The 254,021-nt window shown below is 41.8% G+C and overlaps 5 protein-coding genes, 1 long non-coding RNA gene, 2 other non-coding genes and 3 pseudogenes across 60 annotated transcripts; 5 read left to right on the top strand and 6 right to left on the bottom strand.

Annotated features, from left to right (window-relative positions):
* Window positions 1-10,590: 10,590 nt before the first annotated feature.
* Window positions 10,591-22,354, bottom strand: LOC102152278 (annotated as a pseudogene).
* A 566-nt stretch (window positions 22,355-22,920) lies between these two features.
* Window positions 22,921-49,142, bottom strand: ZNF605 (zinc finger protein 605). 8 transcript variants are annotated; one of them, XM_038574596.1, is made up of 6 exons: window positions 49,058-49,142; window positions 44,778-44,888; window positions 42,295-42,468; window positions 34,112-34,232; window positions 33,787-33,879; window positions 22,921-29,731 (listed from the first exon to the last, which is right to left on the bottom strand). In XM_038574596.1, the coding sequence occupies exons 3-6, from the start codon at window positions 42,307-42,309 to the stop codon at window positions 27,936-27,938; spliced, it is 2,025 nt and encodes a 674-aa protein (XP_038430524.1). In that variant the 5' UTR covers window positions 42,310-42,468; window positions 44,778-44,888; window positions 49,058-49,142; the 3' UTR covers window positions 22,921-27,935. The 8 variants fall into 8 exon arrangements, with proteins under 8 accessions (XP_038430524.1, XP_038430525.1, XP_038430526.1 ...); XM_038574597.1 differs by lacking the exon at window positions 49,058-49,142 and adding an exon at window positions 48,939-48,970; XM_038574598.1 differs by lacking the exon at window positions 49,058-49,142 and adding an exon at window positions 48,718-48,840.
* Window positions 49,143-49,209: 67 nt separating this feature from the next.
* LOC100686099 (zinc finger protein 84) lies at window positions 49,210-114,319 on the top strand. 13 transcript variants are annotated; one of them, XM_038574573.1, is made up of 9 exons: window positions 49,210-49,267; window positions 57,548-57,811; window positions 58,135-58,187; window positions 68,528-68,636; window positions 69,095-69,190; window positions 90,734-90,807; window positions 102,687-102,813; window positions 103,424-103,519; window positions 108,276-114,319. In XM_038574573.1, the coding sequence occupies exons 3-9, from the start codon at window positions 58,155-58,157 to the stop codon at window positions 110,255-110,257; spliced, it is 2,517 nt and encodes an 838-aa protein (XP_038430501.1). In that variant the 5' UTR covers window positions 49,210-49,267; window positions 57,548-57,811; window positions 58,135-58,154; the 3' UTR covers window positions 110,258-114,319. The 13 variants fall into 13 exon arrangements, with proteins under 13 accessions (XP_038430501.1, XP_038430499.1, XP_038430504.1 ...); XM_038574571.1 differs by having other exon boundaries at window positions 68,510-68,636; XM_038574572.1 differs by lacking the exon at window positions 49,210-49,267 and having other exon boundaries at window positions 57,802-57,967.
* On the top strand, window positions 49,942-50,072 carry LOC119866284. Its single transcript, XR_005379604.1, has one exon. It is a non-coding gene; the product is annotated as a small nucleolar RNA SNORA71 (small nucleolar RNA).
* ZNF140 (zinc finger protein 140) lies at window positions 103,462-151,152 on the top strand. 7 transcript variants are annotated; one of them, XM_038574588.1, is made up of 5 exons: window positions 132,066-132,241; window positions 132,454-132,533; window positions 135,202-135,328; window positions 135,962-136,060; window positions 148,919-151,152. In XM_038574588.1, the coding sequence occupies exons 2-5, from the start codon at window positions 132,525-132,527 to the stop codon at window positions 150,076-150,078; spliced, it is 1,395 nt and encodes a 464-aa protein (XP_038430516.1). In that variant the 5' UTR covers window positions 132,066-132,241; window positions 132,454-132,524; the 3' UTR covers window positions 150,079-151,152. The 7 variants fall into 7 exon arrangements, with proteins under 7 accessions (XP_038430519.1, XP_038430516.1, XP_038430515.1 ...); XM_038574587.1 differs by having other exon boundaries at window positions 132,451-132,533; XM_038574591.1 differs by lacking the exons at window positions 132,066-132,241; window positions 132,454-132,533 and adding an exon at window positions 103,462-103,519.
* LOC119866286 lies at window positions 138,386-138,519 on the bottom strand. Its single transcript, XR_005379606.1, has one exon. It is a non-coding gene; the product is annotated as a small nucleolar RNA SNORA70 (small nucleolar RNA).
* Window positions 141,807-168,607, bottom strand: LOC111092561. The gene is made up of 5 exons (XR_005379041.1): window positions 168,235-168,607; window positions 167,721-167,826; window positions 165,931-166,071; window positions 161,388-161,514; window positions 141,807-142,228 (listed from the first exon to the last, which is right to left on the bottom strand). It is a non-coding gene; the product is annotated as an uncharacterized LOC111092561 (long non-coding RNA).
* On the bottom strand, window positions 146,373-147,202 carry LOC477433 (annotated as a pseudogene).
* A 5,881-nt stretch (window positions 168,608-174,488) lies between the features above and the next one.
* On the bottom strand, window positions 174,489-176,064 carry LOC106557808 (annotated as a pseudogene).
* A 2,261-nt stretch (window positions 176,065-178,325) lies between these two features.
* ZNF10 (zinc finger protein 10) lies at window positions 178,326-203,715 on the top strand. Of its 19 annotated transcripts, none has more exons than XR_005379040.1 (9): window positions 178,329-178,667; window positions 179,289-179,373; window positions 187,242-187,334; window positions 188,092-188,181; window positions 190,745-190,871; window positions 191,243-191,338; window positions 194,891-196,648; window positions 203,013-203,148; window positions 203,416-203,715. XR_005379040.1 is itself a non-coding variant. In XM_038574558.1 (9 exons), the coding sequence occupies exons 6-9, from the start codon at window positions 188,149-188,151 to the stop codon at window positions 196,351-196,353; spliced, it is 1,719 nt and encodes a 572-aa protein (XP_038430486.1). In that variant the 5' UTR covers window positions 178,329-178,580; window positions 179,289-179,373; window positions 184,963-185,109; window positions 186,562-186,823; window positions 187,242-187,334; window positions 188,092-188,148; the 3' UTR covers window positions 196,354-198,848. The 19 variants fall into 19 exon arrangements, 18 of the variants coding, with proteins under 18 accessions (XP_038430495.1, XP_038430496.1, XP_038430497.1 ...); XM_038574558.1 differs by lacking the exons at window positions 203,013-203,148; window positions 203,416-203,715 and adding exons at window positions 184,963-185,109; window positions 186,562-186,823 and having other exon boundaries at window positions 178,329-178,580; window positions 194,891-198,848; XM_038574554.1 differs by lacking the exons at window positions 203,013-203,148; window positions 203,416-203,715 and adding exons at window positions 184,985-185,109; window positions 186,562-186,823 and having other exon boundaries at window positions 194,891-198,848.
* A 2,002-nt stretch (window positions 203,716-205,717) lies between these two features.
* Window positions 205,718-245,012, top strand: ZNF268 (zinc finger protein 268). Of its 10 annotated transcripts, none has more exons than XM_038574543.1 (8): window positions 205,718-206,018; window positions 206,217-206,284; window positions 207,058-207,188; window positions 221,433-221,633; window positions 233,722-233,848; window positions 234,085-234,228; window positions 238,891-241,560; window positions 242,826-245,012. In XM_038574543.1, the coding sequence occupies exons 3-7, from the start codon at window positions 207,099-207,101 to the stop codon at window positions 241,320-241,322; spliced, it is 2,994 nt and encodes a 997-aa protein (XP_038430471.1). In that variant the 5' UTR covers window positions 205,718-206,018; window positions 206,217-206,284; window positions 207,058-207,098; the 3' UTR covers window positions 241,323-241,560; window positions 242,826-245,012. The 10 variants fall into 10 exon arrangements, with proteins under 10 accessions (XP_038430471.1, XP_038430472.1, XP_038430469.1 ...); XM_038574544.1 differs by having other exon boundaries at window positions 207,055-207,188; window positions 234,133-234,228; XM_038574541.1 differs by having other exon boundaries at window positions 207,055-207,188.
* The last annotated feature ends 9,009 nt before the right edge of the window (window positions 245,013-254,021 follow it).

Raw genomic sequence — 254,021 nt, 5'->3', positions numbered from 1 at the left:
GTGTTAATATATCCTAATACATATATAGTATACTACATGAAACCATTCTTTAAGAAAGAAGGAGAGGGACACCTGGGTGGCTCAGTGGTTGAGCGTTTGCCTTTGGCTCAGGGTGTGGTCTCACAGTCCCAGAGTCCTGAGATGGAGTCCTACATCGGGCTCCCTGTGGGGAGCCTGTTTCTCCTTCTGTCTATGTCCTTGCCTCTCTCTCTGTGTTTCTCATGAATAAATGAGTAAAATGTTAAAAAATAATAATAATAAAAGAAAGAGACAGGAAAAAAGATATGTATGCTTATTTATGCAAAAACAATAGAAAGATATCTACAAACCAATGAAATGGGTTTCCTACACAAGGTGGGTGTGAATGTAGTAGAAAGGTAAAAGAAGGAATAACTGATCTCAGTATACCTTTTGAACAGTTTTAATTTGAGAATTTTTAATATATTTGATAATAAAACTAAATAAACAAGGTTGGGTTAAAAACATTTAAGATTAAAGGCACAAATGCTATAATCACGGAAGAGAAATAAAAAAGAACCAATCTGGGGGGCCTGGGCGGCTCAGTCAGTTAAACATCTGCCTTTGACTCAGGTCCTGGGATCCAGCCCCATGTCGATCTCCCTGCACAGCCAGGAGCCTACTTCTCCCTCTCCCTCTGCCGCTCCCCTAGCTCATTCTCTCTCTCCCTCTCTCTCTCTCTCTCTCTTGCCCTATCTCAAATAAATAAAATCTTAAAAAAAGAAGAAGAAATTGAAGCAGGAGGTGAGCTGGGGATCTGTAGCCTATCTGCTGAAATCATTGTGGTATCTGATTTCAAGTCAGGTTGTAGGAGCAGCGGAGGTGAGGAGACCTGTCAGAAAATCATAGAGCCACAGGGAGCCTACCTGGGGGAGCTGAGGGCAGCCCGAGCTGGTGGCATGAGGGAACCTCCACAGCGGGAGGACCAGTGTACAGGCAATCAGGGAGCCCTGGCCATGCCCTGAAGGGCCCCCTGACTGTCTCTTGATTTCTGACCCTGACCCTCCCCTCCATCAGGAACAGATGTCCTACTTACATGCCGGCCCCAAGGGGCTCAGGGCTGGGCCATGCCAAGCCTGTCTCATGGCCAGATGCCAAGTGGGAGAGGCTGAGGGCAGGAGGGGCTGGCAGGCTGATGTTCACGTACCACAGAGCTCCCCTACAGCAGGCACATCTGAGAACATCCAATAAGGTGGGAAACATAAAAAATAGAAGGTTCTAGCACAAAAAGCATTTTGTACAAAATGTTCACTGCACAGAGAAAGCAGTTTAATTCAGAACAAAGTGACTTTGGCTCTTGCTCTGAACATAAGTTTGTAAACCATGGGTGCTGTGTCAGTAACATGCCACCGTGCACATCGTATTAGTGGGATAGTACGCATGTGCATGCATGCACACTTGTGGCACCTTCGCTGGACACACCTGCATCCCAGGCTGACTAGTGAGTCCCCTGAACACCCTGGACTCATGCTCCCAGGGAAATGTTCTCTTGCAGGCTTTATAATGTGTCTTCAGAAAGCCACATGTTTGGAATTGAGGGTATTTGTCTCCCAGATGCTCCCTGTCTACCTCTGTGACTTAAGAAGATGAATAACAAGGAGAAGGTATTAGTGATTACTAAATCCTAGTCACAATCCCTCTGGCACTAAATTGGTAAAATGAGCTTTGAATAATAGTGTTTTAAATTTTAATAATCAGATTTATTAACACTAAGTAAAATATGAAATTTTAAGTTTTAAGATATATTATAATATATAACATATATAACTTAACATAATTTAAATATAAGAATTATTATACCCTAAGCCAATTTTAGAATAATCCTGTTACAGCTCAAATTGTAGAACCAGGCAAATGGAATAAAAACATAAACGTATTTCTTTCTTTTGACTTATATTGCTATTTCAAGGCAAAGTGTGGTATGTTCTCATGCTCTGCCACATAGAGAAAAAAATAATCTGTTTTAAATTCTCAGAGTCTGTCTTCCCACAAGTCTTCAGGATGAGCTCAGTCACACACCGCAGATGACACCTTGTCTTTGCCAGAGCCACCAAGTGGCAAACTTGTGGCCAGTACAAGTTAGATGAGTCACTGCACATCCCTCGTGGCTTCTGAGTGGACCCCACAAGAAGGAGCATAGCTGAGTCAATGACCTTGACACATATTACAGGGTTTTACTGCTCCTGACCAATTCAACCAACTTTATAAAACTATGACATGGTCACCAGTTTATTAACTGCATAGTAGAATTTCTTTGCCCTATTTTTGTAATAAGAATTAAGGGTGGGGTGGGGTGCTTGGGTGGCTCAGTTGGCTGAGTGTCTGTCTGCCTTTGGCTCAGGTCATGATCTCGGGGTCCTGGGGTTGAGTCTGGTGTCAGGCTTCCTGCTCAGCGGGAAGTCCGCTTCTCTATCTCTCTCTACCACTCCCCCTGCTTGTGTGCTCACTCTGTCTCAAAAAAAGTTTTAAGGTTTTGTTTACTTGAGAGAGAGCAGAGTGAGAGTGCGCACAAGCAAGGAGAGGGGCAGAGGGAAAGGGAGACGCAGACTCCCCACTGAGCAGGGAGCACATTTTTTTCTTTTAAATATTTTATTTATTTATTCATGAGAGACACAGATTGAGGCAGAGACATAGGCAGAGGGAGAAGCAGGCTCCATGCAGGAAGCCTGATGTGGGACTCAATCCCAGGACCCCAGGATCACACCCTGAGCCAAAGGCAGATGCTCAACCACTAAGCCACCCAGGCGTCCCCTCTGAGCACATCTTGAGATCACAGGAAATTCTATGTTACAACAAGCCATACTTGTGTATAATATTCAAATTTTTCTTTTTTTTAATATTCAAATTTTTCTGATTAAATAAATTAGTGAACATTTGAAAAAGGATGGATACTTTCAAGTTACATATTAAAATCCTTTCATTTCAACAAAATAAAAGTATAATACACCCCATATTTATGAAGAATTTTTTCAATATTAAATCTTTGTTTTCAAATTTTAAGCAATTCATATAATTAAACACATACTGTAAATATATTCTTCCCTGGTTGATAAAACACTTTGTTTGTTCTAGTTAGTGTCTATTAGACTCTTTGAGTCTAAAACATGTGACCTGCATCTTACAAAATGTTAACTGTTAATACTATTGATTTTCCAGTTTTTTAAAAAATATTTATTTATTTATTTATTTAAATTTTAGAGAGCATGAACAGATGGAGAAGGAAAGAGAGACTCTCAAGCAGACTCCCCACTGAGCACTGAGCCCCATATAGGACTCATATTACAACCCTGAGATCATGACCAGAGCTGAAATCAAGAGTCTGATGCTTAACCAACTGAGCCCTCCAGTTGCCCCTGTACATATACATCTTAAAGAACACAGTGTATATATCATACACACACACAGTAACTGAAATATTTAGATGAATTAAAAGAAACACTATGAAACAAAAAAATAGCCCTCAAAATAGAATCAAATCTATAGCCATTACTCACATTTCATATTAACATTTTTATTGAAGAATTTTTCATGTGTTTTTATGATATTTGATTAAGTTTATTTCTGTCCAGGAAGCACAATTTGTAAACCTCCCCAGAAGAGCAATTACTATAACTGACAGTATGCACTGTACTTCGATTAGCATGTAAAGTATCAGAAACCGAGCTAGTTCTCTTTTTATTATTAACTTGTAAGAGTTCTTTATATATTCAGATACAAGTCCCTTATTATCAGTATATGACTTGCAAATATTTTCTCCTATTCTGATGGAGTGTCTTTTCACTTTTTTTATTTTGTCTTTTGAAACACAAAATGTTTTAATTTTTATGAAACCCAGTTAGTTTTTCCTGCTGTTGCTCTTGCTTCTAAGAATCCTTGCCAAATCCTTTGGGGCAAGGAGAGTTACCCCTATATTATTCCTCTGTGGTAAATGTATATTAAATTTAGGAAGAATTGCCAAGTTGCCTTCCAGACCAAACCATCTTGTATTCCCACCAGAAGTGTATGAGTTCCAGGGGCTCCACATCTTCACCAGTACTCAATATTGTCAATCATTTCTTTATTTTAAAATATACTTTATTTTTAAAATATGTTTTATTTATTTGAGAGAGAGAGATCGAGAGAGAGCACAAGTGTGAGAAAGGGGCAGAAGGAAAAGCAGACTCCCCACTGAGCAGGGAGCTGATGTGGGGCTCAATCCCAGCACCCTGGGACCATGACCTGAGCTGAAGGCAGATGCTTCACCGACTGAGCCATCCAGTCATTTCTTTTGTTTTTTGTTAGCCTTTATAATTGTGGCATTAAAAAAAAAAATTGTGGCATTAATTAATGTCTCTAATAACTAATGATGTTGATCATATTATTTTTTTAATCTATTTTTTTTTACTTTTTATTTACTCATTCATTCATTCAGTCATTCATTCATTCATTGAGAGACACAGAGAGAGAGAGAGGCAGAGACACAGGCAGAGACACAGGCAGAGGGAGAAGCAGGCTCCATGCAGGGAGCCTGACTCAGGATTCCTGGGACTCCAGGATCACACCTTGGGCTGAAGGTGGCGCTAAACCGCTGAGCCACCCGGGCTGCCCTGATTATATTCTTATGTCCTTACTTACATTCATATACTGTCTTAGTAGTGTTCAAGTATTTTGTCCTGTAAAAAATCTGAGTCGTTGGGTCCTTATTTTTAAGTTTTGAGAGTTCTTTATGTATTCTGGATATAAGTTCTTGCTTAGATCTGTGCTTTTGGGACACCTGGGTGGCTCAACAGTTAAGTGCCTCTGCCTTCGGCTCAGGGAGTCCTGGGATCAAGTCCCGCATCAGGCTCCCTGCATGGAGCCTGCTTCTCCCTCTGCCTATGTCTCTGCCTCTCTCTTTCTGTGTCTCTCATGAATAAATAAATCTTAAAAAAAAAAGATATGTGATTTGTAAATATTTTATCCCATCCTTGGCTTTTTATTTTCTCAACAGATATTTCAATTGACCTAACTTTAATTCATTAATCCTGCCTTCTGCCCATTTCCTCTGCTATAAAGTCCATGGATGAGTTAATAATCTCTGACGTTGTATTTTTAGTTTTAGAATTATCCACTGATTTTTTATACCTTCAATTTGTTACAGTTCTACATTTTTTCATTCATGATGTCTATATTTTCCTGTCTCCTTCTACTTATTAATAATAGTTATTTCAAGTTTCCTGTCTGGCAATTCCAATACCTAAACCATTTGTGGTCTATTTCTATTGGCTGTTTTTTTCTTTTGATTATCAGTCACATTTTCCTGATTTTTTTGCACATCTAACCATTTTAAATTTTATGTTAAATATTGTTTAAATTAGAAATGTAGAGGCTCTCCAGATGATACTATTTTAGATCACAGAGGGTCACTCCTTTTTTATCTCAGAAAGATAATATACAGACTGTGCACTTTAATCCAATCAGAGATTAAGTTGAGTTGGGGTTGAGTTGCAGGTTTATCACTGAGACATAACTCGCACGCAGTAAATGCATGTATTTAAAAAGTGTAGTTTGAGGAGTTATAATAAATATACATACAACTGTCTCCAACACCCAATCAAGAGATAAACTATTTCCAGGGCACCTGGCTGTTTCAGTCAGTAGAGTGTGTACAAGTCTTAATCTCAGGGTCATGAGCTCAAGCCCCACATTGGGTGTAGACGTTACTTTAAAAAAAAATCTTTTATAAGAGATAATTTTTAAATGCCTCAAAGTACTACAACTTAAAAATTTTTGCATTTACTAAAATAAATGATTTTGCCCTTGTTATTACTGTAAGTTACATCAATAGGATTTTATTATTATTTTTAAAAGTAATTTCTTACCCAATGTGGAGCTCAAACTCACCACCCCAAAATCAAGAATTTCTTGCTCCTATGACTAAACCAGCCAGGTGTCCCCATCAATTGGCTTTGAAATATTCATTAAAATGTGCATTTCTGGGATAAATGCCACTTGGTTACTATATTATTTTTCTATATTGCTAATATTTGCTAATTATGATATGCTAATACTTCATTTGGGATTTCTGAATCTATATTCTTTAACTGGCCTGTAATTATCTTTTTTAATATCCTTGGCCCAGTTTCAGTATCAGGGCTCTGCTGGCCTTACAAAATGAGCTAGGAAGTCTTTCTTACTCCTCTATTTTCTGAGTTTGTGTAGGACTGTTTTTTTGAGAGGAGGGGCAGAGGAAGAAGTATCTTAAGCAGACTCAGGGCTGAGTGCAGACACGGGGCTCAATCTTGGGACCCTGAGATCATGACTTGAGCCAACACAGAGTTGGGCACCCAACTGACTGAGCCACCCAAGCACCCTGGGATTGGTATTGTTCTAACAAATTATTTCATGGATTGGAAATATCCACTGAATTTTTCTTCGTGGCAAGGTGAATTCAGGATATGTATTAGAATACAGAGCCATGTATTTCATCTTGTATCAGTTTAGTAAGTTATGTTTCTCAAACATTTGTCCATTTCATCTAAGTTGTAAAACATATTAGAATAAGTCTGTTTGTTACATTCGTTTATTACCTTTTAATATCTACAGGATCTGTAAAGAATATTCCTCTATCATCCCTGCTATGAGTAATTTGAGTTTCTATTTTTTTTTAAAGATCTTATTTATTTATTCATGAGAGACAGAGAGAGAGAGAGGCAGAGACCTGGCAGAGGGAGAAGCAGGCTCTATGCAAGGAGCCCAACGTAGGACTTGATCCTGAGACCCTGGGATCTGAAGCTGAAGGCAGACGCTGAAGGCAGCCGCTCAACCACTGAGCCACCCCAGCGTCCCTCCTACACTTTACTTTGGATTTAACTTTTTTAATCTGCTCTTTCTGAAGCTCTATAGGCAGAGGCTGAAATCATTCCTATCAGACATTCCTTCTTTTTTCATTTAAATATTAAGAGCTCTGTTTTCCTTTCACAAAGCTTTAGCCGCCTCTCTTGAACTGTGATTTTTTTTTATCATAGTCCAAATTACCTTATTCCCTTTTTATCTCTTCCTCATTTTATGTGTTATTTACAAGTATATTGCCTTAATTTTATGACATCATAGATGGTCTATATTTGTGAATGTTTTATGGACACTTGAAAAAAATGTGCATTCTGCAGATTTTATGTGGTGAGGCTTATAATGTCAATTAGACTGTGTGTGTTCATAAGATTTCCCCAATACTTTATATCCTTCTTGGCTTAAGAAAAAAAGATTTTATTTATTTGAGAGCGAGAGAGAGCACACTTGAGTGGGGGAGGAGCAGACTCCCCTCTGAGCACAGAGCCCAAGAAAGGGCTCAGTCCCAGGACTCTGAGATCATGACCTGAGTTGAAGTCAGATGCTTAACTGAGTGAGCGTGCCACCAAAGTGACTTTTCTTGATCTCATGATCTATGAATTAAATTATAAAACAAAACCTCACCAATGTTCCAATTCAAAATAAAAAAATAGGGAAGGAAAACTTGTTGAAACACAGCAAAAATATACATATCTGTACTCACCATAAAACTTTGATTTTTTTAAATAACATTTTTCTGGGGGTGCTTGGGTGGCTCGGTAAATTGAGTATCTGCCTTCAGCTCAGGTCATGGTCTTGGGGTTCTGGAATTGGCCCCGCATTAGGCTCCCTGCTCAGCGGGGAGCCTGCCTCTCCCTCTCTCTTTCTGTCTGCTGCTCCCCCTGCTTGTGTCTGCACTCTCCCTCTCTCTCATGATGTCAAATAAATAAATAGAAAAAAAAAACCCCAAACAACCAAAAAAACCTTTTTTTCTGCCATTACATTTTCCATATTACATTGCCATTAGCAAGCTAGCAAGCTATTGGTGGGTCAAGGTTCTTTACTTATGGGGAAACCCGAATCTTCATTACTGAAGATTGAATTTCTTAAAAAAAAAAAAAACTTTATTTATTTATTCATGAGAGACACGCAGAGAGAGGCAGAGACACAGGCAGAGGGAGAAGCAGGCTCCACGCAGGGAGCCCGACATAGGACTCGATTCTGGGTCTCCAGGATCAGGCCCTGGGCTGAAGGCGGCACCAAACCACTGAGCCACTGGGGCTGCCCAGAAGACTGAATTTCTAATAGTCCTATCCTTATTGGGGTGCTTTGGTCTCCCACTGAAACTCAAAATCAAACATGGAAATACTAAAAGGCTTCTCTGTGAATCTGTTGGGCTCCATATAGAGTTCACCTGACCCCTAATGTGAACCAGCAATTCCTTAGTTTTGTGGATTAAAACTCCAGCAGTAATAGTAACCTTCTCTGATTGTTGATTTGCTGACACAAGACCCTCAGAACAGCATTGAGCAACTGTTGTGCTTCACAGGAGACTTCTTGCCCTGAGGATTAAGCCCTCCGACCAGGAGGATCCCAAGGTCACAAGGACAGAGAACAGAAAGTGCATGTGAATAAGTACTCACAGCTCCACCTCACCATCCTTTTTGCCTCTCATCTCTCCTACTGCCTCTTTAACCAAATGCCCCTAAGTTTGATCAGCTTTACTTAGAGTAGCTGTTGTGCTCAAGGCTGGACCCTGATTGGTAAGCCAGACAAGCTCTCACATGATGCTTCAGAATAATGAAGACCTCTTCATCTGGGCTATGTGAGAAATTTAGGGTCAAGGTCATCCCCACAAAGCAATACTTTGCTAATCTAGGTCCTAACTTTAATTTTGACACAACTCCATATACAAATAACATTTGCTTTTGGATATGCAATGTAAAGACCACTGTCCACAGGTCTCCCTTTCTCTGATGAAAACAGTCATTTTTCTGTAATCTGAATGTTATAATCATTCAAGAAAGGATTCTAACATTGTCAGGCTTTGCCAAGGAGAGGAAGTACTAAAAATTCTAAACAGAGGTAGGGTAACATTTCTAATAGATGGTTTCAGCAAAGACAAGTTTCTTGTGTTGGCAACACAAGAAAATCACACATTTAGGGAGTTATGCAAACTTCTGAATTTCACCAACATTCAACAAAGGATTTTGGCATTTTCAAGACATTATTTTAAAATTTAACTTATGTTTAGCATATTTATTTATTTTTAAGATTTTATTTATTTGAGAAAAAGAGCATGCATGACAGAGCATGAGCAGGGGAGAGGCATAGAGGGAGAGGGAGAAGCTCAGCAGGGAGTCTGATGTGGGGCTTGATTCCAGATCCCCAGTATCATGACCTGAGACAAAGGCAGACACTCAATCAACTGAGCCACCCAGGTGTCCCTTTATTTTTTTTAAGAATATTTATTTGAGATTGAGTGAAAGAGAGAAAGAACAGGTGAGCAGGGTGGACGGGGGAGCAGGAGGAGAAGCACACTCCCCATTGAGCAGGGAACCTGATGTGGGACTCGATCTCAGGACCCTGGGATCATGACCTGAGCAAAAGGGAGAGGCTTAACTGACTGAGCCACCCTGGTGCCCCTAAGTTCGGCATATTTAAAAGCAAGATGATAACGTGTGCATTGCAATGTTTCTTGTACATTGAGTTTTGTTTTGTTTTGTTTTTGTTTTTTTTACAAAGTAGCCTGATTTCTAAAGCCTCACCTGCACAAGATGTCTGAATCAAATATATGGTTTTTAAAAAGTATAGTGGGTTTGCTCTAATTATCTGGAAAGTTCTTTAGGAAAACATTAAAATATTGACACAGAGAACAGTATTACTTCATGTCTCATCATATTAACCTAAAATTCAGTTTCTTGGCTCTGCAGAGAAAACCCACCGAAAAATGACAGGACAATGTGCTTTTGGGTCTTTTATTTTTACAACCCCATTTCTCACATAGGTAGATGATGAGCAGTACAATTCAGAGCTTTTCGTTTGTTCACTCAGTCATATGTTAACGTCTGTTCTTGCCTTTGCATGTTTAACATGAACAACAATTCTGTATATTAACTGTTGACTCAGAAGAGGCAGGAGATTATTGAAAGATTCCAGCTTCTATTGTAAGATAGAGCCCAGTAGGAGTTCTCAAACTCATTTACATGTGCAAAAAAATATCTGGCAATATAACTTTAAACTATTTGTTAAATAATAAATATATCATTTGGCCCAGCTTATCCTCTATATTATGGTACAAGACAAACAATATATACATTGTGTAGCACTATTTATAGATGCCATGCTGTAAATATGACATACATCATATTGACAGATTAATCTCACATATGCTATGAAAATATATGAATTTATAACATGTAGCCATACTCAGGAATATGTGCCCTATATTTCTCTGAAGCAAGAGGCCTTTTACTTGGCTATCATGATTACAAACATACATACAGAGATACATATCTTTAAAATTTTGCATGCTTATCACTTAAAATTGAATAATCTTTTCTTTAAGATGTAATACCAGAGTTGGAAACATTTTTAAAAAACATTTACATCGGGGATTCCTGAATGGCTCAGTGGTTTAGGGCCTGCATTCAGTTCAGGGTGTGATCCTGGAGTCCAGGGATCGAGCCCCGCATCGGGTTTCCTGCGTGGAGCCTGCTTCTCCCTCAGCCTCCGTCTCTGCCTCTCTCTGTGTGTCTCTCATGAATAAATAAATAAAGTCTTAAAAAAAAAAAAAACATTTACATGGACACATTTTTCTATATTCTTTTAAATCATTATTTTTGTCCTCAATATGAATATCCTTGATGTACAACAGGACTAGACCATTTGCTGGATGCTTTTGTCTACAAAAGCACATTCACTGTACACCGAGGCTCACTCTCCCATTGGGCATCCTGTTGTTTAAGTAGAACTTCCTGCCAAAGACTTTTCTACACTCCTGGCAGAGAATTTCTATAAACAAGTTTTTGGATATAGAGAGAAGTGTGATTATTTTCTTAAAAGTTTCTCATATTCACTATATTCCTAGGGTTTGTGTTCTATGTGAGTTCTCGGATATATTATGAGGTATTATTTCTGGGAGAAGGCTTTCCCACATGTACTGCATCTGTAGGGCTTCTCTCCTATGTGAGTTCACTGATGTATAATCAGTTGCGACTTCCAAATAAATGCTTTTGTACATTCATTACATCTGTAGGATTTTTCTCCTGAATGGGTTTTCTGATGTCTAATGAGGAATGACTTCCCACTGATAGCTTTCCCACATTCACTACATCTATATGGTTTCTCTCCTGAATGAATTCTTTGATGCTTAATGAGACTTGACTTCTCTCTGAAGGCTTTCCCACATTCACCACATTTATTGGCCTTTTCATCTATATGGGTTCTCTTATGAGCAATAAGTTGTGATTTCCCACTAAAGGCTTTCCCACAGTCACCACAGGCATAGGGTTTCTCTCCTGTGTGACTTCACTGATGAATGATGAGCTGTGATGTCTGAGAGAAGACTTTGCTACAGTCACTGCATTCATCGGGTTTCTCTCCTGTGTGAGTTCTCTGATGTATAAGGAGATGCGACTTCCCAGAGAATGCCTTACCACACTCACATCCACAAAGTTTTTCTCCTGAGTGAATTGTCTGATGTGCAACATGGTATGACTTCTGGGAAAAGGCTTTGCCACATTCACTGCATTTAAATGGTTTCTCTCCTGTGTGTGTTCTCTGATGTACAATGAGTCGTGACTTTTTTTTTTTTTTTTTTTGTATATGTGCTGCCGAAGCGAGCACCGAGTCGTGACTTCTTGCTGATGATTTTTCCACATTTGTTACATTCATAGTATTAATTAATCTAATGTGAGTTTTTTCATGTTTGGTATAGGGGAAGGATTTCTCATACCCATTGAACTTACCAGCTTTCTTTTTTTAATTTTTTTTTTTTTTTTACTTATTTATTCATGAGAGACACAGAGAGAGAGAGAGAGAGAGAGGCAAAGATGCAGGCAGAGGGAGAAGCAGGCTTCATGCAGGGAGCCTGATGTGAGACTCGATCCTGGGTCTCCAGGATCAGGCCCTAGGCCAAAGGCAGACGCCAAACTGTTGAGCCACCCGGCTGCCCAAACTTACCAGCTTTCTTTCTTCCACAATTTCCAGTCTGAGTAAATAAATCTAATGAGTATTTCAGATGTTTTCCATTTGAGACATGCTTATTTGGCATTTGCTTTAAAGGTGGAAGGTTCATGCCAAACTGAAATATTTTTCCACTTGCATTTGTTTCACAGACTTGTTCCATTTTTTAAATCCTGTCATGGAATTCTTGCTGCCATACTTTCTAATCATCAACTTTCCAGTATTCTAGGAAAGAGAATAAAATACATTTTGTGAATTTTTCAGTAACTGTGAACCAGATAAACTAGAACTGCAGAAATCAAAACAAACACCTGTACATGTTTAGGAATTAAAATTATTTTTTTTATTTTTTTTTAATTATGATAGTCGCACAGAGAGAGAGAGAGAGAGGCAGAGACACGGGCAGAGGGAGAAGCTGGCTCCATGCACCGGGAGCCTGATGTGGGATTCGATCCCGGGTCTCCAGGATCACGCCCTGGGCCAAAGGCAGGCGCCAAACTGCTGCACCACCCAGGGATCCCCAGGAATTAAAATTAAATAAAGTGGTTTCATGGAAACTGAGGTAGAAAACCAGCAATAGATAAGGAGAAGAAAAAAACTCCAGACTAAATAGGTTGTTAGAGGCCATGCTATAATAATCTGTCCTAGGCAAAGGTAGGGTTTCATGGAACACACACTCAACTTTAAGACAAGGCCATAAAAAGTTACACTAGAAGGTAGGAAATGATGGCACTAACATTATTCCTTTGGTTGCAGGCAGAGAAAAAGTAAACTGTCATAAAAGAAATCAAGGAGAGAATAGAAGAAATGACTATGGATATACAATAGTAATGTGAGGCCTTTGCCAATGAAAGGGGAAGGAAAATATGTGGGGATTATAACAGAGGTAAAAGTCATATCGAATCCCATGTGTATGAGAAAAGAAAAGGGATCTACCATCAGGATAAGGTTTGTGGGGATCCCTGGGTGGCGCAGCGGTTTAGCGCCTGCCTTTGGCCCAGGGCGCGATCCTGGAGACCTGGGATCGAATCCCACGTCGGGCTCCCGGTGCATGGAGCCTTCTTCTCCCTCTGCCTGTGTCTCTGCCTCTCTCTCTCTCTGTGTGTGACTATCATAAATAAATAAAAATTAAAAAAAAAAAAAAAAGGATAAGGTTTGTGGTGTGGAGACGGAAATTAAATGTATGAAGTCTGATGTGAGAAAGAAGGGTGAGCACTACAGCTCACTCTGAAATCAGAGAAAGGAAGGGCAGATTATCCTCATGTGGATAAGTGATATATATACTCCCCGGGTATCTGAGAAGCTCTAATTGATGGTTCTGAGTCACTTCCAAAGGTTCAGTGACTCAAGAATTCTCTAAACAACATTTTGAAGTTGCCCACCCTTTACTCTTGCAGTTGTACCGCCTCACATGTGACTCACCTGGAAAGGTCTGACTTGCTGTATCTTCACCTACTGCCCAGGGCTGCTCTAGCTCCAGTGGGAAGATCACATCTGGTTTGATAAGTTGAATCCCTGTACGTGGAAAATCACATAGGACTTGAGCTCAGGCTCTGAAATGCTTAGCTTCAGAGGCTGTGAATTAGGCCCGTTCATTTCACAAACATTATAAAGACAAAACAGGGCTATGAATTTTTAAATTCTTTTTTTTTAAGATTTTATTTATTTATTCATGAGAGACACAGAGAGACAGAGGCAGAGATACAGGCAGAGGGAGAAGCGGGCTCCATGCAGGGAGCCTGATGTGGGATTTGATCCCAGGACTCCAGGATCACGCCCTGAGCCGATGGCAGACACTCAACCCCAGAGCCACCAAGGTGTCCCCGAATTTTTAAATTCTTTTTTTTTTTTTTGAATTTTTAAATTCTTAAACGAAAGCCCTACGTTGTCACACACTTCAAAGGTCCCAGTTTTCAGTAAACAAACATGAAAGATGAGTGACTGGGCAGTGGCTCCACACATGAATATGTGTACAAATTCTTCTGAGCAGAGTCCAGGAGCTACTACTCCTGTGTGAAGTACACAGCCACATCCTCGAATGACAAGGATCCCTGAGAGAGCATGTTCCTGTGAAATCTGAAGAAACGTATTTTGGATAATAAAAGAAAGATATAAAGACCCTAGGGTAGGAGCCACTAGTAGCCTTTAGAACAGCTGTGCTCTGCCTTTCCTAATAACTTCAGTTTCACGAGTGGTGCAAATTTGCACAGTCCCAGGAACAAACCCTAATTGTTCTGAGCCAATCCTGAACAGCCCCAGTTCCCTCTGTTTCTCTGTCTCTCTTACATCTAGACTTAGTCCTATGATTATATGCTGGCAGTGGAATCTGAGAAGTATGCAAGTGCCATGTGGGGGAAGCTGTTGCTTCTCTGATAAAAGACAAATACTGAAAGTACCCTCTTCCCTCTCTAGTATTCTCCCTGCTTTTATTTTTTATTATTTTTAAAAAGATTTATTGACTTATTTTAGAAGGAGTAGGGGGAGTGGCACAGGGAGAGGGAGAGAGCCTTAAGCAGATGCTTTGCTGAATGTGGGGCCTGATGTGGGGCCTGATCCCATGACTCTGATATCATGACCTGAGCAGAAACCAAGAGTCAGACACTTAACCGACTAAGCCACCCAAGAGTCCCTCTCCCTGCTTTTTTTTTTTTTTTAATTTTTTTTTTTAATTTATTTATGATAGTCACAGAGAGAGAGAGAGGGGCAGAGACACAGGCAGAGGGAGAAGCAGGCTCCATGCACTGGGAGCCTGATGTGGGATTCGATCCCGGGTCTCCAGGATCGCGCCCTGGGCCAAAGGCAGGCGCCAAACCGCTGCGCCACCCAGGGATCCCCCTCTCCCTGCTTTTAATGCAGACGTTATACTTGGGAGGTGCAGTAGCCACCTTGAGCTGTGAGGAAACATGTGAGTACAGAAAGCCAACTTGTGAAGTATGGCAGAGTAGAACTCTGGAAATATCCTTCGTCCTGTCTGGTACCCCTAAAGTGCTGTGCCAGCCCAGGACTGTCTACTGTCGTGTGTCTTGCAGGAGAAACTTAAATGGCCTTATTATTAGAACTACTATTTGTAAATGAAGTTATTCTCAACTGATACATTTCTTTTGACCATTCTTTTTTTTTTTTTAAGATTTTATTATTTGAGAGAGAGAATGAAAGAGAGAGAGAGCCCAAGCAGGGGGAGGGGCAGAGGGAGAGGCAGACACCCCACAGAGCAGGGACCCTGACATGGAGTTTGATCTCAGGACCCTGGGATCATGACCTGAGCCAAAGGCAGACACTCAACTGCTCAGCCACTGAGGTGCCCCAGGTCCAGGAATTTCTAAGCAAAGAAGTGAACACACAAATGATTCCTGACAGTTATTTCTCTGCTGGCTTCTGAAGGGACATACCCTCAGCCTGGCCTGAACAGATGGCAATAGAAAAACATGAGATCTTACCCCCAAATTTAAACCACACAAGAAGATGCCCCATCACCAGAAAGAGTCAGCAGACATAATAAAAAGTGGAATTTAACTTCTAAAAACTGGAGAGAACAGAATATTGGACACAAACTATATAACAGGAATGTTAAAACCATCAAAGTAACAATAAGAATAATCAAAAGATGAGAAAGAAACAAGACAATATTTTAAAAATCTAGCAGATTTAGAAAATAGCAAGTATAATAAAAGAAAAATGCCAGGAGTGAGCACTATATTGATTAAACTAAAATAGTCAATGGAGGGGCTGCAGGCAGACAAGGAGCCCAAGGATGCAGGGACCAGAGGGGCGCCTGGCAGGCTACATCAAGGGGCAAGTGACTCCTGATTGCAGGCGCCATGAGTTCATGTCCCTCACAGGGTGTATAGCTTACTTATTATTTTTTTTTTTAGCTTACTTATTAAAGTAAATAAATAAATAAAATATTTATAAAAGAGAAAAAGAAGATATGACCTAGAAGATGCTGGCTATAGAGACAAAATGAGACAGGGCTCATTCCTCCACAGAGGGAGCTCCCCAAGGAAGGAATAGGGAGAATACGAAAGAGGAAACATCCCGAGATTAAACAGCTAAGTATTAATGGGACCCAAATTCTTCTCTAAAAGGACAGTGATAGGGGATCCCTGGGTGGCGCAGCGGTTTGGCGCCTGCCTTTGGCCCAGGGCGCGATCCTGGAGACCCGGGATCGAGTCCCACGTCGGGCTCCCGGTCCATGGAGCCTGCTTCTCCCTCTGCCTGCTTCTCCCTCTGCCTGTGTCTTTGCCTCTCTCTCTCTCTCTCTCTCTCTCTCTCTGTCTGTGACTATCATAAATAAATAAAAATTTAAAAAAATCTCTAAAAAAATAAAATAAAAAAAATCTCTAAAAAAATTTAAAAAAATAAAAGGACAGTGATAGCAAGAATAATGATGATGATAATGGCGAATGTGTCACCGTGAAGCTGCAGAAACATTTCCCAGGATGTTAAAGGGAAAGATAAGTTATCTACAAAGTAATGAGACTAACCTGACAGATTACTGAACAGCAATGACAGGAACCTTAGGACAGTGAAATCATGTCTTTAAAGCACTGAGAAAATGATCATCAATTGTACAATAACATAAGTATCGTTTAAGAGTGAACACAGAATACAACTTCTACTTCCAAGATGTGTAAGATGCAAAGGGCCCCTGCTCCGGGGAACCAGCCACCACACTTCCCCATAGGGCAAGCAGAGACATCTGCACACAAAGTTCTGACCAATTCAAAGTCAGAACAAAGAAAGCACTTTCTAGGTTGGCAGAGAACTGTGGCAGATGCTACAGCAGGGGCAGGTTTCTGTCTTGCCTGAGGACAGAGGAGCAAGGTGACATAGGCCGGGGGGACTTCCCAGGACTGTGGAGAGGTTACCTCAGTTTTGGACAAGGGTGAAGACTGGAGGGCAGAACTGAGATCTGGAGGCACAAACCCAACTTCTATTGCATTCCACTGGAATTTGACCAAGAAAGTGCAGAGGAAAAAAGAAAGGTTCACTTAACCTGCTCTCCCTCTCCTCTGAGGGTTCACACAGCACACGGTGTACCTCAGTAATGAAATCCAGCAACCTTTGTATGAGATTTCTGTCCAGAAAAGATCATTAGAGACACACCACCGAAATTTTTAATGGAGGTTGGTCACATAGGCACCCTTCTACTAAGCAGCTACCAAAACAAAAGCAGAAGGAGAGCAGGTGTTCACTCTAAGTCATGCTATTTATAGGCCCAGCACCACACTTTTAGGGCACTTTTCACAAGCTGAGTTTCCAGATGCCTGCCTTGAAAATAGGGTTTTCTCAAGACAGCTGACTCAGGGCTATTCTGTTAACTCCCCCATCTGCCCACACACAGTTGGACAACAGAGAAGAACTGCACAGTCCTGCACATTTTTGCAATGCTTAGATTCCAGGAATCTCCCACCACTGAAAACAAGATAGACCAAAGACTGTTCTGAAGAAACTTTACACAGATCTTAGGCATGTGTAATTTTCAACATGTTCTAGTCCTGTAGACATGGCTCTTTTCATACAAGACAGAATTGGGGCACATATTCAGCTCGCTGGTTTAATGATTCCCTATATCATGGTGGTAATCTAATTGTAAGATACGACTCCAGCCAGATCAATCAGTTTAATATGTGAAGTTGTTAAACTCCTGAATGATTTTTGAGGCTGATTAGATATTTCATGTGATCTAGACTTATGCTGATAAGTCAGTTCTCCAGAAAAACAAGAGTCCTGATTTGTAGCATTTGCTAATATCTGTGTCATACGTATTCCTACTGTGGCTGATTTCAAGTAATCAAAGTTTAGTAACTGGTTTGCAAAATTCTTCAGAATTTAACAGTCTTGCAAGTTGGTATGAGCTGGCTCTAACACACTATGGGTAATTTAAAAAACAAAAAACAAAAGAATGATTTCAAGCCAAAACAAGATCTGGATTTTTATATCCTAGCTAGGTTAAAATCTCTAGAAAAAAAAATATTTTTGATTTTGAAACAAATATCTTTTTTTTAAGATTTTATTTATTTATTCACTAGAGACACAGAGGGGGACAGACAGAGACATAGGCAGAGGGAGAGCCCGATGTGAGACCCAATCCTGGGACTCCAGGATCACGCCCTGAGCCGAAAAGCAGACGCCCAACTGCCAAGCCACCCAGGCGTCCCTTGAAATAAATATCTTAATGCAAACAACATTCGCGTCTCAGGCCCTTTTCTTCAACCAGCATGTTGAAACATCTGAAGGAATAAATAGTTGTTAATAAAACCTGAATGGAAAAAAAAGCTCGATATACTGGCCAAACAGCAGAATGTATCTACTGAAAGAGGATGTTTACAGTGTGTATTACCACACTGATGAACTCTGCAAGAGTAAAGATGAAAAGAAGTCAGATATATTAAAGTTTTTATTTTTTATTTTTATTTTTTAAAGATTTTATTTATTTATTCATGAGAGACACAGAGATATATCTGCAGAGGGAGAAGCAGGCTCCCTGCAAGGAGCCCAGTGTGGGACTTGATTCTAGGATTCCAGGATCATGCCCTGAGCCAAAGGCAGACACTCAACCTCTGAGCCACCCAGGCATTCCAAAGAAAAGTTTTTAAACTCAGAGGATAGATCCAAAAATCCATCAAGTACTCCAGAGCTAAAGATAATAAAGGGGAGGAAATAATCAGTAAAATCAAACAAGAAAGTTCCCCAAAGCTGGAGGCAGACAAGAACCTTCCAACTGAACACAATAAAGAATGTGAATAAATATTTTATACCCAGACACATCAATATGGGTACAGAGGGGAAATGCAAATGAACCACAATGGTACTATTTCATATCTACTGGAATGGCCATAATCAGAGAATAAGTGTTGGTGAGGAGGTGGAGAAGTTGAAGCCCTCATATATTGCTGGTGTGATTGTAAAATGAAGCAGTCACTTTAAAAAACGTTTATCATTAGGGCTCCTGAGTGGCAGTTTGTTAAGTGTCCGACTCTTGATTTCAGCTCAGGTCCTGATCTCACAGCCATGGGATCAAGCCCCGGGTCAGGCTCTGTGCTCAGCAGGGAGTCTGCTTTAGATTTTCTCTCTCCCTCTCCCTCTGCTCCACTCCCACCCTGCTTGCTCACCCATGCTCTCTCTGTAAAATAAAAAAGTAAATCTTAAAAAAAGAATATTTTAAAAAAAGTTTACCAGTTCTTCAAAATGTTAAATATAGTTACCACAGGAACCAGCAATTCCATTCCTAGATACATACCTAAGAGAACAGAGAACATATACACAAATGTTCATAGTAGCATTATCCATTATAACCAAAATGTGGAAACAATCCAAATATCTAGAAAATGAGGAACTGATAAAATGTGGTATAGTCACACAACAGAATATTATTTTACAACAAAAGACAACAAAGTAGTAACTCATTCCCCATCTTGAAACTAGGCTACATGAAAGAAGCTAGTCACAAAACACCATGTAGCGTGCTGTCCCACTGATACGAGATGGGGAGAACGCGCAACTCCAAAGAAACAAAGCATGTTGTAGTGGCCTAGAGCTGGGGTGGGGAGAAATGGGGAATACCTGCTAAGTGTATGAGCTTTCCTTTTAGGAGGATGAAAAATTCTAAAATTAGATTGTGGCTGAACAATTAGATGGTTACGGAAACCTCTAAACTTACTAAAAAAACAGTAAAGTGTTCAGTTGAAATGGTTGAATCGTATGGAACCACAATTGAGGAAATAAATGAATTATTCACCTGAGACTTGGTCATTTTCTGCTACTCTTGGGAAATGGCCAGTAACTGTAGGTTCTGCTCTGTCCTTGTGGACTCTGTGTATCTTCTGGACTCTATCTTAATGCTCAAGTTAAAGGTACCTGGTCAGGATTCTCTTCACCAAGGATCCTTGGTCCTGAGACTTCTTTATCTCAAATAAGTCAGTTAGCTCATGGAAACTGGAATCTGTTCAACCCATTAACAAATTCTCTTTAGCTTGATGCAAATCTCCCTCTCTTGCTGGAAACTCACTTGCATTTAAAGCTCAAAGTAGGTTTCCTATGGACTCTACACATACCTTAACAAAGAGTCAAAATAGTGGAGTATGCAGAAGGAAGCCCGCAACTTTAATAGCAGCATTTCACCAAGCACTCATTCCCTCTGAAAGTGGGGCAGGGAGACAGAAAGTGTGTGTGTGTGTGTGTAAAAATTTATAGCCAACAGGAAATAAGAACCTCAATTTCATTTTTACATAAAGGCATGAGTAAAAGAGGAAACTGAATCCAGCAGTTCATGAAACGAACAATTCAGCAGAGTTATTCCTCAAAATACAAGTAGTTTATAATGTTCTTGAGAGTTCTAAATTAGTTAACACATCTAAATACCTTAGAACAATGACTAACACACTGACATTGAGTAAATGCTCATTAGTGCTCTTATTATTACATGGCACGATTATAGAGAAATCAGAAAATACGTATCAGTAACAATTACTTTTTTTTAAAATAATGATTTTATTTATTCATGAGAGACAGAGAGAGAGAGAGAGGCGGAGTCACAGGTAGAGGGAGAAGCAGGCTCCATGCAGGGAGCCCGATGTGGGACTCGATCCCGGTCCCCAGGATCACGCCCCGGGCTGTAGGGCAGCGCTAAACCGCTGAGCCACCCGGGCTGCCCTCAGTAACAATTACTATCGATAACCCCACTACTTCAAGGGTACCTCTCACAGGGTGTAGAAACTATGCTGATATTACAAAAATGTGATCTAAAGTCTTCTTAAAATTTTGAACTGCCTTTTTTTTTTAATTTTTATTTATTTACTCATGAGAGACAGAGAGAGTGAGAGGCAGAGGGAGAAGCAGGCTCCATGCAGGGAGCCTGAGGTGGGACTCGATCCCGGGTCTCCAGGATCACACCCCGGGCTGCAGGCTGCCCCTGAACTGCCTTTTGTGCTATACAGTAAACCCACTTTCAGACCCACAAATATAACCATAGACCTGTGAATATATCGTGTAGGTCACCCAATCAGCTGACACGCCTAGTCTTCAATCACTGACCCCCAAGGCCACGCTATCATGAGCCTCAGGGACCTCCCGTCATCCCACAACGTGCTCACCAACCCGACCCTCACCCCCGCCCATCATCTCAGCAAGGTCAGACACTGCTGGCCCATCACCAACTCCCGCAGCCCTGTCACGCACACCAAGTCCCTCACTCCCCTCACACTTATTAGCCCCTATTGGCTTCCTGATGACGCGTCCGATTGTCCCCACAGACTCTCCCCAGTGGTGCAAATCTACCATGTCCCCAGGTATCCCCATGGCCCCCCGACCTCCATCCCCAAGCTACCAAGTCACTCACCCTATAGTTCCCTAGTCACTGTTTTCTCTCTAAAGCAAGCTGTATGCCTGATATGGAGCTCGAACTCAGGACCCCAGCCCGAAGGTCCCAGCTCTCCCGCCCGAGCCAGCCAGCGCCCCAGGGCCTGCTGTAGTCGACCTATCGCCCCGAGTCCGCGCTTGCAGGCCCACAAGCCACTCTCCCCAGGCACCAGCGGGAACCGACAGCCCGCACGGCCCCCGCGCCTCCCATCCCGAAGTTCGGTGCGAAGTCCTCCTGCGGGAATGTCCCCCAAAGCAGGGCTCCGGAGCCCCCGCAATCCGCAAGCCCCCCGCCCGCCCGGCACCCAGTGTGCCCGGTCGCCGCTGGCTCCCCCAGCCCTGACCTCTGACGTCCACCTTCCGGCACCTTCAGGCCGCGCAGGCCTGCGGGGACCCCCACCACCCGCCGCTACCGCAGACCCCGCACGCCGCGCCCAGCCACTCACCTCACCGCCTCGGCGCTCGGCGCCTCGCCCCTCGGCATCCTCCGCACTCGCCTGCCCTGGCGGCTGCGCTCCATGCGGCAAGACCCTCTACTGCAGTGCTCGGGCCATCGGTTGCCGCCAGGACCTCCGCATTTCCGACCCCAACTGACCGCCCCAGACCGCACTGGCCGCGAGAGCTGCCCCCACCCGCGGAACTGCGCCGGAGTCACCCATCAACCCAGCTGCCGGGACCCGCAGGCCGCCCAGCCCCTACGCTGCGCCGGCCGATTGCCTAAGTGCGCGCTCAGAACTACATTTCCCAGAGTGCCGCTCGCCCCCAGAACTACATCTCCCAGAGGCCTCTGCGGTACGCTCACAGTCGGCTCGGTGGACTTTCCGAGGGTCGGGGTTTGCGGGGGGAGGAGCCCTGGGGTGCGCAAGGCCTAACAAGTGCTGGAGTTCCCGTTGGAGGACCTCTCAGCAAGGCAAAAGCTTGGAGTTTAGCACCATACTCAGGTATGGGCGGAAGGCATTAAGACAGAAAAGGAATGTGGGGCACCTGCCCAGCTCAGCGGCTGCAGCCCACCATCCCAGATCCCTGGGTTGTGAGGTCAGGCCCCATGTTGGGTGTGGAGACTACTTAAAAATAAAATTGTAAAAAGAGAAAAAAGAAAGAAAACTGCGCCTCCTGTGGGCAGAGCACCCGACCCGGTTTGGGGCATCCAGGCCCATCTTGCAGGCCTGGGTGGTCTGCAAGAAGACACTGTCCATGTGTGCAAGGGGGGTCCGAGTGGGTGACACCCGACACAGAAGGTCAAGGTGCATGCGGCCCACCTCTGTTTTTCTTAGAAGCTGCTCTCTCGGTATAGCTAAACTGTAAGTACCATACTCTTTGAAGCTCAGAGGACTAGGGGAGTCTCCAGGTTGGTTTGTGAGCAGCAGGTTTTACTTCAGCACGAACCCCAGACCCCAGCTGGTGAACCAAGGGCCACCGCCAACAATTGAGTGGAGAGGTACTTTCCTCAGTTTCAGGTGTGTGTGGATGATAAACCTGGACGCTGACTGAGAACTCAGATTTGGTTTGCAATGCTTAGCTGAATGGAGGCTAGAGTTCCCTGTTACCAAGAACCACACACACGCATACTCAATCATTGAACAGTTTACTGAGTAAACATATAGGTACAAAGAATTTGTTTTCCAATACAGCAAAGAGCAGTGTGGCAATAGGTCTGAGCTAGCACAGTTTGTGCTCTCGGTGTACCAGGCAGTGAAGACAGTTCACAGACTGCTCCTCACAAAATGACAGAGGCCCAACCTTTCCCCTTAGTGGTCTGACCTAACCTTGTATGTGAAACATAGCTGGCCAGGAGCTCAGGTGTCCTCACCTGACACACCCTGCTCTGTACAAACATGTGATAGAGTAAGTATACATTAACTTGCTCATTCACTGATAGCTGCCCTGTGATCATCACAGTTTGGAGATAAACCCACAAGCCACTTTGCTGGCTACAGCGGTAGCAAGTCCGTGGTTTAAATGCTCCCTTAACATGACCACTCTAACAAACACCAGAAGTTAATCTGCTTCCCCATCTTCTTGTGAATCTGAGCTTAATGTGGCTTTTCTATAAATTTTAATGACAGGAATGATAGCAGTGCTTTAAATGAGAACTTCAAATGACAAATGTCATTTCATTTGTATTCTTTTCATCTTACCAATGACTGCTTCTAAAGCAATACATTCTGTGTTGGGCACTTGTAATGATGTAGGTGTTGTAAAATACCTAAGTATAATGATTTAGGTATTAACATTGGTGTTCCTGGCTTATTTAATCCTAGCATTCTGGAAGTAACAGTCACAATGACATGAAGTCAAGACTACCCAGATACAATGAGTAATGACTGTGCTCTAAATTGCAAAGACCCCACAACGGAAATAAACAATGATCAGATAGCATCACTAAATCCACAGATGGGGCATGCAATGCTGGAACTTATTACTTGTCATGCTTGTGAGCTGGTAATGAGATGTTACACTGCCTGCTTCTAAGCTGCAGACATCATGAGAGAAAGTTTTCTCTTCTCCTTTTTTTTTAAGATTTTATTTATTCATGAGAGTCACAGAAAGGAGGCAGAGAGACAGGGAGAGGAAGAAGCAGGCTCCTTGCAGGGAGCGCGACATGGGACTTGATCCCCAGACCCCAGCATCACGCCCTGAGCTGAACACAGATGCTTAACCACTGAGCAACCCAGGCGTCCCAAGTTTTCTAAGAGGAGAGTGAGCATGTCCTTGCCTTCACTATGTGACAAATACATGGGGCCCGAGGAGAGCTGTATTGGTAGAAACCATTTTGCTACCAGATATAGAGCACACAGTCCTATTACAGAGAAACTGTTAAAGGTAACTGTCACAGCACTATATTCCAACTACCAAGCCTCGAGACATTGATTTCATTTGCAAGCTAATTCCTTAAAGACAGGACCAGTGTAATACACAAGTTTATAGGCACAGACTGCATTGTGAATGGTGTGTTTCAGGGTTATACAAAATGGAAGACCCGCATGAAAAGCTTCCTCAAAATGCGTATTGAAATGGAAAAGCACCTGGAGAGAAAATGCAGCTGGGTAGCCTGATGGCAATTATTTCCCTTCAAAAGTGCTCTGGGTACCAAGGGAAAAGGACTGGGTGAGAGATAATAAAGAAAGGTGAAATTCTTAAGAGGTGTTTGACAAATGACCACGTATGGGGCTGCTGTGTTGGGGATCATTGGTAGTCTACTTGACTAGACTATGGTGTTGGTGATGGGCAATGGTGTGGAGCTTTAGAGACTCTGGCAATTCTGACTACTGACATGAGAATCTTGTCCATGGACTACAGATTATATAGAATAAAAAGCAGCACAATACGGAATGACGGTATGCACAGCACAATCATTCCTTTCTACCTCATGCAGTAACTGATTATCTTTTTCTTGTTCATACATATTGAACATAATGCCAGTGTGTTTTGTAAATTGCTTGGCTAATCCAGAGATAGCATGAGACTTCATAAATGTTTTAGTTTCTCTTATTGAAGAAGGGTTGGTAATAACTGCAAGACCATTAGATATGTAGCAGATGATAATCTGTGGAGCCATTCACATTTGCAGAACAAAACAAAAAAACACAAAGAACTTTGTAATCTAATTTCTATTGAATTGTTTAAAAACGAAGAGAAAACATTGACACTCAGTATGGGAAATCTTGATAGATATCAGTCTATGCCCTATGAGGCACATGTACCAATAGTTGACACTCAAAATTTTGTTAAATGCTCATCATTTAACATGGCACAGAAAACAAATGGTACACTCAGAATATTAACTCAAGAACATTTAATAGAGGGACTATTTACATATGTGTTCAGAATTAAGGACACCAACCAGAGATGGTAAAGTATCTGAAGAGCAAGGAGAGGGAGGTGTTAACTGAGAAGTCTACAGCCCCAGAGGAGCGCTGCCCAGCAGGAGCTGCAGCCATACAGGCATACACTCGCCCAAAACCAAGGTCCAGTAAGGGGAGCTGGGAGGAATACATGTTCCAGCCTTTCCTCTCCCGCCGGCTGATCTAGCCCCTCCCATGGTTGAGCCTAAGCAGAAAAACTAGTGGGGCAGCCCCTGAGAGTGCAGGGCAGGGAGAAGTAGGTCACAACCAGGACCTATCCAGGTCCAGCCTATGTGCAGTGTAGCTGCTAGAGAGTCACTCTGAGCCTGAGAAACAGGTTTCTAACTCACATCATGCAATCTATTTAACTGTGTTTGAAAATTCATACCTAAGTGTTGTTGTTGTTGTACACTTTACTCCCACAATACATTGTTACTACTTTGGCCTTAAGCAATCAATTACCTTTTTCAAAGATTTAAAAAAAAATCTTTGAATTTGAATAAAAAATCATTTATTGTTTATCCACATATTCATCTTTTCCAGAACTCTTCATTTTGTCCTGTAGACCCACATTTCTATTGAAGATGATTTTCCTGCTGTGCTGAAACTTACTTTAAGGTTTCCTGAAGGAAGGCCTACAGCTAATAAATTCTCTTTGACTTTTTCTGAAAAAGTCTTCTTTTGCTTTCATTTTTGAAAGATGGGTAACAGACAAATGCCAGGTTGCAGGGGTCACTCTGTCTTCTTGCTCAAGTACTTTCTGGGCAGGAGTGTGCTGTCGTTCTCTGCTCTGTGACCATATCCTATCTTTCTCTAGGTGTCTTATAATAGTTCTTCATCAATTTGACTATGATGTCCATTAGCAGGATTTTCTTTACATATCTTGTTTGGGGTTCTTTGAACATCTGAAATATGTGGTGTCACACTTTTCATCCTATGTGTAAACATTTCAGCCATTATTTACTCAAATACTTTCTCATGCCTCTTCCCCATCCTCTCCTACGACTCCACTTCGGATGTATGTTGGTTGTCCCACTGCAACTGACTCCCTCCTCTCTTTTCTTCCAGTCTTTTTTTTCTCTGTGTACAGCAGTTGGACAGTTTTTGTTCGTACTTAAGTTCATCAACGTTTCTTCTTCTTTGTCTGATCTGTTCTTAATTCCATCCAAAGTTGGCTTTTTTTGGTCATTTTTTTAATCCTCAGATACTACTGTTTTCATCTTGAGAAGTTGCACTTGGGCTTTTTTAAAAAAAGATTTCATTTATTTATTCATGAGAGACAGAGAGAGAGAGAGAGAGAGAGAGGCAGAAACACAGGCAGAGAGAGAAGCAGGCTCCATGCAGGGAGCCTGATGTGGGACTTGATCCCGGGACTCCAGGATCATGCCCTGGGCCAAAGGCAGGTGCTAAACTGCTGAGCCACCCAGGGATCCCCACACTTGGGCTTTTTAAAATACATCTTCCACTTCAGGTTTTATCACATTCACATTTTCCTGTGTATTTATAAAAGCTACTTGAACATCTTTATCTAATGCCAACTGTCTTGGTCTCTTTTATGTCTCTTCCTACTGAATCATTTTTTGTCCTGGTTACAAGTTGTATTCATGTAGCTTCTTCGCATGCCAGCTAAGTTTTTGGATGCCACACACTGTGGGTCCTGAGTGGATTTTAATCTAGGGTTAATTACTTCACAAGGTCTACTCTGCTGAGAACCCTACCTGATGCCCCATGTGTTCAAAGCTGGTGGGAACTTTACTCGCAGCCCTGCTTTGATTTCTAGGAACTGTTCAGCCTACTGCTTTCCAGAACTACTTTTTCCTTTCACACATATGCAGATCAGCACTAAACCAAGAGACTCAAGAGGACTCCTTGGATTTCTGCAGCCCTCTTTCTGGAAAGCTCCCTCCTCCCCAGTACCTTTCCCTGCAAATTCTAGCTACCATGGCCTCCCCAAATGCCAAGTCAGTAGTTCTCTTCAACAATACTGCAGCCTGGGAACTGCCACCAGGCACTAGGCTGGGCTGTCATGGGGCTCACCTCACTCTGTCTACCTTCTGCCAGGAATCACAAACTTCTGCCTGCCATAGATTTCAAAACTATCATTTCATTTATGTTTTACAGGTTCTAGCTGTTCAAGGCAGGGGAATTAATCTGTTCCTTGCCATACCACCGTAGCAGAAAGCAGAAGTCTTCATACTTTAAACACATCTACCACTTAAAAAATAACTATTTTAATAAAAACTTAGATACAACAAACACAACGTTAAAGAACTCTTTCAATAGGATCATGCTTATCCAAATTCTTCAAACTAGGACTGCTCTTCTATATTAAAATCTCTAATTCATACTATTCAGTATTTCCTTTGTGTATGCATTCTCTAGTGTACTGTGAGTTATCTTTTCTTCATGAACCCTTTCACTTGCTTTTTACAACGGCCCAGTTTCTCCTTGAGTGTAGTTCCTCTAACAATGAGCTGTCACTTCTGACTACAAGATTCTGTACCACAATATTGATAAGAATTCCATGTTAAGTCAGTAATGTGTAACCAGTTGTGTTTTCTAGGAGAAGGCTCTCTTACACTGTCTACTTCAAAAGATTCCCTCTTTTATCAAGTGTTGGGTGAGACTTGCCTTCCCAGGGCACTGACAGGGTTCCTCCCGTGTATGTGTGTCCTCTGACATGTCAGAAGGCATGATGTCTGATAGGAGATTTTTCACATTCCAGCACTCACATGGTTCCTAGAGTATGTGAGTCCTCTGATGAATCACGAGTTGGGACTTCCTGCTGAAGGCTTTCCCACACTCACTGCACACATAGTATTTATCTCCTGTATGGATTCTCTGATGTCTCATAAGGTGTGACTTTCTGGTAAAAGACTTCCCACATTCACCACATTTATAGGGTCTCTCTCCTGTGTGAATTCTCTGATGTATAACAAGCTGTGCCTTCTCAAAGAAGGCTTTTGCACAATCACTACATCCATAGGTTTTCTCTCCTGTATGATTTCTCTGATGCTTAATGAGCTGCACTTTCTGAACAAAAGCTTTCCCACACTCACTGCATTTATAGGGTTTCTCCCCTGTATGAATTCTCTGATGCCTAAGAAGCTGTGGCTTCCAGGCAAATGCTTTCCTACATTCACCACATTCAAAGGGTTTCTCTCCGGTATGGGTTCTCTGGTGATGAATAAGGCTTGACTTCTCACTGAAGGTTTTCCCACATTCAGTGCACTCATAGGGTTTCTCCCCTGTGTGTGTCCTCTGGTGTGATATCAGGCTGGACTTCTGGGTGAAGGCTTTCCCACACTCACTGCAATCATATGGTTTCTCTCCAGTGTGAGTTCTCTGATGTGTTAGCAGCTGTGACTTCCCAAAGAAGGTTTTTCCGCATTCAACACACCCATAGGGTTTCTCCCCTAAGTGAGTTTTTTGATGTCTGATCAGCTCTGACTTCTTAAAGAATGCTTCCTCACAATCATTGCACTGATAGTTCTTCTCTCCTGTGTGAGTAATTTGATGCTTGAGAAGTTGTGGTTTCCTGATGAAGGCTTCCCCACACTCACTGCACTCATAGGGCTTCTCTCCTGTGTGGATCCTCTGATGCCTGATGAGCAGTGAGTTCCTGCTGAACGCTTTTGTACACTCATTACATGCATATGGTTTCTTCCCTGTGTGAGTCCTCTGATGAGTAATCAGCTGTGACTTCCAGAAGAAGGCTTTCCCACAGTCACTACATTGATAGGGCTTCTCTCCTGTGTGTGTTCTCTGATGTGTAATGAGCTTTAATTTCTGGGAGAAGGCTTTCCCGCAGTCACTGCAGCCATAGGGCTTCTCTACTGTGTGAGTCCTCTGATGTCTTTTAAGTTGTGACTTCCTGCTGAAGGCTTTCCCACATTCACTGCATCCATATGGCTTCTCTCCTGTGTGAGTCCTCTGGTGTAAAATAAGCAGTGACTTCCTACTGAAAGCTTTTTGACATTCACCACACCCATATGGTTTTTCTCCTGAATGAGTCCTTTGATGAATAGTGAGCAATGACTTCTGTGAGAAGGCTTTCCCACATTCACTGCATCCATAGGGCTTCTCTCCTGTGTGAGTTCGCTGATGTATAATGAGCTGTGACTTCTTATTAAAAACGTTGCCACATTCCATGCATAAATGGACTCCTGTATGTGTTATATGGTTTGCATTGGGCCACGACCCTGTACTGCTAGCTTTTCTACATTTACTGCAACCACAGTATGCCATTCCACCATGGGTTCTATCAGCTTTGATATAGAATAAATATTTCTTATTGAGCTCATCAAGCTTTTTTCTTCCATGGTTATTTTTTGGAATAAGAAACTCAAAAGGATGTTTCAAACTTTTTTCACCTGTGCCACATTTATGGGGTCTCATTCCTAAATGAACAAAGTTAATGCTTGAATGAAATATTTTCCTAAAAACATCATATTCATGGCCTCTCTCCATACTTCTAAGCTTGTCTTGATTATCCTGGTGCCACATTTTGAGACTGTTATCTAGCCAGACTTCTTCTAAAAAGGAAAAAAATGAATCATACTGTATAAATCCCCCAACAATTATGCTCATTGAATAAAACTGACATAGAGCCTAGGATCCCAGTTTTAAAAACAAAACTAAACAAAACAAAACAAAATCCTCCAAAATATAATATCTACTTACTGGACATTAAAAATTTTGACATACACTGTATGTTAACTAATTGGAATTTATATAAAAGCTTTAAAACCTTTCTAACAGAAATGAAAACATTTAAAAGTTACAAATGTTTATAAACATAAACTTTAAATGAGAAAAGATGAAATATGCTCAAGAAGCAGTGATCATGAGCGTTTATGCTCAAATACTAGTGATTGATTTACTTACTCGACAACAATCTGATTATCTGCTGTATATACAGAGGGAAGATGAGGGAAGAAAACAGGTAAGCACTCTCTGCGTCAAGAGTCCTCACAATACAGTGAATGCTAAGAGTAACAAGCACACAGAAGAGCAAAACTGGTGTATGCTGTGCTATTAAAGGAGGATCACTGAGTGCAGTGCATAGTAAATACAGGATATCAAGTTTTTATCCAAAAGTCAAGAAACATTAGGTTCCTGAACGATCATTACATTTAAAGAACATTCTCATTTACAATTGTCACCTGAATAACTGACATCACTGACTTCTATTTCTTGGGGTTATCCAAGAGTTCTCCAGAGCTCAGCATCTACACTTTTATTTAGGTTTTTTGACACTTTAACTGAATCTATCATTTATATAATGAACCTACATGTAATCCTGTCAATGAAAATCATTCCAAACCACAAGAACTCTTTAGATAACATTAGGATAGACTTTCTGTTACCTGGTAAGTACAATTTGTGATTTCCACAACATGACCATTTATTAGATATTTTAAAGTGAAGGTTTGTTTATTTTATGATATTCTTTACTAGCTATTGTTAGGTAACATTCCCAGGAGGTACACTGCAAGACAAAAGATTTTGAGAGACTTCAAATAGAAGTCAACTTCTTCTCTGCAGGATTGTGTGTGTGTGTGTGTGTGTGTGTGTAGGGGGCTGTAGGCAGAGACTTATCTAATTCTTGGACATATCAGAATTTCAAAAAAAAGGTCCAATTAGAGCTGCTGATTTAGAAAATAAAAGGACTTCATGTTTCCAGCGTGAGTGGAGGTACTAAAACTATTGAGATGGAAATGACTGAGAAAAAGTTTGGAGATTAATAGCAAGTGTCATACGTAGACATGTAAGTGTGAAATCCACCTAAAGCGTTTATAAAAAATGGTTTCATGAAAGCTGAGTAAAGAAATAAAAACCTTAAATTAGAATCAAAACAATAAATAAAATTAACATATATACAAGTCAATAAATAATATAAAATAATATTCAAGTAGTTCAACTGCATCAAAATATTTAAGAAATAGGGACACCTGGGTGGCTCAGCGGTTGAGTGTCTGTCTTTGGCTCACGGTGTTATCCCAGAGTCCTTGGATTGAGTCCCACATCAGACTTTCTGCATGGAGCCTGCTTCTCCCTCTGTCTATGTCTCTGCCTCTCTGTGTCTCTCATGAATAATTAAATAAAATCTTTAAAAAATATATTTAAGAAATAAAAAACTTTGGGGTGCCTGGGTAGCTCAGTTGGTTGAGCGTCCAACTCTTGATTTCAGCTCAGGTCATTGTCTCAGGGTCCTGGGATTGAGCCTTGTGTCAGGTTCTGTGCTCAGCAGGGAGTCTGCTTGAGATTCTGCTTCTCTCTCTCTCTTTCCCTGTACACCCCGTGCCCTCTCTCTCAAAGAAGAAAAGAAGAAGAAGGGGGAGGGGGAGGGGAGAAGGGGAGGAGGAGGGGGAGGAGGAGGAGAGGGAGGGGGAGGAAGAGAAAGAAGAAATCTTGTCATTTTGGAAAAGAAGTATGTTGTTTCTTACTGGTATTATTCAGGGCCAGGCACAGGTGAACCCACTTGTCTCTGTCATACTCTGGTCCACACTGCCTGCTTTCACTGTAGTTTTCAAACTGATATTCCTACTCCCACTCTTGCTCCCTCCCAGTTCTAGTCTCCAGAGAGCCAGTGAGCTTTAGAAAATGTGATCAGGCTTTTTACTCCCTTGCTGAAAAAAAAAAAAAAAAAGAAAAGAAAAATGCATGCTTTTGTCATGGCTTGTATGTTCTGGCATGCCCTAATCTTTTCCAATCTCTCTGACTTCCTCTCACACTTTTGCTCACTGCTGCTAGCCATACTGAATTCCTTCCCATCCCTTTGAGCCCAGAGGCCTTTCCTGCCTCAGGACCTTTGCAATGGCTGTTCCTTTTATTTGGCATGCTCTTCCTAGTTTTCGGCATGGCTCATTCAAGTGTAAAAATCATTTCGAGGGCATCCTAACAATATACTGTTTATTTCCTTTATAGTACTTATCAAAGAGGTAATCATCTTATTTCTGTGTCCCCCACAAGAGTGTAAACCCTGAGGGCAAGGAATAAGTTTGTACTTGTCACTGATGTGCATCTATACATAGCACAGAGCAAGCCCTCAATACATGTAGGATAAACACTGTTCATTCACAACTGGACTTCTAAAGCAGTTCCCCTCTGTATCATTAATCTTGATAAATAACTTTGCATTTTAATATAAATACTTTTTGCTCAAATACTGAATTATTGAATAAATATAGTTCTGCATTTTATTCTATGTTAAACTTCTCTGTTCCTATTTCATGACTCTTTCTCTATGCCACATAATACTGGTTGTTCTACATTAATGAGTGAATACAAAACCTATCTGCACAGTTAGTATTTTCTAAGCTACACATACCCGGACCTAATCATCCATGGGAATGGAACCTGGACATCTATAATTTGAAGTATTTCCTAAGGTAAGCTGAGACACTTGCTTAGATAAAAACCTTTGCCTTAAAGTAATACTTGATAAGAAAGGTCCTGCCTTACCTGGCCCCACAACACTCACTTAATGAAACATTTAATAATTATACCCTATAAATTCTACAGGGGAGAGAGAATATGTTCCTTGCAGTCTTTCTATGTGTGTGTGGGGGGGAATCATTAGACCTACTTGGTTAAAAATTGGTGAAAAGTCCCAGATAATGTCTGACTAGGGCCAAAGTTCCCATAATGCAATCCTAAGTGGGCAGAGATCACACACTGGGAATCAACACTCCTTGGGTATGAGAAATGGCTCAAACTGAAGAGACACATAGTGTCCACGTGGGGAAAGGATCTGAGGATCAAAGGCTCAAGTGCAGAGAAAAATGTATGAAAGGCTTGGAGGAAGAAACTAGTTTGAATGGAGTTAGCCCTGACTTCTGGCAACAGAAATTAAAAACAAAAAACAAATGGATAAGATGTTGCCATACCATGAGGTCCTCCAACATAAATGTAGTTAAAATATCACACAGCACTTGGGGATTTGAAAATTAGTAGTCTCTTTGAAGGGTTAGTGAGAAGCCTCGAGAAGGTGGACATCAATGCAGTGAAAAGCACCCAGGGAGCTGCCTGCAAAGGGCTTAGTCTACACAGAAGATGGGCGAGGCAAAGTGTCCTCACCAGGCTTACGTTATTTGGTTTTTATTCTACCTGCATGGGTTCATCTTCTACTCTCTATGGGTTTAAATCAGAAATCTGGCAAATTAGAGAAAAGAAAAAAAGAAGGACTCAGTCGGCGTCCCTGTAACAGGAGAAAGTTATGAATTCTTCAGGAGGAAGAAGGAAGCCCACCCCTGCTGGGTGGAAGTGCAGGAGAGGCGGAGGGAGCTGAGGCGGGCTGGGAGGAGGATCCTTGTCCTAAATGCTGGCCACCAGCTCGTGCCGCTGTCTAGGGAAGGGGGAACGTGCCATCACCAGCTCCGCACAAAGAGGACACATCCTGATGTGGAGACCAGGACAGAGCACATTAGAAACCAGGAGAACTCAGGTCACTAGCCCTGAGCCAACTCTAAAGACTTAGGAACTTCCAGCAGTTTTATGAATAACTTTTCAAAACATTATAAGCAACCTATCATCAAAAACCCGAGATTCAATTTGCACTGTACACATACACCTGATTCCCTCTCACCTGCAAAGCTCTGACTTAGAACTTCTTTCTGCACCATCCACGGCTCTTCTTGCTCCCGCTTGAAAATTGCATCAGGTCTGATAATGTGATAACCTGTTCAGTGGAAACACAGACAACTTGGACCCAATTCCTTGCAATGATGGACTCTTAAATATGAAGAATATTCACTGCAAAGGTTGTAAAACAAAGCAAGTGAACCAAAAATCTTTCAATTGGGTATAGAAATTAAAGAATCTTTGACATCTGAAACTTAGGTCCAAAATTAGTAAACATTTTAGAGGCCCCAGTTATTGGATACACACTATTTATATAAGAATATTCTTACCCAAGAAAACTAGATTGCTATAGTTCTCCAACATCACATCTCTGTACAAGTTCTTCTGAGTAGGATTAAGTAGCTGCCACTCCTCCAAAGTGAAGTCCACAGCCACATCCTCAAAGGAGATCTAGAAAAGCATAATCATTGTTATACCTGAGGTAGTCCTCATGGCAGGATATGGGCTTTCTCCTCCAGGGTGGGAGGCAGCCTCGCCCATCTCTGACTCCTGGTGTCTGTGTTTGTGTCATACTCCCCTCCAGAATGTGTGCTGGACTTACTGACTCACTGACGCTGAAGACAACTGCAATAGGATGGCATGTCTGAGATTACTCCCCCATCTTGGGAAGCCTGTCTTGCTCTCTTGGGGGAATTCAGCTGCCACGCAGTGAAGCAGTCCTGTGGCAAGGAACTGAGGTGCACAACTCCCACATGACCAAGCCTGGAGGAGGACCATCTCCCTACTGCACCCTGAATGCCCCACAGCCTGGCCCACCATCCTTGTCACAGGGCCATGTGAAATCCTGAACAGGAACCAGATGTAGGTGCAGCTGGCAAACTTCAACCCAGAGAAACTGTGGGGTAAATGTTTGTGTTTTTAGCCACTGAGGTTAGCGTAATTTGTTACACAGCAATTGATATTTAATATAACATCCTAATCTTACATTATACCTCAAGAGAAACAAATATGTTAAGATATTTATCATTTTGAATTCACTCATCTATCCATCTACCTATCCATTAAGAAATTAGACTACAGGGGATCGGGTGGCGCAGCGGTTTGGCGCCTGCCTTTGGCCCAGGGCGCAATCCTGGAGACCCGGGATCGAATCCCACTCGGGCTCCCAGTGCATGGAGCCTGCTTCTCCCTCTGTCTGTGTCTCTGCCTCTCTCTCTCTCTGTGTGACTATCAGAAAGAAAGAAAGAAAGAAAGAAAGAAAGAAAGAAAGAAAGAAAGAAAGAAAGAAAGAAAGAAAGAAAGAAAGAAAGAAATTAGACTACATTGTGTTTAAGCACAGTGCTTCTCTCTCTCTCTCTTTTTTTAAAGATTTTATTTATTCATGAGACACACAGAGGGCGGGGGGGAGGGGCGCGGAGCAGAGGCACAAGGAGGGAGAAGCAGGCTTCATGCAGGAAGCACAATGTAGGACTTGATCCTGGGACTCCAGGATCATGCCATGAGCCAAAGGTAGATGCCCAACTGCTAAGCCACCCAGGCATCCCAAGCACAGTGCTTCTCAAGGACAGTGCCACTGGTATTTGGGAAGAATTCTTTTCTTTTTTTTTTTTTTTTAAAGATTTATTCATTTATTTATGATAGACATAGAGAGAGAGAGGTAGAGACACAGGCAGAGGGAGAAGCAGGCTCCATGCTGGGAGCCCGACGCGGGACTCCAGGATCGTGCCCTGGGCCGAAGGCAGGCGCTAAACCGCTGAGCCACCCAGGGATACCCTTTGGGAAGAATTCTTATCCGAGTCCCACCTACTGTCAGATATTCCACATGCCTGGCACCCATCTGCCAAACAACAGTCATATTTTTTGGTTTCTGTCTACATCCCTACAACACCCCTCCGTCTGGCTCTGCACCAGACATTATGAGGACTAGCTAGCCCCTTCTGGATCTTCTGGAATACACGTATTGTGCAACTAAGGCTCCCCAAACTATAAGAGGTGCTAGAAATATGAATAGAATAAAAATCATGTTCTTAAAATGTTTCAGTCTTTTCAAGAAAAAAATAAAGTGTCACAGAGGCCATGACACAAGGATATAGAAGGCTTGGGACAAAAGGCAAACGAACAAGTGGGAAAAGAACAATGTTGCAGGATTCACATGACCGGGTTTTGAGACTTCCTATGAAGCCACAGGTACTAAGACAAGGTGGTGTTAGTCAAAGGATAGATACTAGATGAATGCAACAGAAGAGGCAACTTAAAACTAGACCCCCATATGCTCAATTGATTTTTGACAAAAGGCAAAAGCAATTCCATGAAGAAAGGAGTTTTTGCAACAAATGGTGCTAGAACAACTGCATATCCACAAGCAAAAGAATAAACCTCAACACATTCCTCATACTTTATATAAAAATTAATTCAAAATGGATCATAGACCTAAATGGAAAACATAAAACTATAAAGCTCTGGGGAAAAAGAACCTGCATGATCCTGGGTTTGGCAGTGAGTTTTTATTTTTTAAAAGATCTTATTATTTCTTAGAGAGAATGTGCACACTCATGCATAAGCAGGAGGGAGCAAGCAGAGGGAGAAGGAGAAACAGATTCCCCATAGAGCAAGGAGCTTGATGCAGGGCTTGATGCCAGGACCCTGTGATTGTCACCTGAGCTGAAGGCAGACACTTAACCAACTGAGCCACCCAGGTGTGCCAGCAGTTTTTTTTTTTTTAAGTTTGTTTGTTTGTTTGTTTGTTTATTTATTTATTCATTCATTCATGAGAGACACACAGAGAGAGAGGCAGAGACACAGGCAGAGGGAGAAGCAGGCCCCATGCAGGGAGCCCGAGTTGGGACTAGATCCCAGGTCTTCAGGATCAGGCCCTGGGCTGAAGGCAGCACTAAACTGCTGAGCCACCCCGGCTGCCCAGCAGTGAGTTTTTAGATACAACACTAAACATGGGGTCAACTTAAGAAAAAAAAATCAATGAAACAGACATTTACAAAGTTATTTTTTTTTCTATGTGAAAGACACTGTTAAGAGAGAGAATATAGACAAGGCACAGACTATGAGAAAATATTTGAAAAGCACCCATCTGGGGCACCTGGTTGGTTCAGTTGTTGAGTGTCTGCCATCAGCTCAGGGCATGATCCCGGGTCCTGGGATCAAGTTCTGCATTGGGCTCCCCAGGGGGAGCCTGCTTCTTCCTCTGCCTATGTCTCTGCCTCTCGAATGAATGAATGAATGAATGAATGAATAAATAAATAAATAGGGATCCCTGGGTGGCGCAGCGGTTTGGCGCCTGCCTTTGGCCCAGGGCGTGATCCTGGAGACCCGGGATCGAATCCCACGTCGGGCTCCCGGTGCATGGAGCCTGCTTCTCCCTCTGCCTGTGTCTCTGCCTCTCTCTCTCTCTGTGTGACTGTCATAAATAAATAAAAATTAAAAAAAAAAAAAAGGGCATCTCTTGAAGAAAGGGAAATACATCAAAAATAAACTACTGGGACTTCATCAAATAAAAACCTTCTGCACAGTGAAGGAAACAATCACCAAAACTACAAGAAAACCTACAGAATGGGAGAAGACATTTGTAAATGAAACATCTGATAAAGGGTTAGTATTCAGAGTATATAGAACTCAATACCAGAACTGATATAACTCAATACCCCAAAAAGCAAATAATCTAATTCAAAAATGGGCAGAAGACATAGACATGCCTCCAAAGACAACATCCAGATTGCCAACAGACACATGAAAAGATGCTCAACATTTCATCTCAGGGAGGTGAAAATCAAAACTACAATGAGATTATCACCTCACACCTGTCAGGATGGCTAAAATCAACACAGGAAACAACAGGTGTTGGAGAGGATGCAGAGAAAGGGGAGCCCTCGTGCACTGCTAGTGGGAATGCAAGCTGGTGCAGCCACTCTGGAAAACAGTATGGAGGTTCCTCAGAAAGTTAAAAATAGAGCTACCCTAGAATCCATTAATCACATTACTGGGTATTTACTCAACGAATACAAAATCAGTAATTGAAAGTAATACATGCACCCCAATGTTTTTGCAGCATTATCTACAATAGCCAACATGTGGAAAAGCAGTGTCTATGGACGGACGAATGGATAAAGAAGAGGTGGTGTGTACACACACTGGAACATTACTCAGCCATCAGAAAGAGTGAGATCTTACCATTTGCAACAACATGGATGGAACTAGAGGGTATTGTGCTAAGTGAAATAAGTCAGTCGGAGAAAGATAATACCATCTGATTTCACTCATATGTGGAATTGTAGAAACAAAACAAGCAAAGGAAAAAAGAGAAACAATCCAGGAAACAGACCCTTCACTGTAGAGAACTGTGGTCAGCAAGGGGGAGGAGGACTGCACTAGGTCCAGGGGATGAAGCGCACACAGACCATGGGGAGCACAGAGGGATGTGTGGAAGTGCTGAGTCACTACACTGTGCGCCCCAAACATAACACCGCATGTTAGCTACACTGGAATTAAAAATAAAAACTTAATGGGAAAAAAAAAAAAAAGTCCTCATGTGCTCTCTTCTGCATCACATATACTAAAAAAAAAAAAAAAAAAAACCCTCTTATTTAAATACAATGAACAAAAAAGATGAGCAGAAGATCTGAACACAGGGGTGTGTGGGTGGCTCAGTGGTTGGGTGTCTGCTCAGGGTGGTTCTGAGATTGAGTCCCACATCAGGCTCCCTGCATGGAGCCTTCTCCCTCTGCCTCTGCCTCTGTCTCTCTCTGTCTCTCATGAAGAAATAAATAAAATCTTAAAAAAAAGATCTTAACACACATTTCACCAAAAGATATATAGATAAAAAATAAACATGAAAAGATGTTTAGCATTATTTATCAATAGGGAAATATGAATTAAAAGTATAATGAGATGTTACCACATACCTATTAGAATTGCTAACATTAATTTTAAAAACCCACACAGTGACAAATGCCAGTGAGGACGCGCAGCAGCAGCAGCAGTAGCACTCATGCACTGAAGGTGGGAACGGAGAAATGGCGCAGTGACCTTGGAAGATGTTATGGAAGCTCCCCAGAAAGCTGAGCACTGATGACCGCACAGCCCAACAATTCTAATTCCAGGTGCCTGCCCAAGTACACTGAAAACTTCTGCTCATCTCAAGATTTCTGTTCAAACTATATGCAGGTGAACATGACAGTTACAAAGTAGAAGCAAGTAAGGTGTCCTTCAAAAGTGGAAGGCTAAGCAAAATGGTGTGTTCATATAATGGGATACTATTTGGAGACACTGCTCAGTGATAGTAAAGACTGTTTCAGACATGGACGATCTCAACGATAGGAGTGAAAAGTGCCAGAATCAGAAGGTTACATGCTCTAACATTCCGGGAAAGGCTGAAGTCTGTCACTTCCCATTGACCAAGGACACGTCAGTTGGGGTCACGCGTTGGAGATGCAGGAGGACCAGACTCAGGGAATGTCTCTGGAGAACTGGAATTGTTCCAAGTCCTGACTGTGATGTTGATAACGTAAATTTACACACACCCTAAAACTCAGGAGGAGTCAGGTTCCTGGTTAAAAACTAGGATTTTGGGGGACCCTTGAGTGGCTCAGTTGTTGATTGTCTGCCTTCGGCTCAGGGCATGATCCCAGGTCTGGGGATCAAGTCCTGCATCGGGCTCCCTGTGAGGAACCTGCTTCTCCCTCTGCCTCTGTCTCTGCCTCTCTCTGTGTGTCTCTCTCATCAATCAATAAATAAAATCTTAAAAACACAAAAAAACAAAAACAAAACAAACCAAAAAAAACCCTAGGATTTTTCAGTCCCAACCTCAGGCAAACCAAAGCCTTTACCTGATGGGCTGCCCAGGGGAAGCTGCCCTCCCCACACCAGACGTGGCACCACAGGCTCCAAAGCACTATTATTCTGGTCCTCCTCACTGAATGTGTTACTGGTACTGACTTCATGCCTGTGTAGACTCTTGCCAGCCTTTGGCCCCAGGCCCAGATGGCAGCAGCCACAGCTAGGGCCATGAGAGTGGGTATGTGGAAGACTGACCTGCCTTCCTTGTGGGCCCTAGCTCAGACCCCAGGTGAGCTTCAGAGTGGCATATAAAACAAGCCCTCCTACAGGAATGACCCTTTTGGATAGAAGTAAGTTCTGCTCTTCATAAGCTTGTGGCTACCCATGTCGATGCTCACCAAAAAGGCCCCTATACTGGCCAACAACCTTGCTCCAATCAACTAAACGTGGAGACTGAAACTGATCCCACCACACAGCACACGAGGCTAGCCTGTGGCACAGACTCAGATGCCAGCTGGGCATGTGTGCACATGCTGCCCGTGCCATCAGGAGATGCTGAAACAGCACAAAACACACATGTAGGCTTCCACACGCTGCTCAAGCTAGCAACACTGCCCAGAGACAAGTTCTCGGGCCAATGGGTCAGGATGTTCTGGACAGGTAGATCTCATTGGGCCTTCTGTCCCTTATATGCCTTTTTTACTAGATGTGACTGCAGTGGACACTCTCTTGAAGTCTGGTCAACCATCCCCATGGGTTCTGCTGACTTGGGCCACACTATACAGGCCTTCCATAACCACATTTGTTCCTTTCTGGGGGTCTCCTCAATTCATTGCATCTGAGAATAGCCCAAGATTAGCCATGAGGCTGTTTTAGTGGACAGTTAAAGACAAGATTTATGTGGCTGACTAAAGGGGTCAACATAATCCCAGCCCCAATTACACAGCTCAAGAGAACAACCTGGGACCCCCATGCAGCATTTCCCCAAAAGGATGCTTGTCTTTGCTGCCTTCACATACACACCCATCTTTTCCAGTTGCTGATGGCTCAGGCTCCATGGCAGGCACTGCACAAGGCTTCCATCCCCTATCACCTCTTCCTGAAGGTTTAATGAACATGAGACTATGCAAAGTCATTTAAAATCATTTGAGAATTCTGGACATGGAGGTACCTGTATTTAGTTAGCCAATCCCCCCCCCCCCTTTTTTTTAAAGATTTTATTTATTTTAATTGGGAGAGAGAGAGAGCAAGATAGAGAGCACAAGCAGGGGCAGCAGCAGAAGGAGGGGAGAAGCAGACTCCTCACTGAGTAGGAAGCCCAATGTGGGGCTTGATCCCAGGACTCCGAGATCATGGCCTTCACCAATGGAGCCACCCAGGTGCCCTGCTAGCCAATTCTTAAACATGATGCATCTTTCTGGTTAAGTTACATAATATTTGCCCTTCATGCATACAATCAATCTTTCCAGACAATGGGTGTGGATGAAAACAGGAGATGAACTTTTAAAAAGTTTTGATTACTAAATGGGACACACTGATACTAGCAACAGAAGAATAAAACCAGAATAACCCTAGCACCCGGGGAAGTGTGGCATTGAATGATATGAATGATCTTTGTTTTTTGGACCTGCTCCTGAAAGCTTTCCCATCCTACTGGAAAAAAAAAAAAAGAAACAACTTCCACCCTGGAGGCTATGTTAACCCTGTGGGGGCACCCTCTGTAAGCTCTTTGTTGCCAGGAGACCCACCTGTGTCCTCTAGGACTGCACTGCTGACTTGTACCCCAGCCATCAGGGACACTCTCCATTTCTCGAGTCAAAAAAGCAGAAAGAGGGGCACCTGGGTGGCTCAGTGGTTGAGCGTCTGCCTTCGGCTCAGGTCATGATCCCAGGGTCCTGAGATCGAGTCCCACATCGGGCTCCCTGCATGAAGCCTGCTTCTCCCTCTGCCTGTGTCTCTGCCTCTGTCTCTCTCATGAATAAATAAAAAATATTAAAAAAAAAAACAAAAACAAAAGAAACAAACAAAAAGCAGAAAGGGCTAAAGGTCTAGAATACCACCATGCCCAGCTTTTGCCAATAGAAGCAGAAACATTTCTTCCTAAAATGTACCAAAATTCCAACTGACAGAATATTTATGGGGCCATTTGAAGGTTTTGTAATGATCAGTTCTGCCAGATGACTTTGGTTTGTTTCCTACAGCTAGAATATAAGTAAGATAGGTGGTCCAGGCCCACAGGTTTGGTCCTGTAACAACTGTGTTCTGAGTTTTACTTTAGATTCACATTGAGGAACACTGTTAAACAGCACTGGGAAATAAGTTTATTTATTACAGGGTTTACTTAGGACTTTGTCCACTCTATCACCCACATAAACAGTTATCAAAGTACCGTCTGTGTAAGTAACCATTAGGAAGGGGTTGCTTGCACTGAGTAGCTAGTCTGCTTTTGTCAGAGGAAACAAGCACTCCACTGCTTCCCTTCCTGTCTCCACTGTGGGAATATTTGAGGACGGCCTGCAGCTCACCTCTAGCAATGAAGTACCTTGTCTCCTAAGTATCCATGCTTTGACTTTAAGATTTCTGTATGATTCCATAATCCACTTTGCTCTCTGACACCTTCTTTCCAAGTTGATATTTTCTGATTACGATTTAAATGTATTTAGTACTTTCCCATGAGCTTTGTCACATCTATGGGAAAAAAACTATTGGAGAACAAATAACTCACCTGTGACTTGATCATTTTCTGCTGCTTGGAAAATCTGCTCGTTCTGTGACTTCTCTCCGTCCTGACGCTCTGCAGAGGCCTCTGGTCAAATGTCTGTAAACTGACAAGGCACCCCTAGTCCTGAGGCCTCTTCTTCCTTTTCACACATGAGTTATCATGTCCCTCAATCACGGCCTGGAGATGCAGTGGGAATTTTCTTTTAGATGACGTAATTACTGTGGGAATCTAATCTTGGTTCTCTCTCACTGGGAAATCAAACAACTTGAACCAGGCTAGGGGTAAGCAGCAGGATGCAAGATGAGTTACCGGCCAAGTCTGCCTCTGGCCATGTCTGCACCACACACTGCAGCCCTGGCTCCCAACATAAATGCCATATTCAGGCCACTTGCTTTAGGGCTTCAGCCAAACACCCTCAGAGGAGTATCATCAAACCAAGATGCACTGCAGACATCAACAAAATCCAGAAATAGCACCCTGGCTCACTCATTCTGCAGCCGTATTTCTGGGGGGCAATTACATGAAATTCTTGGGGCAGGTGCTATAGAGTAAAATGCAACTCATTTCTAGGCAGGATGGTAAACAGAAGACGCCTTTTAGATCAAGATGATGAAGTCGCCTGGGGTGCTAGCTCCCTACTCCGAAATTAGCCCAGGAACAAAAGGAAAGCCTTGACCAGAGGAGCCAACAGAAATAGTAAAAAGAAGAGAGGCCGCGGAGGAGACTGAGGCTTGTGTGTGGGTACGTGTCCTTCCCCTGAGAAACCAGCAGGAACCGCCAGGCCACATTTCCAAGGCATAATGGAGGCAGATCAAAATCCCCGAAGAGCTGCCCTTCCTCATCTCCCACACTCCTCTGTGCCCCAAGGACAATGCTCCAAAATCTGCTTCTTTGTGAGGGTCTACGTCACTGACTAGAGATGCCTGATGGGGCGGTGGGACACAGGGCTGTCTGCGGTGCTGGCGCCGGTGCTCTTCCCAGCCCTTCCCGAGTGCAGGTCACCAGAGCTCGTGGGACAGCAGCTAACACCTCTGGGGGAATATGAGCTCAGAGGCCAGTAAGGGTGAACATAACATAAAAACTAGATAACAAATGAGTTCTCCCTCATGCAGAAAAGGGAAAGAGAGTCCCTTCCGAGTCCTACTCAAAGAGCACTTTAGGAAACCCGTAATTGGGATCCCTGGGTGGCGCAGCAGGTTTAGCGCCTGCCTTTGGCCCAGGGCGCGATCCTGGAGACCCGGGATCGAATCCCACGTCGGGCTCCCGGTGCATGGAGCCTGCTTCTCCCTCTGCCTGTGTCTCTGCCTCTCTCTCACTGTGTGCCTATCATAAATTAAAAAAAAAAAAGAAAGAAAGAAAGAAAACCCGTAATTGTATATTCTTTCTCTGCCCCTTTGAATGTGTGTAAATCCTTCCTAAAGCTAAATAAGCCTGGTCCAGTTCCAGTTCCAAATTGTCCTTCCCCAGGACCTGGGAGCTCTCTCTTTGAAGTTGTCCAGGAAGACAGGCTCCCATTTCCCATGTCAGGAAGTCAGAACCCTCACCGAGTATGGACTGGCACCTGGCTTCCAGGTGTAAAACTACTTTAAAACTGGGATCCCTGGGTGGCGCATAGGTTTAGCGCCTGCCTTCGGCCGGGGGCGCGATCCTGGAGACCCGGGATCGAATCCCACGTCGGGCTCCCGGTGCATGGAGCCTGCTTCTGTCTCTGCCTCTCTCTCTCTCTCTCTCTCTCTCTCTCTCTCTGTGTGACTATCATAAATAAATAAAAATTAAAAAAAAAAAAAACTACTTTAAAACTACTTCCTATCACAAAGACACAAGGAGTCTACTTTTCCTCTTGACAAAGGCCTCCCTAAGTACCGGGAACATGCAGTGTGCACTATGTGTGACAACCTATCATTTATCCTGAGAATATGTGTGTAATGGGTTACACCTGCCTAGCTATACAGAGAAGACTGAGCTTTCTTTCCGTCTCTGTAATCTCCTCAGCAGGTTGCCTGCAAAGCTCACTGTATTCTCATTTAAAGTTTAATTTTTATTCAACAATAAAACTTTTTCTTTTTCTTCTGCTTTTGTTAAAGAGATTTTTGGGTTGGTGGGTTTGGATTTTAATTATTTCCTCAACAGGCCAAATAACCGCATAACTGAGTAAAACTGCTATTTTAAAAAGGTTTTAAGAGGGATGCCTGGGTGGCTCAGTGGTTGAGCATCTGCCTTCGGCTCAGAGCGTGATCCTGGAGTTCCAGGATCGAGTCCCGCATCAGTTTCCCCTCCAGGAGCCTGCTTCTCCCTCTATGTCTCTGCCTCTCTCTGTGTCTCTCATGAATACATAAGTAAAATCTTTAAAAAAATAAAAAGTTTTTACGAAATTGCAAACTACGTAACAGGTATGTTGGGCAGAGTTATTGGAAAAAACAAAAGCAAGATTTCAGGTAAGTATAATAAACAAAAAATACTCCATCTTGATGTGTACACACACTTACACTTTGAATTCCTTCCTTCATGTACCAAGTCATGAACCAGTTATGAGATGAAAGCCAAGGACTTGACAGGCGTGAAATTGCAGAGATGTTATTTCCCTCCTGAGAACATACCTGAAAGGAAATGTCCAAAAATCACCATCCCCAGTATACCACAGGACGAGAGGGACAAACTCCAGCTTTTGTAGCAACCCTGCCAGGGGAGACTTGTCGGCGCTGGCAGGGGGCCCCTGTAGGCCAGGAGCGGCAGCTGAGCCCAGCGGTGCGCCCCGCTGGTCTCCGCAGGCTGATGGGCTGCTCAGGAAGGCCAAACCTGGTGAACAGGTCTGTGGGTTCCTTTCCAGAAAATAAACTGAACAAAGGGAGGATAGAGTTCCTGCAGAAGCTGCAGAGCAAGAGCTCTTTGTCTCACTGAAGCATAGGGAGGCTGTCCCCAATGTCCCAGTGGACAGAGAAGTCAGCCTGGATATTAGCCCACTGCCGGCTTGACCCCAGGGCAGCTAACCAGAGCAGAGCCACGGCGCCAGCCCCTCCCAGGCATTTACTACCTACTCCAGCTTGGCCAAGGGCTGTGCTCAGCACCACATGCTCCAGGGCCCCCCCACAGCTCAGGCAGCGGAGCTGGGCCCTGTGCACACAGAGCAGAGTCAGAAGAGAAACACTGAGCACCACTTGGCTCTAACTGACCCTGTGGGTCAACTTGTGGCGGCATCACCTGACAGCCTTAAATGTCTCCTTCTCTGTCACTGAGAGGACGGAGGTCCCCATGTTAACATTGGGGGCTCTTGTGGAGCAGTCAGGAACCACGGTCTAGACAGACAGGATGGATTGTGAATTTTGACCCAAGCAGTGGGAGGAGCAGAGCAAGGGCATCTAGACCAGGAGGAATGGCTGGCAGCACAAAAAGAGAAGGATAACACAAGTCTCGCCCACTTGTAGGGTGTTGACACAAAGTCAGACCCCCAGAATGAAACTGAACTCCATTTAAGTCCAGTGTGAAAGAGTGTATATGGCTCCAGGGCAAATCTCAGGAAAAAACGTTCTGGAAGAGCAGAGCATCTCCACAGGTAGATGCCCAGGGTGCTCCTCCAGGCTCCTGGACACTGGTAGGGGGTCTCAGGAAGCCCTGAGAAAATGAGTGTGAGAAGTTATTGCTACCCAAACCTGGGCTTCCTGGGATCAAGACCCTCCTGCCCTGGAAGCTATTTAGTTCGGATCCCTTTTGGGTTGATGCACAGATCTTCTCTGTCACCTCTGGAAAAGGGAATGTGCCAACTATACTAATATCCAAAACTGTCACTCTGGCTTCCTCCTCCAGGATCCTGACATTCTCCTGCACTCTGCTCTCAGTCACATCAAATCTCTCTCATACTGTGAGGACACACACACCCTTACAAATACACATGTTCGGGAACCCTGGGTGGCGCAGCGGCTTAGCGCCTGCCTTTGGCCCAGGGCGCGATCCTGGAGACCCGGGATCAAATCCCACGTCGGGCTCCCGGTGCATGGAGCCTGCTTCTCCCTCTGCCTATGTCTCTGCCTCTCTCTCTCTCTCTGTGTGACTATCATAAATAAATAAAAAAATTTAAAAAATACACATGTTCACACATGTTCATTCATTCACATGTACATATATGCACTCACACACTCAGATGCACACATACTCATGCTCACACACACATGTACTCAAGTTCTCACATTCAAAATATACACAGGCTCACAAATACACACATGGTCACACACATATACATACACATACATTCACATGTATTCATGCACTCGCATTCACATATACACATGCTCACACGTACACACATAGTCACACACACATAAACGTTCACACACTCCCATGTACACATTCATGCATTCCCATGTACACATGCTCACACTCATATGTTCAACATTCCCATGTGCACACGTTCACATGCACATATATGTTCACACCTACACACTTAAATGTAGAGCTCATACTCACATGTGCTCTCTCATATATACACATGCTCACATATGCTCACTCACATGTACACACCTTCACACACGTGCTTACACTCACATGTACACAGATGCTCACAGTCTCATCTACTGACCAGGAAAGCATCAATTTGCTGAACACCTCTTACTAGCAGGCTGTTCTGAACACATGGGAGAGACCACTGAACAAGACAGACAGGGTCCCTGCTCTCTAAGAAAGACATTCTAAGATAGGAAACAAGCAAATAAAAGAATTTCAGACTGTGAGAGTGCTTGGAAAAAAAATTTTAAATACGACAGTGGGATGGATGGATAGAGGATACTCTCTCACACAGTTGGAAAAGGCCTCCTGGAAATCAAGGACTTTTAGCTGAGCCCAGAAGAGAGGTAGGAACCCACTGGGGAAGGCTGTGGGAGGATCAAGCCCACAAAGGAGCACCACACTCAGAGGGCTGGAGCTAGACAGGGATGGAGAAGGGCAAGGAGGCTGAGCCAGCATGGGGTAGGACCTACAGCCACCAGGGTCACAGAGAACACTGAAATAAGGAGCTGTCACAGACCAACAATGTAATGTGCTAAGTGAGAAGGACCAAGAACAAAAAAGAATATAGTCATTCAACAGAAGTCACTACATCAGAGTCTTGCCTGAGTCAATGCATGACCACCCAAACCCACAAACACAATTCATGTCCTATCACCAAAGATGGTCTCAGTCCCACACAGCCCCTCCACCAGATCTGGAATAGACTGAAACCCCCTGCCACCTCAGCCATGGACGGAACTTCAGCTCTCAGAGGCTCCCGTGTACCCACACTGACTGCCTGAGACTTCTCCAGGCCCTTGCTCACTGAACACAACAGAGCCGTCATGAGTCTCCAATCTACACAGCCACTGAGCATCACAAGCCCCACTATCACTTCCCCCACTTGCCCATCATCCCACCAGGACCCCAGCTTCCGGTTTTACAGGCTGTGCCTCCAGGACCTCTTACACATACATATCCCCAGTGACTCTTTCAGCAAAGCCCCCTATCAACCCGAGTGACAAAACCAACACACAGGAGTATACAAGTCAGGAAAATCCAAGTCTCTCCACAGCCCTGCCCCCAATCAGATATCCACAGGACTCTTTACTCCTGATCATTCCAGTCTCTTCCTTGCTCAGCCCCATGCACCAACCCTAACCCTAACCCTAGAGGCCCCCTGACTGCTTATGACAGCACAGTCCCTCATCACAGGCTTCTCACCACTGAGGCCAAAAAACCCATTACTGGTTCCCTCACACTCCCACCCAATAATCTCGACAGAGTCTGTTCTATTCGTTGACCAGTAGTGGAGTCAGTGAGATCCTCAACACTGAGTCCCCATGAACCACCCCAGGACTCCAGTCCTTCCTCCTCCAGTTATCCATCCACTCAACAGTGCCCCAGTCACTGTTCCCACAGAGCCCCCTCAGGCTTGCTAGCCCCCATCACTATACCTAAGGCACACCCAATCCCTCATTATCCAGAAGCCCCAACCATTCACCTCCCATGATACCTCACTTTCTAGTATAGCCCATGCTTACCCACCATCGACTAACACCCCTGCAGGTGCTCCTAATCATTACCTGAAAGGGCCACCAACTCTGCATAAACCCACATACCCTGGTACCTCCAACTAATACTCCCACCGTCTGCTGCTTCACAGCCCCTAGTGGGCCACCCATCCACTTGCATCAGATGCCTTGTGAACGCCACACATTTTGTCCTGATTGATCAGCGGGAACTTCGGTCCAGCGCTTCCAGTCAATAAAGTCCTCGGCCCATCGATTCCGAGCCCTCGGAACGCCCCCAAACGGATTCCCACAACAGCACCCCAAGGCACACTCGGCCCATCCCACAGCCCAGAGGACTGCGTCCAGGGGATCCTGCACCCCCGATCCCTTCCCCTCCCCTCTTAACACGATTACCCCAGAGACCGCCAGTACCCACTTAACTCCCTCGGTCGGCTTCACCAACACTGGTCCCGTCCAAGCCCCAGGTCCCTGATTTATCAGACACGCCAGCATCTTGGCCCTCCGGTGGCCCTAGCGACACGACCCCCCCCCAGCGGCCTCATCACGGCCACAGCAGGCGGCCCCCACCGCCGCCCCCTTCCTTCGCGCCCCCAGTCGCTCCCACGCCCGATCCTTCACTCCGGATCATCCTCGCACCGGGCTCCGGAGCCAGTTCGCTCGTGCGCCGAGGTCACCGCGGGGCCCGCACCGACACCTAGGCCGCCCCGGCCGCCCCGGCCCCGCAGCCTCGCCGCCCCGCCCCCCGCCGCACACACCCTCCAGCTCAGGCCCACCGCGCCGGGGCTCACGCGGCCGACCGCGGAAGTGCGCGTGCAGAACTACATCCCCCAGAGTGCCGCTCGCCCCGGAACTACATCTCCCAGAGGGCTCTGCGGCGCGCCTTTTCCGATTGGCAGGGCTGAGGTTCCCAGTGGAAAGCCTGTCGGCTGCTTGGCATCCCAGAGCAGGAACGCGCTCCCCAAAATGTGAGTGTGCGGCGTCCTAAGTGGGTCGCCGGGAGGAGGCTTCTGTATCGTTTCCATTTTTCATGTTAGATCGAAGTCATTTACAAATTCACTTACAAAAGTGAGTTTTAGCACAGCCAACAGCACTGACAAAAGAAGTGAAAATAAATGAACAATTTAGGGAGAAAGAATGAAATTATGGAAACAGGAGGAAATTCATGAATATAAAGGTAGAAGTTAAGGGATTAAAACAACTTGATGAGCCAGTTTTTTTTTTTAAGGTTTCATTTATTTATTCAGGAGACACACACACACACACACACACACACACACACACAGACGCAGAGACACAGGCAGAGGGAGCAGCAGGCTCCATGAAGGGAGCCCGACGTGGGACTCGATTCCGGGACTCCAGGATCAGGCCCTGGGCAGAAGGCGGCGCTAAACCGCTGAGCCACCCAGGCTGCCCGATGAACCAGTTTTTATGTTTTCTTTAAGATTTTATTTATTTGAGAGAGAGAGTGAAAGAGAGAGCGGAGCGGAGGAGGGGTAGAGGCAGGGGGGGAAGCAAACACTCCCTCCACACCCACACCCCCAGCAGGGATTCCGGCACAGGGCTCCAATCCAGGACCCGGGATCATGACCTGAGCCACTCAGGTGCCCCGATGAATCAGTTTTTAAAAATAAAATATAGCAATTGCATTCGAAAGTGCTCACGGTCTGTCAGTGTCCTGGTCATTGATAGTGCAGGGAGAGGAGCTGCTGAAGGGCTTCCTCCTCTGGAGGGTCCACTCCCGTCTCTTCCAAATTCTGGGGCTTTCCCACACTTCCTCTTCCTCACCGCCTTTCAGGTGCTTCCTGGCACCTGCTGTCTTGCATTCTCTCAGGTTCAGTTTGGTTTCTGTTTCTGTGAGGCTTTAAAGGGGGAGCATGAGCGTGGGTCCTCCCTCAGTGCATGTCTGAGTTAGTTGTGGTCTTCTGACACTGGCCTCTAATTTAAATAAATTAAATAAAATATAAAACCTTATTTGAAGTTTTTATCAAAAAATGGGGAGGAACCAGCATTCCTGGGGAAATCACTATAAAGAACTGGCCATGTAGACTTCCATTCAAGTAGGGTTTTTACTTACAGACTATATTTATCATATATGTCACCTCTATTTCCTATGTCTTAACTTCCCATGAATGCTGCTGTTATCAACACATAACATTAAATCTTCAAGTTGCTGATCTTGGTCTCAAGTAAAAAGGCATCTTTATTAGCTAACTGGAGAACTGCGCTAGCTGGAAGCCTCCCTGAAGATTCTTCAGAAATGTTCAGGAGCCCATAAATGCTGTCAAGTGGACAGCTTCTTCCCAAGACCAATGGAACAGGGTCACCTCTGCAGCAGATGGTCAGGCTTCCTGTTTGTTTCATCCTCTCACCAGTTACAGTTTAGATTCCTCAGAGACACGAGTTACATTGTAAATACAGTACTCCATAGACTCTTTATCCTCAATAGTGTTCTTTGCCACTCAATCTTCGGGACCAGTCCACACCTGGGAACAATTTGCTGATGATATGACTAAAACTGACCATGAGGTTTGTAGTCACTTTCCACCTAATTTATGTTGGTACTAATTTCTTTTTATTTTAATTTTTTTTAATGTATTCATTCATGATAGACAGAGAGAAAGAGGCAGAGACATAGGCAGAGGGAGAAGCAGGCTCCATGCAGGGAGCCCGACTGGGAACTCTATCCGAGGATCACACCCTGGGGGGAAGGCGGCGCTAAACCACTGAGCCACCTGGGCTCCCCAATTGCTACTAATTTCTTGAGTTAAATTAGTTGATTACCTAAGTGAGTTGGATCAACTGCTAAGTATATTTTAAAAGACAAGCCTTTTTTTTAAGTAAGCAATTTATATTTTTCAAGGTTTTATTAAAATTCAGGTTAGATTACATTTAGCATAACAGTAGTTTCAGGTGTAGAATCTAGTGATTCATCACATATACAACATCCCATGCTCGTCACAAACACCCTGTTCATTTAAGTCGGCATTTCACTTACTACCCCAATATCAGGTTCTTCAGACTCTTCAGAATGGGGATAGGAACTTTCTCTTGAGTTATTCTGGGTAAAATTAGATCTTGGCTTACAACATTGCAATTGATGTGTAATGAAGTCTTAATGGTGTCTAAAGACTTTATTATGCTCATTAGGTTCATAGAGTCTTCAGTATGAATTCTCTGATGTTTAATATGGCTTGAGCAGTAAGTACACAACTTCCCACATTATGAATAGAGTTTATGTTTAACATAAATATCCTGGTGTTCAATAAGAGGTGAGTGACAATTAAAGGCCTGTGTATATTCATTGTATTTAGAGAGATCTTCTATCTAATAAGTTAGCTAATCTGATGTTCAGTTATGTCTATTCTGTATATGCAGGAATTATCTTCATAGAGTTTGATTCCAGCTTTAATTTTCTGAAATTGGGTTATAAATACCTAAAGTTCCTTTCAGATTTAAAATATACATAAGATTTTTCTCAAGTAAGAATTCTCAGATATAGACTAAGGTTTGTGTATTGGCCAAAAGAAGGCATTTTTTGGCTTGGTGCTGAAAGTTTGTCTTCTGATTTTTCTTCTCCATATACAGCTTTTAGATTCCTAATTCTCTCTGAAACAGGAACACTTTAGCTCATGGCTTAAAAGTTGTTCCATTATTTTGTGTGGGGATGAGTGATCTTTATAAAAATCCTACACTCAGTGTGAAACATGGAGGAACAAAAAACTACTTTGATTTACTACTACTTTGGAGGAAAGGAAATTCCATTTTGTTTTAAAGAATTATTTACTTTTAGTGCAAGCGAGAGAAAGCGCACAGGGGGAAGGGGCAAATGGAGAGTGTGTCCCAAGCTAACTGTGCACTCAGCATGGAGCCCAATGTGGGCCTGGACCCCACAATCCTGACCTCACGACCCTGAGACTTAGACCTGAACTGAAACCGAGAGTTGGACACTCAACTGACTGCATCACTCAAGCACTCCTGGAAGGAAGGGCATTTCTTTCTTTCTTTCTTTCTTTCTTTCTTTCTTTCTTTCTTTCTTTCTTTCTTTCTTTCTTTCTTTCTTTCTTTCTTTCTTTCTTTCTTTTTTTAAGATTTTACTTATTTATTCATGAGAGACACAGAGAGAGAGAGGCAGAGACACAGACAGAGGGAGAAGCAGGCTCCTCGTAGGGAGCCTGACGTGGGACTCAATCCCTGGACTCAGGATCACACCCTGAGCAGAAGGCAGATGCTCAACCACTGAGCCACCCAGGCATCCCAGGAAGGGAATTTCTATGCTAAAAATAGGATCATTAAACTTTAAATGATGTCAGTGAGATGTGAATGGCACAGATAGCTCTCAATAATGAATTTGCAGTCTAAAAATTGGATAGTGACCCTGAAAACTAGAAGATTTTTGTCTAGGAAAGTGAGAAAGGATATAAGGGAAGGGGGTAAATCAGTGATTTCCACACTTTGGCAAGCAGCATATTTACCTAGCAAATTTATTAAAAATACAAATATCCAAGCTTCATCCTCTAGATAAGGAACACATGCCTTAACAACCTGGTTAAGTGATTTTGTTGAATCCTAAGCATTGAAAACTACTGGATAAGATAAAGGGGGAAAGTGTAGGAAAACATTATGAAATTAAGGGATTGGAGAAGTTGGGGATCCCTGGGTGGCTTAGCAGTTTAGCACCTGCCTTTGGTCCAGGTTGTGATCCTGAGCCTGCCTTCGGTCCAGGGAATGATCCTGGAGTCCCAGGATCAAGTCCCACATCGGGCTCCCGGCATGGAGCCTGCTTCTCCCTCTGCCTGTGTCTCTGCCTCTCTTTCTCTGTGTCTCTCATGAATAAATTAATAAAATCTTTAAAAAATTCAAACCTACATGGTCTAAGTTGTGACTATAAAAGAAAACTATAACACAGGCCTATTTACTAAATAGTTTATATGGAATTTCTTTTTTTTAAATATTTATTTATTTATTTGTTTATTTATTTATTCATGAGAGACACAGAGAGAGCAGGGAGGGGCAGAGACATAGGCAGAGGGAGAAGCAGGCCCTACGCAGGGAGCTGGACGTGGGACTCGACCCTGGGTCTCCAGGATCACGCCCTGGGCTGAAGGCTGTGCTAAACCGCTGAGCCACCTGGGCTGCCCAGTTTATGTGGAATTTCAAGCTCAACTTTTCAAAATGATATAAAGACAAATTTTTCTAGCTAAAAAAAGATTTAGGTTACTATAACCCTATGCACGTGGTTGAACTCTGGGAATCATTTTTAGTATAAATACTACTTTTCACCACATTGCTTAAGTATATATAATTGACATGTAGTAAGTATAGGCAGTGATGCTATCCAGGGTGTGTCTGGAAAACAGTGGTTTTCCCTAGTTCTATTTAAAAACTGACTTTAGGGATCCCTGGGTGGCGCAGCGGTTTGGCGCCTGCCTTTGGCCCAGGGCGCGATCCTGGAGACCTGGGATCGCATCCCACGTCGGGCTCCCGGTGCGTGGAGCCTGCTTCTCCCTCTGCCTGTGTCTCTGCCTCTCTCTCTCTCTCTCTCTCTGTGTGACTATCATAAATAAATAAATAAAAATTAAAAAAAAAATAAAAGCTGACTTTATAATAACATGTTGATTTTTCTGCAAATCTTTAAACTTCTCAAGCAGTCTTATCTAGATGGTTTTACTGCCTTTAGTGTGGTAGAGGGGCCCTGGCATGCAGTCTCCCTCAGGACAGAGCCTCTCATTTTTCCACATGCCAGTTGTGTTTCTAAGGGACCATAAATGAGTCCCTCGGACGAAATTGCCCTCCGCTGAAGGGAGCTGCCTCACCCAAAATTAGCCTCTTGGATTCAGCCCATACCCCAAAACTGGGCACTATAAGGGTACAAAGTCTCCACTTCTTTACCTCACTTTTGTTCATCTCTGAATGGCCAGTTTCAGAGATTTTGTGAGATGAGCTGAGGCCTGTATTGTAAAAGCATCACTGCTCATTTTCTTCTGTCCAGTCCTGCTGCCCTCACTCCCTCCCAGTGGTAATTCCTAAGGGAAATCCCTAATATCCCGCCTGCTTATAAAGTCTGTTTCCTGCAAAACTCAACCTACCGCATGTGTATACTTCTGGTTCCAGCTAGGTTATAAATCTGTTATAAAAATAATTTGTCTCATCTTTGCTAATTCCCTTAGTATTAAAGCCCTAGGCTTATATAGTAGATATCTACAAGAACATAGAAATAGGAAGGAAGATCAGGGAAGCTAAGACAGGAAAGAAACTATTATGAGAAAGACCATTCCAAAAAATAAAAAAATAATTTAAAAAAAAGAAAAAAAAAGAAAAAGACCATTCCAAAAATGAAGAAAGAGTTTTTCTAGGCAAATTCCATATAAATTAATCAACCAATCCAATATGTAATGAGAGCCTACTGTTTCCAAATTTGGGAACAAAAATAGATATGAGCACTTTTAAGTAGAAAAAAAGGCAAATAGGAAAAAATGATATATGATGTAAAGGCTATAGGGATAATTTATATGGCTCAAATTACAAATCATACTTTGGAGGCTTTGAGACATGACCCGAGCACTGAAAACGTTACAATGCTTTCTCATGCTGTGACTTTCCTAATTAACAGGATTAATCCATTACTGGAGGAGTCAGTAATTCTAGAACTAGACCTGAGAAATTGTATTTTTGCCTTTTTTACATCCATTCCCTTTCTTTCAGTAATTTATCTCTATTTTTTAGGGAAACAACCCTTCTCTTGTGTTTAGTCTGTGTAGTTTCAGTGAAGCTTAGAACAATGAACTATTGGTTTTATCCAAGCCTGGATAATTAGTCATTTTGACTCTGTCAGGGATGGGTATCTGACCTTATGAAAGTCAATCGCTCCATATTTGCCAGAACTATTACAAAAGTATGTGTATTTCCCTCTGCTACTTCATGAGGAAAGCTTGACTGAAGATGAGGCTGACTGGGAAGAATAGAGAAAGGGAGACCATAGTCTATAGGTGATTGAAGTCCTGGATCCAGCCATTCTTGAAGCTTGACTTCTTCAGTTAGAAAAGGTAATACATTTCCTCTGTTAGTTTAAACTACTTTGAGCTATATTTCTGGCATCTGCAATCAAGAGTCTTAATACAAACTTAATGAATTATATATGGTATTTCCAGCATCAGTTCCCATACCCATACTGGAAAAAGGCAATCACATGTATGTATTTATCAATTGTTGCAACTCTGCTTTCTTTAATGCATGCAGATCTCCCAAGACTATCACAAATCTTCTGTGAACAGAATGTTGTCTTTTTTTTTTTAATTTGTAACCTCTACACCCAGCTGGAACTCATGACCCCAACACAAAAAGTACAATGCTCTACCAACTGAGCCTGCCAGGCACCCTTCAGAATGTTATCTTTGTATTCAGTTCTAGCATATCTTACATACTGAAATGTCCTCACTGGTCTCCACTTGTCTGTATACTGTCATCTTACAGTATACAGATGTCTATTTCTCTCATGGACTTTTCCAGAATGTCTTTCTATTCTTTTATACCCAATTCCAACCCTAGATCCTAAAATAGTTTTTCCCTATTCCATAAAAATAGTTCTGCATCATTTTAGGCTAGTAGAAGCTTTTCACCATAATTCATTCTATCATAATTGTGAATAAGGAGACTTAGATTAGCAGGAGACTAAAGTTCCTAATATGGAAAGGTCTGGGAAGACTGTAGCATTGGGGACAATGCATTTACATTTATGTAAATGACATAAGATAGCAATCTGGATTGCCTAAGAAAGGTCTTTTTTTTTTTATTTTTTTTTTATTTTTAAGAAAGGTCTTAAGAGGTAAGTTTGCTTCAATCAGAGAAGTAGACAGAATATTTTTTGCAACTTGCCACAAATGTAATCCGCTTGGGAGTTTAATGAGACTATAACCAAGTGAGTAGGTCTAGATTCAGATAGGAAGGGGAGATTAAATTGGAGGTAAGTTGAATAAAGAAAACAGCTCAGGATTTGGATTTCCACCTATCTAGACTTTTTGATATGTTGCATTTTCATTCTAATTCAAAGTATTTTCTAATTTTCTTTGTGATTTTTTGAGCTAGGAGTTACTTGACTTAATCTGGGGATTCCCTACATTTTTCCTAGGTTTCCTAGGGTTCTTCTTTTTTTTTTTTTTTAACTTAATTCCACTGTTGTCAGAAAACATACTTTGTATGATTTCAATCCTTGTTAATCTATTGAGGCTTGTTTTGTGGTGTGACACTATAGGACCTATCCTGGAGAATGTGCCTTGTGCACATAAAAATTACACATACTCAACGGTCATTAGATGTGTTTTTTTTTTTTTTTTTTTTTTTTTAAGATGTGTTGTTAAATAAAAATTAAGCCAAGTAAATTTTAATCTCATTGACTTTATTAATCGATTAATGGATCAGGCAGCAACTGATCTAGCTGGAAAAGGAGAAGGGCTACAGAAAGGGAAGGGCTTTAAAAAGCATGACAAAGAAGTCATAAATAGAAAAAAGGGATTATTTTAGCTGAGGTCCCCCTTATTAGGGGAACAGAAGATATAGTAGGTAGATTCCCTCCTCTTCCTTAAGGGATGAAAAGGAAAGGGCCCTGTGACACATTATCCTATCGGTGCTGACCCGTGAAGATGACATTTCTGGGAAGTTGAGACTGCTAACATTAAGTTAGGTAAACTTCTGGGTTTACAGATCTAGGGCCTTCACCCATGTGCTTCCAATTTGGGCCTGTGGTTTTCACTTTAACTGTGTTCTCTAGATGTCAGTTACTTTGTGTCTTTTCAGTTCTTGCTAATTTTGTCTGGTTGTTTGCTTTTATCTTTAATATATCCTTTGCTTTCGTTGGCTTATTTTGCTGTTTCTTCACTAGGTTTTTGAGACTTTAACTTGCTGCTTTTTGGTGTTTATTGTTATAATTACTCAAGATTGTGAGATTTTTTTGTTATCCTCGCTTTGTTTCTCTCATAACTGCTTACAGTGTTATCTACACTTTTGTCCCTATTTCATTCAAATATTTGTTGAATAGAAAGCTTTTTGGAAAAAAAGATTTTTAGGCATAAAATCCTTTTGAAATTATGCTATTTATAGTTTTATTGCATTGTAATGAGAATTGTTTGACCTATCTTGGACTGGCCGTATATTCATGTCCACGATTGGTGTGCTTCTATTTCTTTCCATCTACTGCAGCATCTCCCAAGTGTGCAGGGCTCACTGTGGTGTTCCGTCTTGTTTGACCTCAGGCCTCAGGATGTCGGCCCTTGTGCTGAGGTTGGACCCAGGCAGGGCCGAGCGCCACAGGCCCACCTGGTCCCCTCTGCCAGCCCTGTCTGGGTCCCCAGAAGCTCTGCCCATCTCTGCACATCTGCCTCCTGCCGGAAGCCCGGCCTGTAAGCAAGGATCCTCCGCAGACGCTTCTGGGAGATGTAGTTTTCTTCGGTCGCCGTTGGGTCCACGGAATCCGCCATGACGTACTTCCGCTGCGCCGCGCCCGCGGCTGTAGTCAGGTACGTTCCTCCAGGGCTGTTTCCGTCTTGGGTTTGATCAGGAGCCGGCCCGCGGATTCCTGAGCTTCTGTGGCTCTGGATCCCAGGCGGCACAGATTTAGCCCCCTCCCGGCGCGTCCTGTTCAGAACAGGAGCTTGGCCGGCTGAGCCCCCACGGTAGGTCTGGGGCGTGGTCGCAGCCAGCCGGGACTCGAGGTCACCGGACAGCCTCGTCGCCGCGCCCGCTGTGGCGTGCTGCAAACTGGATTGTGCGGGAGGTCGCTCCTGGGTGGGCGCGGATGGGCGGCAGGGAGACCCTCACAGCTCGGTTCTCTGCCCCGCAGCCTGCACGGAACAGCGCGGGATGGCTGGCACGTTCCGCAAGGCTTCGTGTTGGGTAAGTAGGGACCTCCTCGTCTTTAGAAGCTGCCTGGGCACTGAGGACGGTTACGTCCAGGGCCCGAACTGTCGCGTTCCCGCCCCCTGCCTTCCCCTGTCTCTGATGTCCGTGTTTCTGACACTTTGTCCTGGGTCCTCTCCCTCCGAGGTTCTGATCCGTTGCCCGTCGCGGCCCCTAACCTCTGAGGGTCGTGAGGGTCCTTGCTATGGAAGCCGGAAGGAGCCATGTTTGAGCCGGGGCGTGTAGGCCCCGGACCGTGCTATTGGCAGGGGGACCCTGTGGGGAACGCTGAACTTCCGACTACTGCACAGCGGGCGTTGCTTCCCCTGGGCACCCTAGGACAGCCTAGCCGCAGAGGTGTTGAGTATGTGCTGCGCCGCTGAGTCTGCAGCTCCAGGGGGAACTCTCTTCTGGAAATACACAGATGTTAGTAGAAGCTCAGGGTGTGATGGATCCTCCGATTTGTGGCAAAGACAAGGCAGATCGGGTGCAAGACAGGTGTGTGGAGAATGACTCTTCCCCTGCAAATGTGGGAGCCGTGACGGGAAATACCTCAGAAAAGTGTTTCTCTGGGACTTCGGTGTTTATGAGTCTTAAGGAATTTCTTGGTACCAAAGAGTGGGTTGGAAGCGTCACTTCTTGAGGGTGGTTGGCGTGCTGCAAACTGGATTGCATGAGGTGTTGGACAGTGGAATGTGAAGTGACTAGTGACAGCAGAGACCCCTTCTAGGTGGTATGACACTTCAGGTGTTACAGGAAGATGATGGGTGCCGGGAAGAAGGCCATTCACTGAGTGGCATGAGTGATACAATTGACCGAAATTAAGGATCTGTTTATTATTTTTTCTTTTTAAGTAATCTCTGTGCCCAACGTGGGACTTAAACTTACAACCCCGAGATCAAGAGTGGCATGCTTTACTGACTGGCCCACCTGGCACCCCAGGATATTTTTACTCTTTAACAATAACTATGGAAAATACAGTGAGACAAAACATTGTATTTACAGTAGCAATAAAGAAAAATAAGCAAACAGAATCACATGAAGAATAAGTAAGGAAGATCAAATGAAGGATTGAAAGGATTACCCCATTGAGTGGGTAATAATAGGCACCACTCTTAGCTAGGCACTTTGTGTGTACGGAGTTGTTAAGGGCCTCATGAGCCCATGAGGCCGGTAGGTCCCCACCTTACAGGTGAGGAAACTGGGAAGCCTGTCCATGGCCCCAAACTAGTAAAGGATCCAAGGAGACTGGGTTTGCAGAGCTAGGACTCAAGGCACTATCTTCAGACTTTGTGCCTCTTACATTTTAATGTGAACAGTTTCTCTTGTGCTTGAGTGCACATATTAATTTAACAAACGGTTACTGATTATTACACCAGGTAATTTCTAGGGCATGTAGGGATGAACAAGATTGACAGGATCCATGACCCTGTGCAGGGTATGGGAGATGATTAAACAAAATCACAAAAGATGTGAATGTTACACAAGTGAAAGAGAGCAGCTAAGCTGAAAGAAAGCAGCTAAACGGCTACTTTAGATTGGCACCCCTTTGCAAGGCAACATTTAAGTAGCATTTGATGGACAACTAGATGACTGTGGGATGGTGGGGGTAGCAGGGGAGGAAGCATTCCAGACGTTTATTTCTAGGGTTGCACTCCAAGCAAATTGGCAGCTGCCTCTGGTGGAAAGAAAGCCTGTGGGTGGAGTGGAAAGGGATGGCTGTCCAATTTTCCCAGCACCATTTACTGAAGAGACTGTCCTTTTTCCAGTGGATAGTCTTTCCTGCTTTGTCAAATAGTAGTTGACCATAGAATTGAGGGGCCATTTCTGGGTTCTCTATTCTGTTCCATTGATCTCTGTGTCTGTGTTTGTGCCAGTAACACACTGTCTTGATCGTAGCTTTGTAGTACAACTTGAAATTCGGCATGTGATGACCCTGGCTCTGGTTTTCTTTTTCAATATTCCCCTGGCTGTTTGGGGTCTTTTCTGATTCCACACAAATCTTAAGATTATTTGTAACTCTCTGAAGATAGTCCATGGTAATTTTTTTTTAAGTATTTCTTTATTCATGAGAGACACAGAGGCAGAGACATAGGCAGAGGGAGAAGCAGGCTCCACGCAGGGAGGTCTTTGTCTGGCTTTGGAATTAAGGTGATGCTGGCCTTATAAAACGAGTTTGGAAGTATTCCGTCCCTTTCTATCCTTTGGAACAGCTTTAGTAGAATAATAGGTATTGTTTCTTTTTTAAATGTTTGATAGAATTCCCTGGGAAGTCATCTGGCCCTGGACTTTTGGGAGGTTTTTGATGCCCACTTCAGTTTCTTCCCCAGTTATTGGCCTGTTCAGGTTTTCTATTTATTCCTGTTCCAGTTTTGGTAATTTGTGTTCCAGAAATGCATCCATTTTCTTGATTGCCTAATTTATTGGCATATAACTGCTCATAAGTTTTTAAAGTATTTTCTTGGTATTGGTTTTGGTCTCTCGTCTTTCATTCATGATTTTATTAATTTGAGTCTTTTTTTCTTTTTAATAAGGCTGGCTAATGGTTTATCTATCTTACTAATTCTCTCAAAGAACCAACTCCTGGTTTTGTTGATGTGTTCTGCAGTTCTTCTGGTCTCTGTTTCATTGGGTTCTGCTCGAATCTTTATTATCTCTCTTCTTCTGCTTGGTGTAGGTTTTATTTGCTGTTCTTTCTACAGTTACTTTAGGTGTGAGGTTAGCTTGTGTATTTGAGTTTTTTCCAATTTTTTTGAGGGATGCTTGTGATGTATTTCCCTCTTAGGACTGCTTTTGCTGTATCCCAGAGATTTTGAACAGTTATAGCTACATTTTCATTAGTTTCTGTGAATCTTTTCTTTTAAAGATATTATTTATTTGTTCATGAGAGACACAGAGAGGGGGGGTTGGGCAGAGACATGGGCAGAGGGAGAAGCAGGCTCCATGCAGGGAGCCTGAAGCGGGACTCAATCCCAGGACCCCAGATCACACCCTGGGCTGAAGGCAGGTGCTAAACCGCTAAGCCACCCAGGGATCCCCATCCATAATCTTTTTAATTCTTCTCTAATTTCCTGGTTGACCCATTCATCTTTTAGTAGGATGCTCTTTAACCTCCATGTGTTTGAGTTTCTTTCAAATTTCTTCTTATGACTGAGTTCAAGTTTCAAAGCATTGTGGTCTGAAAATATGCAGGGGGCAATCCCAATCTTTTGGCATTGGTTGATACATGATTTCTGACCCAGTATGTGGTCTATTTTGGAGAAAGTTCCATGTGCTCTGGAGAAAAATGTGTATTCATTTGCATTCAGATGGGAAGTTCTGTATAGATCTGTGAAATCCATCTGGTCCAGTGTAACATTTAAGGGCCTTGTTTCTTTGGTGATGTTGTGCTTAGAATATCTGTCATTTGCAGAAAGTGCCATGTTGAAGTCTACTACTATTAGCATATTATGATCTAGTATGTCTTTACTTTAGTTATTAATTGATATACTTGGCAGCTCCCACATTAGGGGCATAAATATTCATGAATGTTAGCTCTATCTCCTGGATCTGAATGCCTGTTTCTCTCCACAAATTAGGGGAGTTCTCAGCTTTGATTTGTTTAAATATGCTGTCTGGCCCTCTGGCCCTCTCTTGGAACCCCAGTTATACATAGATTCTTCCTTCTGAGGCTGTCATTTATTTCCCTTAACCTTTTCTCATGGTCTTTTAATTGTTTTTCTCTTTTTTCCTCATCTTCCTTCCTTGCCATCAACTTGTCTTCTATGTCGGTCACTCTTCCACCTCACTAATCCTCATTTTTAGGACATCAAGTTTGGATTGCATCTCATTTAATCGATTTTTAATTTCAGCCTGATTAGATCTAAATTCTGCAGTCATGAAGTCTTTTGAATCTTTTATGCTTTTTTCCAGAGCCACTGGAATTGTGCTTCTTTTTTTTTTTTTTTTTTAGATTTTTATTTATTTATTCATAGAGACAGAGAGAGACAGGCAGGGACACAGGCAGAGGGAGAAGCGGGCTCCATGCAGGGAGCCCCATGTGGGGCTTGATCCAAGTCTCCAGGATCATGCCCCGGGCTGCAGGTGGCGCTAAACCACAGCACCACTGAGGCTGCCCTATAATTGTGCTTCTGAATTGGCTTTCTGACATCGCATTGTAATACATATTCTTTAACTCTGTGGCAGAGAATACTGTTTCTGATTCTTTCTTTTGTGGTGAGTTCTTTCTAGTCATTTTCTTCAGTGCAGAGTGGCTGTATGAGCGGGCTGAGTCAAGAATATCAACCAGAACCTAAGTAAATTTCACCCTAGATGATTCTGCTGAGGTCAGAGACCAGAAAATGAAAACAAAGATCAGAATGAAGTAAAAGAAAAGGACCACTAAAGTGAAAAACAAATTTTAAACCAAAGTTGTAAAAAAATTAAAGGCCAAGGATCCCAAGGAAGCAGAAAAGAAAAGAGAAAAAAAAGAAAAAAGAAAAAGAAGAAAAAAAAGGTGGGGGGGACTTGGAGATGGTGGTGGTGACAAAGTGGAGGGAGATTATAGTCTACCTGAGGGGGTTCTAGAGGGTGGTCCTCTTGGTTCTGAGTCTATTAAGTTCTGTACGTTAGAACATGCTCAGTCCCACATTTATATAAACCAGAATTACTTGTAGAGAGCCCCAACATTGACCACCAAATCATAAATGAGATAAAAGAGGGGGGCAGAATGGGAATGAAGAGAGAATATAGTCTCACAGAATGAACCAGCACGGTATACCACTTGGTTTTGGGTGCATGCTGGTCATGTTTTAGAAGGTATGAACTTCTGCCATTGAAGAACAAAATGAGGCAGAGAAACAGAAAACAGAAAACAAAGCAAAAAAACATATCTTGTATATCTCCCAAATTTAATTGAGTATGTTGAAGGGAATCTAGAAGTGGAAAATATATCTAAGGCCTGTAATTGTAGAAATATGAAAGTCAAAAAGGAAGAAACTTAAGAATGAAGAAGTGGTAAAATATTGTAGTTAAGGTTAGAAAAAAATATTGGAAATTTTTAGTCTGATATAAAAATGAGTTAAAACAAAAACAAAAACAAGGGCAGCCCAGGTGGCTCAGCAGTTTAGCACCGCCTTTGGCCCAGGCATGATCCTGGAGAGCCAGGATTGAGTCCCACGTTGGGCTCCCTGCATGGAGCCTGCTTTTCCCTCTCTCTCTCTCTCTCTCTCACTATCTCATTAATAAATAAAATCTTTAAAAAACAAAAAACGATTTGTACTGGAAAGGGGAATAAAAAGGGGGGTACTCTCTAGTTCTATATACTATAAATCCGTCTGTTTTCCCTGGAGCTTTCCAGCACTGCTTGGTGAAGAGCTTGCTCTTCCCCTCTCCTTCCACCTGGTCTTCTGAGGAGGGGTCTGCTGTGCTGATCCCCAGGTGTGTGTACCTGGGGGAGCTTCCCTGCTCCCTGCCAGTTGCAGGGCTCAGTGGGAGCTATTTACCCCGGGAGGCCTCCATTCCCTGGCGGCCCCGCCCCTCCCAAGCACGAGGTGAAACTACAACAGCAGGAGGAACAGCAACAACAGTGATGACCAGGTCTCCACCTCTGGAATCAGCTCCCCAATAGTAATGAATGCAGTCTTCTAGTCCGCAGTGGCCTGGATGCTCCTGGGGCGGCGCAAGGGCTCTGATCTGCACAGCTTGGGGGCGCCTGGGGGGCAGGAGAGTCCTCGCTGTCCTGTGCCCTCCCCGCCACCACCTGTCCCGGGGGGAGTGTAGGATCGTGGGCTGTGTCTGCTTGGCGCCCTGTGATCAGGGGCCCTGTGTTGCTGGAACCATGCACCCAGTGTCCGAGGCTTCTGAAAGCAGCAGGGTGTAGAAGTTTGGAATCACCGACCTAACCGACTGGCTTCTTTCTCCCAGATGCCCTGGCAAGCATTGGTGGTTCAGTGGTAGAATTCTTGCATGCCAGATGCCCTGCCAGATTTGCACTCCAGCTCTTTACTGAGATCGGTCCACAGTTTGTGTTGTGCTTTCCCCCCAGGGGGCACTTCCTCTATTAGTGACTCCGGGAAACTGGAGGCTTCACTGCCCCTCCCGCAATTCTGCCCGATTTCCCTGCTAAGCGCTTTTCTGTCCGGGAAAAATCTGGTGCAGATTTTTAAAGTTCCCGCTTCTCTGGGGCTGAGCTTTCCTGTCCCGAAGGCTTTCACCCAGCTCCTCGTGGCCACCACTTGGTTCTTTTTAATTTTTTTTCCACCTTCCTACCTTGCTAGAACCGAAAACCCTTCTCTGTAGCGTTCCGGCTGTTCTCTCTTTAAATCTCAGGTGGAATTTATAGCTGTCCAGGATGATTTGAAAGTTATGTAGGTAAGTTGGTGGGGCCAAGTGAATTGAGGAACCTACTCCTCTGCCATCTTGCCGCATCTCCCTTATTTATTTATTCATGAGAGACACAGAGAGACAGAGACAGACATAGAGCCCGAAGCAGGCTCCCTACCGGGATGCGGAGCTTGATGCTCCATCCCAGGACCCCCCGGATCATAACCTGAGCTGAAGGCAGATGCTCAACCACTGAGCCACCCAGGTGCCCCTCCCTTACATTTATTTTAAAATTCTCTGTGGCATTACATATAGATTATCATTTCCTTTTGTAAGAGCTCCATCTTACTATGCTGCAGTGGGAATGGGCCATGTATTATTATTATTTATTTTTTTAATTTTTATTTATTTTTGATAGTCACACAGAGAGAGAGAGAGAGAGAGGCAGAGACATAGGCAGAGGGAGAAGCAGGCTCCATGCACCAGGAGCCCGATATGGGATTCGATCCCGGGTCTCCAGGATCGCGCCCTGGGCCAAAGGCAGGCGCTAAACCGCTGCGCCACCCAGGGATCCCTGGGCCATGTATTATTGAGCTCTTTCTCCACTGATGGGGATTTAAGTCTCCCCATGCCTAACAGCTGATAACACCTAGGGCTTTCTATTTGCTGCTCTCAGGCCTCTCAGCTTTTGATCTGCTGAAATTTCGTATTCTTTTGATACACAAATATATTTAATTTTTTTTAAGTTACTGATTAAAATTACTTATGAATTTTATAGGTGATGGGGTGGAATTTTAGGTGTGCTTAATTCAGCATTTGAAAAGTTTTGTTATGTATCATACTGTATGTAATTATATAGTTTGCATCATACTGTATGTAATTATATAGTTTGAACAACGTCTCTATAGGAAGAATGTACCATAATCATCTTTAGCTATTCTCTTATTGGTGGAAATTCAGGTTGTTGAGCTAGTCACTTTTACAAATTTTGAAACAGTGAACAACTCTGCACGCCTATGGATATTCTTATCTTGTTGATTTTTGGTGATATATTTAGTACTTTTTTACATTCTCTTAGAACAAAGTTCAATCTTATAATTACCTTCCTGCCCTAATCCCTTTTCTTTGTCAGAGATAATCAATTTGGCATATGTTCTTCTAGATCTTTTTATGTACATTTGTCTACAGTCATTTATATCCTTAAAATGTTTGGTTTATTTGTCTGGGTAATCACATATATAGATTTCACACTATGTGACATTTCTGTTTTTCCCATATGCCAAAAACATATTTGTAGTTGTATCTGTGATAGTTTTATACATATATATCCATTTGTGGCTTTTTTGACTTTTTAAAAATTTAATTGAGTTCTAAATTACAATAAAATGCATCAATCTTAAGGAGACTATTTATATTCTTTTAGGTTTCTGGAACCAATTCCAACGAGAGGGGTGGAGGTGCAGTTCCCCTACACACAACACAAAGGAGAGAATTAAGCTGAGCATTCACCTTAATTCTCCAAACTGGTAGTATACACTGAACTGTCCACCTAGAGATGGGGGACACTTTCCTGGAAACCACCTGCACTTTGGTAGGCTGTCAAAGGGCTTTCAAGAAGTCGCCTCATTAACATAACAAAAGATACCTTGCTCACACTCATTAGAGGAAATTTCAGGGATTTTTAGGAAGTCTGAGCCAGGAAACAAACCATGGATGAAGACCAAATACATATGAGAACTATGTTTTGGACATCTGAATGACTGAATAGTCTTATAAGTCACAGAATTAGAGAATGCACTGAAGACAAATCAAAATCAAACTAAAGAATTCCGGAGCTCTAGAAGGTTCCATGTTCTCCCAATGGCCACTGTCATCCCCTCCCCCCTCCCCCCAGGGGTCACTGCTTTGTTTTATTGGTTTTATTTCTGTTAACATCTAACACCATAAATTTTGTTGTTTGTTTTTTTTTTTAAACTTAATATAATTGGAATTGTATAGTAAAGTGTCTGGCTTTTCTCAACATGGTTTGTCAGTGACCCCCAAGTTGTATGATACAGTGTTGTATGACTGTTAGTTTATCTGCTGTATTCGTAGACATGGGCAGCAGCAACATTTGGGCCGTGTCCAGCTAATGGCTATTTGAATAACATTGTTATAAACATTTTTGTACACGTCTTTTGAGGGATACCAGTTCTCATTTCTTTTAGGCTTATCCCAGATTTCTCAGCCTTGACACTGTTGACATTTAGGGTAGAATTACTCTTCATTGTGAAGGACTGTCCCATGCAATATAGGATGTTGAGCAGCATCCAGATTTGGCCTTGGCCTCTCCCTGTGTAGCTACCAGCAGCACTAGCCCCATATGACAATCTCAGGTGTCTCTAGACAGTGCCAGACATCCCCTGGGGGTGCAGAATCTTGCTCATGGTTGACAGCCAGCTGGCATGTATGTAGGAGTGATAATGTTTGGTCATCGAGTGTATGTATATTTAAGTTTAGTATATACTACCAGTTTAGAGATTTGGCAAAACCACTTTATGTTCCCATGGCCAATATGTGAGTTCCACATGGTCTGCATCCAGGCCAACAGTTGTTTGTCACATTTGCTTTTTGGCATCTCCTCACTTGTTTTTTGTTTTGTTTTGTTTTTTAAGATTTTATTTATTTTATTTATTTCATGAGAGAGAGAGAGAGAGAGGCAGAGACACAGACAGGGAGAGAGAGAGAGAGAGGCAGAGACACAGACAGAGGGGGAGAGAGAGAGAGAGAGAGAGAGAGAGAGGCAGAGACACAGACAGAGGGAGAAGCAGGCCCCATGCAGAGAGCCCGAAGTGGGACTCAATCCCAGGTCTCCAGGATCACGCCCTGGGCTGAAGGCAGCGCTAAACCGCTGAACCACCCAGACTGCCCACATCTCCTCACTTGTAATGAAATCTCAAGTCCTTACCACCCCATGCCCACCCACAGTGGCTCTCCATCATCTGCGGCTCTGCAGCACTAGCTCCAGGTTCAGAGTCTATGTTGAAGTGAACCCTGGCTGGCCTCAGTAATGGGCCCCTTAGTTTCTTGAAAGAAGACTAGGAATTTACCTATTTTGGCTTTTTTTTTTTTTTTTTTTTTTTTAATGGTGCCAGGCTCTCACTCCATTTGAGACTCAAGATGGGTTGAGCAGCTGCCAAGATGAGAGTTCACAGGGTCAGACCTTCCCATGTGTTTACAATTATTCTTTTCATCTCTGGGCAAAATATATCCTGGATAATTTTTTTTAATGCAAGACTTACAACACCTGTTTCATCTTCATGTATAGATGCCTGTTTCCCTCTACAAGACTGGAAGCTCTTTTTTTTTTTTTTTTTTTTTAAAGGCAGCCAATTCTTTTTTTTTTTTTTTTTTTTTATTTATGATAGTCACACAGAGAAAGAGAGGGAGAGGCAGAGACACAGGCAGAGGGAGAAGCAGGCTCCATGCACCGGGAGCCCGACGTGGGATTCGATCCCGGGTCTCCAGGATCGCGCCCTGAGCCAAAGGCAGGCGCCAAACCGCTGCGCCACCCAGGGATCCCCAGACTGGAAGCTTCTTGAGGGCAGAAGTTGGTTGTGTTCATCCTGAAGTTTTCAGGACCAAAACCAGTATCTGGCACATGGAAACGCAAAAGTTTTTTGGTTTTGTTTTTTAAAGATTTTTTATTTATTCACTTGAGAGAGAGCATACAAGTGAGAGAATGAGCAGGGGGAGCGGCAGAGAACAGGAGAAGCAGACTCCCCACTGAGCAGGGAGCCCAACATGGGGTTTGATCCTAGGACCCTGGGATTATGACTTGAACTGAACCAGACGATTCACTGACTGAGCCACCCAGGCACCACTGTTTTTGTTCTGTTTTATTCTGAAAGTCCGTGCTGACCTGGACACAGGAGGCAGTCCATGGAGGAACATTTTTCCTTTACCAGTTCCTGTACATCTGTTCCACGTCACCTAATGTAATAGCATCCGATTGAATGGGATGTATATTATTACAGGGATTATTGTCATTCAAGGATATATCTATGGAGTTCACCTGGGAAGAGTGGCAGTTGCTGGATTCTGCACAGAAGTACCTGTACAGGGATGTGATCCTGGAGAATTATAGCCACCTGGTGTCTCTGGGTAAGTGCCACTTCTCTGTTGATCTCAGGTTGTGATTTATAAATCACCATCCCTTTTTCTTTTGTTTATCTACCATGAATTCTCTAAAAATATATATATTTTTTAAGATTTTATTTATTTATTCATGAGAGACACAGAGAAAGAGACGCAGAGACACAGGCAGAGGGAAGAGCAGGCTCCGTGAAGGGAGCCCAAAACAGGACTCCATCTCAGGTCTCCAGGGTCACACCCTGGACTGAAGGTGGCGCTAAACCACTGAGCCACCGATGCTGCGCCCTCCAAAGTTTTTAATGGTTATGGGCTTGAACCTTAGAGATCAAAGCTCATGGTCCCTATTTGGCCCTCATCCCCTAACTATAATCCTCCCCCAAGTGCAAGTGAGCAGTTAGGTTTTGTAGGTCTGGACCCCTTAGTCCCTAGCAGCGTGGCCCACATCCTTTGTGATTTTCCACTAACAGGGTATCATGGTACCAAACCTGATTTAATCTTCAAGTTGGAGCAAGGAGAGGAGCCGTGGATGATAAATGCCAAAGTTTCCCGCCAGAGCTATCCAGGTGGGTGAGCAGGAAGATGGGGGTGTCGGAATGAGCCAGGGCTGGCCGTGGGGCAGTGGTGTGTGAAAACTCTACACTGGAGCCCTTGAACTATTGGGCGACTCGGGAGGAACTTATAAGCTAGCTCCTTGGGGAAGGACCATCTCTCTGCCCATGTTTGGGCTTTCTTCTCATGGGTCTGAGGGACTCTGCTTAGATGCTGCTTTCGGGGTTATTTTCCCTCCTTCCTGTGGTCATGGACCACCTCAGCCGTTCCATCCTCCAGAGAGATCTTCTCTCCTATCCCTTTGCGTGACTCACGCCCTCTACTTCCCATATGTGGACTTTCTCTCTTGCTTTCCACAGATAATCCCTCAGTCAGTCCTTTGCTCAACATCACTTTTAGAGATTACATTGCTTTCTTTTCTCTCCTTTTAAAATTAGCTTTTACTTTCTTGGGCACTTTCCTTAAATGGAATCTGAAACCAGCCCAGTCTCACCTGTGTCATGAAGTGATTTTTATCACCTTATATTTCCTGGCTCCTCTTACTCTTTCCTTTGGAGTCATCCAGAGGGGTCTATTTCCCAAATCTACCTGTTTTCTCGCCAGTACTGTAACAGCTGAAGGGCTTTTCCACTTGGGAGATTTCAGCTTTTTTTCTCCCATGTTGTAACATCCCATGGGTATCCTCATCCTCTTTTCTTCTGCACTCCTGTCCCTCAGGTTAAATGCATGTAAAAGATCCCCAGGCTTCCTCAGTAGCAGAAATGTGAAGGAAGTGTTCGTCTCTGGCTTCCTCACTTTCCTTATTATTGCTGTTGCACTTGTAGTACTATCCTGGGCTCCCAGGCTCACCTCCGTTGCTAATCTTAGTGCTGCTTCTGTTTTGGCCAGTATTTTATCCTTTGGCAGTGTCTTCATAGCTCCTGACCCCTCACTCAGTTCCCAGACTAGATCAGTGTTCTCTCAGGCATGGGTAGCTCAAATTCTTAGCCATAATTGAGAACTCTAGTCTTCTCCTTAGCTATTCCTGCTGGATTTGTTTTTATATGCATCCTGTCACTTTCCAGAGGGGTGGATGAAGGTAGCAGTCATCAGTTATACACTGTCCTCTTTGAGAAAAAAAATCAAAGACTTCTTGCCCTAGCACTGGCACACTTTTCCTTCTCATTCCAGTCTTTTTTTTCTCTTTGTCCTACATGGCCACAGATGGCTTGAGGAGAATGGCCCCTGTTAGTTGGTGCAGATTTGGTCATATTTGGGGCTAAAGAATCATAGGCTGTTATCAGATCAGGCTTAAGTTCCCTTCAAAACTCAACAAGAAAACAAAAACAAAAATAAAACAACAAGCAGGACATGTGGGTGGCTCAGTTCAGCATCTGCCTTTGGCTCAGGTGCTCTTTCACTATCTTGGTCTCTGCCTCTATCTCTCTTTCAAATACATATATATATGTGTGTGTGTGTAAAATTTTCAAACAAACAAACAAAAGACATCTAACAAGCTTCCAGTAAGTCTTCTTTTTTTCTAATTCTTTTAAGCCAATACCGGCAACCAACAGTTATCTGGACATGTCTTCAAGCCTGAGAAGTCCTTTTCTAGCCACTGGTCTTGGTGTTCCCACCCCTTTCCTGGAGTTTAGTGGCCCCCGCTTTGAGGCACAAACCATAAGGTGAATTGTTCCTACATAAGTGGTTAGAAAGGGTTTATCAGGAGGATCCTGAGGAAGAGGAGATCTCCTGGCAGCCCCCCAGGACAGCTGTGGTGACATGCCAGGGCTGTGCCCCTGATGAGTGCTCCTTTCCTGCTGCCCTGTGGGTATCACACTCAACATCATGGTCCTGTTGAGCCTTGTTGTCCAGTCTCAGTGTCATCTGCTCACCTTCCTTGGAAAGTCTCATCCTTCATAGCGTTTAAGACTCTTTACGTAAAAAAAAACAAAAACAAAAACAAACAAAACAAAAGACTCTTTACGTGTTGTTGACGCCAGCTTTTTCCTAAGCACTAAACGTCAGTCTGTCTGCCTCTCCATTTGGATTTTTAGCTGAGATCTCAAGTGTAATCAGATCCAAAACAAAGTCCTTCATTTTTCTTCCAAACATTCTCTTACTCAGAGAGCAGCACCCCTGTTTCACAAGCCTAAAATCTAGAGTTCTTAAAGCATCCCCATCTCTCGCCTTCTTCATCCAGTCCTTTGGTAGATTTTCTTGGTTCTTTTCAGATACACTCTGATGTCTTCCTGCACTACTACAAGGGCTTTCTCATTTGTCTTTTAGCCCTTTTCTTACTCATTTCTTACAAAACAGCCAAACATCTTTTAAAAGTACAACACAAATCAAGATGTCCTCTAATTGAAACCCCTTGGTTAAGATGAGAACTTTTTGCTGCCTATTTGGTTCCTGCCTCACTCTGTTCACTCAGTGGGTTTTAGCGTTAGCCTTTTTTCAAAATATTTCTTTTTTCTTTCTTTCTTTTTTATTTTGTAGGCTCCACACCCAATGTGGGGCTCTTGATCCTGAGATCAAGAGTCACAGGCTCCACCGATTGAGCCTACCAGACTTCTTATTTCTTTTTTTAAAAGTGTTTGTTTGTTTGTTTATTTGAGAGAGGGAGAGAAAGAGATAGCGACAGAGCTAGGAAGAGGGAGCATGAGGGGGGAGGAGAGAAGTAGGCTCCCCACGGAGCAGTTGGGGCTTGATCTCAGGACACCATGATCATAACCTAAGCTGATGGCAGATACCCAACTGACTGAGCCACCTAGGCACCCCTCATGTTTTCTATTACTTAACTGTGGCAAGCAGGTGTTCCCTTCTCAAGAACTTTGTATGTGTTTTTCCATCTGTTTGGAATGTCTTGCCCTTAATTTTCCTATGGCTAACACAGTCTTACTTTCAATGTCTCATTGTACCTATCTGAATGTTATACTCTGGTTATTCTGTATATTCAAAATTCATTTTTTGAGTAAACACCTATAATAATAACATTCAGATATAAGATAAATGGCATTGGCTCCTAATTGCAGGCTAAGCTTTTTGAGCCTCTTGTTTTCTTTTCTTTTCTTTCTTTCTTTCTTTCTTTTTCTTTCTTTTTTTTTCTGATAGAGAGCAGGAGCACAGCATAGGAGAGTGGCAATGGGGCAGGGTGGGGGAGGGGCAAAGGGAGAGAGAGAATCTCAAACAGGCTCCCCACTGACCACAAGCCATCAGACACAGGGCTCGATGTCACAACCCTGAGATCATGACCTGAGCTGAAACCAAGAGTTAGTCACTCAACCCACTGAGCCACCCAGGTACCTCTAAGCCTGTCTTTTAAAAACCATTTTTGATCACTGCTATTTGCGACCCATTTCCATAATGGGATTTGGTTTGACTCAGTTCCTTGTGCTCCAAAGCTCAGATATATGGCACATGTAGGCCTGGCCAGTATTTCTTTTGAGCCAGTGTCTGAGGCCTGTTATCAAGAAAAAAAGACTCATTACATGGCAGTCCTATAGCTCTCTTAATCCCATATCAGCTACATTGATGATTAAAAATATATATACATGTATATTTATTTTTCCTAGAAGGTTGGAAAGAGTGGTACCAGAAAAGTCAAGATGAGTTTGAAAATGTTGAGAGAAATTATGCTTGTGGCACGTTTGGAAAACGTCATCTGAGCAGAATCCATGTTTCTTCAAGACAAAGAATCCATAAGTACAACACACATGGAAAAAGTCTGACACAAAACTCAGGTTCAACCAAAAGCTGTCTGAGAAAAAATCCTGATAAATTCCATGGATATGAAGAATCCTATTTTCTTAAGCATCAAAGAGCTCACAGTATAGAAAAGAACTGTGTGTGTAATGAATGTGGAAAAGCTTTTCGTTGTAAATCACAGCTGATTGTCCATCTCAGAATTCACACGGGAGAGAGACCTTACGAATGCACCAAGTGTGAAAGGGCGTTTAGTGCCAAGTCAAACCTTAACGCTCATCAGAGAGTCCACACAGGAGAAAAGCCCTACTCCTGTAGTGACTGTGGGAAGGTATTCTCCTTCAGGTCACAGCTCATCGTCCATCAGGAAATTCACACAGGAGGGAAACCTTATGGCTGCAGTGAATGTGGGAAAGCCTACAGCTGGAAGTCACAGCTTATCTTACACCAGAGAAGCCACACAGGAGTGAAACCTTATGAATGTGGTGAGTGTGGGAAAGCCTTTAGTTTGAAGTCACCATTTGTTGTACACCAGAGGACTCACACAGGAGTGAAGCCTCATAAATGCAGTGAATGTGGGAAAGCTTTTAGGAGTAAGTCATACCTCCTGGTTCACATCAGAATGCACACAGGGGAGAAACCCTATCAGTGCAGCGATTGTGGGAAAGCCTTCAACATGAAGACACAACTTGTTGTTCACCAGGGAATCCACACGGGAAATAATCCTTATCAGTGCAGTGAATGTGGGAAAGCCTTTGGTAGGAAGGAACAACTTACCGCACATCTGAGAGCACATGCAGGTGAGAAGCCCTATGGGTGCACTGAGTGTGGGAAGGCTTTCAGCAGCAAATCATACCTTGTGATACATAGGAGAACGCACACAGGAGAAAGACCCTATGAATGTAGTTTCTGTGAGAGAGCCTTTTGTGGGAAATCCCAGCTCATCATACACCAGAGAACTCACTCAACAGAGAAGCCATATGAATGCAGCGAATGTGAGAAAGCCTATCCCAGGAAGGCGTCACTTCAGATACACCAGAAAACTCACTCAGGAGAGAAACCTTTTAAGTGTGGTGAATGTGGAAAGGCCTTCACTCAGAAGTCGTCCCTCAGTGAGCATCAGAGAGTTCACACTGGAGAAAAACCATGGAAATGCTCTGAATGTGGGAAATCTTTCTGTTGGAATTCAGGGCTTCGTATACATCGAAAAACTCACAAGTGAAACATTAGAAGGAAGTAGATGTTAAGAACTTTCTCACCGACATGGATCCTCAGGAGACTTTAGGCGATGATATAGATGGGATGCACAAGCAGGAAGTCCTAAAAACAGAGTTAGAGACCGTCCTATATGGAATGAAGGGGCAAAAGCTTTCAGAAATAAGTCCTATGAGTCTCTGTGGACGAGACCTGAGGGAATGAGGAGCAGTAACTATGAAATGAGGTAGCATCATTATAAAGGTAAAATCTGGAGAATTCATATCTAAAGCTTTCCAAATTTAATAAATCAGGAAAGCATTTTCCCATATGAAATGTGTTATGTGTGGAGAGTCACATTCCAGATTTGAAACTATGTTTTAGAGTGAAGAAAACCTCAACTTTAAATGGTAGATTTTTTTCATGATGGAGTATAAAGTTGTGTTTTATTTTAAAATGTAAATAAAGCAGCAGTCAGGAAAACAGCAAGAAACATATTCTCAAGGTTCTCAAACATATTTAGTGTGACTTTCCTGAGTAACTGAATAGCATTTTTAAAAATTTCAGTATTTTATTTTTTAATGTAACTTGTTACACATATATTTGGTAGTTTGTGGAATAACATTTCCTAATATTCTCCATATTAAATGCTAAGTATCAGTTTTGTCTCTTTATTTCTTAGCAACCAAAGTAATGTGGCTTTTAATAACGGGAAAGATACTATTCCCAAAATGAGTTTACTTATTTAGCAGTCTATGTAGTGGGTTTGACATTTATCAGAGGGCTGCTGTGTGAGAGAAATCGAAATGAATGTGGATTATATTTTAGCAGTTCAGAGTCTGTTCTTCACTGATGAGTAAGAGCACTCTGGTTTTCTCTGGAGGAGCACCTCTCTGATATGTGCATCTCTGGGTTGGTGTCTTTCAGGGCACCTGTTCTACCAGCCACAGGTGAGCATTATGCCCACTTCCAGGTCATGGTAGCCTCTTTCCTGGATTCTGAGTCTTTGGGTGTAGTATGAACCAGAGGTATCTGTGGCACTCACTCACTCTTGCCCAGAATTGAGGACCATCAATTCGCTCCTGCTGTATTGGTTTCCCAGAATAACTGGGTGCCATCCCTCTTTGAACCTGGTTTTCTGCCCTGTGTCCTTCCTCTCTTCAATAAAAATGGGTTTTTTGGTTTCTTTTGTTTCCTGCTAAAGTTTAGGAGAGTGAATTTCTATCTCCTATTACTGAAGGGTCTTTAACTGATAAATTGCTGCTGGGGAGTAGCAGATAAGTAACAAAAGAGGCTTTATTCCCGAGGCAAGAAGAAAATCAGATTCATGTCACATTCCAACATGGAAACTTCAGCCCATAGTATGAAGTAGCATTATTGCTTGTGTATACCAAGAACCTTGTGACCCCTGATGATAAGATTCTGGGAACACCAAAGGCTACTGCCATGGAAGGGTTTGTTTGTTTGTTTTAAAGTTTTTTTTTAAGGATTTTATTTATTTATTCATAGAGATGCAGAGAGAGAGAGAGAGAGAGGCAGAGACACAGGCAGAGGGAGAAGCAGGCCCCATGCAGGGAGCCCGACGTGGGACTCGATCCAGGGTCTCCAGATCACGCCCCGGGCTGCAGGCGGCGCTAAACCGCTGCGCCACCGGGGCTGCCCGGGTTTTTAATTTATGAGTAAATCTGACATAGGAGATGGGATGGCTACTTCTGTTCACTCTTAAACCCAACAATGACAGATGTGAGGCTCTGAAATCTCATCCCAAGGAAAAGCATTAACTGTGACATTGCTAAATTCACATCTACTTCACATGCTTGCTAATCCTTTATATGAACATATATTGATCTAGAAAAAGTAGTTTGTTGACAGTTCATGTGGGGAGATCTGACAGAAGTCCGAACTCAACTGGGCAGACACCTGAGAAACTGCTGGATGCTCTTCACTCAGAAACACGTAGCTTAGGGGATCCCTGGGTGGCGCAGCGGTTTAGTGCCTGCCTTTGGCCCAGGGCGATCCTGGAGTCCCAGGATTGAGTTCCGCGTCAGGCTCCCTGCATGGAGCCTGCTTCTCCCTCTGCCTGTGTCTCTGCCTCTCTCTCTCTCTCTCTCTCTATCATGAATAAATAAATAAAATCTTAAAAAAAAAAAAACCACATGTAGCTTAGGTGTTGCCAGCTCTCAGGTCAAATACAACTTATTTGTATGGACAGAAGCCAAGAAGTCTTTATGTTTTTAAATGGTTGCAAAAAGATCAAAACTACCTCACCAATTGAGAATATTATTTGAGAGCAGCCCAGGTGGCTCAGCGGTTTAGTGTCACCTTCAGCCCAGGGCCTGATCCTGGAAACCCGGGGTCCAGTCCCACGTCGAGCTCCCTTCATGGCTCCTGCTTCTCTCCCTCTGCCTCTCTTCCTCTTCCTCTGCCTCTCTCTCTCTCTCTCTCTCTCTGTCTCTCATGAATTTAAAAAAATAAAAAATAAAAATCTTTAAAAAAATCCAAAGGTTTTTAAAAATATATATTATTTGAACTTCAAATTTTAGCATCCGCCAATCAAGTTTTATTGGAACATAGGGGGACATTGTGTATTGTCTAGTGGCTTTTGCACTAACTACAATGACAGAGTTGTGGTCCTGCTGTTGCCCAGGAAATGTGCCACACCCTAATGTGGAGCCCCTTACCCTCTCTGAAAAAGTGGACCACGCCTTACAGGAGGCAGCTCATTCTGCCAACACCTCGGGGCTCATTACTACCAACTCTGTGCCCAAATTTCTTAGAAGGATCCCATTTATTGGGTGAGGTCTCACCCTAATTATCTCATTTTCACTTGATTATCTCTGTAAAGATCCTATTCCTAACTAACTTCACAGCCTGAGGTGCTGGGGGCTAGAATCCAATACATCCTTTTTGAACAGGTGTAATTAAACATCTAAGTTTGCCCCCTTGCACTCCCATCCATGTCCTTTCACATGCAAAATACACTCACCCCAGCCCAACAAGCCCAGAAGGCTTCATTCTTCCAAGCATCAGTTCCAAAATCCCAAAATATCATCTAAATCATAGGTGTATGAGATGGGTATGCTTCATCCTGGGGCAATATTCCTCTCCATTTGGGAATGTGTGAAACCAGACAGGTTACCTGCTTCCAAAATAGAATGATCAGACAGGCATAAAGTAGACTCTCCCATCCCAAAAGGGAGAAATCAGGACAAAGGGTTGTGAGTCTCAAGCAAGTCAAAACCTAAGGGCAAATTCCATTAGAGTTTAATAAGGCCTTGGCCAAATGCTCTGACTATGAGCCCACTGGGGGGTGGCCCTGCCCCTCATCCTGGATGGTAGACAAATCTCTGAAATTGAAAGATGGCTTAACCCTCTGAGACCAAGGAGGTGGCTCTACCCTCGGGTTCATTCTTCCTTTCTCTTTAGGGTTGGCCTGTATGCACATCTGAGTTCTGCTGGCCTATTTCCTGCCTGTAGAATCCTGGACATCCAAAGACTTGTCTGTCCCCTCCAGTCCAAGTTGGTAGCATTTCTGCCGAGATGGTTGACACCTAATCTCTTTTTCTGTCCAGAGCATGCTTTTTCACTTTTTGTAATATGGATAATCTGAGAGTCTTCCAAGTTTTCAAAATCTAGTTCCTTTATACTTAACAATTCATTTTTCAGTTTATCTCTCTGCCCTCTCATATATTGTACTGTTAGCAGCAAGAAGTCAGGCCATGCCTTCAGCACTGCTTGAAATCTGTTCAGCTGAACATTCCAGTTCATTATAAGTTTTTTTTACAATAAAACACAGTTTAGCCAAGTTTTCTGTCACTTTATTGCAAAAATCATGTTTTCCTCCAGTTTTCAATAACCTGTTGTTCACTTCTCTCTGACACCTCATCAGAAGTACCTCTGAAGCATTTCTACCAACAGTATCTTCAGGGCAAGCCAGGCTTTCATATCAGGTGCCTCAAAACTCCCATCCTCTACCACATCCAAACCCTCTTCCACACTTTTAGGTATTTGCTACAGCAGCACCCTATTTTCCAGTACAGAAATCCTTATTCGTTTGCTAGGCTGCCATTACAAAGTACTCCAAAATTAGTGTTTTAAATAACAGCTGCTTACTGTATTACAGTTGCAGAGGCCAGAAGTCTGACATCACGGCACCAGCAGACTTGGTTCTCTCTCAGGTCGCTCACTCTCTTTGACTTGTAGATGTTCATCCCTTTGTCTCCACATTTTCTCTCACTGTGTGTCTATATTTGTGTCCAATTTCCCCTGCCCTTTCATTAAAGATTTTATTTATTTGAGGGAGTGGGCATATACAAGTTGTTAGGGGCCAAGTGAGAAGGAGAAGCAGAGTCCCCAATGAGCAGGGAGCTCAACATGAGGCTTGATCCCAGGACCCCGAGATCATGACTCAAGCTGAAGACAGATGCTTCACTGACTGAGCCACTCAGGTGCCGTGAAATTTTTGTAAGGATACCAGTCATACAGGCTTACGGCCCATCCCAATAACCTCACTTAAACGTGATTATCTCCATAGACTCTATCTCTAAATAAGGTCCCATCCTGGGGTGTGTGGGTTGGGATCCCAACATCTCTCATGCAAGGATACAATCAGCCCATAACAACAAGGAAATAGCTTTGAACACTATAATCCTTGACCTAACACACCTCTATGGAGCACTCCACCCAACTATGGCAGAATGTACATGTTTTCAAGTGTGCAGGGAATATACAGTGTAGACCAAGGGACAGGTCACAGAACAGACGTCAAAAATTTAATGATGGGGTCTTGTCAAAAGGATACTGCAGCCAGCTTAACACTGGCCAAATCTGGAATAGAGCATCCAAATAAATAATGGTAGTAGGTTATTACCAAAATAATAAAATAAGTCCATGGATCCATATTGATATAAATATGTAAATATATAAACAAAGAGAAGGGAAAATTCTTCTTCAAAGTAAAATATCACTTAATACATAAGAAAAATCACCACTTGGTAGCCAGCACAGTAATACTTGTGTTAGGCAAGAATCATCCATGAATGCTAAAATTAGGTGGGTGAAAGGGTTATAAAGGAATATTTAATTAATCTTAAAACATCTTCCCATGAGATACTTATTAATTACAATTGGGAAAATAACTTTACAAAAGAGAAATATGGCATTTACCACCTTAATTAAGCAATCAAAATTATTGCTATTATAGGTACAAATAAATACGGAATTCTCAATAGGATCTCTGAGAAAGACACATCACTTCTTTAGTATTCCTGCCAAAAATGCATAACCTGAATCTAAATCAGGACACATGAATCTAGCAAACCCAGGTTGAGAACCATTCAGCATGAAAACGGCACTTTTAAAAAATGTTGAGGTCTGCTTCTCCCTCTGCTTATGTCTCTGCCTCTCTCTCTCTCTCTCTCTCTCTCTCTGTGTGACTATCATAAATAAATAAAAATTTAAAAAAAAATGTTGAGGTCATGAGAGACCAAAAGGCTGGTCCAGTTTAAAGGTAACTAAACAGGGGTGCCTGGTTGCTCAGAGCCCCATGTGTGTAGTAGAGTTTACCTAAAATAATTAATTAATTAATTAATTAATCTTTAATTTAGAGGTAACTAAAGATACATAAAATTGGATGCTGAATCCAAGTTTTGCTTCTTGGACTTTATTAGCACTACTGATGGAACTTGAATAAGTTCTGTGTATTTGATAAAAGTATTGCATGTAGGTTCACTTCCTCAATTTGATAACTTACTATGGTTAGATAATAGCATAAGCTTCTTAGAGATATTCTCTGCAGTGTGCGGAGCATAGAGGAGTTATGTCTGCAACTCATGCTTCTACCTTTCAAGAGAAGTATGTTCTTTTATAGAGAAAGCAGACATGGTAAAATGTCAACATCTGGGGAATATAGGTAAAGTGTATTTAGGAATCTTACTATTCTGTAAATTCTGTAATTCTGTGATTTTTTTCGACTTTTCACTAGTTTCAAATCATTTCTAAATAGTTAAATGAAAAATTATTTTAGCAAGGTCATCAGATATCAGGTCAATATATTCAAATTAATTCTTTTTCTACATACCAGAAAAACTTTGTGAAATGAGATTTAACAAAATGAATCCATTTTCAAAAGAATGAAAATACAAAAAAAATTGTGGTATGGGAACTGTTCAGTATCATGATATGGGTTGTTGATACATGAGCCTACACATATGATAAAAGAATAAAATGTTTAATACATGAACAGTGTAAATGAAACAAATCTTAAGGATTGTGGACTGTACTGCGATGTACTGTAGTTTTGCAAAACGTTAACATTGGGGTAAACTGGGCAAAGTATAAGGATCTCTATTATTCTTTACACTACAGGTGAAATTTACAATTCTCTCAATAGAAGTTTCAATTAAAACAAGAAATCTAACAGAGATGTAAAAGGGGAATGAATAAACTATTATAATAGTAAATGGGATATTATGTATTATGACATAAACTACAGCTGAATAAACCATATGTTCAAGCCCTAGATATATAATACTGTTGAAGGTAAAAATCAAGTGAATTACATATTATTTAGGCAGGCATGTATCTGTGATAAAATGATGAAACAGAAAAAGCAAGAGAACAATAACCAGAATATTCAGGATGGCATCTGCGTCTGTGGAGGAGCAGCAAATAAAGGCTGCAAATTACTTGTAATTTCCTGTTTAATTTCCTATTTCTCAGACTGGGTGACAGATTTTCGAACATTCATGAGAAAGTACTTGTAACTAATGTGAGATGAAAAGAGGACATAAATACAATTTAGAAGGGGATCCCTGGGTGGCTCAGTGGTTTAGCACCTGCCTTTGGCCCAGGGCGCGGTCCTGGAGTCCTGGGATCGAGTCCTGCGTCAGGCTCCTGGCATGGAGCCTGCTTCTCCCTCCTCTGTGTCTCTGCCTCTCTCTCTCTATGTCTATCATAAATAATAAATAAATATATATTAAAGATATAATTTAGAATTTTAAAAATTATAGGAGAATAAGGATAACCATGTACCACTAAATATGAAAGATTAGATAAAATTTCTCAATTTTCTTGCAAGTTATACATGACCAAAATAGACCAAAGAGAAAAAGCAAGACTGAATAAATCAGTAACAAATATGGAAATTGAATTGTAGTCCAAAATTTCCCTTGATGGAATTGTAGCAAGCTTGGATTATTGAACAGTAAAATTTTGCCAAACATTAAAGAACTTGCTCATCATTATGTTATACAAGCAGTGTTATAAAATTTTAAAAGGATAGATTACTCCCAAATTCATTTTATAATCCTAGTAAAAACTTCATACAAAAACTGGCTAGAGACTATAGAAAAATAATAATTATAGGCTAATCTAATAGATGAAAATTTTCTTGGTAAAATGGAATCCAGGTTTCTTTCCCCACATATTTGTGTATGTCTGTCTAGGTTGAACTATATGAAATTGATGTAGGAACAAGTTAGGGGTAGATGGGGCTAGGCAGGGAAAGATAAAGGAAAGGGCCAAAGTCAGGTGCCTAGCAATCTGTGGGCTCCCATAAACCCCAAGGACACGGAAAGGCCCAGAGTCAGGATTCTACCCATCCCAAGAAAACAGAGATATAGCAGCAGAAACAGAAAAAAACAAAACAAAACCAAACCCTGGCTTCCTAGCATCTAGCTCCAAAATGTTAGGGAGTATCTCCCTTTGATGGTTACTAAGAAACTCACCAGACCACAAAGACATAAGTGTTATCAATAGTTCTGGCTCAAACCAAGACTGCACAAGAATCTCAAGGCCACAAGCTTCCTAGTCAGTTCTCAATAAAAGACTACCACTAAAAGCCCTCAGTGTCGATCCTGTCAGGACCCCTCTCACTTCTGAGAGCTTTCTATCTTTGCTTAATAAACTTCTATCTCTTTACTCACTCTATTGTTCGTGAGATTCATTCTTTAACTTTGTGAGACAAGAATCTAGCTCTCCCGTATCAAAATTACTCATAATTGGCCATTTTTGACATATGTGGTGGGGTTTGCTGTCCTTTTTTTTTTTATTTTTTATGATAGTCACACACACACACACACACACACAGAGAGAGAGGCAGAGACACAGGCAGAGGGAGAAGCAGGCTCCATGCACCGGGAGCCCGACATGGGATTCGATTCCGGGTCTCCAGCATCGCGCCCTGGGTCAAAGGCAGGTGCCAAACCGCTGCGCCACCCAGGGATCCCTGGGTTTTGCTTTCCAAAGATGGCTGTAGCCAAGAGCCAGCCCCTCCTCACCTCCTCTTCCACATTGTGGCTGTACACTCTTCCCACTGAAGGTCCTGTTTGCTAGTGGTCACTGGAAGCAGCAGAATGTGGTGAAGGGCTGCTGCATGCTCTCCTCTACACGTGCGCACACCCACACAGACACACAGGCACACACAGATGCACACACAGAGACACACATGCACAAACACACACAAAGAGATGCACACACACACAGGCACAAATACCCACACACAGGCACACACAGATGCACACACAGAGACACACATGCACAAACACACACAAAGAGATGCACACACAGACACACAGGCACAAATACCCACACACAGGCACAAACACCACAAAGGCCATGCAGCTTCTGCTGCCCTAGCTGGAACACTTGCTGCCATGTGGCCAGTCTCTCAGGCTGTGGTGCTGGGGAGGCGCCTACATAGGTTCTGAGGCTACAGGAAGAGAAAGAGATGCCCGTCCAGCCCCCATATGCTCCAGTGCCATCTTCCCAGCTGCACCCACCAGCCAAACAACATTACATGAGACACCCTGAACCAGAACTGCCCAGCCAAACCTGAAAGCCTGACCCAAGAGAACCATGAGAGAGACTCATTTTTGTTGTTATGTATGCTCAGGTTTTTGTGGTGACGTTTTAGGAAGCAGTTGTGATCAGAATAGAAATTTGGCCTGGGAGTGGGGTCCTACTAGCTTTGGCACTGGGCAGTGTGCTGAATCTGGAAGATTCCTTTTTTTTTTTTTTTTAAAGATTTTATTTATTTATTCATGATAGTCACACAGAGAGAGACACAGAGGCAGAGACACAGGCAGAGGGAGAAGCAGGCTCCACGCAGGGAGCCCGACGTGGGACTCGATCCCGGGTCTCCAGGACCGCGCCCCAGGCCAAAGGCAGGCGCCAAACCGCTGCGCCACCCAGGGATCCCATGAATCTGGAAGATTCCTGAGGAAACTATTGGTGAAAACCTGAAGGGCTCTTGGAAAGGGTATTAGAAGAACCTAGAGGTCATCAAAGAGATTGTTGGTGAGAGCTGGACAGAACACGAGAAAAGTGTTACATGGGGAAAGGAGGTAAAGGCAGACAAGTTATCAATGTTGCCATCTAATGTAAATGAAAGATAAAAAAAACCTACCTAATGCCCTCAAAGGAAATAACCCAGTTTTCCAGGCACAGTGCTTGGGTTCAACCTGGTTTTTTCTCACTACTTTTAATAAAATTTGAGAGCAGAGAGAGGAACTAAAAACAGAACAATTCTTCCTCAGAAGAGCTGTTAAGTGGCCCAGTCTTTCTGCTAGTAAAGTGTCTCCAAACTAAGAAATGCCCTCACGGACTATAAAACCCTTAGGTAAGATTTCAGAGAGATTTAAGGGGTACCTCATGAACCCCTCCAGACAAAAAAAAAATGCTTTCTGAGGACTTCAGGGGCTGCCTCTGTGGACCCTCAAACAACAGATCTTCTAAGTCAGGCTGTGGCCTCACAGCAGGCTCCCTGCCCACAGCAGAGGCAACCTTATCTCTAAGAGACTTGGGGGGATGTGGCTTTTGTCTAATTGTTACATAAAAAGCCCACAGGGATCCCTGGGTGGCGCAGCGGTTTGGCGCCTGCCTTTGGCCCAGGGCGCGATCCTGGAGACCCGGGATCGAATCCCACATCGGGCTCCCGGTGCATGGAGCCTGCTTCTCCCTCTGCCTGTGTCTCTGCCTCTCTCTCTCTCTGTGACTATCATGAATAAATAAATAAAATCTTTAAAAAAAAAAAAAAAAAAGCCCACAAAGTTTTCCCCTGCAACAACACTTATATAATTACCAAACTCCTCCTCCGCCCAGGCGCCCCTGGGGGAGAATAATTTTGAAGAAAATTTCATACAACCTTAATTCCCAAGAATATTTTCCATCACTTGAAGTTGGAGACATGCTAATTATAGAGTTAACATGAGTGTTGGGAGTGCTTAATAAAAAAAGAAAAAGGTGGGGATCCCTGGGTGGCGCAGCGGTTTGGCGCCTGCCTTTGGCCCAGGGCGCGATCCTGGAGACCCGGGATCGAATCCCACGTCAGGCTCCCGGTGCATGGAGCCTGCTTCTCCCTCTGCCTGTGTCTCTGCCTCGCTCTCTGTGTGACTATCACAAATAAATAAAAATTAAAAAAAAAAAAAAAAAAGAAAAAGGATGAAATTGCAAAGTGCGTAGAAAGAAAAACCCAGGACAAAAATTTATATGTCTCAGTGTAGTGTTTACAGTAAAAAATGAAAAAAAAAGCTAAGTGTAAACTGAAAAACAGTATAAACACACACACACACACTACAGGGTTTTGAACAGTGATAAAACTTGGACTGAAAAGGACCAAACTACAAACTAAAAAGAGATCTTTGGACTCAACTTTTTGGAGGAGCGAGGCTGAGGTCACTTGCAAACAGGATCACTTCCTATGAATAAGGAAAGATGATGACTCAGATGGCAGAACCAAGATCCAAAAGGTGCTGCCAAGAGCTAGGAAGAACCCCAAGAGAACAGGACCAGTTGGTACCTGGTAACATGCATGCAGTGGGATTTAGGAATTTCTATGGACCAGTGACTGCTGTGTGGGGATCCTCTTGTCTCCAGTGCTGAACAGGAGTATCCGTAGCAGTTTTCCTGTGTGTGGCCCACGGTTGTATTTTGGGTGAAAAGATGGAAATACTCTCATTTAACCTTAATTTCCTTAGGTGTGCATCTCCAAATACAGCCACACTGGAGTTAGGATTTCAACAAAGGAATTTTGGAAGCACACAAATATTCAGTCCATAGCACATTTATTAGCCAGTAAGAAAATACACCAGGGAAAGAAAACTCATGTTCATAATATCAATAGGAATGATAAGCCTTTTAGGAATACCTCTGATACGAGGTTGGAAACTATCTAGGAATAGGTCTCTTAACTTACATAAACGGGGCAACTGGGTGGCTCTGTTGGTTAAGCACTGGACTCTTGATTTCAGCTCAGGTCATGATCTCAGGGTCCTGGGATGGAGTCCTGCGTCGGGCTCCGTGCTCAACAGGGAGTCTGCTTCTCCCTCTCCCTACACTCTCTTTCTCTCTCTCAAATAAATAAAATCTTTTTTAAAAATTAAAAAACCATAAAATCTTAATTTTTTAAAAAATTGAAAAGTTCAAAGATATACTACATTGATGGAGTAAATGTAATAAAATACTAATATTTACAAAATATACATTTAATATAATTCCAGTCAAAACAATAAAAGCATTTTCTTTCTTGAAACGAGACAGATCTTAACATGAAAAAGAAAGTTTACAGGTCTCAAACTGTCCAAGACAATCATGAACAAGCACAGTTAGAAGAGCTTTCCCTTCTACAAGAGGTTTCTATTTCAGCTAGAATAACAAAACAATGATATTCATACAGTGATAGACTAAAGGTGATGGAACAGAAAGTATCCCAGAAAGAATACCTGGACACATGGAAATTTAGGATATAAAAGAAATAAATTCATACATATTGAAGAAAGAATGGGAGATTTGATACTTGGCAGTATGGGCTGGATTGTGTCCCCGCCTCCAAACTCCTGAAGTCCTAACCCCAGCACCTTAGGAAGTGGCTGTATTTGAAACAGTGGCTTTAAAGAGAAAATGAAGGTAAAATAGAGTTATAGAGATGACCTCAATCTGAAACGACTGGTGTCCTTATAAGAGAAGGAGATTAGGACACAGACGCACACAGAGGAATGACCATGTGAGGAAATAGCCACCTACAAGCCAAGGAGAGAGTCCCTGGAAGAAACCACATATGCCAACACCTTGATCTCACACTTATCATGTTCAAAATGTTGACAAAACAAATTTGTTTACCCCACCCAGTCTGTGGTACTTTGTTATGGCAGTCCTAATGTTCCCAGTGCAGGAGTTGGCACTGTGTGAATGGAGGTCTGGTTCCTGGATTCCCCATGGAAGATTTACATGAGGATCTTCTCATAGATAAAGACAGCCCAATGGCGGGAAGTACCAGGCCCCAAGCAGCGTAGACAGTACTGTCCCCGGAAGGGAGAGCAGGCAGGTCCAGAGGGCAGCTGAACCAGGGTCAGGACTGTCTTTTCATGTTTTGTGTAGGACATGAAGATTTTGGTTCTATAGGGTTCTAGGTCATCCTCCCCCGCAGGGGAGGCAAGGTGGAGGAGCTGAAGCCACCTTGCATAGGTATTATAATAACTGTAGCGGTCATCCTGGGGGCAGAAGTAGAAGAGGAGAGCACAAGTTTGTAACTGTGGCTCTCTGTCTGCCAGCCCCAGGGCATTAGAAGGCACAAGGCCAAGATGTTGAAAACCACAAGATTAGGAAGCTGTGCCCTCAGCCTTCTACTGTGTGACCTGTTTATCACCCCCCCCCCCCCCACCCCCCGTCTGCCTACTCTATCCTAGCAAACCAATATACTTGGGATTAGGAAATTAGCTTCCCATTTGGAAACAAAATGAGATTAGATCAATACTTCACACTATATGCATACACACAACTCCAGAAAGATTAAAACTTAAATGTCAAAGCAAAATGCTAATGTATTATTAGACAATAATACAAGGAAATATTTTACGATACCAAGATGGAGAAAGATGTCTTTTTTTTTCTCTTTCAAGAGAAAGGTTTCTTAACAAAACACCTAAGAAAACCATAAACGAAAATCTAGATATATTTTATAATGCCAAAACTAAAATCTGGGGCGCCTAGTGGCTCAGACAGTGAAGCATAGGCCTCTGGCTCAGGTCATGATCCCAGAGTCCTGAGATCCAGCCCCTTGTCAGGTTCCCTGATCAGTGGGGGCTCTGCTTCTCCCTCTGCAGCTCCCCCTGCTGTTCCCTCCGCTCATTCTCACTCTCTCTCTCTCCCTCAAATGAATAAATAAAATCTTTCTTCTTCTTTTTTTTAATTTTTATTGATTTATGAGAATAAATAAAATCTTTAAAGAAAAAAACTAAACTAAAATCTAAGGGACCAACATTTTTAGTTTTATTTATTTCAAAAGACGTTTAAAAATTTTATTTGAGAGAGAGAGAGAGAGAGCATGAGTGGGAGGGGGGTAGAGGGAGAAGCAGGCTCCCCGCTGAGCAGGGAGCTCTATATTGGGCTGGATCCCAGAACCCTGAGATCATGACCTGAGCCGAGGGCAAACACTCAACCAACTAAGCCACCCAGGACCAATATTTTTATAAACAAAGTTCATAGACAAGGAATAAACAAAAAAATTAAAACATGCTGTGTATTGTGGATTAGTAAATAATATACATTCAACTCCATGAATTTAGTAGAAAAAGTTAACCTGACAGAAAAATAAGCAAAGGATAATTGACAATCTATGAAATAAAACCCCACTCATGGGAAATATATATACTTCAGCAGTAATCACCAAAATACATTACCAATATGTTCTGCATTTCAAATACTACTCCAATTTTTAAAATCCCAGTCTCAGGTATCCATATCCTGTCATGAAGTCCTCCTGATGTTCCAATATTAAGCAGCACACCAGCTTTATAATTAATGTCTATATTTTAAATGTTAAATCAGCAAATGATTTTTTTTCCTAATTTGTTATTTTTAAAAGCTCTAGAATGCATTTCTAGGTCTAAAATGTTTCATTCCGGATGCCTGGGTGGTTCAGTGGTTGAGCATCTGCCTTCCCTTCAGGTCATGATCCCGGGGTCATGGGATCGAGTCCTTTATCAGGCTCCTCACAGGGAACGTGCTTCTCCCTCTGCTTGTGTCTCTCATGAATAAATAAATAAAATCTTAAAAATAAGGAATAAAATGTTTCATCTTATTGAGGTGATTATATTTTCCCTTTGACTTACTGATGGGGAATATTAACCAATATCCCGAGGTATCACCAGCTCCTCTGTTGATAATTTCTTAGGATTTCAGGGCTGGTCGTCATGATCAGGTTTTGTCTGAGTCAAACCATGTCGATTTGGGTCTTTTTTTTTTTTTTTTTTTTTTTTATTTATTTATTTTTTTGATTTGGGTCTTTATCTAACATTCCTCCTCCTATTTCCTCTGGAAGTTTTATATGTAAGAACTTTCCAATCATTCGATGTTCGGAAGAATTCCCTGGAAACCCAGTGATAGCTGGTTTTTGCAGAGTCTCTGGAATTGTCTTCATTTGTATCCATGAGGTGGTTTTCTGCTCACTTGAGTCAAACCTGACACTTGCACTCCGGGGAATTCAGCCGTTCTCACGTTTTCCTGCTAACTCCGATCGACTTAACGTAAATGGACCAATATTGTTTGTATTTCCTCAACTGAATTCATAAACCTGTTGTCTTTTCTTTATTTCTTCCTTTTTATCACGTACTGGTGGGTCCGGGGTCCTGGTCTGGGGCAATCCTAACACCCCACCCCTCCCCACCCCGCGTTTCCCGCAGGCGCGCGTCCCCGCCCCCGCTCCCGGGCGGGCGAGGTCCCAGAGACCCCCGCTCCTCGGACGCCGGGACGCCTGCGTGCCGCGAAGCCTTCTGGGAAATGTAGTTCGAAGGCGGCTTCCTGGTGTGAAACTGAGCCCCCGAAAAAAGAAAAAAGAAGACGGCAACAACAAAGGCGTCTTTCTCTCGCGCACGCGTACTCGCAGCGGCACGGCCACTGACGCCCTCGGGTTGCGCCCTTCTTTGTCCTTCGCCTCCAAGCGAGAGGCGAGTGTGGGCGTTCCGCGCGCGTGCCCGCGTGCCCGTGCGCGCCCCCCCGGCTCCGCCGCAGTCGGATCCGGATTCCGCGGACCCCCAGGCAGCGCACGGAGGCCGGTGGACCTGGAGGCCGTGAGGGCGGGGGCCGCTGGGCCGGGTCACGTGTCTTCTGGGCCTGCGCGGCCGACGGCGGAGGCCTGGGGTGGGTCCCGGCGTTGCTGCGAGTTCGGGGTCGGGTTTCCCCCGGGCGGGCGGTTGGGGGGCGTGCGGGGGTCTCGGGGGGGCGGGGTGTCGGCGCGGGTCCGGGAGGCCCTTCCCCCTCCCCCCCCCAGTCCCGAGGCCTCTGGGCCCCGCTCCGGGCTGTGGCGGTCGTGGGGGGGCGGTGCGTAGGGGCCGCGGGTCGGCCTTGGGGGCCCCTTCCCTGCGGCCCCCTGCGGCCCGGCCGCCCTGTCGCCACCGTGGGTGTTAGCGGCGTGTGCGGCCGCGGCTGCTCTGGGCAGAGGTCCTGCTCTGGTTTGGGTCGTCTCCTCCCCCCCCCACGTGGACGCCCCACTCAACGATTTCGGGGTCTCGGGTTCATCGCCTGGAAGTGAGGGCGTGAAGACAAAGGATTTTCTTTTCCCCCCCGGTTCTTCTGATGTTTCTTGTCATTAAAACATTTATTACATAATTACTGTTTACTTTGGTTCAGCTAGGTGTGGTGGACTGAAATCCGCTTGCCTGCTGTGTTCTTGGGTTAAGGACTTTAACACTATATATACATATATATATATATATATATTTTTTTTTTAAAGATTTATTTGAGGGAGAGAGCATAAGCAGGAGGAGGGAAGAGAAGGGAAGGCAGAGGGAAAAGCAGGGAGCTGAGGCAGGGCTGGATCCCAGGATCTCAAGATCATGACCTGAGCCACCCAGGTGTCTCCTTTTTTTTTTTTTTGTCTCCTCTTTTTTATAAAGTTAAAACCTGTTCACTGCAGTCAGTTTAGAGCAACTTGGTAAATAGACTCCAATGAAAATCTTTCATGGTCTGTCACCAGGAGCTAGTTACTGTTAACATTGGTCCATTTTTTGTAGTCGCTTTATAGTTTTAGTACACCTTATATTTCCTTAAAAAAGCAAAATTGGAGTATGCTGCTTAAAGCCATTATGATGTATCATATATATCTTTCCTTACAGTGGACTATATTTTGTTCTTGCAGGGAGTTTTTCAGCTGCCACTAAGAACATATTTTTCTTTTGTTTTGTTTGTCTTTTTGGTTTGTTTTTAAGTAGGCTCCACACCCAGTGTGGAGACAAGGGTGGGTCTTGAACTCACCCCCCTGAGATTGAGACCTGAGCAAAGATCAGGAGTCCGGCACTTATCCAACTGAACCACCCAGGCACCTTCTTCCTTTGTCTTTATTCCTAGTCTGCTATGGTGCTGATATTTGTGGACAGGGGATTGGATGGCACCACTACTGAAACTTAAACAGAGGCTCTGGAGGCCTTTGCCCACTCCTGTGGAGGGGCTGTGACTGCAGATCTCCAGGGACACTAAATGAGACCGGTGGCCCAGAAGTGCCATTTCATAGGGGTGTCATCGATGTTGGGCAAGTTGCTGAACCTCTGTGCCTTATCACTTCATCATGGGTGCCCGATGCATTAAGACAATATGATGATGAATATGTTATAGTAAGGAAGTAAATGTTACTTTTTGTTATCCTCTACCTTTCCCCTGAAATTCCTTTGGAACTTGATGCTGCGTAGAACTACGGGAGGATGATGAAGGTTGCCCCTTTGTGCTGAAGACAAATGGGAGAGCAGTCACAGAAGTTGCCAAGGTAGGCAGAGCAGTCGGGTTAGATTGGGCCCATCCTACTTTGAGGAGCTTAGGCTTCATTTGCTGAGCAGACACGTGGAAGATAACCTCAAAACTTTTAACTTTCAAAGCCAACCTTCAAAAACACATTTGTTTAAATTAGAATAAGATTGAGTCAACATTTTTCTGAATAACAAATATTCGAAATCCTACCACACTGATGGTTTGTCATACCTTGTTCACCTGAAATTCTCAATTCTATGTGATTTCTGTAGTAAGTCTACATCTTTTTTTTTTTAGCTCCTTGGAGAGGGAATCAGGGAGGGACAAAGGTAGGGGGGGGAGAGAGTCTCAGGCAGACTAGACTCCCTGCCGAGGACAGAGCCCAACTCAGGGCTCGATTCTGATTCCAGGGGATCCTGAGATCACAAACTGAGCCTAGACTCAGAGTCAGATGCTCAACTGACAGAGCCCCCAGGTGCCCCATGAGTACACATCATTTTAACATGACAGGAGTTTTCTACTCTTGGTAAGTTCTCATTGAAACCCAAGTAAACTTCACTGAATAGTCTGACAACAATTCCACAGGAAATACTAAAGTCACTTTGTGAATTTGGCTGTCTGCCTAAGGAAATGGCTTGAATGATAAGCATCATTTTATTTGTCACAATGCCAGAATTTTTATTATGTGAAATGAAGTGAAAGCAGATATAATGCAAAGCAAATGACATTTGTTGTAGGTATAATTTACTGGTTTGTGGTGTGTGTGTGTTTGGGGGTGAGGGGATAAATCTTAAAAAAAGAAATACAAAATAATGAACTACTTTTGTGTAATGTGTGAGATACAAAACTAGCTTTATTTTCCTTTAGGTATTAATCATTTCTGTTCATTAAAAAATCCAGTTTTACTTGTGACTTTGAAATGCCATATTTATTGCATACTAAATTTTACTTATTTTATGGAGACGGTGTCAAATGTGTTTTTAATTATTTGATTTTATAATACATGTTACTGTTACATGAATGTGTACACCTTGATTATTTTATATTTCTTTTAAAGATTTATTTATTTGGGAGTGCCGTGCGAGTTGGGGGGAGGGGAAGAGGGAGAGAATCTTTAAGTAGACTCCTCACTGGGCTGAGATCATGACCTGAGCCAAAATAAAGAGTCCGTTTAACCAACTGAGTCACCCAGGCACCGCAGTTATTTTGTATTTCTAAAGTGTCAAAGCTATTCTTGAAACTTTTTTTTTCCAGATGAATCTTAGAATTGCTTATTAAAGAAGCATACCTTTTCCAGGTATGATTGCAGTAGACTTAAAGATATAAATCATTTGGGGCTAACTTACTTCCACTGTGAAGTCTTCATATCCCTGAGCAAGACCAGATTATACATTTATGAAGCCTATTTTTGTAGTCCCTGTTGGTGGTTTTAGTTTGTTTCATATGGGTCTTACATGCCTCTTGTCCACTTATATTCCTGCGTAATTTCTATGTTTTTTTCTTTTAGAGTAGATTTTATTTTCTACCTTTTAATTGTTTTATATGAAGATGCTGTGGATATCAGAGAAGTATATTTATTGACTTGGAAAGATGCTCTTTGCACAGTAGGGGGAAAAAAGAAACCAAGTGGTTTTAAAAATACTTATATTTTTGTTAAAATTATCCAAATGGGGGATGCCTGGGTGGCTCAGTGGTTGAGCGTCTGCCTTCAGCTCAGGGCATGATCCCAGAGTCCTGGGATCGAGTCCCACATCAGGGTCTTTGCAGGAAGCCTGCTTCTCCCTCTACCTATGTCTCTGCCTCTCTGTGTATGTGTCTCTAATGGATAATAAAGTCTTTAAAAAAAAGTATATCTAAATGGTTTTCCCATCTCCTAAGAAAGATTGTGGTGTGGTGATAGAGGTAATAGTTGTTCCTTATTTATTTATTTATTTTTAAAGATGTTCTTTATTTATTCATGAGAGACACACAGAGAGAGGCAGAGACACAGTCAGAGGGAGAATCAGGCTCCCTGTGGGTAGCCTGATGCAGGACTTGGTTCCAGGACCGTAGGATCATGACCTGAGCCAAAAGTGGACCCTCAGCCACTGAGCCACCCAGGCACCCCTTATTTCTTATGTAGCTTGAATACATTTCTGAATTTTGCCATCATTTTTCACTGTTGCAATAATGATTATAGCTAAAACTTGTGTAGTGCTCATGTATGTCAGCTCCTGTATTAAGATGCATGTATTTTCACTATTAAAGATGTAAAGACATTGTCATTTCTTGTTCTGAGCTGGTGCTGAAGTTTGAATCATGACATGAAAGGGAAGAGCTTTCTTTTTAACTACTGTCCTTTGGTATGATTTGGGGACAGCAGGCCGTTCATCATTTGTGTTTCTGTGGAAATACGGTGACTGAATGTGTGCACGGATATAAGAGCTAATTCGAGGATGTATGGTGTGTGTCTGCGTAAGTACACACACCACATGATTTTAGTAGTAAGTGCCTCGAATGTAGCAAGAAAGAAAAACAGTATTCCCGTTCTGCTCCCAAATACCTATGTAGTCAGGGGCACACTGAGTCACTCTAAAGACTTCTGCTTGCTTTGAGTAAGGTGGGGATTATGTTAAATGCCCCCTGGGTTCTCTGTGAGGGTCAATTTATAAAGTGCTTAGTATTTTCCCTTAATTAGAGAAAGCATTCATATCTTAGCTGTTATTACAAGGAATAATCTTTTCCTTTTATTATTTCATATATTCCTCAGAATCTCACTGATAAATGGACCCAAAGGTCCACTTTATCCTCACAATTTTAGCAAGTGAAAAAAGGAGGCTTAAAAGCCAAGAAAGGAGCATGAGTATGGAGTGCCATTACAGTGATTAAAGCATAATTTTCCTGAAATCCACAACTGCTCTGTGTCCAACAATATATCTTTAAACACATAATCCAAATATCAACAGGATTAACAAGGTAACATTTACCAATTTATAATCTTATTGGGAGATTTTAACATATTTCCATCAGAAATTGATTGAGCTGGCAGACATAAATTGAGAGGTTTATAGAAGACTTTTGTAGGGAGCTGTGGCTCATAAAGATGAAGTTAGTCTGTTTTTGCCCAAAGCTATGTAGCCTGTGAAGGGGAAAGCTGATTGAAACTCAATTCTGTTTTTTTTTTTTTTTTAAGATTTTATTCATGAGAGAGAGAGAGAGGGGCGGAGACATAGAGGGAGAAGCAGGCTCTTCATAGGGAGCCTGATGCAGGACTTAATCCTGGGACCTGGGATCACGGTTTGAGCCAAAGGTAGACGTTCAACTGCTGAGCCACCCAGGCATCCCTCAAATCTGTTCTAATACAAACCATTTAAACTCTCCAAAATTCCAAATGCCAAAAATAGACTTGTACTTCATTGCGCCTGTTAAAGTAATTTATCCTGCAGTGTCCAGAGTGAGCGGTGAATGGATATCAGAATTACTTTATTTCTGATACTTCTTTATCTGTCTGCCAGATCATAGACTTCTGTTCTTTTTTTGCACTATATCCTGTTCCTATCCCTGGATAGCCCTAGTTCAGTTATATAGATACACAGATGAGGGATGCCTGGGTGGCTCAGTGGCTGAGTGCCTATCTTTGGCTCAGGGTGTGATCCCGGAGTCCTGGGATTGAGTCCCACATCAGGCTCCCTGTGGGGAGTCTGCTTCTCCCTCTGCTTATGTCTCTGCCTCTCTCTCTTTTTTTTTTTTTTTTAATGATAGTCACAGAGAGAGAGAGAGAGAGAGGCAGAGACATAGGCAGAGGGAGAAGCAGGCCCCATGCACCGGGAGCCCGATGTGGGATTCTATCCCGGGTCTCCAGGATCACGCCCTGGGCCAAAGGCAGGCGCCAAACCGCTGCACCACCCAGGGATCCCTGTCTCTGCCTCTCTGTGTCTCTCTCATGAATGAATAAACAAAACCTTTTAAAAAAAAAAAGAAAAGAAACACAGATGATTGTGAATTCCTCGTTCCTAGCAAGAGTTCCCAGGTCTTAGGTGTGGTGTGAATATCCAATTAAAGTACCTTTGGGGCAGCCCCGGTGGTGCAGCGGTTTAGCGCCGCCTGCAGCCCAGGGCATGATCCTGGAGACCCTGGATCAAGTCCCGCCTCAGGCTCTTTGTATAATGCCTGCTTCTCCCTCTGCCTGTGTCTCTGCCTCTCTCTCTCTCTCTCTCTCTGTCTCTGTGAATAAATAAATAAAATCTTTAAAAAAAAAATAAAATAAAGTACCTTTGTTCCTAAGTCCACAGATCCTGGATACTCAAGCGAGCCTGCTCATGTGACACAGTAAAGGCACTCTTGGAGCCAGGAACCTGTTCATGGTGTGAAAGACCTGGCCACGGCCTCATAGTGGCCTCATAGAGGCTCAGGGTGGGGCAGATCTCAGATGTGCTACTCATCTTGCACAGGCAACAGAAAATGACCATGTTACAGGTGAGGTGATTGTTTCTTCTCCATTATTTTCCAGGGGATTAGAAGAGGTATGTATATCTTCTAATGAAAAATAAAAGTATAACTTAAGAAATCAGGGGAAAATAGCCTCAGAATAGAAGATCCAGATTGTTACCCAAACTGGAGCAGTTAGAATGATGGTGAGGTCAGGGGTGCCAACTCGCTGCACAGTGGAAAATCCATCCCCCCAAACTGAACTACTGACAGCTTAGTGTTGACTGGAAGCCTTACCAGTCACAGGTGATTAGTGCATATTGTGTATGTATATTATATGCTGTGTTTAAGATAAAGCTAGAGAAAAGAAAATGTTACTAAAATCATAAGGAAAATACATTTTAGTACTATACTGTATTTATTGAAAAAATCCACATGTAATGGCCTTGCACAGTTCATAACTGTGACGTTCCAAGGCCAACTTTATTAACTATAGGGTCTTGAGAAGGTCTTAGGATTTGAATTTTTGTTGTTGTTGTTGTTAGAGAGTGTGAGCAGGGGTGAGCTAGGGTAGGATAGAGGCGCAGAGGCAGAGGGAATCTTAGCAGACTCCATACCTGGCATGGAGCCCCACGTAGGGCTCAGTGTCACAATCCTGAGATTGTGAGCTGAGCTGAAATCAAGAGCCACATGCTGGGATCCCTGGGTGGTGCAGCGGTTTGGCGCCTGCCTTTGGCCCAGGGTGTGATCCTGGAGACCCGGGATCGAATCCCACATCAGGCTCCTGGTGCATGGAGCCTGCTTCTCCCTCTGCCTATATCTCTGCCTCTCTCTCCTTCTCTCTCTGTGACTATCATAAATAAATAAAAATTAAAAAAAAAAAAAAAGAGCCACATGCTTCACCAACTGAGCCACCCACGTGTTCCCTGAATTTTTATAAGCTACAGTGTCTACATAATTAATTTTTTTTAATTTTTATTTATTTATGATAGTCACACAGAGAGAGAGAGAGGCAGAGACATAGGCAGAGGGAGAAGCAGGCTCCATGCACCGGGAGCCTGACGTGGGATTCGATCCCGGGTCTCCAGGATCGCGCCCTGGGCCAAAGGCAGGCGCCAAACCGCTGCGCCACCCAGGGATCCCTACATAATTAATTTGAGCTGCAATCCTGGTTTTCAGATTTTTAGCAGTTGTAATAAGTAATGTTTCTTTGACTTGCGTTTTCCAAAGGAAAAAGTAAATTAGTTCATAGAAAGGAAACATTTCTTGGTCATTCTTTGATGAAGTCTTTGAATAAATAATAGAATGTGGATAATGCCCTCAGAGAAATGTAGTAAATCTGTGGGTCTTATGGTCATTTTGCAGTTTTCCAGAGAGTGACCGAAGGTGAAAATGCCAAAGCACAGCTTAGTAATCACAATTTATGTATTCACCTCTTTAATCATGCAGCAGAATTCACATATGGAAAAGTACATAAAATGTAAAAGTGCAGCTTAATGAATCATTACCAACTGCATACCCATGAAGCCACCATTTGGGTCAAGGAGAACATTCTGAGCCCAGATGAGGTTGGTCCCACGTGTGCCCCTGCCAATCACAGCATCTCCTACTGACCAGGGAGTTGGACCATGACTGTTGTGACTATTTCCGTGCTAGTTTCTAGTTTTACTGCTAAGTGTTTCTTTTTTTTTTTTTTTTTTTTTAAAGATTTTATTTATTTATTCATGACCGAGAGAGGCAGAGACACAGGTAGAGGGAGAAGCAGGTTCCATGCAGGGAACCCGACATGGGACTCGATCCTGGGTCTCCAGGATCACCCCCCCCCCCCCGGCCAAAGACGGCACTAAACTGCTGGGCCACCGGGGCTGCCCTAAGTGTTCCTTTGTAACTATGGCGGTTCGGTGTCATTGGCTGTGGTATGTACTAATGTGTTTTGTTTCTTTCATGTCACTTTTTGTTTGAGATTCCTTCAGTTGCAGCCTTCTCTCCAGTGAAGGCAGCTTCTTAGTTAGTATCCCCAAATTCAGTCTATGTTCAGATTTCCAGTTGTCTCATAAAATCTGCAGATTGTTTGACCTTCCTTTGCCTCAGAATCTGGTGAAGTTCATACAGTGTAATTAGTTGATCTGGCCCTCTCATGCCCCTCTTTACCTGTTGGCTCTTTGTTCTAGTCCCATTTAATTGAAGAGGGCAGGTGATTTATCTTGTCATCTCCTATTTTTGGGGTTTTGCTGGTGTGTTCTCTGTCTCCTGTCACATGTAGATTTAGAGCTGTGCTGTACAGTGCAGAAGGCACTGGCCACATCAGCTGTTTAAATTGATTCAATCCAGCCCTAGTTATGCTATCCATGTTTCAAGTGGTCAGGAGCCATGGATTAGCACAGATAAAGAATATCTGATCCGATTCAAGTGTGACCTTTTTTGCAAGAGTATTTCAGAGGTTTTGGTCTGTAGTCTTTCAGGCGGCGACTCTGGTCTGCTTGCTCCTCCTTGTTACGCCAAGAACCTTCTATGGCTCTTGCTTTGATGGATGAGGCATTTCAGTAGGGGCTACTGAATGATGCCCTGCTTCTCTCTCTTTTAAATGAAGTATTGGGCAGCCTCAGTGGTCCAGCAGTTCAGCGCCACCTTCAGCCCAGGGCATGATCCTGGAGACCCAGGATCAGGCTCCCTGCATGGAGCCTGTTTCTCCCTCTGCCTTTGTCTCTGCCTCTCTCTCTCTCTTTCTGTGTCTCTCATGAATAAATAAAATCTTTAAAAATAAAATAAATGAAATATTGCTTTGTCACATGGTAACTTATGTCAGGGCTTAGCTTGTAAATTTTCTGTCCCAGATCTGCAATTAGTCATTTCTACAGTAAATGATATTTTAAATTTTATGTATAAATTTTTAAAATTTTGTTGCCAAAACATGGAAGTATACTAGGTTTTTACCCTAGTATCCAGGAACTTCTTAAGTCTGCTTATCAATTCTAATAATTTTCTTAGATTTGATCTGATTTTCTATGTTCATAAAAATACCAGCAGTACTTTTTTTCTTAGTAAAAAGAAAATCTGCTAAATTCCTGGTTTGCCAAGATTTTTTTTTTTTTTTTTTTTTTTTAAGTAAAGCTCTAGGGACGCCTGCTTGGGTGGCTCAGCAGTTGAGCACCTTTGGCTCAGGGTGTGATCCTGGGATTCTGGGATTGAGTCCCACATTGGACTCCCTACAGGGAGCCTGCTTCTCCCTTTGCATGTGTGTCTGCCTCTCTGTCACTCATGAATAAATAAATCTATAAAAAAATAAATAAAGTAAAGCTTTAACCCAATGTGGGGCTTGAACTCACGATCCCAAGATCAAGAGTTGTGTACTCTGCCAAATGAGCTGGTCCGGTGCCCCTGCCAAGACTTTTTATAACAAATAACTTAATACTTTTCAGTTTTTTTTTTTTCTTTTTTCTTCTGCTTGTCCTTTTTCATACTATTATCTTCCTTCCTTGTAAAATCTAGTGCTTCTTTTTGGTAATTTAAACAAGCTTTTTAACACCTTAGTTCAGTTTTTTTCTGTTGTTCTCATGTATGTTCTTTTAATTTGCAAATGTGCTTTATCTGTATCTTTTGAGGTGATTATATGTCTCACTCTGTTAGGATAGCAAATATCTTTTTTTTTTTTTTAATGTTAAACCACCTAAAAAAAAAAAATCAAAAAAAAAAATGTTAAACCACCTGAATTTCTGGGATCAACCAACTCAATCTTGATATATTTTCTCTTATATTGTTCAGTGTAGTGTGGTAACATGTTGTTAGAAGTTTCACATCAGTGTTCATGTGTAAGTTGGCCTTTGCTTTTCCTTTCTTGGAGTATCTTTACTGAGTTTTGTTATCAAGGTTATGCTTATATCAAAAAGTTTAGGGTTGTGTTCTTTCTTCCATATTCCATAATTGTTTAGTAAAACAGGAATTATTTTTGCATTCAGTGTCTACAGAATTAACTAATAAAGCTGTGTTTTTATGAGAAGATTTTAAGTTGGAAATTACTGTGGCTTGACTGATCTTTAAGAGACGACTAGTTGGTTAGTTTTGGTATCAAAGAAGAATAGGCACAGTTAATTATCATTGTTTATAGGATTTTTAAATTTTTCATATGCAGTTATACCATCTTTTTACATCTTCCTTTCAGTATTTGTACTGTACATCTTTTACATCTTCCTTTCAGTATTTGTACTTTTTCCTTGCATTTGGTTGTACTGGCCAGAACCTCCAGACATGAGTGTTAAAGTGGCATTGACTTCCTGATCTCAGCCTGCCTTGTTCTCCATCTGGTGCATTCCAGCACTCATGTGTGACGCCAGCTAGAGTTAACACAGCCTCTACAGATTAAGAACACAGTCCCCCAACAAGACTGCCCTCACTTCAGTTGCCAGCTATAAGTTTTGGGGTCCCCAGGTCACCTGCTTTTCTGACCAACTGGGTACAAATTTGGAGGGTTCCCATGACCCCTTCTAGTTTGCTGGAACAGCTCTCAGAACTTATGGAAGTGCTATACTTACAATAACAGTTTTACTAGAAACGACACACATTGGAACCAGCCAAATGCACAGGTACGTAGGATGAGGTCTGGGGGGTGCTCCAGAGATGGAATCAAAATACATCACCCTTTTTCACCTATCTTTCTGTTCCCCAACCTAACAGCTAACTTAGACTCCAATGTCCACAGGTATTTTTTTTTTCTTTTTTAGATTTTATTTATTAGAGCAAGCAGGAATGGGTTGAGGAAGGGTCAGAGGGAGAAGCAGACTCCCCACTAGGCAGGGAGCCCGATGCAAGGCTTGATCCTGGGACCCCAAGATCGTGAGCCGAAGACACATGCTCAACTGACTGAGACACCTAGGTGCCCCTCTGCAGTTTTTTTTTTTTTTTTTTTAATTTTTATTTATTCATGATAGGCACACAGTGAGAGAGAGAGAGGCAGAGACACAGGCAGAGGGAGAAGCAGGCTCCATGCACCGGGAGCCTGACGTGGGATTTGATCCCGGATCTCCAGGATCGCGCCCTGGGCCAAAGGCAGGCGCCAAACCGCTGCGCCACCCAGGGATCCCTCCTCTGCAGTTTTTACTGGGGATTCATTATGTAGGCGTGATTGATTGACTCATTGGCCATGTAAGTGAACTAAATCTCTAGCCCTCCTCATCCTTCTTGAGGTTGGGCTTACACCATTTGAAAGCCCCAATCCTCAAATTGAATGGTTGAGGGCAGCCCAGGTGGCGTGATCCTGGAGACCCAGGATCGAGTCCCACATCAGGCTCCCTACATGGTGCTTGCTTCTCCCTCTGCCTGTCTGTGCCTCTCTTTCTCTCTCTGTCTCTCATGAATAAATAAGTAAAAATCTTTAAAATAAAAAATAAATGGTTGATATTTCTGACCGGTGCCCCTCTGGAAGATCAGGAGCCCAATATGAGTTACCTTTTTTTCTGAGAAACATAACTCAGGAGGAGCCCATCATGAATTATAAAAATCCTTTTGTCATTGGGGAAGCAAGGCTTTAACATTTTTTTTTTTTTAAGAATGAGTGTGTGTGTGCATGAGTGTGCGTGGTAGGGGAAGGGGCAGAGGGCGAGGGGGAGAGAGAATCCTAAGCCGGCTCCACACTCAGGAAGGAGCCTGAAGTGTGGCTTGACCTCACAGCCCTCAGAACAAGACCTGAGTCAAAATCAAGAGTCAGAGTCTTAACTGAGCATGTCCAGGTGCCCTAATATGGCTTTAGAAGCTCTGTCCCAGGAACCTGGGACAAAGACCAGACAAATTTTTATACCTTGGGTTGCCGTCAGCTACCTGTACTGTTTAATTACTTAAACATAAGTAAAATTAAAAGAGGGAACCCGCTTACTCTGCTGGTGGGAATGTAAGCTGGTGCAGCCACCCTGGAAAACAGTGTGGAGGTTCCTCAGTTAAAAATAGAGCTACCCTATGACTCAGCAATTGCACTACTTGGTATTTACCCCAAAGATACAAACATAGTGATTCGAAGGGGCGCCTGCACCCCAGTGTTCATAGCAGCAATGTCCACAATCACCAAACTGTGAAAGAGCCCAGATGTCCTTCAATAAATAAATGGATAAAGAAGATGTGGTGTGTGTGTGTGTGTGTGTGTGTGTGTGTGTGTGTATACACACACACATATATATGGCGCCAAACTGCTGGGCCATCGGGGCTGCCCTCTCTCTCTCTTTCAAATTTTTTTTAAAAAAAGAAAAACAGACGCCTCGGTAGCTCAGGGGTTGAGCATCTGCCTTCAGCTCAGGGTGTGATCCTGGGGTCCTGGGATTGAGTCCTGCATTGGGCTCCTCGCGGGGAGTCTGGTTCTCCCTCTGCCTATGTCTCTGCCTCTCTCTCTGTGTTTCTTCTAAATAAATAAATAAAATATGTTTTTAAAAGACAATAAGTGTCTAGGGCAGTTAGCTATGCCTCCCCTGTGGCCTTTAATCTAATCACCACCTTGCACCCTTTGATCTTATCTAACTGAACTGTTAGCACCTCCTGAACACTAGCAGTTTTGAGGTCTCATCAGAGTTGTTGGCTACCAGAATCCCTTTGCACCCCCATTTTTGTGAAAAGCATTGCTAATTTCCTTTTAAAACTCATCACAGTGATACCTGGGTGGCTCAGTGGTTGAGTGTCTGCCTTCGGCTCAGGGCGTGATCCTGGAGTTCCAGGATCGAGTCCCACATCTGGCTCCCTGAATGGAGCCTGCTTGTGTCTCTGCCTCTCTCTCTGTCTCTCATGAATAAATAAGTAAAATCTTAAAAAACAAAACAAAACAAAAAAAAACAAGAAAAACAAAAACAAAAACAAAAACAACTCACCACAGTGTTTACCTCTTGCAAATAGCGCAAGTTGACATTCACTGATGCTCTCCTCATTTTGACCCACGTTACACCTTCCCTTCATTTTTGTCTCAGCTGTTAAAATACCTTGTTTTAGGGGATCCCTGAGTGGCTCAGTGGTTAAGCGCCTGCCTTCAGCCCAGGGCGTGATTCTGGAGTCCTTGGATCAAGTCCCACGTCAGGCTCCCTGCATGGAGCCTGCTTCTCCCTCTGCCTGTGTCTCTGCCTCTCTCTATCTGTCTCTCATGAATAAATGAATAAAATCTTAAAAAAAAATACCTTGTTTTATGAATAGATGTGTATGTGTGCAGCCCTCCACAAGGCTACGTAGCTCATTAGGGTATTGTTTTATTATATTTCTGTTGGACCACTTTCTGGTGCTAAAGTTGAGGTTCAGTAAGTATTTTGTTGGTGGTTCAGAAGATTTAAAATTATGAATTTCAGTTGCCATGTATTATATGGATGGAAGAGTGCAACATGGCATTTTATCCCAGAAATGTTTAGCAAAGGAGAGACAGTAGTTATTCTCCATAACTTGTTTGGTGAGAGTAACGTGCTCAAGCTCCAGTCCTTTTGCACCTTGTGTAGTACTAATTGCTTCAGATTCACCAGGATTGTATTCTTACAGGAAGCATTGTCATTTGAAGATTTATTTGTGGACTTCACGCAGAAGGAATGGCAGCTCCTGGATGCCAGACAGAAGGACTTGTACAAGGATGTAATGTTGGAGAACTATAGCAGCCTCGTTTCACTGGGTAAGAGAGCTCCCAGAGGACCTCATATGGTGCCCAGTACCTTACTGTTTCAGTCGCTGAGAGCCATGCTGCTTCTGAAATTTCCAATGGTGTTGGGCCTAAATTTAGGAGATTAAAAATTCCTTGACTATGATGCCAGGGAGAGCGTCTACACCATGCCTTCCAGTAATGGAGACATATTTACATTGTGCAGCCTCTGAAACTTATCAGAATGGTGGTGGTGGTACCATTAGTGCTCAGCATCTAGTGCTAGGAACTTACTGTATTTCACATACTGTTCATCTGTGGACTTATTTACACAGCAGTTCTGTGGGGCAGGTATGATTATTCTCCCTTTAAGTAACTTTCCCAAGGATTGATAGCAAATACCTGAAAGGGCCAGGCAGACTGGCTCCAGTGCCTCTGAGGTGTATAAAGATTTTGTATTTGGATTATAGAAGTCAAAGTTTCTTAGCCACCAGGGAGACCATTGCCTTTGAGAATTATTTACTCTGTTGATACACAAATGGGTAGATTCACTGTGTCACCTGATGCTAGAACTTGTTTGCCCTTTAGAGGCCCTAAAGCACAAGCAGTTGGAGCCATTTCTTTTGTGATTTCCCCTGAACAGGGTATGAAGTTGTGAAACCTGATGTCATCTTCAGGTTGGAGCAAGGAGAAGAGCCGTGGATAGGAGCTGGAGAACTCTCAAGTTTAGACTGTCCAGGTGGGTGTGCGAACCAGTCAGATGCAGGAGAGCAGAAATTCAGTCTCAGCTGATCAGGGCAGCTGGTCAGGGCTTGACTTCTGTGAGAGCTCTCTTCCAAATCTCTAAACCTTTAGTGGTGATTCGGAACCACTGACAGGAGTTACTCCAATTATGCTTAGATGTGGCTTCTTTGCTTGTAGCTCAAAGCAAAATATTTCCAGCATGACCAGGCCATGAATTGTTTTGACTGTCAAGTGTGGGACTTTGACTTCTTGTCAAGGATTCTGAACGTTTGGTCTTTGTTCTCTGTTCACCTAGGGCAAACACGCTCTGCTTGTATATTCAAGAGCTTTACTTTTCTTTCATTTGGGCATCTGATGCCCAGAGAAGTACCCTGTGGAGCCCACTCTGTTCAGTCTCCTTGCGGCAGGAAAGGAAGTCTTCCCCAATTCCTCCTACACACTCGGTCCTTTTCTTCCCATTGTAAGATTGGGTTCTGCGGTGCTCTTCCTGTAGATTAGACACCATGGAGTACATTGAATGTTCTTTCTTTGTATTCTTATTATTTAAGTTTTTTGCCTTTTGGAAACTATCTTTTTACTTAACTCTTCAAGTCACACTTAAAACTAGGCCCACAATGTCTTATTCCTGAATTTCCCAAATTGCTTGATAGGTCTAGAGTCTAATGTTTTCTAAGTTTTCTTAAATGATACCATGTCTTTCAGTTCCTAAAGCAACCAGCACTCTTCTGATCCACTGTACAGCTCTCCTTATCTGCTATATGATAGGGACTTTGGGTTCCCACGAGATATTTCCTGGGGATGTGGTCCCCACCTGGTAGTGGGAGAGTGCAGTGAGAGGACACTAGTAGTGGTGTGATGGAAGGGTGCTGACCTGTGGTTGTTGCAGGGAGAGGGGCCAGGAAGCTTCTCAACCTCTAACTCCCATTTCTCATGGCCTGAGCCTTGCCCTGGCGGGGGGGGGTGGGTGTTAGTTCTCCAGAATGTCTAGAATCCCTGCATATAGACCAGGCATGCACTTGTGGCTTAAGGATTGTTTGGGGCAGAGACGTGGGTGCCCAGGGTAGACTTGGGGTGGGCCCACAGTCCACCCAAGATGCCGGTCCCTCTGAATGTAGCCTGGGCAGCCTCCTCCTACAGAATCTTCAAGGTCTGAGTCTGTGTGGCTGTCAGCTCTTTACTCTTTTTTCCCCAACTCATGGTCAATTCCATTTAAAGATTCCTCAGTGTTTTCAGATGTAATATTTATTCTTCACTGGATCTGAACATTTGATCGTGCTATGCTTTAACTTATTCCTGACTGTATAAGCTCTATTTTCCCTGCATTCATATTCATGGAATGTTTTTGACTGCTCCAGCTGAGTTTTTCTCACTGTTTTTCTGAAGTCCCATCCCAGACCTGATCACAGTGTATGTAATATTCTTTAGGTGGTTGGTCCCTGAGCTGTGTGCATGCATAAACACAAGGCTTATAGTTTTATTTCCATTTATGTGTTAGACAATATTCATTCAATAAATATCTCTTCATAAGCCCATTGTTTTAATTTAGGTGTTTTTAGCCAGGTTTGCATTAGATTACCTGGGTATTGTTTTTCCAATGACAATCATTATGGATCAATTACCAGTAAAATTGATGCAGTAGAGTCATGAACATGTAGTTTTAAAATTGAGTATTCTAGGACTGGAGTTTGTAGTTTGAGAAACCTCTTATGATTTTTATGTGCCCCTCATTTGTTGATAGCATCCACGATTAAAAATAAAAACCTCAAATATACCTTACAGAAGTGTAGAACTTAGTGAAGACATTTGCGTCCAGTTTTGGTGTGGTGTTTTGTTTTTTTTTTTTTTTTTCCTGGTAATTCAACATCTAAATGTTGAACGTTTATGTTTCACTACAATGCAGTGTAGTTAGTTGTCAGAGTTAACTAAATAAGCCCTGTGTGTCAGGGTCCTCAAGACCACCACCATGTTCAGAGAGTCACGAGGAGGACTCAAGGTATCATTGTCCATATTGCTGAGATTTATTAGGGATGTAATGAGAGCTTCATCACCATGGGAAGGGTAGGAGCATAGTCTGGAGGACTCCCGAGTATGGGTTTCCTGCACTGCTCCCTGCAACAAAAAGAAAATACAGTAATATGTGTAGTGTTTCTGCCTAGGGAAGCTCAAAGACCCAGCATCCAGGGTTTTACTGGAAGCTGCTTGTGGACATCTTAATGCCTGACACACCACCAGCATTGCAGACTCCTAGGAGAGCAGGTGCTCAGCAAAGAACAATTGTTTGCACACAGTCCAGGCACAGGGAGCCCCTTTTATAAGCTGGGGAGAAGCGGGAACACTCCCCAAAATGGCAGCCAAGGACTACCTTGCAAGTAATCATGTGTTTGCATAGTGGTGCCATGCCTGCTAGAGCAGTTCATAGAAGGTTGAATAGATGGTGATATGTATATTTTCAGGTATCATGCTCAGTGGCATGGGTTCAATAGTGAACATTAGAGATCTATTACCTGCCTACACTGTACTTAATTTCTCATGGGAGGATCAAAGTAATCAAGTTGGCAAATAACCAGGGTAAGACCCAGACCCTGAAATTTCCATTATAGAAATAAGTTAGGTAGATGAAAATGTAGTGGAGAGTTTGTGGCACTGTGTAGGCTGCCATAACAAAATCTCATAGATGGGTAAACAACAGAAAGCTTTAAAAACAAAACAAACAAAAAAACAATAGAAAGCTTTGCCATACTTCTGGAGCCTGGAGGGTCCAAGGGCAAGGAGCTTGTGTGATTAGGTCCTGGTGAACATAGTCTTGCTGGTGTGTAGATAGCCTTGTAGCCGTGCAGTTTTGCCCTCACGTGGCCTTTCTTCATTTGTGCGTGGAGTTGGGGGGTGAGGCCTGCTCTGGTGTTTCTGATAGGGACGCTAATCCTTTTGGATCAGGGCCCCACCCATAAGATCTCATTTAACCTTAATTCCTTTGTGATCCCATTTCCAAATATATCCACATAGAAGGGTAGGGAGGGCTTCAACATACAGGTTTGGGGAAGTGGGGTGCACAAGTTCTCAGTCCACAGCAGGGTTCTAGACATGAAGACCAAACTGAGTGAGCTATGTGAACTGGGGGAAAATGTACCCTAAAGGACTGACAAATATGAATATATTAGGTCAGGAAGAAGTTTAGGGACTACAGGAAAGCAGAAAGTAAGCCTTTGTGTTTGGGTGTCTGTGTGCTGGGCAGTGTGTGGGATCTAGGTCATACATTGACTTATAAGCAGCAGGAAGGCAGTTAGATTGACTCCGGTAATTTTAAATAAAGTTCACTGCTTAAAAAAAAATTTTTTTTTAAAGATTTATTTATTTGAGAGAGAGTTGGGGGAAAGGCCGAGGGAAACAGGGAGACTCCCTCTGAGTCAGAAGCCCCACATGGGACTCAAACCCATGACCCTGAGATCATGCCCTGAGCCAAAACCAAGAGTCTGATGTTCAAAACTGACTGCACCACCCAGGTGCCCCCTGATTTACATTTATAAAAGTTTAACCTATCCACAGAATGGAAAATGTTACGGGAAACAGGGAAATCAGTTGGAAAGATATTTCACTGAGATAAAAAGATAGATTAATGTACAGCAGAGAAGAGTGGTGGGGAGAGTTGAGGTATCTGGGATATCCCACAAATAACCAAAACTAAAGCAGTCCCATTTTCCTAGTGGGAAAAAAGTAAAAATTTCCAAACGTGTCCTTAGTCTAACAATATCACATTTAAAGTAATGTAAAGTTGTAAGTTTATTAATACTACATTTTCTGCTCTCACATCTGTTTATGTAACACTTTATTCAGACTCCTAACCTATATCTCAAAGTTAATATTTCTGTAGTAGACCCTGACTTTAACCTGCAGACCTCTTTTTCCCTCATACTATGAGGGTATTTTCCATGATAGGTTTCCATCATGAAAGATGATGTGCTCCATGACATGCCTTTCTTGGTTATGATGTTGAAAATGCAGTGGGAGTTTCAAACTTCCAGAAAACTTAAAAATGGGGAAAAGTTCACAAATGATTTCTCATTCTTCAAGCTTGTAATGGCTTTAGTAGTTCTTCTGTAAAACCTGTTGATTTTCTATGTCTTCTTCTCCATTAGAATGTAAGCTTCATTGGGGTTTCCTGGCTCCTGTCCCCATGGTCACCCAGAGCACAGTATATCCTTATTAGGCATGAATGAAATCAGCTCCTCAGAATATCGGATCAGTACTTCTTCCACCCTCCTTTCTTTGTTCCTCCTTGCTCTTGATGTATTTTTTACATTTTCTTTTCATTTTACTAACTTTTATTTGACAGGAACCAGAGGTGACTTAATATACTGCCTGTATCTTATTCCTGTTTATAGCATTTTCTTTTTTTTCCTCCCCATACCTAGAGGATAGATCTCATACTTGGGACTGAGATACAGGCTTCCAAAGCATTCATCCCCTCAAACAGCATTGCTCATTTTTTATTCAGTAAACATAACCATAGAAGGGGCGTCTGGGTGGCTCAGTCAGTTGAGCATCCACCTCTTGGTTTTGGCTCAGGTTGTGATCTCAGTGTCATGGGACTGAGCCCTGTGTTGGGTTCCACACTCTTTGGGGAGTCTGCTCAAGATTCTCTTTTATCCTTCTCCCCCTTCTCTCATCGTGCATGTTCTTGCACACTCTCGAAAATAAATAAATCTTTAAAAACACAACTATAGAAGCATTCACAGGGTTTTCTTTCTTTATAGAACAAGTCTTGCAAGTAAATGGTCACATGACATGGCACCAAGATAACCAGGAGAAGCTTAGAAATATGAAACAAGATGATGAATGTGATGCATTTGGAAAAAAATTCAATCTGAGCATGAACTTGATTCCTTTAAGGAAATCAAACAGTGAAGATGATGTAGATGCATTACTTTTAAAACGTCACTTAGATTTACTTATTCCAAAAGCAGATTATGGAAAAACAGAACCAGATGGCTTAAGTGTATTTGATAAATTGTTTCTGCATACCAAGCCTGAGGAAACTGATACTTGGTTAAAATATTATGAATATGATAAATATAAAATTAACTCTAAGAAGTCACAGATTATCATATATCACAGAACTCGTTTAGGGGAGAAACTCTATGAATGCAGTGAATGTAGGAAACGCTTCACTAAGAAATCCAGTCTCATTAAACATCAGAGCAGACATATAAGAGAGATAGCCTATGGCTGTGGGAAGTGTGGCAAAACCTTTCCCCAGAAGTCACAGTTTATTACACATCACAGAACTCATACAGGAGAGAAACCTTATGATTGTGGCCAGTGTGGGAAAGCCTTCTCCCAGAAGTCACAGCTCACATCACATCAGAGAACACACACAGGAGAGAAACCATATGAATGTGGTGAATGTGGGAAAGCCTTCTCCCGGAAGTCACATCTCATATCACATTGGAGGACACACACAGGTGAAAAACCCTATGGGTGCAATGAATGTGGAAGGGCCTTTAGTGAGAAGTCAAATCTTATTAATCATCAGAGAATTCATACAGGAGAGAAACCTTTTGAATGTAGAGAGTGTGGGAAAGCCTTCAGCAGGAAGTCGCAACTTGTTACTCACCATAGGACTCATACAGGGACAAAACCCTATGGATGTAGTGATTGTAGAAAAGCCTTCTTTGAGAAGTCCGAGCTCATTAGACATCAGACCATTCATACTGGAGAGAAGCCTTATGAATGCAGTGAATGTGGCAAAGCCTTCAGAGAGCGGTCGAGTCTCATCAACCACCAGAGAACTCACACGGGAGAGAAGCCTCATGTGTGCATTCAGTGTGGGAAAGCCTTCTCCCAGAAGTCACATCTCATATCCCATCAGATGACTCACACAGGAGAGAAACCCTTTGTATGCAGTAAATGTGGGAAAGCCTTCAGCAGGAAATCTCAGCTTGTTAGACATCAGAGGACTCACACAGGAGAAAAACCCTATGAATGCAGTGAGTGTGGGAAAGCTTTTAGTGAAAAATTAAGCCTTACTAATCATCAGAGAATTCATACAGGAGAAAAGCCCTATGTCTGCAGTGAATGTGGGAAGGCGTTTTGTCAGAAGTCACATCTCATATCACACCAGAGGACTCACACAGGAGAGAAACCCTATGAATGCACGGAGTGTGGGAAAGCCTTTGGTGAGAAGTCAAGTCTTGCAACTCACCAGAGAACTCATACGGGAGAAAAACCATACGGGTGCAGGGATTGTGAAAAAGCCTTCTCCCAGAAGTCACAACTGAACACTCACCAGAGAATCCACACAGGAGAGAAACCCTATGAATGCAGTCTTTGTAGGAAAGCTTTCTTTGAGAAATCAGAATTAATTAGACATCAAAGAACTCACACAGGAGAAAAACCATATGAATGCAGCGAGTGTGGGAAAGCTTTCAGGGAGAAGTCAAGCCTCATCAATCATCAGAGAACACACACAGGAGAGAAACCCTTTGAATGCAGCGTGTGTGGCAAAACCTTTTCTCGGAAATCACACCTAATACCACATCAGAGGACACACACTGGAGAGAAGCCCTACGGCTGCAGCGAATGTAGGAAAGCCTTCTCTCAGAAGTCACAGCTTGTTAATCACCAGAGAATTCACACAGGAGAGAAGCCTTACCAGTGCCATGAATGTGGGAAAGCCTTCTCCCAAAAGTCACAGCTCATTAATCACCAGAGAACTCATACAGTGAAGAATTCCTAGGAATGGAGTTCATACCAAGTCTTTGACAGAGATCTCACCTCTTCGTACTTCAGAAAACGCAGTTATGGTAAATCTTTCAAATAAATAATTGCATCACATTATGTGTCTGTCTGGTAATCATTAGGATAGGAACTCTGAGGTTATGTAAGGAAAGCCTTCAGCAGATTAACTTCTTCGTATAAGAACCCTGAGAGTAGAATGAGCCTGTGAGATGCAGTGGATTTCAGAAAACTGTCAGACATACAGCAGGAAATTAATAGCAATGAGGAATACTGTGAATGTCAGAAAGCTTTGCAAAGGTCACATCTCCTTAGCTGTTGGAAATATCCCCACTGGGGTAAACACTAGTCCAGTAAGTGAAGAAAAACCCCATGAATGCAGCAAGTGATGTAATATTTTTATCAAGAAATCACAGCTGTTGTGCATTCAGAACATACTCTCAGAAATGAAGCTCAGTTAAAATACTAAGTATGGGACAATCTTCAGCAGGTAATCCAACCACATTGTATTTTGGGGAAATTCATATTGTGGGCAAAACTACTAATTTAAAGGCCTTGGAAATATGCCCCTAGAAGTAAAGCTATCAAGGGAACCTGTACTTTTTTATTAATAGACATGGTTATCAAAAATTCCCAATTCTGGGGCAGCCTGGGTGTCTCAGCAATTTAGCGCCACCTTCATCCCAGGGCCTGATTCTGGGTACCCAGTATTGAGTCCTACATCTGGCTTCCAGCATGGAGCCTGCTTCTCCCTCTGTGTCTCTGCCTCTCTCTGTGTGTCTCTCATGAATAAATAAATAAAATCTTAAAAAAAAAATCCCAATTCTGATGGTTGATATGCTCACTCTGAAGAATGAAGCTTTTAAAATATGTGAATAGGGATACCTGGGTGGCTCAGTGGTTGAGCGACTGTCTTCGGCTCAAGGCATGATCCCAGAGACCCAGGATCCCAGTCCCACATCAGGCTCCCCTCAAGGAGCCTGGTTCTCCCTCTGCCTATGTCTCTGCCTCTCTCTGTGTGTCTCATGAATAAACAAATAAAATCTTTAATAAGAATATGTGAATAAATTGACTCTTTGAAACATCTAAATAAGACATTTCTCAGTGGTATTAATGACTTATTTTCCTGTGTCTCACAGGGTGTCTCATATTTTGGAATCATGCTAATGTGATTGTGAGCATGAAATGCACATTCCTGGTAGTGCCTCTGATGTCAGGACACATACATGCTGCTGGTTTTTCTGTTTCAATGATACAATGAAAATGGTAGCTGATATAACACATCTTACTGCTAAATATCCAGCTTAAGTGATAACACATCTTTTTTCCTTATGGCCTATTGGCATATAAAAGGGATCTGTTGTTGTTGCCCTTTCTCTTCAGTTACGAAAGCCAACATTATATGAAGTGTGCAATCTGAGAGTCTGAAACAATTATATAAAATCTTTTTAATAAGTATTAAAAGGTAGGAGCCACAGCCTAGCTATAGTGACTCATGAGTGATCAAAAGAAAGCAGGTGTATGAACTATCACTCAACATTTAGGCTAGATGGCAGTAGTGCTGTGTAGTCTTACTCCCACTCAGCTTGGCACCTTCGTGCGTCAAATAGACATACTTCAAGTGCTGTGTCCCCACGTATAGCTTGTATGTTACTTCCCTCTGATGTATCACGATGCTGTGTGCCAATATGTTTTTTGTGTTTCTTAAAATCTCTTGAAAAAAAGCTAGATGGAAAAACCATCTAGGTTAAATTTAGGAGTTAGCATTAACTAATGTAACTAATGTAAAATACGGATTTTTGTGGTGGAAAATATATTTTTGGTGTGTTCAAAGAAGCCTGTCTTGCCTTCCTGTGACTTGCTGTAATTACTGGATAGGTATTAGGAAATAGGATTTTCATTGTTGCATCATTTGAAATATCTGTGTTCCACCATGTGTCATTAGTTGCATCCTCTACATGGAGACTCCCACTGTGAACCTTTCATGATAAGTAGGGTTCGCTTTGGCAGTGCATGAACCACCCCTTAGGTAGAACTTTGCAGTGATTTCTACAATGTTGCCTGATAAAGTCAACAGTGTTCTTTGTATGATGGTGAAATTCAGAAAAGTCCAATCTTGTTACCAGACTTGGAAAAATCAAAGACTTCTCTCTTGCTTTATCAGTATGGTGTATTGTGCTTTTGATTCTAGCAGTGTCTTTTTCCTTTAGTTACCAATTTTAGCATCATTATTGAATATTTGGGACGTAGTAGTTTTCTAAACCACTGCACCGGATTAAAAGTATCTAGGTCCCCAAATTTGTATTCATACTCAAATGTAAGGACTTCCTACCTTTCTCCCTAAACCTAAAGTATTTTTAGCAAATTCATTTGTAATAGAATAGTTACAGGGTGATGTCTTAACTTTGTAGATTTTCCCATTTTTAAATTTTCATTTATCATGATTCTCTTTCCCCTTCCCAGAGTTTGATTCATTAGTTTTTGGATTGAGCTTTGAGTCTGTTGTCTAAACATGATCTAATTTTGCTCACCTCAATCCTAGGTTATTTCATTTACTGTTAAGCAGTTAAACCCAGTACTTGTCTCACTAAAGATTAGAATGTCAGCACTACCCCACTGGTTGAACACCCAAGAGCAGGGTTTTCCCCCCTCCCCCCAAAGAGCCAGTTATCAGACGGGGAGGGCTGATGTTGACAGTAGCCTTATGCGGAGGCTCAGGCATGTTGTGTAGAACTCGCACGAGAGGGCTTTGATTCTGAAATTAGGTATTTTTAGTGTCTTTTAAATTACCTCGGTAAATCACAAAAACCTGTGTCTCCTCGTTTTCCCTCATTGGTTCCCACCACAAATCCCACACCAAGAAGAAAACTGGTTTTAAGTTGAAGGATTTATGTGCAGCCTCCTGGAGCACTGGAGGTTGTGTTGATTGGATGTATAAGTAGACCAGGTGGAAGGCATGTCCCCTCTCTCCTCTCCACCTGGTTCCCCCACTGGCCTGGAAACAGTGCTGTAGAGGACACTTCCTATTGTATTCCTTTTACTAAGTAAAGTCTGAATTTTGGGACCTGTCCCAGGAGTGCCTTCTGTTCAGTGTTTCTTTGTGGGATTTGGTAATCAGATACAGTTACCTCTATGGATCCATATGTCCCGGATATTCTGATTTCAAGATCATGTCCTGTAGAGCCTGAGGTGAAATAAACGCAAAGAGTATCCAGTTTATCCAGCAACGCCCTTACCCAACAGCAGAATACAGATCAGCGAGCATTTGGAATCTGCACCTGAGGCGTCTCTCATTTGGTCACTTACCCCAGCAATATATGATCAGGTTGTCAATTTTGCTCAGCTCCTTAGTCTACAAATACTGAACCAACAAGCTGCTGGATGTTCAGCACCTAGTCTGGCCAAAGTGCCGATGAGCTCACCCCACTGTGACTGTCTTCAGATTCCATGCTTAGGAGTTGCTTTGAGATGCAATTCTGACTTCGCACTCCTCTGCTGAAATTCCATGGGGCTAATTGCGGACTTAAGTGTACCGCCCACATGGTCAATGTGGACCTCTGTACCAACCCAGCCTGTCCATCACTTCTGAATAGCATTTTTCTGGCACATGGCTTTTTTGGCCTCCTTGAACTATCTGCAGTTCCTTGAGGTTTCCACAGTCCTGCACTTTTTGCATCTTCTGTCACTGAAGTGTCTGTGTTCCTTGTTAATGCCTGTCCACACTTTATGAACCTGCACACGTGTCTGTCACTGTGATAATATAACCGTCACTTTCTTTTCCATTAGAAAGCTTCTGGAAAGCTGGGACTGCCCTTCATTGTATAGTTTGAGAGACTGAAGCTGTAACATATACACATGGTAACTCTCCGTGGTTTCCCCAACCATGTGGGGGTGCAGTTAGAGGCCAGAACAAAGCCATGGAAGCTCGTGCTCCAGGATCTGGTTCTTCTGGTCCTGATGTCCGGGGTCACCTCTGCCCTCTACCCTTTTCATGCCTTGATTGTTGCATTTTTGTATGAGCTATCCTGAACATCCTTGTAATAAATTCTCATGTTTGCTTCGGCTGGTTCACATTGTGTTTTTTACTTACAACCCAAATATTCCAACACAGGAGGTCAGACTGTGTCCTGATTTGGATTCTCTGGAAGTGGATGCTGAGATGAAGTTTGGAATGCAAGATGTTTATTGAGGATCAACAGCTGTGATGTGATGGCAGGATAAATAGCAAAGGGCAGATCAGAGGAAGAAGTCAGGCTGCACAGAGACTGTTGAGACCCTGGCCACACCAGTAGGGAGCTCAAGCATGTGCTGCTCAGGAGTATCTCGTATTGGGCCAATATGATCAGATCTCCATAGCTCTGAGGTGCTCTGTCACTAGAGACCTGCTGCCCTATGAAGAGGATCATCCCAGGTCAAGCAGTTCTTTTAGTGAGGCCAACTTCACAGAAGCCGGCAGCTGGAGGCAGTCTGCTGGCCACTCTCCCTGCCAGGAAGCCCTTCCTTGGAGGGGGTTGGATTGCCCATCTGTCACCACAGTCCATCCCTTTCACTGCTGAGCCCCATTTCCCCAGCATTAGGTCTGTCTGAGGAGAGACTGAGGAAACAGGTTGCTCAGACCAGCTGGTCCCTTCTCACCTGTGAGCCATTCTGTGGCCTTTGCTGGCATTGGTGGCTCCTCCCTCTTCAGGGGTCTGAGCCATGGTTACCAGGCCCTCCTCAGACCTGAGCAGATGGTAAATGCAAGAAACATATAGGTGGATCATCTGAATCCACTAATTCCTCCTCACACTGTTGTGTAAATAGCCCTACATCCTCCTCCTTGTGATACATCAAGAACCCCTGGGAAAAGAGTGACCCCACTTCTGGGACCTGCTGGCTCCTGGACACAAAGAGCGTGATGCCCACATTGGACTGGTAGCTTGCAATTAAGCAGAAAATTTGCTCTATCTCTGGGTGAAAAGTGTGTTCCCTTCGGGGATTGGAGTCCAGCGTTGTGGTTATGGGAAGCATGAAGTGCCCTGGAGGTAATCATTGGTAATGGTGGTGGCAAGCGAGGCCATCCCTTCTTCCAAACAGTGGTATGCAGACCCATGTCGTCCGCTTTGGGGACACACAAAAGGTCTTATCTAGCTTAAAAGCTGCATTTGGAAGGATGGCACCCTGTCCCTGAAGAATATTGCTTCTGAGATGGGCTTTAGCTCTGCCTTCATGAGGCCTTTCCAGTGCTCGGCAGCACCAGCAGCTGCTCCAAGGTAAGTTCTGTAATATATCCAGTGCACCCTATTGTTCTGGGCATATTCTTGCACTCCTTTTGCTGCAAAGTGGTTGCTTCTGGTCTGATACAGTAAATAAGGAATCCCATACTGTTCAATTATTCTGTAATTGCCTTTGGATAGTGGTGCTGGCTGAGGCCCTGTGAGCAGGAAAGAAAACCCCTACCTGGAACATGTTTTTAATTGTGAGAATGGTGATCTTTTCGGGGGCAAAATTGTCAACTTGACACCAAGTGCCAGTTACTCTCATCAGGGAAAGGTGCTGTGCTGGGGGCTCAGCCCTGGTCTCTTATTCTGGACCTTCACTAATGGCAGTAGCCAAATCAACCCTGGTGAGAGAGGCTCTGTGCTGTTGGACAGGTTGGCATTCTTGGCAGCTGGAGTAAACCTGGCCCTGGATCCCTGGTCTTTGGCTAAGGCTCACCATAGTGGGGAAGGCCAAATGGAGGTCCCTAAGACTTTCTCCTTGGATAGGATAGTAGATAAAACACAGTAATGCACTGGGGGGGGGGAGGGGGAGATGAGAGGGGGTGGCAGAAATGAGTGCTATTCTAAAAGACCTAAAGGATACACTGGTAGAGTTGATATCACACTGCTATCTACTTCAGTACTTCAGGCTTTTTAGAAGCCTGGCAAGCCCTACAGACTACAATGCCTATGAACTAGACACATTCAACCAAGTAATAGTCCTCCTAGCAGATGTGATACTATTCCTAAAGAAGATTTATATGCTCTCAGGTACCTAGGATATAGACTTTGATTTGACAGATACATTCTTTTTATCCTATTCAGGAAAAAGGATTGGATGAGGTTTGCATTAACATGGAGCAGACATTACACATTCAGGTTTACCCCCAGGGCTGCCTGATAGTCTGAAGAGGTCCAGACTATCTGGACATAGTCTGGTAACAGTGAAATTGCTACAACCAGTGGGATGAGGAAGAGCTGGCTAGCATTTTGGAGACCCTGATGCCCCATGTGCATTCTAGAGACAGGTGACAAATCCTGAGAAGACTAGGAACTTACTGCAGGAGATCACATGCAACTCCCATTGCTTTATATATTATTCAGGAAGTTTGAGTAGGGTGTTTCTCTAGCAATTTATGTTTACTGGTATCAAATTATAGTTATTTGGATCTCTTCTGTATCTGTGTTATGCTGATTTTTTCATTTATGTTTATTTGTGATTCTCTTTTATTCTCATTTCATCTTGGCAAAAGTCTGCCTGTTAGTTTTTACAATGAACAAGATTTTGATTTTGTTAATCTATCAGTATCTTTCTTTCTGTTCAGTTTATTATCTGAAATCTTGGACTTGACAGAAGCCAATACAAAGATGGGCTGTCAAAAACTCCTTGGCATAATATATGAATTTAAGGAAATGTGATGATATAGGTTTGTTATGAGTAATCCATTTACCAATTCTCCGAACCTTGACCTCCAAGAGGGACATCGAGAAATTAATGTGGGTAAGAGGAGCACCAGGGTCTTATAAATATGTGCTCATTGCTGTGCTAAGCATCAAGGGTGCCCCAAAGTGAGGTCCTTGATATCAAAGGAGACTCCTGGGTTCTGTGATGGAACAGGTCTAGTAGCAGAATTTAATTTGATAGACAAAATGGCAGGATTACTGTGATAGCCTCAAGATCTGGATGGTAATCAGAATTGCTGTTGCTGCAGGCAACTGTGGAAGTGGCTAATTGATCCTGGGGTCTAAAGAGCCAAAACAGATGGGCAGCTTATGAAGGTCTTATTTCTATAATAAAAAATGTAGAAGCTGGATATCCTTGAGGACCTGATAATTGGGTCACAAGTATATACTATAAAACCAAGGAATCATCAATAGGCCATTTTACCGTCTGTTGGGCTGACTGCTTCTGGGTAGGCAAATATCATTAACGCTTGTGGTCTTAACCATGATCACAATCCCATTATTATACTTACTTTGCCTTAAAATGCTCACTGGACCTGAAGGCAGCTCATACACACAGGATGAGTCACACTGCCCCTGTTTGCTTTCTCTGCCTCTTCTAAGTATTGTAAGACATAAGAACCAACCTGCTTTATGTCCACTACCAAAGTGCAGAGTTCATGTTGCCTTTTCCTCAGACTTCCTTGTTTGCTTTATTCCTGTCTGGATCCTAACAACCAGCCAACTGGGTTACCTCTGCCAAGGTATCCTTGCATATCCATGTTTCTAGCCATCCTCCATCTGTGTTAAGTAAACTCCCCAGTGCACTGCTCATGGCTTTGATCCCTGGGAAGGTTTCCGCTGGACCTGTCCCTCAGGGTCTTCACAAAATGAGGGAATCACGTGTATCACTGGTCCTTTCAAGATAATACTGATGCATCTGAGAATTATTTTCTCTTTTGCTGGGCTTTATGTACTTTCCAGGGCCTGACGTTTATAATATAGATGAAAAACGTTCTTTTTTAAAGATTTTATTCAAAAAAGAAAAAGATTTTATTTATTCATGAGGGACACAGAGAAAGGTAGAGACATAGGTAGAAGGAAAAGCAGGCTCCCCATGGGGAGCTCAATGTGGGACTTGATTCCAGGACCCCAGGATCACGACCTGAGCCAAAGCAAACAACCACTGAGACACCTAGGCATCCCCCACTGTATAGAATTTAATGTTAATGGATAAAAAATTATATCCTGTTGTCTAGTTTAAACATTAGAGTCTTTGACTCTATTTGACTAACTTATGATAAATCAGTACAATGAAACATACACATTACAAAATGCTACTACTTGGATCTATTCATTCACTTATTCAAAAATACTTTATAAGCCTCTATACACCATGTACTGCTTCTCCCGTACTGCTCTTTTAGGTGATGGGGTCAAGGTCTGAACAGGACAGAAAAGCCTTCTGCTCTCACGAGTTTATATTCCTTCTAGTGAGGGGAGAGGGGAAATGAGGAGAAGGAGTCTGGGAAGAATAAATACTATGACAAAAACAATGCAGGGCAATATGACCAAGATTAATGTGGATGTGAAAGAAGCTACAATTGGATGGAGTCGTTTTAAAAGGACCTTTTGAGAAGATACATTTGATTAGAGACACTACAGGAAGTGCTATGGAAAAAGGAGAGTCATTGGTGACAGTTATTTTATATAGTAGAGTCACAGTTAAGTGTGTGTGTGTGTGTGTGTGTATACTATTTATACACCTAATATTAGATGGGACTTGTTCCTTCTGTTTCTCATCTTTTTATGTTTTCTTGCTTTTATGTGGGTTACTTGAACATTTTTTTAGAATTATTTTTCCTTATTGAAAATATTTTGAGGTATCTTTGTGGTTTCACTTAGTATTACAATATAAATACCTAATTTAACACAGCATGCTCATATTGACATTTTACCACTTTGACTGAAGTGCAGAAACCTTACTTCCATCTACGTTCATTTAACCCTTCCTATCAACATCACTGTTGATACTCCAAACACCACATCAGATGGTGCTATACTTAAAAAATATATATTTTATTTATTTGAGAGACAGCAAGCGAGGTAGAACGAGCACAAGAGTGGGGGAAGGGGCAGAGGGAGAAGCAGATTCCCCCAGTTGATCAGGGAGTCCAATGTGGGGCTCAATCCCAGGATCATGACCTGAGAGGAAGGCAGATGCTTCACTGACAGAGCCACCCACGTGCTCCTAGTTAGTCTTCAAGATAAGGCCTGCTGGTGCCAAATTCTTAGTTTTCCTTCATCTTCATCATCTGAAGGTCTTTATTTCCCCTTGGTTTCTGAAGAATATTTTTTTGGTAGATCTAGAATTAAGGATTAACAATTTTTTTTCCAGCATGTGAAAAATGTTGTACCACCTCCCCTGGCTTCCATGGATTCAGATAAAAAATCCACTGTCACTTAACTTTTCCTCTATAGATAGTGCATGGTTTTTCTCTTTAACCTGAATAGTCATGATTGAATTCTAATGAATTCTGTTAAGAGAATTTGGCAAGAATATTCTAAAAAATATCTAAAATATATCTTATGAGACAAACTTGTAAGAATAACCTAGAAAAAATTAGAAGAGAAAGAATAAGACAGGGGGACACCTCGGTGGCTCAGTGGTTGAAGTCTAAAGTGTCTGCTTTAGGGGATCCCTGGGTGGCTCAGCGGTTTAGCGCCTTGCCTTCAGCCCAGGGTGTGATCCTGGAGTTCCAGAATCGAGTCCTGCATCGGGCTCCTTGCATGGAGCCTGCTTCTCTCTCTCTCTCTCTGTCTCTCTGTCTCTCTCTCTGTGTCTCTCATGAATAAATAAATAAAATCTTTAAAAAAAATAAAGTGTTTGGGGGCAGCCCCGGTGGCGCAGCGGTTTAGCACCGCCTGCAGCCTAGGGCGTGATCCTGGAGACCCTGGATCGAGTCCCACGTCAGGCTTTCTGCCTGCTTCTCCCTCTGCCTGTGTCTCTGCCTCTCTCTCTCTCTCTCTCTCTCTGAATAAAAAAAAAATCTTAAAAAAATAATAAAGTGTCTGCTTTAGACTCAGGGCATGATCCCAGAGTCCTGGATCAAGTTCCATATCAGGCTCCCTGAGGGGAGTCTGCTTCTGTCTCTGCCTCTCTCTGTGTGTCTCTCATGAGTAATAAATAAAATCTTAGGGGGAAAAAAAAGAGTAAGAAGGAACGTGATCTATCAGAAAGCTATTGTAACTAAAACAGTATAATACTGGTACAGGAATAAACAGATCACTGGGACCAAACAAAGGATCTTGAAACAGAGATATAAGGGAATTTCGCATAGGAGAGTATAGAATATATTTTAAAACTTAATACGAAAAAAAAAAAAAACTTAATACGTAGATAACTTCTGTACACAAGGGAAATTCAAAAGCCAAAAGGGAAATGACAGATAGGTTTTACTGCACGAAATTTCAAAGTACAGCATGCACACACACACCATACAAAGAGAAAACAGAAGTTATGACTTTTGAGAATATGCTGTATCTGCAACATATACACCAAAGGCATAAAATTCCACATAAAGAGCTCCTGCAAATTGGAGCACCTAGGTGACTCAGTTGGTTAAACGTCTCACTCTTGATTTAGGTTCAGGTCATGATCCCAGGGTCATGAGAGTGAGCCCTGCATTGGGTGCTGTGCTTTGCATCTCCCTCTATCCCTCCCCTCTGTGCTCTCTCTCTCCCTCTCTCTTAGATAGATAGATAGATAGATAGATAGATAGATAGATAGATAGATACGTAGGAGGCGGGGCACGTGCCCAAGATTGCGAATCGGAGAAACCACCAAGGAGCTGATTCCGATGCAAGCGCACAAGGGTTTATTTGCAAACTTGAGCTTGGGTGCAAGTATACCCGACAAAGCAGAGCAGGGACTTGGACCCCGAGGATAAGAGGCACAGCAGTTTTATAGGGGCCAGTGGCCAATGAGATTGTAACACACACAGAAAGCTGCATAGTCCTGTCGGTTTACATGCAGGTGGCCAATTGAATTACAATTTACCCTATAGTGACCGTTTGAACTAGCCTATCACTCTGGTCAGAATTGGCGCGCAGGTTTGGCGGGCAAAAGGCGGGGTTTACATTCTCTGGCTGCTAGGGGTTCCGCATTCCTATATGAGCCGGTTTCTGGTAAGGGTGTGCTCAGTGGCTTGACCAGGGTGGGGGAGTGCCTTAAGCAATAAGCAGGTCATGTCGGGGTTATACATGAGATGGCGGGTGTAGCACAAAATGGAGTTAGTCCTGCTCTTCTTGTCCAGGGGTAGAGGATTTTTGTTAAATTCCTTGGGTTCAACAGGGCAAGACGGCAGAGGAGTAGGGTCCCCAAGTCACCTGTCCCCACCAACTTACCTAGATAACTTTCAAATTATCCTGAAAACCGGGATCCCTGGGTGGCTTAGCGGTTTGGCGCCTGCCTTTGGCCCGGGGCGCGATCCTGGAGTCCGGGGATTGAGTCCCACGTCGGGCTCCCTGCTGGAGCCTGCTTCTCCCTCCTCCTGTGTCTCTGCCTCTCTCTCTCTCTCTCTTTATGTCTATCATGAATGAATGAATAAATAAATAAATAAATAAATAAATAAATAAATAAATAAATCTTAAAACAAAACAAAACAAAACAAATTATCCTGAAAACCTACGAATTCGGCCTGAGATTTAAAGAGAGAACAGCCTGGAATGCTACAGTGAGAAGAGTTTGCGCTTCTATCAAAGTAGGGAGACAGAAAAAAAGAAATAAAAAAGCATCTAGGGATCCCTGGGTGGCGCAGCGGTTTGGCGCCTGCCTTTGGCTCAGGGCGCGATCCTGGAGACCCAGGATCGAATCCCACGTCGGACTCCCGGTGCATGGAGCCTGCTTATCCCTCTGCCTGTGTCTCTGCCTCTCTCTCTCTCTGTGACTATCATAAATAAATAAAATTAAAAAAAAAAAAAGCATCCAAGGAGCAGGGGCCCGCCGCGAGGAGCCGGGCTAAGACCGCTAGGCAAGTGCCCTCAGGACAGGAAAGCCCAGTCTGGAAAGGCGCTCGCAGGGAACTCGGACAGGATCCCAGGAGGGGCGGGGATGCCCTCAGACTCCCAGGGGCACTAACAGAGGAACTGCGCCCCGGGGGAGAGTGCGCCACACACCCCAGGCCGAGCTCCGTAAAGGCCTAGAGCACCCGCACAGCACGCGCCAGGGAGCAGCTCGGGTGGCTCAGGTGGGGGCTCCGCATGAGTGGGCTGCGCAGCCCTGGGAGCGCCATTCCAGAGGTGCAGGCCCTGGAATCAAGGGTGCTGGGAGACACAGCCCAAGATCTGGCACTCCCCCTGGGATACGCAGAGGCCAGGAGGACACAGGACAGCAAGGACACTCCTGCCGCTGGTGGCCCCGAGCTGTGCAGATTGGCGCCACCCCGCCCCTGGAGCATCCAGGCCCCTGCAGACTAGGAGCTGCAGTAGTTACTGCGGGAGGTGACTTCAGAGCTGGACAGCTGGCTGCCGCCACTGTTGTTGTTCCTCCTGGTGTCACCTTGTACCTGGGACTGAGCAGGGGCATCACAGGATAAACAGATCCCACTGAGCCGTGCACCTGGAAGGGGGCTGGGCAGCTCCCCTAGGTGCACACACCTGAGAATCAGCACAGCAGGCCCCTCCCCCAGAAGACCAGCTGGAAGGACAGGGGTAAAGCAAGTTATTGACCAAGCAGCACTGGAAAGTTCTAGAGGAAGTAGAGGGATTTACAGTATATAGAATCAGAGGATACTCCCCTTGTTTTTTGTTTTCTGTTCCCCCCCCCCTTTTTTTCTCTCTTGATCTCCTTTTTCCAGTACAACTTGTTTTTGGCCACTCTGCACTGAGAAAAATGACTAGAAGGAAAAACTCACCACAAAAGAATCAGAAACAGTACTCTCTCACAGAGTTACAAAATTTGGATTACAATTCAATGTCAGAAAGCCAATTCAGGGATCCCTGGGTGGCGCAGCGGTTTAGCGCCTGCCTTTGGCCCAGGGCGCGATCCTGGAGACCTGGGATCGAATCCCACATCAGGCTCCTGGTGCATGGAGCCTGCTTCTCCCTCTGCCTATGTCTCTGCCTCTCTCTCTCTCTCTCTCCGTGACTATCATAAATAAATAAAAAATTAAAAAAAAAAAAAAAAAGAAAGCCAATTCAGAAGTACAACTATAAAGCTACTGGTGGCTCTAGAAAAAAGCATAAAGGATTCAACAGACTTCATGACTGCAAAATTCAGATCTAATCAGGCCAAAATTAAAAATCAATTAAATGAGATGCAATCCAAACTGGAGGTCCTAACAACGAGGGTTAACAAGGTAGAAGAACGAGTGAGTGACATAGAAGACAAGTTAATGGCAAGGAAGTAAGCTGAGGAAAAAAGAGAAAAACAATTAAAAGATCATGAGAATAGGTTAAGGGAAATAAATGACAACCTCAGAAGGAAAAATCTATGTTTAATTTGGTTCCAGAGGGCGCTAAAAGGGACAGAGGTCCAGAAAGTGTATTTGAACAAATCATAGCTGAGAACTTCCCTAACTTAGGAAGGGAAACAGGCATTCAGATCCAGGAGATAGAGAGACACCCCCCCAAAAAAATGAATAAAAACCGCTCAACACGTCGACATTTAATAGTGAAACTTGCAAATTCCAAAGATAAAGAGAAGATCCTTAAAGCAGCAAGAGACAAGAACCCCCTAACATTTATGGGGAGAAGTATTAGGATAACAGCAGACCTCTCCACAGAGACCTGGGAGGCCAGAAAGGGTTGGCAGGATATATTCCAGGTCCTAAATGAGAAGAACATGCAGCCAAGAATACTGTATCCAACAAGGCTCTCATTCAGAATAGAAGGAGAGATAAAGAGCTTCCAAGATAGGCAGAAACTGAAAGAATATATGACCACCAAACCAGCTCTGCAAGAAATATTAAGGGGGACTCTGTAAAAGAAAGAGCAAGTCCAAAGAAACAATCCACAAAAATAGGGACTGAATAGGTATCATGATGACACTAAATTCATACCTTTTTTTTTTTAGATTTTATTATTTATTCATAGAGATACAGAGAGAGAATGAGAGGCAGAGACACAGGCAGAGGGAGAAGCAGGCTCCATGCAGAGAGCCTGATGTGGTACTCGATCCAGGGTCTCCAGGGTCACACCCTGGGCTGCAGGTGGCGCTAAACTGCTGCGCCACTGGGGCTGCCCTAAATTCATATCTTTCAACAGTAATTCTGAACGTGAATGGACTTAATGATCCCATCAAAAGGAGCAGGGTTTCAGACTGGATAAAAAAGCAGGACCCATCTATTTGCTGTCTACAAGAGACTCATTTTAGACATAAGGACACCTACAGCCTGAAAATAAAAGGTTGGAGAACCATTCAAATGGTCCTCAAAGGAAAGCAGGGGTAGCCATCCTAATATCAGATAAAGTTTATCCCAAAGACTGTGGTAAGAGATAAAGAGGGACACTATATCATACTGAAAGGATCTATCCAACAAGAGGACTAACAATCATGACTATTTATGCCCCGAATGTGGGAGCTGCCAAATATATCAATCAATTAATAACCAAAGTTAAGACATACTTAGATAATAATATACTTATACTTGGTAACTTGAACACAGCGTTTTCTATAATCGACAGATCTTCTAAACACATCTCCAAAGAAACAAGAGGTTTAAATGATACACCAAATCAGATGGATTTCACAGATATTTACAGAACTTTATATCCAAACGCAACTGAATACATATTCTTCACAAGTGCACATGGAACTTTCTCCAGAATAGACCACATACTGGGTCAAAAATCAGGTCTTAACCGATACTAAAAGATTGGGATTGTACCCTGCATATTTTCAGACCATAATGCTTTGAAACTAGAACTAAACCACAAGAAGTTTGGAAGGATTTCAAACACGTGGAGGTCAAGGGCCATCCTGCTAAAAGATGAAAGGGTCAACCAGGAAATTAGAGAAGAATTAAAAGGATTCATGGAAACTAATGAGAATGAAGATACAACCATTCAAAATCTTTGGGATACAGCAAAAGCAGTCCTGAGGGGGAAATACATCGCAGTACAAGCATCCATTCAAAAACTGGAAAGAACTCAAATACAAAAGCTAACCTTGCACCTAAAGGAGCTGGAGAAGGAACAACAAATGAAACCATCACCCAGAAGAAGAAAACAGTTAATAAAAATTCAAGCAGAACTCAATAAAATAGAGACCAGAAGAACTGTGGAACAGATCAACAAACCAGAAGTTGGTTCTTTGAAAGAATCCATAAGATAGAGAAACCTTAGCCAGCCTTATTAAAAAGAAGAGAGAAAAGACTCAAATTAATAAAATCATGAATGAGAAAGGAGAGATCACCACCAACACCAAGGAAATACAAATTATTTAAAAACCTTATTATGAGCAGCTATACGCCAATATATTAGGCAATCTAGAAGAAAGAACGCATTTCTGGAAAACCAAAAACTACTAAAACTGGAACAGGCAGAAATAGAAAACCTGAACAGGCCGATAACCAGGGAGGAGATTGAAGCAGTTATCAAAAACCTCCCAAGACACCAGAGTCTGGGGCCATTTGGCTTCCCAGGAGAATTCTAACAATCGTTTAAAGAAGAAATCATACCTATTCTACTAAAGCTGTTCGGAAAGATAGAGGTGGAGTACTTCCAAACTCGTTCTATGAGTCCAGCATCATCTTAATTCCAAACCAGACAAAGACCCCACCAAAAAGGAGAATTATAGACCAATATCACTGATGAACACAGATGCAAAAATTCTCAACAACATACTAGTCAATAGGGATCCCTGGGTGGCGCAGCGCTTTGGTGCCTGCCTTTGGCCCAGGGCGCGATCCTGGAGACCCGGGATCGAATCCCACATCGGGCTCCCAGTGCATGGAGCCTGTTTCTCCCTCTGCCTATATCTCTGCCTCTCTCTCTCTCTCTCTGTGACTATCATAAATAAATAAAAATTAAAAAAAATTAAAAAAAAAACATACTAGTCAATAGGATCCAACAGTACCTTAAGAATATTATTCACCATGACCAAGTGGGATTTATCCCCGGGATGCAAGGCTGGTTCAACAATCATAAAGCAATCAATGTGACTGGTCATATCAACAAGAGAAAAAAACAAGAGCCACATGATCCTCTCAATAGATGCAGAGAAAGCATTTGACAAAATACAGCATCGATTCCTAATCAAAACTCTTCAGAGTGTAGGGATAGAGTGAACATTCATCAGCATCTTAAAAGCCATCTACAAAAAGCCCACAGCAAATATCTTTCTCAATGGGGAAACACTGGGAGCCTTTCCCCTAAGATCAGGAACACTACAGGGATGTCCACTCTCACCACTGCTATTCAACATAGTAGTAGAAGTCCTAGCCTCAGCAATCAGGCAGCAGAAAGAAATAAAAGGCATTCAAATTGGCAAAGAAGTCAAACTTTCCCTCTTTGCAGATGACATGATACTGTACATAGAAAACCCAAAAGACTCCACCCCAAGATTGCTAGAACTCATACAGCATTTCGGCAGTGTGGCAGGATACAAACTCAATGCCCAGATATCAGTGGCATTTCTATACACTAAGAATGAGACTGAAGAAAGAGAAATTAAGGACTCAATCCCATTTACAATTGCACCCAGAAGCATAAGATACCTAGGAATAAACCTAACTAAAGCGGTAAAGGATCTATACCCTAAAAACTACAGGACACTTCTGAAAGAAATTGAGGAAGACACAAAGAGATGGAAAAATATTCCATGCTTATGGTTTGAAAGAATTAATATTGTGAAAATGTCAATATTACCCAGGGTAATTTACACATTTACTGCAATCCCTATCAAAACACCATGGACTTTCTTCAGAGAGTTGGAACAAATCATCTTAAGATTTGTGTGGAATCAGAAAAGACCCCGAATAGCCAGGGGAATATTAAAAAAGAAAATCATAGCTGGGGGCATCACAATGTCAGATTTCAGGTTGTACTGCAAAAGTGTGGTCATCAAGATAGTGTGGTATTGGCACAAAAACAGACACACAGATCAATGGAGCAGAATGGAGAATCCAGAAGTGGACCCTCAACTCTATGGTCAACTAATATTCAACAAAGCAGGAAAGACTATCCACTGGAGAAAAGACAGTCTCTTCAGTAAATGGTGCTAGGAAAATTGGACATCCACATGCAGAAGAATGAAACCTGACCATTCTCTGACACCATACACAAAGATAAACTCAAAATGGATGAAAGATCTGGGATCCCTGGGTGGCGCAGCGGTTTAGTGCCTGCCTTTAGCCCAGGGCGCGATCCTGGAGACCCGGGATCGGATCCCACGTCGGGCTCCCGGTGCATGGAGCCTGCTTCTCCCTCTGCCTGTGTCTCTGCCTCTCTCTCTCTCTGTGACTATCATAAATTAAAAAAAAAAAATGGATGAAAGATCTAAATACGAGACAAGATTCCATCAAAATCCTAGAGGAGAACAGAGGCAACACCCTTTTTGAACTTGGCCACAGCAACTTCTTGCAAGATACATCCATGAAGTCAAGAGAAACAAAAGCAAAATGAATTATTTGGACTTCATCAAGGTAAGCTTCTGTACAGCAAAAGAAACAGTCAACAAAACTAAAAGACAACCTACAGAATGGGAGGAGATATTTGTAAATGACCTATCAGATAAAGGGCTAGTATCCAAGATCTATAAAGAACTTATTCAACTCAACAGAAAAGAAACAAACAATCCAATCATGAAATGGGCAAAAGACATGAACAGAAATTTCACAAAGGAAGACATAGACATGGCCAACACGCACATGAGAAAATGCTCTGCATCACTGGCCATCAGGGAAATACAAATCAAAACCACATTGAGATACCGCCTCACACCAGTGAGAATGGGGAAAATTAACAAGACAGGAAACAACAAATGTTGGAGAGGATGTGGAGTAAAGGGGAACCCTGTTGCACTGTTGGTGGGAATGTGAACTGGTGCAGCCACTCTGGAAAACTGTGGGGGTTCTTCAAAGAGTTAAAAATAGACCTGCCCTACGACCTAGCAATTGCACTGCTAGGGATTAACCCCAAAGATACAGATGCAGTGAAACGCCGGGACACCTGCACCCCGATGTTTATAGCAGCAATGTTCACAATAGACAAACTGGAAGGCGCCATGGTGTCCATCGAAAGATGAATGGATAAAGAAGATGTGGTATATGTATACAATGGAATATTACTCAGCCATTAGAATGGACAAATACCCAATATTTGCTTCAACATGGAGGGACCTGGAGGGTATTATGCTAAGTGAAATACGTCAATCAGAAAAGAACAAACATTATATGGTCTCATTCATTTGGGGAATATAAAAATTAGTGAAAGAGAATAAAGGGAAAGGAGAGAAAATGAGTGAAAATATCAGTGAGGGTGACAAAACATGAGAGACAACTAACTTTGGGAAATGAACAAGGGGTAGTAGAAGGGGAGGTGGGTGGGGGGTTGGGGTGACTGGGTGATGGGCACTGAGGGGGGCACTTGGTGGGATTAGCACTGGGTGTTATGCTATATGTTGGCAAATTGAACTCCAATAAAAAATTTTTAAAAATTACAAAAAACGTTAATACTGAGGATATTGTATCGAAAATGAATCAAAATCAGGTTTTTTCTTTTTGCTATTACCTGTATGAATTCCTTATGTATTTTGAATGATAAATAATCCCTTACCTGATATATGGTCCATAAATATATTACCCATCCCCCCATAAACAAATAAATAAATAAATGTTCAAAAAATTATTTCTCCCTCTCCTTAAAAAAAAAAAAAAAGATCTACAAATCAATGATAAAAATGTAGAGATCCTAGGGTGTGAAGCTGGGTCAGTCAGTAGATCATGTGACTTCTGATCTCAGGGTTGTTAGTTCTTTTTTCCCCTTACGAAAAAATAAGCTATCCTACGGTGACTTAAATTTTTTTAATTTTTTAAAACCTATTTATTTATTCATGAGAGACACACAGAGAGAGGCAGAGACACAGGCAGAGGGAGAAGCAGACTCCCTGTGGGGAGCATGATGCAGGACTCGATCCCATGCCCCCAGAATCACGCCCTGAGCCAAAGGCAGACACTCAACCATTGAGCCACCCAGTGTCCCAGGGTTGTGAGTTCAAGCCCCATGATAGGTGTAGAAATTACCTAAAAGTAATAAAAGGTCTTATCCCTCTCCCCCAAACCCCAGTGAGAAACCAAGAGAAAAATGGACAAAGGATATGGATAGGTATTTCACAGAGGATAAATAAGAACTAGTCAATAGAGTTGCGTATTCTCACAAAAAAAGTAAATTTATTATTTTTTAAAAAGATTTTGTTTATTTGACAGGGAGAGCACAAGTTGAGGCAGTGGCAGACAGAGAGAGGGGGAAACAGATTGCCTGCTGAGCAGGGAGCCTGACGGGGCTGGACCTCAGGACCCCAGGATCATGACCCAGGCTGAAAGCAGACACCTGACTGAGCCACCCAGGCACCCCACAAAAAGTAAATTAAAAAAAAAGATAATTTAATTCACTGTATGACAAAAATGAAAATCTGGTAACAGCCATTTGTCATTTAGTTAATAAATATATTTGGGCCCTCATTCTGTGCCAGCAATATGGTAGTTCTAGGCATAATGATAAGCAAAACAGTCTCTAGACTCTAGTCTAATGAGATAGACAGTTATGAACAAAAAAATAATACAATACACAGATTTATAAACATAACTACAACTTAGTCAAATGCTAGAGCGAATGAGTACAGAATGCAGTGAATTTACAAAGTGACATTACTCAGAGATCACAGGAGAGTCAGAGAACACTGATCAGAGAGAGAAGTGTTCTCTGAGTTTCCTGGGTTGAAATATGAAGGATGAGATGAAATGAACTAATGAAGTTATGATGTGAAGATACATGGCATTTGGGGAAACAAAGCAGAGTAGTGGAAAATAATTTAAGCTTGAGAATACAGACGTGAGATCAGGACTTTTGCTTTACTTCAGAGTAACCAAAAGACATCAAAGTCATTAAGCTGAGGAATACTTTGGAATTTTTTTTTAAGATTTTATTTATTCATTCATAGAGACAGAGAGACAGACAGAGAGAGAGAGAGAAAGAGAGAGAGAGAGAGAGGCAGAGACACAGGCAGAGGGAGAAGCAGGCTCCATGCAGGGAGCCCAACGTGGGACTCGATCCAGGGTCTCCAGGATCACGCCCTGGGCTGCAGGCAGTGCTAAACCGCTGTGCCACCGGGGTTGCCCGTGGAATTTTTATAAACGTTGGGCTACTTTCTGTGTGAAAAAACGATTTGGGAGAGCAGATGTAGTGAAGTCACAGCAAGCTTCAGTGAGAAATAATGGTTTGTTGGAGATTAACACAGGAGATCAAACCATACAGTCTCTATATATCCCCCAAAGGCATCCATTTCTTTGCTTCTAAATGTGTTCATCATTTTAGTGAAATAAAATGAGTAGCCCAAAGATCTGGGCATGTCGTATAAATGGATGTTGAAATCACCATAGTGGATAACCGTGGTAGTAGAGGTTTTAAGGAAGGAACTTCTGGCAACATTTCACCACAGCAAGAAACCTCAATCCTCCTTCTGTTCCACCTGCTATTTCCAGTTCATATCCAGATCCCCTGGATTCTGTTTCCTGAGGGTCGTGTGTGTGCGTGTGTGCGTGTGTGTGTGTGGCGGGGGGGGGGGGGGGGGGGGGGGGGAGAGATGACACTGGGCCCTTGGAGCACATGATCTCTAAGTCCCTCCTGGTCTCAGGGGTAGTGCATTCAGGCTCCAGGTTGGGCATAAAGTTTACTTTAAAACAGCACCTTGCATCAGTTTCCCCTGATGCCACACATGAGTCGTTGCCTTCAATGGCCTTCCTGGCTCCAGTCCTCCTTCCCTTCAATTTGCTGGGACACCAGGCACTACATGCAAGTGCGACTGTTGCAACATTACATGCTTCAGTGTTTCCTCACTGAAGCTGCAAGCTCTGTACAAGGCTTGCTCACTTTTCCAGGCTCGCTTCTACTCAGACCACTTCTCCTTGGCCCTCATTTCACCTGGCCATTGAACTGAAAAAGTCCTGTTTTTATTGTAGCACAGCTGGTACACAATGTTATATGTTTCAAGAACAACTTCAGGGACGCCTGGGTAGCTGAGTGGTTGAGTAGCCGCCTTTGGCTCAGGGCATGATCCCAGAGTCCTGGGATCGAGTCCTGCATCAGGGTTCCTGTGAGGAGCCTGCTTCTTCCTCTACCTCTCTGTGTGTCTGTCACGAATAAATAAATAAGTAAAATCTCAAAGAAAGTGCTCAAGTTGTTGAGGTGCAGCGCTAGCTGTTCCCCCAGCCACTGTTCGGTACCCCTGTGCACCCTACTTCGTCATTCCCGACACTCAGTCCTCCCGCAGCTACAAGTCCCCTCCCACTCCCCTATCCTACCCCTCACTCATCATGCTCACCCCCCCCCCCCCTCCCGCAGCCCCTTTCTTCCTCTCACCCTTCACCACTTCTAGAACGGACTGGACTGCCCTTTTATCTCCCTGGATCCCCCGTCCCGTGGGCTCACGCTCTCCTCATCTTCACGCCCGCCTCCCCTCCACTGAGGCCCTGAACTCTTCAGGGGCACGGCGCTGGTGGCTTGCACACCAAAACCTCCGGACGCGGCCACGACAGGGCCATTTCAGCGGCTCGTTCCCGAGGGTGGCTCAGAACTCCAGGAGAACCAGGAGCCGCGGCCATCCTTAGTGCTCCTGCTCCTACCTGCGGAAACTCTTTACTACAGCCGTCCGGGCCGGCGGCAGCCACTTCCGGTTAGGCTCTAAGTCTCAGGCTGTGGGCCTGGGACATTCTGGGAGTCGTAATTTAGGCCAATGGTATTTATCTCGAGGCGCCATTGCCTCCCCTGCGGAGCGCTCCGAAAGTCTTAGTGGAGCTCTCCTGCCCGCCTCTCTCCGGCCGCGGTGGGTCCTGGGAAATGTAGTCGTCTGACGTCCGTGGGCTCTGTCGCTGTGTGCGCAGGCGCAGGGGGAGGCACAGCGTGTGAGAGGCGCTCCCCGATCGTCCCCGTAGGCCGCGGTGGGTCCTGGGAAGTGTAGTCGTCTGAGGCCCAAGGCCTGGTGGGGGTCAGGTCCCAGAGGCTCTGGCAGGAGGAGTTGGCTGGAGGCTCGCGGCGGAGTCCGCGGACGCAGAGCGGGAAGTCTGGCTTGCGTGGGCTCCGAGGTACGTAAAGCGGCCCTCTCTGGCGCGCTGGTACGTTCTCTGGGCGTCCAGGGCCGAAGGCAGGTCTGCAGCTCGAGACCGCCTCGCCCACCGGAGGCGCCGAGGAAGCGCGCGGTCCTGTGACCCAACTAAAGGGGAAGGAGGCGCCAAGGGGGCGGGAGGGCGAGGGCGCTGTAGCCGCGCGCTCAGTGCTTCGTTCTCCGCCGCAGCAGAGCCGTCTCTCCTTTCCGGTCCTGCCGTCTGTCTTTCCGGGTCCTGCGGTTTCCCCGTCCCGCCGTGAGCTATGTCTCAGGTAAGTTGCAGTCTCCTTCTTGCTGAATGTGGCTGCGTTCTCTGGGCCGTGGGACCGAAGCTCTGCTTCTCCAGAACCGTCCCGCCCCGGGTCCTGCGCTCGGGCTCTCGCATCTACCTGGACCGGAGGGGGCGGGCGGGGGCGATGATTCTTCCCTCCTTCGCGCGGTGTGGGGGTGAGGATGCTCCGCTGCCCCTCTGCACCACGAGTTTATTAAGCATCCGTTCGCAGCACAGGTGTCAGTGGTCTCAGAGTCTGGCTCCTGGACCAGCAGTGTCAGCATCTCTGGAGAACTTCTTGTAGGTGTGTGTGCGGGCGAGCTGCCGCCCAGGCCCCCTGGGTATTTCAGCAGGCGCTCCGTCCTAAGTCCTGGCGACGCAGCAAGAACAAAACAAAATCTGGGGCAATTATGCTTCACAGACGTGGGGGTTGAGAACACCTCCCATTCTGATCCAGGCCCTCTGTTTTTAGTTCCACTTCTCTGCTCTACTTTGTGTCATGTTTGTTTCCAAGTCCAGACGCTCCTCACGTTTTGCTGGGAGTGCAGTTTCCATCTGTGGTGCAGATTCCACTGTTTAGGAAATAGCTTTATCAGTCAGTAATCTTTTAACATTTAAAACCATTTTTTTTTTTTTGAAAGACGGAGGAGGGGCAGGGGGAGAATTTTTAAAGATTATTTACTTGAGGGATCCCTGGGTGGCGCAGGGGTTTGGCGCCTGCCTTTGGCCTAGGGCGCGATCCTGGAGACCCCGGATCGAATCCCACGTCAGGCTCCCGGTGCATGGAGCCTGCTTCTCCCTCTGCCTATGTCTCTGCCTCTCTCTCTCTCTCTCTCTCTCTCTGTGACTATCATAAATAAATAAAATTTAAAAAAAAAAAGATTATTTACTTGAGAGAGCAGGGAGAGAAATTTTTTTTTTTTTTTTTTTAAGATTACTTGAGAGAGTAGGAGTTGAAGGGCAGAGGTTGAGAGAATCCGATGAAGAAGCAGTCCGATGTTCCATTCCAGGGCTCCAAGATCTTGACCCAAGCTGAAACTAAGACTCCACTCACTGAGCCACCCAGGCACCCCTAAATTTTTTTTTTAGCTGTAAAATATAGCTGCGGTATTTCCGGGGCTCTTACTGGTTTGGCACCTTTCAACATTTTTGTTTAAGCTTCATGGTTATGTGGATTATTCAAGTGGGGCAAAACCAGGCTGCAGAGGTAACTGTTACCCCTAACTCTGAGGGGGAAAGTGCTAGGCTTGGTCTTGGGAAGTATTATATCTTTTCCTTGGGTAGTCCTTACACTCTACTGCTAATTCTCCTTGTTCTGTAACTTTGCTTCAAGTATCCCTCAGTTTCCTAGCTGTTTCTTCTGGAATGGGGATAGCTGTGATGCACTTGAGTGCATGTCCCTTCTCAAGGGTGCTGCTGCTGTCTGCCATACCCAATTGCTACTGATGTAGTTTTTGAATGTAGATGGGGTCTGGAGCCAATGGCCAAAAAAAGAATTCTTAATACTCTTTGGTGCAGAAAGATGATTTTATTCAAGCCCAGGGACAGGACCCTTGGGCAGAAAGCTGCTCTGCGGGGACTGTGAGGGTTGACTGATCATATACTTGGGAGTTGGGGGCAAGGAAGAAGGGAGGTTTTCTTTTTCTTTTCTTTTTTTTTTTTTTTTTAAGATTTTATTCATTTATTCACGAGAGACACACACATACAGAGAAGCAGAGACACCCTGAGCCGAAGGCAGATGCCCAACCACTGAGCCACCCAGGTGCCCCAAGAAGGAAGGTTTTCTTTTCTTTTTCTTTTTCTTTTTTTCTTTTCTTTTCTTTTCTTTTCTTTTCTTTTCTTTTCTTTTCTTTTCTTTTCTTTTCTTTCTTTTCAAGATCTTATTTATTTATTCATGAGAGAGAGAGAGAGAGAGGCAGAGACACAGGCAGAGGGAGAAACAGACTCCATGCAGGGATCCCGACTAAGACATTTGTAAACTGAGGGAGACTCTTGCCTTGGAGGATTGTGATCTCTAGAAGTTAGCCATTTGTTTTTTTTTTTTTTTTTTTTTTTTTTTGCCATTTGTTTTTCCTTCCCTTAGCTTTAGGGCATCCAGGAGTGCCTGAGGAATGTCACACAGGTCCCCAGTCGTGGTGGGGTGGAGGTTGGGGGAGGGGGGCTGTGGTGAATCAGCTTGTGCTTTGCCCTCAGTTTGCCTTCTACTCCTGCTTCCTCATTAGTTACCAGGAAGAAATCTTGCCAAATCATATTAAAATTGGCTGCCATTAAGGAAAATATACATTGCCTATTAAATACAAACGGATTGTCTTCACTATTCATGAAGTGTTGTAAGATTCTAAGAACTTTTACAACAAAAAGCCAGAAATCCATGTTGTTTGCATGTATAATCCTTTTTTTTTTCTCACAAAACTGTGTATTATCTCAGGACAAATTGCATTTATTTTTTCTCCTTTTTCCACTTAATAAAACAAAACAGGTAGGCTCTTACACTCAGAATTCTGAAAACTCCCATTGCTACTTATATATATTGTCTGCTCTCCACAATGGGACTCATTTCACTCCTTGATCAGGGCAATGATCAAGTGGGTGTTGGTTGTGCAGGTATCTTTTTTTTTTTTTTTTTTTTTTTTTTTTTGAGTTGTGCAGGTATCTTTATGTCATTTCAGGAGTCAGTGACATTCAGAGATGTGGCCATTGACTTCTCCCAGGAGGAGTGGGAGTGGCTTCAGCCTGCTCAGAGGGATCTGTACAGACATGTAATGTTGGAGAACTATAGCCACCTTGTTTCACTGGGTAAGTGGATTTCTCCTCCTCTCAGTCAGAATTTGAACTTTGGGGTGGCTGTTGTGAATCTTGGTTTTCTGATTGGAGATTCCCAAGGAAGTATGTTGTTTTTCTTTTTGTTAGTTTTTTCCTTTTAAAGATTTATTTATTTATTTATTCATTCATTCATGAGAGAGAGAGAGAGAGAGAGAGGCAGAGACATAGGCAGAGGGAGAAGCAGGCTCCCTGCAAAGAGCCCGATGTGCAACTTGATTCTGGAACCCAGGATCATGCCCTGAGTGTGAAGGCAGATGCTCAACCGCTTGAGCCACTCAGACATCCCTGTATTTTCCTTTTCTTTTTTCTGATCTTTATTTTTAAGTAATATCTACACTCAGTTTTGAGCTGGATCTTACAACCTGAGATCAAGAGTCACACACTCCTGGGCAGCTCCGGTGGCTCAGCAGTTTAGCGCTGCCTTCGGCCCAGGGCAGGATCCTGGAGACCCAGGATTGAGTCCCGCATCAGGCTCCTGGGATCATGCCCTGATCCAAAGGCAGACACTCAACCACTGAGCCACCCAGGCATCCCATGGCCTTTGTTTTAATGGCTCTCTTCTAGGGACTGAAGGACTGATTTGGAATTTATTTCATTTTCTGCAAGCAGGTCTTAACATTTCTAAGCCTTATGTGGTTTCCTTATTGGAGCAAGGAAAAGGGCCCTGGCTGGAGAAAGGAGATGTGAGAAGAGATCTGTTTTCAGGTGAGTAAGTTAGTAACAACCCAACTAATCAATAAGAAAGCAATACTTTTTATATTTTGGTTATAATTTTCCCTTACAGATACCAGAGCATTGGGGACTATGAAGTCTTGCTCACAGCCTCAGAAGAAACTATTTCACATCTGCTTTCCAGCCATCTTCAATTCTCATCTTACCTTTGTACACTTTCTCACTAACAGATGTGTTCTTTTTTTCCATTGTTAGCTCTGTCTGGGCTCTGAGTTTCTTTCTTTTTTTTTTTTTTTTTTTAATATTTTAGCTCAAAGGTTGAGCATTTTTTTTTTAAAGATTTTATTTATTTATTCATAGAGACAGAAAGAGAGAGAGGCAGAGACACAGACAGAGGGAGAAGCAGGCATCATACAGGGAGCCTGATGTGGGACTCGATCCAGGATCTCCAGGATCACGCCCTGGGCTGCAGGTGGCGTTAAACCGCTGTGCCACCGGGGCTGCCCCCTGAGTTTCATTTCTTTTTGATTTCTTCTCCCTTTCTATCTTGAAATTGACCTGTGTTTCTGTTGCCTAAATTGAAAGGTAAAACTATGGTCCTATTTAACTGTCTTAGATGAATTTGTTGCTACTTTTTGTTTAATTGATTTATTCATTCCCTCACACATTCTCTTGGTATTTATTTAAAAGACTTTCTTTTGGATGCTACAGAGAGTAGAAAGTATAAAAAAGTGTAATAACTATCAAAGAAGTTACAGCTTAATGAGGTAAAATAGATCTGTAAATAACTTCATTGCATGTCTCCAAATTTGCAGTTCAGCAGTAAGGGAGAAGGAATTTCCAGTTGGTGTTTGGGGCCTACATAATTTGCATAGGGATAGTAGTAATAGAAACATAAAAGACAGGAATCAGTTTTGGAGAAAAAGTGATGAATTAGTTTGAGATGTGCTGGTGTGAGTAGAGGATGGTATTTCCAAGTGAAGATTTGCACAAGCCGTTGAAATATATGATAGAAAAATGGTCAGGTTAGAAATGTGGATGTGAGAATTTTAATATTAAGTGAAAATTGAAGCCATGGGATTGAGATGTCACCTCAGGTTGACAATTGAATTGCTGGTGAAGCTCTTTAAAAATAAATGGCCATGTGACACCCTGGAAGATTCTGTCATAGATGTATGGAGCTTAAATTCTGTATTTATGAAAACTTCTATAAGTTCTTTAGTTGATTCTAAAACCTCTGATGGAGGTGTACTGACTATTTCCTGGCATAACAGGAGGAATGCTCTCACGGACAGGGAAGCAGTAGTTTGGGAGTCTGATAGGGGAACCGGAGCAGCTGTGAAAATAGCTCCAGCTCTCAGGTGCTGACGGCAGTGAGGCTCACTTGCTGCAGAGATCCAGGAGGGTGTAGTAAGCAGTGATGTGGGCTGAAGTTACGAGTTCAAGCAAGTGCAGGGAGATTTCTTCATTTAAGGAGGAGTTGAAGAATAATGTCCTGTGTAAAAGTAATAAAACTGATAGAACTGTGTACAAGGGAAGTGAGGAAAGGTCAAACAGAAAAATTGCCTCTAATTCCACTACTTTATTCATTCCTTCATTCATTCACTTACTTACTTTTGTTTTAAATAATCCTGTGTCCAGTGTGGGGCTCAAACTCCTGGTCTTGAGATTAAGAGTTACCTCCTCTAACCGATGGAACCAGCCAAGTGCCCCTCCACTTACTTTAATACAGTTCTGCTAATTTTTTTGTGTTCATTCTAGTCCCCCTTTTCATTAAAAACAGGAAGTAGGATTTATTGGTGGGCATGAATAAGGAGAGGGCAGTGGGAAGGTTCTCATGAGCATAGGGCCAGCCATTTGTCCAGGAGGCCATGGTTAGGGTGTGTTTGACCCCCACAGGTATTTGAGATGAACTGCTTTTCAGCCATCATGGCTTCAAATTCTTGTATATTAAAGTGAGATGTGGACCCACTTTTTTTTTTTTTTTTAATTTATTTATTTATTTATGATAGTCACACAGAGAGAGGCAGAGACACAGGCAGAGGGAGAAGCAGGCTCCATGCACCGGGAGCCCGACATGGGATTCGATCCTGGGTCTCCAGGATCGCGCCCTGGGCCAAAGGCAGGCGCTAAACCGCTGCGCCACCCAGGGATCCCTGTGGACCCACTTCTTAGAGATGTGGATCTTCTGGCAGCCCCAGGGAACTGGGATATGGCCCTGCATAAGGGTTCTCCATTTTGTATGGATGATAAGGATTTGGCCTATGTGGACCCTGGCTATTGTGCCCTGGGGTTTTCCAAGGATGCCCCACATACCTGTTTGGTATTGGGGGTTCCACATGAATGTCAAAGGGAAAGGGCTGTGTCCAAAGTCCTGTAAGGCAACCCATTTAAGCAACAGGCTGTATACACTACTGAGGGGGCTACTGTTTGCCACCATTGCACACCAGGCTCCCTGTGGAGGGAGCACATGGTGGTTTCCTTGGCTACAGTCCAGTACCTTTCTAAAAAGGCAAAATGAATGTACAGCTTAACAAATTATTGAAAGATATGCATGTAACCACTGCTCACGTCATAAGAGCACTGTGTGCTCACCCCTTCCCTACCTAGAGGCAGTCTTCTCTTTATGGGAGCAACTTACTGGTTTGGTTACTTGACAAACCTTGTCAACTGTTTGTATCTCTAATCACTATAGTTAAATGAGTATGTTTGTGAACTTCATCTAGAGGGTTCATAATGTATGTATTGTGATTTGCTTTTCAAAAGTACTTTTAAGATTTATGCTTTTTTGCATATTACTGTGGTAGTTTGTTTCATTGTACACATCAGTACCCCACCAATTTATCCATTCTGTTATTGAGGGCTTCTTGGGTTGTTTGCATTTTAGGGCTGTTGCAAGCAACGTTACTATTGTCCTTGTGCCCAGGTGCAGACTGGCACAGGTTTGTTGTGGTGTCTTTCTAGGCCTAGAATTGCTGGGGCAGAGGATGGTGTACCTCTTTCATATCAGGAGATAATGCAAAAATGTTTTCCAGAGTGCTTTTACTGACTTACATTCTCATGAACACCATAAGTGGGTTCTCCTGGTTCTGCATACTTACTAATGAATGCCCCAGACAGTAAGACACCATAATACAGACCTAGCAGAAGAGTGTGCAATGGGAGGTTGCTATGGTTGAAAATTGCATTTTTCTGATTACTGATGAGAGGTTGAGCACCTTTCCGTATATTTACTGGACACCTGGGTACCCTCATCTGTGATGTGTGTCTTGAAGGTCTTTGCTCATTTATGTATTGGATTCTCTGTCTTTTGTATTGATTTATAGAAGTTAGATATTTCAGATACAAGTGCTTTGCTAATTATTTTCACTGCAAATGTTTTCTCTCACATATGGTATATTTTCCCCCTTAATAACTTCTTTTGATGAATGGAAATTTTTAGTTTCAGTGCGGTCAGATGTTGTTCCCTGTAGAATTAACATGTTTAAGAAACCATTCCCTATCATGAGGTCATAATGAAGGCATTTTCCTATATTTTCTCTTAAACCTAGTCATTTTGCCAATCACATTTAGATCTGTTGTCCACTTTGAATTGATTTTTGTGTGTTGTGTGAGTTACTGGTCAATTTTGATTTCTTCTGGGAGGAGATCCAATTATCATGGCATCATATGCTGACATGTTGTAGGTTTGTCATAACTTAAATGTTAATATTTGTGTATATTTATGGGTTCTCTGTTTTTTATTGTTTCCTTTTCTATTCTCGCATATGTCTATACAGCCTTAGTTATGGACTAAATAATGGATAACATTTTCCTTTATTTGCCTCACTCCACTCCTTTTTTTTGTAGAATAATTGAAAAGTAAATTATATCTCAATATTTCACTTCACTATCATGTATAAATTATAGGGACATTTTCTACATGATCAAAATAACCATTTTTCGTATCAAAACAGTTTTGCGGGCAGCCCCGGTGGCACAGAGGTTTAGCGCCGCCTGCAGCCCAGGGTGTGATCCTGGAGACCCGGGATCGGGTCCCGCGTCGGGCTTCCTGCATGGAGCCTGCTTTTCCCTCTGCCTGCATCTCTGCCTCTCTCGCGCTCTCTCTGAATAAACAAATAAATCTTTAAAAAAACAAAAAAAACAAAAAAAGTTTTGCTTGTATTTTTTTTAAAAGCACTATCCATACATAAATGTATTTTTTTTAAAAAGTACTATCCATACATAAATGCTTCGTAAGTGTGTTTTATAGTTGGGTTGTCTGCAGCTGTCCTGTAGGATGGTGAAACGTTTCTGTTTCTCCAGATGTCCTATAACTTGGATTTTAACCTATTTATTTTTATATTCTAAGACTAGGTCTTGTTTAGGTCCTGCTGGGATGATAATTATATTTAGGCAGGTTGTCAATATGGGTATGTTAAGGCCGTCAGTTCTAACCTTTCTTCTACATATGTGGTCCTAGGACAGTTGTATTTTTACGGCTTTCGTAGGTCTGTCGTATTTGTGCTGCATATGCACCTCCTCTGGCCTTTCCCAACCTAGGCTGTGGGGTCCCATTTCAGTTTTCGGTTTCTAGCACAGTATACAGGGTCAGATACATGCGTGCACAACCCAAGGGTGCACCCAGGATGTCATGCACATGTACAACCCAGGGATACATTGAGGATGTCATGCATGTGCACATCTCAGGGGTGAGTCCAGGATTCATGTATGTGCACAACTCAGGGATGTGCCCTGGATTTTATACAGCTTTACAGAAGCACTTTCTTGAGCTCTGCTTCACTTGTAGGGCCCCTCTTTCAGTCTTCTGGGTAGAAAGGCAGACCTCTAGTTTCCCCTCTACTCTCTGTTTCCTGCAACCATGTCTGCCTCTGCACCAAGCAACAAGGAGACAGAAAAAGAAGAAAATGGGTATTTCTGTGCTCTTGTGACCATAGATTTTTCTGCGAACACTCTTAGAGTTTTAATTGCCAAGGTATCGCTGCTGCAAGATACCTTGGGATTGGGTAGAAATGGGGTAAGATTTCTCTGACTAGTAGAGACCCTCTTTCCCATTCCTCAGACCAGAAATGGAGGCTACTCTGGGAGCAGCCTGATGCACAGTTCCTGCTTTCATGTTGCCTTTGGGTTTAGGCCTGGAGACAAGGATAACAAACCAAGAAACTCACCACCAGTTCAGTGTTACTTTGAGTTCTGATTTCCTTCTCCAATCAACTTGCCACCCTTTACTTTTTAGAGTTTTCAGATAGCTGCTCTGTGCATTTTTTCCATGGCTTTTAGCTGCATTCAGGAGAGACAGGTGGCAGTGCTCTTACTCCATCTATAAGGGACTGAATTTTTCATCTTATATTTTGTAAGTGAAAAAAAAGTTACAGTGTGTAGAAAGATGATACTAATAAAATGAAAATACAAGGTTCAGGCTAGATTGAACAAAAGTATAAAGTATAAGAAGGAAAATGGGAATTAAGGAAAGTTAGGGAAAACACTGGTCATATGATGCAGGTGCTTTGCAAGTCATGTTAGCAAACATAGAGTTCATCTCTAACGGAGTCGTTGAAAGATTTTAGGCAGGCAAGCATTTTATTTATTTATTTATTTATTTATTTATTTATTTATTTATTTATTTTTTAATTTTTTTTAAATAAAATAATTTTTCATTGGTGTTCAATTTACCAACATACAGAATAACACCCAGTGCTCATCCCCTCAAGTGTCCCCCTCAGTGCCCGTCACCCACTTACCCCCACCCCCTGCCCTCCTCCCCTTCCACCACCCCTAGTTCGTTTCCCAGAGTTAGGAGTCTTTATGTTCTGTCTCCCTTTCTGATATTTCCCACACATTTCTTCTCCCTTCCCTTATATTCCCTTTCACTACAAGCATTTTATTTAGCTGAGGTTTGGAAAACACATTTATTGGAAGCAAGATTAGGAAACAGGGCTACCACTTAAGAGTTGTCTCTATAACCTGGTCTGGATTTAATCATCACACGAACTGTGGAACTGTGGAAGTGTTCAGGGAAGGGAGGCTTCCCTGTACAGGCTGCTAACCTAAGGATGTGGAGATTGGACTTGGAGATTGACTAGATACAAGACCTGAAGAAGATTGAGGAGTTGTGGTTGATAACACTCATCTTAGTGCTCGTTCATTCATTCGTTCTTTTTCTTTTTTCTCTTTTCTTTTCTTTTATTTTCTTTTCTCTTTCTTTCTGTCATAAGTAAATTAAACAAACAAATAAGAACAACTTTGAAGGGAAGGGGAAGATTTTTTTCAATTTGTGACTAACTGAGTTTTGGATCTTTGTGGGATATTTAACCATATCAATTCACTAGGCAATCAAGTATCATACTCTGGAGCTTAATAAAGAGATCATCATGCTTCTCAAATTTTAGTCATTTGGAGTGCTGCTTTTTTTTTTTTTTTTTTTAAGATTTATTTTAGAGAGAAAAACCACCTATATTTATGTGTATAAATGGGGAAAGGGGCAGAGGCAGGAAAATTCTCAAGCATACTCCCCCCTGAGGAGGGATCAATCCCGGAACCCCAAGATCATGACTGAACAGAAATCAAGAGCTGGCTGCTTAGCTGACTGAACCATTCAGGTGCCCCAAAATATTTTATTTTTTCTAAGTAATCTCTACACCCAACATGGGGCTTGAATTTACAACCCTGAGATCAAGAGTTGAATGCTCCACTGACGGAGCCAGTCAGGCAACCTATATTGTTGAATTTATTCTTTTTGTTGTTGTTGTTGTTGTTGAATTAATTCTTAAGCAACTTTCCCTAGTTTCTTACAGGCTATATTGCTTTTCTATTGGAATGCTAGTAGTAAAAAAAAAAAAAAAAAAAAAAAAAGAATGCTAGTAGTGAATTTGTATATTTGTATCTCTCAGCCTTCATTAAAGCAATAAAACTACCCTCAGTCTTTCTAGATTGATTCTTCCCTGCAAATACAATAGTATTTTTTTTAATTAATAAGCTTTTTGTTTTTATTTTTTTAGAAGATTTATTTATTCACAAGAGACAGAGGCAGAGACATAGAGGGAGAAGCAGGCTCCTCATCAGAGTCCTCCGATGTGGGACTTGATTCCTGGATCTGGATCACACCCAGAGCCAAAGGCAGACACTCACTGCTGAGCCACCCAGGTGTCTCAATAAACTTTTTAAAAGTAGTTTTAGTTTCACAACAAAATTGCATGGAAAGTACAGAGGTTCACAACCACTCCCATTGTGGACATCCCATACCACAATCCCCATACATAATGTATATTTGTTAAAATTGATGAACCTACATTGACACATCATGACCCAAAGTCCATAGTTTACATTAGGTTTTGCTCTTGATGTTGTATATACATTCTGTGGGTTTGGGCAAATGTATAAGAATGATATGTATCCACCATTGTTATCATGTGGAATAGTTTACTGTACTAAAAATCCTTTGTGCTCTGCCTGTTCATCACTCTTTCCCCACCAATCCCTGGCAACTATTGATCTTTTTATTGTCTTCCTGATTTTGCCTTTTCCAGAATGCCATGTAAGTTGAAATCATACAGTAGTAAGCATTTTCAGATTGGCTTCTTTAACTTTATACCTTTCTGTGGGTAAACAGCTCGTTTCTTTTAAGTGCTGAATAATATTCTATTGTCTAGATGAACTGCAGTTTACTTTTGCATTCTCCTACTGAAGAGTATCTTGGTTGCTTCCAAGTTTTGACAATTATAAAGAAAGCTGCTATAAACATCCTTTTGCAGGCTTTTGTGTGAGTATAAGTTTTGAATTGATTGGTAAATACCAAGAATACAATTGTTGGATCATGTGGTAAGAGTATGTTAAGAAACTGCCAAACTGGGCACCTGGGCGGCTCAGTCAGGTAAGCATCTGTCTTCAGCCCAGGTCATGATTCCAGGGTTCTGGGATTGAATCTCAAGTCAGGCTAACCTGCTCCATGGGGAGTCTGCTTCTCCCTCTGCCCCTCCCCCTATTCATTCTCTTTCTCTCTTTCAAATAAGTAAATATATAAAATCTTTTATATATATATAAAAGATATATATAAAAGATATATATATATATATATAAAATCTTTAAAAGAAACTGCCAAACTATTTTCCAAATTGGTTCTACCATTTTACATTCCCACAAGCAATGAATGATAGTTCCTATTGCTCTGCATCCTTCTCAGCATTTGATGTTGTTAGTGGTTTGGATTTTGGCCATTTAATAAGTGTGTAGTGGTATCTTGTTTTAATTAGAATTCTTTCATGAAATGTGATGTTGAATATCTTTCCATATTCTTACTGGCCATCTGTATTATCTTTGGTGATGCGTCTGTTTGGGTCTTTTGCTCATTTTTAAATTGTATTGTTCATTTTCTTATTGTTAAGTTTTAAGTATTCTTTGTATATTTTGGTTATCAGGTCTTATCAGATATGTCTTTTGCACATATTTTCTCCCAGGTTGTGGTCTGTCTTCTCATTCTTTTGATACTGGCTTTTGTAGAGCAGAGGCTATTTATGAAGTCTAGTTTATCAATTACTTTCATGGATCATGGTTTTGGTTGTATTTAAAAAGTCATTGCCATATCTAAGGTCATCTAGGTTTCTATGTTATCTTCTAGGAGGTTTATAGTTTTGTGTTTTACATTTAGGTCTATGATCCATTTTTAAAAAAGATTTTATTTATTCATGAGAGACACAAAGAGAGAGAGAGAGGCAGAGACACAGGCAAAGGGAGAAGCAGGCTCCATGTAGGGAGCCTAATGCGGGACTCAATCCCAGGACTCTGGGATCACACCCTGAGCCGAAGGCAGATGCTCAACTGCTGAGCCACCGAGGTATCCCAGGTCTATGATCCATTTTGAGTTAATTTTAGTCAAAAGTGTAAGTTGTGTGCCTAAATTCATTTTTATGCATGTGGATGCACAGTTGTTCGAGGACCATTTGTTGAAAAGATGTTTTTGGTCCCTTGTGATGTCTTTGTTCCTTTTTCAAAGATCAATTGACTATAATTATGCAGGTCTGTTTCTGAGCTCTGTACTCTGTTCCATTGATCTACTTGTCTAGTCTTTCACTGTCTTCATTATAATAAGTTTATAATATGTCTTGAAGTCATTGTCAATCCTCTAACTTTGTTCTTTTCCTTCAGGATCCTGTTAGGTATTCTAGATCTTTTGCTTCTTGATACAAACTTTAGAATCAGTTTGTTGGGATCTGTAAAATTACTTTCTCGGATTTCATTGTATCTATAGATCAAGTAGGGAAGAACTGACATCTTGACAATATTGAATCAACCAATGAACATGGAATTTCTGTCTTCATATCTATCATCCGAGTTTTGTAGTTTTCCTTGTATAAATCCTGGTACCTGTTTTGTTAGATTTATACCTAAGTATTTCATTTTTTGTATGCTAATATAAACAATAATGTCTCTGTCTCATTCCTGGTATCTGGGAAAGAATGACTTTTGTCCATTAACTTTATATCCTGCAATTTTGTTATAATTACTTATTCAGGTTTTTTGGTAAATTTTTTCAGATTCTCTGCATAGATTAATAGTATCATCTGCCAACAACAAGTTTTATTTCTTCTTGCCAATCTGTATTTGCTTTTCTTGTCTTAGCATTAGCTAAAAATTCCATTATAGCATTGAAAAGCAGGGTTGAGGGGCACCTGTGGAGTAGTCAGTTAAGCAACCGACTGTTGGTTTCAGCTCAGGTCTGACCTCAGGTTGTGAGATTGAGCTCTACACGGAGTGTTGAGTCTGCTTGAGATTCTTCCCCTCCCTCTGCCTCTCCCTGCACTCACATGTGCTCTCTCTCAAACAAATCTTTTTTTTTTTTTTTTTAATTTTTTAATTTATTTATGATAAGCACATAGTGAGAGAGACAGGCAGAGACACAGGCAGAGGAAGAAGCAGGCTCCATGCACCGGGAGCCTGACGTGGGATTTGATCCCGGGTCTCCAGGATCGCGCCCTGGGCCAAAGGCAGGCGCTAAACCGCTGCGCCACCCAGGGATCCCTCAAACAAATCTTAAAAAGAAAGAAAAATGAATCCTTGTATTCCTCTAGGCTTTTAATAAGTATAAGTGCTAAATTATATCAGATCCATCTGTTGTTTACCGAAGAGTATGGGCATACAGGTGATAAAAGGAGGGGAGGTGACTTTGAGGGAAAGAAGAGGGGTGAGGAATATATAATTAGCATTCTGTTCATATTTTGAACCTGATTTTCTTGGTTGTGCTTTTTACTCTTATTGGTCTGTGAAGCCATATGGCAGGTTGTATACTGAATCTATGCAGTTAACTCCAGTGGCTTTTTCTAATATCATTAAATGTCTAGGTTCACCTGATACATCCTGCTATATTTCAGTTTCCAACTAATTTCCTCAGGTGAAGCCTCTTTACCAACTGCAGTGAACTTTTTTTTTTTTCAAAACATCAAAAAATGAATATATTTAACCATACTCAGCTCGTAACAGAGCAAATGGGTAAGAAGAATAATTCATACTATAGCATATTGCTAATATGAACTGGCAACAGAAAAAGTTGGTATAAGAAGGCAGAAAAACTCTATCTTTTAAGAATTAGAACCAAGGGGCTCCATAATCATCTGGCATCCGCTGAATGTTGTACCTATGGTTAGAAATGTACATGATGGGAACTCCAGGGATCTTCCGGATCCTTCGTTTAAGGTCCCGGTCAACTGTGGTCACAATGTAACACTTGTGCTGAGTTACTCTCTGTACTAAGCAGTCATCTGCATAGGTTTCTTTGTGTGTGCATGGCAATCGTTCAAATCTTGGATCCTTGGCAATCCTTAGAGCCACTCGATACTTTTGCCCCAGTTTCTCAATTTCAGCCGTTACACAGTCAGTTATACAAGGGATACACTTGGCATACAGACAGTCCATCATTGACTGTACTAAGTCAAGTTTGGCTTTAATGGAAAAGTTGATAAAGTTGGTATCAACCAGAATGTGGTAAGGTGGGCCCAGCTGTGTGTTATATTGGAAGAATAAGCAGGAAGGATGTTGGGGGACTTCTCTTTCCTTGAGTGCACTGGGATCTTTCTTTTCTTTCTTTATAGGTTTTAATCTATCCTTCTCTTTAAGCCTCTGATCTCGGAGACTAAGCATTCGCTTCATGGTCGCATACTTTCTTGCTTTCTTTTGCTTCCCCATGTTAATGCCACACTCTTGTTTTTGCAGTGAACTTTTATATTTCTGGTCTTTCATACAATTTTTACTCTAAGTATAATAGGCTTATCTTGTTTCTTATATCAGTAATTGTTTTCTTCTGTGTTCTCAGCTCATGAAGAGAATTATTCTGTTTATATCCCCACAGCTCTTACTGAATTGCTCAGTAGGCAGGGAATTGGTTTATAGAGGAGCCAGGAAAGTAATTTAAGATTTTCTCTTTATTGAGACCATTTTCTTAACTATTATTTTACTGCCTCCCCAATCCTAATCTTTCATTTATCATGCCCACCATGTAGGTATAGATCTTGATTCTTTGTTCAGATATTACAGAAAGGTCTGGGATTCCCTGGGTGGCTCAGTCAGTGAAGCACTTGTCTTCGGCTCAGGTCATGATCTCAGGATCCTGGGATCAAGCCCTGTGATGGGTTCCCTGCTCAGTGGGTAGTCTATTTCTCTCTCTGCCCCTTCCCTGTACTGTCTCACTCTCTCTCAAATAAATAAATAAAATCTTAGAAAAAAAAAGAAATCTATTTACTTTTCCTTAGAAGCTTATGGTCAGTGATAATAAATAAAAGTATTTAAAATGTTAAAGTGTGTTTTAGAGAAAAAATGAATTTTTTAGTGTGTTTGGAAATAATTTTAAACTTCCAGAAAACTTTCAAGAATAGTGCAAGAATACCCATAAGCTCTTTACTCAAATTCCGCTATTACTAACATTTTGTCCCATTCCCATCATCATTTGGTATATGATTTTTTTTCTCTGAGGCATCTGAGAATAAATTATATATAATGGCTTTTTACCCCCAAGTATTTCCTAAGAATTGGAATATGAGTGAATATATATTTTTAAAAAGTCTTCATAGTATTATATAGTTTTCCTCCCTGAAAATGATAAAATACCTTCCTAAAATTTAGCCTGCAGAAAATCAGGGCCTATGTTTGACTATTAAAAGCATCTGATGGGACTCCTGGGTGGTTCAGTTGGCTAAGTGTCTTGACTCTTGGTTTTGGCTCAGGCCATGAGGTGGAGCCCTGAGTCAGGCTCTGTACTTAGTGGGGAGTTTGCTTCAGATTCTCTCCCTCTTCTTCTGCCCCTCTTGTTTGTGCACTCTCTCTAATAAATAAATATTTTTTTAAAAAGGATGTGGTGGAAAGACACTGTTATACCAAAGTTGAGCTTTACTTGTCAGTTTGGAAAGTAGAGAGAGGATCATAGGCAGTCATTTTCAAAGACATATCTTTTACTTATTTATTTAGAATAAGTCATGGTAAGATGTTTCCTGAGGCATTAAGTGAACAGTTTGATGTTTTTGTGGGACCTGAGGAACATCATAGTTTATTAGCAGCATTATAAATTTGTCTTTTTCAAGTCCTTTTGGGTGCAGAAAAGTTTAAGTAGAGCTGGGGAAGACGAGAACACATCCTTCCCAAGTATTTATCTTCCTGTCCTGCTTTTTCCCCCTCACCTTCAGTTACTTCTGCTTTGTTTTTCCTTATTTACCTACATCTCTCTTCTGATGTCTTCTGAATTTCTGAGCATACTGCTCAGATTTCAGTCTGTATGAGAACTGTGAAAGCCATGCAGTGTTGAGATTTTTTTTCCTGCTTTTTAAAAATCGGTCATTGAAAAAGTGAGGAGTGGCTTTACTTTACTCAATAGAGGAAAAACAAACATTTGCTTTGTTTTTTCATTTTCAGAGTCTCATGGTGAGATCAAAGAATTTTCTCCAAATAATGTCATATGTGAAGATGATTCATCCCAGTATTTGGTAGTGGAAAGAATTCTTAACCAAGACCCTGACCATTCCAGTTTTAAAGGAGGCTGGAAATGCGAGGAAGATACTCAGATGCAAGGAAATCAGGGATGTATCAGGCAAGTGACAGACTCTCATTCAGGAGCCCTGTCTCAGCACATGAGTATCAATACTGTGGAGAGACCCCATGGATGTCATGAGTGTGGAAAAACTTTCAGTCGGCGCTTTTCCCTTGTGTTACACCAAAGAACTCATACTGGAGAGAAACCATATGTGTGTAAAGAATGTGGCAAAACCTTTAGCCAGATTTCAAACCTTGTGAAACATCAGATGATACATACTGGAAAGAAACCCCATGAGTGTAAGGACTGTAATAAAACATTCAGTTACCTCTCATTCCTCATTGAACACCGGAGAACACATACTGGGGAAAAACCCTATGAATGTACTGAATGTGGAAAGGCCTTTAGCCGTGCCTCAAACCTCACACGACATCAGAGAATTCACATAGGAAAGAAACAGTATATATGTAGGAAATGTGGGAAGGCCTTTAGCAGTGGCTCAGAACTCATTCGCCACCAGATTACACATACTGGAGAGAAACCTTATGAATGCATTGAATGTGGGAAGGCATTTCGCCGTTCTTCACACCTTACTCGGCATCAGAGCATCCATACTACCAAAACTCCCTACGAATGTAATGAATGTAGGAAAGCCTTCCGTTGCCACTCGTTCCTTATTAAACATCAGAGGATTCATGCTGGAGAAAAGCTCTATGAGTGTGATGACTGTGGTAAAGTTTTCACATGGCATGCATCTCTTCTGCAACACATGAAAATTCACACTGGAGAAAAGCCCTATGCGTGTACTGAGTGTGATAAAACATTCAGTCGAAGCTTCTCCCTTATTCTCCATCAGATAACTCACACTGGGGAGAAACCCTATGTATGTAAGGTGTGCAGTAAGTCCTTCAGCTGGAGCTCAAACCTTGCCAAACATCAGAGAACACACACTGTAGAGAACCCCTATGAATATGAAAATTCATTTAATTATCACTCATTCCTTACTGAACACAAAGGAATTCGCTCTATAGAGAAAACCTAAGAGTATATGGTTTAAGAAAAAAAACAAACAATTCATGCCTTACTTTGGATTTGAGAGGACTCCTAGCAAGAAGCCTTAAGTGCATATGTTGAATGTGAAGAAAATGGGTTATACTTGATTCAACATCCTGGAGAAAAAAGTCACACAGGAATATGTGGGAAAGCCATTAATAGCTGCACATTCTGTAACATCAGAAGATAAAATCAGTCAGTACTGAGAAGACTTCATTGGTAGGATTCCCTCACTCTACATTTATAAATTCCTACCAGGAAAGGATACATGGCCAATAAATGTGAGAAAGCTTTTAATTGGAAATTGGCCCTAATTCTGCATCTGTCAGCTCAAACAGGACAGAGTGTGTGGGCAAGAGTGCATTATTTCCTGGACATCAGAAAATTTATAATGAAGCATAGTCTTACAAAAGCAGTGATTTGGCAATGTCTGTGTACCATGCAATATTTATTAAATTTGAAAATACTCTTCTAAGGAGAAAGAGCAACCCTATAAATGAATAGAAGTTGACTTTCTGCTTTATTTCCGAACTGCAGAATTATACTGGGAAGCAAACTACCATTGTAAGGAGTGTGGCAAAATCTTAGGAGTCCTGAGACATCCTACTGGAGGGAATTTGGGGGAGTTTTTCTTTGGGGGAGATGATTTTTGTTTGTTTTAAAGCAAATTTAGAAAAGAAAGTTATGAATAAATACTTTGTTTTTTAGTTAATCAATCTGGTACTTGCACAGTTTTTTTCTACAGCATTTATGGTTCTGAAAATGCAAATACCCCAATAGTGATGTCAGCAGTGAAGACTGGTGTGCATTTGTAGAAACATACAGGATTACAGAAACACTTTTAAGAACTTAGGGCTTTAGCTTTGAGATATAGTTTAGATTTAAGGTTTTGCTAACTCGTGTTTATTCTTGAATATGACTAGCCTTGTCTTAGCCTGAAGTAAATGTAAATAAGTTATGTTGTAGGAAGATACCAAGGTGGTTTTCCTCTTGTTCCATTTTCATTGGGAACATTCCTTTTGTAAGCACGTTATTTGTCACAATAAACCAGATGTTGTTCTGACTCTTCATGTACACCTTGCCTATTTTTTAATGTCCCAGTTAAAGGTGTATCTTATCTTAGAAGCATCTGTCTGCTTTAAGACTTGGCAAGATAGGTAATACACAGTTTAGCGGTTGAATAAGTGCCTCATTTAAATACATTTTTTCGTGTATGGGCAAATCTTTCACCAAGTGAGAAGCTGGCCAATTTCTTTCCTACCTACTATGATATAACATAGCTGTTGTCTAATAATTTCCTCAGAGCCTCAGTTGCTACTGGAATAGCTCCATTGTACAAATCCTTCCTTTCCTATGGTGGGGCAGGCACCATGTAAGGGGGTCTTTGTTGAACAAAAATGTATTTGTCAAAAAAAATTGCATTTGTCATTTCAGAGGTTTGAACATTCAGGGATGTGGTCATAGACTTGTCTCAGGAGAAATGGGGCAGATTGAAACCTGACCAGAAGAATTTATATGGGAATGTAATGATTGGGAACTATGGGAACTGCATCCGAGGTTACCATTCCTCCAAATTCGGAACCTCAAGCTAGGTATCTTTGCTTTCTCTTTAGTAAAAGCGGGTGGGCTTGCAGTTGCCTGCCTGAATTCTATTCTAGGTTCTTGAGGAAACAAAATTGGCAGAAGTGGGAAGTAGTTTCTATTCTTCTTTGAAGGCTTTTGTTCTCTTCTAATAGCTTCTCCTTTATATTAAGAAATTGAGTCTGGATCTAGGAAGAACCATAATCTTTTGAAGCATCTATTTTCTCCCCTATTGCAAGCAGGACTATTTTTAAATCAAATGTGACTTCCTTATTGGAGCAAGGGAAAGAGAATGAGGGAGAAAAAATGTCAAGAGGCCTATGATCAGGTAAGTGTGGGGCAATCGCAGGGAGTGCCATGGTGGGCAGTAGTCCAGCTTACCAAATCCCATGAAGCATTTTCTCAAAAACAGTTAACTTTCCCTTAAAATTCCTTTCATGCAAAATCATTCTGAACTATGTAACTCATCCTAAAGGTATGCTCATTCATTTGTGGTTAATATATTTCAGAAAATAGGAACTCTTTATTTGAAAGCTATTTATTTGGGAGAAAATGCGTGCAGTGGGTAAGGACAGAGGGAAAAGGGGAGAGAGAATCTAGCAGATGCCTGACGAGGGGCTTAATCCCATGACCTGAGCTGAAATCAGGATTCCACCACTTAACTGAGCCAACCAGGTACCCCTGCTATTATTTTTAATTAAATTAAATACAGATAATTTCTAGATTATACAATAAGATGTTAAGATGCCACTGGGGGGAAAATAATTTGTGGGTATTTTCATTGTATGTTTTATTTGTCATAGCAAGAAGGTGTTGGCAAGGCTCATAGTTGCTTTCTTTCACTCAATTTTAGCACAAAAATCTGTTAAATCTTTCCATATTTAACAATCTTTTATAAGCTGTAGTGCTTTCCAGAGATAGCAGAAAAGGAAAAAGGAAAGTTGCCTGTTTTTCAGGATGAAACTCTGTAACGGTAACCAGGCACACAAGATATAAAAGCAAACAGTAGGAGAAAAACATGTATGATGTTACACTTTAAGTCACTTGTAGAACATAGTATTATTTCAGTTCCTATTTGAATTGTTGAGACAAGAAACAATGGTACTATATAGTGTGACCATCTCCATACATGTGAAGGGATGTATGGCATCCTCCTTGAACATGTTGAACAATGTAGTATAAGAAGTTTCTATCTCAGACAATTTTCTTACGTTTGCATATTTAACATTTAGTGCAGGAATGCAACTGTTATTTCAGGTAAGACAGTTACAATATTTTCATTACTCTGCTGCCATTTACTCAATTATCCATATGTTGTTAAAGCATCATACTCCTAATGAATAGGTCTATCCTTTATAGAAGAGCACATAACACATGGTATCTTTTCTGGAGTGTGACTCCCTATATAATTTCCATGTGAAACCTTCCTTAATTGAGTTTCCCTTCAGAATAATTATCTTGCATATACTCAGGCTGAGCGTACAGCTGAATGACTCTCAGTATCTGGCACACTCATAGATGTGACTGTCCTGCAGTTGTGTTTCTCTAGTATGCTTGCAGCAGTTTTTACTGATAACTTCTTCAAGTGAATGCAGTGTTATGAGGTTGGATTTAGCTGCTGCTTAAAATGTCTTCAAAAAGTCTACTTCCAAATAGGATGCAGAATTGTGGCAGCAACCAGAGAAAATACGACGAATTTTTAAAGGTATCGTTGAGCTGTGGAAAGAGTGATGACTAGATGGACCAAAATATGAGAGAGAAATCACAAGTATTCCTGTGGTCAATTGAAGTTGAAATGGTAGATTAGCAACTTGAGAAGCTTCAAATGCACAGCCAGTTCCCTCCCCTGGGACATGAGCTGAGTTTCAGGGCTGTGTGGGTGGCCAGGGAGCCAGAATAAAAGCTCTCTCTTTTTTAAAGATTTTATTTACTTATTCATGAGAGACAGGGAGAGAGGCAGAGACACAGGCAGAGGGAGAAGCAGGCCCCAATGCAGGGAGCCCAATATGGGACTTGATCCTGGGACTCCAGGATCATGCCCCAAGCCCAAGGCAGACGCTTAACCACTGAACCACCCAGGCATCCCCAGAATAAAAGCTTCTAGAAGACTGAAGTATCTGCAGTGTCTGTGGTGTTTAGGAATGAAAAAAACCACCAGAGGAAGTGGCTCCCTAAAATCAATGCCCAGTCTCCTCAAGCCATCTCATCAAAATTTGAAGCTGCACGAGGTAGGAGGTTGGAGGTTAAGGAGATGAGGACCTACCAAGTCTTCTAACTTAAAAGCTTTAGGAGAGTTCCAACCCCAAATCCAAAGGCTCAACAAGGGTGAACTGAGGCTTATTGAAGATTGAGTGAAGTGCTGACCCAACTCACTGTTGCTGGACTGAGGTGATTAGCCCCTCAAACTAGCAGAAGAAAGGAGAAATTCTCTGGTAGAAGCCCCTGAAGTTCTTTTAAACATAATGTCTGGCAATTTTTTTTTTTTTTAATTAGGCGTGTGAAAAACAGGATCATATACAGACATACTTTATTGTGCTTTGCAGATACTACCTTTTTTTTTTTTTTTAGTTGAAGGTTTTTGACAACCCTGTGCAGAGGAAGTCTATCTTTGCCATTTCCAACAGTATTTGCTCATTTTATGCCTCTACCACATTTTAGTAATTCTGATATAATATTAAAGTTTTTCTCCATTATATTGAATTGCTGCAATCTAATGGTAACATTTTACAGATAAGGAGCTGCTTCTTATGGATGAACAAAGAAAGTGGCTCTCTGAGATGGAATCTACTCTTGGTGAAGATGCTGTGAAGGCTGTTGAAATGACAAAGAATGTAAAATATTACATAAACTTGGTAAAGCAGTGGCAGGATTTGAGAGGATTGACTTTAATTTTGAAAGAAATTCTATTGTGGATAAAATGCTACTAAACAGCATCACATGCTATAGAGAAATCGTTTATGAAAGAAAGTAATTAATGGATCAAGCTTCATTATCTTAAGGAATTGCCAAAGCTACCCACCCATCAGTAACGACTGCCCAGACCAGTCAGCAGCCATCAGCAAGGCATTACCCTCCACCAGCAAAAAGATTATAAAAGCCCATGTGATGGTTAGTGGGTTTTTATTTTTTTTTAGCAAAGTATTTTTTTAAATTAATATATGTCCATGGGGAGGAGAAAGTGTACTGCACATATAATTGATTATAGTATAAGCATAACATTTATATGCATTGGGAAACATTCATTTGACTTGCTTTATTGCAATATTCACTCTGGAAACAAACCTTCAGTTATCTCCGAGGTGTGCCTGTAATCAATGAGACAAAATTGACGAGATGCGGAGAGAGGTGACCTAGATATTGGGTGTTTTAGATAAGGATGTTGATGTAATTATGGTTAATATGTTAACATACAGGAGAGGATGGAAGAAAAAGGAAACTAGACAATTTCAGTTAGTAATTAGAATCTATAAAAAATAGTCAAATGGCTGTTCTAGAATTGAAGACACAGTACATGAAATAAAGAGTTTAACACATGGACTTAAGTTGAACACAGAACAATAGTAAACTGGAAGGCAAATCAACAAAAGTACTGAGTGGGGAGGTGAGGGAGAGAAGAAAAATATGCAAAGGTCTGAATGAGGACTCTGACTTTTGCTGTTCCATGTATAAAGCTCTTTTGTCCCTCCACTCTTTATCATGGAGGACTACCTTCCTTTCCTTCAGATTTCAGCTTAAATGTCATCTCATGGAGACCTTATCTTGAGTGCCTTATCTAACACAGGTGCTCCTATTCTTATTCTAGCATCTTGTTTTTTACCCCCTTGTATTTTGAATTTAGCCTAGAAGTCGATTTAGATGGTGTAATTTTTTTTTTTAAAGATCTTATTTACTTGAGAGAGGGCAAGAGAGTGTGCACTAGTGAGCATGAGAAGGGGGGGATGTCCAGGGGAGAGGGAGAAGCAGACTCCTTGCTGAGCAGAGAGCTCGATGTGGGGTTCAACCCGAGAACCCTGAGATCATGACCTGAACCAAAGTGAATGCAGAGATCAATGGAACTAAGATTCAGAAATAAGCCCTCACTTATATGGCCAATTAATCTATGACAAAGGAGGGAATATACATTGGAGAAATGATAGTCTCCTCAATAAATGGTGTTGGGACAACTGGATAGATACATGGAAAAGAATGAAACTGGGCCACTTTCTTATACTATAGGGAAGAATAAAATAAAAAATGTGAGACCTGAAATCTTAAAACTTCTAAAAGGAAACATAGGCAGAAATCTCTTGGCCGTTGGCCTTGACAACATTTTTCTAGATTTGTCCTTTCAGGAAAGGGAAACAAAAGCAAAAATAGATTTTTGGGACTGCATCAAAATAAAAAGCTCTTAAACAGGGATCCCTGGGTGGCGCAGCGGTTTGGCGCCTGCCTTTGGCCCAGGGCGCGATCCTGGAGACCCGGGATCGAATCCCACATCGGGCTCCCGGTGCATGGAGCCTGCTTCTCCCTCTGCCTGTGTCTCTGCCTCTCTCTCTCTCTGTGACTATCATAAATAAATAAAAAAATTTAAAAAAAAAAAAAAAAAGCTCTTAAACAGCAAAGAAAACCAACAAAATGAAAAGGCAACCTACTGAATGAGAGAAGATAGGTGCATTTGGTGTGTCCCAAAAAGTGGTTAATATCCACGATACATAAAGAACTTACTCAACTAGGAGGAGCTGGGTGACTCAGTCATTTGTGTCTGCCTTCAGCTTGGGTCATGATCTCAGGGTCCTGGGATCAAACCCTGCATTGGTATCCCTGCTCAGCGTGGAGTCTGCTTCTCCCTCTGCTTCTGCCTGCCTGTGTTCCTTTTTGGTGTTCTCCCTGTCTCTCTGCCAAGTAAATACAATCTTTTTTAAAAAATAAAAAAGGAAAAAAAATTAAAAAGGGGATCCCTGGGTCGTGCAGCGGTTTGGCGCCTGCCTTTGGCCCAGGGCGGGATCCTGGAGACCCGGGATGGAATCCCACGTCAGGCTCCCGGTGCATGGAGCCTGCTTCTCCCTCTGCCTATGTCTCTGCCTCTCTGTCTCTCTGTCTCTCTCTCTCTGTATGACTATCATAAATAAATTTTAAAAAATTTTAAAAAGAATTTAAAAATAAATAATAATAAAAATAAAAAAGATTTATTTATTCATGAGAGGCACAGAAGGAGAGAGGCAGAGACTTAGGCAGAGGGAGAAGCAGGCTCCATGCAGGGAGCTCAATGTGGAACTCAATCCCAGAACTCCAGGATCATGCCCTGAACACCCTGAACTGAAGGCAATCGCTCAACCACTGAGCCACCCAGGCATCCCAATAAACTCTTCTTTAAAAAGAGAACTTGGGGATCCCTGGGTGGCTCAGAGGTTTAGCGCCTGCCTTTGGCCCAGGGCGCGATCCTGGAGTCCCGGGATCGAGTCCCACGTTGGGCTCCCGGCATGGAGCCTGCTTCTCCCTCCTCCTGTGTCTCTGCCTCTCTCTCTTTCTATGTCTATCATGAATAAATAAATAAATAAATCTTTAAAAAAATTAATAAAATAAAATGAGAACTTATTCAACTCAATAGCCCAAAAAGCTGAATAATTTAAGAATGGGCAGAGGACCTGAATACATGTTTTTCCAGAGATATATGGATGGTGGATGGCCAACAGACCAATGAAAAGATGCTCAGCATCACTAATCAGCAGGGAAATGCAAATCCAAATGAAATACCACCTTAAATTTGTTCAAAGACCTAGTATAAAAAAGACAAGAAATAACGAGTGTTGGCCAGGATGTGGAGAAAACTTTCATGCACTACTGGTGGTAATGCACATTGGTGTAACCACTGTGGTACACAGTATGGAAATTCCTTAAAAAATTAACAATAGAGGGCACCTTCATGCCTCAGTTAAGCATTTGAGTCTTGATTTTGGCTGAGGTCATGATCTCAGGATTGAAAGATTGAGTTGTGTGAGGAACCTGCTTAAGATTCTCTCCTTCTGGGCTCCTAGGTGGCTTGTGTGGGCATCGGACTCTTGATTTCAGCTCAGGTCATGATCTTAGGGTCGTGGGATTCAACCCAGTGTTGGGCTCCATGCTTAGTGGGGAGTTTGCTTTTCTCTCTGCCTCTGCCCTTCTCGTGCTCAAGCTTTCTCTTTCTCAAAATCTTAAAAAAAAAAAAAAAAAAGATTCCTTCCCCCACCTCATAATGTGGGTGAGCATTCTGTCTTTCTCAAAACAAAAAACAATAGGGCGCCTGGGTGGCTAGTTCATTAAACCTTTGGCTTGGGTCATAATCCCAGGGTCCCAGAATCAAGCCCTGTGTCAGTCTCCTTCCCTGCTTGGTGGGAGGTCTGCATCTCTCTATCCCTCTGCCTCTCCTCCTGCTTGTGTTCTCTGCAAATAAAGTCTTAAAAAACCAAAACAATAGAAATACCAAATGATTCAGTAATTCTACTGGGTATCTACCCAAAGAACAAAAACACAAATTTGAAGATATACATGCACTCCCATGTTTAGCATTTGTAACAATAGCCAAAATATGGAAGCAGCCCAAGTGTCCATGGACTGATGACTGGAAAAAGATGTGATATATACACAGAATGGAATATTACTCAACCATAAAAAATAACATCTTGCCATTTGAAACAACATGGAAGTGCCTAGAAGTTATGCTACATGAAATAAGTCAGAGAAAGACAAATATATGGAATCTTAAAAAAAAAAAAAAGAAACAATCATAAATACAGAGAACAAATACAAGAACAGAATCATAAATACCATTGCTGGAAGGGAGTAGAGTGGAGGACATTGGCAAAATAGGTGAAGGGGATTAAGAGGTGCAAACTTCCAATTGTAAAATAAGTCACAGGGGTAAAACGTACATCGTTAGGGAATACAATCAATAATACTACAATAATGGGACGCCTGGGTGGTTCAGCAGTTGATTGCCTTCGGCTCAGGGTGTGATCCCATGATCTGGCATCAAGTCCCACTTTGGGCTCCTTGCTGGGAACCTGCTTCTCCCTCTGCCTGTGTCTCTGCCTCTTTCTTTGTGCATCTCTCATGAATAAAATCTTAAAAAAATAATACCATAATAATGTCTGGTGACAGATGTGATTATACTTATTGTGGTAAGCATAGCATAATGTATAGAATGGCAGAATCACTGTGCTATATACCTGAAACTAACAGAACATTGTATGTCGACTATACTTCAATAAAAGTTGTAATTCATAAGTAACTATGGATAATATATTGGTATCTATCTTCCCAGGATATTTTCTTTTTTATTTATTTTATTTAATTTATTTTTTTATTGGAGTTCAATTTGCCAACATATAGCATAACACCCAGTGCTAATCCGGCCAAGTGCCCCTCTCAGTGCCCATCACCCAGTCATCCCAACCCCCCACCCACCTCCCCTACCACTACCGCTTGTTCATTTCCCAGAGTTAGGTGTCTCTCATGTTTTGTCACCCTCACTGATATTTTTGCTCATTTTCTCTCCTTTCCCTTTATTCTCTTTCACTAATTTTTATATTCCCCAAATGAATGAGAACATATAATGTTTGTCCTTTTCCGATTATTTCACTCAGCATAATACCCTCCACGTCCCTCTATGTCAAAGCAAATATTGGGCATTTGTCGTTTCTAACAGCTAATATTCCATTGTATATATAGACCACATCTTTATCCACTCATCTTTCCATGGACACCGAGGCTCCTTCCACAGTTTGGCTATTGTGGACATTGCTGCTAGAAACATCGGGGTGCAGGTGTCCCAGCGTTTCATTGCATCTGAATCTTTGGGGTAAATCCCCAATAGTGCAATTGCTGGGTCGTAGGGCAGATCTATATTTAACTCTTTGAGGAACCTCCACACAGTTTTCCAGAGTGGCTGCACCAGTTCACATTCCCACCAACAGTGCAAGAAGGTTCCCCTTTCTCCACATCTTCTCCAACATTTGTTGTTTCCTGTCTTGTTAATTTTCCCCATTCTCACTGGTGTGAGGTGGTATCTCATTGTGGTTTTGATTTGTATTTCCCTGATGGCAAGTGATGCAGAGCATTTTCTCATGTGCATGTTGGCCATGCCGATGTGTTCCTCTGTGAGATTTCTCTTCATGTCTTTTTGCCCATTTCATGATTGGATTGTTTGTTTCTTTGCTGTTGAGTTTAATAAGTTCTTTATAGATCTTGGATACTAGCCCTTTATCTGATATGTCATTTGTAAATATCTTCTCCGATTCTGTAGGTTGTCTTTGAGTTTTTTTGACTGTTGCCTTTGCTGTGCAGAAGCTTCTTACCTTGATGAAGTCCCAATAATTCATTTTTGCTTTTGTTTCTTTTGCCTTCATGGATGTATCTTGCAAGAAGTTGCTGTGGCCAAGTTCAAAAAGGGTGTTGCCTCTGTTCTCCTCTAGGATTTTGATGGAATCTTGTCTCACATTTAGATCTTTCATCCATTTTGAGTTTATATTTGTGTATGGTGTCAGAGAATGGTCTAGTTTCATTCTTCTGCATGTGGATGTCCAATTTTCCTAGCACCATTTATCGAAGAGACTGTCTTTTTTCCAGTGGATAATCTTTCCTGCCTTGTCGAATATTAGTTGACCATAAAGCTGAGGGTCCACTTCTGGATTCTCTATTCTGTTCCATTGATCAGTGTGTCTGTTTTTGTGCCAGTACCCACTGTCTTGATGACCACAGCTTTGTAGTACAACCTGAAATCTGGCATTGTGATGCCCCCAGCTATGGTTTTCTTTTTAAATATTCCCCTGGCTATTCGGGGTCTCTTCTGCTTCCACACAAATCTTAAGATGATTTGTTCCAACTCTCTGAAGAAAGTCCATGGTATTTTGATAGGGATTGCAGTAAATGTGTAAATTACCCTGGGTAACATTTTCACAATATTAATTCTTCCAATCCATGAGCATGGAATATTTTTCCTTCTCTTTGTGTCTTCCTCAATTTCTTTCAGAAGTGTTCTGTAGTTTTTAGGGTATAGATCCTTTACCTCTTTGGTGAGGTTTATTCCTAGGTATCTTATGCTTTTGGGTGCAATTGTAAATGGGATTGAGTCCTTAATTTCTCTTTCTTCAGTCTCATCGTTAATGTATAGAAATGCCACTGATTTCTGGGCATTGATTTTGTATCCTTCCAGGAAATTTTCAACGCATACACATACATACATATTTATAATATTTTAATAAAAACATGGTCATATTCTGATATTTGTAATTGTATTTGAAAATCCCAATATATGGCCAGCCCAGGTGGCTCAGCAGTTTAGCGCCGCCTTCCACCCAGGGCGTGATCCTGGAGACCCGGGATGGAGTCCTACATCAGGCTCCCTGAATGGAGCCTGCTTCTCCCTCTGCCTGTGTCTCTGCCTCTCTCTCTATGTGTGTGTGTCTCAGGAATAAATAAATAAAACCTTAAAAAAAATCACAATATATTAAATACACCCCCACATCAATAAATCTGAAACTACATTTTATATAGTATAGTGACTGCATTATATTCTAATTTATGGACATAATTAGTTTTTAAAGACCAACCGGATGTTATTGGAAATTTAGGAATTTAGCAGTTTTTCACTGAAGCTTGAAACTGTGAGATGACTATACAAACTTCAATGAAGAGTTCTATCATAAAAGTTCAGAAAAAAATTGCTAGATTAAGGGCTATGAATATTCTCATTTTGCTTACCTGTCCCACAGAAAATCTGTATTAATTTGTGCTTCCATCAGTAACCTCAAGAAGAATGCTGCACCCTCACCAATGCTGGGGCATTTCACTCCTTTTGATACACAATGCAGTGGCACATAAACACTGACTGCAAAAAAAGTATGATTCAAGTCAGAGAAAAAGCAGGTATGAAGCTGTTGCACTAAAATCTGTGAGATATGCTAGGTAAGTCTGTGCCTGAGTCTGCAGCTGCTGCTGTGCCAAGATTTCAGTAGGCCAGTCAATACACAGATCCCTGAGGACCACGTAATGTATCTCCTTATGCAAGAAACACATGATTTTGGGATCATTTTCTATTTGCTGCCTGCTATGGCTTGTGCCCTCCAGGACTGCTAACAGCTACGAAGAAAAGGAATAATTAGTTCCACAGTGTGTCTGCAGGCTCTCCTTTCCAAGGTATATGTGAATCCTTTTAGACCGAAGTATCCACCATCTTTTTAGAATGTGCTGAGATTTATCCTCCCTTTAGATTTTGTTTTCACTGGTCACAGCCCAAAGCTCAGCCCACCCCCAGTTCTGATCTTATTTTCTCTATCAGTACTATCACAATGCTCCTCGGTTCCTCACATTCCAGCCACAAACGCCCAATTCCTGCACTTCTGGGAATTGTTTCTATGGTGCCCTCTTAGAGTCCTCTGAATGATAAAGAAGCTCCTTTATGTCATCCTCAACTGCTTCCTTAACATTCCCTTCACTTCATTGCATTCATGCAAACTTGCCCAGTCCCTGGAAAAAACCTACTTGACAACAGTCACATCAAATGTAATCTGTTTTGGGAAGTCTGGGTGGCTCAGCGGTTGAGCACCTGCCTTCTGCCCAGAGTGTGATCCTGGAATCCCAGGAGTCCCACACTTGGCATCCCTGCATGGAGCCTGCTTCTCTATGTCTCTGCCTCTCTCACTGTCTCTCCTGAATAAATAAATAAAATCTTAAAAAAAAAAGTCTGTTTGTTGCCATGCCCTCCATATCTATCAGTTGGGAAGTAGGATCAGTATCCTTCTTGTTCCCCAATATTGCTTCTAACAATTGCAGCCTTTGAGGCTCATGCCAGGTAATTGTATCACTTTGTCTCTCGTCTTTGTTACTATCTTCTATTCATTTAAACTTTGCTGTGTTTCCCACTGAAGCCCTGAAGTTAACATGGGCACTTCCACAGGCATAGAGATCTTCACCCAAACATCTGGCCAGTCTTTCACCCATCTTACTCTCAGCATACAACCTCACAATGTAACTTATATATGTATTTTATTGGCAGGAACAGGGAATACCTAATTTTGGCCATGGCAGTTGGGATAAGGAGCTTTGTAACTGGACGCATTACTATCTTTTTAAAGATTTATTTTTAGGGATCCCTGGGTGGTGCAGCGGTTTGGCGCCTGCCTTTGGCCCAGGGCGCGATCCTGGAGACCCGGGATCGAATCCCACATCGGGCTCCCGGTGCATGGAGCCTGCTTCTCCCTCTGCCTGAGTCTCTGCCTCTCTCTCTCTCTCTCTCTCTGTGACTATCATAAATAAATAAAAATTTAAAAAAAAAATTTATTTTATTTATGATAGACATAGAGAGAGAGAGGCAGAGACACAGGCAGAGGGAGAAGCAGGCTCCATGCAGGGAGCCTGATGTGGGACTCAATCCCGGGGTTCAGGATCATGCCCTGGACTGTAGGCAGTGCTTAACCACTGAGCCACCTGGGCTGCCCCATTTCCGGGTTTTGTATTCTGTTCCACTGAGATATGTCTATTTTTGTGGCAGTATCATAGTATTTTAATTACTATTGCTTTGTAATATAATCTGTAGTCTGGAATTGTTATGCCTCCAGATTTGCTCTTCTTTTTTCAAGGTTGCTTTGGCTATTCAGAGTTTTTTTGTGGTTCCATACAATTTTAGGATTGTTTGTTCTAGCTCTGTGAAAAATGCAATTGGTATTTTGATAGGGATTACATTCAATGTATAGATTGCTTTGGGTAGTATAGACAGTTTAACAATATTTGTTCTTCCAATTCACAAGAATGTCTTTGAGTCATCTTCAGTATCTGTCATCAGCGTTTTATAGTTTTGAGTACAGGCCTTTCACCTCTTTGATAGGTTTACACCCAGGTATCTTATTGTTGGTGCAATTGCATATGGGACCGATTCCTTAATTTCTCTTTTGTTGCTTCATTACTGGTGTATAGAAATGCAACAGATTTCTGTACATTGATTTTGTATCTTGAGACTTTACTGAATTCCTTCATCACTTTTAGCATTTTTTTTGGGGGGGGGGTGGTCTCTTGTGTTTTCTACATAAAATATCATGTCTTCCTCAAAGAGTGATAATTCGGATGCCTTTCAACTTTTATTTTTTTTTAAGTAAGCTCTATGCCCCACATGGAGCTTGAACTCATGACCCTGAGATAAAGAATTGCAAACTTTAATTGAATGAGTCAGCCAGGCACCCCCGGATGTCTTTTATTTCTTTTTATTGTCTGATTGCTATGGCTAGGACTTCCAGTACTATGTTAAATAACCGCAGTAAGAGTAGACATCCCTGTCTTGTTCCTGACCATAGAAGGAAAGCTCTGGTTTTCCCCAATGAGAATGATATTAGCTATGGGGTTTTAATATATAGCCTTTACTATGTTGAGGTTATGTTCCCTCTAAACCTACTTTGTTGAGGTGTTTTGTTTTGTTTTTTAAATCATGAATGGATGCTGTACTTTGTCAAATGCTTTTCCTACACCTATAGAAATGATCATATGGTTCTTATTCTTTCTTTTATTAATGTATATCACGTTGGTTGATTTGAGAATATTGAACCACCCTTGCAGCCCAGGAAAATTCCATCTTGATGGTAATGAATGGTTTTTAAAAATGTATTGTTGGGTTTGGCCTGCTAGTATTTTATTGAAAATTTCTGCCTCAGGGATATTGGCCTGTAGGGTTTTGTTTTGTTTTTTTTTTTTGTTTGTTTTGGCGTCTTTAACTGGTTTGGTATCAGGGTCATGCTGGGCTCATAGAATGAATCTGGACATTTTCCTTCCTTCAGAAAGTATGTCTTAAAAAAACCAAATAGCACTTTATAGTTTAGCTACTCCGCGGACAGCTAAATTAACTCAGACATAAGAAACAGGTAATTAAAACCAGCACACCTACTCCTCCTTTTTTTTGCTAGTGGAACAATCTTCTTATGGATAACCTTAATACTTTCATACTGTGTTCCAGACACCTCCAGCCCCTCTTAGGAACCTCGTGTTATTGACTCTCTTCTTATACCAGCATATTTAAGCTCTCCATAGTGGATGCATTACACTAGGATTTACACATGTTCTAGTTTCTCACTTAAGAGATTTATCCATTTATTTAAGAGAGGTAGAGCACACATATGAGCAGGGGGAAGAGGCAGAGGGAGTGAGTCCCAAGCAGACTCCATGCTAAGAGCAGAGCCCAACCCAGGGTCCAATCTCATGACCCAGAGATCATGACTTGAGCTGAAACCAAGAGTTAGTCAACCAAGTGAGCCACCCAGGTACCCCTAGTTTCTCATTGTTTTAAAAATCTTTTGCCTTGACCAAATCTCTGTTGCACTACCCTCTTTTTCATTTTAACTTGTCTATATTCAGTCTTACTTGTCTTTTATTGATTACTAAATGTATCCCAACCTACCATCATCCTCAACACATTATTTCCAACTAAGGTCAACAACATTCCTCATGTTGCTCTATGATATGTTCACTTTTTAAGACTTCATCTAATTTGACCTCTAAGTAGTATTTAAAAGAACTGACTTTACCTTCCTTCTTGAGACTAGTTTGTCTTGATTTGGCAAAGCTCCGCCTTTTTTGTTCTCTTATCTACCAAGACTCCTATTTTCAGCCTGTCTTTAAATAGACCAAGTGTCATAGTCAGTGGTAGACATTGTCTTTTCCTACCACCTGTTTTCCCCATGCAATCGTAGTCACCTACACAAGACCTACTATAGTCTATCTACTGATGTTGCTAAAGTTGTATGTCCATCCTGGACACCTCCTGGGGTCCAGAACTGCAGCATATCAGCCAGTTCATCTGGATCTTTTACAACTCTATAAAGTTATCATGACCAAAACTGCAGCTACTGCCTCTTTGTTCCATCACAGGCTCCTCTACATTTTGTTTCTCAATAAATTCAGAGTTAAGCTGGTCAGTAATTGTAAGACCAAGTAGCAAAATCTCAAGGGCTTCTTTAAGCAACTAAAACTGGTAGCTTTCCCTCTTTCTGAAAACTCTCTGGATTTCTAATACTGAAATACTGTGATTTCCCTGCTTCTCTAATCACTTGGTTTTGAATACGGGCCCATCATTATCTCTAGCCTGAGCATAAAAGTTGTGTCAGCATTCTTCTTACATTCCTCCCTTTTCTATGTTAATTTCCAAATACATGCATCCAACTTAAAATACTTAACTCTATATACCTCTGTGGACTTTTTCTTTTTAAAAACCAAAATTACTATGTTAACTATAAGCATTTGCTTTTAAAACCAATAAGCTTACTTTTATCACATAGAAGTAACCAGATACAAGTAGTATAGTGCTGGTACAGCTATTTAGAGGTCTCTGAGGAACCAGGATCTCCTTCTATACCTCCTTCGGCCATGGTTGTCGTTCTCACGGTCACAAACAGCTCCTTCAGCTCTAAGAGAAAAGAGTGTGGGAAGGCAGAAAGGTAAAGTGTAAAAGGCAAAGAGAAAAAACCAGTTAGGCCTGTTTCCAGTGATACTACCTTTGATTAATCAGGAATGAGGAATATGGCTATACTTGACTGCAAGGAGACTGAATGGAGTTTTGTAACTGGACATTATTGCTATTGTGATCTAAAATAGGATTCTCAGGCAGCCCAGGTGGCTTAGCAGTTTAGCGCCGCCTTCAGCCCAGGGTGTGATCCTGGAGACCCGGGATCGAGTCCTGCATCAGGCTTGCTGCATGGAGCCTGTTTCTCCTCTGCCTGTGTCTTTCCTCTCTCTCTGTCTCTCTCATGAATAAATACATAAAATCTTTTTAAAAAATAAAATAAAAAATAAAATAGGATTGTCAGTAGGGAAGGATGAGCTGGATGTGTGACCGCCTACTAACAGTATCTTCCACAAGAGGCTAGAAAGCAACTCCCAAAAAAATACTAGTAAAGTAACATATACTGTAGATATTCTAAACATAATGCAATTAACTTAGAAATCAATAATAGGAGGGGTGTCTGGGTGGCTCAGGGTGTTGGACATCTGACTCTCGATTTTGGGTTAGATTGTGATCTTGGGGTTGACCCCATATTGTGCTCCACACTCAGCAGGGAGTCTGCTTGGGATTCTCTCTCCCTCTTCCCAGTTTCTACCTCTTCCCCCTCCCCCTCTCTCAAATGAATAAATCTTTTTAATTTACTTTTATTTATTTTTAAAATATTTTATTTATTCATGAAAGACACACAGAGAGAGAAAGGCAGAGACACAGGCAGAGGGAGAAGCAGGCTCCACGCAGGAAGCCTAATGTGGGACTCAACCCTGGGACCTCAGGACTACACCCTGAGCCAAAGGCAAACGCTCACCCGCTGAGCTATCCAGGTGTCCTTAATAAATCTTTTGTTTTAAATAAATCTTTTTTTAAATAAAGAAATTTATAATAAGAAAATAGCTGCAAACATTAACTCATTTTAAAAGTATATAATTCTATGCAGCTCCCAGAGCAGCGATTTGGGCAGCAACCAAAATAGTGCAGATGAGAACAAAAGGCAAAAGAAATGTAGTTTAAATTAAATCTTGCAGCTTGCAACCCACTGATACCTGAAATATGCAGAGCATTACATTCTGCAAGGAGTTCATGGCTGCCTTAATTCCTTCATGTTTATATTTCATTAAAGACTCAAAGTAACCTTATCTTGAAAACAGCCAAATCTTCAAGGTCCTATAAGACCCTGCATGCTTGCAGAAATTCCTTAGAAATCTACATTATGTCTACCACCTCTCCTTCCACAAAATTTAAAATATGTAATCAGTCACCCCTCTCACTTGTAGGTGCAGCTCTTTCTGCCCCCAGGTCCTGTCCCTGTACTATAATAAAATCACTTTTTGCATCAAAAAACCCCCCAAACATATAATTCTAAAGAGCTATAGACTCATTAAATCATAATAAATTTGATACAACATTTAGTATTAAAATAAACACAGACCAAAATGTATTACATAGCTAAAGAAGTGATTAGAGAACTATAGTCTTAAAATGGTTATTTTGGACAATAAAACCTGAAATAATGAGTTGGAGTCCAGCTTAAGACAATTAGTAAAGCAATTCCATACCTATTCATAGAGTTACTCTTCCAGTATGAATTCTCTTGTTTATAAGTGAAAGTCTCTGACTGAAGACTTTCCCACATTTTCTCCAGTGTGAGTTCTCACGTGTCTCCTAAGAGAAGAGGAAACATTGATGGTTTTCCTACATTCCTTACATTGATTGGGTTTCTCTCCATTATGTATTCTCACTTTCTAAGATATGAGAGAACACTAAAAACTTTCCCATAGCCATTGCATTTGTAGAGATTCTCTCGAGTGTGTATTTTCTTGTGAACTTTAAGGTGTGAGCTTGTAGTAAAGGCTTTTCCACAATCATCACAGTCATAGAGATGCTCTCCAGTATGTATTCTCTTGTGCAATATGAGGTAAGAACTTGTGCCAAAGGATTTCCACAATGATTATACTCATAAGGTTTTTCTCCAGTGTGAGTTCTCACATGAATCCTTAGAGCTGTTTTTTGACAGAAAGCACTTCCACACTGATTACATTCATAGGGTTTCTCACCAGTGTGAGTTCTTACGTGTCTCCTTTGGGTTGAAGAATCGTTGAAGACTTTCCCATATTCTTTACATTCATATTGTTTTTTTGCCCATGTGACATTTCTTATGCAAAGTAAGATTACAAAGTCTTTTGAAGGCTTTCCCACATTGATTACATTCATGACATTTCTCTCCATTAGGAATTTGCTCCTGTTGCCTATGGAATGGATGACAAAAAGTCAGGCATTTATTACATTCATAGGGATCCTCCACCATATGAAAATTGTTATATATAGGAAGCATATCAGTATGTTTGATGTGTACACCATGTTTGAAGCATGCATGCTCATTTTGTGCTGTTTGAGTTTTTTCAAGATGCCACAGAGCTTTATCATATTTATGACTTTATTTTTATTTTATTTTATTTTATTTTAAGTTTTGTTTATTTATGATAGTCACAGAGAGAGAGAGAGAGAGAGAGGCAGAGACACAGGCAGAGGGAGAAGCAGGCTCCATGCACTGGGAGCCCGACGTGGGATTCGATCCTGGGTCTCCAGGATCGCGCCCTGGGCCAAAGGCAGGCGCCAAACCGCTGCGCCACCCAGGGATCCCTATTTATGACTTTAACAGAGAAACTTACACAGTTTCTCTAGTAATTGTTTACAACTGAATTATGTTCCAAACTCTCAATATTTAAGTAACTTTTATGGCAATGTTTACTGGTGGAAACTCTCTTTGAAAAAGCAAGTTTTGACCCAAGTTAAGAATTTTCCTGTAATTGAAATGCAAATCAAAACCACAATGAGATACCACCTCACACCTGTGAGAATGGGGAAAATTAACAAGGCAGGAAACCACAAATGTTGGAGAGGATGTGGAGAAAAAGGAACCCTCTTACACTGTTGGTGGGAATGTGAAATGGTGCAGCCACTCTGGAAAACTGTGTGGAGGTTCCTCAAAGAGTTAAAAATAGACCTGCCCTAAGACCCAGCAATTGCACTGTTGGGGATTTACCCCAAAGATTCAGATGCAATGAAATGCCGGGACACCTGCACCCCGATGTTTCTAGCAGCAATGTCCACAATAGCCAAAATGTGGAAGGAGCCTCGGTGTCCATCGAAAGATGAATGGATAAAGAAGATGTGGTTTATGTATACAATGGAATATTACTCAGCCATTACAAACGACAAATACCCACCATTTGCTTCAACGTGGATGGAACTGGAGGGTATTATGCTGAGTGAAATAAGTAATCGGAGAAGGACAAACATATATGTTCTCATTCATTTGGGGAATATAAATAATAGTGAAAGGGAATATAAGGGAAGGGAGAAGAAATGTGTGGGAAATATCAGAAAGGGAGACAGAACATAAAGACTCCTAACCTTGGGAAACAAACTAGGGGTGGTGGAAGGGGAGGAGGTCGGGGGGTGGGGGTGAATGGGTGATGGGCACTGAGGGGGGCACTTGACAGGATGAGCACTGGGTGTTATTCTGTATGTTGGTAAATTGAACACCAATAGAAAATAAATTTATTATAAAAAAATTTAAAAAATGGTAAGGAACTCTAAAAATAAAAATAAAATGCTAAAGAACTCTTAAAAAAAAAAAGAATTTTCCTGTAATTGATGATGGTCATAGAATCTTTCCTGAGATGCTGTTTTCTTTTGGGCCATTTGCTTCAAGTTTCTCTCTAGGATCTTTTGCTCTTCCTGATCTTTACTTAATGTGGAGGACCAATCATGCATTATGAATCTTATCATTTTCACTCCATTGTATAATTTTTCCCTAAAATATTCTGCTTAGAAGTCGATTCTTTGGGATCCCTGGGTGGTTTAGTGGTTTAGCGCCTGCCTTTGGCTCAGGGCATGATCCTGGGGTCCTGGAATCAAGTCCTGCATCGGGTTCCCTCCATGGAGCCTACTTCTCCTTCTGCCTGTGTCTCTGCCTCTCTCTCTCTCTGTTTCTCATGAATAAGTAATAATAATAAAAAAGAAGTCTATTCTTTCGTTTTAAGTTGAATCTCCCAGTCTGGATAGGTGCCTTGGAGAACTCTCCTTTTCATAGTTCTTACCTCTTTTTGACCCAATAGGGAGATCACAATAGTCTTCCATAACTGGTGTTCCACGGAGGTGAGATTTATATAGTTTTCCAACACCACATCTCTGTAAATTCTTCTCTGACTAGAATCAAGCATCATCCACTCCTCCTGGGTGAACTCCACAGCCACATCTGTAAAGGTCACTGGTCCCTATAACCGGATTGCTGGAAATCCAGCCACCATCCTCTCTTCCTTAGTATTTATCATGTAGGAACAGGGAGGGTCTTGTGTTAGCAGAGCCCATATGAGACATAGGTCAATGGCTGCCATCTTGAAAGTCTGAAAGTAATATCTGCCTGCATAGTAGGGTAGAAACTTCAGGATATTTCTTTTTCCTGTTTCTCTGATCCACTCAGGGCATGAATGTATTTCACTGGGTGTCCTCCCTGTAGCCAAAGAGGCATGTTCAGGTAAAAGATGAAAGGTGGAAACAGGGCCCTATTGTTGGCAAGGTAAAAAGAAAAATCATAGACCCTCCCCACTACTCCCAGCAAGGTTTGGCCAGCTTAAAATCTTTACTGGGATTTGTAGTCACATGCAATATAGTCATCCTTGGCCCTCTTCTAGAACTGTCATCTTGGTTATTTATAGTAGCTTCTCCTGCAGACTACTGTTCAGACTGTGTGAAAGGAGCATGCATTATTAAAAGAAAAAAGATTAAAGCTAAAGAATCAGTTCAAAGAGGCAGGTTGTTTAAACTTTGTGCATACTTTGCTACCTTTTTAGTTAACTTTTGGAATGGAAAAACAATTTTCCCATGAAACACAATTATTTTACATATGCTTACTTTCCTATATATAACTTGATGTTTCTCAGAATAACCTCATACATGATTAACAGCACTGTTGATTTAGCTGCTACTCAGGAATTTTATTGGAGGTGTTAAGGTGTTAAGGAGAGAATGTGACTTTGAAACAAATGTTCATTTGATTACCTCCAACTCAATCTCTCTTCCCAGAGCCCATATTTGGTATTGAGTGAGATCAACAAAGAAGCATGATCCATGACCCAAACTTTGAGAGTGAGGTCTTAATAAGATGGTACAATACTTTCCTAAGCTAGGTGATTTTTTATGCTGAATTTTTTTTACAGGTTTTTTTTTTTTACAGGTGTTACTTTTTGAAGATTAGATCATAACCTTTGAATGTGAGCCCTCTATCTTAATACTAGAGTTCAGTTTTAATGGACAAAAATCACAGAATTGGCATTTAATTGAGACAAATATCTTTGATAGGTAGATTCTATGTCCTTGAACCAGAAGTGTATATAAGTCTGTAACTTCAGTGTAAACTATATAGAAATAGATTCTGTTGGATTTGTTCATTGCTGTACCTAGGACATTCCCCAGCACATGGCAGGACTCAACAAATATTTATCAAATAAGCTGTATGGGGTCAGCCCCGGTGGCTCAGTGGTTTAGCACCACCTTCAGTCCAGGGCATGATCCTGGAGATCCAGGATGGATCTGCATGGAGCCTGCTTCTCCCTCTCCCTGTGTCTCTGCCCCACCCCTCTGTGTGTGTCTCTTATGAATAAATAAATAAGTATTTAAAAATAAGCTGAATGAGTCTATGGCAATTAAGCTTTTGTGATGAGGGTCACTTCCTCCATATCACAAGGGAAAAAATTAGAATATTATGCTTCCTCTTCAAAAAGGAACTTAACTCTGCCTTCTGGTTAAGGCTTTTTAAGCTAACAATAATACTCTGGACTTGTTCCTTAATTCCTCAAGTTTTATTTCTTTTCTAGTTACAGAACTAATTAGAAAAATGAAACAATGTTAGGGACAAACAGGAAAAACTATCTGAATAAGTGGAGGGATTCATCATGATCATGGATGGAAAGATTCAATATCATAAAGATTTCAATTTTTCTCTAACTAGAATTGCATTGGATTTTCATTAATCTATATATTCAATAGGGATTTCTTGAAATGACAAATTGTTTAACGTTTTATAGGAAAATGAAGGTACATGAATAACAAGGCAATTATTAAAATAGTGCTTTGCCCTACTATATTTAAAAATGCATTATAAATATCTACTAACTTAAACAGATGATAATGGGGCAACAATAAAAAGTAAAATAAGTTCAGAAAAAGACTAATGTGTTGCTAGACATTTAATATATGATAAAGGCAGACTATGAATCGCTGGGGGGAAAGAAGGTACTAGTTATTAAATGGTATCAATATAACTGACTTTGTGAAAAGCATAAATTCTACTTCACACATTCCCATTCGCAGATGGATCAAGGACATAAATATGTAATAGGAATTCTAGAAGAGGAGGACAGAGGAAATATAAAGGAAGCAAAATTAGTGAGAAGGTTTTTCTTAACTCAAGCTGAAAAAAAGATAAGTCCTTCACCTGCAAGTGTATGTACCACATGCTACATTGAGGAAATTTTAGAAATCCACTGGATACACTGAATGCAGGGTGTAGAGTGTCAGGGATGATGAGTACAATTTTAAAGTTACTGGAAAGAGGGGATCTCTGGGTGGCTCGGCGGTTTGGAGCCTGCCTTTGGCCCAGGGCATGATCCTGGAGTCCCGGGATCGAGTCCCGCATCGCCCTCCCTGCATGGAGCCTGCTTTTCCCTCTGCCTGTGTCTCTGCCTCTCTGTGTCTCCCATGAATAAAGTAAAATCTTAAAAAAAAAAAGATACCTAAAACTGCATGAGACTTATTTGGGTCAAATAATTAAAAAAAAAAAAAAAACCCACACTTACGAAGTAACAGAAAAATGTGAACACTGCCTATACATTTGATATTTGAGAAATACTGCTAATTTTTAAATGTGATAATATACTTATGATTTTTAAAAGAGTTCTTACTGCAGACAGATTCTGAGATATTTACAATATATCATGTAAAATATCTGCTTCAAAATAGTGATGGATACAAGGGTGTTCATTATACTTTTTTTTATGATACTTTATTGTGCTTTGAAAATTTCATATAAATCTAAAAACCATCTGAGATATTTCATTCATAAAATATGAATAGGATGTATGACTTTTTTTTTTACATATACTAACCACAAAATAAGAGATCTTAGGAAATTTAAAAGTATAACAAAAAGTTAAAAAAAAAATAAAAAGCCTTAAAGATAAAGCTGAGGAACTCTTCCAGAAAGCAGAACTCCCAAAAGAGATAAGCAATGAGACAAAAAATGTAAGAAAATTATATGATCAATTTCAAAGTTCAACACCAGATTATTCAGAGTTTCAGAGAGAAAAAACTGAAGAGTGAATCAAACATAGCAGAAATTCCTTAAAATAGTGAAATGCTTAAGGACTGACCCATCAAAACAGGCAGTTTCTTTTTTAAGGTTTTATTCATTTGAGAGAGACAGCACAAATGGGGGTGGGGGGAAAAGTAGTAGAGGGAGAGGGAGAAGCCGACTTCTCACTGAGCAGCGAGCCTGATATGGGGCTCAATATCAGGACCCTGAGATCATGACCTGAGCCAAAGTCAGATGCTTCACTGACTGAGTCACCCAGGTGTCCCCAAACGGGCAATTTCTCAAAAGATTGGAACTAAACATATCACCATGAAAGTTTTGAATATCAAAAATAAACTGATGAATCTAGAAGTTCCAAGAGATGATAAATAGGTTACATACTAAAGAACAGTAACAGGTGTAGAACAGGACTTCTCAAAGCTAACACTGCTTCATTTCTATCTATCTTTGCCCACTTTCAAAATTCTGAGAGAAGCAAGTTCTTACTTCCACTTCCTGAGTGGTGCTGTAAGAAGCAACAACCTCCTCTCTTCTGCTCTGCCATCTGCTCACCAGCCACAAAGCAGCAACCATATGCAAATGCATTTCCATCCAGGCTGGTGTCCAGATTGGCAATGCCTGTTGGGAGCTCTATTGCCTGGAACAGAGAATCCAGCCCAATGGTCAAATGCCAAGTGACAAGACTACTGGGGGAGATGACTCCTTCAACGCCTCCTTCAGTGAGATGGGTGCTGGCAAGCATGTGCCCAGGGCAATGTTTGTAGACCTACAGTCATTGATGAAGTTCACACTGGCACTGACTGCCAGCTCTTCCACCCTGAGCAGCTCATCACAGGCAAGGAAGATGCTACCAATAACTATGCCTGTAGCAAGGGGATCACTAATCTTGTCTTGGACTGAACTCAGAAACTGGCTGACCTTTGCACAGGTTTTTAGGGTTTCTGGTTTTCCTTTTTTTTTTTCTTTCTCATGTGTCAGTACTTTTATCTATTTATTTTTGTGTGTCAGTACTTTTAATGTTGTATACATCAAATTATAGTAAAGAGATGACTATAAACAAAATGCAGCCCCTCTATTTTCATTAACAGCACAATAGATTACAGTAAACCGAGTTTATATTCATGGTTTTCCCATTAGTTCACTTTGTGACGGGTCATTAAGAATATCTTCAAATCCAATAGTCTCATCATTACCCCTCAAAATATCCAGTGAAAGGTTTGAGCTTGGAAGAAATGGAAGACACCGAACCCGCTGCACTGCCTTGAATTCTATTTGTAATTTTAGTGGAACAAACAGACCCTGGATGTTTCTTAGTGTAGAAAATTTCATTTTATCTTGGTTGAGCTGGAAATTTTTTTCTGATAATTCAAGAAGATGACTGGGCAAAAGTTCATTTTTCACACAAGGGAGACCTTGTCAAAGATCATGCTGTTCAAAAGGTCAACCTGCTGAAAGTTCAGTAACTGGAATACTGTCCTTCAGCTGAGATCCAAGTCCTCTGGCATCTTCATCTTCACTTGCGGCTGTGAATAGCCACTCGGCCCTATTACCATCCGGTTTTCCAGTTTTAGAGGGGGAAGTGGTTCCAGGTTCACCTCTCTGCTGATGCAATCTGTCGATTAAGGCAATAAGTTCAAGGTACCCAGCTCCCAAGATTCCACAGCTGTAGCTGAGCTCTACAACTCCATCCTCACTACCCACATCACCCTGAGAACGGACTGTGCCTTCATGGCAGATGACGCCATCTATGACATTTGTCCCAGCAACCTCGATACCTAATGCCTGCCTGCCCCACCTATGCTAACCTCAATAGGTGGATGGGTCAAATACTGTCCTCCATCACTGCTTCTCTCAGCTTTGATGGAGCCCCGAATGTTCATCTGACAGAATACTAGACCAACCTGGTGCCCTACTCCTGCATACACTTTCTTCTGGGCACATATGGTCCTGTCATCTCTGCTGAGAAAGCCTACCATGAACAGCATTTTTTTTTAAGATCTTATTTATTTATTCATGAGAGACAGAGAGAGAAAGAGAGAAAAGAGAGAGAGAGAGAGAGAGAGAGGCAGAGACACAGGCAGAGAGAGAAGCAGGCTCCATTCACAGAACCTGATGTGGGACTCATTCCCGGGGCTCCAGGATCATGCCCTGGGTCTAAGGCAGATGCTCAACCGCTGAGCCACCTAGGCGTTCCCATGAACAGCTTTTTATAGCAGAGATCATCAATGCATGCTTTGAGCCACTCAACTAGATTGTGAAACGGGATCCTCGCCATGGCAAATACAGTTTGCTGCTTGTACCAATGGCAACGTGGTTCCCAAAGATGTCAGTGCTGCTACTGCCACCGAGACCAAGCATACCATCCAATTTGTAGACTGGCACCCCACTGGCTTCACAGTTGGCATTAATTACCAGCCTCCCACTGTGGTACCTGGTGGAGACCTGGACAAAGTACAGCGAGCTCTGTGCATGCTGAGCAACACCATCACTCAGCCATTGCTGAGGCCTAGACTCACCTGGACCATAAGTCTGACCTAATGTATGCTTAGCATGCTTTATTCACTGGTATGTAAATGGGGGCATGGCAGAAGGAGAGTTTTCTGAAGCCTGTGAGGACATGGCTGCCCTTGAGAAGTATTATGGGGCGGTTGATGGAGATTCTGTTGAAGAAAGTAAAAAAGAAGCAGAGAAATACCATAGTTAAAAATGTCACAAAGGTGGAGTGCCTATGTGGCTCAGTCAGTTAAGTGTCTGACTCTTGATTTCAGCTCAGGTCATGATCTCAGGGTCGTGGGATGGAGTGAGTGCCAGGTCAGACTCTGTCCTCAGTGGGGAGTGTGCTTCTCTCCCTCCCCTACTCTCTCTCAAAAAGAGAGAAATATCAGGGGTGCCTGGGTGGTGCACTGGGTAAGCATCCTACTCTTGCTTTGGTCTCAGGTCATGATCTCAGGCTTGTGAGATCAATCTCTGCGTCAGTCTCCATGCTCAGTGTGCAGAGTCTGCTTAGATTCTCTCTCTCTGTCCTCCCTGACTCCCTGAAAAATAAATAGTTTAAAAAATAGATAAATGTATCTCTTAAAAATGTCATAAAGCGGCTGCTTTTTACAGGGAAGCTTATTCTGTTTTAAACATTGAACAGCTGTGCTCTTGGGTGCCTGGCCAGCTCAGTCAGTGAGGTGTGTGACTCTTGGTCTTGGGGTTGTAAGTCTGAGCCCCATGTTGGGAGTAGAGATTACTTTACAAATCTTTAAAAATAAAATTAAACTAAAAAAGAAAAGCAGTGCTCTGATCAGTTAATTTCATGTACAATTACTGACCTATGCTTTAAAACATGCTTGTAACAAACCCAAGCTGTCCATTTGTCTGATGGGTTTGGGTAAACTATTCCCTGTTTCAAATGAAAAAAAAATTCTGAGTGAAAGTAATTTCCTAACCAGGACTTCCATAGTAAGCCAAAAATCCATTCAAATATTAGGACAAGAAAACGTATTCTGTAGCATAAACAGCCTTCATAGCTCGTTACTTAGGAAAATAATAGGATTATAATTTACTACAAAGGAAAAAAAAAAAAAGAAGAAGCAGCCTCTAGGAAACAAGAGATTCAACACAGTGATGAGGGAATAAATGAGGGCAGAGGGAAGTCTCACTGTGCCAGTGTGAGGAAGACCCAGAGGGGATCTGATCTGTCTGGATTGTAGGGGAATGGAAGGCTCTTATGGATACAGGTCAGGAAAGGAGAAAAGTATTAAGACCATAGGACAGTTTTGACTTGGAGGAAAACAGAATTGAGAAGCATTTCACATAGGCTTACGGAAAACAAAGAAAATGAATAAAAAAGGCAATTACTTAAAACAAGAGCTGAATTTATACCAGAAAGAAGCTTACTGGGATGCCTGGGTGGCTCAGTGGTTGAGCATCTGCCTTTGGCTCAGGGTGTGATCCCAGGGTCCCGAGATCGAGTCCTGCATCGGCTCCCTGCATGGAGCCTGCTTCTCCCTCTGCCTGTGTCTCTGCCTCTCTCTCTCTGTGTCTCTCATGAATAAATAAATAAAATCTTAAAAAAAATAAAATGAAAGAGAAAAAAATCATAACCAGGACACAATCAGATACAGTCACAAAATCAGCAGAAATTAATATCAAATACATACGTAGTGTTCAAACTTTTGTGTTATCACATTTTTTAAAGCAACTTCTTTGACCTAGGGTCGAAACAAGGTTCGTACGACGTCAAGTCCTAGAGAATGGAGCTCGGGTGCTGGGATGGCTCCTCGCGGTCCCGCAGGACGCCCCCCGGAACGCCTCCGCTTCTTCCCCGCACTTCCGTCCTGCCTGTCTGCAGAGCGGCGAGGGGATGGGGGGGCTGGGCACCAGGAGGAACGCTCCCCACTCCCGTCTGAGTCCTGTCTCTCCACGCCCTAGGAGGAAAGAGCAACCGCAATTCCCCTGCTCGGAGGCCCCAAAAAGCCCAGTCACAGAGACCACATTTCCCAGGATGCCCCGCGCCGCTCAGGGACGCTCCCCGGAGGGATTCTGGGCTGGCGCCGCCGCTGCGCTCTCTGCAGGAGGGGCGGCGGCTCGTGCGCGCGTGGACGGAGGCGGGGGCCGGAAAGGAGCGCCAGTATATAGGACAAACCAGAGCCTTAGCGCGTGCGCGCGTGCGCTCACGAGGGGCGGGGGCGGGGGCGGGGGCGGGGGCGGGGCGTGCGTGGGGGAAGCACTGGGGCCGTGGCGCGGGCGCACGTGAGGGGGCGGGGCGGGGCGTGTGTGGGACGGGCCGTCCCCGGCGTGTGCGTGCGTGCGGGGACTGGGGCGTGTGGGGGACGGCCCGGGGCTGCGGTGTTAGCCTGAGGGGACGCTGGGCGGGCGTGCGGCGGGAGAGGAGGTCCCGTGCGGAGAGCCGCCCGCTGCCCTTGCGAACCCTGGAGCATCCCGGGGGCCGCGGCGCCTGCTCGCGGAGGCCCGGCTTGTCATTGGTTTGCCGCCGCTGCTGCCATTGTGACGGATCGCGTCCCCCAGCGCGCCTGCGGGCTGCTCTCTGCAGGTACGCCGGGGCTGTGCGCTCGGTCGTCCTCCCCCGCGGCCTGGGGGGGCTGCTTAGCCTGGTCGCTCCGGGTGGACGGTGACTGCGGTAAGTGGTTGCTCCTGACCCGGCCTGCGCGACGGTCCCCCAGGAGCCCCCCAGTGGTGCCGTTAGAGACGCGGGCTCCCGTGTGGCGAGAGCAGCGGCGGGACCCCAGGGCTTGGGCTCTGAGATCTGGGGTGCGGCTGCATCTCCACTAGGGCTGCGTGTTCTAGATATTGCACGTGGCTTTTCCAGCATTTGCTGGAAATGATCCTCTTTCTGTCGGAGCTGTCTTAGCAGAGAGAGCCTGACGTTCCCAGGGGCTCAGCGTGCTTCTGTGGCTTTCGGATCTGTTGGGTTCTGTTCGCGGATGTTGTGGGGTCCTGTGCTGCTTGCTTGAGGAAGGTCTCTTGTGAAGTTAGCGGTAGGAGGGGCTGGGAAGGTTTCTATTTTTTGGTCTAGTGAAGCTTTTTACTTACCGAAGTTATTTTGACAGTTATTTTCCTCAGAATTTCTCTCCTTCTCAGTATTTTCTGTGTTTAAGATCAAGCTGGTTGGTGTGCGGTCTTTGAAACATTCTGAAAAAACCCTCTATCTCTAGGTCTCACGTCCCTGATGTTTAGTACATGTTTTTTATCAAATAGATTAACTGGAGGTGTGTGTGTTTGGCCCGGTTTCTTTTTCCAGACAGCTCCAGTCCAGTTCGTTTTCATTTTCCACTGACACGAGTTGTTGCATGTTGCCTGACATCGAGTAGGATGTCAACACCAAGGTATGAGGCTCCCACCCAGAATCCATGGGGAGGCTGCGGCAGTTCCCTTCTGCCCCTCAGGGGCAGAGTTTACCTTCTTTAAAGAGAAGGGGAAGGGAAGACGAGGTGTCATCCAGAAGGCTGGCGATGTTCACCATCACACTCCTCCTCACCCCCACCCCGGCACCGCACTCGCTCTCCTCTCCTACTGACCCACCCTCTTCTGAGTCAACACATTGTCTCTGGATTGCACAGCCTTATGCACCCTGAGCTTCACACCGTCCTGACTATTCTACTATTCTTGAAAATTGTTCCCTTGTTCTGTCATTCCTTCTCTTAGCACGTGCCCCGTACAGTGTAGGGGTTTGAGATGTCTGCTTATCAGTATTTTATATGAACATTGTCTCCACATTCCGCCTAGAACAATACAGCATTTACATAGATACAAAGCATACCTTCTGGAAAAGAAATTACAAAATTATTCTACTTAATTAATTAACTATATCCCCATCATATGGAAGAGATCCAGTTAACATCAACGAGTTTTGGGACGCCTGGGTGGTTCAGCGATTGAGCGACTGCCTTCGGTTCAGGATGTGATCCTGGTTGGGGGATCGAGTCCCACATCGGGCTCTCTGCATGGAGCCTGCTTCTCCTTATGCCTGTATCTCTGCCTCTCTCTGTGTCTCTCATGAGTAAATAAATGAAATCTTTAAAAAAGCAAAAAACAAAAAACAAAAACATCGAGTTTTTAGTGAAGTGACTGAAAATGAAATACGTTAAGTGAAAAGGTTGCTTTACTGTTCTCAGTAACAAGCTAACACATGCCATTGTAAAAGAAAGTCTACTCACAGCATAATAAAATATCTAATGTTAATTTTAACTAGAAATATGACTGAAGCATGGGAGAAAACTTTAAAACCTTACTAGAAGATAGAACATAAGAATAAAGGTTGAATAAAAATGAGAACAGTTCTGTTTTTGATTAAATTCGGTTGTCAAGGAAATGTAGATTGATTTTTTTTTTTCAAGAACCCGCATGCACTGTTTTTTATGTCTTCATCTTCTTAAAATGTTATGGAAGTGGCGTGTTGTTTTTCATAATTTGATAAGAAAATGTTTCTGTTGAAGAGAAATACTCCCAAGAAATGATTGGTTTCCTTGGTTTTTATCACATAATTCAAACAATAAAGGCTTAGTAACATAGTTTAAAAAACTCTTTAGGTTTTAAGAATTTTTATTTTAAGGCAAACAGAGTTGCATATAATAGTATCTGTGTTTTGCTTACAATACACTTTGACCTACAGGACTCCTGGCATGTTTCCTGTCAGATTCATGTCTCCTATCACATCAGCATGTCTAATGTCTTTGGGCTACAAAGGAGGGTCAGGACTGGCTGTACCTGTATCTCTGACAGTACCAATACCCAGAGCATCATTTTTGCCTTTTTCCACACAATACCTCTCTGTTATCTCATTCTTTTTCTCACATTTCATTATGAAAACTTAAGCATGGGCAGCCCCAGTGGCGCAGCTGTTTAGCGCTGCCTGCAGCCCACGGCGTGATCCTGGAGACCCGGGACCGAGTCCAGGTCGGGCTCCCTGCATGGAGCCTGCTTCTCCCTCTGCCTGTGTCTCTACCTCTCTCTCGCGCGCTCTGTATCTCTTATGAGTAAATAAATTAAAATCTTAAAAAAAAAACAAACTTAAGCATAAGCTTAATTAAGAGAAAATACTTGTAAAGCCCCCTCCTAGACTCTACCATTAACATTTTACTACATTTATTTTAACATATATCTGTTCATCCATCTTTTTTAAGATGTATTGAGTAAATTTGCACACATAGTGTACTTCCCATAAATACATGAAAATGCATGTGTGTTATTAACTAGAATTCAGCATTTGTTTAGCCTTTATTTATTTATTTATTTATTTATTTATTTAATTTATTTATTCGTGATAGACATAGAGAGAGAAAAAGAGGCAGAGACACAGGAGGAGGGAGAAGCAGGCTCCATGCACCGGAAGCCCGACGTGGGATTCGATCCCGGGTCTCCAGGATCGCGCCCTGGGCCAAAGGCAGGCGCTAAACCGCTGCGCCACCCAGGGATCCCCTGTTTAGCCTTTTTTAGATGTAAATTTTACATAAAATGTATACAGAATGAAAGTATACACTTGCTGAGTTTGTGCAGAAGCATGGTGTTTGCCTTTTGTATCTTCAGTTCTTTGCCATAGCTCCTGGCCCCAGAGTTCTAACTGTGGCTGGTGGGTCCTTTTGCTCTCTATTCCTTGCCCTTTGCACATGCTAAATACTAAGGAACTTATTCAAAATCTAAAAAGATCCTTTTCTCTTTTATTAAGCATATACTCCAGGGGCACTTGGGTGGCTCAGTCAGTTAAACATCTGACTCTTTTTTTAAAAGATTTTATTTATTTTTTCATGAGAGACACACAAAGAGAGAAAGAGGGAGAGAGAGAGAGAGGCAGAGACCTAGGCAGAGGGAGAAGCAGGCTTCATGCAGGGAGCCCGATGTGGGACTCGATCCTGGGACTCCAGGATCATGCCCCAGGCTGAAGGCAGTGCTAAACCGCTGAGCCACCCGGGCTGCCCAACATCTGACTCTTGATTTTGTCTCTGGTCATGATCTCAGGGTCATGGGATTGAGCACCATGTCAAGCTCCACACTCAGGAGTCTGCTTGAGACTCTATCCCTCTGCCCCCTCTCTGCTCCCTTGTTCTCTCTAAAATAATAATAATAAATCTTAAAAAACAAAAAAGAACACATATTCTATATATCTTATTGAAATGCTGACTCTGACAACGTATTGCCTGTCTCTGGGCACTGGCACTCAAGTACTGGGTCTTCAAATGGAGGCTGGAGGGCAGACACCCGGGGAAACACATGTTGTCTTTGTGGGTGCTTGTTAGGTATTGGACAAATGCTGGTGCAACAAACAATGAATGTTCAAAGCACTGTATTAGTCTTTTTCTGATATTTAGAATGAGATTATCCCAATTCTCAAGTGGTTCCTTATCTCATAAAGGAGGTGGACAATAAGTAGGGTGTTGAACTGCTAGAAGCATGTGCAAAATGATCCATGATTACTGGCCAGGGAACAGTTTTTCTTTCTAGGACAACAGGAAGGCTTCTTAGAAAAGGTGACATTTAAATAAGGCTCAGAGAGCATGGGGCAAATACAGCAGGAATTAAGGTTTAAATGTTGTCAAGGCCCAGAAGGTAGATGGTTGTGAAGCCTGTACACTCAGTGACTAGGTCAGAGCCATGCTGCAGAATCTCTTCTGCTCTTTGTAGTTGCTTTCATAGCCTTCTGGTTCATACTAGCCCATCTTTGCCCTGGTGGTAAGCAGAATAATCATTCTCAAAGAACCAGAACTTGTGGATATATTACCATATTATATGGCAAAAGGGACCTTGCAGGTGCAATTCAACTAAGGCCCTTAAGATGGGAAGATTACCCTGGATTATTCAGGTGGGCCCAGTATAATCACAGAATCCCTATTCCATCAGAGTGGAATAGGGAAAGAGAAGGTGAGCGCCGGGCAGGTGTGACTGTAGAAGAAAGGCACAGAGAGAAGTGGTGTTGCTAGCTTCCTGCTTTACAAGCCTACAACTGATGCCTCCTTCTGAGCTTAACTCCATCCCTCTCTTCTCCCCTGTGGCTCCAACCTGCTTGTCTCTTACTTCCTCTCTTCTCTTTTTCTCCCTCTACTCCTTTCCTGTTCATGAACGTGTACATTCTCTCTCTAAAATGAATAAAATCTTAACAAAAAAGAATCTAATTATCCCTAAGAAATGGTAGATTGATTAATTAATAAATTTAAAATATTCATTCATTCATTCATTCATTCATGAGAGGCAGAGACACAGGCAGAGGGAGAAGCAGGCTCCATGGAGGGAGCCCAACGTGAGACTCGATCCAGGGTCTCCAGAATCACACCCTGGGTGGAAGGCAGTGCTAAACTGCTCAGCCACCCAGGCTGCCCAGAAATGGTAGATTTAATCAATTGATCAGTTCAAGTAGATTTGAATAGTTACATAGATTAAATAATGGCTCAGATCAGTGATTCTCAACCTTGGCTGCACATTTCAGACACCCAGGGAACTATTTAAAAGAAACAGAAGTCTGGGGATGCTTGTGGTAACTCAGTGGTTGAGTGTCTGTCTTTGGCTCGGGGCTTGATCCTGGGGTCCTGGGATCAAGTCCTGCATCGGGCTTCCTGCATGGAGCCTGCTTCTCCCTCTGCCTATGTCTCTGCCTCTCTTTCTGTCTCTCATGAATAAATAAAATCTTGAAATAAATAAAAGAAACACAAGTCTGGCCCCTCGACATAAATTAAGCCAGAATCTCCCAGAGAAGGTCAGCATGGGATCCAGGTGTCATGATTCATGAATATACCTGGCATTTCCAGTGTTCAGTTAGAGCTGAAAACCACTGGTTTAGGTAAAGGTTTGAGTAAATTATTAAAAGTGAAAGTTAAGGGAAATTAGGATGATGTGAGAATAATTGCAGGCTTTTTGTATTTTATATAATATGGAAATGGGAGAGTTAATTGGAATGGACTTTAGGTACCTATGTAGTCTGTATTATAGTTGCTTTTAAAAGTAAGATCTGATTGAAATGTATTGGTGGCCAGAAATTTCCTGCTTTCTTAGGCAACCTGATCTACTTCCAGGTGTCATATGATTAACAGTTTCTTGTAATACTGGCTTGTAATTAATTTGTTTGTGACTGAACACATTACTCCTAATTCTGCCCCCAGAGCAACTCAAATAACCCTGTTCCACAGGACCTGTAAATATATGAAAAACCATTCTCTTGCTTCCATAAAGTAATTTCTTAGTTTAACATCCCCAGTTATTTCAGCCTCTATTCATGGGACATTGAAAAGTACGTACCAGGAAAGATTAAGAAAGCTCCTAGTAAGTATTGGAGCAGGGACTTGAACCTGAGCAGTCTGGCTGCAGAATCCGTGACATTAACCACAGTTGGAAGTATGCACTTGAAGTTGAGGACCAAGATTGGGAGAGAAGACAGAGTGATCCCTTCACCCTAGCTGAAACACAGTTCTGTTGTGTGCCTGGCAGTGGGATAGACAGTGGGGATAAAACAAGTGAGCTACACTGTGTGTCCTGAAAGTGCCCAGAGCAGGGCATTGAAAGGAGACTGAGATAGACTGAGGATGCAGCAAACCTACATTAAAGTTTATTATCATTGTGTAAATCATTAGAGAAGACTGAGAATCAAGATACACTGAGGGCGCTAGGTGAGGAAGGAAGCAAAGTAGATCAAGAGTTTCAAGAGCAGTCAAGAGGCTAATCATGTCCTCTGTAGTAGATGTAGATGAGAACCGTATTAGTAGTGTGGCAGGGCAGACACCATATTGCTTTTATTCATGTAAATTTGCATAGAACTGAGATGGAAATCTTCAGATCTTCAGAAGACAAAGGGGAAAAACAATAGGAAAGAAAACAAAATCAAAAGAACTGTAAATACAAACATATGGGAAATATTCAACCCCAGTATTCAAAGGGTGGAAATTAAAAATACAATATAAATTTAAAACAACTTAAAAATGCAATGTTCATAGACTTCTGTTTCTGGCCAAGAAGGAATAACAGGAACAACAACAGCAACAACAACAAAAAGACAGACAAAATACATGAAACAATTATCTAAGACCCTGGATATCAGATGACAAAGGACTGTCATCCCTGGGAGATAGAAAATAAATGAGGTAAGCCTTCTCATTGCCCCAGTTTATTGCCTTGAGAGGGTTTCCAGTTTACAGCAGAGGAAAGAGAAACTGAGGTGAAGCCCAGCAGACTTCCTGAGTCAAGGATGGAGCTGAGAATCTGGGGAGAGCAAAGCATTTGGGGTTCATAGGACAGACCATCAGAGAGGAGGTCTGCAGAGGGTCTCCCACAAGTACTCAAGAGCACAGAGCAATAACTGTGTGTGAAGAAACTCCCCAAAGCCAGGGAAAGAATCCTCTAAAAGGTTGGAGGGAATAGTCCTGATATTTGCATGGGGAATACTACCTGCATTTTAAAAATTAAATTAAATTAATTTACTTATTTTTGTATATTTTTATTGGAGTTCAATTTGCTAACATATAGTGTAACACCTAGCGCTCATTCCATCAACTGCCCCCCCTCATTGCCTGTCACCCAGTTACCCCATTCCCTGCCCACCTCCCCTTCCACTACCCCTTGTTTCCCAGTTAGGAGTCTCTCATGTTCTGTCATCCTCTCTGATATTTCCCACTCATTTTGTCTCCTTTCCCCTTTAATCCCTTTCACTATTTTTTATATTCCCCGAATGAATGAAACCATATAATGTTTGTCCTTCTCCAATTGACTGTCACTTACTTGGTATGATACCCTCCAATTCTATCCACATTGAAACAAATGGTGGGTATTCATCGTTTCTAATGGCTGAGTAATATTCCATTGTATATATAGACCACATCTTTATCCATTCATCTTTTGACGGACACCGAGGCTCCTTCCACAGTTTGGGTATTGTGGACCTTGCTGCTATAAACATTGGAGTGCAGGTGTCTCGGTTTTTTCCTGCATCTGTATCTTTGGGGTAAATCCCCAGTAGGAATGCTACCTGTAACTACTAGCCAGACTGGAAAACTCATGTAATTCTTGGAGCATTGGGAGTGGAAATATATATGTAAAGTGCTAAAAGGAAAAATTACTCTAATTAGAATTATAAATTCAAAAATAATTTAAACAACAAAGATAAGACAATAAATGGGAGAAAATATTTGGAAATTGTATATCTGATAAGGGTTTAATATATATAGGATATACAAATATGTTTATATATACTTAAATACATGTGTTCATATATAGAGTATATAAAGAACTACAAGTCAATTACAAAAACACAAACTATCCAACTTAAGAATGGGCAAAGAATTTAAACATTTCTACAAGAAGGGTATGCAAATGGCACTAATTAATGCAGATCAAAATTATAGTGAAATATCACTTTATACCAACTAGGATGGCTATAATCATTTTAAAAATGGAATAACAAGTTTTGACAAGTATGTGGGGAAATTGGAACTCAGCATCACAACTCAAAGTGATGCTGCCACTGTGGAAAATAGTTTTGTGGGTCCTCAAAAAGCTAAACATGCAGTTGCCATATAACACAGCAATTCTACTTCTAGGTACAAACAGGAAGGAATTGTAAGCAGGGACTCGAGCAGATAATTTTATGCCAGTGTTCACAGCAGCACTGTTCACAAGAGCCAATAGATGGAAACAATCCAGGGGTCCATCAACAGTAGAAGGACAAACAGAATGTGGCCTGTCCGTAAGTGGAATATTTGGCCATTAGAAGGAGTGAAGTTCTGATTCATGCTACAGCATGGCTGAACGTTGAAGACATGATGTGGAGTCACAAAAGCCAGATGCACAAGGACAAATATGGTATGATTCCATTTATATGAATTATCTAGAATTGGCAAATTCAGAGACAAAGTAGATTAGAGGTTATTGGAATCTGAGGGGATGCAGGAATAGGGAGTTTGGTTAATGTTTCAGAGTTTCCGTTGGGGTGATGAGAAAGTTTTGGAATTATTAGTGATGTACAATATTATGAACATAATTAATGCCACTGAATTGTACGCTTAGCAATAATTAAGACTGCAAATTTTGTTATTTTTTTACTACAACAATTTTAAAGATAATATAATTGCCAAAAACATTGGATTTTATACTTTGAGTGGATGAACTGTTTGGTATGTGAATTATATCTAGTAAAGCTGTTTAGAAAAAAAGGCAAAATGAAGATACTGTCAGACTTAAAAAGCTGAAAGAATTTATTACCAGCAGACCCATATTGCAGGAAATGTTAAGAGATGGCCTTCAGGGAGAAAGGAAATGAAACCAAGTGGAAATCTGGATCTACAGGAAAGCAGTAGCAATGGTTACTACATAGGTAAATATATTTTTCTTATCATTTAAGTATCTTTAACAGATAATTGATCATGTTCTAGTTTCCTATTCACGTGTAACAAGCTTAGTAGCTTCAAACAGCCCCCACTTCCTAGCTCACAGTTCTGTAGGTGGAAGGAAGTCTGACCCACTCTGGCTAGGTTTTCTGTTCAGATATCCAACAGCTGCTGTCAAGGTGTTGACTGGCCTGGGTTCTGATTTGGAAGCTCTGATTGTTGGCAGAATTCAGTTACTTGTGGCTGTGGGACGAAGATAGGACTGGCTGTCAGCTGAGTGTGGTTTTAGCTCCTAGAGACTGCCTACATTCCTTGCCATGAGACACCATTCACCTGCAGGCAGTCATGGCACATCATAGGTTTCTTGCGTTTCCAATCTCTTACTTCCCTTCTGTGATCTGCCAAAGAAAACACTTGTTTTCTTATCTGTAAAGTAAGGGTGTTAGATCAAGGTAGGTTCTGTGTCTTGGTTTGCTTTCCTCAAAAAAGGATTTGTAGCAGCACCATTAACTTGCAAATGAAATTTTGCATGGAACTCTAAGGGGGAAAATATCAATCTACAAACTCTTTCCTTCCTACTCTTAGGAATTTCAGACAGTGTAGACTATTTTGGATAATCTCTGATGTTCCCCTTTGTGTGGTGGGTGTTTGCCTTATACACAGCCGGGTATGAGGGAGTCTGGGTTGATTCATGAAACCCCCCTGTCACAGCTGACTTTCCTCATGTCTCTTTCTTTTCTCCAGCTTCACCTTCTCAGGATCTCCATTACTCAGAAAAGCATTATCAAGAACAAGGAAGTCATGGAAGCTGAATCGCTAACTGCCCAGTCCCGTGTAAGTTGGGCTGTCTTCTTTGTTTTCCAACTGAGAATCCTTTTTTGGTTAAGTTCTGGAGTTCCTTTGCCTAGGAACTTCAGAAATAGTATCTTAGACACTCTCCTCCAGGAGACTAGCACTATTTTGTTTGCTTTATTTGTAGATGTGGTTTTATTCTTGTATTATACACTATTTATATGCCTTTCATATAAAACAAACGCTGGTTTAACAGTGGTATGAGCAGACATCAGTGGGGGTGATATTGAGCACTCTTATAAAATGCTTTCATCCACACTAGGGAATGAAGCTATAGCACATTTCCTCCCTCAAACATGGTGTGGGAACTAGGAATATTGGGGCATTGGGACTCTCTGGTCCCTGCTTGTCCTAGATACAGAGCTGGCTATACAATGCCTCCATGGGGAGCACCTGTTGGGAGGACCTTAGGCACAAGTTGTGTACTTACCCCAGGGTAGCTGTGGCCAAGGCATGAGGAGCTCAGATGAAGGTGGAACTTCTGGGAGCATCCAGGGTGGGAGCCTGGGTCCCTTGTCAGCCCAGCTTCCCCTGGAGTATCCTGCATGTATTACCTCTGGTATATTGAAAATTCCACCAAAAAATATTGTAGTTTTTGCTTTCAGCTGTGCTGCATATTTTGAAGGACTTAGGAAAACTAGTCTATTATATTTACCCAGATATTTACTGTTTTTGTTGCTCATCCTTCATTCCTGAGATTTTAACTTTCTCTCTGGTAACATTTCCCTTTTGTTTTTTTGTTTTGTTTTGTTTTATTTTTTATATTTTTTTTATTTTTGATTTTTTAAATTTATTTATGATAGTCACACACACACACACAGAGAGAGAGAGAGAGAGAGAGAGGCAGAGACATAGGCAGAGGGAGAAGCAGGCTCCATGCACCGGGAGCCTGATGTGGGATTCGATCCTGGGTCTCCAGGATCGCGCCCTGGGCCAAAGGCAGGTGCCAAACCACTGCACCACCCAGGGATCCCAACATTTCCCTTTTGCTTGAAGAACTACTTTTAGTATATCTTTTAGAGCATGGTTGCTAGTGACAAATTCTTTTACTTCATTTGACAGTATATTTTGCATCATTCCTGAAATATGTTTTTATTGGAGATAGAAATTCTGGATTGACAGTTCTTTTTTCACTATTTATTAAAAAACTATTTGGACAGCCCCAGTGGCGCAGCGGTTTAGCGTCACCTGCAGCCCAGGGCGTGATCCTGGAGACCCTGGATCGAGTCCCACGTCAGGCTCTCTGCATGGAGCCTGCTTCTCCCTCTGCCTGTGTCTCTGTCTGTCTGTCTCTCTCTCTCTGTGTCTCTACGAATAAATAAAAAAAATAAAATCTTAAAAAAAAAAACTATTCCATTGTCTTCTGACCTTCATTGTCTTTGAGGAGAAATCCTCATTCAAGTAGGTGTTGTTTCTGTGTGTAATCCAGCATTTCTTTTTGATGTTGTGAATGAAGGCCTTGCTTCTGTATCTATTTTTTTTGTCAGTCTCCATTTTAAAAAAATGCCTACCAGTGTTGAGGAAAAATGTTTTGGATAATTATTTTAGATCAGAAAATGGTGAGGTTGGTCTCTTTTTCTTTCTTTTAAAGATTTATTTATTTATTTTAGAGAAAAGATGTATGTGAGCTGGGGGAATGAGCAGGGGGAGAGGGTAAAGGAGAGAAGCAGACTCCTGGCTGAGTGTGGAGCTGGACATGGGGGTGGATCTCATGACCCTGAGATCACAACCTGAGCCAAAAACCAAGCTATGGATGCTTAATCTACTGATCCACCCAGGTACCCCAAGGTTAATCTTTTAATCATTAAGTTGTACTTGAACTCAAAAGACTGTTTTTTCCTTCTTTTTTCTACCTTGAATTAGATTCTTTATTTCAAAGAAAATAAATGTAGATTAGATTAACATTTGGTGTCCGAATATAGCTGTAGCTGTTTATAACAAACTTTATTTATTTATTTATAAAGATTTTATTGATTTATTCATGAGAGACACACAGAGAGGGACAGAGACAAGTAGAAGGAGAAGTAGGCTCCCTGTGGGGGAGCCTGATGTGGGACTCCATCCCAGGATCCCGGGATCACGGGATCATGACCTGAGCCTAGGGCAGATGCTCAACCACAGAGCCACCCAGCTGTCCCAACAAACTTGATTTAAATAACAATTCTGGGGAGTCTGATTCTTGGTTTCAGCTCAGGTTGTGATCTCAGTGTCCAGGGACTGATCCCCATGTTGGGCTCCGCGCTCAGTGGGGAGCCTGCTTGAGGATTCTCTCTCTCTCTCTCTCTCTCTCTCTTTCTCTCTCTCTCTGCCCCCCCCGCTCTTTAAAATAAATACATCTTAAATAAATGTTTTTCTGACAGTTTCTAGAGCATAACATGGAACTGGTTTGGGGACAGTATATATCTAATAGGCATTCCTTTTAGGACTTGACTAGAACCTAAGTGCTACTCAGTTCTGGAATAAATTCTGGTCCATCCTCTTTCCCTACCCCAATGCTGTCTGCCTAATCTTATCTGGCTTATTACAGATTTGTTCTATGTTGTAGACATTGGTGACCTTCAAAGATATACTTGTGAACTTTACCAGGGAGGAGTGGAAGCTGCTGGACTCTTCTCAGCAGATCATGTACAAAGATGTGATGCTAGAGAACTATAAGAACCTGATTTCCTTGGGTAAGACTAACCTCTATTCTCAGAGATATCTCTCTGCAATGATTTTGGTTCATTATTGATCAAAAGGTAATGGGGATTGAAGCAAATATATTACAGTGTGAGCTTGGCGTCAGTGATCTAATTTCTTTGTGGCATAGAAGAGGGTTTTGTACTCACTTCTGGTTTTGTGGGAAAAAAATTTTTGATTTGTTGAATTTTAAAAAATATATAATAGCCCCCTCTGTAGCCTCCCCTGTCTCTTCAGAGTCCCCCCAACCCAAAACTAAGAAGGAGTTGGGGTTGGTTGGGGATTGGGCTGAATCTGGGATCCCTTTGTGCTGAGCCAGAGCTCCTCAACCCCTGTTCAGTTCTTTATATTTTGTTGTGCACAGGGCATCAGCTTCCCAAACCAGATGTGATCCTCCAGTTGGAGAAGGGGGAAGAGCCATGGCTGGTGGAGAGAGTGATTCACCGGGAGACCCATCCAGGTGAGCACTAGTCAAGAGGTGTTGCAGGCAGTAGTCCAGATGAGCTGTTAGGGGCTGGAATCCTGGATATAGTGGTCACTGGTTCTCATTCCTGCAGAGAAGACTAGGTTTCTTTACTTTCTCTTTCCCTATGACCAGTCTTGTCACACTTCATTTGCACTCAGACACAAAGGTATGTTCTTCATGAAAATTTCCTTTCTGTTGATGTGCTTGGTTTCAGCCCTGTTGGTCTTGCTTTCCTAATTCTTTCCTTTGTCATACAGTCCTTTCTTTCCTCCTTGCCTGCCTTTTTCCTTTCCTGTGGCTCCTTCCCGTGGCCTCATGCTGCATCTCCATGTAAGCCATGCCATGGGGCTCTGTCACTGGCCACTGCTCTGAATTTGCAGAGGGCTTGCCAGTTCCTGCTGCCTTAACTACTTTCTCCTCAGAACTGCTGCTCCCAAAACAAGTCTTTCTTACTGTACTCCTGGAGCTCTTTATTGCATGTTTTCTCAATTTATTCCAATTTTATTTTAATCTTACTAAAATCCAAATTATTTGGATTCCCAAAATTCCTTTCCCCAACTTCCCCATGCATCAAAAATCTCTCAGGGCGCCTGGGCGGCTCAGTTGGTTAAGCATCTGACTTTAACTCAGGTCATGATCTCAGGGTCCTGGGATCGAGTCTCACATTGGGCTCCCTGCTTAATGGGGAATCTGCTCCTCCCTCTGCCATTCCCTGCTTGTGCTGTCTTTCTCTCTCTCTCAAATAGATAAAATCTCTAAAAACAACAACAACAAAAACAAATAGAAAGTTGTCTTTATTCTCTAGAAGCAATCTTTTCCTGACCTGTGTTTGTAAGTGCAGTCCTCTGTTATCTTTCTCCCCAGCCGTCTTTGGGTGCTGCTGTCTGTCATATACAGACAGCCTCCTTGGCATGTGGTGAGGCATGTGACTCCAATGTGGCCCAGTTATACCATGGGGACCTGTGTCACCTCTGTTTGATCCCCAGTATCCACATGTATTAGGTGCTTCCCTGCATCTTGAGCTTTGAGTGTGATGTGAATAAAGTCTGTCTGCCTTAGTTGTCTGTCTTCTGTGAAACCTCTTATGACCCCTCGTCAAGTACAGGTTCTTTCCTTTTCTCAGCTTCCACTGTGTTTTAAGTGTACTTTTAAATACCATAAACTGTTTTTTACTTTTCTTACCTTTGGTCTTAGAGGTGACTGTCTCAAATTTCTGCCTCAAAGGCAAGTCCTTCAGTACACTCTTAAGAACTTAGTCTTGGGATGCCTGGGTGGCTCAGCAGTTGAGTGCCTGCCTTTGGCTCAGGGTGTGATCCCAGAGTCCTGGGATCGGGTTCTGTGTTGGGCTTCCTGCATGGAGCCTGCTTCTCCCTCTGCCTATGTCTTTGCCTCTCTCTCTCTGTTTCTCATGAATAAATAAATAAAATCTTTAAAAAATTTGGTGCTGCTGAGATACCATTCTACAAACTGGGTGATGTAAGTGTATCTTCTCACAGCTCCAGAGGCCACAAGTCTGAGGTGAAGGTGTCAGCAGGATCACATGCCTGTGCAGCCCCTAGGAGAGGATCCTTCCTTGCTTCTCATGGCTCTGTTAGTGTTCCTTGGCTTCCCATGTGCCCACTTTCCCATGGCTGTCTTCCCACAGTTTGCATCTTTTGTGTCTCCTCTCCTCTTCTTACAAGGACACTGGTCATACTAGATTGGGTGCCAGTCTGCGCCAGTACTACTTTATTTACTTACACATGCAATGATCTTCTTTCCAAATAAGGCTGCATTATGAGATATTGGAGGTTAGGACATTGACCTATCTTATTTGGGGCACACACCAAGTAAGAATAGAATACCCACTTGTGCAGGGAGAGGTGGTACTTTGTAAGTAGTGTTTTTTGGGGGTGTCTGGCTGCCTCAGTTGTAGAGCATCCAGCTCTTTTTTTTTTTTTTTTTAATTTTTATTTATTTATGATAGTCACAGAGAGAGAGAGAGAGAGGCAGAGACATAGGCAGAAGGAGAAGCAGGCTCCATGCACCGGGAGCCCGACGTGGGATTCGATCCCGGGTCTCCAGGATCGCGCCCTGGGCCAAAGGCAGGCGCCAAACCGCTGCGCCACCCAGGGATCCCAAGCATCCAGCTCTTGATCTCAGTTATGAGTGCAAGCCCCACATTAGGCATAGAGATCACTTAAAATATGGGATTTTTTTTTCTAGGTTAGGAATCTATCATTTTACGGGATCCCTGGGTGGCGCAGCGGTTTGGCGCCTGCCTTTGGCCCAGGGCGCGGTCCTGGGGACCCGGGATCGGGTCCCACGTCAGGCTCCCGGTGCATGGAGCCTGCTTCTCCCTCTGCCTGTGTCTCTGCCTCTCTCTCTCTCTCTCCTCTGTGACTATCATGAATAAATAAATAAAATCTTTAAAATAAAAAAAATAAAAAAAAAAAAGGAATCTATCATTTTACCCAAAAGGCATTGAGAGGCAAATAGCCTTTTAACTGGGGGAAATAATGTGCAGAAATACACACGAATATAAGCAAAAGGACAAAAAATGTCCCGGAGGATATGAGTTAGGGGCTAGGGTGTGAATTAGTGTCCTTTGGTATGAGTCCTATCAATTATTGTCTTTTTTTTTTTTAGATTGTATTTATTTATTTGAGACAGAGAAAGATAGAACATGAGCAGAGGGGAAAGGCAGAAGGAGAAGTAGACTCCCCCATGTGGGGCTCAGTCCTAAGACCTCCAAGGTCATGACCTGAGCTGAAGGCAGATGCTTAACTGACTGAGCCACCCAGGTGCACCAATTGTTAAGTCTTGATGTCTCAGAACAAAGGAATCAAAATATAAGACCAGAATAATGTTAATAATGATTATTCACCTTACAATACTTAACCATAGTCTTATACCACAAATAGTGTCTCATGGATAAAAGATGAGCAAAGTGATATTTGAAAGGTTTAACAACTTATCTAAATTTACCACTAGTAGCATTAAAGCTTCGATTTAGAACCTGTATCTCAATAATTTAAATTCAATTTCTTTTCCAGTCTGTCACAGGACCTTTCTGAGAGGTGCCAGTTATCTGGGCATCACTCTGTAGTGCTTTGGTGGTATCAACAACAGACACTGCCTCAGCATGTGATTGGATTCATGGCTTAGGAATGTGAAATGGGTTGTAGTGTGAAGAATGAATGTCAGGAGAAGGTCCTAGCAACAAATAGATATGTTAGGTTTTTGTGTCATTAGTAGATAAGATCATGGGTATGCAGACATTTCTATGAGATTTACCTTGTTGCCCTCCAGCACTGAATATCTGATCTTGTGTGTCCTACCCAGTCCTGTGTCTTCTCCTTGCCCTCATTGCACTTCTTACGTACTGCACAGGCCAGCACCTTTCCTTTGCTGTTTATTCTGCCCTTTCTGACTGTCCATGACGGCAGCCATATAAGCAACTCTCTACAAGTTGCATACTTGGTCTCCACATCTCACCATTCAGACCTTAATGTTTTTTTTTTTTTTTTTTTTTTTAGTTACACAAAGTTTTCTCATTTCTTTCAGATTTGGAGACTGCAGTTGAAATTAAATCATCAATTTCCAGTAAGAACATTTCTAAAGATAAACAATCCTATGGCATTAAAATGGAAGGAATTGCAAAGACTGATCTTTGGTATTTGTCATTAGAAGAAGTCTGGAAATGTGAAGACGAGTTAGACAAGTATCAGGAAAACCAGGAGAGACATTTGAGGCAAGTGACATTTACCCAAAAGAAAGTACTTACTCAGGAAAGAGTCTGTGACAATGGTAAACATGGGGGAAACTGTCTTCTTCCTACTCAGCTGGTACTGAGAGAGTATTTCCATAAACATGACTCACATACTAAAAGTTTAAAACATAATTTAGTTTTTAGTGGTCATCAGGAAAGCTATGCAAGTAACAGTGACTGTGGTCAAACCTTTTGTCAAAACATTCACCTTATTCAGTTTGCTAGACCTCAGCCAGGAGGGAAGTCCTACAAATGCCCTGATCCTGTTAACTCTCTTGCTGGTGGTACATCGTTTGATATATCGAAGGGTATACATAGGGAGAAACCCTATGAATGTAAGGAATGTGGGAAATTCTTCAGCTGGCGCTCTAATCTTACGAGGCACCGGCTTATTCATACTGGAGAAAAACCCTATGAGTGTAAAGAATGTGGAAAATCTTTCAGCCGGAGTTCTCACCTCATTGGACATCAGAAGACTCACACTGGTGAAGAACCCTACGAATGTAAAGAATGTGGGAAGTCCTTCAGCTGGTTCTCTCACCTTGTCACCCATCAGAGAACTCACACAGGAGACAAATTGTACACGTGTAGTCAGTGTGGGAAATCTTTTGTTCACAGCTCCAGGCTTATTAGGCACCAGAGAACTCATACTGGAGAGAAACCGTATGAATGTCCTGAGTGTGGGAAGTCTTTCAGGCAGAGCACACATCTCATTCTGCATCAGAGAACTCATGTGAGAGTGAGGCCTTATGAATGTAATGAGTGTGGCAAGTCTTACAGCCAGAGATCTCACCTTGTGGTGCACCACAGAACTCACACTGGACTGAAGCCCTTTGAGTGTAAAGACTGTGGAAAATGCTTCAGTCGAAGCTCTCACCTATTCTCCCACCAGAGAACCCATACTGGAGAGAAACCATATGAGTGCCACGATTGTGGGAAATCCTTCAGCCAGAGTTCTGCTCTCATTGTGCATCAGAGAATTCATACTGGAGAGAAACCATATGAATGTTGCCAGTGTGGGAAAGCCTTCATCCGGAAGAACGACCTTATTAAGCATCAGAGAGTTCATGTTGGGGAAGAGTCCTATAAATGTAATCAGTGTGGGATTATCTTTAGCCAGAATTCTCCACTAATTGTACATCAAATAGCCCACACAGGAGAGCAGTTCTCAACATGTAACCAGTGCGGGACAGCACTTGTCAATAGCCCTCACCTTATTCAATACCAGACCAACCATATCAGAGGAAATTCTTATTAATACAGTGAATGTGGAGAGTTCTTTATGAAGAGCAATAACTTCATTTTGCATTGGAAACTCCTAGAGTTTCTAGAGAGAAGCTGTATAGATGTAATCTGTGCAGAAGTGTTTTCAATCTTGTTGCCACCCTTTTGTGCACTAGAGAATTGGTCCTAGAAGGGGAAATAACCCACAGATTTCAGTTTAGTACACAAATACATCAGCTTTTCTTTCTACAAATTCCTACAAAAGCAATTGTCCTTGGAGCATTCTTGACCAAGCCTTAAAATGCTAAAATCATGGAACCATGAAGTAGGTGAGTTGTGGAGAGATTATCCAGCTTTTTTTACCTTCTTCAGAAAGATAAATCAAGAGTTGCTACTGCAAAGAATCAAAAATTGATACAGTTATTGTAACAAAAGTGGAAAATGGTATTCCAGTGAATTCATATACCATTTTTTAACTTCTCCTCTTCTGGGATATTTAGTAGTGTTTACTCTGATTTATATGTCTGATTTAAACCACATTTTGGTTAGCAGTAGGGAAAATGCTTATAAGGCAGAAAAAAGAACACATGTACTAGTAATGGTACTTATTTTAAATATATTTGCATGTGGGCAAGATTGGAAAAGTATCTATGGATAAATAAAACAGAATTGATTTGTTAGGTAATGGGATTGAGTGAGTTTCATAGTTTATCCCATGTTACTCTGATAATTTGAAGGCATTTTTAAATATTAAAAAAAAGGATATTCATTTTTTCTGTTCTATCCTCAAGATGCTCAAGAACTACCTGCTAGCAGTCAACATTCCACATTGTTTTGGGTCATAGTTAGAGTTGCACTCTTTGAGACAGGGTGCTAAAGACTTCTGGGAACTTAAAAACAGTGATTCTTTGGATATTGGGACCTAGGGGAAGATTAGGTATTTGAGCACCCAGGGAAGGACCTGTTTGGGACCTGGTACCCATGCCATACATAGAGCAGCCATGCTCATGTGATAGCCTTGCCACCCTCCCTCAAGGTAGTTTCTTATCTTTATAAAGGAAACGTGGTGGTTGAAGGCATAAGCTTGTGTGAGACTACCCAAGTTGAAATTCCATCTCTGTCTTTAACCGCTAAGTGAGCTTGGGCATGTGGTCTAACCTCTCTGAACCTAACTCACAGATACTCTCTTCTGTGACCTAGGGGTAATATGTATCTTGTAGGACTGTGGTGGGTGTTGAGTGAGTAAACACATAAACAGCTTAGAATAGTGCCTGATATATAGTAAGTGCTTTACAATTGCCAGCGGTGTTACTGTCGTTGGCCCACCTTGGTGTGTGTCTTTGAATTTAAATCTGCTTGTTTTAAGTAAGAGCTCATGGGGCTCTTGTTTCCTTCCCAGCCATGTTTCCCTCTTACTTCCATCGCCCTTAGCAGCTTGAGGAAATCACTGCCCATAGTGGGTGTATAAACTAATTTCTGAGGATCAGTAACTGACTTTTAGTATTGTATGCAAAATCATATTGTTTGTACAGAGGTTTTCTTTTCTAGGTTGAGGAGCCTAATCCTTAGATTCTGTGGTAAGTTCATGACCCTAAAAGATTTAGAAAGAGAATCTGTTTTAATTCTCTGTTTCATTCTGTAAATGGATCTCCTGCTTGTAGGGACTAACTGTTGTTTGCCATTTGCTAACAGACAAGATATAGGTTAGGTGCTTAATGATTGATGGGTTAATGGTAAATATTTTTAGACCCAAAAGGACAAAGATCTTGATATGTCCCAGAAAGAATCTAGAAGTGATTGTTAGTGTCATGAGACTTGGGAGCCACAGGGAACATGAGACCATTTAACTTGTATTCTTCCTCATACAGTTGAGATAAGGGAAGTTGGTGCAGGTCTCACATTTTGAGTGAAGTCAGACCCAGAACTAGATCGCTGGTCCCTCAGTTACTATTGCTCTCCATGGTACATGTATACCAATCCCATGTGTGATATACTCCTATCAGAATGAGTTTTCATGATAAGCAGTGGTTCTTTATGGGTGCGGAAGAGTAGCCCCTTACCTGGGCCTCTTAGAATTCCTGATAACCTATGGCTCAATTTTCCTCAGCTGTACAATGGAGGTACTTCTAGTATCTACCTCAGAGGGTTGTTCTGTGGACTAAGTTGAGATAATGTGTATAAAGTATTTAAAACAGTGCCTGGCACACAAGTAGTACATGTTTTAGCTACTACTAACATTACTAATATGAACACACTAAGGACTTTAGGAAGAGAGAAATGTCTATGGATGATTACTAAAACATAAGGGTGCAGAATTTGCAGTATAGAGTGTATAATAGCAAAATGGTTATTTATAGTGTATCTGTGTCATGGAATATTATGCAGACATTAAAATTATGCAAACAAAGTTTGTTAACAAGGAAAATGTTGATGCTCTCGTGTGTTGAAAACATGATAAATGATTGTTAATATAGAGTAAACTCAAATATATAAAAATAAATGAATTGTAAATAACTGAAATGAATGTTACTCGAAACTCTTACAGAAATTTGTCAAAAGATTAATGAGTTAACCTACTTTCTTTTCTTCCTTTCTCCTTTTTTATACTTTTCTAGTTTTTCCAAAGTCTCCTCAACAAATATACATTATTTTTAGGATTAGGAAAACAGTTCTTCAGTAAGGGAGTATTTTCTATCCTGAGTTTTCATATATAAATAAGCTACTAAAACCTTGATAAGGGAATTTGACAGCAGATTAATCAGTGGTTGCTGGTGGGTCAGAGAGTAACTGACAGGAGATGAGACTGCAGAGAACCCTGACAATGATCTCTGTCTTGATTGGTGGTGGTTCCATGACTGTACTTGTCTGTTCAGCTCATCAGACTGTACATTTGAAGTGGATCCAGATTGTTGTAGGTTTTACCTCAATAAAATTGATTTATTGAAAATATTCAGAAAACCAGGGATTTCTGGGAAACCAGAGAATCTGCAGCTCCAAGTGAAAGCTAATAACAATACTAGTATTTGCTGGTTTTATAATTCATCTTTGTAGACAGCTTAATACAAGGTAGCCAATCTGCTAAGCCCTTTAATAAAATAGATTATTTCCACCTATAACCCTATGAGGAACATATTACCCCTATGGTTAAGGGAACTAGAGTTTGGAAATTTTAGTTAATTTGCCCCAATTTACATAGTTAGTGAAGCTTCATATGAAAAATAACCAGCAAGTGTATCGCAGATCTCAAGCAAGGTAATGTCTGGGACTTTTTAGAGGATCTTAAAAATTAAGCAGTCCAATATAACGAATAAATACACAGTACCAAATTCACTCAGACTTCCCTTGAAGAACGTCCTCTCTCTGCCACTATGTCATCATTGTGTCCTATCTTATTTTTTTTTAAGACTTTATTTATTTATTCATAGAGACAGAGAGAGAGAGAGAGAGAGAGAGAGGCAGAGACACAGGCAGAGGGAGAAGCAGGCATCATACAGAGAGCCTGACATGGGACTCGATCCAGGGTCTCCAGGATCATGCCCTGGGCTGCAGGCGGCACTAAACCACTGCGCCACCGGGGCTGCCCTGTGTCCTATCTTAAAGTGATACAGGTACTATGTGTAAATGAGGATCCAAAGGTAAGAAAATAAATTCCTGTGAAAACAAGTAGTGACATGTAAGTTATATGCACCATCTTACTTAGTTTCTGCATTGATGCTGTTCTTGTGTACTACTTCCACTTTTAATTCACAGTGACTTGCCCCAAGTCACACAGTAAGAAGTGGAGGAGCCAAGGTTCAAACCCAGATCACTTGGGCTCCTGCACATTCAGTGTTTCCACTACTTCTTGCTACCTCCATATGTGGCTAAGGACTCTGGTGCTATCCTAATAAAGGGAATCACGGGAATTTTAAGAAAGACTCCACTATCCTCAGTCACCACTGTTAGAAGCTCATAGGGATTCAAAAAGTACTTTATTTCTTCTTTTTTAAGCTTTTATTCATTGAGAGAGAGTGTGTGGGGTCAGTAGCAGAGGGGAGGGAGAGGGAAAGAGAGAGAATCTCAAGCAGACTCCCTACTGATCTTGGAGCCTGACACAGGGCTCGATCCTACGACTCCCAAGACCATGACCTGAGCTGAAACTCACTTAACTGACTAAGCCACTCAGGTGCCCCAGAAACTATTTTCTTAATACTCATCCATGAATTAAGCACATGCTGATTAATCTGTGAAATTGCCTTTCCTGTTACTTGGCAAGAAGGTGGAAGTTTTTTATTTTGTTAACTTTGCCTTAAATAAATTGCAAGCTGACTATGTGCCCAGCATCTCAGCAACTATACAGGAATTGGTTGAAAGAAAGGATATGTATAAATATGTGTTGGTTGAGGTTGGCAAGATATCCCAGCAATGAGATCACTTTTGGAGGTATATGAGCAAGGGTTTAGAGGGTCCATAGATTTGTGGCTTCAGGGAGTTGGAAAAGCCAACTGCTTTTGCACTACACATTAGAAATTCAGCTTTAGATGTTTTAATGACAAAGTTCTCTTATCACACAGTCCTGTGGAAAAATAGATTTAGGGTGTATTACCTTACAAACAAGTTCTTCCCTACCTGTTATGGATAGAATTTTGTGCTCCCAAAATTTTTGTGTTGAAGCCATCCCCCATTGCCAGAATGTGGTTTTACTTGGAGAAAGGATCTTCATAGAGGTAATCATGTTAAGTCATTAGTGCAAGCTACCATCCAGTGGTATTATATTAAAAAATGGAGGGTAGAGATGACATATGGATACTGAGATGCCCATAGAGGGAAGATAATGTGGGAAGACAGGGTAGATGGTGGGGTCTACAAGTCAGGACAGAGGCCTGTAAGAGATCCTTCCCTCACAGCCCTCAGAAGGAACCATTCCTACCAACCAACTTGATTTTGGACCTCTAGCCTCAGAACTGTTAGAGAAATTACTGTTGTTGAAGCCCACACTCTGTGGTACTTTGTTACAGGTGACCTAAGAGACTAAGACATTGCTTTATTTAAAATTGCAGCCACCTCATTGACATTGCTAATCCTCTTTATTCCCATATTTTCAATATTATTCATTACCCATCTTTTTTTTTTAAGATTTTATTTATTCATGAGACATAGAAGAGAAGCAGAGACATAGGCAGAGGAAGAAGCAGGCTACATGCAGGGATCCCGATGTGGGACTTGATCCCGGGACTCCAGGATCACGCCCTAGCAGAAGGCAGGCGCTTAATCGCTAAGCCACCCAGGCGTCCCTATTCATTACCCATCTATCAGCCAACCAATCTTTTGTCTTCCCTTGCCAAATAAAATGCTTCACAAAGTATCCTAGTGTTTTTTGGGGAATATTTATTTCAAAGAGAGAGAATCAAGCAAACTCCCTGTGTAGCCCAACACAGGGCTAGATATCACCATCCTGAGATCATGACCTGAGCTGAAATCAAGAGTTGGAGTCTTAGCCGCTTGAGCCACCCAGATGCCCCCAAGGATCCTAGGTGGGTTTTTTTGTTTTTTTGTTTTTGTTTTGTGTGTTTTAGGATTTATTTATTTAGGGGCACCTGGGTGGTTTAATGGGTTGAGTGTCTGGCTTCAGCTCAGGTCTTATCTTAGGTCCTGGGATTGAGCCCCACATCAGGCTCCCTGCTTGGTGGGAAGCCTGCTTTTTGCTCTCCCTCTACCTGCTCCTCCTGCTTATGCTCTCTATCTCCCTGTCAAATAAATAAAATATATATTTTAAAAGATTTATTTATTTTAGAGAGAGTAGTAGTGGAGGGGCTGAGGGAGAGGGAGAATCTTAGCAGACTCCAGGCTGAGCACGGAGCCTGATGCAGGGCATGATATTTACTACCCTGAGATCATGACCTGAGCAGAAATCAAGAATCAGCTGCTCAACCTACCCTGCCACCCAGGTGTCCATCCAGGGATCCTAGTTTTAATTACTGATGGATTCTTTGTGCCTAATACAGTGGCTAGATCATAGTAGATACTCAATAAATATTTGTTGAATGAAGAAATCAACATTCATTCACTGAGTCTAGAAAGGGAAATGCCATAAACTTATGGCCAACCAACACATAAAGATACATAGTTCTAGCAAAGAGGAAGGGGAAAGGATAGTTATTAGATAGTGAAGCAACTGTGTGTGCCACATGGAAATAACACCCTAATATATTGTTATAAGGGATTTTATGTGGAACTTGGTAATCGAAGCCTAAAATGTACATGCAAGACCATAGGAATAAAAATAACATGATTTTAAAGAACAACAATTACAAAAGGCTTTGACGTACTACTTAGCAAGGTTTACTATAATGATACAATAAGACTGGTGCACTGGCATAGTGTTGACCAGGAGTCAGCAAACAATGGAAATAGGCCAAATCTGGCCTTCTGTCTACTTTTATAATTAAAGTTTTACTGGAACACAGCCATGTTCATCCATGTATTATCTGGCTGCTTTTGTGCTACAATGGCAAGACTCAGTAATTGTGGTGAACAAAACCGAAAACATTTACTAACTTACAGGATGAATTGTCTCCCCCCCCAAATTCCTATGTTGAATTCCTAATCCCCAGTAACTCAGAATGTTGGCTGTTTGGGGTCTTTAAAATGTAAACATTTTAAGTTAAAATAATATTAGGGTGGGTCCTAATCCAACTTGATGTATCCTTATAGAAGGAGATTAGGACACAGAGACACAGAGAGGGAACCACGTGGGGACATGGAGATGACCATCTACAAGCCAAGGAGAGAGGCATTAGAAGAACCAACTGTGTCAACCACTTGATCTCTGACTCTAGCCTCCAGAACGGTGAGAAAATAAACTTTGGTTGTGTAAGCTACCCAGTCTGTGGTACTTTATCATGGCAGCCCTAGCACACTGGACTTTACAGAAAAAGTTCACAGACACTCACTGTAGGCAGATGTCAGTGGAACAAAATATAAAGACTAGAGACAGACTCATATTCATGGTAGGCAAAATAATGGCTCCTAAAAAATGCCCACATCCTGATCCTAGAATTTCTGAATATGTGATATGGCAAAGGAGAATGACATTTGCTAATCCTCCATTATCCAGATGTGCCCAATGGAATCCATACATCCTTAAAAGTGGAAGAGGGAGACAGAGGAGGAGGCCAGAGTGATGTGACCAGGACTCAACTCTGTGCTGGTTTTGAATGTGGAGGAAATGGACCATGATTCAAGAAATGCACATGGCATCTAAAATCTGGAAAAGGCAAGGGAAAGGATCTTTTCCCTGGAAAGGGTTCCTTGGAAATAAATGGATCCCTGCCAACATGTAAGATTTAGCCCAGTAAGACATATGGAACTTTTGACCTACAGAACTGTAAGATAAATTTGTATTGTTTTAAGCCACCAAGTTTGTGGTAACTTGTTACAGGAGCACAGAGAATTAATAGAACATAAGAAACTAGTATATAACAGGAATTATTTAACAAATCAGTGGGCAAAGGATGCCAACTCTACATTTCAGTGTAAAACTTGTAGAGCCTTCCTTTCCACATTTAGTATTAAGGATTTATTTCACCTTATGATGTCCTTAGTAGAGCAGCAGAAAGTATTTTATTAAATCAACTTGAGGGACGCCTGGCTCAGCAGTTGAGCATCTGCCTTCGGCTCAGGGTGTGATCCCGGGGTCCTGGAATCGAGTCCCATGTAGGGCTCCCTGTGAGGAGTCTGCTTCTCTCTCTGCCTATGTCTTTGCCTCTCTGTCTGTATCTCTCATGAATAAATAAATCTTTTAAAAAATCAACTTGAGTCCATACTTTGTAATAGTTCTGTGCAACAGTGTTCTGTGCTGCTTACTGAAGTTCCATAGTTATCTCTAGGAAAAGCACTTCTGTGATTATTTTATTTGGGAGCTTAAGTTTGCTAAAAAATGGACTGAAGACAAGGCACTCTAATGGGCATGGCAGGTATTTTCTCAAAAATCAAGTGAGATGTCACTTCAAGGACAACAAATGATGGTATTTATTTATTGCCAACATTAAATTAGTTTTCTAGGCTCCATTCCTAGTGTGGAGCCCAAGTCAAGGGCCTGAACTCACCATCCTGAGATGAAAACCTGAGTTGAGGGATCCCTGGGTGGCGCAGCGGTTTGGCGCCTGCCTTTGGCCCAGGGTGCGATCCTGGAGACCCGGGATCGAATCCCATGTCGGGCTCCCGGTGCATGGAGCCTGCTTCTCCCTCTGCCTATGTCTCTGCCTCTCTCTCTCTCTCTCTCTCTCTGTGACTATCATAAATAAAAAAAATTAAAAAAAAAACCTGAGTTGAGATCAGAAGCCCACAGGACTGAGCCACCCAGGCGCTCCCAAAATTAGAGTTTTTAAAGGAGTAGGAGAATTTTGGAAAACTTGTACCTGCCACTGTGAATTTCTGTGAAAACTTGTGTCTGCCAGCTTCCAGTACAACACAACTGTCCACTCAAAGCTGAAGACAGATCCTGATAGAGCAGACGTTCATTTCAGACCATATTATAGAATCCCAAGTAGCTTGTGCTGATCACAGACATCCATGATTGTCCTATAAGCATATGAAAATATCCCGTTCTTTCCCAACTACATACTTGTGTGAGACTGGATCTCCTCTAAACACTTCGACAGAAACAGCACATGCAACAGACTGAACACAGGAGCAAACAAGAATCTAGCTGTTTTTCTTTTTCTTCTTTTTTTTTTAAGATTTATCCATGAGAGACGTAGAGAGGCAGAGACACAGGCAGAGGGAGAAGCAGGCTCCCCGCTGGGACTCAATCCCAGACCGGATCACGACCAAAGGCAGACCCTCAACCACTGAGCTACCCAGGTGCTCCTCCAGCTGTTTTCTATTAAGCCAGAAATTAAAAGATTTTCACCCGAGAAAAATGTAAAACAAGGCCAGTGTTCACTCGTTATTTATTATTTTGAAAGGCTTTATTATGAGAGGCACGGAGACAGCCAGAGACACTGGCAGAGGAAGAAAGGCTCCCCGCGAGGAACTCCAGGACTCCGGATCAGTACCTGAGCGGAAGGCAGACGTTCAAGGCGTCCCTCACTCGTTATTTTTTAATACTCGTTAAGGTGTCACTTATGTTAACACGTCCTCATGAACTTCTGAGCTGTTACCATGTGAACTTGGGCTTTAACCATTTCAGAAAAGGAGAGCAGTCGGCACGCTTTCACCGCAACTGACCGCACTCCCCTCTGCGTCGTCGCCTCCACCACTGTCGTGGTCCGCGGTATTTCAAGCCCCTAGGCGGGCGCCCAGGGTAGGCCCGGGGGCACTGAGCTCCTCCCGGGAGTATGCCCCGCGCCGTCGGAGGCGTGCTGCGGGGCGTTCTGGGAGTCGTAGTTTGCTCCCCTCTGGGGCGCACCGCACTGACGCGCTTCCTGTGCGTCCCTGGCGGCCGCCATTGGCTGGGCCCGGCCTAGAAAACCGTGCTTGGAGGTGTTTGTCACTTTCCCATCGCGGTGACCCGAACTGAAGTGGGCCGGCTACGCCTGCCTCTTGAGCCGAAGCATCAGGAGCAGACGTCGCAAAATCGAAAGGGAGATTCGTAGCCGATGTGACTGCATATCCGGGAGGTGGCGGCAGCCAGTCTCTCCGAGTCCCCTGGCTGCCGGCTGAGGGGTTCGTGGAGTCCGACGCACCCAATCTCTTCCGCTTCAGGGCAGCGAGACGGTGAAGACCGGTGTGGCCTCAGCGTCCGGTGTTGGGAGCCGGGAGGGCGTAGGGGGCGGAGAGACAGAGGCTCCATGAGAGACGGCGGGAGGGCGGGAGCGGAGGGACCCGGAGGTGTAGGCCTCTGAGACCTTCCGGGTGTGGGGGCGGCGGGGGCGGCGCGGAGATTCCGCCTTCACTGTCTTTCTCCTCCGGCAGCCGGGGCCGGCTGGCGCCCAGCACTGAGCGCGGGGATGGCCACCAGGGTGCGGACCTCAGCCATCTGGGTGAGTAGGGGCTCCTGTCCTTTCGGGAGAGCCCTCCCTGAGCTCCGGCCCTTCTCCGGAGCGGGGTTCGTGCGGAACCCCCCTTCCAGGACGCCGAGCGTCAATTCAGTATGTAGAAAACATTAGTTTAAAAAAGGATAGGGGCACTGAGGGGGGCACTTGACGGGATGAGCACTGGGTGTTATTCTGTATGTTGGTAAATTGAACACCAATAAAAAGTTATTTTATTAAAAAAAATAAATGCAGTCAAGAAGAACTAGGAAAAAAAAAAAAGGATACGGGGGCAGAAGCAACTGGATTTGGTAACTGGTTGTGTGCTTGTGGCTTGTGAAGGAGGCTGAGCCAGGGATGACCTCTGGGATTCTGCTCTGTGGGCCTGGGAGTGGAGTGTGGGTGGAGATTTCTGTTGCGTGTGGACTGTACCTACTTCTTTTTGGTGGGCAAATGATTACGCAAGTGTCTAAGGAAAAAGATCTGGACAGGGGTACTGGTGAGGTATGGCCAGATTAGCTCAAGGAGAAGAGTGTAGCATGAGAAGAGCATTGAGGATGGTGCTCAGGGAATTGACAGAAGGCAGCAGAATAGGGACTGGAGGGGCACCCGGGTAGCTCAGTGGTTGGGCGTCTGTCTTTGGCTCAGGGCGTGATCCCGGAGTCCTGGGATTGAGTCCCACATCAGGCTCTCTGTAGGGAACCTTCTTCTCCCTCTGTCTGTGTCTCTGCCTCTTTCTTTGTGTTTCTCATGAATAAATAAATACAATCTTTAAAAAGAAGAAGAAGAGGAGAAGTTGGAGACTGACCCAGAACCCATAGAGATGAGAGGAAAGGAGAGAACTTGTACTTCAGAGTTAAGGGAAAAGAAACTTCAAAACGGATTGCCATGTCCAATGTCCCACAGACATCAGGTAACATTAGTCATAAAAGTTCAGTTTGGGGATCCCTGGGTGGCGCAGCGGTTTGGCGCCTGCCTTTGGCCCAGGGCGCGGTCCTGGAGACCCGGGATCGAATCCCACGTCGGGCTCCTGGTGCATGGAGCCTGCTTCTCCCTCTGCCTATGTCTCTGCCTCTCTCTCTCTCTCTCTCTGTGACTGTCATAAATAAATAAAAATTAAAAAACATTAAAAAAAAAAGTTTAGTTTGGATTCAGTGGTGATGGTAGTGGTGGGTGTTGCCAGTAGTATTTCCAGGACAGAGTGAATGTGTATGTGCATTAGGAGGAGTGCAGTAATGAGAACAGCACACCCACAATGTACCAGGCCCCCTTCTGGGTCCTGGACATGTACTGCTGAACAAGACTGACAGAATCTGTGTTCTTGGTGAGTTCTCATTCTACTGGAGGGGGGCAGATGACAGAGAATGATGAAGAAACCACTCAGGCAAAAAAGAAAATATCAGAGTTGAGTTACACTTAGAATTAAAACTGGTAATGTCAAAGATTGGGTGATTGGAGAAGGCCCCACTAAGTCAAGGCCTAAGTTACAAGAGCATGCTGGCCCTGGGAGGAGCAGGGTGGGAACAGCCATTGCCAAGATCATGAGAAGGTTGATGCTTTTGTAATAATGGAAGGAAGGCTTGTGTGGCTAGGGTTGTGGACGTGGTGGGGGGGCGGGGGCAGACAGAGGGGGCAGGGTGGGGAACAAACACAGAGGTGGCTGGAGGCCAGATGAAGCTGAGAAGCTGTTTGTTAAAAGAGGAGGCAGCACAGTGTACGTAGGTTTTCCAGAGATCCTTCTGGCTAGGTAAACAATGGGTTGTAGATGGACAAGAATAGATGGAGTGGCAGAAGAGGGCTGGCCAGTTAGCTTACTGCAGTTGTGCAGATCGGAGATGGTGGAGGTTTTTATCTAGGGCAATAGAAATGGAGGAACTAGCTAAAACTGGGGGCTGTTTGGAAGTAGAATCTTCTTCTGAGAACCAGTTTATTCTTTTCGTTTAGCCATTTGACATTTTTCAGGGTGACTTATTTCCTTTAAGCAGTCTTGTATTTGTTACCATTCCAAACAAACGATTATAATCAGTATTGACTACTGTGAGATTTTGTGCTAAGTCTTCTATACATATTACTTAATGCCTGTAGTTAGGAGGCAGGTTACAGCACTGGTCAGTGTAGAGTCAGGACTGGAACCAGGTGGTGTAGCTCTGTACCCATTTCCCTGGCTAGTGTATTCTACTGCCTTAGGATATAGGTTGGGAATCTCAGGACACAGATTTCAGCATCCTGGGCCCCAATGGTCATTCCTGTTTACCTAGAAATGGTTACTTTTCAGCTCTTTGGACCCAGGAAATGACAAAAGCAGGACCGGTTAAGTACATCTACTCTGGGTAGAGTGTGGGGTATGATAGAGAGCCTGGGCTTCTGTGTAAATGTAGACAGTCCCACTCAGGGATGGGGCAGAATGTGCACCAGAGGGGCCCGGTCCCTGGGTTTCTCCTTTTAGGTATCAAGATGATACTAGAAGACTGATGAGTATGAATTCTGAGCAACAGTTGGTGATCATTGGAAGGGACGTTTCATAGAGGACTTGAAAGCCCTAGACCCTCTGAGGATGCTGAACACTTGGCAGGTTTTGTTTTTTCCACTCGCTTTTGTTGTTTGGCTACTTTCTGCCATTGACACTCCTCTCCCACCCTGTCTTAAATATATCATTACAAATTCACTTACATTTCTAGGGGCTTGGAATGACTCTGTCTCTTCCCCCCCAGTAGGAGTTGATTGTATTAGCAAAATTTGTCTCTGTTGTGCTCCAGTACGTGGGCAGGACTTTTGCTCCCATGGACCCCTTCAAACACTGTCACCATCAGCCCATGCTAGTATCATAGTTTGTAGAGCAGTGAATGAATTGGGAATGCAGAACGGATGTGAGCTGGAATGTGGGGAGGGAAGGGAGTTTTAGAAGGACGCATTTCTGAGAAAGTGTGGCTGGTCCTCCTTTGCATACCCTACTGTTTATCCGTAGCTTTCCCCAGACTGACCCTCTTGGGGAATTCAAAGTTAGAATGTGGCAATGTTTATTCATTTATTACTTGTTCAAAACTAACAACCTTTACTAAACGCTTGTTTATGTATTCCAGGTACTGATTTGGCACTGAGGATACACAGGTCAGAGAGCCCTGGCCCCAGCCTCTCACATCTTCCAGGAGGTTCAGAGAAGGGACTAGGGTGGCAGGCAGCCACGGGGTTAGAGCTGAGGCAGAAGGAAGCCCAGGGGATGAGATTGAACAGTGTGCATCTCAAAGGATCTGTAGGATTAGCTGTGGAGGAAAGAGATATTGAGGCTTCAGCAGACAGGCTGCCTGTGTACGCAGGTGCTTCCAGCAGTGGGGGGATGTTCAGGGATGGTCCTGGAGCCTAGCTAGAGCAAGACCCTACTTTCTCAGCCCTTGGCTGTTAAGAGTTTAGAGATTAGAGGGGATGCCATTTGGTGGCCAGTTTGCATTTCAGCCACCCCTCTGTAGCTGACTTTGAGCAGGCTGCTCATCCTCTCCAACAAACTTAAAATTATATTTTCCTGATGAGTAGACTCTTTAATGATTGTGGAGTTGCTCTTTATTTCCAGGGATTCTTTTTTCCCTTAAAGTTTATTTTATGCTCATAAAGCTACTGGAGCTTCCTTTTGCTTGTTTTATCTTTTGTATCTTTTTATATCTTTATATTTTAGATGCATCTTTTTTAAACAGCATCAGTTTGGTTTTTTGTTTTTCATCAGTTTGTCAATCCTTCTATTTATTTATTTACTTATTTATTTTTTAAGATTTTATTTATTCATTTATGAGAGACACAGAGAGAGAGGCAGAGACACAGGCAGAGGGAGAAGCGGGCTCCCTGCAGGAAGCCCGACGCGAAACCCTGTCCCAGACCCCAGGATCACGCCCCGAGCTGAAGGCAGATGCCCAACCGCTGAGCCTCCCAGGCGTCCCAATCCTTTTATTTTAAATGGAACACCTTGTTTATGATTGATGTAATTACCGATATGTCTGGGTTTAAATCTCCCATCTTACTATATGCTTTCTATTTGCTATACTTGATCTGGGATTATGTATGTTTTTGTTTTTTCTTCTTTCATGCCTTTTTATTCTTTTCTCTGTACAGAGGTTGGGGAGTTATACACATTGTTTATTGCTTTACATTAAAAAAAATTAATGGCTGTTTTCTGGATAACTTCTTATAATTTGTCTTTTAATGAACTAATTCTAATCTATTAAAAATATTATGATTAATAGGTTTTCTACCTTTTTTTTAAAGAAAGATTTATTTATTTATTTACTAGAGAGAGAGCAAGCATGTGTGCACACAGCAAGGGAGGGACAGAGGGAGAGAGGGAAAGAATCTCCAGGAGACTCCATGTTGACCGTGGAGCCCTATGCATGGCTCTATCTCAGGATCCTGAGATCATGACCTGAGCTGAAATTAAGGGACACTTAACTGACCAAGCCACCCAGGCGACCCATCCATTTCTATTAATTCTTTCCCTTTTTCAAATATACTTACTAGGTCATTTGTCTAATTCTGGCCAAATTATGAAGTTTGCTTTTGTCTTCTTGAATGTAATAAGATGTTTGCTTTATAATCAGTGGCCATATATCCCAGTGTATGTTGTCTTTGAGGGTTTCTTTCTATTTGTTGATTTTCATTAGTTGTTATATCATCTTGTTTTCTGAAAGTTTTGTTATCTTGTGCACTGGTCACTGTACCTGGAAATTATTTGAAGTAGGGTGCCTGAGTGGCTCAGTCAGTTAAGCAGCTGAATGTTAATTTCTGGTCAGGTCATGATCTCAGGGTCTTGAGATTGAGCCCTGAGTGGATTATAGCAATGGCAGGGTACATACTTAATTCTTTACCATTAAGTGCCAGGGTTCACTAAGGTGTTGATGCCATAATTACCTCCATTGGTGACAGCAATGAGTTTTTTGTTTGATTTTTTTGTTGTTGTTAATTTGAGTATGATTAAGAAATTCATGGGGCGCCTGGCTGGCTCAGTGGTTGAAAGTCTGCCTTTGGCTCAGTTCATGATCCCAGGGTCCTGGGATCGAGTTCCGCATCGAGCTCCCCATAGGGAGCCTGCTTCTGCCTCTGCCTATGTCTCTGCCTCTCTCTGTATCTCATGCATAAATAAATAAAATCTTAAAAAAGAAATTCATAAATCTTTTTACAACTTTTATTATTTTGAGAGTGAGAAGAAGAGAGAGCACAAGAGAACACAAGCAGGGGTGGGGTCAGTAGAGGCAGAGGGAGAAGCAGGCTCCCTCTGGAGAGCGCCCAATATGGGGCTTGATCCCAGGACTCTGGCTGGGATCATGACCTGAGCCCAGGGCAGACGCTTAACCAACTGAACCAACTAGGGGTCCCAGAAATTTATAAATCCTAATCTGTTAAATTAGTTTCAATCAATTGCAGTCCTTATTCTTTTAGAGAGTTACAATGACCCAGCTTTGGCTAGAGGGAGCCTCTGTAGCTTGGTCCTGAGCTCTTTTGAAATGACTCTGTCAGTCTTAGCTGGCTTCCTGGCTCCCTTGCTTTTGGGCCCAACAGGATATTCTAGGTTCATCTGAGTATTTCCTGTCCCAAATCTGGAACCAACCCTTTCTTCTGGAACCCTGGTACCATTTAGTAGGTTAACATGCTCAGAGACCACAATTGGTACTGAAATGTCATGGCTTCTAGGCTGTTTCACTAGGCAGACCTAGGACTCTTTGGAAAGGAAAAAAGTTTGGTTCATATTGGTATTTTCAATTCAAATTACAGAGTTTTCACTTTTCTAAAATTACTAATTACTCTCTTTTTAGTGGAAGTAACCCAAGTGTTCACCAAAAGATGAGTGGATAAACAGAATGTGTGTGTGTGTGTGTGTGTGTGTGTGTGTGTGTCTGTATGTGTTGATAACAGATATGCATGAAATACGATTCAACCTTAAAAAGATTCTGACACATGCCGTGGCATGGATGAACCGTGAGGACGTCATCTTTAGTGCAATGAGTTAGTCATGAAAGGATGGATATTACATGATTCCACTAATAGGAGTTTCTCAGAGTTGTCAAATTCATAGAAAGTAGAGTGATTGTTGTCAGGGACTGGAGGGAGGGTAGAATGGGGGTTACTGTTCAGAGGACAGTTTCAGTTTTATAGATAAAAAGCCTTCTGCAAATAGAAGGTGGTTATGATGATGTAACACTGAATGGACTCAATTCCACTGAACTGTACATTTAAGAGTGCTTAAGATAAGTTTTGTGTTCTGTATATTTTACCAAAATTAAAATTTTTCAAAAATAGGAACTTTGACTCTTACCTGACACAGTACAAGAAAAATGAACTCAAAATGAAACATAGATTTAAATAAGAGCTAAAGCTCTAACACTTCTGGAAGAAAATACATAGGAAAATATTTGTGACTTTGGGTTAGGCCAGAGTTCTTAGATGGACCTCCAATACCACAGCCTCCAAAAAAGAGAAAGCTTGTATATAGATTCTGCTTTTGAAGTTATAAATTGGACTACTACATCAAAATAAGAACTTTTGCACTTAAAAGTGATTTTATTCAGAAAATGCAAAGACAAGTCACAGACTCTGAAATATTTGCAAAAATATATCTAATACAGGAATGTATTCAGAATATATTCTGAACACTTGTAACTCAGTATGAAGACACTCCAGTTGAAAAATGGGCAAAGAAAAAAAAATAAAAATGGGCAAAGGATTGGAATGCACTTCACCAAAGCAGATCTATAGATGGCAAATAGCACATGAAAAGATGCTTACCATCCTTAGTCACTAGGGAAATAATAAATTTCATCATAATGAAGTACCACTCTACACCCACTGGGATGGCTATAGGCAGAAAAGCAAAGTAGAGAAATTGAAACCTTTATAAACTGCTGGTAGGAATGTAAAGTGATGCAGTTGCTTTGAAAGATTTTGGCAATTTCTTTAAAAAGTGAAATATAGGATCCCTGGGTGGCTCAGCGGTTTGGTGCCTGCCTTCAGCCCAGGGCGTGGTCCTGGAGTCCTGGGATCGAGTCCCACATCAGGCTCCCTGCATGGAGCCTGCTTCTCCCTCTGCCTGTGTCTCTGCCTCTCTCTCCCTCTCTCTCTCTCGCGGTCTCTCATGAATAAATAAAATCTTTAGAAAAAATAAAAAGTGAAATATAAATCTACTATACAATGCAACCATTTGACCTCTCGGAATTTATCCAAGATAAAGGAAAAGATGTTTACATAAAGACTTTTTTTTTTTTTTTTTAATGATAGTCACAGAGAGAGAGAGAGGCAGACACACAGGCAGAGGGAGAAGCAGGCTCCATGCACCAGGAGCCTGAAGTGGGATTCGATCCCGGGTCTCCAGGATTGCGCCCTGGGCCAAAGGGCAGGTGCCAAACCGCTGCGCCACCCAGGGATCCCTGTTTACATAAAGACTTATATGTGAATGTATGTGGCAGGATTATTCCTAGTAGCCCAAAAGTGTAATCTAAATGTTGATTAACTGGTGAATGTATAGCCAAGATGGAATAATGCTCAGCAATAACGGGGACAAACTATTGGCCTGTGCTGTAACAGAATAAACTTCAAAGGCATTATCCTAAGTGAAACAAACCAGACACAATATATACCATGATCCCACTTGTATGAACTGTCCAAGAAAGGCAGTTCTGTAGACAGGAAGCAGGGCAGTGAGTTGGGATGAGAGTGCCTTGGCTACAAGGGGGCACATAATATCTGAAGCAACATGAATATAATCCTGGATGAGATGATTCCTGCATAGCCACCAATTTAATAAAAATCATTGACATTAAATACTCTGTAGAAATTTCATTGTGGCATAGTATATGTACCATAAAATTAACTCTTAAAATGTACACGTCAGTCTTTTTTTGTATTTAGACTTGTACACATATCACCACTCTCTTATTCTAGGACATTATCATCAGTCCAAAAAGAAACTCTGTCCCCATCTACAGTCAATCCTTATTCCTTCTTTTCCCTGGCAACCATTAATCTACTTTGTGTTTTATGAATTTACCAATTCTCGACATCTAAGGTTATACCATATGTGGCCTTTTATATCTGGCTTTTTTTTTTTTTTTTTTTTTTTTTTTTAAGAGAGGCAGAGACACAGGCAGAGGGAGAAGCAGGCTCTGTGCCGGGAGCCCTACATGGGACTCTATCCTGGGTCTCCGGGATCACACCCTGGGCTGAAGGCGGCACTAAACCGCTGAGCCACCCGGGACGCTCTATATCTGGCTTCTTTTAGCATGATGTCTCTAAGGGTTGCTTTATGTTGGTTTTAGCCTTTCCTTAGTGATGTTAGTGACTAGGAAGGCCTGGGGCACTCACCTGGGCCCACGTGGTGGGTCTCCAGACCTTTCCCTGGCTGGAGTCAAAGTTGTGGCTGGAGTGGCAATTGCAGTTCTTCCTACGATTGCAAGATGCACCTCAGTAACAACCATCTGGGAACATTGGAAAAACAAGGATTATAGCTCACAGGTCCTGGAGGATATGTGGTATGCTACACAGCAAAATTGGGAGGGAAAGCGTGCACGCAGGCACTCAGGGGTTGAGGATAAAGTGCCTTTTATTTTTCAAGTTCACTCTTCGTTGGTAAATTTAAAATATAATGGTGGGATTTAGAGCACAGAAAGGGAAAACCAGGATCACTCAAGCAAGTAGTTATGTATGTCACCCAGGGCTTTCCAAAAGGGGGACTTTTTGGGAAGGGCAGCCTGGTTCTTCGCCTGTTTAGCTGGCAGTAATGTTTGTCCAAGATGAATGTCTTCAAAATGAATGCCTTGACAATGAGAAGCTTGCTGTCAGGCACTTATGTTCAAAAAAAGCTAATACTAATACTAATACTACAAAAGTTCATCTATGTGGTAGCATTTATCAGTATCTAATTCCTTTTTACGGGTGAATAACCTTTATATATATATATATATATATATACACACACCACATTTTGTTTATCCATTCATCCATTGATAGACATTTGGATTGTTTTCAATAATGAAATGCTGTGATGCACATTTGTGTAAGTGTGTTTGTATGGACATGTGCTTTTAATTCTTTAGGGCAGACCTAGAAATGGAATTGCTGGGTAAGACAGTAATTCTGTGTTTGACATTTCGAGGAACAAAGTGCTTGCTCCATTTTACATTCTTAACAACAATGTATAAGGATAAAAAACTTACTGTTACATCTGTTTTGTCATGTGCTAGATATCTTGTTTGTATTTTATGAAGTTTTAAATTTTAATTCCAGTGTAGTTAAAATGTGATGTTGTGTTAGTTTGGGGCACGCAGTGTAGTGCCTCAGCATTTCCTCACATCCCTCCATGCTACCCATGGTCCCTGTGCACTTTACCCCTGGACCTAATGCAGACTCCCCCCTCCTCTACTTGCTGACCACAGTTCTCTACAGTGAGGGTTGTGTTTCCTGGATTGTTTCTCTGTTTTTTGTTTTGTGTATTTTGTTTTGTTTCTTAAATTCCACAATATGAGTGCGATCGTATGGTATTTGTCTTTCTCCAACTGGCTTATTTTGCGTAGCATAACACTCTCAAGGTCCATCCATGTTTTTGCAAATGGCAAGATTTCTTTCTTTATTATTCTGAATATTACTTAGCTTTCATTCTAATAGCTGAGTAATATTCCAGTGTGTGTGTGTGTGTGTGTGTGTGTGTGTGTCTGTACATGTGTACACACCACATCTTCATTATCTCTTCATCAGTCTGTGGACACTTGGGCTGTTTCCATACTTTGGCTATTGTAGATGATGCTGGTATAAACATAGGGTTGCACATATCCTTTCAAATTACTGTTTTTGTATTCTTTGGGTAAATACCTTGTAATGTAATTACTGCATCATAGGATAATTCTATTTTTCAGTCTTTGAGGAACCTCCATACTGTTTGCCTGAGTGGCTGCACCAGTTTGCATTCTCACCAACAGTGCAGGAGGGCTCCCTTTTCTCCACATCTTCGCCCACGTCTGTTGTTTCCTGGGTTGATTTTAGCCACTCTTATAGGTGTGAGGTGGTATCTCATTGCAGTTTTGATTCCCTGATGATGCAATGTTGAGCATCTTTTCAAGTGTCTGTTGGCCATTCACACGTCTTCTTTGGAAAAAATGCCTATTCATGTCTTCTGCCAATTTAAAAAAAATATTTTATTTGAGAGAGAGAGGAGCAGAGGGAGAAGCAGACTCCTCCCTGAGCATGGAGCCTGATGTGGGACTCGATCTCAGGACCCCAAGATCATGACCTGAGCCAAAGGCAAATGCTTAACCAACTGAGCCACTCATGTGTCCCTTTTGCCCATTTTTAAATTGGATTATCTGTTTTGTGGGTATTGAGTTGTATCAGTTTATTGGATATGTAATTTGCAAATATCTTCTCCCATTCTGTAGGTTGTCTTTTAGTTTTCATGATTGTTCTTTTACTGTGCAGAAGCTTTTTATTTTGATAAAGTACCAATAGTTCATTTTTGCCTTTGTTTCCCTTGCTTTAAGAGACATTAGAAAAATGTTGCTATGGCTGAGTTTAGAGAAATTGTTGCTTGTAGTCTTTTCTAGGATTTTTTTTTTCTTTTCTTTTCTAGGATTTTTATGGCTTCAGATCTCATATATAAGTCTTTCATCACTTGGAGTTTATTTTATTTTTATTTTTTGGTATGGTGTAAAAAAGTGGTCCAGGTTCATTCTTCTGTGTGTGGCTGTCCAGTTTTCCTAACATTTGTTGGAGAGATTGTCTTTTTCCCATTGAATATTCTTGCCTCTTTTTCAAAGATTAATTGACCTTATAATTGCGGGCTTATTTCTGGGCTCTCTATCCTTTTCTATTGATCTCTGAGTCTGTTTTTATGCCAGTACCATACTGTTTTGATTACTTTGTAGTATAACTTGAAGTGCGGAATTATGATACTTCCAGCTTTGTTTTTGTTTTTCTTTTTCAGAGGGTTTGGCTATTTGGAGTCTTTCATGGTTCCATACAAATTATAGGATTATTTGTTCTAGGTCTGTGAAAAATTCTGTTGGTATTTTGGCTGGGATTGCATTAAATCTGCAGATTTACTGTTCATACTACCCAGTATGGACATTTTATAGTATCTGTTTTTCCAGTCCATGAGCATGGAATAATTTTTCATTTGTGTCATCTTTGAGTGCTTTATAGTTTACAGAGCACAGGTCTTTCATTTTCTTTGTTTTTATTCCTAGGTATTTTATTATTTTTGGTGCAACTGTAAATGGGATTGTTTTCTTAATTTCTCTCTGCTGCTTTATTTTTAGTGTGTAGAAATGTGATGGATTTCTTTTTCTTTTCTTTTTTTTAATTCATGAGAAACCAAGAGAGTGAGAGAGAGAGAGAGAGAGAGAGTCAGAGACATAGGCAGAGGGAAAAGCAGGCTCCATGCAGGGAGCCCCATGTGGGACTCGATCTTGGGGCTCTGGGATCACGCCCTGAGCCTAAGGCAGATGCTCAACTGCTGAGCCACCCAGGAGTCCCTGTGACAGATTTCTGTACATTTATTCTGTATCCTGCAACCTCATTGAATTCATTTATCAATTCTAGAAGGTTTTTTGGTAGAATCTTTAGGGTTTTCTATATGTAGGATCATGTCATCTACAGATAGTGAAAATTTTACTTCTTCCTTACCAATCTGGGTGCCTTTTATTCCTTTTTCTTGCCCGATAGCTGTGGGTAGTACTTTGGGTACTGTGTTGAATAAAAGTGGTGAGAGTGATCTTAGGGGGAAAGCTTTCAGTTTTTCACCATTGAGTATGATATTAGCTGTGGGTTTTTCATAGATGGCTTTTATTATGTTGAGGTATATTCCCTTTAAACTTACTTCATGGATTTTTTTTTTAAAGTCATGAATGGAAAAAAAAAAATAAAGTCATGAATGGATGTTGTACCCTGTGAAATGCTTTTTTTTTTTTTTAAGTAATGCACAGGATTTTATTTTATTTTATTTTAATTTTTATTTATTTATGATAGTCACACACACACACACACACACACACACACACACAGAGGCAGAGACATAGGCAGAGGGAAAAGCAGGCTCCATGCACCGGGAGCCCGACATGGGATTCGATCCCGGGTCTCCAGGATCACGCCCTGGGCCAAAGGCAGGCGCTAAACCGCTGCGCCACCCAGGGATCCCGTAAAATGCCTTTTCTGCATCTATCATGTTGATTGATGATTGATTTGTGGATATTGAACCACCCTTGCAACCCAGGAATAAATCTCACTTGATCATAGTGAAAGTTTTTTTTTTTTTTAAGTATTCTTGTATTCAGTTTGCTGATATTTCGGGGAGGATTTTTGCATCTATGTTCATCAGAGATGCTGGCCTGTAGTTCCCCTTTTTTGTAATGTCTTTATTTGGTTTTGGGATCAGGGTAACACTGGCCTCATAGAATAAATTTGGCAGTTTTCCTTCTTCTATTTTTTGGAATAGTTTTAAAAGAATAGGTATTAACTCTTCTTTAAATGTTTGGTAGAAGTTACCTGTGAAGCTTTCTAGTTTGTACTATTGTTTGTTGGGAGTTTTTTGATTATTGATTCAACGTCATCACTGGTAATCCGTCTGTTCAAATTTTGTATTTCTTCCTGATTCAGTTTTGGGAGGTTATGTGTCTCAAGGAATTTATCCATTTCATCTAAGGTGTCCAATTTGTTAGCATATAATCTTTCATTCTATTTTCTTACAATGCTTTGTATTTCTGTGGTATTAGTTACTATTTCTCCTCTTTCTTTTCTGATTTTGTTTATTTGAGTCTCCTCTGTCTCTCTTGAGTCCAGCTAAACGTTTATTGATTTCGTTGGTCTTTTCAAAGAAATAGCTCCTGGTTTCATTGATTGTTCTTTCTTTTCTTTCTTTTTTCTTTTTTTTTAAAGAGTTTATTTATTTGAGAGAGAGATAGTAAGAAAGAACATGGGGGGAGTGAGGAGAGGGAGAAGCAGGCTCCCTTCTAAGCAGGGAGCCTGACTTGGGACTCAGTCCCGGGACCCTGAGTCCATTCCCTGAGCTGAAGACAGACACTTGACTGACTGAGCCGGCCACGTGCTCCGTTCTATTGTTTTGTTTTAGTTTCTATTTAATTTATTTCAGCTCTAATCTTTATTATTTCCTTCTTTGTACTGGTTTTGGGTTTTGTTTGTTCTTTTTCTATTTTCTTTAGATGTATGATCAGTTGTTTGGGGTTTTTCTTGCTTCTTGGGGTGGGCCTTTATTGCTGTGAACTTCCCTCTTAAAACATCCCAGATTTTGGACTGTTGTGTTTTCATTTTCATTTTTCTCCACTATTTTTTAATTTTCTTTCTTGGATGACACATTTATTGTTTAGTAGTATGTTGTTTAACTCCCATGTATTTGTGTTTTTCCCAGATTTTTTCTTGTGACTTTTAGTTTCATAGCATGTGGTCAGAAAAGATGCATGGAATGACTTTGGTCTTTTTGAATTTGTTGTGACTTGTTTAATGGTCTATTCTGGAGAATGTTCCATGTATATGGAATGTGTATCCTGCTGTTTTATGATGGAATATTATGAATATATCTGTTAAATCCGGATATCTTGTTTCTTAATAATGGTACTATGATGGTCATTTCCTACAGTGTACATAAAGTGGTTTAAAATTATAATTTATTTTCACTAACAAGGATACTGAAGGAAGTCCAGGCTGTCTTTGTAGCTCATTTTATCCAACGAATACACAGATATCACATGTTAAGATCAGTTAGAAAAATTATTCTCTTGTAGTTTTGTTTCCAATTTGATAAAAATATGTATTTGTTGATACTTATTTGCAACTGTAAGAACTGTCTTCCCTCTTTTTGATTATGTAAGATATTTACATGATTCAAAAGTATAAACTAACTTGCTTGCATCCCTTCTGCCCTGTTCTTTCCCTCCTGCAGAAATTACTATTTTTACTGTTCCTAGCTCATCTTCTCCGCCATTCTTTTGGAGATACAAGCAAACTCACACCTGTATGCTAACCCTTGTCACCAAGCCCTTCATTCTGCCTCTTGCCCTGTGCTTCCTAGAGGTCAGCGTGCCTTGTCTTCTAATGTTCTTCTCACATTGACATATTTTGTTGTTAATTTCTGGAATAAGATCTGAAGTCTTCCTTCCTCCTGTCTGATATCCTTTCCCCCTTTTGTGTCCTTTCCCTCTTATTATCCTGATCTCTCCTTTCTTCTCCCCTCCTTCCCTCTCCCTCCCCTCTCCCCTCTCTCTCCCTATCTCTTTCTTTCTCTCCTTCTCATTACATTAATCTTATGTGCTGAGTGATTTGGGCACTATTTTTTGCACTTTTCCCTCAGAGCAAAAGTCTGTGTGTCTGGGAAGGACTGTTTTGTTCCTTCAAATTCTCATGTTCTCAGGTGGCCACAGTGCTGTCAGGTCAGGTAGTGACTTTGGGATTGTTCTCCCGTTGGGGGCACACATCATGGGGACTTTGGGGATCTGCAGTGTGTAGGCCACTGGAATTTTCCCTCATTGCTCACTCTTCTCTGTTGGGATCTGTCCTCTGCTCTCGGGTCACCTCTGCATTTATCTTGATGTTTGTGAGGAAACCCTGTCACCTAGACCATGTGCATTTGTTTGGTGTTGATGTCTATGGGCTTTTTCTTGTACCATGGTGATCAGTCTCTTCTGCATTTATTGGGAGTTCTTGGAAGATTAAAAAACTGCACTGCTGCCCTGATGCCACCCTACTCTCAGTGTTCTCACCACAGCAAAAAATAAGACTCACTGAGTGAGATTAAGTGAATTGTTCATGGACATGTAAATAGTGAGGGAAGAAATTCTAATTCACTCTGGCTCATTCCAGATCTCTTGCTTGCATACACCCACCTGAGAACAGAGTTGTTACTCTTTTGCGTCTGGTGTTGTGTTCTTAATGAAGTTGTTCAGCTCTTAGGATGGTTGCTGCATCTTCAGGATTCCTGGTGGCTGTGCAGAGTTTTGGGGAGACTGTTTTCAGTGTGTTGGGTGGCCATCTGCATTTTGTCTCGTGTCTGCCTCACAGCGACACTGAACACAGCGTGCAGAACACCCAGCCTGGCCTCATGGGGGAGTGTTCACCAGCAGATGAGCCGAGCTTGGGGCCCAGAAGAATTCTGGTTATTAAAGCGGATTTGCTCTTGTGTCCACAGGTTCCACCTCTCCAGGAACAAGATAGTTCATGCAACAGAGCCCGAGAGATCCAAGGTCAGGAGTCCATCCTGGGTCAGGGGACTGATGAGCAGAGGCCTCTCACTGGAGGACTGCGGCAAAGACGCAACACTCACAGGACAGAGCAGGTTCTGGAGTGGTTGTTTATTTCCCAGGAGCAGTCAAAACCCACCCAGTCTCAGGTGAGTTGCTTGCTTATTTGTTCCTACTTCTGTTCTTCATACTTCTTTCTCTCTCTCTCTCTCTCTCTGGTGGGGAGAGGGATGGCGATACTTAGGTCAAAGGGTTAAGTTAATCACTCTCAGTTCATGGTCTCTTTATCGTCACTGGTCTGTGTAAGGTCCCCATCTATCTTTATTTACATATTTTCTGATTTCCCATGCTCAATTTCAGTCTCCTTCCCCATTCCCCCAAATTACTTTTTTTATGGATTTCTTTTCTTTATATGTGTTCACACAATATATATTGTTATTGCTGTCAGGTATTTTTAATTTATGTTAATTGTGTGACACATGCATCTTGCAATCTTGTTTATATTTTTCTGTAAGTATGTTGTTTCATTAAACACCCTGCTTTTAGGTTTACTGCTCATGCCACCAAGAGCAGTGTGTGTGAACGGTCTATGCTTCCCAATCTTGGTCTATTGTGAGTCTTTTGAATTTGAGCCATTCTGCTGGTTGTATGGTAGTTCTTCTGTATGGGTTTAATTAGCATTTCCTGCTAGCTAAAAAGGATGAGTACCTTTTATCATGCTTATTTGACCTTTTGTTGCCTTTTGTGTTTTCTTTTTTCTTATTTGTTTAAACAAATTTTTTTTATATTCTGGAAGCTTGTTAGAAATGCAGAATATTATGCCCCCCCTCAATCCTGTTAGAATCAACTCTTCATTTTAACAAGATTCAGTGATTCATACCCATGAAGGTTTTAAACTAACTTGATACCAAATCCATATTCAGATTTTTTTACCTCCAACATTCTGTTACAAAAATTTTCAGAGAGCAAAGTTGAAAGAATTTTAGTGAACCTCTGTGTACCCATCACCAGAATTAACATTAACATTTTACTAAACTTACTTATCACAGTATCTGTCTTCTCTCTGTGCATCCATTGACCTATCTCATTTTTGGTGCATTTCTTAATATATCTCAGATACCATCATTCTTCCTCTAAATATTTCAGGGTAAAAAGTATTAACTCTTATTCAATTTTTTTTTTTTGCTTCCCTTTTCATTCTGTTAATGTCTTTTGATGAACAGATATGTCTAATTTTAACTTATTCTGATTCATACTTTTTTTATTACTTGTGCTTTTTAGGTCCAATTTTAAGTGCTTTTCCCTTATCCAAAGCTCATGGAGACATTTTTCTTTGTTATTTTGCCTTTCACATTTAGATTTGTAATACATCTAGAATGAATTTTTATGTTTGGGGTGGATAGGAGTCAAGATTTATTTTTTCATAGTGCAGTGCAGTGATTGGTTTCTACCTCTGGCTCTGCAGTGCCACCTTTGTCATCTGTCAAGTATCCATAAATATGGTTTGGTTTTGTAACTCTTTATTCTGTTACACTGGTGTCACGAGCATGCTATGAATGTGCACACTTGGGCTGTGTCAGCTTTAATCAGTTATAGAACAGTTCACATAATTGTGAAGCAAGTTCAGGGTCTCAAGCTCATTTAACTTGGCTTCATACACAGAACACAGAGCAAAGCACAGTACAAAGTCCCACAACAAATCAGATACAGTAAGGGGTAAGAAGTTACTAACCAAACACAAAGTCCCAAAGTCCGTCTGTGAGTGTGCAGTTGAGATGAGCCCGGGTCCCTCTTGGCATGTGCTTCTTATTATGTTCAAGCTGTGGAGAGTCTGTCCAGTGGCAGCAGTTGCTTTTTGATACATTCAGATGTGAATGAGTCAGCATCTGAAGAGTGACGATTTGCTGCAAAATCTTCCCTATTTAAAGGAGTTTAATCAAGGGCACCTGGGGGGCTCAGTTGGTTAAGTGTCCAGCTCCTGGTTTTGGCTCAGGTCATGATTTCAGAGTCCTGAGATCAAACCCCTGTTGGGCTCTGTGCTCAGCTGGGGGTCTGCTTAAGATTCTCTGTCTCCCTCTGTCCCTGCCCCCCACTCATTTGTGCTCACACACACACACACACACACACACTCTCTCTCTCTCTTTCAAATACATAAATCTTTAAAGGAGTTTAATCAGTCTTGGACCTCTGTTGGCCTCTTCTTCTGCTGGCTCTCAGCTCTGGGTGCTGGTTTCCATGATTTCTGGTCTTAACTGCAGTGCCTTTGGCTGCTTGTTGCATCACCACTTAGCAGAGTGATTACATCTTGTTCTCTGCAATTGGTCTTCTTTTCTGTCCTTGTGCCAATATCACACTATCTTTATTTATAGTAGGTCTTGATATCCAGAGGCTTCCAGTTTTTGATGATTACAGATGCAGTCAACATTCCTGTATGGGTTTTTGTGTAGACATGACTTTTCCCATTAGTTGTGTAAATAGGAACATGATTGCTGGATTGTATGGTAACAGTGTATTTATCTTTGTAAAAAAAACTATCTTCCAAAGTATCTGCACAATTTTGCATTCTTACCAGCAGTGAATGAGAGTTCCTGTTGCTCCTCATCCTGGCCAGTGCTTAGTGTCGTTGGGTTTGTAAAATTTTACCATAATAACATATGTGAGGTGGTATTTCGTTATGATTTTATTTATTTATTTATTTATATATTTATTTATTTATTTATTTAAGATTTATTTTTATTTTATGATATAGAGAGAGAGACAGACAGGCAGAGGGAGAGGCAGGCTCCATGCCAGGAGCCCGACGTGGGACTCGATCCCGGGACTCCAGGATCGCACCCTGGGCCGAAGGCAGGCACGAAACCACTGAGCCACCCAGGGATCCCCTCGTTGTGATTTTAAATTGCATCTCCCTATGGCTAGTATTACTGAATATCTTTTTTTTTTTTTTTTTTTGAATATCTTTTAATATATGTTTTGCCCTCTGTATATCTTTGGTGAAGTATCTGTTCTGTGTCTCATCTTTTCCCCATTTTTTAATTGGGTTGTTTTCTTGCCATTAATATGTAAGGGTTCTTTACATATTCTAGATTCTAGTCCTTCATCAGAAAAGTGATTTGTAGGATGCCTGGGTGGCTCAGCAGCTAAGCATCTGCCTTTGGCTCAGGGTGTGATCCTGTGGTCTTGAGATTGAGTCCCATAACAGGATCCCTATTTTCTCCCAGTCTCTGGCTTGTCTCTTTCATTTTTGTAATACCAGCTTTCACAGAACAAGTATTTTAATTACAGTAAATTCCATTTTCTCAATTTTACTTTTTAGAATGGATTGTGCTTTAGGTGCCATGTCTAAAATCTCATTACCCACGCACCTGGCTGGCACAGTCAGTGGAGCATGCAACTTTTGATCTCTGGGTCATGAGTTCAAGCCCCATATTGGGCATGAGGCCTACTGAACAAAATGAATAAATGAAAATAAAATCTCATTGCCCAAACCAAAGTACACAAATTTTCTCTTGTATTTCTGTAGACTTTTTAAAAATAGTTTTAGAATTTACATTTAAGTCTATGACTCATTTTTAGTTAAATTTTATATAGGGTTGGGTTATGTATTGAGGTTTATTATGTCTATGGATGTGAAAGTATTCCTGCACCACCATTTGCTGAAAATATTTTCCTTTCTCCATTGAATTGCCTTTATGTCTTTGATTAAAAAAAAAAAAAAATCAGGAGACAATGTTTGTATGGGTCTATTCCTAGGCTCTGTTTTCTGCTTCATTCATCTTGTGTCTGATCTTTCCTCAGCATCACACCAACTTGATTTTATAGGAAGTCTTAAAATGGGCTACTGGAAATACTTCACCTTTGCTCCTCAGAATTGTTTTGGCTATCTTTTTTCCTCTGCTTTTCCATATTAATTATAGAGGAGCTTGTGGATAGCTATAAAAACTTGCTAAGATTTTAGAGTTCGTTTTTATGTATGAGGTTGGGAAGGATCCGACTTCATTCTCTTTCATGTGGACATGCAGTTTTCTCAGCAACATTTATTGAGAGGAATTTTCTTTCCCCATCGTGTGGTCTTAACACCATTGTTGAAAATCATTTGAGGGGATCCCTGGGTGGCTCAACGGTTTGGCGCCTGCCTTTGGCCCAGGGTGTGATCCTGGAGTCCTGGGATCGAGTCCCACGTCAGGCTTCTCCCTCCTCCTGTGTCTCTGCCTCTTTCTCTCTATGTCTATCATAAATAAATAAATAAATCTTAAAAAAATTTTTTTTAAATCATTTGACCATATATGTAAGGGTTTATTTCTGAATTCTCTAGTCTATTTCATTGGTCTGTATATCAGTCTTTATGCCAATGCTACTTTGCTGTAATTACTATAGCTTTGTAGTCATTGTTGAAATAGGGAAATGTGAGTCCTCTAGCTTCATTCTTTTTCTATATTGCTTTGGCTATTCAGAGTCCCTTTATTCCATATGAATTTTAGGATGGGCATTTCTGTTTGTGCAAAAAAAGTGTCAGTGGGATTTTGATAGATATTACATTTAGTATGTAGATCACTGTGAGTAGTATTGGCACCTTAATAATAAGCCTTCCATCCATGAACATACACTATGTTTGCATTTATTTATGTCTTTTATTTATTTATTTAAGATAAAAAAATAATTTATTTGAGAGAGAGAGAGAGCATGAGCAGGGGGAGATGGAGAAGCAGACTCTCCACTGAGCAGGGAGCTCAATGCAGGGCTTGATCCCAGGACCCTGGGATCATGACCTGAGCTGAAGACAGGCTTAACCAACTAACCCACCAGGCACCCCCATTTATGTCTGAAAATTTATTTCAGCAGAATTTTCTAGTTTTCATTCTACAAGTTATTTACCTCCTTGGATAAGCATTTATTCCTTTTTTTTTTTTTTTTAAGATTTTTTTTTTTTATTTATTCATGAGAGACACAGAGAGAGGCAGAAACATAGGCAGAGGGAGAAGCAGGCTCCCTGCTGGAGCCTGATGCAGTACTGGATCCCAGGACCCTGGGGTCACTACCTGAGCCCAGGGCAGATGCTCAACCACTGAGCCACCCACGCATCCTGCCTTTATTCTTTTTGATGCTATTATAAATGGAATTGTTTTCATAATTTGCTTTTCAGACTGATTATTTTTCATATATAGAAATGCAACTGATTTTTTTGTGTTAGCATTGTATCCTGCTACTTTGCTGAGTTAATTTGTTAGTTCTAACCAGGTGTGTGTGTGTGTGTGTGTGTGTGTGTGTGTGTAATCTTTAAAGTTTTCCACATGTAGGATCATATCATCTGTGAAGAAAAATCATTTTACTTCTTCCTTTCCCATTTGAAAGACATTTCTTCTCCTTGCCAAATTGTTCTGGCTAGAAATTTCAGTACTACATTGAATAGAAATGGTGAAAGCAGGCATCCTTGCTGTGTTCCTTATCTTAGAGGAAAAGCTTTCAGGGGATCCCCAGGTGGCTTAGCGGTTTGACGCCTGCCTTCGGCCCAGGGCGTGATCCTGGAGTCCCGGGATCGAGTCCCACGTCGGGCTCCCTGCATGGAGCCTGCTTCTCCCTCTGCCTGTGTCTCTGCCTCTCTCTCTCTCTTTCTCTCTCTGTCTCTCATGAATAAATAAATAAAATCTGTAAAAAACAACAACAAAAAAGAAAAGCTTTCAGTCTTTGACCAATAAGAATAATATTTGATTTTTATTTTTTTGGAGTTTTTTTTATTATTAATTCAGTATCATCACTGGTAATCAGTCTGTTCAATTTTATATTTCTTCCTGATTCAGTTTTGGGAGGTTATATGTCTCTAGAAATTTATCCATTTTTTTCTAGGTTGTCCACTTTGTTGGCATATAATCTTTCATTCTATTCTTTTACAATCATTTGTATTTCTGTGGTATTAGTTATTATTTCTCTTCTTTCTTTTCTGATTTTGAGTCTTCTCTCTCTCCCTCCCTCTCTCTCTCTTTCTACCCCGCCCCCTCTTCTTTTAGTTTCTGTTTCATTTATTTCTGCTCTAATCTGTATTATTTCTTTTCTTCTACTGGCTTTTGGGTTTTGTTTATTCTTTCTAGTTCTGTTATATGTAAGGTTCAGTTGTTTATTTGAGATTTTTCTTGCTTCTTGAGGAGCCTGTATTGTTATAAACTTCCCTCTTAGAACAGCTTTGGTACAATGATTTTGGATCATTGTGTTTTCATTTTCATTTTCTTCATGTATTTTTTAATTTTCTTTTTGATTTCTTGGATGATACTTTCATTGCATACTAAGATGTTATTTAACCTGCATGTATTTGTGTTTTTTTCCAGATTTTTTTTCTTGTGGTTGATTTTTAGTGTCATAGCATTGTGGTCAGGAAAAATGCTTCAGGGCTGCCTAGGTCCCCTCAATGGTTGAGCATCTGCCTTCAGCTTGGGTCATAATCCCTTGGTCCTTGGATCAAGTCCCACATCGGGCTCCCTGGATGGAGCCTGTTTCTCCCTCTGCCTGTGTCTCTGCCTCTCTCTGTGGCTCTCATGAATAAATAGATAAAATCTTTATTTTAAAAAAGGAAAGATGCTTGATAAGGATGCCTGGGTGGGGGATCCCTGGGTGGCTCAGCGGTTTAGTGCCTGCCTTCGGCCTAGGGCGTGATCCTGAAGATCCGGGATTGAGTCCCGCATCGGGCTTCCTGCATGGAGCCTGCTTCTCCCTCTGCCTGTGTCTCTGCCTCTCTCTCTTTCTGTGTCTCTCATGAGTAAATAAATAAAATCTTTAAAAAAAAAAAAAAAGGATGCCTGGGTGGCTCTGTTGGTTGAGCATCTGACTCTTGATTTAAGGCTCAGGTCATGATCTCAGGGTTGTGAGATCAAGCCCTGCATCAGGCTCTACATGCTGAGTATGAAACCTGTTTAAGATTCTCTCTCTCCTTCTGTACCTACCTGGTTGTGCACCGTCTTGTGCTTTTTCTCTTAAAAAAGAAAAAAGAAGGAAAGAAAAGATGCATGGTATGACTTTCATCTTTTTAATTTGTTGGAATTAGTTTTGTGGCCTCATATGTGATCTGTTCTGGAGAACAGAACATGTGTATTTGAAAAGAATGTCTATTCTGCTGTTTTATGATGAATATTCTGAATATATTTATTAGATCCATGTGGTCCAATGTGTCATTCAAAGCCATTATTTTCCTTGTTGATTTTTCTGTTTGGATAATCTGTCTACTGATATAAGTTGGGTGTTATAGTCCCCTACTATTATTGTATTACTATTGGTGACTTCTTTTATGTTTGTTATTAGCTGTTTTATATATTTGGGTGCTGCTCTGCTGCGTGCATAAATATTTATACCTGTTATATCTTTGTGTTGGGTTGTTCCCATTATGGTTATATACTGTCCTTTTTTTTCTCTTGTTATGGTCTTTGTTTTAAAATATATTTTGGGGACGCCTGGGTGGCTCAGTGGTTGAGCGTCCAACTTTGGCTTGGGTCGTGATCCTGGGGTCCCGGGATTGAGCCCCGCATCGGGCTCCCTTCATGGAGCCTGCTTCTCCCTCTGCCTATGTCTCTGCCTCTCTCTCTCTGTGTCTGTCATGAATAAATAAAATAAAATCTTTAAAAAATAATAATAAAATATATTTTGTTTGATATAAGTATTGCTACCCTGGCTTTTACACATTCATTTGTATGAGAAATTGTTTTCCATCCTTTCACTTTTAATCTGCAGGTATCTTTAGGTCAAAAATGAGTGCCTTATAGGCAACATATAGATGGGTCTTGCTTTTTTATCCATTCTGTCACCCTGTGTCTTTTTTTTTTAAAGATTTTATTTAAAAATCTTAATTATTGATAGGTTTGTAGTTATCATTTGGTACTTGTTTTATGGTTGTTTTTATAGTTCTTTTCTGTTTCTTCTCTTGCTCTCTTCTCTCATGGTATATTGGGTTTCTTTAGTGATATACTTGGATTCTTTTCTCTTTATTTATTTTATATTAGTGATTTTGATTTGTGGTTACCATTAAGTTTGAATATAGCATCTTATGCATATGGCAGTTTGTATTAAGTTGATAGTTGCTAAAGTTTGAACCCATTCTATACTCCTCTTCCTGTCCCCATCCACATATTTTAGGTATATGGTGTCATACTTTACATCCTTTTATTTTGTGAGTCCCTTGACTGATTTTTATAGATACTTATTTTTACTATTTTTGTGCTTCCTACTCCTATTTAGGTCTTATCTTTCGACTCAAAGTATCTCCTTTAATATTTCTTGTAGGACTAGTTTAATGGTCATGAATTCCTTTAACTTTTGTTTAGAAAACTCTGTTATCTTCCTTTTCTGAATGATGACTTTGCTGGATAGAGCATTCTTGTCTGCAGGTTTTTTTTTTTTTTTCTGTCAGCACTTTGAATATATCATGCCACTCTCTTCTGGACTGCCAAGTGTCTGCTGAAAAATCAGCTGATAGCCTTATGGGTTTCCCTTGTATGTAACTGTTTTCTTTTCTCTTGCTGCTTTAAAATTCTCTATCACTACTTTTTTTTTTTTTCTTAACCATTTTAATTACTATGTGTCTTGGTGTGGACCTCATTGGGTTGATTTTGTTGGTGGCTCTCAGTATTTCCTGGATCTGAATTTTTTTTTTTAATTTTTATTTATTTATGATAGTCACAGAGAGAGAGAGAGAGAGAGAGAGAGAGAGAGAGGCAGAGACACAGGCAGAGGGAGAAGCAGGCTCCATGCACCGGGAGTCCGACATGGGATTCGATCCCGGGTCTCCAGGATCACGCCCTGGGCCAAAGGCAGGCGCCAAACCGCTGCGCCACTCAGGGATCCCTGGATCTGAATTTCTGTTCCTATCTCTAGATTCAGGGAATTTTCATCTATTATTTCTTCAAATAAATATTCTGCCCCCTTTTCTCTCTCTTCTCCATTTGAGGTCTCTATAATGCAATTGTTACTACTCTTGATGGTGTTGCTGAGTTCCCTAAGTCTTTTTCCATTTTCCATTATTCTTTTTTCTCTCTCCTGTTCAGTTTGATTGATTTCCATTACACTGTCCTCTGAATCACTGATATGTTCTTTTGCTTCCTCTACTCTGCCTAGTTAATTTTCCCCTCAACACTGATTTTTGTTGCATCCTGTGAATTTTGGTATGATGTGTTTTGTTTTCATTTACGTCTAATTTACCTTTTGATGTTTTCTTTGATCTGTTGCTTAAGATGTGTTAATTTCCTTTAATTTGTAAATAAATTTTCCTTTTTTTCCCTTTCTGTTGATTTCTATCTTTATCCTGTGTAGTCAGAGAAAATACTTTGTACAGTCTTTTTTTTTTTAAGAGGGAGTGAGCACACACGAGTAGTGGGGGAGGGACAGAGAGGGAGAGAATTTAAAGCAGGCTCAGTTCCCAGCATAGACCCAACCCAGGGCTTGATCTCACATCCCTGAGATCATGACCTAACCCAAAATTAAGAGTCAGACACTTAACTGAGCCACCTAGGTTCCCTGATCTTTATCTTTTAAGATCTACTGGGATGTAATTTGTGGGTTAACACAGTCTTTCCTGTTCTATGTCCCCTGTGCACTTGAAAAGTATACATATGCTCTTGTTGGGTAGACTATTTTGACTACATCTGTTAGATCTTTGCTTTAAGTATTTTGTTTTCTTATCTTCCGTCTGGTTGTTCTATCCATTATGAAAAGCAGGATATTGAAGTTTCCAATTATCATTATAAAACTTTCACCCTTCAATTCTGTTTTCACTTCATATAATTTGATGATCTGTTATTATATGTATAAATATAGTTTTTATATTGTCTTGCAGTATTGAACCTTTAATAGTATATAATATCCCTTTTGGTCTCTTATTAGAAACCTTTTTTGATTTGAAGACTGTTGTATTTGATACTGGTATTACCCTCTCTGCTCTCTTTTGGATACTATTTGCATTGAATATCTTTCACTTTCAATCTGTTTTTATCTTTCGATCTAAAGTGAGTCTCTTTTAGACAGCTTATAGTTGGGTCATGGTTCTTTTTTTTTTTTTCCAGGATTTTATTAATTCATTCACGAGAGACAGGCAGAAGGAGAAGCAGGCTCCTTGAGGGGACCCTGATGTGGGACTTGATCCTGGGACTCTAGGATCATGCCCTGAGCCAAAGGCAGATGCTCAACCGCTGAGTCACACAGGCGTCCCTTGGTGTGGGTTTCTTTGACTTCATCTTTGTTCAATTCTCTGAGCTTCTGGGATGTTTATATTCATGACTTTTATGAAATTTGGTTGTGTTATTTCTTTTTTATCTTAGCCATTCTAATGAGTCTGTGATGGTGTGTCATTATTAACTTGCAATTCTTCAATGACATATGATGTTGAACATCTTTCATATGCTTATTTGCTATCTGTATATCTTCCTATTCAGATCATTTGTCCAACAAACTGGCCACTACTTAGAGCTTTTGTCTTTTCTTTCCACTTAAGCTTCAACCTCTTCTCTCACAGTGGCTGCTCCTGTGGTACCCTTTTACAGATTCAGCCTGACACTTCCAAGTGGTATTGCTAGCTTCCAGCTTTGTGCCCTTATTATACTCTGTTTATCTTAGCTTCTCCCTTTAAGAAAAAAATGTATTTATTCATGAGAGACACAGAGACAGAGAGAGGTAGAGACACAGGGAGAGAGAGAAGCAGACTCCATGCAGGGAGCCCAATGTGGAACTCAATCCTGGGACTCCAGGATCATGCCCAGGGTCGAAGGCCCTGGATCAACACCAAACTGTTGAGCCACCCAGGGATCCCCCTATCTTAGCTTCTTTAACCTCCTGCTACATTTGCATCTTTTAAACTTTGCTTTCTTCTGCAATGCTAAGTGCTTCTCTCAGGCAGGAGTATATTTCATCCTGGTTTATTATCACCTGTACTTTTTGAATACCTGACACCTGGAGCTAAGGAAGTGTTGTAGAAGGAGGATGACTAACCATTCCTGTTTGCCTGTAGCTGTCCTGCCTTAATACTGAAGGTCCCATGTATAGGGAAATCCCCTAGTCTTGGGTACATTGGGACAGTTGGTTACCCTGTGCAGATGTTTCCTCGGATAGCTTAAACATTCAAAGATGTATCTTTAATGAGTAGCATTGCTGTTTCCGTCTTTGTCCCCTTGTTGTATGTTCTTTTGTCTTAGCTTCTTTGACTTCCAGTTGCATGTTGCATGTGCTGTGGCAACACAATCAGGGTCCTGAGGATAAGGGGATGAGGACAATAAAAGAAAAGTAAAGAGATGGAGACAGGAGGGACACAGTGGATGATGTCCAAGCAGTGCCAGCTTTATTCAAGGTTTTACAACATTTTATAGCATGAGCAAAACAAAGCTAAGAAGGTATCTATTTTTAGCATGTTTGTGAAACCCTCCAAAATTCCCCTTTCTCAGCATGCAAGACAGACTCACGGGTGCCAGAAGACCTTGGTAAATAGATAAGCTTGTTGCTCCAGATGTGCATACTTCAAAGGAATATTAGATATGGTAAACAGACCAGCAAGGACAGCACAGACCCTTATTTACATTTATGACCACGCCAGCATAAGTTGTATCTATTGTGTTATGTGGGCAATCACGTACAAGCGAGCCCTGAGAACCATTGCTCAAGCCGTTTCTCAAGCGTCAACCAACTATTCACCCTTTAGGCTCCTGAGCCTTTTGAGTGAATGAGGGACGCAAGTCCGGGCCTGGTTTGCTTCAGTCACTCCAGCTAGTTCATGGTCGCCCACAGTTGCATTCACACATGTTTAACTTTGTATTCCTTTGCAGTGGTGAGCACTTCTTGTGGACAGGATTGTGTTTCATTCAAGTTCTTTTTTCAAGGATGTATTTTATTTATTTGAGAGAGAGAGAAAGAGAAGAAGAGCGAGAATATTCAAACAGACTCCCCACTGAGCCCAGAGCCAGACATGGGGCTTGATCCCAAAACTCCAAGATGATGACCTGTGCCAAAATCAAGACTTGGACACTTAGTTGACTGGGCCACCCAGATGGCCTTCATTCAAGTTTATATCACCTGTACCGCACTGAGTATCTGGCACCTGATATTCTCCTATGTTGAGTGAAAGGCTGACTGATTTAATACACATTGATGGAATGTTTTCAATATATTTTTGCTTTTCTCACAAGTAGAATATAAACAGTGGACATCCTAGGCATCTTGTTGTTTACCAGAAACTCACTAAAGACTTTGAGATTGAATAAGAATATGCTCTTTCAGGGACCGTTGTCATTCGTGGATGTGTTTGTGGACTTCACCTGGGAAGAATGGCGGCTACTGGACCCAGCTCAGAAGCACCTATACAGGAGTGTGATGTTGGAGAACTACAGCCACCTGGTGTCCCTGGGTAGGAGCTCCCTCCAATAAATGGGGTGTGTGTAATCTCCAGGCTTCCCGTTGGTTGCTGAAAGCTGGGTGGCTTTTGCAAAGTTCTTAGTGATTTTGGACTTATATTTAAAAGCCAGATTTTCTTAGTCTCCCTTTGGCATTAGAAATGCTAGTTTGAATGGACTACACTTTGCCATGGGGCAGAAGGACAACTTTATCATGCTGCCTCTAAACTGACTCTTTCCCCTTCTTCAGGGTTTGAGGCAGTTTTGGTCCAGGTTGTCTGTGATTTTCCATTCACAGGGTATCAAGATGCCAAACCTGATATCATCTTCAAGTTGGAACAAGGAGAAGAACTGTGGATGATGCAGACCCAAATCCCAAGTCAAGGCCAACCAGGTGGGTGATGAGGATATTTAGATCTTTTCCTCCTTATTCAGAATTGATGTGAATTCTCACATGACATACACCTCATGTTTGTACTTTTTGTCTCATTCATAACCAGTCTGTTTTAGTTCATTTCTTTCTCTCAGCATTCTCCGTTTTCTTCATGCTTTCCCAGGAGATTAGATTCATTTTGTTATTCAGTTAAACAGGCTTTTTCTCTTTATCTCTTAATATGATGTTCATTCCCCCTTCTACTTTCTTTTTTTTTTTAATTATATTTTTAAATCTCTTACACTTAGAGTTAATCATAATCATCATAATCATCTCCTCCTGTAGAAGGAGGCTTCTACAGCCTCCTTCCTTCCTGATATCTATTAGAAGAAGTCATTACTGTTCCTTCTAAGCACATTCTGGCACCTGTGGATATTATTCTCTATTAAGTCCTCCCCTCCCCTTTCCTCATGTGACACCATATTGAACCCACTCACACACTGTATGACTAAGTGCTTTTAGCACTTTAGCATAAAGCTTTACTTTTTTTACTTTTTAGCTTTTAGCACAAAGCTTTACTGACTTTTCTTGTTCTTCCCTCTGAGTCCAAAGGGACTTTTCATACCCTCTACTTTTCTTATATATTGTAACGTTTAAAAGACATCTGTTCTGAAGATTTAAGCTGTGTTTCCCTTTTGGTAATTGACACTCCATCCCTCCTCAGCCTTTGGTACAGAGTTTGATTGGTCTTTTGAGCATCTTTCCTGTGTGTGCCACTCCTTTGTCTCATTTTCAGGAACTGGAACTGTTTATTACATTGCTCCATAGCTACATCATACTTTCTTCTTGGCATTCTGTTTATTCATTCTTCTCTGCTTCTAGCTCTTTCTCCTGGCCCTGGGAAGTCAGCTTAAATCTCCTTCATATGCAGTTCTCTTCACTAATGTTGCTGAAATCTGTTAATAGAAGTTTTTTAAGTAAAGCCCCCATTTTCCCAGTCCCTACCACAAATAAAATCAAGATCTTTCTTGATTGTTCTGTTTATTCCCCAAATGTGCTTGTCTTTTGTATTAGTTCATCTTGATGTTACTGTCAGATACATTTCCCTAATGTGTTCCATCTGTCACGGGCATGATAGAATGAATCTCATTAGTCTTTAGGATTGTATCAACTATAATTTCTGATTAATCCTAAATCAATATACAAAACAGAAGTTATTTATTACCACACATCACCGAAAGTCCTGACGAGGGGCAGTTGTAGGGTTGACTAAACCATCAATTCAGCAAATCACCAAAGGTGCCTCTCCACATGGCCATTCCAAGTCTGTCAACATTTCCCTCAGGTTCACTCCCTCATAGTCATCAGATGGCTTCTACAGTTCCAGCCAATACCTGCAGATACACCACTGGCCAGTAGAACAAGAAAACTGCTTTTTCCACGTGATTCTTTTTATCAGGTGGTAGAGCCTATTGCAGAAAGTCTCAGCTTAGTGGGCTAGGTTTTCATCACATCATCATGCTTACTGGGCTAGGTTTTCATCACCTACCCCTGTCTGAGTAAGACTCTGTCAAGGGAAGTAGGGCCACCACTGTTGTCTCAGATGATGCTTTACTTTCTGGGGTAGAGGTAGCAGTGGAGATTGGTCCCCATTTCCCTGACTGAGGCACATGGCCTTAAGGATGGGCTTGGGGAAAAAAATATCAGTTTTCTGCCAGCCAGGAAAAAGGAAGAAGGATTGTTTGGTTGGCAGCACTGTCTACCTTCCTCCACCTCTTTGGCTAGGCAGCTTCTAGTCATCCTCTTCTAATCCATCCATCTTCAAAAATGTTCCACCATCCCTGCTTTTCTTCTTGTCCTGTATTAATGAAGTCTTGGATCCTCATTCTCAGTGGTAGTTCTTTATGGTCTGGTAACCTGCAGTTAAAGATAAGTTATTCACACCCAACCAGCCAGACAAGTACAGAGTGGTGGAGAGAAGTGCAGGGCAGGTACAACAGGAATCCCCATTCTGAAGAGCAGCCACAGTGAGTGCCACATAGAAGTCACTGGTTTGCAGTGCATTGAAGCCCTGGCTGGGCAGGTTGTGCTGGGACTTCCTGCTGTGGCAGTGGCCTAATGAGCCCTTGGTTCCACTTTCTGAGCATGATTATGATTCCCTTTTCCATTGTCTTTGTGGCTACACCCAAGATGGTTGTTTGGGAGAATGCTGTTCTGTAGCTTCAGAAATCTGAATTCTGTCCATGCAAGTGGAGTTTCCAGCTATTACTTTTGAACCACAGTAATCATCTTCAATCATGTTTAAGTAATATTTAAGCTTAGGAAATTCCGTCTTCTATTCATTGGCTTTGGTATTGTTTTGATTTCTGGAATTCTTTGAAATTTCCCTTGAGACCAACCATAGTATCACTTCCTGCCATTATTGTTCCAAAGAGAATGCTTAACAGAAAAAATGCTTAAAATGCTTATTATGTTTCTTGGGAACTCCAATGAAGGAAGTCAGAACTGTGGCTAACCAGGGGAACTGAGGATGGGTTATGATCATAGCTACAGCAGGGTTACAGGGTAGAGAGTATTAAGACAGATTTAGTTTCTATGAACTCTGAAAGTCTACAGGGTTAAGACTGTTAGCCAAACACATGAGCAAATCTGATTCCTGGACAAAGATTCATTAGTCACTGGCCTGTTTTCTTCTTGATAGGAACTTTTCTGAGTTTAGAACCATGGAATAGCCAGTAATACTCTCTCCCAAGCCATCGTGATAGAACCTTCACTTCTCAGTGCAAGGAGGAGGTAATGCCCCCACTTGGGAATTGATGCTTGAGAAAATACAATATGGAGACTATTTACAAAATGAAGAGGGATCAGATTTAAGAGGTAGGGAACCCTGGAATGACATATTAAGGTCCTCTGATCTGCTGTCTCCAAGCCTGACTTGCTGCCATGTTCTCTTAATGCTCTTTTCTCTTTGTGGCCTTGGTCAGCATATTACTTTAGGACATCTAGATCAGGTCCATCCATTCTCTACCAGTCAGCCTCCAGATACTTGTCATTGTGCCTGAGGACTGAATCCTAGGCCTTGTTCCCTCTCCACTTTGTATTTTTGGCTATTGGGTTTTGTTGTCAGCAGCATTTAGTTCACCCTGCCTCCTCTCAGTGTTATATTCCCCCTGGTAAAATCACTTTCATCCCTTTTAGGTCTTTTCATGGTATTTGCTTCCTTATTTCTAAATAACCAGCTTATTCTAGTGCTGATTTTCCCCCAGTGGTGATGATTCAGTATAACAGCATGATGATTCAATTCTCTTTCATGCCCCTTCTCTCATACTTTCAACGATATATGCACTGTCTCTTCTTATAAAGTTAGTTCGTTCGGGTTAGATCAGTCTCCGGTTTTTACATCTTTATGACTATGTAATTTCTAGTCACAGGTGAATCAAGCAAATATGCAATGGCTAATTTTTGTTCATAAATCATTTTATTCGGGGATCCTTGGTTGGCTCAGCAATTTAGTTCCTGCCTTTGGCCCAGGGCATGATCCTGGAGTCCTGGGATCTAGTCCCACATCAGGTTCCCTGCATGGAGCCTGCTTCTCCCCCTGCCCGTGTCTCTCTGCCTCACTCTCTGTGTGTGTGTCTCTCATGAATGAATGAGTAAAATCTTAAAAAAAAAAAAATCATTTTTTTTCATTTGAGTTGTTTGCCTGCCCAGTTTTCTCTGTTCTTATCATTAGTATGTATTTATCATTAACCCCAGACTTTTCTTCACATATTTAAGTATTCCTGTGCTTCATTCAGCCATGTTAGTCATTCTGTCTCTTCCTGATTATGCCACTCCCTTGTCCTTGGATGTGCTCTAGTGTGACCCTAGTTTACCTCATACCCTGGCTGTATTACAGTGTTTTATCCTGGAGTCTCCTTTCAGATTTTATTTTCCATATTTATTTTGTGTCATCTTTTTTCTTGGTTTGTTTTGTTGAAGCACCTCTTCAAGTTACTTCCTATGAAAGAGTGCACGAAGTATAACATTTAAGACCTGTGTCTCTGAAAATGTGTATGCTTCTGAGTGTTCTTTTTTATCATCTAATGATGCTAATGTGAAATCAGATGCCATTCTGACTTCAGATTCATTATACAAAACAATTTTACTGTTTTCTCTGGAAGAGAAACTACCTGCTGCTTATCCTCAGTGTTCTGAAACATCACATTGACTTTTCTTGTGACTTTATTTTCATGTATTTGGGCATGCAGTAGAACTTTCTTCCCAAGAGGACTGTAATTTGCAGTGTTTTCTGAGTTTCTTCTGAGTTGAGCACAGTGTTTAGCATGTAATAGGTATTTGACAATTATTTGTTGAAAAAATACAATGCTGAGATCTCTTCCAACTGCTTTATATTTTTCTTATTTTTATTTGTGCCTGTTTTGTTTTCTTTACCCCTTATGCAGCATTTTAAAACTTAAACCATCTCTATTCATTTTTAGTTTTCTATGCCAGTCTTCATTTTTAGTTTTGTTTCTTCTCTCTTGCCAGGAGTTTCGGTACATTTATACTTGAGATTTTATTTATATTAAGAGCTAATGTATGAAACTAAAAATATACCCTCTCTTGACAGTATTTTTAAGGTAATTTTATGCTATGCCAGGATCATGTTATTATTTTTAATGTAACTATTTTCATTGATAGGAAAAGCCTGGGAAATTGATGATCATGTGGAATGGCATCAGGAAAATCAAGATAAGCTGGAAAATATGGCAAAAGGCTACGAATGTACATTTGGGAAACCATGTCTTCTTAGTACAAATTATGTTTCTTCAGGAGAAAAGCTTCATAAGTATGTCACACCTGGAACGAGATTTAAATATAATACAGATTTCAGTAGTGATTATGCTGGAAAGAATCCTAATGAGTTTTATGCACATAGGGAATCATTCCACCATCCTGAACACGAGCAAACTGTTATTGGAATAAAATACTGTGAAAGTAATGAATGTGGAAAAACCATCAACAAGAAGTCACAACTCATATGCCAGCAGATGTGTATAGGAGGAAAACCTTTTGAATGCAGTTTTTGTGGGAAGACCTTCAGCAGTAAGTCGTACCTTGCAATGCATCAGCAAATTCATCTAGAAGAGAAACCTTACAAATGTAAGGGATGTGGGAAAGACTTCAGCAGTAAGTCCTACCTCACTGTCCATCAGAGGACTCACACAGGAGAGAAATTCCATCAATGTAGTGAATGTGGGAAATCCTTCAGCTTCCATTCACAACTTGTCATACATCAGAGAATCCACACAGGTGAGAATCCCTATGAATGCTGCAAATGCGGAAAAGTATTCAGTAGGAAAGACCAGCTTGTTTCACACCAGAGAACTCATTCAGGACAGAAACCTTATGGTTGTAATGAATGTGGTAAGGATTTTGGTTTGAAGTCACAGCTTGTTATACATCAAAGAATTCATACTGGAGAGAAACCCTTTGAATGTAGTGAATGTCAGAAAGCCTTTAATACAAAGTCAAACCTTATGGTACATCAGAGAACCCATACAGGGGAGAAGCCCTATGGTTGTAGTGAATGTGGAAAAGCCTTCACTTTCAAGTCACAGCTCATTGTACATCAGGGGGTTCACACAGGAGTAAAGCCCTATGGGTGCATTCAGTGTGGGAAAGCCTTCAGTTTGAAGTCTCAGCTTATTGTGCATCAGAGAAGTCACACAGGAATGAAACCTTACGTATGCAGTGAATGTGGCAAAGCCTTCAGGAGCAAGTCATACCTCGTTATACATATGAGAACTCACACAGGAGAGAAACTCCATGAATGCAGTGACTGTGGGAAAGCTTTCAGTTTCAATTCACAACTCCTTATACATCAGAGGATTCACACAGGAGAGAGTCCCTATGAATGCCATGAATGTGGGAAAGCCTTCAGTCGGAAATACCAGCTCATTTCACACCAGAGAACCCATGCTGGGGAAAAGCCCTATGAATGCAGTGACTGCGGGAAAACTTTTGGTTTGAAATCACAGCTCATTATACATCAGAGAACTCATACAGGAGAAAAACCCTTTGAATGCAATGACTGTAGCAAAGCCTTTAATACAAAGTCAAACCTTATTGTACATCAGAGGACTCATACAGGGGAGAAGCCCTATGGTTGTAGTGAATGTGGAAAAGCCTTTACTTTTAAGTCACAGCTCATCGTACATCAGGGAGCACACACTGGGGTAAAACCCTATGGATGTAATCAATGTGGAAAAGCCTTTAGTTTGAAGTCACAGCTCATTGTGCATCAGAGAAGTCACACTGGAGTGAAACCCTATGGATGCAGTGAATGTGGAAAAGCCTTCAGGAGCAAGTCTTACCTCATCATACATATGAGAACTCACACAGGAGAGAAACCACATGAATGCAATGAATGCGGGAAATCCTTCAGTTTCAATTCACAACTCATTGTACATCAGAGAATTCACACAGGAGAAAATCCCTATGAATGCAGTGAATGTGGAAAAGCCTTTAATAGGAAAGATCAGCTCATTTCCCATCAGAGAACTCATGCAGGGGAAAAACCTTATGGATGTAGTGACTGTGGCAAAGCATTTAGTAGTAAATCCTATCTCATTATACACATGAGAACTCATTCAGGAGAGAAACCATATGAATGCAACAAATGTGGGAAGGCCTTCATTTGGAAGTCACTACTCATTGTACATGAGCGAATTCATGCAGGGGAGAGCCCTTATAAATGTAGTCAGTGTGAGAAATCCTTCAGTGGAAAATTACAGCTCATTGTACATCAAAGAATGCACACAAGAGAGAAACCCTATGAATGCAGTGAATGTGAGAAAGCCTTCATTAGGAAATCTCAGCTCATTGTACATCAGAGAACTCATTCAGGGGAGAAACCTTATGGATGCAACGAATGTGGAAAAACCTTCTCTCAGAAATCAATCCTCAGTGCACATCAGAGGACTCACACAGGAGAGAAACCCTGTAAATGCACTGAATGTGGAAAAGCCTTCTGTTGGAAGTCACAGCTCATTATGCATCAGAGAACTCATGCAGATGAAAAGCATGTTGAGTTAAATATAAGAAACTTTCTTCCCAAAGTCAATTCATAGGAAATACCCGAAGATTCATATAGAAGAGAAACTCTATAAATGAAATCATCTCATTGTACAGCAGAAAACTAATATTGAATGGAAACCTATGGATGTACAGCATGTGCAGGGGCACCCATAGAAAGCTGCTTTTTACTCATAAAAGAAACCCCAGTAAATGCACACAGGAATGTTATGAATTCAATGAATCTTGTGAAAGTTTTCAGCAGCAAGCCATACCTTTTAAAAGTTTGTACAGGTGAGGAGCTGTATCAATGAACCAAATGTTTGAAAGTTATTTTTTTTTACTGTGATAAAATTTGCAAAGATGAAGTTTCATAAAGCGAATGAATATAGAACACATTCCTTTGAAATTCTTATTAAATAGTAGGATTTTTTTTAAAACAGGATTGTAATGAGAGAAAATGGAAAGCCAACAAATGGCAGAATTATCAAAATCACACACACTTTAGGTATCAGAAGCTCATACCTTGGAGAAATCATACTCTAAATGAGGGAAATTCTTTTTTTTTTTTTAATAAAATAATTTTTATTGGTGTTCAATTTACCAACATACAGAATAACACCCAGTGCTCATCCCGTCAAGTGTCACCCTCATTGCCTGTCACCCATTCACCCCGACCCCCCGCCCTCCTCCCCTTCCAGCACCCCCAGTTCATTTCCCAGAGTTAGGAGTCTTTATGTTCTCTCTCCCTTTCTGATATTTCCCACACATTTCTTCTCCCTTCCCCTATATTCCCTTTCACTATTATTTATATTCCCCAAATGAATGAGAACATACACTGTCCTTCTCCGATTGACTGACTTCACTCAGCATAATACCCTCCAGTTCCATCCACTTTGAAGCAAATGGTGGGTATTTGTCGTTTCTAATGGCTGAATAATATTCCATTGTATACATAAACCACATCTTCTTTATCCATTCATCTTTCAATGGACACCGAGACTCCTTCCACAGTTTGGCTATTGTGGACATTGCTGCTATAAACATCGGGGTGCAGGTGTCCCGGCGTTTCATTGCATCTGAATCTTTGGGGTAAATCCCCAACAGTGCAATTGCTGGGTCGTAGGTCAGGTCTATTTTTAACTCTTTGAGGAAGCTCCACACAGTTTTCCAGAGTGGCTACACCAGTTCACATTCCCACCAACAGCGTAAGAGGGTTCCCTTTTCCCCGCCTCCTCTCCAACATTTGTTGTTTCCTGCCTTGTTAATTTTTAAATGAGGGAAATTCTTCATCTAGGAAAGACAAACTTCCATTTAAAAATTAGTAATATATGAATGAAGATCTATGAATATATCAGATGGGGTAACAAAACCCTCAGTAGAAAGGTTCACTGTTATTTTGATTGATTTGGAAAATAATTTCCTTTACAAATTATTATGGGGGACATTGTGTTCCAGATGTTCCATATTGTTAGGAAAGGGTTGGGGAAAACACTCAACTGTAATTGATAGGTATGTTCAAAATGAAAAGTTGGTATTTTTCTTTTTTTTTTTTACAGTGTAAATAAATGTAATCAGGATAACGAGAAATATATCTTAAGATCTACAGGAATATTCAGATGTTGTCTTCCTTTGTACTATGTGAGTTTTGTGTAGTTTCGCATTTTACTTGTGAATGTCACTTGAGAGGTAAGTTAGATACATGCCATCGTCCAGGGACTTGTGCTTTGTGTAGCAACATTGTTTTTAACAAATACAACTTGTTACTAGAATAATATTTATTAAAATTAAATTTCAATACCACGATCCCTTTCTGCTATTTCGTGCCCTTTGTAAGTGGGCATGGCAACTGTCTCTTTAGGTATATACATCTGCATAGTGCATGCAGGAATCTGTTCTACCCTCACCAGTTTGAACATCTTGATTTTCACTAAGATAATCTCTCACAGTGTATGAGGTCATGATGGGATCATCATTCAAGGTGCCCTGCCAAGGACCTGGCATGATCATCAAACTAGGCTGAGATATTTATTCCAGACTTCAAATTTCTACTGGACTCCCTAAGTACCAAAAAGCAAACTCACCTTTTGTTTGCTGGTAACATTTCCTGTAATTATTAATTAGTTCCTTCCATGTAGACTACCTAGGATAGCTTTAGCTATTGCCACTTTAAAGTTCTAGTTCGCTTGTCTTTTTCTTTGAATTATCTGGTATGTGTTTAAGGGATAGATTTCAGTGATGCTGCTGAAAGAAAACATACCTCATTTTATCGTGCTTTCCAAGTAATGCTTTTTTTTTTTTCTTTCCAATCTGAAGGCTTGTGACAACCTTGCATTGAGCAAATTTGCTTACTTTTGTTTGTGTCACATTTTAGTAATTCTGGCAATATTTCATAGTTTTTTCATTACTTATGTTGAACTGTGGTCATTGATTATGATTTTCTGAGAGCTCAGCATGTTTTAGCAATATTTTTAATTAAGGTGTGTACCCTGCTTTTTTTTTTTTAGACATAATGCTTTTATACATGTACTAGACTACAGTATAGTGTAAACATGACTTTTATATACATTGAGAAACCGAAAAAATTTCATTTGACTTGGTTTATTGCCACATTTGCTTCATTGTGGTGGTCTGGAATGAACCTGTAATATTTCCAAGGTAATACCTGAATGTACAGCTGCAGAGGCAGGGTGGTAAGAAGTCATTCTGCCTATTCCTTTCCTACAAAGTTAGTTTTCCTCACCAGTTTGCTTACCTGAAAGAACATTTACCTGGAAAGAGTTGGGACCATGGCATTCAGGATGTTGTCAGAGGAATGTGACTATTCCAAACTGCAGGCATTTCTGAAACATCCTGCACTTCCTTTGTATTTCACAAGGGAATCCCATCTTTTACTCAAAGAAATGGTTCTTTGTAGGAGGTATTTAATGATTTCTGAATGTTTGGTCCGTACTTTGTTCAGCTCAATATACAAGATCCTACCAGCGGTTCGCCCCAGGGTAGTTTACAGAAGGGAAGAGAAAACTTGCAGAGAGAAGAAATGCCAGGTATTTGCTAAAATATATACCCTAAATCTGGAAAATATGAATGTTTTTATCATGCATGTTCTGAGAAGATTCACACATAATAAGGAGTGAACAGCTAAGAAGAAGTCTATATTCAGTTTACTACTGCCCAGTGTCAATTAGATTTTAAAGGTTTCTGTATTGTGTGATGCAAACCCACATGCAACCTTGCCCAGGAGAAGCCAGAAATGTTGACATAATGATGATAGAAGTCAAGTTCTGTGTGAAAGGCTAATGCTAACAATCTTAAGTGAAAATTTGGAGTGCTTGGCTGGCTCAGTCTGTGGAGGGTGCAACTCTTGATCTTAAGGTTGTGAGTTCAAGCTCCACGTTGGGTGTAGAGATTGCCTTAAAGAATAAAGTCTTTTAAAAAAAGAAAAGAAAATTAACCAGATAAATGAAATGTAACAGAATGACTCGATCTACAATTAGTAAACAAAAAGTAAAAAATTGAATGTCTGGCTTGAAGATCTGTTCTTTCTAAACCCATCCAAGCCTCAAAGCAGGAAGAAGCTCCAGAGACTTTCTGTAGTAGCTGATAATTCTTGGGAAAATTCAAGGATCAATAATCCAGCACTTTATAATTTCCCCCAAGAATTGACACGTGAGGGATAAATGACTTGGAATTCGTATTTGTGAACATAGTTTGAAATATAGTAAATGTAATTGTAGCAAAATGAATCTAATGATGTGGAAGTTTGTTTTTTTTTTAATGGCATGACAATCTTAAATGCTGCAGACTACTAGTTCTATCTCCAGTGACCTTTCATTACCAACAGAATCACTGTACTTCTCATAATGACAGTGCCCAGCCCAAGAGCCACATTTCCCCATTGTCTTTGTAGGAAAGTATGATATTGCTACTAAATTCTGAGTAATGAGATAGAGATTGCTGACAGTGTCTAAGGGAAGGTTGACAGAAGTCAGCTGTGGGGATGTCTGGTAATGAAGGGGCTGTTATACCATCCCTACACCACCAAGGGGAAATGAACTGTCTTATTTAAGCCACCTTTTCTTTTTTGGTAGGAAGAGTTTGCTTTCATATGCAGCAGAATGTGACCCTATAAAAATATATTATGTTTGGGAAATTTAGTATTGGAAAATCTTTTCATAAAATTAACCACACTACCAGATAAAAGACCATATGTGTGTAGATAACACATATGATGGAATTTAATACTCCTAGAATTTTTAAATACTATTCAATTAGGAATGGAAATAAAGTGCTTTAACTTTGCAAGGAGTATGTTCCAAAAACTGACAAACGTCACACTTATTGGGATATATATATACATATCTTTATATTGAGAAAATTACAAGGATGCTCATCACATTTATTTACTTATGTAAGTTAGATTTGCAATAATAAAGTATAACACGCAGTGTTAATCCCATCAAGTGGCCTCCTAGTGCCCATCACTCAGTTGCCACATCCCGCCACCCACCTCCCCATCCACTACACTTTGTTCATTTCCCAGAGTTAGGAGTCTCTCATGTTTTGTCACCCTTTATAATTTTCCCCAATCAGTTCCCTTCTTTCCCCTATAATAGCTTTCACTATTTCTTATATTCTCTGTATGAGTGAATCCATTTGATGATTGTCCTTCTCCAATGGACTTATTCATTCAGCATGATACTCTCCAGTTCCATCCACATCGAAGCAAATGGTGTGAATTCATCCATTCTGATGGCTGAGTAATATTCCTATAAATAGATAACCACATCTTCTTTATCTGTTCATCTTTCGATGGACACCAAAGCTCCATCCACAGTTGGGCTATTGTGGACATTGCTGCTATAAACATTGGGGTGCAGGTGCCTTGGTATTTCACTGCATCTGTATCTTTGGGGTAAATCCCCAGCAGTGCAATTGCTGGGTCATGGGGCAATTCTATTTTTAACTCTTTGAGGAACCTCCACACTGTTTTCCAGAGTGGCTGCACCAGTTCACATTCCCACCAACAGTGCAAGAGGGTTCCCCTTTCTCCACATCCTCTCCAACATTTGAGATGGTGTGAGATGGTATCTCATTGTGGTTTTGATTTGTATTTCCCTGATGGCAAGTGATGCGGAGCATTTTCTCATGTGCTTGTTGACCATGTCTCTGTCTTCCTCTGTGAGATCTCTGTTCATGTCTTTTGCCCATTTCTTGATTGGATTGTTTCTTTGCTGTTGAGTTTAATAAGTTCTTTATAGATCTTGGATACTAACCCTTTATCTGATGTCATTTACAAATGTCTTCTCCCATTCTGTAGGTTGTCTTTTAGTTTTGTTGACTATTTCTTTCTTGTGCAGAAGCTTTTTGTCTTGATTAAGTCCCAATAATTCATTTTTGCTTTTGCTTCCCTTGTCTTCATAGATATATCTTGCAGGAAGTTACCGTGTCCACATTCAAAAAGGGTGTTACCTGTGCTCTCCCCTAGGATTTTGATGGATTCTTGTCTCACATTTAGATCTTTCATCCCATTTTGAGTTTACCTTTGTATGTGGTGTAAGAGAATGGTCTAGTTTCATTCTTCTGTATGTGGCTGTCCAATTTTCCCAGCACCACTTATTGAAGATAGTCTTTCCTGCTTTGTCAAATATTAATTGACCAGAGTCTAGGGCCCATTTCTGGGTTCTCTATTCTGTTCCATTGATCTATTTGTGTTTGTGCCAGTATCACACTGTCTTAAAGATCACAGCTATGTAGTACAACTTGAAATCCGGCATTGTGATGCCCCCAGCATTGTTTTTTGTTGTTGTTGTTTATTTTCAATATTCTCCTATTTGGGGTCTTTTCTGATTGCTGAGGAATGTTCCGTCTAACCCTACACTCAGAAGAGTTTTGATCAGGAATGGATGCTGTAATTTGTCAAATTCTTTCACTGCATCTATTGAGAGGATAATAGGGTTCTTGTTTTTTCTCTTGTTGATGTGATCTATCATGTTGATTGTTGATTGTTTTACGAGTATTGAACCAACATTGCATCCTGGGGATAAATCCCACTTGGTCATAGTGAATAATCTTCTTAGGTACTCTTGGATCCTATCGGCTTTTATTTTGGTGAGAATTTTTGCATCTATGTTCATCAGGGATATTGGTCTATAATTCTCCTTTTTGGTGGGGTCTTTGTCTGGTTTTGGAATCAAGGTGATGCTGGCCTCATAAAATGATTTTGCAAGTATTCCATCCTGATCTGTCCTTTGGAACAGCTTTATTAGAATAGGTGTTGTTTCTTCCTAAATGTTTGGTAGAATTCCTCTAGGAAGCCATCTGGTCCTGGACTTTTGTGTCTTGGGAGGTTTTTGATGACTGATTAAATTTCCTCACTGGTTATTGACCTGTTCAGGTTTTCTATTTCTTCTTGTTCCAGCTTTGGTAATTTGGGGTTTTCCAGAAATGCATCAATTTCTTCTAGAGTGCCTAAATTATTGGAGTATAGCTGCTCATAATACGTTTTAAAAATAGTTTGTATTTCCTTAGTATTTTCCTTATTGGTGGTGATCTCTCCTTTTTAATTCTCATTTTATTAATTTGAGTCTTTTCTCTTTTGTTTTTAATTAGGCTGACTAATGGTTTATCTATCTTATTAGTTCTTTCAAAGAACCAACACTTGTTGATCTGTTCTACAGTCCTTCTGGTCTCTATTTCATTGAGTTCTACTCAAGTCTTTATTAACTCTCTTCTGCTGTGTGTATGTTTTATTTGCTGTTCTTTCTCCAGTTCCTTTAGGTGCAAGGTTAGCTTTTGTATTTGAGTTCCAGTTTTTGGATGGATGCTTGCATTGTGATGTATTTCCCTCTCAGGACTGCTTTTGCTGTATCCCAAATATTTTGAAAGGTTGTATCTTCATTCTTATTAGTTTCCATGAATCTCTCATTCTTCTCTAATTTCCTGGTGGACTCTTTCATCTTTTAGCAGGATGCTCTATAACCTCCACGTGTTTGAAATCCTTCCAAATTTCTTCTTATGGTTGAGTTCAAGTTTCAAAGCATTATGGTCTGAAAATATGCAGGGAACAATCCCAATCTTTTGGTATCAGTTAAGACCTGATTTGTGACCCAGTATATGTTCTATTCTGCAGAAAGTTCCATGTGCACTTAAGAAGAATGTCTATTCAGTTGCGTTTGGATGTAAAGTTCTGTAAATATCTGTAAAATCCATCTGGTCCAGTGTATCATTTAAAGCTCTTGTTTCTTTAGAGATGTTGTGCTCAGAATATCTGTTATTTTCAGAAAGTGCTGTGTTGATGTCTTCCAGTATATGTGTATTCTTTTTTTTTTTTAAAGAAGGATATATTTTTTAAAGATTTATTTATTTATTCATGAGAGAGAGAGGCAGAAACACAGGCAGAGGGATAAGCAGGCTCCATGTCGGGAGCCCGACGCTGGACTCGATCGCGGGACTCCAGGATCCGCCCTGGGCCAAAGGCAGGTGCCAAACTGCTGAGCCATCCAGGGATACCCAGTGTATTCTTATCTAAGTATGTCTTTACTTTGGTTATTAATTGATTGATATATGTGGCAGCTCCCACATTAGGGGCATAAAGATTCATGATTGTTAGGTCCTCTTGTTGGATAGATCCTTTTTTTTTTTTTTTTTATGACAGTCACACACACACACAGATAGAGAGAGAGAGAGAGAGAGAGAGAGAGAGAGAGAGGCAGAGTCACAGGCAGAGGGAGAAGCAGGCTCCATGCACCAGGAGCCAGATGTGGGATTCAATCCCGGGTCTCCAGGATCGCGCCCTGGGCCAAAGGCAGACACCAAACTGCTGCGCCACCCAGGGATCCCTGGATAGATCCTTTAAGCATGATATAGGGGATCCTTGGGTGGCTTACTGTTTTAGTGCCTGCCTTCAGCCTAGCACATAACCCTGGAGTCTGAGGATCACGTCCTGCATCGGGCTCCCTGTATGGAGCCTCCTTCTGCCTGTATCTCTTTCTCTGTGTCTCTCATGAATAAATAAATAAAATCTTTAAAAATAAAAGTATGATATAGTGTCCCTCTCATCTCTTACTACAGTCTTTGGGAAAAGTTTAATTTATCTGATAGGATTGCTACCCCAGCTTTCTTTTGAGGACCATTTGAATGGTAAATGGTTCTCCAACCTTTATTTTCAGGCTGTAGGTGTCCTTAGGTCTAAAATGAGTCTCTTGTAGACAGCAAATCGATGGGTCTTGCTTTTTTATCCAGTCTGAAACCCTGCACCTTTTGATGGGATCATTAAGCCCATTCATGTTCAGAGTTACTATTGAAAGATATGAATTTAGTGTCATCATAATACCTATTCAGTCCCTGTTTTTGTAGATAGTTTCTTGGGGTGTCCTCTTTCTATTACAGTCCCTCTAAATATTTCTTGCAGAGCTGGTTTGGTGGTCACATTCTTATAGTTTCTGCCTATCTTGGAAGCTCTTTATCTCTCCTATTCTGAATGAGAGCCTTGTTGGATAGAGTATTCTTGGCTGTATGTTCTTCTCATTTAGGACCCTGAATATATCCTGCCAGCCCTTTCTGGCCTGCCAGGTCTTTGTGGAGAGGTCTGCTATTTTTTTTTTTTTCTAGAAAACAAATACAAGGGATAACAGGTGGAGAGGTCTGCTATTAACCTAATACTTCTCCCCATAAATGTTAGGGGGTTCTTGTCTCTTGCTGCTTTAAGGATCTTCTCTTTATCTTTGGAATTTGCAAGTTTCACTATTAAATGTGGGGTGTTGAACAGTTTTTATTGATTTAGGGGGGATCTCTCTATCTGCTGGATCTGAATGCCTGTTTCCCTCCCCACGTTACAGAAGTTCTCAGCTATGATTTGTTCAAATATGCGTTCTGGTCCTCTGTCCCTCTCAGCGCCCTCTGGAACCCCAATTAAACTTAGATTTTTCCTTCTGAGGCTGTCATTTATTTCCCTTAACCTTCCTCATGATATATATATTTTTTTATGATAGAGAGAGAGAGAGAGGCAGAGACACAGGCAGAGAGAGAAGCAGGCTCCATGCACCGGGAGCCCGAGTGGGACTCGATCCCAGGTCTCCAGGATTGCGCCCTAGGCCAAAGGCAGGCACCAAACCGCTACGCCACCCAGGGATCCCCTCCTCATGATATTTTAATTGTTTTTCTCTTTTTCCTCAGCTTCCTACCTTGCCATCAACTGTCTTCTATGTCACTCACTCATTCTTCTACCTCATTAACCCTTGTCATTAGGACGTTGAATTTGGATTGCATCTCATTTGATTGATTTTTAATTTCGTCCTGGTTAGATCTAACCAGTCATGAAGTCTTCTGCAGTCATGAAGTCTCTTTCGTCCACTATGCTTTTTTCCAGAGCCACCAGTAGCTTTATAACTGTGCTTCTGAATTGGCTTTCTGACATGGAATTGTTTTTTATTTTTCATTTTTTATTGGTGTCCAATTTGCCAAGATCTAGAATAACACCCAGTGCTCATCCCATCAAGTGCCACCCTCAGTGCCCATCACCCAGTCACCCCCACCCCCGCCCACCTCCCTTTCTACCACCCCTTGTTCTTTTCCCAGAGTTAGGAGTCTCTCATGTTCTGTCTCCCTCTCTGATATTTCCCACTCACTTTTTCTCCTTTCCCCTTTATTCCCTTTCACTATTTTTTATATTCCCCAAATGAATGAGACCATATAATGTTTGTCCTTCTCCGATTGACTTATTTCACTCAGCATAATACCCTCCAGGTCCCTCCACGTAGAAGCAAATATTGTGTATTTGTCATTTCTAATGGCTAATATTCCATTTTATACATATACCACATCTTCTTTATCTATTCATCTTTCGATGGAGACCCATTCATCTTCTAGCAGGATGCTCTTTAACCTCCATGTCTTTGAGTCTTCCAAATTTCTTCTTGTGATTGAGTTCAAGTTTCAAAGCATTGAGGTGTGAAAATATCCAGGGGACAATCCCAATATTTTGGTATCAGTTGACACCTGATTTGTGACCCAGTATGTGGTCTATTTTGGAGAAAGTTCCATGTGCACTTGAGAAGAATATGTATTCAGTTGTGTTCAGATGCTAGTTCTTTTTTTTTTTTTTAAGATTTTATTTATTTATTCACGATAGACATAGAGCGAGAGGCAGAGACACAGGCAGAGGGAGAAACAGGCTTTATGCAGGGAGCCTGACACAGGACTCGATCCCAGGACTTCAAGATTGCGCCTTGGGCCAAAGGCAGGCGCTAAACCGCTGAGCCACCCAGGGATGGCTAGTTCTGTATATATCTGTGAAATCCAACTGGTCCAATGTATCACTTAAGGGCCTTGTTTCTTTGATGATGTTGTGCTTAGAATATCTGTCATTTGCAGAAAGTTCTGTGTTGAAGTCTCCTATTATTCTTTTTTTTTAAATAAATTTATTTTTTATTGGTGTTCAATTTACCAACATACAGAATAACACCCAGTGCTCATCCCGTCAAGTGCCCCCCTCAGTGCCCGTCACCCATTCACCCTCACCCCCCGCCCTCCTCCCCTTCCACCAACCCTAGTTCGTTTCCCAGAGTTAGGAGTCTTTATGTTCTGTTATTAGAGTATTCTTATTTAAGTATGTCTTTACTTTGGTTATTAATTGATACAGTTGGCAGCTCCCACAATAGGGGCATAAATATTCATGATATTTAGGTCCTCTTTTTGGATAGACCCTTTAAATATGATATAGTGTCCCTCTTCATCTCTTACTACAGTCTTTTGGATAAACTTTATCTGATATGAGGAATGCTACTCCAGCTTTTTTTTGAGGACCCTTTGAATGGTAAATGGTTCTCCACCCTTTTATTTTCAGCCTGTAGGTGTCCTTAGGTCTAAAATGAATCTTTTGTAGACAGCAAATAGGTGGGTCTTGCTTTTTCATCCAGTCCAAAACTCTGCATCTCTTGATGGGATCATTTAACTCGTTCTTGTTCAGAGTATGTATTAAAAGATATGAATTTTGTGTCATCGTAATACTTATTCAGTCTCTGTTTTTTGTGGATTGCTTCTCTGGGCTCCCTCTTTGTTTTTCAGGGTCCCCCTTAATATTTCTTGCAGAGTTGTTTTGGTGGTCACATATTCTTTCTGTTCCTACCTATCTTGGAAACTCTTTGTCTTCCATTCTGAATGGCAGCCTTGCTGGATAAAGTATTCTTGGCTGCATGTTATTCTCATTTAGGACCCTGAATATATCCTGCCAGCCCTTTGTGGCCTGCCAGATCCCTGTGGAGAGGTCTGCTCTTAATCTGATATTTCTCCCCATGTAAGTTAGGGATCTCTTGTCTCTTGCTGCTTTAAGGATTTTCTCTTTATCTTTGTAATTTGCAAGTTTCACTATTAAATGTTGAGGTGCTGAACGGTTTTTATTGTTTGGTGGTGTGGGGAGCACCTCTCTATCTCCTGGATCTAATTGCCTGTTTCTCTCCCCAAACTAGGGAAGTTCTCAGCTATGGTTTCGTCAAATATACTTTGTGGCCATCTGTCCATCTCGGAGTTTTGTGGAACTCCAATTATACGTAGATTCTTCCTTCTCAGGCTATCAGTTATTAAGCATTTCCTCATGGTCTCTTAGTATGTTCCTCTTTTTTCCTTAGCTTCCTCCTTACCATCAAGTTATCTTCTATGTTACTCACTCTTTCTTCCAGTTCATTAACCCTAGCAGTTAGAACATCCAGTTTGGATTGCATCTCATTTAATTGATTTTCAATTTTTGCCTGATTAGATCTCAGTTCTTCAGTAACAAAGTCTCCAGATTCCTTTATGCTTTTTTACAGAGAGACAGGTAGCTTTAAATTGTGCTTCTGAATTGGATTCCTGACATCGTATTGAAATCCAAATTCTGTCACTCTGTGGCAGAGGGTACTGTTTCCGGTTCTTTCTTTTGTGGTGAATTCTTCCTTCTTGTCATTTTTTTCCAGTTCAGAGTATTTCTATGAGAAGGCTGAGTCAAGAATATCAACCACGACTTAAGTAAAATACACCCTAGATGATTCCAAAGAGGTCAGAGACCAAAAATGAAAGAACAAAAAATAAACCAAAAGAGCAACAAGTGAAAAAGAAATTTTAAAACAAAGTAGTAAAAAATAAAAGGCCTAAAACCAAAGAAGGAGAAGGAGAAGAAAGAAGAAAGAAGAAGAAGAGAAAAGAGAAAAAGGATAAAAAAGGTAAAGAGGAAAAAAAAAATAGGATCGTGATGGTGAAAAGTTGTAGTGGAGGGAGAATGTAGTCCAGCTGAGGGGTGCTAGAGAGTGATTCAGTTGGTTCTGAGTCTATTAAGTTCTGTATGTTAGAAGATGCTCAATCCCAAATTTATATAAACCAGCAATACTTATATAAAGCCCCAACATTGACCACCAAAACATGAACCAGATAAAAGAAGGGGATAGAACGGCAATGAAGAGAGAATATAATCTCACAGAATGAATCAGCATGGTATTCCACTTGGTTGGGGGTGCGTGCTGGTCATGTTTTAGAAAATATGAACTTTCACCATTGTAGAACAAAATGAGGCAGAAAAAATACAAAACACAAACCCATAACTCATTTATCTCCCAAAATTAAATTGAATACATTGAAGGGAATGCAGAAGTGAAAAATACATCTAAGAGATGTAATTGTAGAAATATAAAAGTCAAAAAGGAAAAAATTTAAAAACAAAGAGGTGGTAAAATATTGTAGTTAAGGTGGGAAAAGAGAAAAATATTGGAAATTTTTAGTCTGAT

This window comes from Canis lupus, chromosome 26, assembly GCF_011100685.1.
Source record: "Canis lupus familiaris isolate Mischka breed German Shepherd chromosome 26, alternate assembly UU_Cfam_GSD_1.0, whole genome shotgun sequence".
NCBI classification, from domain to species: Eukaryota; Metazoa; Chordata; class Mammalia; order Carnivora; family Canidae; genus Canis; species Canis lupus.
Note: the sequence above shows the minus strand (reverse complement) of the source record. Positions and strands in the feature narration are given on the sequence as shown.

Coding starts and splice junctions, on each gene's coding strand:
- ZNF268 (XM_038574543.1), top strand. CDS start 207,099: ATGAGAGGAAAGGAGAGAACTTGTACTTCAGAGTTAAGGGAAAAGAAA. Junction 207,189..221,432: donor CAATGTCCCACAGACATCAG/GTAACATTAGTC, acceptor TTGTGTCCACAG/GTTCCACCTCTCCAGGAACA. Junction 221,634..233,721: donor CAAAACCCACCCAGTCTCAG/GTGAGTTGCTTG, acceptor ATGCTCTTTCAG/GGACCGTTGTCATTCGTGGA.
- ZNF140 (XM_038574585.1), top strand. CDS start 135,079: ATGGGACTCATTTCACTCCTTGATCAGGGCAATGATCAAGTGGGTGTT. Junction 135,137..135,181: donor AGTGGGTGTTGGTTGTGCAG/GTATCTTTTTTT, acceptor TGAGTTGTGCAG/GTATCTTTATGTCATTTCAG. Junction 135,329..135,961: donor TAGCCACCTTGTTTCACTGG/GTAAGTGGATTT, acceptor ATTTTCTGCAAG/CAGGTCTTAACATTTCTAAG.
- ZNF10 (XM_038574566.1), top strand. CDS start 188,149: ATGGAAGCTGAATCGCTAACTGCCCAGTCCCGT. Junction 190,872..191,242: donor TAAGAACCTGATTTCCTTGG/GTAAGACTAACC, acceptor TGTTGTGCACAG/GGCATCAGCTTCCCAAACCA. Junction 191,339..194,890: donor TCACCGGGAGACCCATCCAG/GTGAGCACTAGT, acceptor CATTTCTTTCAG/ATTTGGAGACTGCAGTTGAA.
- LOC100686099 (XM_038574571.1), top strand. CDS start 58,155: ATGGCTGGCACGTTCCGCAAGGCTTCGTGTTGG. Junction 58,188..68,509: donor TCCGCAAGGCTTCGTGTTGG/GTAAGTAGGGAC, acceptor ATATTATTACAG/GGATTATTGTCATTCAAGGA. Junction 90,808..102,686: donor CAGTCACAGAAGTTGCCAAG/GTAGGCAGAGCA, acceptor GTATTCTTACAG/GAAGCATTGTCATTTGAAGA.
- ZNF605 (XM_038574593.1), bottom strand. CDS start 44,810: ATGACTTGGTACATGAAGGAAGGAATTCAAAGT. Junction 33,880..34,111: donor TAGCAATCTAGTTTTCTTGG/GTAAGAATATTC, acceptor TCCACTGAACAG/GTTATCACATTATCAGACCT. Junction 29,732..33,786: donor TCTAAGTCAGAGCTTTGCAG/GTGAGAGGGAAT, acceptor TTTCCTTTTTAG/AAGAAGTCTGGCTAGATAAC.